The 288358-nt window shown below is 46.1% G+C and overlaps 1 protein-coding gene and 1 long non-coding RNA gene across 10 annotated transcripts; one reads left to right on the top strand and one right to left on the bottom strand.

Annotated features, from left to right (window-relative positions):
- Positions 1 to 54047: 54047 nt before the first annotated feature.
- LOC146188417 (uncharacterized) lies at positions 54048 to 65112 on the bottom strand. Of its 2 annotated transcripts, XR_014707533.1 has the most exons (3): positions 64850 to 65112; positions 59401 to 59527; positions 54048 to 55017 (listed from the first exon to the last, which is right to left on the bottom strand). It is a non-coding gene; the product is annotated as an uncharacterized LOC146188417 (long non-coding RNA). The 2 variants fall into 2 exon arrangements; XR_014707532.1 differs by lacking the exons at positions 59401 to 59527; positions 64850 to 65112 and adding an exon at positions 58064 to 59371.
- Positions 61162 to 191063, top strand: LOC146188416 (uncharacterized). 8 transcript variants are annotated; one of them, XM_084603770.1, is made up of 6 exons: positions 61187 to 61408; positions 115470 to 115575; positions 131495 to 131603; positions 164758 to 164845; positions 166253 to 166383; positions 190874 to 191059. In XM_084603770.1, the coding sequence occupies exons 3-6, from the start codon at positions 131600 to 131602 to the stop codon at positions 190951 to 190953; spliced, it is 303 nt and encodes a 100-aa protein (XP_084459896.1). In that variant the 5' UTR covers positions 61187 to 61408; positions 115470 to 115575; positions 131495 to 131599; the 3' UTR covers positions 190954 to 191059. The 8 variants fall into 8 exon arrangements, 7 of the variants coding, with proteins under 7 accessions (XP_084459897.1, XP_084459896.1, XP_084459894.1 ...); XR_014707531.1 differs by lacking the exon at positions 190874 to 191059 and adding an exon at positions 178673 to 178855 and having other exon boundaries at positions 61224 to 61408; XM_084603771.1 differs by lacking the exon at positions 115470 to 115575 and having other exon boundaries at positions 61162 to 61408; positions 190874 to 191063.
- The last annotated feature ends 97295 nt before the right edge of the window (positions 191064 to 288358 follow it).

Here is a 288358-nt window from a genome sequence, read left to right as displayed (position 1 = left end):
GTCAGGAGGATTATACGCGAGGAGCTGGATATTCAGCGGCAAAGTATAAATTTCGATGTACCTTACCACCCGACATCGAGATCCGTATCATCTTGGGAACAGCGCACGCCATGGGCTGCACAAAACAACAGCGAACCATCTTACAACAACGGCTAGGAGCGGATCCTGCAACCAGCATCGCACCCTTATTTCCAGCAGCGTCCTTCCCATCCGGACGAAGTGCCTCGTGGTGTTCCTCGTCGCGCTTCTGTCGCCCCATCTCGCCCTCCAAGGGATCCTGAAGTAAACTACCAAAGCCGCCAGCCACCCGTATGTTACGGCTGTGGGGGAAGCGGACATATCTTCCGCTTTTGCCCGCGTCGTCAAGTTACCCGACCCCCTGTCCAACGAGCACAGCGCTTCACAAATGGTGCCCAATGGGAGAAGCAGCCACCCGCTACCTTCTATCGGCCCCCTTCCCCTCAACGCCACACAGGGAATGACTCCCCTGTGTCCGATAGCAGCATCACTCCCCCGCTGCAGCGACAACCCTGTTCGCCATCCTCTCGGCGCCGCTTTGTTTCTCCACCGCTGGGAAACTAAGTGATGCGACCGATGGAGGTAAGGTCGCCGGACGATCAATTTCGCGCATACCCTACCTATCCTCATGCTAAAGAACAAAGTGTCAGTGTGTGTAGACGTGGTTAAAACGGATGCTTTGGTTGACACCAGTGCCGCTGTGTCAGTTATGAGCCTTTCATCTAAGAACCACCTTCGACAGAAAGTTATGTTTGTGTGGGACAAAGACACTACATTTTGTGGAGTTGGGGTGAAATTTTAGTTCCGGTTGGCCTGTGCTCAGTTTCAGTTGTCATTGGTGACGAGTGCTATAGGACAGAATTCGTTGTATTGAGGCGTGACACGCATGACAGAATCTTGGGTGTTGACGTTTGGCGCGAATGTGGTGCGACTTTAGACTATAGTGCCCGTGAAAATTGTTTGCAGCCGAACATTATCCCCGCATTAGTAGATAACATGTCTCAGAGTCATCAAAGAGTTTGCGCCCTGAAGGAAGCTGTGCTGCTGCCTGCGATGACGGCGACGTTTTCCCCGTGAAGCCATCTGAATCCTTCATGGGTAAACATTCAATAGTCGTCCAGCCAGATGTCTCGAATGGAGCGAAAAAATTATATTGTGGTGCCACGCTTCGGTCGTACAGGCGGAGGATGGTCGCACATACCTCTGGCTGTGAAAGTGTCAGAAGAGCCTGTTCGTCTTCGTTCTGGTTTGACACTCGCGGGATTTTAGAATTATGTGACTCATACCGTTTGAATTATTTCCGATTGCAGAGGAGCCGCGAAAGACAAGTCTGATGATTGTGATGAGTTTGAGGGCAAGGTATGGTTAACAAAACGCTCCAATCTAGTGAACGTCGTATTCTGCAAGATGTTTTGATAACTCATGCCCAAGTGTTCGACTTTGCCTAAAACGGATCGGGTAGACATTTCCCAGCTTCTTGGCTACAGCACAAAATTAACACAGGAAACGCACCCCCTATTTGCCAAAAACCTAACAGAGTCTCCCCGGCAGAGGGCAAGGTAATTCAAGAAGAGGTAGACGAAAAGCTGCAGAAAGGAATCATCCGAGAATCTTCGAGTCCGTGGGCCGCACCTGCAATCCTATGGCGAAAAAAAGAAAATTCTTGGCGATTTTCTGTAGACTACCGTCGTTTGAATGCGGTAACAAGTTAAGACGCATACCCGTTACCTCGCATTGATGACGCTGTCAATTGTCTGCTTTCGGCCTCATATTTCTCCTCTGTTGATTTGCCATCTCGCTGTTCGCAACTTCCTCTACATCCATCCGACCGTGAGAAGACTGTTTTTGTAACATCAGATGGTTTGTACGAATTTAATGTAATGCCCTTTGGATTATGCAACACACCGCGACGTTCGAGCGATTTATGGACGCTATCCCTAGTGGCCTCAAATGGGAAATATGCATGTGTTACCTTGATGATGTTATAATTTTTGGAAAGAGCTTCCAAGAGCTCAATGAGAGGCTGCATAATGTTCTTGAATGCATTGGCAAAGCGGATCTCATTTTGAATTCGAAGAAGTGCCATTTTGGAGAGCGATAGACTTTAGTTCTTGGGTTCCTCGTCAACGAGGATGGTATCAGGCCGGATACGCAGAAGATTGCTGCAGTACGCGACTTCGAAACTCCAAGCACCCTGAAAAGTCTTCAGAGCTTTCTTGGCCTCTCTTATTAATTTCGTCGCTTCATTAATGGTTTTGCACAACTTGCCCACCCCTTTACTTCTCTACTGCGCAAGGATTCGCGAATTTGTGTGGACCCCAGAGTGCGAACCTCTATTAATCTGCTCAAGTGTTCTCTAACTTCAGCACAACTGCTGCGCCATCGCGATCCTTCTGCTGTGACGGAGGTTCACACTGATGCCAGTGGCGCCGGTCTTGGGGCGCTGCTTGCGCAGCTGCATAGTGGGGCTGTGCACGTTGTTGCATATGCCAGCCGCACGTTGACAAAATGTGAAGGGAACTACACAGTTACCGAATTGGAGTGCGTCGTAGTTGTGTTCGCTGTGCACAAGTTCCGACCATATCTATATGGACGCTACTTCACCATAGTTACTGACCACCATTCGCTGACCACTCATCGGACTTCGCGATCCATCAGTTTGTCTGGCGCCTTGGCATTACGCCTGCAAGAATACAACTTTGGGGTCACGTACCCGAGTGGACGACATCACAGTGATCAGACTGCTTGTCACGGCACCCATTGCCGACTTCGGTTAAGGATTAAGACGGCTCCGACGGGGGTTTACCCTCAATCGCTTCGACGCTTCCTAGCGACCTTTAGACGAGAACAACGCAACGACTGGTCACTACAGCCTCTTATACAAGAGGCAGAAGGAAGAGCAGTGTCAACGCAGTTTACTATCGAAAACACTGTTTTGTTCAAGAACTACTCAGTTGACGGTGCTTCCCGTCCTTTTGGTCGTCCCAAAAAGTCTCCGTGCACACGCTTTGCATGCCACGAACGATTACATTACCTCTGGACATCTAGGCTTCCGTCGTACCCTGCACCGAATTCTCCAGCGTTTTTATTGGCCACAAATTTATGAGACAACCAAGCAATATGTTGCGACATGTGAACAATGTCAACGACTTAAGGCACGCACCACAATGCTGGCCGGACCTTTAGAACCAGTCAAGCCGCCTACCTCACCTTTTGAAAAGATTGGAATTGACCTGCTCCGTCCTTTTCCAAAGACTTTAGAGTGCTGCCGCTGGAGGAGGAGGAGGAAAAAGATTTATTATATAAACTTCCTTCCTTTTCTTCCTGAGTGGAGCCCTCAGTCCGGGGCTCCATGTGCCGCCTCAATCATGCAGGGCCGCCAGAACAGCTATCGCTGGTCTTGCGGGTTGTTGCGAATAAAACGGTCTCAGAAAGAATACAAATCAGTCCAAAAGCCCATGGGCCACGGCAATCCTTTCGGCTCGCTCGATTAGCCAGCGTTGTTCGGCCAGCTCCGTGCGGGACAAGGCATCTTCCCAAGATGAGAGGGTGGGGTGAGATACAGGTGGAATGCCGCCGGGTGGCTTTGGGCAGGCCCAAACAGAATGGTATAGTGTAGGTCGGTGTTGTTATAGGCTGGGTTATCGTCTACGTTGACTATCTTACCAGACACGCGGAGACCGCTGCTCTTGCTACCGCAAAGGCTGCTGGTGTTTCGTCGTTTCTTTTGCATTCCGTTATTCTGCGCCATGGCGCACCCCGTATTATTATAAGTGATCGCGGTCGGCAATTCGTGGCTGACGTCGTGGAAGAAATGCTCCGACTTTGTGGTTCACACTACCGCAGCAGGGCCAGCAGAGCAGCAAAGGCCGCGGGAGTTCTGGACTGAGGACCCAACCACGGGAGCTCTAGATTATTTTTCTTTTTTGCATTATATAGAGTTTTCTCTCTCTCTCTCTCTCAAACTACCGACACTCGACACCGTATCATACGCCGACCAAAGGTCACACCGAGCCCAACAACCGCCCCTTGACAACCATGCTGTCCATGTACGTCTCGCCTGACCATCACAACTTGGATGCAGTGCTACCGTATGTGACGTACGCTTATAACACTGCAAATCATGAAGTTACTGGCATTTCTTTTTTCTAGTTACTCTATGCAAGAACTCCCCACGTTTTCCTATACACCATCTTCCCATTTTCCCCCAACGACGATTCGTCTGTTCCCCAGATACTATGCCGTGCCGAAGAGGCCCGTCGTATAGCCCGCTTAAGCACGCTGGCTTCTCAAAGCCGCTCGAAACAACACTACAATCTTCATCAACGTGCAGTTGCTTACTCCCCTGGAGACTACGTCTGGCTTTGGACGCCTACTCGCAAGCCAGGATTATATGAGAAGTTTTTCTTTTTCTGCAACTACGATGGCCCCTTCGTCGTGTTGGACCGACTTAATGACGCGAATTACGTCATCGCCAAAGTCACCACGGATAACCGGCGATCCCGCAAGACACAAGTTGTTCACGTGGCTCGCCTGAAGCGCTGCCATTTTCTATCTGCCTAATTTTCTCTAGGACGAGAATCGTTTGCCCGGGGGGAATTGTTACGCCGCGTAGCGGCTTACTGAGAAGTAGCAGAAGCAGAAGAAGAAGCAGAGGAAGCGAGGCGCGCGCGCACTGATCCGGGTTTCTGAGCCATGTACGTTCGTCCTTCATTCGACATTCATCTGTATTAAAACCATTTAATCCGTTACAATATATGTATATATGTATATCTCAAAATTCTAACCATTATCGGCATTGAATAGGTGATGTGAATTTTTTAGTTTGACATGTTTAGGTTAATTTCCTTGAGCAAATTCAGGCCTCAGCGAGAATCTCCTCTGTCGTTACGTTGGCCCGTACAAGGTGGTAAGACGAGTTGGGGACCTAACCTACGAGGGCGTTCCTGGTGGATTTAAAAAGTCCCGACGCTCCGCGCTTCCTAAGGTGATCCACATGGTCCGCCTGAATCCGTATTACGAGCGATAGTGTTGACTCTCTCTGTGCGCAGAGCAACTGCCCTCCGTTCAATGTTTTTCTTTCTTTTCTTATCTCTAGCCCACAGTTGCAGCATCAGGGCGATGCTTCTTTTACCCGGGGGGCAATGTCACGGTGCAGTCTTTGTGTTCACTCTGCGCTGATCGCGGGCTTGTGCCTCCTTGACGTGAAGAAACCGACGTGCTCCCGTTGAGGCGGGCCTTGCTAGTTTTCTGCCGTTCTGTGCACTGTGACTTCTGTGCTCCTTGATGACTTCTGACCAACTTCACTCCGACTCCAGGATAATGTGAGCAGTAAATGCCCTAAAGGAGATCCCCTGAGGAACATCTTCGTAAGGAACAGTTTTAGCTAGAAATTTGGTTCCATCAATATTATTTATTCGTTTCCAATATTGCAAGTATTTTTTAATGAGGGATACATGACCTTCTATGCCATAATATTGATACGTGGCGAGGTTAGTGCAAGAAGGTTAGTCCAGGTTGACCAAGCACACAAAGCACAGAATCACAATAGCGTTAACCTTCTTCTAGCACTAAACGTTGCTACCACTTTGTCGGCGTCTGTGAACCGTTTCAGATCGTTGTCTTCTTTAGCGTCCAGCGATGCAGGGCATATATGTCACATTACCCCCACAAAAAGCACAGTCCCGGTGAGCGCTAGGACGAATTACTGCAGGAGTAGTACAGCTTCATTCTGGCGAAATGAACAATCTCGGCGCGTGGCATAGAGGACTGTCGCGGCGGATGTACAGGGGCGACCTCGTATGTCACAGGGGTGACTGGCCGTAAAACACGGTAGGGTCCTGCGTAGCGTGGCAAGAGCTTCTCACACAGCCCAACTTTACGAGCGGGAGTCCAGAGCAAGACGAGAGAGTCCGGAGAGTAGCGGACATCCCGGTGGCGAGAATCATGGCGCCGTGTTTGAGAATTTTGGGAGGAGGCCAGTCGTCTGCGAGCAATAACACGGGCTGCGCCAGCTCGGGAGATGGCGTCACGAACGTAGCAACTGGCGTTAGCGGTGGGAGGCAATACGCTGTCAAATGGAAGGGGAGGGTCACGGCCGTATAGAAGATAACACGGTGAGTAGCCCATTGTGTCGTGACGAGAGGAATTGTACGCGAACGTTACAAACGCCAAATTAATATCCCAGTCACGGTGATCATCCGAGACATACATAGACAGCATGTCCGTGAGCGTGCGGTTGAGGCGCACGGTGAGGCCGTTTGTTTGTGGATGGTAAGCGGTGGTAAAATAGTGCTTAATGGAGCAGTACCGAAGAATTTCGTCGACTACTCGCGCAAGAAAGCAACGGCCACGGTCAGTGAGCAGCTGGCGTGGAGCACCATGGAGCAAGAGGACGTCGTGAAGAAGAAACGCAGCCACATCAGTTGCACAGCTGGTAGGTATCGCTCGGGTGACAGCGTAGCGCGTAGTATTATCCATGGCCACTGCAATCCATTTATTCCCCGACGCAGATAGTGGGAAAGGCCCGAGGAGGTCAAGGCCAACTCGGGAAAACGGGTCTACTGGGATGTCGATCGGCTGCAGGGATCCAGCAGGCATAGCCGAGGGATTCTTCCGTCGCTGACACCGGTCACAAGAAGCAACGTAACGTCGAACAGAGCGATAGAGGCCTGGCCAAAAGAAGCGGCGGCGGACGCTATCGTACGTACGAGATACGCCAAGATGACCCGCTCTGGGTGCGTCGTGCAGCTGCTGAAGAACGATGGTACGCAGGTGTTCGGGGACTACGAGCAGAAGCTCGGCGCCATCTGGTCGCATATTCCGCTGGTATAAGGTGCCGTTGTTGAGCATAAACAGAGTAAGGGTAGCATCAAAGTGATCGGTGCTGAGGCGATTGATTATGCTGCAAAGCTTGGGATCTAGGCGCTGTTCGTGGCGAATGTTTGAAAGGTCAGAGATGGCCAACACATATGTGTCATTGTAGCACTCGCTCGCAGGTGTGGGATCTACTGGGTTACGGTACCGGACAAGCAATCGGCGTCAGCGTGCAGCCGGCCAGACTTGTAGACGGCGGAAAAAGTGTATTCCTGAAGGCGGAGGGCCCAACAACCCAGGCGACCAGTAGGGTCCTTCAGCGTAGAAAGCCAGCATAAGGCATGGTGGTCGGTGATGACGGAGAACGGGCGGCCAAACAAGTAAGGGCGAAACTTTGTAATGGCCTACACGAGGGCTAAGCACTCACGTTCTGTGACCGAGTAATTTCGTTCTGCCGCAGAAAGGAGGCGACTGGCATAAGCAATGACGCGAGTGCGACCCATCTGCTGCTGGGCGAGTATGGCACCAATACCGTGACCACTGGCGTCGGTGCGTACCTCCGTTGGTGCCGAAGAATTGAAGTGTGCCAGGACGGGCGGGTTGGTGAGGGCTGCAATGAGCGCAGAAAAGGCTTCGGATTGTTCTTGGTCCCAGCAAAATGCAGCGTCGTTCTTGAAAAGATTGGTGAGTGGACGAGCCGTCTCCGCAAAGTTAGGTACAAACCGTCGAAAATAGAAGCAAAGCCCAAGAAAGATAAGCACGTCACTGGTACAACGGGGTGTAGGAAATGCACTTACAGCACGTATTTTGTCTGGGTCGTGTTGAACGCCACGGACGTCGACCACGTGACCGAGCACCTTGAGTTCACGTCGGCCGAAGCTAGATTTATTCGAGTTCAGCTGAAGGCCAGCTCTTCGGAAGACGCCAAGAATGGCATCAAGGCGATGAAGATGGCTCCCGAATGTAGAAGAAAATACAATGACGTCATCGAGATAGCACAAGCACGTCGTCCATTTCAAGCCGCACAGGAGAGAGTCCATCATGCGCTCGAATGTTGCGGGCGCATTACACAAGCCGAAAGGCATCACCTTGACTTGATACAGGCCATCGGGAGTGACGAAGGCGGTCTTCTCCCGGTCCCGTTCGTCGACTGCGACCTGCCAATAACTGGAACGAAGATCAATGGAAGAGAAATAGCTGGCACCGTGCAAGCAGTCGAGGGCATCATCTATCCTGGGGAGCGGGTAAACGTCTTTCTTTGTAATTTTGTTGAGGAGTCGGTAATCAACGCAGAATCTCCAGGTATTGTCCTTCTTTTTGACAAGCACGACAGGCGACGCCCAGGGACTGCTCGAAGGCTCTATAATGTTTTTTGCTAACATCTTGTCCACTTCATCTTGTATGATGCGTCGTTCTGAAATGGCGACTCGATAAGGTCTTCTGTGAATTGGGCGGGCGTCTTCGGTGTCGATACGATGTGTAACGAGGGACGTTTGTCCTAAGGGGCGGTCACCAAAATCGAAAATATCGCTGTACGAATTCAGAAGATTCGTAAGTGCTGTAGCACGGTCAGGGCGCAAATTAAGTGCAACCATTCCTGATATGCGAGCCTCCGGAGATGGGGACGGTGCAGGTCGTGTCGACACTTTAGCAGTAGGGTCAGGCAAAAGAGCGGCAACTGTGACGTCAGACAGTGGGGTCAGTTCGGCGACAGTAATGCCCTCAGGAAGAACGTGCACAGAATGGCCGAAGTTCAAGACTGGAATATAAGCGTTATTTTCTACGTGCACGATGTTATGGGGGGAGCGATTCTGTCACGTCGGTTATGGGGCAAACAACGTAGTCACCATCAGGAACGGGGGGAAAGGCGTCATGAGCACATACACTGCAGCTTCTGGTGGCAGACGACTAAATGTAGAGGAGCGGAGACGGAGCGTTGAAGTATCATAGGCCTGTTTGTCAGGACAGAGTGGCAGGTCCAGATGAAGCAGTCCAGAAGAACAGTCAATGAGCGCGGAATGTGCAGTTAAAAAGTCGAGTCCCAATATAACGTCGTGAGGGCAACTGGTGAGGACTGTAAATAGGACAGGGATATGGCGGTCGGCAATGGTAATTCTTGCAGTACACATACCAATTACAGTAGCTGTATTGCCATCAGCAACACGAACGGTAGATGAGGAAGCGGGTGTGAGGACTTTGCTGAGGCGTTGACGGAGCGGAGAACTGAGGACGGAAATGTGGGCGCCAGTGTCAATAAGGGCAGAAACTGAGACTCCGTCCATAAAAATGCCAATGAGGTTACGTCTGGGTGCGAGGGTCAGTTCAGAGTTGACAGTCCGGGTCGGTAATGCAGCGTCACTCCCGGGCGCTGCACTCGCTAGTTTCCCGAGTGGGCGCCGGCGTATGATGGGGAGGAGTTGCGACGAGGCAGCGGTGAACGAGATCGACGAGACCGTGGAGATGGAGATCGGCTGGAGTGATGGACACTTGAGATGGCTTCGGTGTTAGGTTCATCTGGGTGAGCAGGGAAGTGTCCAGGTCCATCATATGCGGGGCGGAGCTGTTCAGGTTGGGCAGGGAAGCGTCGAGGTCCGTAGTAGTACCGATGATCAGCGTTGTAATGGGAACGAGGTGTGGGGAAGGTGAGACTGCGGTAATAACGGGAAGTGTGGCCGGCTCGACAGCAAATAAAACAAATTGGCCTGTCATCTGAGGTGCGCCACTCTGCAGGATTGCGATTAACGTACCTACGTGGGGGAGCTTGACTAGTGGTTGCAGCAGCCACTACAGGAACAGGATGCGATGGTGACGAGGATGGTACGGCGTTGGAGGAAAGACCGACGTTGGCAAGTTCCTGTCGGACAACAGCCTCTATCATGGCCATGGTGTCAGGCGCTGGAGATGGGAATGGTGCAGGAGCTAATGCCTCGAGTTCTTGCCTGACGATCCTAGTCATTGTTGCGGACTGAGAAGGCTGTTGCAGAGGAGCCAGATCATCACATGATGATGTGGCTGCCGTGTTCGGAAGGCGCTCAAAGCGATGCACCAGGCGTCGTTGTTTAGCCTGCTCGAATCTTCGGCAAACTTGAAGCACCGACTCGACGGTAGAGCAATCCATGCAGAAGAGGATGTTGAACGCGTCATCTGCGATGCCCTTGAGGATGTGCCCTACCTTTTCACTTTCGAGCATGGAGCTGTTCGCCTTGCGACACAGCGCGAGCAAGTCTTGGATGTAGGCCAGGTAGGACTCCATGGTGGATTGGGCGCGAGACGAAAGTTCGGTTTTGGCTGCGAGAGCCCGTCCAACGGGCTTCCCGAACAAGTCGTGAAGCTTTTGCTTGCAAATTTCCCAGGTCACCAGCTCATGCTCGTGATTTTGAAACCATGTGCGAGCTGTTCCCGCCAAATAGAATATCAGATTGGCCAGCATGATGGTCGCGTCCCAATGATTGTTCCGGCTACATCGCTCGTATTCATCCAGCCAATCGTCCACATCTGTCTTGTCTTCGCCATTGAAGATCGGAGGGTGGCGGAGTTTTGTGAGGACGAGTGGTTGCGCCGATGTTGTTGCAGTGGTAGGAGCTGCCTGAGTGGCCATAGTGGCCGTTGTTGACGTTGTGATCCCAGGTAGGTGGCAGCCACTGCGCAAATCAAGCTTTCGGCTGCCTAAATGGATTTATATGTGCACACGGGGATCATTTGTCACCTCCACCAAGATGATACGTGGCGAGGTTAGTGCACGAATGTTAGTCCAGGTTGACGCAGCACACAAAGCACAGAATCACAACAGCGTTAACCTTCTTCTAGCACTAAACGTTGCTACCACTTTGTCGTCGTCTGTGAACCGTTTCAGATCGTTGTCTTCTTTAGCGTCCAGCGATGCAGGGCATATATGTCACAATATTCTATTTTCTTTAGCAATATCGAATGGGTAATTGGTTAAAAGTTTTGTGAGATAAAAAATACAGAACCAACAAAGCAATGAGAGTTTCAGTTATATTAATTTGTATGAAAAAAATGGTGTAATTTTTCACATTTTCTTTCAGAGGCATGCTATTATAAAGGAATGAAAATGACCGAAGGCAGCCGAGGGTTCTCATCTGGTTGCATGAGCTATTTGTGTTACCCTAATATCAAATCAATGAGGCTTATGGGGTAAGATACTATGCTTCATTTTTGAAAAGTACTTCAATTGAATTGATTGAAAGGCATCTCGAGCGTGCACTTCCGCTTTATGCATCTGTACGGGAATTAGGAATCAGTTGAAACAAACGTAGATGTTAAACACACAGTTGTCTATATAGCAGACCCGTAGGTATAACGTCGTACTGATTTCCACGCGATATTGTTTTTTTAGGTGTGCAAGGCTATGGCCTTGCGCAAATTACAGCCCATAAACCGACTGAAGTGCTCAGGTTACAGTAGGTTACAGGTTTGTGCTAGTAGAATGTCACTGTTCATTCTATAACGAACTACGACAAGTTAAACCGTGCATTCGCTTTGATAAGTAAATACATAAGGGGAAACAAAAACTGCACCACAGATGCATCAAAGATACCCAAGTGTTTGGTCAAGATATTTGGAAGAGCTGTGTGAATTAGATTTCTACATGATTATAGGTTAGGTTCCTATCTGGCCAATTTATGAAATAACCTAATATATCAACAAAGATGCGTGAGGTTGCATTATTGGCTGATCTCTAATAGAGCTCCCAACAATGCTGGAAGGAAACATTGCGCTGGTGCTTATTGCTGTAAAGAACGGGCGACGGCACTCTCAGCAATGGCCTAAATTTTACAAGCAAGTACATGAGAATAGAAAAGCGCTAGCTACTCAACATTGGACAAAATGTCTACAAAAAACAGCTGCTGAGTAATTTCTCTGTATTGAATTCACAATGCGTAGAATTGAGATGATTAAAAAGTGTTTGGTTCACTTTTATATTCCATATTACCAAGGTCGATAATGTGTGTAACATTATAGCGCATGGTTCCTTCGCTGAAATTGGAGTTGCCAATGTTACTATAGCCGAGTTTAGAAAAACATAGTGAATTTTAGGAGAAAGCCTTTCTAGGCTTGCGGGGAAAATCGCGGGTCGGTGAGATATTTCCGTGAGATGTGTTAGCGAGAGTTTGCGAGAGATACATACTGCGCCTTCAATTTCCTTTGCATCAATTACAGAACGCCGGTGAACACTGATGCATTAAACAAATACAACTGATTAGAATTGACAAAAAATGCTTAGTAATGAGCAGTGATGACTACAATCATCTAATAATGAATTGCAATAACAACTAATGGTCAGTTTGTCTAACGATGGCTTGTAGGACAGCTAGAATTATTTAAAATAGTAATTATTAATAATTACCAAAATGATCACAGTGACTTCTAATGACTTGAAATGACTAGGTTGGCATTGTAATACCTACAATTCATTATAAATGACTGCGAAAGCTTATTATAAGTAGTAAGGACTGAAATACTACTAATGACTACTAATACTACCACTACGCTTTCGCTGTTCTCCTCAAAAGACATCTTAAGCGAACCTGTAATCTTTTGCGTTTAGATTTCGAAGGATTCAGAGTGAAAACATTGGTTCAATATTCAGAAACTGAGCTGACACGTTGAGCTGAGCTGACAGAAATGTGGAGATAGAAATATAAATAGATATCTAGAACGACAGACCGACAGACCGACGTACGGACGGACGGACAGACAGGCAGAAAGACAGACATGAACTGTAGAAGAACGGCTGATAGAGCGAGTTGGGCTGATAGATAGATAGATAGATAGATAGATAGATAGACAGATAGATAGATAGATAGATAGATAGATAGATAGATAGATAGATAGATAGATAGATAGATAGATAGATAGATAGATAGATAGATAGATAGATAGATAGATAGATAGATAGATAGATAGATAGATAGATAGATAGATAGATAGATAGATAGATAGATAGATAGATAGATAGATAGATAGATAGATAGATAGATAGACAGACAGACAGACAGACAGACAGACAGACAGACAGACAGACAGACAGGCAGGCAGGCAGGCAGGCAGGCGGGCAGGCGGGCAGGCGGGCAGGCGGGCAGGCGGGCAGGCGGGCAGGCAGACAGACAGACAGACAGACAGACAGATAGATAGATAGATAGATAGATAGATAGATAGATAGATAGATAGATAGATAGATAGATAGATAGATAGATAGATAGATAGATAGATAGATAGATAGATAGATAGATGCAGGTAGGCAGGCAGGTTAGGTTATATTAGATTATGTTAGGTTAGGTTAGATTAGGTTAGGTAAGGTAAGGTAGGTAGCTAGGTAGGTAGTTAGGTAGGTAGGTAGGTTGATAGATTGATAGCTAGATAGATATACAAAACATCCCATTGTATACATTGATAACAGTCTTCTTCTGTGGCCGCGGATTAAGGATTTTATTCGCATTTAAAGGCAATGACCGAAGCGGTTGAGGCACATAAGATCAAGAGTCTAGAGGTCTTTGCTTTCTAATGGTACTAAATATATTCAAACTGTAGCAGATGTATTTCAGAAATAAGTACCGGTACAGCTCAAACATTGAGGGCACTGGGGCATCCCAGGACTTTGTACCAAGGAAGGAGGAACTTGTAAACTGCAACAAGTTTGTTTCTTATTTTGCTGAGATGGAGAAACCACAGGAGATTGCTATTCATTGGAGTTCGAAAGCAGTGATAGCGTCTTTCATAGGGAATAGAGTTGCCAGTGATATATTTATTTATTGCAAGTAGCCACAGTGCCCACAGGGTAGCTCAGGATACAGGATAATGTGACTTTTTTTACATGCGAATGCCACAATAAAACACTTATCCGCCGAAAACTTTACTACCCACAGAAGGTCAGACACCAGTATCAATAACGCCTTTTGAATCTTCGCATGAGCTTGGAGCCGAGTTACACTGGATGCTCAAATACAGATATCAACTGCATATATGAAGATTGAGCATGTATGGCACAACATCTGTGAGACTGCAATGAGTTGGACTGCACACTCAACCCTGTGTGACTACGTGCGAGCTCAATGTTAAGATGTTCTTCCTCCTTCTCTCTGGATGAAAAGGCCTCCCTGAGAGGTAGCTACGTAGCCAGCTAAATATACGGTCTCCGATCTTAATACTTAAATATATTTTCGCTATTGAGGCAAACAGTGTGACTAGGGAAGATGTACTATAATCATAACTTGTTAGGAAATTTTTAGGTGCGAATGATGGCTGATCAGACCTGAAAAACTGATCAGACTAGACTCTGAACAGACCTGAAAAAGAAAGCAGTAGCGTACTTCTTTGAGAAAGCGGTTTTACTTGATCAATTCAAGGCATCCATGAGAGACAAATTTAGCTTCTGGAGCATTATCTATATTCTCTGTACAGCAAACTTTGGCAATTGTTAAGGCAAAGCACCTGCTTATTCCTCCTTGAGGCGACAGACACAAAATTGGAAGGTCACAACGTTTCACCAGCTCAGGTTCTTTAATGTGCACTGGCCAGATGTCTAGCCATGGGATTTAGAAACTTCTTCGGCTCTGCTTCGGTGGGCTTTATGAATGCGCTTGTACAACAAAGATTCGCTGCCTGCATGTGGCTGATGCGTATCCTCATCTACCGGAAGTGTGCCCGATAATAAGCTCTAAATGAGATAAACCTATAAAACTAATTTATCTGGAGTGCTCTTCATGATGGCGCTTCCTATGTGCACTGGGCGAGAGATATGCACAAGTAGGTCTTTCTGTGGAAGAAAATAAAGGCCATTAACAAGCAACCGCAGGTGGCACATAAACACCGAACTGGCAGTTTTAAAAGGAATATATATGAATTTTCGTTGCGGTAGACACAATACAAATAAGTTTTCCCTAATTATTTGTTTTGAATAACGACCGGAATATTGCGACTTAGACCACCTGATGCTCTCACTAAATTTCAGTTGGTGTCAATGGATTAGGGCTGTTAGGAGAGTTCATGCTTTTAAACAAAATTGGTCCAATCTGTATCACAAACCGTTTTATTTATTATTTTTTCATTTTATAGTTACCTCCAGCATCCACAAGGCCATAGGCAGTAGCCAGATATACAATATAGAAGAAAAAGATGCACCGCAGAGAAAACGCGTCACAAGACACGAATAAAGCAAAAAATCAGGCATATTTAGCCCATTTGCAGCGACAGCTGACGACTATATAATTGATTGACTACCGAATAATCTCCACATGCGCATACCATGCAACAGCAAATGCGACGACCAGGCATAATATGACGAAACCAAAGAAAATGGTCGGGAAAACCATGGGTGTGAAACACCGCATTCCGTATCTTTGACCAGTCTTCATTAGAGTGTGGGTGAAGCCATGCATACATGGTACCCCTGACCACTAATTTCTTCTTTTCGAATCCTCCGCTTGATCGGCAGGAAAATGCTTTCTATTATGCTACAGAGCAAATGCTCAGGAAACCCTGCCTCCAGAAGCCCCTCCAGTCTGGGTTAGAAAAGTTTTTTTTAACACGGTGGTGGTATGATTTGTTGTGAGCCGACGTCGATGCAGCCTTCGCAACACCTCTTTTTACTATATTTGAATATTGGGATGCATACGGAAGAAACTGCTTGTTCGCTCTTGGTTGGTGAGTCCAACATAAGTGTTCTGGTAGAAATGCGAGACTCAAACCACTGTGTTAAAAAACGTTTTCTAACCCAGACTAAGAGGCTTCTGGAGGCAGGGTTTCCTGAGTATTTGCTGTGTAGCATAATAGAAAGCATTGTCCTGCCGATCAAGCGGAGGATTCGAAAAGAAAACATTACTCAAAGAAATAAGTGGTCAGTGGTACCATATATGCATCGCGTCACCCATAATCAAATGAAGATTGGTCAAAGACACGGTATCCGGGTTATTCCAACGGCATCAAACAGAGCTAAATGGATGTATGTGCGGGTTAACAACCAGGACTTCAGCTCTGGATGCAAAACTTTACACCGGACTAGGTACTCAAAGTGTATTCAGTGGGTTGTTTATTAGATTTTCTTGCATTGTGGAAAGAACTATATTGGACAGACAGGAAGATGTCTCAATGACAGGATTAGAGAGCACGCTATGGCAATATCGGACAAGTCTGGCACTAATCTCGCGGTTCACTGCAAAGACTGCGTTGGTTGTAGAGACCAAAAATGTCCGGCTGACCTTCACAATGTTAAGGTTATGAAAAGGAGGAGGGATACGTTAGCAAGCGAAATTTAGAGAGTATATGCAATCTGTGACTACGGAGACCAATGTGCCAGTATGCCTTCAGGGGTTTTGTTGAAGAAAGAATTAGAATTTGTGCGCAAACCGGCAGGATATTAAAGACAAGGCAGAAGTTGGCTACAGACGTGAAGTGAAGGGAGAAGATATGCCGTTTCTTCTCAATATAGTTGTCAGTGCAGCGTTGTCCTTGTGTTTTTTTGTGCTTCTTATGCTTTGTTTTCTGCCTGCTCTGCTGCCTTCTGCCAAGAGAGGGAAAAAAGAAAGGTAGGTTTGAAAATCAATATGCAGAAAACTAAGGTAAAATTCAACACCTTCGGGAAGGAATAGCAGTTTAGATTGGGTAACGAAGCACTGGAAATAGTAGGCGAATCTGTCTACTTAGGACAGGTAGTAACCGCAGCTCCGGACCATGAAAGAAAAATACCAAGGAGAATAATATCGGGATGGCGTGCATTTGGCAAGCACTCGCAGATTACAACCAGCAGCTTACGGGAATCTCTTAGGAGGAAAATATACAAACGTTGCATCTTACCTGTACTCATCTATTGGGCTAAACGTGGAGGCTAACGAAGCGGGTTCTACTTAACTTGAGGACAACGCAGAGGGTGAAGATACGGGGCGAAAAATGGTAAGGTAACGTTAAGAGATGGGAAGCGACCAGAGTGGGTCAGAGAAATAACTCAACTTACTGACATTCTAGCGAAAATTAAGTAAAAAAATAGGCATGGCTGGGACATGTATTGCGCAGAGAGGTTAACCGACTGACGCTTATGGTATAAAACTGGATTCCAAGAGAAGGAAACTGTAGCAGGTAGTGGCAGAAAGATATGTGGGCAGATGAGGTTAAGAAGTTCGCAGCTAGCAGCTAGCACATTACTGGGTTAATTGGAGTAACATTTGAGAGGCCTTCGCCCTGCAGTGGTTATGGTGGGGCTGATGATGATTACTTTTGTTTCTCTTCACAGAACCATCGAAAAATCTCGTATATTCTCATAGCCTTCTTTTCATAGACTTCTGAAAATGTTTGTGTGCAAGGCGAAAATTTAGTTATATGTCATGCAGAACACGTAATTATATGTAACGCCTTTTAAATCTTTAAAGGCACGATGGCGTAATACGAACGTGGCTATAGTTCTGCAAAAACACTCAATAGTACTCACGGAGCGCATGTACAATAATGGAGGTTTCGAAATTCACATTGCTTTTTCCAGCTATGACTTTCTTCTGAACTGAATAAACCAAAGGCAAAGCATTTATTCCGCTTTCTTTATTTTACAGCTGTCCCCCGCCAGAAGGTATACCTTATGTTGGGGACAGTGACGTTTGGCCTAATTGCTGCAATTCGAGTTCCACATCGTGACGTGAAACAATAAAAAGTGGTGTGGGCCTCGCCTGCAACTTTCTCTGAACACGAAATAAAGTTCATATCTTTTCAGAGTATATTGAGTTCAAGTAATGGTACAGTTCCTAATTCCTTCTTCAAAAATTTCAAAATCCAAAATGTTTTTATTTTTGTATCCCAGTCGGAGAAAGTAAAAAAAAAACATTTTTTGTTGACAGATTTTCTGTGTGGTTATCGGCAGAAAACCAGTTTTGACAAAATAACTTTCTGTAGTACCATCAAGATTTTGGTAGTTACAACAAAATAGTTCTACAGAACAACAGAGAACACAAAACTACGAAAGCAAAAACTACAGAACAACAGAAAAGTATACAGAACTATTGAAAAATGTTATATTTACCACAGAACTGCTGGATATTTTGTCGTGTTTTTGACATGGTTCTGTAGGTTTTTTCTTTTCAGACAGAGAATAAACTTCTCTAGTTGCTACAACAAACAGTAAAAAAAAATGATTTTAGTGTGTGGCGCGCTCCAATGCTGGACATCAAGCCAAGGCTTCTGGCCCTATTGCCTGTGGTTCGGCTGAAGAAGAACATCAGACTTCGGCGATCTCCAATATGGTGCTAGAAGGCCCCAGGGATCGCGATGTTTCTTCCTGCTTCCAGTTTGCGTAATAATACTACTGCTAGCAAAAGGGGAGGTGGAACGGCTGTCGATGCGAAACTCTGGCAATTGCATAACGGTATAGCATTAAGCCCGATCACAGTACCACATTCAGATTTGTACAAAGAAAACAATTCAGATCTATACATTCTCACTGATCGCCGAGCCTGGCAGGGATGAGGAAGCATATGTCAACAAAAAAATATGCAGAGCATTTTCTGCATAAGGCTGTTGAGAAGTCTGGTAATTTGACAATGAATAATTGCAAACGCCTGCTAAAATAATGTTAGGGTGCCAAAGGCCGCACGATTAGTACAATCTTCACTGTGTTGCACATGAGTCTGGCAAGCGTTGAGTTATAGTGGCGTATTCGGAGACCGCCATCTAAGAAACCTGCACAGTCGCTGATAATATGTGTTGTCTGAAAACCTCGGGGGAACTTTACTACCCAAACAAAGGAGCACTCAGGGAATTGTACCGTACAGGAGGAGCTTTATATTGTAATATATTTCTCTATATTATAAGGGGCGGCGGAATGTGTTACCAATTTAGGGCAGTTATTAGTATAACGTACAGTGATAAGCCTAAATAGTGGAGGCAAAACTGTTTTCATGGCTTAAGCACATAATAAAATGCAATGCTTTGTGTGAAGAAGGAGATCAGAAGAAAACCGTCATCTAGCATGTAGTTTTGATTTTTCCTTGATCATCACAAGTTTCCTCAAAGAGCAGTTGATTCCACAGCTGAAAAGCTGTTTCCCCCAATTGTTTATGTTATAATAAAATGGCCTTATTTTGAGAATGGCTTTCAAGATCTAATACTCTTAGGTCACATGAATTAATTAAAAAACAATGCAATATGGTTAGGTCGAAATAAGAAATAAAATTATGTCAAGAGGAGCAGCTTTGTTTGCAGGAAAAAAGAGTATACATGCAGTTTTAACCAATCTGTATCGAATTAAGAATGCATTGCGTTCACGGAGAGTCCACCTAAAATATCAAGCGTGACCCTAAGATTCCACCCTTCTGCCTTCTTATCATCCAGCTTTGGGGAAACAATTCTTTAAGGAAAGTTATTAGAGGAGTTTACTAGATGCTAAGCAGTAGAAGACACCACATGTGTGCTCCAACACATCACTCTTGAATGCACTCAAACTGCAACTTGCTTGATCATGCTGCAAGTCCCACGAAAAACCATATGACCTGAAATGAAAATAGAAAAGAATTCGCCGACTTTATTCTGCTTCAATTAGGACATACAAAAAAAAGTATGGCATGGTTTTTTGTTTGCTTGGCATTCAGAGACTGTGGCAGGTTGGCAAAGGTTTGATACACCTTAATTTGCATTGGAAAAATAAAGCATATCATCTGTCCCGACTCTCCAGATATCAACAATTACAATTAAGAACATACAATTGGTGGTACAATTCTCTGATCGTCGAATCCCTATTTTAAATTCACCTTCAACTTGAGTAGCAGAATGCTGCTAAAAGCGAACAGAAATGTCACTAGAAACCTGCACCAAGAACGGTTGCATGTTAATTTGCCCACTCATAAGGTATAGAAGACATTATTCATAAAAGTTGAAGCTGACACTATTTTGTTACAAACTGTAATTGTGTGTACGCTCAAGGGGCAAATACTGGCGACCTCGCACGCGTGTATGTAGTTTTAAGATGGTATCTTGCATGGGGTGATCACCGTATTAAGCAAAAAACAGATGCATGAGATTTCTTTGTTGCCATCTCAGGACAGGTGGCATTTGAAGGGGTTACAGCATATCAAATAAATTGCAAAGTCAGTGAACTGATCATTTATGCGTTGGAATTCTCGCGTGAAATCGTACACTTAAGAGAACTGCTTCACTTCATAATTTTTATCTTCCTTAGCACAAAAATTGCTTTGAGGATAATTCGCGAGCTAGAAGAAAATAGTTAGACTCGACTGAGTCTGGACTTTTATTTGATGTTTTAGGTGGAAAGCCAGTACATGAATCTAAACTTCAATTTGAGAGAATTGGAGTTTCTTGAATAGTTGTTATTTTTTTTCGCAAACTGTATTGTAGATCATGACTCAAATTTATCTTTTTTATTTAGGTAAACCATCTTACCAAATTGTGAATATTATTTAATGAGACCAAGCAGAAATACTGACTGAAATAATTTTGCAAAATACTGCCATATTTAGATATAAACAAAGAAATTTTACCTGTATCAAACCAGAGCATGAATAAACAAGTGAAGGTGCAGGAAAAATTGTAAATCAGTGATATGCTTAATGCACTAAAAATTTTGCTTGCTGATATATGCTTGTCCTAAAGAGTTGAGATATAAGTTGAAGAGTTGAACATTTGACACTATATCGAGCGGAAAATGTTTAAATAATTGAATAGTTCGGAAAACTGCCAGAAATGATTAGCATCCTAGCAATATTAAATAGTGATCAACTAAAATACGCTTGCGTATAAATTTGCCATGACAGCTTTGCGACGATTGTTCGGGGATTCGTCAACAGCTGTGTTTTGCACACATTGTCGGGAATGTAGAACTGCTCCGAAATCAGAAGTACTACGACGGCCATTTTCGCAGTGCTGTGCCGTGAGTGGCGCCCAAGCACAAACGGCCACTTTGCGTTAAATACCCTAAATTCTAGACAGCGCGACCGCTAGCCATGGTCATTCCTGAAGAGTCACATATCAACTCTTCCTAAAAACACCGGTTTATTGCGGGTAAACGAGAAAACATTGGAAACAAAGCAGCACCGGGAGCCAGTACGCGACGAAAAAAACATGAGGACGACACTCGCGACCAGGAAACACAAAACTAAAACAGAACGATGTTTAGGACATCCGCTCCGAGTTTAGGAACGCAGTCTGAAGGCCGGTATGTGCTGCGCTATGGCGCACAGTTTTAATGTAAGAAATTACTGGGGTCCTGCCACGCTCCATCATTAGAGGGAACACACTGTGGCGCGAATAGCGCGAGAGATACAGCTAAAACAATAACGGTGGTACGATAAAAATAGCTCCTCGCGTAGCACCAATTCACGAAAACACGCCAAACGATATCCGCGGGCACCGCTTCCGTCTTCGTCCAGGCAGGTGTCCGTTCCGTTGAATCATGCATATCCCGCTGGCCAGTGACGCTCACCGGCCCCGGCACTGCCCCCGTCTCCCACCGGGCAAAAGCCCCGAGCCTGACTCATGGAGAAAGGATTGGGTAAAAAGTAAACGCTTAAATAGGGCCCAGAGGCACAATTGACTGTAGCGCGAAAAGCGGCCGGTGCTTGCAGCACATCCGCTCCGAGTTTAGGGCCGTAGTCTGAATGCCGGTATATGCCTCGCTATGGCGCGCAGTTTGAATGCTAGCAATTGCGGCCGTCCTGCCACGCTCCATTCGCACATTATTTTTGTTCTGTACGGTATGTAATTTTTTCTCTATTTGTTTTGAGCACTATAGCAAAACACAGCTTACAACTGTTGTATAGTGGCCATGGAAGCCGCTGCAGCTGCGTTTATATGAATATGATGGTAGCGCATCGTATTTCCTAGCGCATCTCAATAAGATGATGCGCTGTTATTTACATATGCCGCGTCAAGTAGGTAGAGCCGCTCAGCGTCGAATTTTTGAGTGAGAGCGACACTGAACGCACTCTTCTGGCTGCGTTCCCATGGCACCACGGCGCCTCTGGATGAAGCGGACGACCTCTTTGTCGGTCTTGCGATACCTGCGTTATATTGCCTGGAATAGACCCGCGTCAAACATCCCACTGCAGCATTTCGTTTTTGCATTTTTTATCATTTTAGCGGCGTAGACTAATGATTACGTCCTAGCCGTGTCGTACACACAACTACAGCGTTGCCCTCGGATACGACTGCCTGCAGCGAGGCGCCCTTGCGCGCTAACGAACATGCTGCAGGGTGCACTGGCAACGAATAGATTTTAAAACCAGGAGTAGAGCTTAAAATTGATTTTAATACAGTACAGACTTGAACAAGCGTGCCGAGTGCGCTCGAACAATGCCCTACTGTGTGAAGGAAGCTAAGTGTTAAAACAATACCTTCTTTAAACACATTTTCTCTTAGACCGACAGTTCGCCGCTTCAGAGACCTAGACAAGTGTGCCGGTTTCAAGTACGTGCCCGTTCATCGACACAAGCGTGCTGCATCACAGGGTAGCGCTCCGTTTGTTATACACCAGCCGTAAAGCCAGAGGTGCCGGCTAACCGGCCTCGATTAGCTAGAGATAGCAAGTAATATCGGGTTACGCGCAGCCAAAATTTACAGCCACAAAGGCGGTTAGAAACGGTGTGGAGGTTACGTGATGCACTTACGCAAACCGGAACGATGCGGCCGAACACTTCCCTTTTCTGTTGGATAACTTGAAAATGCGCTTGATAGCGCTGCCGTCTTGATCGAGTAGCTGACCTATGTTACTATGGCTTATGATTGCGAGAAATGTTGTTGTTTCCTCGTGAGATAAAAACACACGTCCAGTGCACTCCCCGTCCTCCGACATCCTGGGTGCCATCTGCCCATCTGTACGCCTCCAGTGCAGGCCGTATTTCACCGGAATTGAGCACTGGCGTGCCTTCCCACCATTCGCAATACGATGCGCCGCTCTGCTTACATACACCGCGAATGTCTACTTCGCCCTCTCGATATACACCAGTCCAGCGAATTAATGCAATGGCTTTCCTGGTGCAATATTATGCTTGCTTACATAAGGGTGATATGCCAGAAAGTTAATACGATGCGCTCTTGTCGCATTCATGTAAACGTGGCTTGTGTCACGGTCTTTGCCGAACAGCAGTACTATAGATAAGACGCCAGGTGCTTAGTTAATTGAAAATATATATTACTTCATATAAAAAACAAATCCGATCCAATTCTTACAACTTTGGTGCTTAAAAGGAACCTAGAACAAAGACAAAACGTCAGCCGACAGGTACATTACAAACAAATGACAAAATATTTCAAAAGGCGAGGAACAATACGTACATAGGTAAACATAGCATGAAATATATTCAAACAATGTTCATAATACACTCGCGGCTTCCTCCAAAAGAGTAACCTTATTTTATTTTAAGCACACATTTTAAGCAAATAAACAGCAACTCTGCTTGTTTATTATTCAGCAGAAGACAAGAATTATTTTAGCTTAAATGCGCAATATGTTCCTACACCATCCTTTGGCTTTCGGTACAACCTTGCCTTGTTGTTCACCCACCCCCCCCCCCCCCCCCCCCCCCCTTCATGGATCACTGTTTTGTCGCGGCGAAGGGGCTTGCAAAACGCGATGAAGTCGTGAGCTCTGCTGTGTAGGGCCACCCAAGATAGACAGGTCACGGCAGAAAGTTCTGGCAAAATGTGATTCACTGGAGAAGGTAATCGCGACCCACTCCAGTATTTCCTGCCAAAAAAACCCTATAGTCAGTCACAATAGCATTAATGATATGGCGCCGGAAGTTGAGCCCCTCAGGTTGGAAGGCGCCCATATGTTACAGGGGATGAACAAAGGGCGATTCCTAGTAGCTCCGGGACGAATGAAGCGGCTGGGCTAAAGCCAAAAGGACGCTCAGTTGTGGATGTGTAGGGAAGCGACCGGAAAGTCCGATGTTGCAAGGAGATATATTACGTAGAAACACGGAATGTAAGATCTATGACGCAAGGTAACCTGGATGTCGTCAAGCGTGAAATGGACAGATGAAACATTGATATATTGGGTATCAGCGAGATCAAGTGGACCGGAGTGGGAGAATTTGATCCTGGTGACCATTACGTGTTTTACTGTAGGCACGAATCCAGGAGAAGGAATGGGGTCGCTCTCATAGTAAACAAAAGAATAGGCAAAGCAGTGCTATGGTACAACCCCAAAAACGACCGAATGATTTCACTTCGGATCCAAGGTCACCCTTTCAACATAACAGTTATTCAAGTCTATGCACCAGTGCACGTTAAAGAACCCCAGGTGGTCGAAATTTCCGGAGTCCTCCACTACGGCGTCTCTCATAGCCTCAGTCGCTTTGGGACGTTAAAGCCCACAAACCAACCAACCAACCAACCAACCAACCAACCACTATTGCTGAAGAAGCTGACGTTGAGAGATGTTATGCTGACCTGCGATGCCTTTTATATAGCACTCCATCATCATACGTCCTTTTTCTCATAGGAGACTGGAATGCTAAGGTGGGGAGTGAAAAAATATCCGGAATTACAGGCAAGTTCGGTCTTGGGGCGCCAAATGAAGCTGGGCAGAGGATAGTAGAGTTTTGTCAAGAAAACAACCTAACCGTAGCGAATACTCATTTTCAACAGCAAAAGATGCGCCTGTACACATGGACTTCACAGTACGGTCTGTACAGGAATCAGATTGATTATATTATTTGCCGGCAGAGATGGAGAAGTGCTATACAAGCAGTAAAAAGAAGGCCTGGGGCCGATTGTGGCACCGATCATCAGCTTCTTGTTGCCAAATATAATCTTTGATTGAGAAAAACGCAGAAAACTAGAAGGCTTTGCAGGCATATACTGGATCAAATTCCATCAGAATATGCTGTGGAACTGAGGAATCGATTTCAAGAATTAGATCTAGAAGACAGAGAGCCTGAAGAGATGTGGACTGACATTCGTGATATAATACAAAGAATTGCTGCTAAGGTAGTTCCAAAGCAAAAGAAATGCAAGAAAGCCAACTCGTTATCTGAAGATTCTTTGCAAATAGCTGAGGAAAGGAGGATGCAAGAGTTACGGGGGAAAGAGTGAGATACAAGGTTCTCAATGCGGATTTTAAGAAGATAGCAAGAAGAGATAAGAATGCCTTCCTGAACATACAGTGCCAAGCAGTTAAGGACAACAGCCAATTGAGGAACCCAAGAGCTCCAAATAAGACAATCAAAGATATCAAAGGAAGTTTCGATACTAAGCTAGGCGTGATAAAGGAAAATCGAGGCAGGGACCTCACTGAAGCTTCAGAGATAAAGAAGAGGTGGCAGGAATACACAGAAGAACTGTACAAGAAGGACTCGGATGTGCAAACCTTATATAAGACGGTTGTGATTACTGATCTCGAGCAGGGTATCCTGAAGAGTGAATTTGAATGGGCCTTAGCCAGCCTTGCTAAGAATAAAGCTAGCGGAACTGATGGCATTTCAGCTGAGTTGCTTCAAAGCCTCAACTATGACGACGCTGTTAACGTTCTGTATGCATTATGTCAGCAAATTTGGACAAACCAGCAGTGACCACAGGTTTAGAGGAGGTCAGTTTAGATCCCCATTCCAAAGAAAGGCAGTTCTAAAGATTGTTCCAACTACCGCACGATCACGCTTATCTCCCATGCTAGCAAGGTGTTGTTGAAAATCCTCAAAGGTAGGCTGCAGCAGTATGTGGATCGGGAGCTTCCGGACGTGCAAGCTAGATTTTGCAAGGGCAGAGGAACGAGGGGGACCAGATTGCCAACGTTCGCTGGATCATGGAAAAAGCAAGAGTTCCAGAAACCCATCTACTTCTGTTTTATTGATTATGCGAAAGCGTTTGACAGCAAAGATAACAGCAGATTGTGGCAAGCTCTCCAAGAGATGGGAGTTCCAATTCACCTCATCTGTCTCCTCAGGAACCTGTGTGAAGGGCAAGAGGCCACATCAGAACTGGGCATGGTCCTACTGATTGGTTTCCGATTGAGAAAAGAGTGAGACAAGGCTGCATACTGTCGTCCTCTCTATTTAACCTATATGCTGTGTGCATCATGAGGAAGGCCGGTCTGGACGAGTCTTCAGCTGGAGTGAAGATTGCTGAGAAATGTATCAACAACCTTAGATATGCGGATGATACCACTTTAATGTCAGAAATGGAAGAACTCAAGACACTTCTGATGCGCGTACAAGATGAGAGTGAGCAGTTTGGGCTTAAACTGAACATTAAAAAGACAAAGATATTGTCGTCTTGCCCTATGAAGTCCTGGAGCATCAAGGGCCAAGAAGTGGAAGCTGTGACAAGTTATCTTCCTGAGCTCCAGGATTAACTCGGAAGGAAACTACAGCCATAGAATTAGGAGACGCCTGCTTCTGGAAAAGAGAGCAATGGTTAGCCTTGACCGCCCAGTAAACAGCACAGACATTACACTGCCAACTAAGATATGTATAACTCGTGCTATGGTCTTTCCAGTTGTGATGTATGGATGCTAGAGTTCGACTGTGAAGAAGGCTGACCGCCGAAGAATTGGCGCGTTCGAATTGTGGTGCTGGCGGAGACTCTTGAGAGTTCCTTGGACGGCGAGAAGATCAAATCAGTCGATATATTCGACCAGAAACCCTGACTGCTCACTGGAGGGTCAAATTCCTAAGGTAAAGCTCAGGTTCTGTGGTCATCTGATGAGAAGAGGGGAGTCGCTGGAGAAAGATTTTATGTTGGGAAAGGTTGAGGGTCACCGGAGAAGGAGTAGGCAGTGAACGCGATGGTTAGATGGCATCCTCGAGGCGCTGGAGATGAAGTTATGTGATGTTAGGAAGATAGTGAGAGACCGAAAAGCGTGGCGTGATATGGTCCATAGGGTCGCGAAGAGTCGGACACGACTGAAGGACTGAACTGAACTTACAGCTTTGCCGGCAGAATTCCTGCAAACGGTCTCATCTTTTATCCTCAGCGTTACCTTTTCAGAAAGTTATAAAAGCTTCGTAACAAAAATATGCGGTAAGCTCGAAATAAACTGGAACACATCCAAAGGACTGGAACCACCTTCCCGGGACTACTGCTTCCATCATTGATCATCAGCGTTTTTGTTCCGCGTTAGCTAATATTGTATGATTAGAACTGTAACACCCTGTACATAACTGCATATCTACTGCACTTCATATATATCTATTTGTATTCTACCACTCCCCCTTACATACCCTCGGGCCTTGGGAGTAAAATAAATGAAATGAAATGAAAAGGTGCCTTGTAATTATTTCACATTGAAAATGTAACCAGAATTCGTACACTTCATAGCCATAATGCAAAATAGTTTAAATATAAAAATGGTTTCTTTGTAATGCGTGTCGTTATAACCTAAGTCTGATTGAGACGCTAAACAATATTATCACGTAGTGGTGACGAGCCCAGTACCAAAAACCTAGACACTGCACTTGGTGCTGCACCTGGCGCTGCACTTGAATGAAACTCTTTATTCGGCTGTGTTGAGCCAGCCAAAGAACTAAGTACATCGGCGGCGGATATAACAGCAAACGCGCTCGTCAGTCCTCTAAATATGAATGCCCGTCGCACCTGTCAACGGCCAATTTAAAGGAGGCGAAGAATCATCTAGATAAAGCCGGTAGGGGTGAGTAGCATAACCTGAAACATTGTAGAAACACGCGCGAGTGACCGGAATCTTCGAGCCACACCTCGGCGCATCTTGCGTGACAAAGAATGTGAGAAAGCTGTGCGCGCGTCAATGAGCATGAAGAAACAGAGTACGGAATCGATCTGTGCGCTGCAATTACTCTGATAACGGCACATACCGGCGGCTGTAAAAATACAGATTCAAACGCTACGCGGATTTACTTCCCCAATTAAAACATCATCTCGATATTCAACGCAATATAAACATTAAAGTTTACATACCACGCATTTTTTAACGCACGTAATACGGCTTCACACTTGCATATACATCTTCTAGGCGCTCGCGTGCCTGTTGGGAGGCTGGCTTACCGTCGAAAAAGACTGCATCGTCCAGTTGTCCGACGCGTCGAAGGAATTTGTAAGGCACGATGCATATTCTTCATTAGAAGCTTATCCCGCTTTGCCCGAAGGCGTTATAGCTAGGTGTTAAAGATTGGCAAATGACACTTCTTCATTTATAGAGCACACTTTACCTTCCGAAAGCCAATTCCACTGTTGCACAGTTTTGACAAAAAAAAATGAATCCGCAAAAAAGTTTGTCCTGACATGGTATTCTCGTATTTTACAAGAATGCTCATGTCGCTCCGAAATATAAAAGCGCTGTTTAAAATAATTCTCCCAATGTATGCCGGCTCTATTGTAAACTATTTAAAATAACAATTTTGGTCTCAAGTTCTTTCTACGAGAAACAAGAGGCCGAAACTCGACACTCAACGGAAGTATCGACGAGCCTTTTCACTTAGTCCGAGGCGGCTAATCGGTGTCCATACCTGGAATTGGTTTCTCGGCTTGTAATCTGTGCCGCGTCGTCGCAGGTTGTATAGTCGGGCGTTGGTGGGTTGTTTGTCTTTGCGCGGAACCGAGTGAATCGCGGGCTTCTTCTGAACGCTGCAGGTTGACGGCGATGTCGATTTTTCACGTTCGACAGCACCGCATCCAACGTTGTCGTGGGCATCCTGCAATGGGGTTGCTCTGGTTGTCTCCTGGACTGCCGTGTTATACGCGAATATCACGTAAGGCAGGATGGCGTCCCAGGTGTTTTTGGCGTCGCCGTACATGGCGAGCATGTCCACGGTAATTTTATTCATACGTTACGTGAGTCCGTTCGTCTGTGGATGGTAGACGGTAGTCCTCCGATGGCTTGTCTGGCTGTACCTCAAGATAACTGGAGTGAGTTCCGCCATAGGTTCTGCTCCCCTGACCGTGATGTGCACATTGGTGCCTCCGTATTGTGGGAAAATGCGCTCGACGAAAAACTTGGCGACTTCTCCTTGGTACCATAATGCAGTGATTTTGCTTCGGCGTAGCGGGCAAGATAAACATTGACCACGATGACCCACTTGTTACCCGTTGATGAAGTCAGGAAGGGGCTTAGGAGATCCATCCAATTTGCTGAAACGGATTGGCCGGGGCTGGTGTGGGGTTCAGTAGCCCAGCACGCCTCATTGGAGGCGTCTCGCGTCGCTCATACTGGTGGCACGTCTTCACGTAATGTGCAACGTTGGCAGGCAACCGAGACCAATAATACTTCTCTTTCACTTGGTACCATGTGCGTGCCATCCCGAGATGTCCTGCTGTTGGGTCATCGTAGAATGCCTGCAAAATTTCCTTTCGTGGTTCATTAGGCACAAAAACAGATACGTGGTCCTGTTTGGCTGCAAAATTCTTCACATGGAGATCGTTGTGTAACCGAAGGACGACCGCAACGTCCGAGGACCGTAGGAGCTGAAGCCACCTTGCGTTCTGGGTAGTTCACGACGTCTCTCAACAGAGGGTGCTGTCGTTGCAGCTCTGCAAAACTGGCGGTGCGTACTGGTTCCAAACAGGCGTCATCGCCTTTTTCCTTTGAAGGCGCGTCAGCAGAGGCCCCTGACAAGCTGCCTTCGTCAAAATGCTTGTGGCAACAGTTTTACACCACTACGATGTAAAATTCTTGATGGCGTAAGCTCCATCGTGCATGGCGGTCGGAGGAGGTCTTTCAAACTAGCAAACGAGCTGAGTACATGCTGACCGTTTACTACCTTGAATGGACGACTGTACGTGTACAAACGAAACTTCTATGTGGCGTAGATTATAGCGAGGCATTCCGCCTCGGTCATCGAACTGGTTTCGACTTTTAAGGCGGGCCTGCTAGCACTGGCGATTACTTTTTCTAGTCCGACAATTTTCTGAAAGATGACGGCGCCTATACCCATGCTGCTTGCCTCTGTATGAATTTCAGCCTCAGCATTTTCATTAAAATAATATAGCTCATCACATAGCTTCATCTGCAGTGCCGGGAGAATTTCATGCAACCATTGCGTTCAATGCCTACACCTTCTCCGATGAACCGTAATCTTTCCCAGCATCAGTTTTCTCCAGCGACTCCTCTCTTCTCATTTGATGACCAAAGCAGCTGAACTTTAGAATTTGACCCTCCAATGCGCCGGCAGGGATTATGGCCGACAATATCTACTGATTTGGTCTTCTGGCAGTCCAAGGAACTCTCAATAGTCTCCTCCAGCACCACAATTCAAACGAGCCAATTCTTCAGCGGTCAGCCTTCTTCACAGTCTCTTGGATAGCTTGCCACAACTGGAAATACCATATAACAAGTTATACGGATCCTGGTTGGCAGTCTCACGTCTCCGCTCTTTACTAGATTGTCAAGGCTAGCCGTGGTTCTCTTTCCCAGAAGCAGGCGTCTCCTAATTTCATGGCTGCAGTCACATGTTAGGGTAATCCTGGATCCCAAGAAGAGAAAATTTGTCACGGCTTCCACTTCTTGTCCCTGGATGTTCCAGCACATGAAAGGACAAGACGTTATGTTGTTTTTCTTTTTAATGTTCAGTTTAAGCCCTCTGTTCTCCTTCTCTCATTACACGCGCGTCCGAAGTCTCTTAAGTTCCACTTCACTTTCTCCCATTAATGTGGTATCATCGGCATATCTAAGGTTGTTTATCCGTTTTCCAGCAATCTTAACTCCAGCTGAAGACTCGTCTAGACCGGTCTTCCTCATGAGGCAGTCAGCATATGGGATGAATAGGCAGGGCGACAGTACGCAGCCTTCTCTCCCTCCTTTCTCAATCGGGGACTGATCAGTAAGACCATCTCAGTTCTGACTGTGGCCTCTTGTCCTTCGTACAGGTTCTTGAGGAGGCAGATGAGGTGAAATGAAACTCCCATCTCTTGGATAGCTTGCCTCAATCTGTCGGGATCTACGCACTCAAACGCTTTCACATAATGAATAAAGCAGCAGAAAATGGGTTTCTGGAAGTCTTGCTTTTTTCACAATCCAGCGATGTGAGAAGGTTCTGCAACGTTTCTCGATATGAGAACGTTTATACAATCCATGGAAGAAACCGCATCTTCAACTCTTCATCAGATTGAGTTGCCATCCTTCCGATGTGTGCTTCCGCATGTCCGACTAAAAGCTAGCTTAGGAATCTTGGCTACGTAAAAAAAAAAAAAAAAACATTATTACCCTTGGTATGCGCATTGCACCAGCATTATTCTTTCTCAGTAAAGGCGTGTATATATACTTGTGAACTTAACCAAGGTAAAAGAGTTGCCAGTCAGTTTGCGTTTGACATCTTGTATCACCTTATTTCTCCGTTGCGATGTTTCACCAAGCGTAAACTGCAAACCCTTCGCCAAGTTTTTTTTTTATGCACTTACAAATAACAAACTTTTTTCGCAAAAGCTGTGACTGCTATAAGTATACTGTGGGAGCTGAGAAAAAGAAGTTATTGCTCACAGTTATTTTCAGCACCGCATGATGTCAGCACCGTTTAATTTGCCTGATGTGCATACCACCATGAAGAGCGTTTAGAGATAGCGTTTTACAAATATTGCCGATAAATAGCTAAATTGTAGTCTTCTTCCAAAAATGAAAAGCAGCCCAGATGATAACGCTGTGGTAATTGAGGTACGTAATGTTATCTTTAGCAAAAACGTCTGTCTCAGGTGTGCATGGCTGTGAAACCTTCGATAAAATGTCGCCAAGTCATTAAGAAGTAACGCGGTGTCGTGTCAAACCACTATTTTCCCGCGACAGAACGCCACAAGCAGTTTTTTTATTATTGTTGGATGCACTACAGGTTTTTTCACAGCATGTGCTCCTTGGTGAAAGAATTATCGTTTGATATAAATACGAGAGTAAAGTTAAGCTCATTTCTCTTAAAGCATTTCTTGTTGCCCTGAAGATATATCATATATGTTTGGAGAAGGCTGTTGGAATGCAGACTACAGAGTATAATAAAATTGCTTCAAATAATCTATAAAATTATTTTATATACGCAGTTAGCGCAATGAAAATAAACAAAATATATATTCCTGGAGAAGGATTTGTAGCCGAGAAGCGAGTAAAATTTCCAGACAATGCGCATTTAGCAGTAAAGTTCCGTCTATGCAGAGAAATATTCCTTTTACTGACGAGGCAGAAATATGAAATAAATTTTAAAACAGCCACCCATTCCAAAAATAAAGAGTACTGTGATTTCATTAGTGGAAAACGTTTTTTCTTTAATTGGCATGTTTACCGCGCGCGAAACAAGCTGCAAACAATCGTGAGTACGGTTGCAGACAAATGTGTACAAAAGTTTTGACTACTTCCTTCGCATATGTGCTTTCCGATCTTAAGTATCTAAAATAGGCACTTCAAAGCACAATACATTGAAACATCTTGACACCTCCCTCAAAACAATGCTAGTTTTGAAATGGTGTTTATGTACTCAAGAAAGCTGTTCATCATTCTTGTGGTAAAGGTACTCCATCCACACACAAAATCCCAAACACTTCACATCTCGGTCTGCAGTTAGCAGGCTCCTCGGGCTGAAACTTAAGAGTGATGAAATGAAACTTGTCACGCATTTTAAGAAATGTTACAATTTCTAAATATTGTATGTATGATATGTAGGGCGTATATCTTGTAAACATATGTACGTCTTATTTCCTGCAAAAAGGAGAGGAGGTTCTGCAAAACAAAATCTACATTTCAAAATGTTGCATAGCCTGTCCCATCATCCTCGAGCGCGTGTTAAGTTTGTCAAAAAGTGGAAATCCTCTTATTGTGTTTTGAGGACTATAGTGGCAAAATAAAAGCTTCCTCTGCTGTATATATTGTTGCTTACCTGTATTCGTGATAACAGCTGTGATAACAGACCATCATGCCTTGTGCTGGCTTTCATCTCTCAAAGATCCTACTGGCCGTTTGGGGCGCTGGGTGCTACGATTACAAGAATACACCTTTTCCGTCGTCTACAAGTCCGGCCGGCTTCACAAAGATGCAGACGGTTTGTCACGTCATCCCGTCGACTCCCCTAGTCCTACAGACTCTGACGATGATGCATATGTCTTACCTGTCTCCGCCTTTGCCAACATTGTCAAGGAACAGCACCTAGATCCTTCTCTGCATCCCAAGACTCTCAAAAGATCCGGTACGACAGCCGCCACCGTGATGTCCACTACACTCCTGGATCTCTCGTTTTGCTGTGGCTCCCGTGCCGTCGAGTGGGCTTGTGTGAAAAACTTTTGCCCCGTTACACTGGCCCTTACCGTGTTTTGCGCCCCGTGACCGACGTCACCTACGAAGTTGAATCTGTGGTTCCGAAGTCTACGTCCACAGCTCCAACCTCCGAAATAGTGCATGTGTCCCGTCTAAAGCCCTATCAACAACGTTCTATTTCGCTAACATAGACCGCACCGGGACTGTGCTTTTCCCGCGGGGGGGGGGGGGGGGGGGGGGGTAGTGTTACTTAGCTGTATTCGCTGATGAGGATGAAGAAGTGCAACAGACTCCGAGACGCTGAGTGTTGTGAAATCGGTGCCCTCATCAACGTTAGTTGCGCGGACAGCTTTGGGACTGTAAATCTTCCACGTAACAATATTTTCCCAAAGAAACATTGAAGAGCATTGTAAAATATAAAATTTCGCCATTTCCTTTTCGCTATATGTTCGTGCTAGTAAGAAATTTAAAATGAGATGTGTTTGAATATTCTCTACTCAAAATCGGTGCAGTGGGTAGGGCACACTAATTCTGTGGTCAAGCACGCGGGACCGAAACCCGACCGCCGCGGCCGATTTTCGATGGAGACCAATAGAAAACCACCTGCGTTGTGTGTGGTGTTAAAGCACCCCAGGTGGTCGAAGTTTCTGAGGGCTTCAAAATCGGCGCTCCTCATAAGCCTAATCGCTTTGAGGCGTAAAACTGCAAAAAAACAGGATTGCCTTTTCACAATCACTAAAACACATCGTGGAATTTTGGGGCTTCTAAAATGTTTCTTGATCTATCTAATGCATGCGTTATACACACTATATTTCAGACATCTATACATAACTCTATTGAAAAAGTTCGTGTGCAACATGGAAGGTTGATGATGTACTGAGCAACTGAGTTCTTCAAATACGCTGCGCTGTTCAAGTGACTTATCTAGTAAAGATGATCCTTACAATATATCTTCACACTGTGGTGGCTCAGTATTATACAGCCGTCATGTGCTGATCAAGGGGATAAATTAAACAATCCCGACCGCTGCTTCTTCCTTTCTATAAAAGCGAAACACCTGTGTATGTATACTGTGAGATATCAATGCCCGTTGAAGAACCCCAGATGGTTGAAATTATCGGATCCCTTTATATGACCGCGCCTCAAAATCTGGCTCATTTTGAACTTTAAACCTTATAAACAGAACATAAAATATCTTCAAATTTTTATTTCCACGATTATCGTTTATTACCGATAATGTGGCGGATGCGTTCAGGGAATTGTAAAGCAGGAGACTGCCAGTACGGCGGCTAATGCAGCGGTGGGTTTTATACATTGTTTGGAAAGGGGATTGCAACGCAGTGGGCACTGTAAAAGAAATTCCACCGAATAGATTATCATATACTCTATTCCTGGTGCCTGACAGATATAAAAAACTTGACGCTGAAGACAGACACCAAAAGTCGAATCTGGGAGGTTGACTTCGACCAGAAAAATGGCAAATAACAAAATGAATCACAAAAGCTCTTGTTGAGCCGAATTGGCTTTCGAAATGAGCTGGTAATGTTCAAAACAAGGCTAAAACATGTTACTTTATATAGCTTTATAATTCTTCTTTTGTTTTCATTATATCAAAACATGGACAGTTTCGTAGGCTGCTAGTTCCTCCTTGTCATTTACAAAACCAATGCAGTATGTAATATACGAAATAATTCTAAAAAATTTTGAAATTAATCTCGTGTGATAGACAATCATTAAGGCAAGTCTGGGAAAGGTGGCCGTGTGTTGAAATATAAAGGTACTAATTTACATATTTCCACTGACATGGAGTCCCCATTTATTTTAAATTTACTATAGTATGACCAACTCTCATCGAACGTTCACTTGTCTGCGCCACCCGGCAACGCGCCTAGAATCATTGTTATTAACTCCTCCATCCCTCATAAGCCGCGTCAGCTCAGCTAGGCAAGTTTAACAGAAAGTAGTCATCAAATGGTTATACGTGGCGGACTTAAGGAGAACATTTTCGCAGTTGGTTATTCCTGTCTTCGTCCTTATGTTTCATTAACAAGGAACAAGCTGTTGCAGCTAGCAGAAGACATGCATAATAGGAGGACTGTGGAAGAGGTCTTCGCCTTGCATTGGGTATAGCCAGGCTGTTGCTCAAGATGATGATATTTCTTAATCGTATCCAGAACAAGCTATCCCAGCTGTAAGTTGTAGAGGAGGCCACAAGCCCAGGATTGTATAGAAGTCAAAAGCTAAAGGACACACTATATTTGCAAAATCAATCCAGTTTATGCTTTTTTCAAGATAGTTTACACTATAAATTGAACATATAGCATTGAAAACAGAAGTATGAGACGAAAACAAATACGTATGACACCATGTTATGAGACAGTCCGACAAAACAGGGTCACAATAGCCGTCCCAAAGGCTGTCGCTCACTAATACATGCAACGCAATTAGGTGCCCTCTCCCGAGGCGCATTCTGGAGCACCTAAAAACACGCTGCTTCATCGGTAATTTTGATTCTTTACGAACATTATTCACAATCTGTTCCATATTTAGGGCAAATCAGGTGCATCCGTACACACCAAATTCACTGTGCTAAAACGTCTTACTTTGTTATTTGACATGAGTGGATAATCTTGTAAAACCTTTCAATGCATCTATGACATTAGGATACAGTGCTTGGGAGTTATTTCAGTTTAGTTCAGTTGTTCAGTCGTGTCCGACTCTTCGTGACCCTATGGCACATATCACGCCACGCTTTCCGATCTCTCACTATCTTCCTAACATCACATAACTTCATTTGCAGCGCCTCGAGGATGCCATCTAACCATCGCGTTTGCTGCCTACCCCTTCTCCGGTGACCCTCAACCTTTCCCAACATCGAAACGTTCTCCAGCGACTCCTCTCTTTTCATCAGATGGCCAAAGTAGCTGAACTTTAAAATTTGACCCTCCAATTAGCAGTCAGGGTTTATGGTCGAAAATATCGACTGATTTGAGCTTCTGGCAGTCCAAGGAACTCACAAGAGTCTCCGCCATTACCAGAATTCAAATGCGTCAATTCTTCGGCGGTCAGCATTCTTCCCAGTCCAACTCTCTCATCCATACATCACAACTGGAAAGACCATAGCACGAGTTATACGGATCTTGGTTGGCGGTCTAATGTCTCTGCTCTTTACTAGGCGGTCAAGGCTAGCCATGGCTCTCTTTCCCAGAAGGAGGCGTCTCCTAAGTTCATGACTGCAGTCTCCTTCTTGGGTAATCTTGGAGCCCAAGAAGAGAAAATCTGTCACAGCTTCCACTTCTTGCCCCTTGATGCTCCAGGACGTGATAGGGCAAGGCATCACAAATTAGGACGTATAACAATATATCTAGGACACTTGTAAACAGCCATTTTTTTCCTCAAAACTGCAAAAACTCTCTATGCCGCTCGTGATGAAATTCGTTCAATTCCTTGTCGTACAGCAAACGAATGCTGAACTTTATTCCGGCCTAGCTTTGGAGAGAGCTGCGCGAAAGCGCAAAACACAAGCATAAAACGTGTTGGGGGAGAAGCAGCTTGACTGCACTTAGTTATATCCTATAGCATCTTCTGATCAGCCACCTTTGACTTACACCTGAATGCCAGCCCCGCCGGGGTGGCCCAGTGGTTACGGCGCTCGACAACTGCTCCCAAGGACGCAGGATCACATCCCGGCCTCGGCGGCCGCGTTTCGGTGGAAGCGAAAAGCAAGGCGCCCGTGTGCTGTGCGATGTGAGTGTCCGTGAAAGAACTCTAGGTGTCGAAATTTCCTGAGCTCCACTAAGGCGTCTCTCATAGCCTGAATCACTTTGGGATGTTAGACCCCACAAATCAAAGCAAACCAAACCTAAATGCCAGGTATTGCGCAAAACAGGGTGGATTTCTGGCTTTTGATTTGAGAAATTCCTACTATTGCGCGAACCTATTTTTTTCTGACAGTTTTTCGCTCGCATTACCGAGAACGTTTATATTATAGAGCTTTGGGTTTTGGGCAGCGATTTAGTCGTCTGCGTGTGTAACATTTGCGTGCTTATTCGCCTGACTCTATCGTTTGCTGATTGCGCGGCTTCCAGTTTGCGCACAGACATCGCGGTATTGAAATGTTAGTTCTAAATCTCCTACTATATACTTGGTTGCAAATATGTGCCTCTTAGAAATCGCAAGCCGAGCTGGAAACGTTTCTTCTACCGATTAGTGCGGCTGATTAAATTGTGTGTTTCAAGCAATAGTGCCTTCACTGAATGTGATGGTATGTAGTAAATTCATGTATACTTGATCAGTGTACTAACAGGAGCGGATGTTTTTCCTTTGGATACCAAGTGTTTTATGACAATTTCGCAGAGCACTAATTACTTAAAAATCAGTTCGATTGCCCGGAGAGAGGTATATTATAAAGACTTGAATTAATTAAGCCCTGGCAAGTAGTCCCACAAAATCACGGTTCACACTAATCTATTTAACATAACTTTGTAGTACATTGAACAATCATGTATCCCCCAGGAGGCGTCTGTTAAATTGTAGATGTATGTGTTTACTGCGCGACACCACGGACCCCGAGCACCCACGCTTAGCTGTGCGTTGCATCGCCTTTTCTGGGGAAAAGGGAACACTGGTGGTTGAGCTGATGCCGAGTGTTTGGACCTTTAATGCCCCTCGGCGGACACACCACTTTGGCTCGCGCTTCCTATAGGGACCGGACAGCTGTACGGGTGGCGCTGCCTCTCGGCGCATCGCTCAAACGCCGGAATGCGCCGGCCCCGGCCGGCGCATTGCCAGCGCATTGGAGCGTACTGTTTGTCATTGCACGGCCGCTCGATGGAAGCGCCATCGAGCGGCCGTGGTCATTGGTTCGTGTGGAAATTGGAAATCCTAAGGTTTAGATGACGTTGTGCGTGAATACACTATCCTCAAGGGAACAGAAAGTTGGGCTAGTTGTGTGAATATGTCCAGTGAAATGAAGTCTGGCCAAACAAGGCTGGCAAAACGTGGTGCGTTGTTGGCTCCACTGGCAGCTACGCAAACTCGTCAGACGTTTTTAAGTCGATTCATTTCTACGGGTTTACACAGAAGCATGAGTGGCGGGTGACCTAAGCATGGTTCTTTGAAAGGCAAAGGCACGAATCTACGTATTTGGTTACTGTGTGGTCATGGAAAGTGCCGAATTTTTAAAATTCCGCTTGCTACCGGATGCTCTGTGCCTTGTGTTCCCCAGGAGTGACGGCACGAGAGTCTCGGAGTCGAAGCCGCACTCCTTCATCTGTAGTCACTTTATTGACAATTGGCAATCGAAATAACCCTACAACGTAAGTTACAACGCTAGCATTTCCCCGCCTGTGTACAAGAAAACCCCAGCACGGAAAAAGAAAAGGCAGCTCCACCATCGTCGTTCGGGCTGCGTTACGATCTTCAGTGATGGGCAGAGACAACGTTTGTGCAGATACTTTCGCTGACATAGTAAAGATAATTTACTTATTTCTCTTAACAGAAAGAGCAGATAGGAGACAGGAACAATTCCTATTACCATGATCTTGTCATTTTTCCTCTTTTCGTTTGTCAACCAATGAAAATGCGCTGAGAGCTCTTTGTTGATACTCTTAGAATTTGTTAACATTTGTTTGTGGCATTTCCATTTTGCCTAATAAAATCACTAATTTCACAGCTCAATCAATACCGCATGATCACAAAATCTGCTATCGGCTTCATATAAAAGTAGAACAAGAAAAAAAAATACAATTTAATGTGTGGAAACGAGCATAAACGTAGCATTTTTTTTTTAATTTTGAAGGCCATGTAGCAGTTTTTTTTTCGCATTCACGTTGCACCTGACACGGCTTTACGTATTTTCTCAGTAGCGTCCATTTCCTGGCCCGCCTAAATACATGTGTTGCTCATTGGCGTTTTAGTGAACGTGAGATTTCCTGATTGTGGCGTAGTATGACAAGACCGTTTTACTCTCTCAGAAATTGCTTCTATGGCCAATGTAAACAGATTCAGCAGCAGTCCGGCAAGCTGCAGTGACAAAGTTGTAAAAGGAATGGCTTTCAGTTATCCGGATTCCTTTGCGTGCAAATAGAAAACTACATACATGGTCGTGTCCCCTCACATTCATCAGGTATCGAGGTCAGCTAGGTATCGGCCCCGCAAGTTCGTGGTACGCAAAGGAAGTAGACCACCTTAGCGAACGAGCCATCAGAGGGATTCATTTAACAACAGAACGCTCTCTTAGTGGTCGGTGTCTTATCTTACAACACATCACACTGGTTTTTTTTTTCGATTGTATTTAACAGTTTGACAGTATTGGACTATTGCCTTCAGATGTTCAAGGCAGGTGCGGTCAATCGCATTGAACTTCCTGCGCTGAGAGAACGCTAGCAGGAAATTTATTTTTTTTCCTTTTCACAACCTCTGCAGCATGTCGGGAGAAAGACATGTATAGTATAACATTTTCTAAGTCAATTATATGTAGCAGCTCCGACGTGTTCAACAAGAGCATTGTCGTATATGTAAAAATGATGCTGAGGTGGTATTACTCATTTGGCCTATATTATGATTAAGTTTGATAGTCTTAAGGCCGGGTTCATGTGAGCTATTGTAGCGTAATTGCGCAGGAAGTCCTGGAAGTATATGTGTGTTTGCTATTCCAACCATAAATAGGATCCTACATTTGTCTTGCTTGTTTATTTTTCTTCATTTACAGCTCTCTTTGCAAGGTTCAAACTGGAATGTAATTTGCTATTATTCTACTCTGAATCGTTTGAGCCTAGCTATTACCAAAAAAAGACAGGTGCAGCATCTTTTTCATTTTACATGAACGCTGACCATTAAAACTACCACTACTACGGCGCCACGGCTACACGGCTCGGCGGTATTTGATCTTCAGGCAGGTTTCGACTAGACCTAATATAAAATGGACGCGCAGTGCAGGCGCAATTCCCGTCTTCGAAGTCGTCTTAACAAGTGCCTAACGAAGGTGTTCCTAGCGCATGGTGAAATCACGCGCGCGGCATTTTCGAGTATATAACAGAAATACCATGCGCCGGGCGGTTTCAAAAAAAAAAAAAAACAAAGCACGCACGCCCTGCCGAGAACGGCCTTTTCCTTTTTCAAGATTTCCCGGTCAAACAATACTCCTTGCGATTACTCAAAGCAGCTCAAAGCTCTCAAAGCCACACCGCAAAACGACGGGTAGGAACTGGCTCAAAAATGCCTCGCAGAACGGAAACGACTGCGCCGCTCAGCTGCCTCGGCATTCCGCTGTTTCGGCACTCCGCCGCGGGCGGCGCTGTTCCACCGAGGCGACGGTGGCGCCATACAACGGGCGCCCGGTCCCTATAGACGGCACCTCCGGGCTGAACCACCCGAGAGAAATCGGCTGTCGCCCTTTCCTACCCTATCTCCCATTTTCACTTTCCCATCTTCTTCCTTACAACTGAACCCGTCTCGTCTCTTTTTCTCGATTTTCTCCTACTTCCAGGCGGCAAGGAGTAACCTTTTGTGGCTAACCACCCCGCTTTATTCCATATTCGATTATTGTCGGGGTGTACAGCTTGCGCAGGGAAGGCTGCTTCCAAGTTCCTGTCGCGTCCAATCGGTGGGGTCCGTGGGGGGGGGGGGGTGCCACCCTTACCGAAAAACAAAGCTTTTTTAAACTACCGCTCTACTTCTTAATGATTGACCTCCGAAACGCGATCGCACCGACGTCACTGCTCAAGTATTTCAAACTAATGCCATGAACTTTGTACTCTAAAGCAATGCTGCAAAACTTTCTACCTTGTGGTCCATAGTGAAGACCATGAAAAGACTGCCCTGATTGTATCCCTCTTTATAGTCTCTAAGATCCTTACTGATGTTATAGAACCCGGATGCAATGTCAGAAAGTTGCCGAACGGTGATCTGTTACTAGAAATACTCTATAAACACCAATTTGAAAAACTGCCTCGGCGAACATCGTTTAGAGAAATTCGCAACCATCAGTCCCCACCGCTCTCTGAATACCATTCGTGGAGTAATCTCAGAATATGACCTCATACAACAAACAGTAAAAATATTTGAAGGACTGCAAGAACAGAATGTAACAAATATGCACATATTAAAAATACGGTGAGACGGGAAATAAATACTGACTAAGCACTTATGACCTCATGCGACAAACAGAAGAACTACTTGAAGGACTGCAAGAACAGAATGTAACAATTGTACACAGAATAAAAATACGACGAGACAGGAAAGAAATTTTGAATAAGTACTTCATGCTCACATTTTCCTCGAGCAAACTTCCAGACACTGTTGGAGGAGGATACACCAAGCTAAATGTCAAAAAGTACATTCCAAATTCATTTCGTTGCTACACCTGTCAGAAGTATGGCCACAGTTCTCAGAGCTGCAGGGGCCAACACACTTTTGCCAAATGTGCTTCGCATGAACATTTTGCCGAAAACTCTTAAAATGAATTTTATCTCTGCGTAAACTATGAAGATGACCAAGCTGTTTATTCACGAACCTATCCAGCGTGGTGCGAGCGTGGGTGTGTGTGCGAAACAGACAATTAAGAATAACGGCGGCTGGTTGGATTGTGCCAGGACTGCTGGATACTGTAGTGTCTTATAGACCCTTTACAGCGCGAGCGCATGGGCGCTGCCATATTTGATCACGTGACCCTTCCGCCATCGCCGGCCTTCTGGTTTGACGGCTTCCGGCCCGCTCGTACTCGGCTGCACGGTGCGGCGTACCAGCTTTCGCTGGGGACAACGAGCTTGTAGACAGGCAATTAACTTCATGTGTATGCCTATAGTATGTGTAGGTGCTAAAAAATGTTTAATTTAACCACGTAGTTCATTTATTGCGTCCTCCTAAATGTCTGCATTGGCTAGAACGTTTCGACAAACCCATCAGCCGTCGACTCGGTTTTCTGTTTTGCTTTTTTTTATCAATTCCCTCTCTAATGCTCTTTGTGGGAAACGTGACTTTCTGTAAAACTGAATAGATTACAAACTGATTATTCCCTCAAACTTATTTTTTTTTTCTTGCGCAAAGGGCGAACGCATGCATTGCTCAGACTATGCTGGCTGAGACGCATTATGAATGTTCATTTAACATTGTGCCCAATAATTACTGCTCAGTATGGACGCGCGTGTAATCCCCGTTAATTGATAAGATATAATTTTATCTCCTGTAAACGTCCTGGCTTCAAAAGACTATTACGCTGCTTGAAGGCCGCATCAGACGCTCAGCGGCGTTCATCTGCGCTCGGGCGAAGGTGACTGGAAACTGCACCGAAATTCAGAACGCACAGTACGCAGCCAAAGCAAGCGGGGATATAAAAAAATTTTATCATGGTAAATTTCATCGTTGGCCCGTGCATTAGTTTCATAAAAGCAGCAGTTATTACATGTATTTCAGCAGTACTTGTCTAATTAAAGTTTGGTTTTGTTTGTGCGGTGTTACGTCCCAAAGCGACTCAGACTATGAGCTGGAGGACTGCGGAAATTCCCATCCCCTTGGGGTTCTTTAATGTGCACTGATATCGCACAAAACACGGGCGCCTGGGTTTTTGGCTCCAGCGAAAAGCAGCCACCGAGGCCGATCGAGATTCGATCCCGCATATCCTAGGGAATAGTACCTAATTAAAGTAAACAGATGCACTTACATGCCCACACTAGCTTTTCTTCTCTGCGCAATCAATTCGTATAACTGCATAGACATTAATAGCAACGTCAAGGTACCTCTTAACGCTCTGCGAAAAAAAACTCGGCAGCAGTGCAGACGCAATATCCAATTCCTGAGAAAACTTCAGGGTCGTTCTCACATTCCCATGGCTACTGCCGGTGCTAAAACGAGCTGGGGCGTGAGGTATAGCCATTCTCTGCAATTCACAGGCGCTTTCTTGTCCCAGAAAGGAACATGAACTCGTGATACATCTCCCAGAAAAACGGTTGCCTAGGCCATGATGTGCACCTTATGTAGAAAGCGTCTTCTGTTCTTCCGCCAATAAACAACAGGGTCATTAGCTCTACTTCCTCGCAGAATACTTCGACAATACAGATGACATCTGCATCAAAGCAGCGCTGTACACAGCAGCAGTTAGCACTGCGCGCCGATGCGTTGCGAAGGCCAGCAATGACGGCCGTCCTAGTGGCGCCACCTGTTAGGGAAGAGTGAAACTACTCGCTGTAAACGGTCTATACTGAGCGGGCCCGTGAGCCTGTTGCAATATGTTTTCCTAAGTAGACAAAATGTCATTAGAAATCTTCATTTTTGCTTTCTAATTGTGAAACAAATGTTTGAATAGCGAAGGCTACGGACAAGTTTAATTACCTAGAAAACCTACTGTTTCTGATATAAACGGTTAGGCTGGGTCTGCACCTATAAGGCTGCGATGCAATAAAAGCAAAAGTTCTCAGCGTCAAGATGTAGCCACAGCTAAAGTCCTTGCGCTTCTGCCTCCTACTTCGCAATCTCATACAGAGCGCCGCGCGGAACACAGTATTTACATGTGACTTTTCCCACCAAGTATGAAAGAGCACTGAACGGGGGTACAGGTGGGAAGATTGAGGTCAAGCCAACGTTTCTACAAGTGAACTTGTCTTCGTCTGGGCAGAACGGTCATCACTGGCAGGGGTTTTAATATGCTTTTGCTTCGGAAGAGGAAAAGCTGAGGAGGGTGAGGGTGGATGAGAAGAAAGTATTTCAAAGAGTGAAGAAAAAAAATTGTCTCTTCGGCAAGTATTTCTCCGCCAGGAACCGGTAATCTTGTGGCCTGAAAAAGAAATAAAAGCCGCAGAAGCAGAAAAAACTACAATGCGGAATGTATGATTAATCAGGACCTAAAATAGGTTCTATGCAGACACACCTTACTTGAAAAGGGTCAAGCATTCCAAAGGGTACTGATAAGGAATATATCTGTAGCAGAACAATTCTAGAATGTTTTCTGCAAAAAGGTGAGAACGACAAAAAACAGAATAATAGCAGGACAGTGAACCACGTCTTCCACTAACCAAACTCCACCAATCAAAGTTAAAGGGCTAATTGTTGCAGAGGGAATACATTTAGGAGATCCTAAAGTTACTTTAGAGACATTTCTTCCTGCTTGTTCCAATGTTCACATTTATGGATTAGATATTCGTCTCAGTATTTTCTGTCCCTTGCATATTTAAAGCCTGACTGAAGAATATTTAATTTCATTTCTACGAACTTATGGCCTTTCTGATTGAAATGCATGACAGAAGGAATGCACAGAAATACATACTGAAGAAACAATTTTTTTCTCACTCTTTGACCTACTTTGACCTACTCTTTGACCTACCTACGGACGGGACGTGCAGAAAGGCGAGACAGACACATGAGCTAACAACCAAATGGTTTATTGCGACACAAGGAGAGATATATAACAGAGAGCCAAAGCGCATACGAAAGATCAATTGCGAGACAATCATGGTGCTGATATCATACAGCAATTATCAAAACCATCCGCGATTGAGATACGTGAGCTTTTGTGGGAACAGAGCAAAGGACGGTTGCCTGACGCACGTGTCACCAAGTTCGTGAATCTGAAAATCCTCAGATATCAGGCTTGAGGTCAGATCTTTATATTTGGCGATAATTGTGGTTTGGTGCAAAAGCGCCTCACAGTCCCTGAAGCGGTGGAATGGATGACTATATTATTTCGGCATGACTGGTTTTCTACGTTTTAGTGCATTCGCGCAGTCTATCATTAACGCACAGTCCAGTTTCACCGATGTAAAATCAGCTCATGAGAGTAGAATCTTGTAAACAACACCACAACAACAGTTCATAAATTTTTTTCGGTGTTTCTTTTCACAAGCCTTCTTTCTACTTTCTTGGTGGGCTTTCTTGCACAACCCTCCTAACTTATTTTTGGAGGAAAAAAGAAGCTTTACACCGAGTTCGCTGACATTCTTTTTCAGGTTGTGCGAAACTTTATGAACATACGGTATGCACGCCATGTTCTTATTATTTGAATCGCGTGAAACCTTCTGAATCCTGCTTTCTGATAGTATTGACTCTGCTACGCTTAAAACGATCTTAGTCGCGTAACCTGCAATGGAGAGCCTAGTGATCTGTGCGTCAAAGCTGGCCTGTGTTTTGTGTATGCATGACCTATGCAGGGCTGCTTTCCTGCATGTCTTTACTATCCCGTGCTTAACCTTCGAATGAGCCGATTGAAACGGCAGAAGGCTCTTCCGGGAGCGTGGAGAGTACATCCAACACACATGGGCGTCCGATTTCCCAAGTTCCAGATCTAAAAACCTAAGTTTGTGGTCAGTAGAAAATTCTGTGGTCAATTGTATGTCATTACGTTCAGTGCTGAACGTGTCAAAATTCTGAGCAACAGATTGTTGGGCGTCATCTTTGCGATAAAAAGCTAAAGAAATCGTCAATGTAACGCATAACTTTAACAAAGTGTCATGGTCAAGCTTGGCTTGAAATCGTCTATTGCACGAGGCTGAAAACTGGTGACTAAGAACTGGAGCGAGGCTGGATCCTATGCAAACCCCTTGTTTTTTGATGAAAAGCGGCTATCAACACTAGCGAACGTAGACTGTAAATAAAAGCTAAGCATTTCTAAAACAGGGCAAAATTCATACCACAGGAATTCCGGAATTTTATGACACCGTGACGATCAATCAATCACTTATATCGGAGATCACTGCTCTTTGCGGTAGGAATTAGTACAAGTCCTTACCATCTACCGAAAAAGCGCTGACATGGGCTGTACACGCTTTTTGTAGGAACTCAGACATTGATTCAGGCTTCCTCATGAGGAAAGGGTCTTCAACGTCCAGATGCGACAGGCACTTCTGCAGAAACACCGCTGCCTCGCGCTGCCAAGTCCCTCGCTCGGAGACAATTACACGGTAAGGACAGCCTTCTTTTGTGTCTTGGCACTGAAGAAGATGGTTAGGTTGATGCCTTGGATGTCTTGACAGAAGAGGCTAGTATTGATAGGCCAGCGCGTTCACAAAGCTCAACTGCCTTCTCCTACACTTTCGATGGGTTCACTTTTTTTTATTTCCTTGAAGTTGGCTAAGATAGCGGCTTTATCCATGACTACAAAACCGCCCTTATTGTCCGACTGTAGGAGCTTGTCGCCCGTGTCTTTGAGGGCCGATACTGCAGCTGTGAGACGGTGGTGGGTTTTTTTCTTCACTTCCTTGGGGATAGATTTCACTCCTTTTATGTCATCTAGCAGCTTCATCCGTCCTTGCTCTTTTCGAAGCAGCCCTGACAATAGAGAGGAGTTGCGTCTTGTCAAGTCGGGGATGCTCACAGTTTTTTTGGCCCAGCATGAGCAGGATTTCCGCCTTCGGGAGGACACTTGCGTTCCCCAACAGGTTTTACAATTTGTTGATGTCCGGCAGGATACCCTCTTCGGCGAGGTAGCGAAGGAACAATCTGCCGCCACAAGAACTCCGTCGTTTGCGAGGCTACACGCAGGTCAAGAGTCTTCTATTCTCCAGTTCAGAAGGGACGTTGCTTCTACAGACGATGTTCAGGCACTTGGTGTAGAACCTCACTTGCCTCTACGTTTCGGAGCGTAAGAAGCGGCACATTCGCTTGGTGTGGCCTCCCGATGGCATGAGTCCGCCATAGAGACGGAGAACTTCCGGAGGCAGGCAGGAAATCTTAAGGGCGAACGTGATAAGACGTGCTCGGCACGTTGTTGTGGCGAAGAGGTTGATACATACAACAGATGACAGAAGGCAGAAAGCAGAAAGTAAAGTGCCCGATGTACAACAAATGAATTCAAGGAGAGGGCTTTGTCGGCTGGTTGGTTCATTTGAATGGTAGGAAGAAACAGCTCAAACGGACGGGACGTGTAGAAAGGCGAGACAGACGCATGAGCTGAATAACAAATGGTTTATTGCGACACAAGGAGCAATATATAGCAGAAAGCCAAAGCGCATAAGAAAAATCAATTGCGACACAATCATGGTCCTGATATCACACAGCAATTATCAAAACCGTCCGCGATTGAGATACGTGAGCTCTTGTGGAAATAGAGCAACGGACGGTTGTCTGACGCACGTGTCACCAAGTTCGTGAATGAGAAAAGCTTCAGATATCAGGCGTGAGGTAAGATCTTTATATTTGGCGACAATTGTGGTTTGGTTTAAAAACGCTGCACAGTTCTTGCAAGTGGTGAAATGGATGACTATGTTATTTCGGCATGAGTGGTTTTCTGTCTTTGGCGTGTTCACGCAGTCTATCATTAACGCACCATCCAGATTCCCCAATGTAAAATTGGCTGCATGAGAGTAGAATCTTGTAAACACTACAACAACAGTTCACAAATTTTTTTCGATGTTTCTTTTCGCAAGTCTTCTTTCTACTTTCTTGGTTGACTTTCTTGCATAACCCTCCTAACTTATTCCTGGAGGAAAAAAGGAGCGTCACGCCGGCTTTGCTGACAATCTTTTTCAGGTTGTGTGAAACTTTACGCACATACGGTATGCACGCCATGTTCTTATATTTTTAATCGCGTGAAACCTTTTGAATCCTGCTTTCTGATAGTATTGACTCTGCTACGCTTGAACGGATCTTAGTCGGATAGCTTGCAGTGGTGAGCCTAGTGATCTGTGCGTCAAGGCTGGCGTGCGTTTTGTGTATGCATTGACCTATGCAAGGCTGCTTTCATGCCGTTTTTACAATCCCGCGCTTACTAATGTTCGAGTGAGCCAATTGGAACGGCAGAAGGCTCTTCCGGGAGCGTAGAGAGTACATCCAACACACATTGTCGTCCGATTTCCCAAGTTCCAGATCTAAAAACCTACGTTTGTGGTCAGTAGAGAATTCTGTGGTCAATTGTAAGTCATTGAACTCTGTGCTGAACGTGTCAAAAATCTGAGCAACAGGTTGTTGGACGTCATCTTTGCGATAAAAAAATAAAAAACTGTCGAAGTAAAACATAACTTTAACAACAGTGTCATGGTTAAGCTTGGCTTGAAATCGTCTATCGCACGAGGCTAAAAACAGGTCACTAAGAGCGGGAGCGGGGCTGGATCCTATTCCACCCCCTTGTTTTTTGATAAAATGATAAAAAGCCTGCTATCCACACTAGCGAACGTGGACTGCAAATAAAAGCTAAGCATTTATAGAAACCCGGCCACATTCATACCACAGGAATTCTTGAGCTTTATGACACCGTGACGATCAATCAATTACTTATTTCGGAGATCAGAGCTCTTTGCGGTAGGGAATAGTAAAAGTCCTTAACATCAACCGAAAAAGTGTTGACATGAGCTGGACACTCACTTTGTAGGAACTCAGACATTGATTCAGGCTTCCTGATGAGGAAACGGTTTTCAACGTCCAGATGCGACAGGCACTTCTGCAGGAACCCCGCTGCCTCGCGCTGCCAAGTCCCTCTTTAGGAGACAATGACACGGAAAGGACAGCCTTCTTTGTGTGTCTTGGAAAAGAAGATCGTTTGGCTAGATGCCTTGGATGTCTTGACAGAAGAGGCTAGTCTTGATAGGCCAGCGCGTTCGCAAAGCTGCACTGCCAGCTCCTGCACTTTCGATGGTTTCGCTGATTTTGTTTCTTTGAAGTTAGCTAAAACAGCGGCTGGAGCCTTCTCCTTGTAGACGTCTTTAGCCATGACTACAAAACCACCCTCCGTGTCCGACTGTAGGAGCTTGACGCCCGCGTCTTTGAGGGCCGATACTGCAGCAGTGAGATGGGGGTGGCTACCTTTCTTCACTTCCTTGGAGATGGATTCCACTCCTTCCTTATGTATCTAGCAGCTTCATCCGTCCTTGCTCTTTTCGAAGTGGTCCTAACAAGAGAGAGTAGTTGCGTCTTGTAAAGTCGGGGATGCTCACAGTACTTTGGGCCCAGCATGAGCAGGCTTTCCGCCTTCGGGGGGACACGCGTTCCCCAAAACGATCACTTTTTGATGATGTCCGGCAGGATACCCTCTTCTGCAGGTAGCGAAGGACCAATCTGTCGCCAAAAGAACTCCGTCGTTTGCGAGGCTACCAGGAGGTCAAGACAGAATCTTCTATTCCCTAGTTCAGGACGGACATGGACGATGTTCAAGCACTCGGTGTATAACCTCGCCTCCACGTTTTGGAGCGTAAGAGGCGGCACATTCGCTTGACGTGGCCTTCCGATGGCATGAGTCATCCGATTAGATGGAGAACGTCCGGAGGCAGGTACGAGTTCTTAAGGGTGAACGTAAGAAGACATGCCCGGCAAGTTCTTATGGCCAAGAGGTTGATACATACAACAGATCAGCGGAGGTAGAAAGGAAAGTTCCCGATGTACGAGAAATGGATTCAAGAAGAGGGCTTTGTCGGGCTGGTTGGTTCATGTTGAATGGAAGGAAGAAACATCTCAAACGGACAGGACGTGAAGATGGAAGGAAGTGAAGAAACGGAAGGAAGTGAAGAAAGGAAGCCACCGCCGTCCCACTGCTGCAGTATCGGCCCTCAAAGAAGCGGACGTCAAGCTCCTAGAGTCGGACAAGGAGAGCGGTTTTGTAGTCGTGGTAAAGACGTCTGCAAGGAGAAGGCTGAAGCCACGGTTTTAGCCAACATCAAGGAAACGAAATCACTGAAACCACTGAAAGTGCAGGAGCAGGCAGTGTAGCTTTGTGAACGCGCTGGCCTATCAAGACTAGCCTCTTCTATCAACACAACCAAGCCATCTAGCCAAACCATCTTCTTCTGTTCCAAGACACACAAAGAAGGCTGTCCTTTCCGTGTCATTGTCTCGGAACGAGGGACTTGGCAGCTCGAGGCAGCGGTGTTTCTGCAGAAGTGCCTGTCGCATCTGAACGTTGAAGACCCTTTCCTCATCAGGAAGCCTGAATTAGTGTCTGAGTTCCTACAAAGTGAGTGTCCAGCCCATGTCAGCGCTTTTTCGGTAGATCTTAAGGACTTGTACTAATTCCTACCGCAAAGAGCAGTGATCTCCGAAATAAGTGATTGCATTGATCTTCACGGTGTCACAAAGTTCCAGAATTCCTGTGGTATGAATGTTGCCGTGCTTCTAAAAATGCTTAGCTTTTATTTACAGTCTATGTTCGCTAGTGATGATAGCAGGCTTTTCATCAAAAAACAAGGGGTTTGCATAGGATCCAGCCTCGCTCCCTTTCTTAGCGACCTGTTTTAGCCTCGTGCGATAGACGATTTCAAGCCAAGCTTGACCATGACACTGTTGTTAAAATTATGCGTTACGTTTACGATTGTTTAGTCGTTTATCGCAAAGATGGCGCCCAACAACCTGTTGCTCAGATTTTTGACACGTTCGGGACTGAACTTAATGAATTACAATTAACCACTGATTTCTACTGACCACAAACTCAGGTTTTTTGATATGGAACTTGTACTATCCGACGACCATGTGTGTTGGATGTACTCTCCACGCTTCCTGAAGAGCTTCTGTCGTTCCAATCGGCTCACTCGAAGACTATTAAGCGCGGGATAGTAAAAAACCTGCATAAAAGCAGCCTTGCATAGGTCATGCATAGACAAAACGCAGGTCAGCTTTGACGCTCAAATCACCACCACTGCAGGCTACCCGACTAAGACACTCTCAAGCGTAGCAGAGTCAATACTATCAGACAGCAGGATTCAAAGTTTCCACGCGATTCAAATTATAAGAACATGGAGTGCATACCGTATGTTTGTCACAACCTGAAAAAAGATTGTCAGCACAGCTGGCGTAAAGCTTCTTCTTTCCTCCAGGAATAAGTAAGAAGGTTGTGCAAGAAAGTCAACCAGGAAAGCATAAAGAAGGCTTTTGAAAAGAAGCACCGAAAGAAATTTGTGAGCTGTTGCTGTGGTGTTGAATACAAAATTCCACACTCATGCGGCCAATTTTACATCGAGGAAACTGGACAGTGCTTTAATGATAGACTGTCCGAACACGCAAAATACATAGAAAACCAGTCATGCCGAAATAACATAGCCATCCATTCACCCGCTTGCAAGGACTTTAAGGCGTTTTTTAACCAAACTATAATTATTGCCAAATATAAAGATCTAACCTCACGCCTCATATCTGAGGCTTTTCAGATTCACGAACTTGGTGACAAGTCTGTCAGCCAACCGTCCATTGCTCTATTCCCACAAGAGCTCACGTATTTTAATCGCGGACGGTTTTGATATTTGCTGTGTGATATCAGGACCATATTTATTTCGCAATTGATTTTTTATATGCGCTTTGGCTCTCTGCTATATATTACTCCTTGTGTCGCAATAAACCATTTGGTTGTTAGTCAGCTTATGTGTCTGTCTCTCCTTTCTACAGGTTCACTCCGTTAGAGCTGTTCCTTCCTTCCATTCAACATGAAGCAATCAGCCCGACAAAGCACTCTTGAACCATTACCTTGTGTAGTATAGGTGCACAGATATACAACATACTGGGTTATAGCTATGCTTTACAGCTGATAAAGTTACGACTTGCTTGCAAGTTCCGAACCCCTCTAAGTATTGACTCCACAGGAGGTCACTGAAACATTACTGAAAAACACATATTTTCTTGGCATGTCTTCAATCTTCCTTGTCTCTGACTTCCCTCCAAAAAGAAGGCTCATCGAGACAGCTTATCTTTGTTTAGAAAAATACCACCATTTCTAAATTTTACACAGTCCACCGGGAACACCCGTAAAAAACCATTCGAACTGTCAACGGTTTCTTGTCACGAAGACTCTAATACAAACCATTGCACAAGAATTTAAAATGAAATGTTGGCTAACCCTGACCTCCTAGGCGTAGTACTCTATAATAACAAGAAAGAATAACATCCATATTAAATGTTTGTGTGAAACCTGGTTACAAAACATTCCACATAATTCTCTGATCACTGTGGGCGGAGTTATCTGAGATGATGATCAACGATGCCTGACTGAAGGTGACCTGCTAGAGGGTCGAAAACGCCAAAACCTGGATATGTGCACACAATAAAAATTAGGCGCGATAAGAGAGACAGCTACAGAATACAGTCTTGACATTTACATCAAGCATACTGTCTGAATATGTCGAAACAAGCTACGACATCTTCAGCTCAGCTAATACAACTAAACTCCACGACGGTGTTTGAAGTGTCAATGGCACGGCCACGGCTCTCAGCTGCGCGCGTCAATTGAGAAGTGCAAAATCTGCATCCCGTGAGCATAATTCATGAAGCGTAGCTTGTAGGGGCAGTTGGTGCATAGTTGAAAGTGGAAACCAGCGAAAAGAGGAGGCTTTAATAAGGATAAAGTGCAGAAGGACGACGCTGGAACACAACTGAAATTTACTGTATGCAAATAGTCAAACAGAGCAGGGCGCACATGTGACCCTACATCCACAAAATATAACATAAAAAGGTTGCCATAAGATACGGAGTCAACGTTGTCTTTTCAGCGCCCACAAATCAGTCTTCACAGTGCCGTATCACTGCAAATAAAGACACAAAAAAGATCTGCAACGTAAAGCAACCACCTATGTTCACCACATGTAGAACCAATGTTGTATGCTGTCTACCCCTGTCATGTGGTATGGCCTACATCGGCCAAACTGACCAGTGCAATATTGACCGCTTGGAGCAGCACTGCACCTCACTGAAGCTGGATAACACAGGTAATCTACCGGAACATTGCAACCGTTGTGAGAAATGTACCCCTCTCTTTAGTAATGCCAGCATCATTGGCCGTGTAAAAACACAGATAGATAGAGAGATCTTGGAAGCCATCAGAATCAAGAAGGTAGGTACTGAATGCGTCAGTGACAGCTCCGTCAGGTTTTCTGCAAGGAGATATAATTTCATGAATGGGAGTAGTTTTGCCACGTGCAAGAAGCAACACCTGCACTATCAATGAATTGTCTTTTTTTTTCTCCTTTGTGCGTTGGTGCTGACGCACACGTGTGCCCTGCTCTGTCTGATTATTTCAATGCAGTAAATTTCAGTTGTGTTCCAGCGTCGTCTTTGTGCACGTTCTGCTTGTTAACACGTCCCCTTTCCACTGGTTCCCATAAACAGCATTCTCAGAAATGTGAAGTGCAACCACACCTCGGTGTTAACTATGAGGGCAGTCATTCTGCATACTCATGCACTTGCACTGTAGTATGGAAGGAGGAGAAAGGAATTATAACCATCAAATTAACGGAAAACATCCTTCTAGGAAGCAAGAAACCTTATCGTGTCAAAAGCCTCCTTACTATTTTGTGGTGCAGCAGCGCACAGACTTACTACGGCCTCAGGCACCTCCCCATGTCACACAGAATAAAATGGAGCGAGGCCATCGGTGCACATGACGACAAAGACTATCGCTGCACCAGTTCTCGGAAAAGAGACTTCTCAGACCTACTGTTCAAATAAAGTATAATAATAAAATTAATGCAGACATCCAGTGCATCACAAGATGCAATGGACGCAAATCAAGAAATTCCTGCGCCGTCGAAGTCAAACGGGCCGTACAGTTCTTTATATCGACACAGAAAGAGAGGCCCCTAATACAGGAACCCAAAAACTGCACCTAGGTCTTCAAACATAAAATACGCATTATTTTTTATATACTGGAGCGGCAGGGACAATAAATAACTAAAATGACATAAAAGACATACTAGCTACATTTTCACTTGTAGCATTGTGTTTAGAGGAATATAACAGATTATACTAAAAAATTATACTAGTCTTTGTTCATGACCGAGAGCAGACACGCAGGTTTTCGGGAGGTGCTTCCATATTAGTGAGAATCGAAGTCGATGTGCGACATCAGCTAATGTCTGGATTACAATCAGTGGCGGCCAGTTTACTGGCTTTTAAAGCGACGCCAGTGTTTTGCATATATCTAGAACCACATCTTAATGTAACCAGCCACAAATTAAAATATTTTTGAGGAGCTTTCAGGGCCGTATCTAATTTGGACGATTTTTTTTTTCAAAGTCCAGTTTCAGGCAATCATTTTCGGGCATTGAAACCTCTTGCCTACCTTGCACTGTTTTGTAAACATTCCAGATGATTATTATTCCTGAATTATGTGTGACAGAATAATACTTGTGTCGTGTTTCGTCGGGGGAACAGCAGACGAAGGCCCGGTGGGTTGGTACCCGAACGTAGTTTATTCCATCACAGCTTGTAGTGGAATGCGGCCCGGTGCCCGAACGACGTGGCTTATCTTATAGCCAACTCTCGCGATAATCGCGCCACCGCTATCGCGCTATCGCTATAGCCGCGATTACACAATACTCCTCCCCTTTTATTTAAAGGGTGCAATTGTATCCTTATACAATAGTTAAAAGCGAGCTTCGTATCGCTCGGGTGGACGTCGTTGTCGTAATGGGTAGCGCCTCCCGGGAGATGACGTCTCAGATGTATGAGCGGGACCCGGAAGGACCTCGGGAGACTGTTCGGGCCCCGGCTCATCCGAAGCTGGTTGATCACCCGTCGTGCTTGAAGGGAAGACCAGGAACCCCTCCATGCAGTCTGCGTCGGTAGACCTTGTCACCGTAGGTCTTGAATTATCCAGCAGCTGGTCGAGGTGCCGACGCCAGATGACCTTGCCTCGGGGTGTGGCCACCATGACTTTGTAGGAGACCGGTCCAGTCTTCTCTAATATAGTCCCACGAACCCACTTCGGCGAGCCTCTGTAATTTCGAACTAAAACACTTTCATTAATGCCAAAACAGTCCCTCTTGCTTTTACGCTGCTGCATCTGGGTGAACTGCTTGTGCATTATCTTTCCCTCCACTGTAGGCTTGATTGCGTCCAGCCTAGTACGCAATCTTCTACCTATCAATAGGTTAGCTGGAGCCTCTCCCGTCGTAGGATGGGGCGTATTTCGGTACGCCAGCAAAAAGTTGTGAAGTGTTTTTTCGACAGACTCACCAGGAGATGCCTTGCGTAGTGCAGACTTCAACGTTTGCACGAAACGTTCTGCCAGACCATTTGTGCTTGGGTGGTAAGGGGCGCTCACGACATGTCTCGCTCCGATGTCCCGCATGAATGCCTTGAACTCATCGGAAACCAGTTGTGGTCCATTGTCAGACACTACCGTCTCCGGTATTCCGAATCTGCAGAAAAGTTCACGTAAGCAAGCAACAGTACGTTCGGACGTTGTGCTCCGCATGACAAACACTTCTGGCCACTTTGAGTGGGCATCTACTACCACTAGAAACATTGTTCCTCTGAAAGGCCCCGCGAAGTCCAGATGAATACGCCTCCACGGCGCGGTCGGCCATGCCCAAGGATGCAGAGGTGCTTTACATGGATCATTCCGTTGTTCCTGGCACGCTTGACAACTTCGTACCTTTGTTTCCAAGTCTGCATCAATTGACGGCCACCATACGTAACTGCGAGCCAATTCCTTGCTCCGCACGATGCCGGGATGACCTTGGTGCAGTTCTTCGAGCACCGACTCTCGTAGGGAAGACGGGATCACAACCCTCATTCCATACATGAGGCACCCTTGATGCACACTGAGCTGCAACTGTCTGTCAAAAAATTGCTTTAGGTTCGCATCTCGTAAGTGCAGTGGCCAGCCTATACTTGTATACTGGAGCACTTTGCAAAGCAACGGATCACGTGATGTAGCTCGCGCGATCTCTTTGGCAGATACAGGCATCGACTCCAGGCGCAACGCATAGAACGATTCCTCGCCTTCGGACGTGCCGTCCTCCTGGCTGTTAAGAGGGAACCTTGAAAAAAAATCTGCTTCTGCGTTGTCACTGGACTTTTTGTACACAAGCGAGTATTTGTAAGCAGACAATGTGACAGCCCATCGCTCTAAACGTGCTGCCGCAATCGGTGGAATGCCTGCCTTTTGCCCCAGTATCGTTTGTAACGGCTTGTGGTCCGTAACCAACGTGAAACATCTTCCATAGATGTAGAAATGAAATTTTTTGATGGCAAAAATAATGGCAAGCGCTTCCTTTTCTAGTTGACTGTACTTTTTCTCGGCGTCAGTTAATGTGCGCGAAGCATAAGCGACCGGGCGGGAGCTTCCATTTTCTGCAACATGAGAAAGTACTGCCCCCACGCCGTACTGGGAAGCGTCACATGCCACTTGCAAAGGTTTATCTGGGTCGTAATGCGCTAGCACAGAGGATGACGTCAACGCGTTCTTGATTTCCTCGAAAGCCACTTGACACGATTCATCCCAACGCCATGGCTCACCGCAACGCAGCAGTTTGTAAAGAGGGCTAGCAAGAGTGGACAATCGTGGAACAAACTTTCCGTAGTAATTCACGATGCCCAGAAACGACTGCAGCTGCTGCTTGCAAGTGGGCGCAGAAGCTTTTACTAGCGCCTCTATCTTCTCTTGCGTTGTGCTGACTCCTGCTGCGCTGATAACATGACCCAGATACCGCAGCTCTTTTTGAAAGAACGAACATTTTTCTTTTTTTTACTCGAACCCCGCGCTCCATCAACCGCTTTAGGACCGCTTCGAGATTGGCAAAATGCTCATCCGGCGTCCTGCCTGTGATGAGAACATCATCCAAATAGCAGCTGACACCTTTCAAGTCTTTCAACATTGTGTCCATAATTCTTTGAAAAATGGAAGGTGCCGATGAAACTCCGAACGGCAGCCTGTTAACGACAAAAAGCCCTTTATGGGTATTAAGAGTCAAGTATTTTCTTGAAGACTCGGACATTACTACCTGCTGATACGCTCGGTTGAGGTCAATCTTAGAAAACTCTTGGCCCCCTGCGAGCGCTGCAAACAACTCGTCGACTCTCGGGAGTGGGTACCGGTCAGTTTCAAGACAAGGATTTAGGGTAGACTTGTAATCTCCGCATAGCCTTATGCTACCGTCTTTCTTTACTACTGGTACCACCGGTGTGGCATAGTCACTCGTCGCGACTGGTGAAATTACTCCCATGCCTTCCAACTTCTTGAGCTCTGCCTCGACTGCAGGTTGCAATGCAAAGGGCACACTTCTTGCCTTTAGAAATTTCGGCACACTATCTTCCTTTAGTGCCAATTCCGCTCTTTCTCCTGCAATCGTCCCCAGTTCGTCCTTAAAAAAAACTCTGGTACCTGTCTAGAAGCGTGCGCAATCTGCCGCTTTGACTTGAACATGCAGAAACATCTGACCTTGAAATGGCGTTGAGCTCAAAAATACGGCTCCAGTCGAGTCGGATGGCTCGCAACCATTGTCGATCAAGCAGAGGGAGTCCCTTTTCTCTCGTGATGTAAAGAGGCAGCTGGGCCCTCTGTTCTCCATACTGCACTGCAACGTGAGCAACTCCGACAGGCTCAACGATGGCTCCCTGGAACGTCTTTAGCTTGAGCGTCGTTGCCATGACCTTAATCGAGGGAAACATCTGACGAAACTGATGCAAAGACATGACGGACACAGTAGCCCCAGTATCCAGCTCCATTTCCAAAGGTACCCCTTGCACGTTAATCAAAACTTTTATCGGTTCCAGGCCAGGCGAAACAATTTCCTTCATGTTAACAGACGCTTGACCGGGAATTAACACCTTCACCGAGCTTCGCCGCTCTCCCTTTGGCTTTCGCTGCTTACTAGCTTGGCACACTCTTTGAATGTGTCCTTTCTTATCACATTTGAAACAGGTGTCTGCGATATGCGGGCATGAACGACTTGCATGCTTCGCAGACCCGCAGCGATAGCAATTCCGCTGCGTCAAAACACTTTCCCCAACCGTTTTGACCTTGTGAACGTCCGGTACGCTCATTTCAGAGGCGTGCGCTTCTGCCACGCTCTTTTTAGCCGCTTCCATGGCAAGCGCTCGTTCCACAGCTTTCTGGAAGGTTAGCTTGTTATCCTCCGTGAATAACACACGCTGTATGTCTTCTCTGCGCAAACCGCAGACGAAACGGTCCCGCAGAGACTGATCTAGGGCCGCCTCAAATTCGCATGTCTGCGCCAACTTGCGCAACTGAGCTACAAATTCTGAAATGGACTCAGTCTCGAGTTGCGCTCTTCGGTGAAACTTTGCGCGTTCGCTAATTACCGACGGCTTTGGGGACAAGTGGTCACCTAGGAGCTTCTTTAACACGTCGAAACTTTTAGCTGACGGCAAATCAGGTGCGGTCAACGACTTGAGGAGACTGTATGTCTTTGGGCCTACGAGACTCAAAAAAGCATGTACCTTGTCATCCTCGGGGATACGGTTGACCAGAAGAAACGACGTCAATCGTTCCTCGTACGACGGCCAGTCGCTCGTAGACTCGTCGAAAGGCTCGATATGTCCCAGTCGACCGAAGACTTGCGTCACTGAACCCGCCGCTGCCGGATCATCCGTTGCCATGTCGGCTGGTCAGGATCCCATCCTCGTCGCCAATGTCGTGTTTCGTCGGGGGAACAGCAGACGAAGGCCCGGTGGGTTGGTACCCGAACGTAGTTTATTCCATCACAGCTTGTAGTGGAATGCGGCCTGGTGCCCGAACGACGTGGCTTATCTTATAGCCAACTCTCGCGATAATCGCGCCACCGCTATCGCGCTATCGCTATAGCCGCGATTACACAACAACTTGTTATATGTTTTATCTTTTAGTAATTTGGAGTTAATGTCGCCAACCACGGCTACGGAGGCCTTTAATGAACCAAATAGCTTCGAAATTCTGTTAGCATGTAAATATATTGCGGGAAAGACACTCTGATTGTGTCGTGGAAAATCTGGAATTTCATTGCAAGGCTCGTTTGTAAAAAACAGTGAAAATTCGGAGTTAAGTGCTTCTTCTATATTTAGATGCTCAGCTGCAGACGAGTTCTACAAGAATTGCTCAACACAGAGTACAAGGGGTGCATCCATCAATTGCGCGTAATTTCCTTAGCGTGATAAAGGACAACAGCCTTCATAGATAAGCTGCTAAATTTGTGATCAGGCATTCAAGCGCCATCTGACCAATACAGTTCAAAGTGTGTTTAATACGAGGATTCACGCAACTGGAAAAATTTGATCATGCAACTGTATTGCGGAACACTTAATTTACATGGATCGCTTTAGCGATAGCCAGCTTAATTAACTAATAAGTAAAATTTTCACATATGGATTTCAAAGAGAGACCCAAGCATTAACGTACATTTAATATTCAGTGTGGAACCAAATGTTTGCCAGCCTTGGAAAAGAGGAGTTTATGTTGAATAGCGAATAATTTCAGACCATGAGGCTTTACTCTTGGAGGCTCGCGCATCCGCTCCTGAGCCGCTCCGCCAGTGAACACACAAGATGTTGAGCGTACTTGTGAAACAAGCCAGCCAGCCTTCTGAGAGAATAAACCGCGCCAAATCCATACTCATCGCCCTGCGTTCTTTACACACCCGGCTGCGAAACGAGGATGTTTGTCGCATGCAATCGGGCAGAGGCGCTCTGCTAGGCTTCAATCAGTTTTACGCACGCCTCAGATATTGCAAAACCGGTTTCCGATCCCTGAAGTAACAGTGAGAGCAATTTGTTTCGTACGTGGAGGTATATAAAGAGCTTACGTTTTTCCGTATCAGGATTCCGCCGCAGAAAACTTGCCGCTGCTCCGTCACTAGAAGGGGGAATTCACCGCCCACTGCTGCTTGTGCCAATCGTTCATGAATACAGCTGTTGTACTCCCTGCAACAGCTGCATCCTCTTTGAAATCAGCCGTCGCCGAGTAGATGGAGAGTTTATCTACATCTAGAAATGTCAAAGTATCTCCGAGCAAGGCTGTTGCGAAAAAGTCACCGACCGCTGCAGGCATGAGCTACCAGCACAATGACACGAAACTGTATGTCACGCTGGGAAATCGAATGCTGGTTTCAGATGCCATTATCTGGAAAGATCAAATGCTAAGAGAAAAGCTAAGAGAAAAGAGAAGTGAACGTCAATTTACCAACTCGAAATAAATAATTGTATTAAAGAATAGTTTAATTTTTCCGAAACATGTTAACCACAGCGACTATTTTGATTGCAGTCAGTGAAAACCCCTTGAAATATGTACCGTATTAGGTATCATACCTATACCCACCGTGGAGCAAGCCATAAACATGAAGGGGAAGGAAGGGAAAAGTTACACCTCGTTGACACCGATTCCCTGCTTCCCGTTACTCAAGTGAACACCTAAGCCATTGTCCGATGAAGGCGCTACACCGGGGCAACGCGTAGTCATTTATCAGAGCGACGATTTTAAGTGAACCCAGAGCGAGGCCTGCGGTCACCGAAGGCAGCTGCCATACTGTTCGACGAACTTTGGGATGATACGCTTTGGATAAGAGACCTATCTAGCTTGGGCATTTCATGAGTGCGACTGCAAATGCTGAGCAAGCCTTCCAAAAAAGTATTGTTCTGCTCTGTGAAGCAACCACTATAAAACCGTCCGTTGCAGAAACGATTGCCGAGCTATTCTGCGCATATACGCTGTTCGTAATGATTGGTGATATCAGATTTATTTCTTCACGCGTTGAACACGACGATAGGAATTTTCAAAACCACATAAAAAGTAACTTATGGGAATTATGTGGCTGCTTTTAACTTTTGGAAACAAAAACTGTAATATGATGGTGGCTCTATGGAAAACGTAATCCTTTTGCAGTTACTGGATTTATGATGACTTGCATTTCTGGCGTTCTCTTGGATCGAGATTAAAGTAGTGCGTATGACTGGAATTGTGAAATCTCATTTGTAAGGCACAAAACCTGCCTTGAATTAGCCGGCAGCAGTCAAACTATAATAACTTCCCTGTGTGCACAACATCTGATGTGTGAATATAGATTTGAGGAGTAGAAGCGACTAATTTCTAAAATGTAACCTCTTAACAGAAATAAATGTTTGCTAGTTCCTATTAACGTTCTTAACATTTTGCTCTAAAAGATATTATGGAGATATAAAATGGCGGTTCAGCTTCTCTGCACAAGCATTCAAAATCATGAAGGATATAAATATTATCATATTTCCTGTAGTATTAGCATTTTTACACGGTTTAAAGGCTACAGCACCTAGGAGCACACCCGCAGCTGTATACCAATACGCAAGCGAATACGGCCCATCCATTGTATACTCGCAACGAAAGTGTCGCAATCAAAACTATATAACGGTACTTGCTATGACAGTGCACGATTTTACCCTGTCCTTTTTTTCTCATTTTAATTTTTTAACTGAACAGATAATCTGACGATGTTAAAAGCGTTAATAAATGTCTTACATTCGGATTTGTTTTTAACATCTTTTTTTCACAGACAATGAGCAGATGCTGAACACAGCCATTTTCACTGGCTTGGGAATTCGCAGTGTCACGCACCGCTCATGTGCTCTGCAGGTTGTCCGATGTTTGGCATCTCAAGTATACATGTCAGTGGCCCGTGTTTCTCACAAAATGTTCATTGTGAGTAATTCTTGCTATAAGGATCTGCTGCTGATTTTTCAATGTAATTGGGACCTATCATCCACTCGTATAAATTGCACTCCACTTGATTGGGAGGTCACATCATCTCTGCGACAGCTGGAGTGAGCGTTTGCATCCCAATGGTAGGTTGCCCATCATATATGAGCTATTTTTTATTCCTTATGTGATAAAGCGCATTCAAATCTTTCAGTGAAATGGAATGTTTAGGATAATGGTCGGTCGTCTATATACCGCCTGTGGAGAATTCAGAAAAATATCGGAGAGACAATCTCTCGAGTTTCAAAACGTTTCTTTAGGACTTTCTTCACGGTTGAGAGATTACATGTAAAAGTACCACGCTTGTTGGACGTTCCACTTGCTCATTGCATCGTGATTACTATAGTGGTCCCTGTCGGTTAAGTTTAGACGCCCTTTTATGATATTATTCAGAATTGCTGGCGTGTATGATTGTTTATTTAGGGCTTCCCACTTGCGATTGGGGTTTCTTCACAACTGTTTACCTTGCTAAGCGATTTATTTGATTCGATCAGCCTCAGAATATGGGCAGGTTGTTTTTGAGTAATGAGAATGACAGCTGCGAAAATGTAGGAAAGAATTCCGGACATTAGTTTCCTGTAAACGCTAGTGGTAAGTGAATCCTCATGCTTCGAAAGACCAATGTCGAGAAAGGTAACATTTGCTACAGCATGAGTGTGCGAAGGATATGCTCATGTGGAGGGGGTTGCTTCACTGAAATATTTCTGGGTGAGATTTTTCTTTACAGCCACATTAAAAATAATTGGTCGAGTTATCGTTTGTATCAGGCGTGCATAATAAGGCAAAGAAACAAAAGAAAAAGTCAAGTGCTGTGCTTTAAGATGTTTGCCCAAGTAGAAGTCATATTTATTAGACATGGCAGTGCTAATAATTTGTAAGTAGTGTTCATTGTCGAATTGAATTTTGTACTATAGTGCCGGTTACATCAATTGCTCTAGGAATTACGAAGTATGAAGGCGCACTGAACAAGGGTAAAGGGGAGATGCCTCAGTTTGCAGGTCGAGCCCACGTTTCGACAAGTGGACTTGCATTCGTCAAAGACAAGCCCACTTGTCCGCAAGTCCCTTTACTTTTGTTCAGTGCTCCTTCATAACGTGTAAACCATCTTCTTCCTCTCGTTCTACTAGGACTTATGAAGTTGGGGATGCATTCTTTGTTTACTGTTAGAGGCGTAAATATTAAGATCTGATTCGGTTGGATTGCGCAATGTTAGTAATATAGAAAAAACGTTTAACCAAAGCCACAAGGAAGTGTTTCTGAGAGTGATTTAGAGCTTTGATTTCTCGAAGGAAGCCGTTTGTGTTGCGTATGTTTGATGGGTGTGGGGTCTGTACGTGGCTAACTATTGAGTCAGCGTAACTAGAGATTTGTTCGGTAATGGTGCCAATGTCGGATTCTACATGGCAGCGACATTTACCCATTTTGTAGATTTTAGGAAGCTTGTAGGATTGGCCGGGCGACGAGTGGAAAGTCGAGCGGCTTTGCATAGGTGTAGGGAGATGTTTTCGCACTCTAGGAGCTTAAGTCTTTACTACCAGCTTTTGGTACTCGCAGGTATGGTCTTGCAGCTATTGATAGAACTTAGTATTCGAAAAATGTCTAATACCTTGCCTTATATACTTGTCCTCCATGTCAACTATGCCACAAGCTTTGTTTGGCGCTTTCATTACATCTGCCCATCGAGTGCGTGCATTTATGCGTCTCGCTTTGCAGTCCTTATTGCAAGTGTTACCTACCTACACCTTGCATAAAATCCTTGGCGCCCACCGCTTGGAAACTTCAACACAAGTCGCAAACTATTAGACATCTCGGCATTGACTCTGCCAGCGCTCGCCGCCTACAAAAGCTATTTGCTATATCCCGCTTCTTTTATCCTCCTTTTATTTTTTTTTTCATTTCCTTCCTGTCAGTTTTCCCACATGAAGGACGCTTGTCCTTTGTGATCCAGAGTATTTGCAATGATGTAGTGTCGCCGCTGTTTATTTTATACACCTGATGCGCGGAAGGCACGTTGGGCGGAGTGCTTCAACTTTTATGCATATCCAGATATTTTTATGTTTGTGTGTCTCCGTATTGTGCATGCTCTGTCGGGTTACATTAGTGTAACCCGACGCATGCTGTCCACTTCGTGTGGGAACCCAAAAGTTCCAGAAGAGGCTGAGAAAGCGCTTGGCCTGGCACCCAAGTTCAGTCTTCATCCCAAACTAGACAAAGGAGAGCTTCTTTCACTCGTGAGGGACAGTAAAGCCAGAGTTGCTGGTGAGGCGCTCGGCCAATGCATTATCGAAGGCGTTGATATCCTGAAGGTGATCGTGCAAAATAAACCTCAAGTCAGCACTGGTAGGACGATTGCCTTCCTCAGAGCAGCGGATCTCCGGCTAGTTTTGTCGGACAAAGAAGGTGGTTTCGCTGTGATGAACTTTGACGCCTACAACAAAAAAGCTCGCGACGCTATTGCGGGAAATTTTTGGGTTTTGAAGAATGTTAAGGTTAAAAAGGTCAGCAGCGAAACAGAGTAGCGATGCAGTGCACTTAAATTGTGCAAGCTGGGCCGGATCAGTTAAGTACAGTAACAGTCAAAGCTTGGCGGTTATTTTTTGCACTAAGACACACAAGACAGATGGCTCCTTTAGGGTAAACGTTTCCGAGCACGGCACTTGGCAGCACTCTATCGGGCGATTCTTGCAGCGATCGTTAGCCGAACTAAATGTGAATGAGCCCTTTCTATTTAGAAGTGCCCGTGATGTCACAGATATTCTCGGAATCAAGGCCCTAAAGGGACTAAGCGCTTTTTAGTTAGGCCTAAAGGACATGTATTACTCCTTGCCGCACGCCACCCAGTTCGGGAAGTGCGAAGTGCTCGCACCTATGATAGCCAGGTAAAATGAGAGCTTTTTGAAGTCGGGGAAAACGGTCTGAGCGAGCCATCTCTTCACTTTACGGGGAAACAAATAGCTGTCCTTTTAAGATAATTACAAGAAATTTGTGATATTTTGTAAATCTGTGATTTTTGTGCATTCCGTATTTGCGTTTTTGCACGAAATACACACAGCTGTAAGTCAGCGCTCGTGTCTGTGCTTCTGTCATGCGGTCCCGTGGTTTCGCGCTGTTTTGTTCCAAGTTCTAATTAGTGCACATGTGTTTACACCTTCTGGTCTGTTGTATTGCTATGAGAATTAGGCAAGTCAAAGTCCGTTATGCTTCAAAAAGTCACAGCTTCTGCCAATGCGTCGAGGGCCCAATTTCTTCAAATTTTCAATATTAAACCACCAAAATGTACCTATATATATATATATATATATATATATATATATATATATATATATATATATATATATATATATATATATATATATATATAGGATTAAAAACTAAATATTTCAGATAGCCCATGGGAAATTGGTAGTATGTAGCTACCAGCCGTCTTGCGCTCCCCAGAAAATGTTTTTCTTCGGAAAAAGGTTCATTTGGTAATTACATTCACTCTTCTAATTTTCTGAGGCCGGGAAGAGTGCTTGTAACCTTACCTGACCTCAGCCTGCGGGGCACTCCTGACACGCTCCCCGGCCGGCGTGCCGGGGGCGGAAGATGAAGGGCTCGTTTTCGGTGGAAATGAAATTTTCATTCCTTCATTGGACTTGGCTGCGACGTCACGGCATACTGCACACGGCATATGGCATACGCGAAGCTCGGCTCTGACCCTCGTAGTGATGCTTTTCGTTTCAAACACCTGCGCCCTCCTAGAGACGTCACTCGGTGAGGTCGCGCATGCGCAGCTGTGGCTTTTTCTGACGACGATGCCACGTTCATCTCGGTAATGACTAGCCTGGTGAAGCTTTTCGCTTCAATAACTGGAACACAGATGGCATCAAAAACAACAGATGTTAAATGTATCAACGGCTTACACTTTCCCTAATAGCTACTTTAACTTCATAAGGGTGGCAGATGCAAATTTGGATAATACGCCTTTTCGCATGTTGTCCGGCTGCTCTATCTCATTACTACGCCATTTGACGTATGTGTTTAGAGACTCGGTTGGGGAGCTGGGGAGCAGTTCCGCTATTTATACAGGACTCCATCTATACGCGAGCTCTTTCTCTCTCGCTCTATCTAACTTGAAAAACCCCAAATAAATTACCTCTTTGTAGAGAGTTTCTTCCTTTTCTAGTAATTGAAACTCTCGCGTTTTTGGGAACAACGCCAAGCAGGATTGCCCGATGTCGTCGCTAACCAAGTCCGGACACTACAAAATTTGAAGCAATATTGGATAGTTTATTCGTGTGATACAGGAGGGATTATTACTAGGAAGAGTGAAATTTAACCAATATACGCCATGCGCAGTGCCTATAGGGGCGCCACTGAAAGCCTCGTAGCGGCGGCCGTCGGAACCCGAGGCGGGCCTCATGCGGCAAGCGTGGCCGTGGTGCACGCGTGCGATCTGCCGTTTGTGCGCGTCTCGCGGGTACTTCCGCGCTGACAGTGTGCACAAGGGGATCACACTTTATAATAGTGGACATGTGTTCGATATCACGGCCGTACCGCTTCCATATGCATCAAGTACCTGCTGCAGACGAGCGTCAACGAGGTTGCGTACGAAGTGGAGCTCATTTTGAGTATTCCCCTTTCATTACAACGCCACGCTAATTCGTTCATTCCTTGACCTATGAAACAATTTTCTTTCTTTTCTTTATGGTACACGCTTGCTTAGTTTACATGCAATATATTGCTACAGCAAACTAGGCAGCGTCGTCGAATCTGCGAGCGCTTTCGTATCGGTGCGACTGCAGGCAAAGCCAGCGAGCCTGCAAACCAGCATTCTGAGCATCAGAAAAATAGCGCATATTGGGTTCCTGTAATAAGAGTTTAAATTTTTTTTGCTTGCGCTTTACCACTGCCTGTACGGCATTGATTTCACATATTCCATGTTAAAAAGGCAGAGCGGGTAGATAATTTTATGGAAGAGTGAGATATCAGCACAGGCGATATCTGAACAGCTGCATCACAGGTTAGCCAAGAGCATATTAGATTTAAATTTTATATCCTATTTTAATAATGTAAAATCATCTTCATTTCGTTTGTGTCATTCTGGCGCCCAACTCCAGAATTGCAGGGCGCTTTATAACAAGCTCTATAGACCTCTTATTCTGAATAGCAAGTGCTGCGACATGTTATTTTTTCGTAATCTTGGCAGACAACAGGAACACTGGCTCTGGTCTTCAAAGTAATTGCATAGCAACTTTCAAAACGCATGTTGGCAAATACCTGTTCAATAACCCGCTGCAGTGACTCAGGTTACTGAGGAGGATTGAGTTACCGGGATCGAAGACGACCGCGCCGCCCGCGTTTAATGGAGGCGAAACGCAAAATGCAACCGTGTGCTGTGCGATCTCAATGCACGCTAAAAACCATTTGGCTAAGCGTTTCACAAATCTAATGCGTATTGTATCTTCCCGGCTAGCGGACGCGACCAAGTTTAAAAAAGAAGTGTCTACGAAATGTGCAATGACAAGCAGAAAACACTGAAAAATGATCTCAGCCCTGCGACAAGTCAAATTTAATGCCTTTTCCATAGAATGACGCTCGTTCAAAATTATATTTGTTTGCTGCTACACGATAAAATAGAACTACATTCGATGAAAACGACATTAGGTATCAAATGAGTTTTAGGTACTTATCCGAATGCTATCAACGAGGAAATGTGTTATGTCGACACCAGAGACTCGGTGAGAAGATACACCAAAAATAAACTACAAAAGTGCCACCTGCATTAAATACTACTGTACTCCTATAATTTTGCAGCTAGCCATCTATGATAAATATGCCAAATAGCTTCGCAAAAAAAAAGATAGCTTGCACCCATCGCTGCCAGCCAACCCGTAGCCACCGCAGAAGTGGTAACAGCGATAGAAGCAAATATCTGCCTTTAGCAGCTGCCGCCGGTGTGACGCAGCTCATCCGATTTCGTTCTCTAGCTCCGCTGCTAAGGCGTCGCCCAAGTTACACCTTGCGTTTACTGTAAGACAATTTGCGAGACAATTGATCTGATGATAACGCAGTTTTATGGTTTGGTTTGTGGGGTTTAACGTCCCGAAGCAACTCAGGCTATGAGAGACGCCGTAGTGGAGGACTCCGGAAATTTCGACCACCTGGGGTTCTTTAACGTGCACTGACATCGCACAGCACACGGACGCCTTGCTTTTCGCCTCCATCGAAAAGCTGCCGCCGAGGCCGGGATTCGATCCCGCGTCCTTGGGAACAGTAGTCGAGCGTCGTAACCACTGCGCCACCCCGGCGGGGTGCAGTTTTATGAATAGAAAATTACTATTTGCAAAGACCTTCCAGCTATGGCTTTTATGCGAAACCGTTTAGGCCTAGCGACGACTAGGGCCTAGCACACGGCCAGCGCGCCGTCGTCGGTCGCCTACGCGAGCAGCGTCGTTACGGTAAGCTCGCGGCATCCGATGTAGCAAGCGTTGCGAATTTGCGGTATTCTTTCTTGATAAGGCTAAGCTCGAGCATTTTTCGACGGGTCTTAACACGCCGAGCGAACGCTTTGGCGAAAACGTACGTGAGTCAACGGGGCTGTAGTATGCTACGCCGTAGGGCAATGCTCGAAGGTTCTATAAAATCGCCGTCGGATAGTACACTAGATATTGCCTATTTTACGTGTTGTTCTTGACACTTTCTTTCTGTGGAAAGTGTACGTTGTCGAAACTCGTACTACGCGTTTCGCAATCGAGCGCAGACGTGAGCACCTTCCGTACCCTTTCGTGAACAAATGCCGCCAATACAGCCGCTAACTTCGTAGTTGATAGTCTTAATCAAAAAGTTGGTTACAAGGTATGCAAGACATGAATGTCAATTTAAAGGCTGCTTTCGATTACAGCGCCTTCATCTTCGCAACATATTCAAGACACTCCAATATTTGCATATCAGTCACAGTTACCATAACTTGGAAATGGCATTTGCTGTGGTCGTGTAGCACCGCGTCGAAAAATGACAATAACCTAAACGAATGTCGTTCGGTGCGATTACTTGCTTTCTGCGTCAAACAGCCGCGATTCACGGCCCCCGTCGTGAAGCATCACTGAAACTTATACAAACGTGTTCCTGGCAAGTTTTTATGTGTGTTCGAAAAACCAACTACGCAGCAATTCTTCATGAACATTGCTAAAGGTTGACAGCGGCGTTATATCTGTTAAACCGCGACCAACGACGAAAACACGACGCGCGCGTATAGACGCGGACACGAACAGCGCCCGACCGAGCACGCCTTCGCTTCGCTGCTTTAGCGACCGGCGGCGTTCTCGGCGCTTTGCGCATCGCGTACATCGTTCAATAAAGGTGTATTTTGGAATAGAGAACCTTTTAGCACAAGGCGTTGTGTAACGTAATTGGGATGAGTGAGTATTGGAGAAAAATGACGCATATCGCATTTTCAAGTGGTTATGCACTTAGAAGCAGCCAATTTCTGTCTTGCAGCAGGAGTTACTAAGCACCGAAGTTAATAGGGAATAATTCAGCTTCATGTATTAAGCCTTGTTTTGCTTACTTTGCCGCCTGTCATGACAGTTCTGCTACGGATTTGTGAGATAGATGTGGTGCGGTTCAGAACGGCTCTATTAGTTGACTCTTTTGCTCTCTACGCAAAACTATTGAAGTTATTATTAACAGTACGATCATGAAAGTTAACCAGAAAAGTTGTCAAACGTAAAGCTAGCTTTTATTCATAGCTTCGAAGTTGGTTTTCAAGTAATCGAAAATAAATTTTCTTGTCCTCCTCTGGTTAGGACAATCCAGACTCAAGTTAAGATTTATTTTTCAGGGGTAACTTATAATCAGCCGTAAAAAAGCCTCTAAATCGAGGTTAGGTTAACTAGTTACAAGTTAAACAACTTTCTAGGAAATGCTTGGCTTTCTTCATTCATATTGGCAGTGAAGTAGCAAAAACGTATGATAAGACATACAGCGCCCTTTAGTGTATTTCGTGTTTCTATACTTAACAAAACTATTTTAGGAGGCAGATTAGATTTTATATTGTATTTGCCGCAGTTTCGGTCGGTCACCGATATTATTGGTGAAGAAATCTAGGATGCATTGATTATTCCTTGAGCGGGGGCTAAGGTAGCTATAACTCAAAAACCAATATGAGCAATCATACTGCCTTATTCCAACAACGTTTCCATTGAGACTTTCAAGACTACCTCGTTGCGATTATGCTCCTCCTCAACGCCGGCCCTTCTTCCAAGCCCACAAAGTTTATGAAACATCCTCAAGCACCAAGATATGCGAAGCCTAAAGGACGTTCGATGAATCGGGCTCACGGCTTTTGCAATCGATGCTCAACAACCACGTCCCAGTGAATGACTGCACGATATCGACAAATATTTGGACAGTGGAAAGTTCATAGCATGTGGCCGTGGTTGAGGTCCCCATTTCTGTGCACCCCTCGCTTTGCGTCACCAAGTAGCAAATACGATGGCAGTGATTCAGGAAGGTTAAGTAGCTCATGTAGTGGAACCAGAAGACAAAATTTGAAGTGAGGTAACTCAACAGCAAAATAACATGATCCTCCGCTGCCGGTCACTCACTACTAGTGATGACGCTGTAATATTTACACCACCGCTAAACACATCTACGACAGCGCCACCAGACTCCAAGCTGATACCGCCATCACGCGAACTGACACTGCTGTGCTCGGTCCCGACCTCTGGCAGCTGCGGAGCCGACATCAGAAATATAGACACATACGTAATGAGAGGTCGCGATGACGCGTCCTTGAAGTTGCTGTCGGTGACTGAGCAGTCACTGCCTTAGTAAACACAGGAGCTGACAAATGAATTCCAGTCCCAATGCTGATAATGACAATTTAGACATTATCCGAGTGTTTGCCTCCATTCTTAGGAAAATTACACCCGCTTGCGATGGCCGGCTAATTTGGACCGCTGTTTGTAACCTCTTTATTCCATACGAGCGGAACCATTGCCAGAGTAAACATACATGGACGTACTTTACGACCGTCGGGGTCCAACAGGAGTGTACGCATGATGTGATTTTGGGAATGGACAATATGAATGAATGTCGGCTGTTCATCAATATTCGCTCAAAGCTCATCAAGCTTCCCACACATAAAGGAATACATTCTTCAGCACGTCTGTCGCTTCAGGTTGCTCTGAACGTCCTTGACAAGGAATTGAGTGTACCGAACCGACTGAGTGTCGAAATCTCCGTCTTTCGCTGAGATACCGAAATCCCAAAACGCGTCGTCGACAAAAACGCCCAGTTGCTACTTGACCGAGTATTATCGTTGCAAGAGGCGACGCTCATTTTCTAAATGGACATGCCCAGGTGCCCGAAACGAGCTTCCCTGGATAAGACCAGCATATCAACAAACGCTCGACAGTTAGTGTACTCGTAGAGTTAGCAAACATTCCCGATGTGTTCGCCCTCCCTGACAAACCGCCAGAACTTACCAAAGAACAGCGACATCAATTTGTGTTTAGCATCAACCCAGCCTTATCCTCCAATAGACAAGAACAGGTATACACAATTCTTCAAAAGTTACAATGATTGGTATTCGGCCGCATCGAAAGTGGGTCAAGCTCAGTATCCCAAGCACTGCATTATTACCGACCAAACCGCCAGACCACTTCGTAAACCGCGTACCTTGTATCAATGCGGGAACAACCGGCTAACAGTAACAAATTTGCGAAAATGCTTCGCGATAATGTGGTATAGCCATCTGAAAGCATGGGCGCACCAGCCATTTTAGTGAGAATAAAGAGGTCACCTTTCGCTTCTGCATTGATCACGGCCTAATGAACAAAAGAATGGAGAAGGGTGTTTTCGCAATTCATCGCATTGATGACAATCCAGACCACCTTGGCAGCGCTCAGTATTTCTCGTTCATACATATAAAGAGCGGGTACTGCAAGTTAAGGTCGACAAACGATACCAGGAGACATCCTTGTCAGGATCAAGGTTATAGCTTTATGACTACTCCGCACCAGCCATATTCAAGCTACTAATGAATAGTGTACTTGCTGGTCTTAAGTGGCATATTTGCGCGGTATATTTACACATTGTCTTCTTTTCCAACTTTTCCAAGCATGAAATCCCCTTGAAGAAGCTAAAAAAAGAGCTTGAACAATCTAATCCGGGGCGACGGTTGAAAACAGGGAAGGGTCACATTGCCAAAAAGAAGCTGTAGTTTTCGGGTCACATCGTAAACCCGATGGGAGTTCCCCAGACCCGAAGCGAACAGCTGCGGTCACACAGTTTCAACAGCCAGGTGACAAGAAATCATCGCCATCATTATATGCTGAACTATAGAAACTGCAGGGCGAAGGCCTCTCCAATTTCCCTTAAGTTTACGTGGTCATGTGCATCCAATTGTCCCCTGAGAGCTTAACCTCATCTCCCATTTAACTTTACCGCCCCCCCGGCCCTGTTATGCTTTCCCTTTCATGGTAACCAACTTCAATTCCTTTTGAACATCGTTAGCAATAGTGAAGATATAAAGGTGTTCTCTCTTTATACTGCATGCCCTGCCCATGACCTTTTCTACCTTTCAATTTCTATTGGAATGTCATTAACTGGAGTTGTTGCTCTGGCCCACTCTGCACGCTTCCTATCTCTAACCCTTACAGTCATCATTTTTAGTTCCATTGCCCTCTGAGCGGTCCTCAACTTATGTGGAACCCTCTTCGATAGACTCCACGCTTAAGCTCCATAGGTGAGTACAAGTAATATGAGACCAATGTATGGTTTCCTTTTGAGCAACACCAGTAAGCTGCTTGTTATAATCGGTGGATACTTTACAAATGCGCTCTATGCAATCTTATTCTCCTTGTTATTTCCTTTTAATGATCGGGCCCTGCGGTGACTACCTGTCCTAAGTAAACAAATTCGCCTACCTCTTCCAGTTCTTCGCTCCATATTGTGAACTGATGTTTCTTGGCGAAGCTGTTGAAGATTATTGCAAAAGAAATACTACTTTCACTTTCAAGCCTTCGCGGTGCGACGGCAGTGCACATGAAATAACTTTTCGCATCACCTCTGTATGACGTCACGCCTCAAAGCTGGGCGACCAACTCGCGCCGTCCGTGAGAGACGGCGGTGCGCATGAACGGCGGCCTAACTCCCGCTCTCTCTGCCAGGAGCTCCACAGGCGTTATGACGTCACGCCTCAAAGCAAGGCGACCAACTCGCGCCATCCGTTAGAGACGGCGGTGCGCATGACTACGATGCCGCCTACTGCTAAGGATGCGTTCGCAACCTACCGGGCTTAACCAAGCTAAGCCTCTGCCAACTTTTTACCTTAGACTTCTGCAAATTGATTTTTCAATCTTACCTTTCTGGCGTTCCTGTCTAGATAATCAATCAACCTTTGCAGTTCATACTTTGAGTTACTCAGGAAGGCAATGTCGTCATTGAGTCACAGAAAACAGGAATTTTCCATCAACCATTCTCCCTAACAGCTCCCATCTCAAATATGATTACTTCCGTCAGCCATGATGCGAATAATGATGTGGGAGATTGTGTCTTATTGCCTAACACCTTTCTTTAAAAATTTTGTTTCTTCATTTCTGCAGAACTATGGGTCCTGCGCAGTTACTTCAGATGTCTTCCAACAGCTTTAAATATCACTCATCATGACTGCCTATCATTCTAAAGAGCCAAATGCTTTTTTTTGTAATCAATGGTTGATATGTATAACGGGTGGTTACAGTGGGACAATGTTTGTGTAGCCTGGACCACAGTAAGAATATGATGGATTGTAGAGTAGTCTTTCCGAAAACCTGCTTGATAGATTTAGTCATTTAAGCCTAAGGTCGTCCTTATTATATTAGCGGTTACCTTATAGAAGCCTTGCATGTCGCGATAATACGATCAGCGATCAGTGATTGTTTAAGTCTGTGGCATACCGTTTTTTTAAGAAATAATGCCGACAATATTAAAGTTTTTAAGAATCTGGTAGCATCGATATTGTTATGACGGGGGTTAGACGTCGGAGCGCTCAACGAAAGGTCGAGAGAGCAGGAAGCTCAGCTGGTCAATGACTGCGAGTCCGGCATGGACAGGAGAGTCTCCTCGTCTTTCTCAACGTCCTTTTTTGCTGTCTTCATCTAGGTGTTTCCCTCTTCTTCAGGATTGCTACATTTCCCCCCGGGACAGCCGAAGCCCCCCTGGGCGAGGGAGTCAGTCGTTCCCTCGGGATTGGCACGGCTTCATCCGGGTGACATAAGCGAGTTCCGTGGCAGCTGAGCGACGACCAATTGCGGTCATGTGCGCGATTTCGTAATTAAGGTCACTGACGCGGTCGAGGACAACGTAGGGGCCAGCGTAATGCGCCCACATTTTCTGGGCTAAACAGCGTTTGCGGAGAGGTCGCCGAAGCCATACTAAGTCTTCAGGTGCGTTGTGCACATGGCGATGCTGTCTGTCGTACCAAGCTTTAGATCGCTCTCGCGAAGCCAGAATCCACAAACGGGCGAGACGGCGAGCTTCTTCGGGACGAAAAATAGTTTCGGCGATGCAAGATTCGACATGGACGCAATGAGGAAGAACGGTGTCAGGCAACACCGAGAACCACGGCCATAGAGAAAAAATAAACGGGCTTTACCCGGTCGTCGCATGTGTTGCAGTGTTGAAGGCAAACGTTATAAACGGCAGTATTGTATCCCTGTTCTTGAGGTCTGATGCATTGTAGTACATAGAGAGTATGTTGACGAGTGTGCTGTAGGTGCGCTCCGTCAAACCGTAGGTTCGATGATGGTATGGTGTGGAGTGCCGAGAGTGTGACGAGTACAAATGGAGAAACTCTTCCACAACATCTGTCGTAAATTGCCAAACTGGATCACTTGTGATCACTCGCGGAGGTCCATGGCGCAGGATAACGGAAAGGAACAAGAACATGGACACGTGGTGAGTGGTGGCTGAAGGAAGTGCGGCCGTTTCGCAGCAGCGGATGAGCTAGTCGGCACAAACCATGATCCAGCAATTTCCATCGGAAGATTTCGGGAAGGAACCCAAAAGGTCCATTCAAACTTTCTCAAATGCACCATATCATGGAGTCATAGGATGAAGCAGGCCCTGTGGCGGGGACGTAAGACGTTTGTGTCGTTGGAACTAAGAGCAGCTCGCCGCATATCGCTCAGTCGTCTGGCGCATCTTCGGCCAATAAAACCTGTCGTGGGCACGGTGGAGGGTTCGTGCAGAGCCCAGCTGACCGAAAGTGGGGTCGTCGAGCATGGCACGCAGGATGCACGCGTGGTAACTTTCGAAAACCACAAGTAGAAACTTCGTGCCGGTGCTGGAGTAAGCCTTTTTGTACCGAATTGGCTGTGAGCTGTGGAATCGCGCGCTGCCGCAAGCAGTGGCTCGTGGCTTATGTCGGTCTCTTGCGTAGTCCGCAGAGCCGAGGCGAGCGGTAAGTCGGGAACAACGGAGGAGATGTAGTGATAGAAGTCAGCAGAGTTAAAGTCGGTCGTAGGAAGGGGAAGACGTGAAAGACAGTCTGCATCCGCATGTTCGCGGCCACTCTTGCACGAAACAGTGAAGTCGTACTCCTGCAGACTAAGGGACCAGGTTGCCAGACGACCAGATGGATCACGAAGGTTCACGAGCGAACACAGGGCATGATGGTCCGTCACAACCGTGAAATGGTGTCCATATAGGTAGCGCCGAAACCGCTGAACAGCGAAACCTACAGCGAGCCACTCTTGCTCCGTAACAGTGTAGTTATGCCCACGTTTGCCGAGGGAACGGCTTGCATATGCAATTACGTGCTGGCGGTCGCAGAACGTTGCACAAGCACAGCACTAACACCAATCCCACTTGCATCTGTGTCGACTTCCGTCGTAGCGGAGGAGTTGAAGTGCCATAGTATGGGATGTGACGTGAGCAGAAACTTTAGCTGCTGGAAAGACGCATCACAATCTGAGGTCCAGTTGAAAGGGATGCCTTTTGCAGAAGGGACATCATAGAGTAAGCAACGTCGGCAAATTATGGGGTAAATCGTCCAAAGAAGAAGCACAGCCAGAGAAACCTGTGGAGCTCCTTTTGATTCTGGGATTGTTCAAACGATGCAACTACTGCAGTCTTCTGCGGATCTGGCCGACCTCCATAGCGGTTGATGAGATGTCCAATTACCAACTCTTGACGCTCGCCAAAACGGCACGTTTAAGAATTCAGAACAAGGCCAGCCTTCTGCACGCAATCTAAATCAACAGCCAGTCGCGTGTTATGTTCTCTAAAGTCTGGCCAAAAATAACAACGTCGTAATAGCACATGCAGATTTCCCACTTCAGGTCACGCAGTACTGTGTTCATAAATCTTTCAAAAGTGGCCGGTGCGTTACATAGACCGAAATGCATCACACTGTATTCAGATAGGCCGTCTGGCGTAACAATTGCAGTGTTTTCTTTGTCAGCGGGATCCATCAGAATCTGCCAATACCCCAATCGCAAATCAACCGAATATAAATACGATGCGGAGAAAAAGCAATCTAAGGCATCGTCGATGCGCGGAAGAGGGTACACACTCTTTTTAGTGATTCAGTCGAGGGGATGGTAGTCGATGCAGAATCTACAGTTTGTGTCCTTTTTTTTACTAATATCATCGGAGCAGCCCAAGGACTGGAGGGCTCCTGAATTACGCCGATGTACAACATGTCTTTAACTTGCTCAGTGATTACATTGCGCTCTGACGGCGACACGCGGTACGGCTTCTGGCGGATCGGATGTTCAGATCCTGTGTCAATCCTGTGGCGTGCGCTCGACAGAGGAAGACGTTAAGAGCCGCCAGATTGCGCGAAATCAAAGACGGACACATTCTGGGACAAGAGGTTCTTCAACATCTGTCGTTATGAGGTGTTCAACGATGCGCTGATCATGGGAAGAAGCTTCTCGTCAGCAGGTGAGTTAGTAGCTGGGCTACCAAAGGAAGGACTAACGAGAGTCACATAATTCGGTAGAGCTGCGCTACATGAAGCTAGTTTCAAGGGAGCTGGAAACACAACCAGTTCCGGTGAGCAATTTATAGTCTATAGTCCGGTACGGCCCTCTTTCACACAAAGCAAACAATGCCGCACTAACACATCCTTTTACGCACAGTGAATGAAGAGGCGCCACAATAGCCTCACATGAGTCGTTAACGGCAGGGGAGCTGGGCACCTGGACGCACACTGCATAATGTGGTGGTACGGCGACTTCATCGCGCATACACAAAACGTCTTCATAATTTGACGACTCTTCCGAAAGTTTACAGGAATGGAACCACTAACACTTAGCGCTCCCGTCCGACAATCAACTGTAGCGCCGCATATTCGCAGGAAGTCGAATCCCAAGATTTCGTCGTGTGTAGATCGCGGCAGTACTGATTCCAGCACCACGGTAGACCTCCGACGACGCATCGCTTGCCTTCTGGCTCACCTGTTTCAACCGCGATTGAGCAGTTGTCGCGGCGCTAAATACTCGTTCTTAGCCTTTATTGTAATTGAAAGGAGAAACTATTAGCGTTCGGTTTGAAGGAGATCCTGTTATCATCGCCACGCTTTCCTCCGCTTCTCCACAATCTTTTGCTCTACCTCAGTGACTTTCCTTTGCACTCGCGGTAAACGTCAGCACTGACCTAAGTTCTAACCCGCAAAGATGTTTACCCGCTGCCACGCATCGATGACGCACTAAACAACCTTTAAGGAAATCAATATTTCTCGAGTGTCGACTTGCGCTCGGAATATTGAAAAACTTTCATGCATGAATCCAACAGGAATAAGAATGCATTTGCTACTCCTGTTGGTCTTTACGAATTTAATGTGATGCCTTTCAGGATGTGTAATGCTCCAGCCACCTCCTAGCGCATGATCGACAGAGTATTTCGAGGAATGAAATGGAAGACGCGCTTGTGTTGTCTACACGATATTATCGTGTTATGTAGATGATATTATCATCTTTTAGTCGAACTTTGCCCAAAACTTGCACCGTCTCACAAGAAGTTCTCATGTCTGGCACGAGCCGGTCATGAGCTCAAAACTAAAAAATGCCACATCGCCAGAAAAGCCATCAATGTCCTCGCCCATTTCATTAGCAAGACGGGCATAAAACGCGACCTCGACAAAATTGCAGCTTTATATAATTTTCCTCGGCCCAAAGGCCAGAATGAATTCCGCAGCTTCCTCAGGCTGGTGTCTTGCGTTCGACGTTTCATCCGAAACTTTGCTTCTCTTGCGACCCCTTTACACCACCTCCTGAAGTCTGACGCGCTTGTCTTATCTATTGAACGTGAAAAGGCCTATCAATCACTTAAGCAAGCACTCACTTCAACTTCTGTGCTTCGACATTTTGATGAGACAGCTCTCATCATTCTTCATACCGACGCCAGTGGACAAGGCATCGGTGGCGGAAGTTCTCTTGCAACGCAACGCTGCGTCTGAAGAGCAGGTTCTGGCATACTCTAGACATTCCCTCACAGCAGCTGAGCTTAACTACAGTATTACGGAATAAGAATGTCTTGCCATTGTTTGGTCTGTCCAAACGTTTTGACCCTAACTGTATGGCCGCCACTTCACAATCATCGCCTACCGTGATGCGCTTCATTCTCTGTCGTTGTTAAAGAACTTATCAGGTCGGATTGGCCGCTGGGTGCTACATTTAAGAGTATACCTCCACCATCTCGTACAAATCCGGCCGAAAACACCTCGATGCTGACGCCCTCTCTCGTGGCCTGCTGTCTTCTATGCCAACCAACTCTCATACGGCCATTACACTCTGCCCCTCATGTTCAGCCTTCTGGTGATCGTCTAGCTGTCGCACCCATCGACGTTTTTACGCTGGACCTAAGCGCTGACTTCCCGGCATCGCAGCAGACTGATCTTTACTCGAGCATAATTATCGCTCGATTCTGCGGTCAGTCACCGGCACCCAACAGTCCCTTGCGTAGTTAGCTCTTTTTCGGATTCAACACGGAACGCTTTACCGTTTTGTATACCACACGCTAGTCACCGGTGGGCTCCCGTCGTGCCCCGCTCTCTCCATCATCGATTGTTGGATGCTTACCACGGCGATGCCGCTGCTAGTCATTTCGGACATCACAAGACATACTACCAAAACACCGCTACCTTTGGCCCGCCCAAGCAGCACGCCGTCAATGGACCGCTAATGGTCCAACATTGGGTTATATTGGTCCCAATATTGGTCAATATTGCCGTCTGATTGAGGCGCACAAAGAGCCAAGATATATACCAACCAATTTGATCGGCTCTCCTATCAAAACCAGTATTGGCATACTACCTTGTTTACTGGCATTCAACGGCACTCAATGGCTACTCAATATCTTCCACCCAAGCTCACTCACTGGTTGTTATATCACGGCCATCCCGCCAAGCTCACTGGCCATCCAATATCTTGTATCCATGCTTATTCACTGCATATTCACAACTGGCATCCAGCCAGATTTATCGGCTACCCAATATTTTCAATTGAATCTTGCCCACTGGTTTTGCATTATTGGCATTCAGCCAGAGCAATTGGCAATCCGGCACCACGGTTAGTTGCGTTTTCGTGCTATGACTAATAGGCAACTGCAAAGCCATCCCCTACTTATGCAGTGAAAACACTTTTCATGCAGCTTTTTATTTAAATAAAGCATGCTGAGAATATCCATGCACAGAAAATAATACAACTGAAAGGTTCCCTGCATGGTGATTTATTAGGTGTGCACGTGTTACAGGGCATGGAAACATTTAGGCAGAACTCTTAGACTTGCAGTGCTCCTCCTGTTTTTGCGTCCCTTGGCAAGGTGTTCTCAGGTCCCAGGTTGGAGGAAGGCGCTGCGTTCATCGCAGCTTCTTTCATGGTCGGTTGTAGGGGCCGCAGCTCCATGCAGCCTTTAAAGATATGGACTTGAGCAGCGTGCATAACAATGTATTTCATTTCGCAGATGGCCCCTGGAAATAAAAGCAACATTCATAAATTCCATTCAGACAGAAACCTTTTGGAAAGTGGAAGTACAGCTAGACCGTGGAGTAAAAATGCAAAATAAAGCACTACCTGTTGGCCCTCAGACAACTTTCTTGTCTGGTTTACTCATATTGAAATAAGCTGCATGCTTGGTGAGGCCGGTCATATTAACTTGGTTATATTGGTTGCGACATCTGGCAGTGCACGGCTTCCCATGTGGATGTGTTGTTGACGCTGGAAACATAAAACAAAATGATATTTGCCGTTATCTATTCGTTACATGGTAGTCAGTGCTTGCCCCCTTATACTTGTAGTGCCTTTGTAATCGAACACCTGTAGAAGAAAGACTTCGTCATAACTGGAAGCTTCAAATCAATAGCTTCCTTTGAATAGTTTTCGTTAGGATAGATCGCCGCAAGAACTAAAAACAAACTACAAAGAAAAAAACAGACAAAAAATGGCAGTCGCACTCCGACCGCGGCTGCTAAATTTAGTGTGCACCGCGTCATTACTGCAAACAGAGCATTTTAAAAGTTGTCATAGCTGCAGCCAAAACAACGTACCACACAGATGCTTTGGGGATTGTATGATACACTCGAACTGAAAAAATAAAGAAATCCGTAGCTTAGCATCCCGTTTGTTGTGGGAACAAGTTTGTACGTGTGGTAAAGTATAAGAACTATGGTAGCAACTGTAAATAACTTATTTTAAGCGGCTATTTTATGACACTTCTACTGCTCATGTTTAGCGCAAGAGAAAGATCAGACACGTGAATAAGCTACGTGCCGTTTAGACCATTCCAATAGCGCATTCATAACGGCAAATTACAATATTAAATATTCGCTCGCAACTAAAATCATGTCCCAGAAAGGTCAACTTAACTCTGAGTTTTGAATATAGTATGTAAAAGAAACTGATCACTTCAGACACTCAACACACGCGCGATGAAGTTGTAACCTGAAAATCACACAAAACACGCGTCATGTTTTACAGGACCATGTTTTTCTTTTGCATTACAAATTGGCCACCTCTGCGCCGTAAATTTTGTCATTATGACCAGAGTTTATGCATACAAAATAGTGCGCTGAAAATACAGTTCAGAACTGACTGGCGTGGTGCGGTCGAAATAAATGACTTTCCGTTCTCGCAAGCATATCGCTTATTCACATGATGATCAAGGCTGACAACATACAGCACCAAATCATGCAAAGAAAAGTATCTTACCATACGGCTAGCGCAGATTCGCAGACCTCAGTTGCAACAATCCAAAATGAATGTTGCCACGCAAAGTACATCCCAGGGATCTGATGCTTTATACACCTGGTAAGAAAAAGTAGCGATCTTACAAGGAGACAAAGCAAGAAATAATCTCAGAGAGCTCAGTTATGAACAAACAACTTAAAATGCTGGTGGTACTCCAAATATCCTCTTTCAGGCATGGTCATTACAACGAATCGGAACTTTTGCAAAGCTTGGTTTTTCGGTTCTGCTGTCCAAAGCTGCTGGAGCTCGAGCAGCTCGAGCGGATGAGCATTGTGTGGCCGACCAGACGCCTCTGAATCAGCCGTTTGTGACGAGTTTCGAGGCACGGTTGGAAGGGGGCAGAAGGATGGTTGTGTTTTCTCTCTCTCTCTCTCTTTTTTTTTGCTTGAGATCTGTCAAAAGAGTAGGCATAAAGCTCGAAAGGGGGTGAGAGAAATGAAAGAGGTCCCGCAGGACCGCGTGAGCCCAGAGTCTGCCGGCCAGGAAAGTTGGCGGGAAGGAAGGGAAGAGTGAGGGGGAGTAGAGTGGGGGGCATTGTGAGCAACGCCTGCCTAGCCGGGAGGAAAGAGAGGGCAGTGAAGGTCGCTGCCCTTCCGCGATGACTGCTTCACGGGGAGAAAAGGCTACAAGACGGGAAGTTGAAAGCGGTTTGGAGAATTGCTTTAGTCAAGGCCCTCGGGCGGAGTAGCGACGAAAGGACGAGAGGATAGAAACCATATGTTCTTTGCGCCAAGCGTGTGAGGAGGAATGCGCAGAGTTTTGCCCTTGGCTTCGCTAAAACAACGAGAAGTGTGTTCGGAGCTCTTTGGTCGCCTCGACTGTTGGCTCGGTAACATTTTCAGTGGAATGATAATTGCGCTATATTTTTTTGTTAATGCAAAATACGTTTTATCTCAGTGTTTCAAATAATATTTACATACGTAAAACAATCTTCAGTTTTCACGGAATCGTCCTCGGTTCGAACAAATGGACATATGTTTTTTATTAAACATGGCACACAGGTCGCTGTTCATGACGGAGTGCTCTTGAAACGTCATCACGCGCAACTGAGCGATGCAACAGCCCGTATACTTGCTGTATTCCTATTAAGGAAAAGAAAAGCGAAAACGACCATAACTACGGGTGCTTCAAGGTTAAAAATTCCCATGTTATTCGTTTTTATTTTTTTTGTCAAATCAGGTGGACATTTAGAGCAAGAAAAAATCCGCGTAGAACTAAGCGTGGGCATATAAAGCAGCAAGAAATACAAAATACTTGACGAGCTAAGATCTGAAGAACTAAATTGGCAGTAAAGAAAAAGTAGAAAGAAAGCGAGGGTCAACATTGAAACGATATCTACGAACTTGGGACAAGGTAGTCCTCAGAAAGAAGCGCGGTATAATCATCTTTCAGCCCGCGGAAGCAGCGCTTGTGAAAGCGGCCGAATATTTCAGAGAGGAAACGTTATTCTCAATCATGTGTTAAATTTTTCGAGAGTGGTGTTCTCTAAAAATGCCCCAAAACTGCTAAAGTAACGCACTCGCATTACTTTTATTATATATGAATTGCTATTAGCGGCCTGGTTGACACGATGGGATAGAATTATTTAGTTCTCTGAAGGGAAATGCCTTCGGTGCGGTGATTATATGGTTGGATAATAAGGCAATGAATGTTTGAAGAATAGTTGAACTATGCTTAGGAGAGCGCTGTCAAACTCTGTGGTCAAATGCATCATTATGAGTCATATATTACAGGTTTCGAACAAAATTAACTTCCGTAAAGAACATCTTTATTATGCAATTTCAATTTTGTTACCATATATGCTGGCGACACATGTGCGCGCATTCATTACACTGTAGGCAATTGTTTGAAGCTTTTATTTTTTCGTTTGCCTTGCTTCATGCAGTGCTGTTGAATTTTTTATTATCTTTTACATGTACACAACTTTTTGGCAGTGTGCGATTTACGTCGCATTAGAATACGAACCATTCCAGGACAGTTCAGATTTTTTTTCTTGTCAAGTGAATTAGCTAGACATAGCGTAGAATATATGTTGCTTGTATTTTTTCTTTGAGCTGAAATATTTTATGCGCTGCTACACCGATGGCCAAAGTCATCCAGCCTTCGTCTGTTGCTGAAGCCCACCGCAGAGCGCAAAAGAGTACAGTACAAATTTGTGTTTAGTAGATATTAGAACTCGAAGGCCCTGAAAGTAGCCCTACATATCTGTCTATAAGAACAGCTAGTACTGAGGCGTGGTATAGTCAGTGCTTATGGTGAATGCCGAAAACAGCTAGGGTAATGGCGAATCATGCAGTGCCTGTTTGAGTACTGAGGCGTGGTATAGTCGGTGCTTATGCTGAATGCCGGAAACAGCTAGGGTAATGGCGAAAAATGCAGTGCGTGTTTGATTGGCTAGCGCGATCGATCTCTCGCACCTCTGCTATAGCTTGAACATGTTGGGTTTCTTTCCATCACTTAAAAAAAAAGGCGGAAATAATGATGCTACGCATGCGTGTTTCCAATCATGGACAAACGTTTACGGGATGTGGATTCACCGGATTTATTCGATCGTTTCTGCGTTTACTATCCAAACGTAACCCCTGGTGTTTGTTCAAGCGACACAAACGTTCTGTTGCGTTCTTTGCATTTGAGTACCTTGCGTTTCTTGACTGCGCAGGATTTTTTTTCGCGGACACGCATGTATTAAACTTTTGCTTGTCAGATCAGATGTGTGCTCGAGCATGCGCGTATGCTTGTGCACTCGTATGCGTATAAATAGGCCCATGGAACGGTGCGCGAGAGTTGTGCACGAGATGTGTTCGGGATCTGTGCATGGATATATCTGTGCATCGGATCTGTGCATTGATGTGTCAATCACTTTCAATCCTCCTGATTTTACGAGATCAGAAAAACAAATCGTCTCCACCGGGAATCGAATTCCTAGCCTAGTTAACGCTTTAACCAACTGCGCTAAACCCTGGATCGCGAAACTAGCACCATATATAATTCTCCTCGTCTACCGTGAGGATAGCGACGAGAATGACGCTGTAATTATTGATAATGATAATGATGACAGTATCAATGGTAATGACGCTTCGTTTAGTTGATAACGATAATGATACGTGATGAGCCGTATGCAGTAGCATTAATCTCGCCTTCGCTAATTTCTGCAGTGTAGATTCCAGGTGCTGTCAGAATTTTTTCAACACTTGGCTAAAGTTTGGAACATTATCTGTGTTAGCTACGTCCACGCGTGATCGACATCCGGGCCTCTAGTCTGCAGGAATTCTCTAGAAGATATTACATGCAGAATTTTACATAATTAATCATGCCTAAAGTCGTAAATAAAAGATTTCTCTACCAAAATTTTCAAGTATAATCGCAGGTCATCCAAAAATATATTCTACATTTTCCGTGATGGGCACTTCTGTGCATTTTGTCTGGTCAGGTCAGTCAAACATTTTAGGACAATCTATACATTAATCCCAATAAACGTTATATATATATGGTGGCCCAAATTACGTATGGCGTATGAATATCTTCTACAGTTGAACGTAAACTGACGTCCGGGCCAGCGAAAAATTTCGTTGGGACGAAATTAGCCGAAAACACTGTCATATTGGGATACAAGCATTAGAAATGTCTGTGTCGGTCAGAGCTGCTTCTGGTGTTTTTTTAGCGCCACCGCAGCCTAAAATGTGCAAAGGTGGCCAGCCATCAAAGCTCGTTAGACAATATCGACCACAAGAAACCATGGTATATACAATGTTGGGATGCCATCAAAGCTGATGGGACAATATTGACCAATTTATGTCAAGATATATGCAATGTTGACAAGCCATCCATATTGACCGCTATAATCCAAGATATATACAATGTTAGGATGCCACCAAAGCTGGTGGGGCAATATTGACCAATGTATGCCAAGATATATTCAATGTTGACGAGGCAATCATAATGGCCGGACAATATTAGCCAAGCTATGCCATGATATGTGCAATGCTGGCCAGCCATCAAGGTTCATTAGACAATATCGACCACTAGAAACCAAGGTATCACAATGTTAGGATGCCGCCAAAGTTGGTTGGACATTATTGACCACTGTATACCTAGATATATTCAATATTGAGAAGCCCTTGCTATTGACCGGACAATATTTACCAGGTTATACCATGGTGTGGAAGATATCGGCAAACCATTGCAGCTGGTTGGCCAATAATGACCAGGCTGCCTAATTGGGTATACAATAATGGCAAACTGTTCAATATTATTGGGCATTATTGACCGCTGTTAGCCAGTTGAATGCCAATAACAGATATGGGTGAAGTTCACTGGGCCAATAATGATTATGGTATAGCGTGGCTGCACATTATTGGTAGCTCAATGGCACCATTGGGCCACTTGTGGACCAGTAATCCCCAATCAATCCCCATTATTGGGCCGATGAAATGTGCTGCCTGGGCGGGCTTCCTACCGGCGTCGCAAAATACACATCATCATATCCGCCTTTTCAGCATCGTAAGCGGTTAGCATACCTACCTGCCGGCCCCCTGCCACCTCTTCATCTCCCAGCCGTGCCTTTCGATACTATCGGCACTGACTTATTCGTCCCCTACCTCTCACGCCCGCCGATCATAGGTGGGTTGTAACCGACACTTATCATCTGACGAGCAACGTTAAAACAATCCCTCTTTGCTTTGGTGCCGCTTCTGAAGTAGGCGAGTTTTTCCTGCGGGAGGCTGTCTTGCGCCATGGTGCTCCCCGTGTCTTGATTAGCGACAGTGGGAAGACGCTTCTTTCCCATGTCCTGGCGGAAGTACTTCGCGCAGCCAACGCCATCCACAAGATATCTTCTAGTTATCCTCAGACTGATGACATCATGGAGCGCTTTCACCGCACCTTGTCCAACATGATATCCATGTATGTCAGTCCTTACCATAAGAACTGGGACACCATTTTGCCTTTCGTTAGATATGCCTATATTTCCGCCATTTAACGTACCACTGGCTTACAGCCCTTTCTTCTTAGTTTATGGTCGTCAACCAACAATTCTGTTCGACACCACCTTCGTCTCTGCTCCTGCCTCCCCATCTGCATCGTTGGGCGACCAGGTTTCTAGAAGTATGGCCCATGGCCCGCAACACTGAAGCCCCCAAGCAAGAACGGAAGCACCGCTATGACCAGCACTACCGCACTGCCTTCTTCTCACCCGGTGATCAAGTTTTACAAAGGGCACGCAAGAAGTTTCTCCCTCGCTGCCGCAAACATCTCCCATGAACTACCGCGTTATCCCATCGCATACCGTCGTTAATCGGCGTCGGCGCTCAGAAGTTGTTCATCTTTTGCGCATGAAGCCGTACACCCGCCGACCCGCTTCCACCTAAACAGCGACCAGGGTGCCTGCTTCCTTGCCGGATGAATAGTGTTCGCGTTGCCAGAAGTGTTCCCTCTTTCACCTGTACATACGCAGCATCGTCATCAGTCGCCGGTGTTTGGAAGATAACGCGTAGAATTCCAGATTCTACTAAAGACATTCGTTTGAGCGGTGGGTCACTGTATATATATATATATATATATATATATATATATGTGTGTGTGTGTGTGTGTGTGTGTGTGTGTGTGTGTGTGTGTGTGTGTGTGTGTGTGTGTGTGTGTGTACATATAGCCCAATTAATGTAATCATAGTTTTAAAACATGCAATCAGCCATAGCGCAGTCAAAACAATTGGGTTATACGATGGGTTATACGTGTTCAACATTATGCCCTTTGGCCTTTGCAATGCCCTGGCTGCTTTCGAGCGCCTGATGGACATTGTTCTTCGTGGACTCATGTGGTAGACCTGTCTTTGTTATCTGGATGGCATCATAGTTTTTTCTACCGACTTTTCTTCTCACCTTCTCCGCCTAACACATGTCCTGATGTGTCTCGCCGACGCTGGGCTTCAGTTGAATTTGAAGAAGTGCCAATTTGCCGCTCGAAAACTCACAATTTTAGGCCACATAGGTTCTAAGGACGGCATTCTTTTCGACCCACCAAACATCGCGCAGTTGCATTGTTTCCGAAGCCAGCCTCCCTGAAGCAGCTCCGGAGCTTTATCAGCCTCTGCTCCTACTTTCGACGTTTCATCTTGAACTTCGCCTTTATCATCACTCTTCTGACCCAGCTCCTTGCCGGCAGCTCCAACCCTTCAGCCTGGACACCGGCCTGCGATAAGGCCTTCAACTCTTTACGCCGATTTTGGTTTCGCCTCCCATTCTACGCCACTTTGACCCGACTCCGCCTACGGAGATTCACACTGACGCCAGCGGTAAGGGGCTTGGTGCCGTCCTTACCCAACGTAAGCCTGGTTTCAGCGAGTACGTTGTGTCATACGCCAGCCGGACAACGACGAAAGTAGACTCTAATTATTCAGTAACAGAAAGAGAATGTTTCGCTATTGTTTGGGCCATCGGAAAAATTTGTCCCTATGTGTATGGCCGACCGTTTTTGTCGTGACAGATCACCGCGCTTTGTGCAGGCTGGCCTCTGAAAGATCCATCCGGTCGCCTTGCTCGCTGGGCTCTTCGTCTCCAGAAGTATGACATTGATGTCATTTATCGATCAGATCTGAAACATACGGACGCGGATGCTCTTTCTCGCTCGCCATTGTCTAGTGATACCTCGTCTGACCACGTCTGTTCTTACGATTTGTCGATTCTTTCCACTGTCGACAGGGTTACCGAGCAGCAGAATGACCCGTGGATCAGTGCACGTTTGCATTTTCTTTCAAGTCCTACTCCCAGTCATTCATCCAAAGCGCTCGTCCGGCGAGCCCACCACTTCTCCATTCGTGACGGTCTTCTCTATTGCCGCAATTATTTGCTTGATGGACGGAAGTGGCTTCTAGTCATTCCGCGTCATCTCCGCGCCGACATTTATGATGCGTACCATGATGACCCTCAGGTGGCGTATTGTAAACCTACACGCGCCTACCTCTGCTATTTTATTGGCATGGAATGTACCGCTTTGTACGACATTTTGTGTGCACTTGCGAATCTTGCCAACGCAGAAAAACTCCACAGAAGTCCCCTGTTTCGTTGCAGCCGTTACCCTTCGCTTCTCGTCCATTTGACCGCGTCGGCATAGATCTCTATGGCCCTCTTTCTACTACTTGCGCTGGAAACCGGTGGATTATCGTGGCAGTACACCTTCTTACTCGCTTCACTGAAACATCACCGTTACCCTCTGCCTCCGCAAGAGACGTTGCTTTGTTCCTTCTCAACAACTTGATTCTTCGCCACGGTACTCCGAGGGAACTGCTCAGTGACCACCGACGTGTTTTCTTGTCCGAAGCTCTTCAGGCCCTACGGAAAGAACGCCACATCATACACCGCACCGCAACTTATTACCACCCTCAGACGAACGGTCTGAGCCAGCGTTACAACCGTACTCTTAGTGACATGCTGGCCATGTACGTCAACGACGCTCATTCCAACTGGGACCAGGGCCTTCCCTTCGTATCCTACGCGTATAATACTGCGATACAGATTACCACTGCATTCTCTCCCTTCTTTCTTCTTTACGGGCGCGAGCCAACCTGTACAATGGACGCGCTCTTTCCCTACCGCTCTGATGTCTGAATCGACGCCACTCTCGGACGCCGCCCAGTACGCAGAAGAATGCCGTCAGCTCGCCCGTTCGCTTACAACGGAAAACCAGTGGCAACAAAAACACCACCGCGACACCGGCGAGCCTTCTGCATATGCACCTAACTGCCTGTTGCGGCTCTGGGTCCCTGCCACAAGCACCGGCTTTTCAAAGAAGCTTCTTCCTCGATATCACGGTCCATACCGAGTCCTACAACAAACATCTCCTGTCAACTACGTAGTTGAGCCTGTTACGCCCTCCGCGGACTTTCGTCGCCGTGGACGCGAAACAGTTCATGTGAACCGAATCAAGCGATACTACGATTAGTCTGTCCTTTCGACTCCATAAGTTGCCAGGATTGCTCCTTCTCTACCCGGGGGGAAAATTTAGTGTGGTAATCTTCGTCTTCATAGCCACTGCAATGCATCGCGTGCTGGCGCGCTCGAGGACGAAGAAGTTGGTCACTGCCTTGATTCGCCACGCCTGACGCTCCGCTGCGAGTTCCTCCTGAGCGGCTATATCCATCTGGGCTTACTGAATAAACACACCCTACACAATATATATATATATATATATATATATATATATATATATATATATATATATATATATATATATATATATATATATATATATATATATATATAGATATATATATATATATATATATATATATATATATATATATATATATATATATATATATATATATATATATATAAGATGCGAGACCATTTAACGTATTTGGCCGCTTAAAAAACTATAGAGCGAAGCGTATGCTACATTTAAAGAAACGTCTTAATTTACTGGACGTTTCGACCAAAAGCTGGCCTTCATCAGGAGCGCGAATGTAAAGGAGGCGGGTAGGTTTTAAAGGCGAACGGCAGAAAAGAAACAAGTGGCGGAGAGGGAAAGAGGGCTTAGCAGGAGGGAAGTACAATGGTATTGTAGTGGTGGTCGGGGTAAAAAGCAAAACTTAAAAAAACTGATGCAGGTGGGGAGTGACAAACAGTGCAGGTAAAGTACAGGTGGGAAGTTAAAATAAAAGCGAGAAGGAAAGACGACACATGGAAGGAAGCACGGTAATAGGTATGACACAGGCGACGAAAGCAGGAATTGTGCGGCCTTCATTGTGTATGGAGGGGAGGCTGACATTCCTTCGAGCTACTGGCAGTAAGCTTCACTTGGCAGCTTGGGATAGTATGAGGGAGGATTTTAGGGGTAAATAAACTTTGAAGTGAAGAAAGAATACCAGGGCTGTCATTTAAACTGGCCTGTTAAATTAAGGTAACTAAATTAAAAAAAGAATTAAATTTAAAAATTAAGTACGATGCTCGTTGTTGCTGTTCGCGGTTGCTATGGAAGCCGCCCTGCAGAAAGATAACTTTGAGTTTGTCGAATTCGTGACTTTTCTGTTGAAGGTGTTTGGACAGGTGAAGGTGGGGGAGAGATTTAGTGTGCGCGCGATGGTTGTTGAATCGAATTCGGAAGAGGTTTTCGGTCTACCCTATGTATTGCATTTGACACTCGCCACACTTGAGCATGTATACCACGTTCTATGGAGCCACAATTCACGTTTCCGCGAATGGAGTGTTTAAAATCAGAGTGTGTGCTCTTTGCCGTGGTCGTTGTTTTCATGCGTTTGCAAACTTAGCATCTATTTTTTCCGCACCGCAAGCAACCCACACAATCCGCCTTATCGACAGTGAAGTGGACTATATAATTTTGTAAATTTTTCGGTTGTCTGTATTTAACACGCGGAACCACAGCAAAAATGCTGAAGAAGCGATCATTTTGTTCGGCGATGTTAAAGTGCTTTTTTAGTATCTCGTTAGCGTTTAGAAGGTTGTTTCCGAAAGTTAAGATCAGATTTGAGCAGTGTTAATTATTTGCTTCCAGCTGGCTTTCCCCAAACGTTCCATTGCGATCGATTAATCCCGCTTTTCGAATTGCATCATCAATATGAAGGGGAGAATAGCGCTTATGTTTCAGAATCTCCCGCATACGGTTAGAATTTTCCGCAAAATGTTCTGAGCGTGAGCAGATTCGTTTGAATCTTATTGCCTGAGAGTAAGGAATTGATGCCTTGCAGGGGCGTGGGTGGCAAATTTTAAAATGAAGGTATTGTTGTCTGTCCGTGGGTTTTCTGCAGACATTGCTGATCACTGCGCCTTCTTCAAATTGAATTATTAGGAAGTTAATTTGAGTGGACGAGTAGGAATGTGTTAATGAGATTGTTAATGAGATGTTACGATTGTAGTGAACGAAGAGCGGATGTCACGAAGCACGAGGAAAAGAACAACGAAGGGCCGCTGCGCTGCTCGAGCTCGCTGGTTTGTGCCTAGACGGACTGTGTTCCTGTGCTGTTCGCCGTGCAGCTTAGAGAGGACTATATTTCGTTGAACCCTCAGTAAAAGCCCATTTCACTTGGTGGAGGTGAGGATTTCTGTCCGCCCTGGAGCTTCGCAGCCGCACACTACTGACAACAGCCATGACCGATGCTACCACTCCTAGTCCAACCGCCTCCTCGTCCCCCGTCTTCTGCGCTGGAGCTTTGCGCTGACGGGACCCTCCTATCTTCAGCCAAACCGGCGACCACGACGTGGAAGATTGGCTGTCCTCATATGAGCGGGTCAGTACGCACCACAAATGGTACGACGGTCTCAAATTAAATAACGTGATATTATACCTAACGGACGTTGCCAACCTGTGGTTCCGCAACCACGAGGCCGATATCATCTCATGGTCTGCTTTCAAGACCACTTTTTTCGATATCTTCGGCAGGCCTGCAGTGCGCAAGCTGCGCGCTGAGCAACGCTTGAGCGGCCGTGCACAGCTACCCGGGAAAATTTTTACAAGCTATATTGTAGATGTTGTAGACCTGTGCAAGCGCGTGGATGCTTCAATGACAGAACATGCCAAGATTGGTCATATTTTACAAGGAATCGACGATGACGCGTGTCAGATGCTTCTGGCCAGAAATCCAGCAACCGTGGTCGACTTAATCAATGCATGCCAAAAATTTGAGGAATTACGCAAGCGCCGTCAAATCAATCGTTCTTAGCTGTAACACCAGGGGCCTCTTGCAGCTTTAACAGCCCACGCAGAACAGTCCCCCTTGCTGCAACAAATCAAGCAGTTCGTTCGAGAAGAAGTTGCCCGTCAACTGTCCCTCGTTCCCTATCGTCCTGACGCTTCCTCTCCTTTGGTGCCAAAGTTGCAGCAAGTCATCCGCGAACAAGTCGCAGAAGTACTTCCCACGCTTCCTGAAGCTCCTGCTGTTACTCCCTTGACATACGTCGGAGCACCAGTACAATATAGCCAACCTTCTGTCCCAGCCCCTTTGACCTACGCGGCAGTGGCTGCGCGGCCTTCGCCTGAGCCGTTACCACCCATGTAGCCTGTACTACACCATGCATCGCTTCCTCAAACGGCTCCGCTGCATCTTGCGACTCCGCGCTATTACAACCCGTGGCGCACTTCGGACAATCGCCCAATTTGTTACTACTGTGGTTGTCCTGGAAACGTGGCCCGTCGGTGCCGTCACTGCATTGCTGCGCGTCCCGAGCCGGCGTCTTCGGAGTACTCCCCACCGCTGCTTCGTTCTGCTCCGTCTTCGCCTGCAAACGCCGCCGAACAGCGTTCGTATACGACCCGCTCGTCTTGCCCTCGCCATAGGTAGCCAGGGTGGCTCCTCTTCGCTCCCGGGGAAATTGTAGTGAACGAAGAGCGGATGTAACGAAGCACGAGGAAGAGAACAACGAGGGGCCGCTGCGCTGCTCGAGCTCGCTAGTTTGTGCCTAGACGGACTGTGTTCCTGTGCTGTTCGCCGTGCAGCTTACAGAAGACTATATTCTTTTGAACCCTCAATAAAACCCATTTCACGATGTATGTTGTTAAATGAGGTAATGAATTAGATGAGCAGGAGTCAGGGGCTAGCCTGCCAATGATTGTTTATCTGTTGTAGGCGGTCATTTTACTCTCCACTGCTTAGGTGGTTGACGACGGCTGCTGCGGCGCGCGTCTTTCTCTGCCTTTTCCTTTTCTTTCTTCTCTACACTCTCTCTCCTGACTACACGAGGCAGCGGAGGTGGCTCAGCTACAGAGCCAGTAGCAGGTCCGTGAATTTTCTTTTCCTTCTTCCTACAGCCACAACAACAACTGCGTCCTCTCACCACAGTTCCGGCATACAGGGTTGTATTCTCCGTTCGTAATTAATGATAATTGGTAGGGGCTAATAATGCCCTTTGTGTGTAGGCGTCTCAGTGTCGTGGCTTGCGCTCGCTCTAGATCGGGGTGAGGGGCGGTTTACGTGAATCTTAGCTCGCAATAAAAATTTGTTATTACCGCATATGTGCGCGGCGCCTTTAGGGGCGCGTATGCTCCCGTTAGCTCTCCCGTCTCCCGGTTGGTTGAGCCTCGGGCTAGATGGTCCACGATGGTCCACGACGGCGCGATGGCCAGTGCGATAGCTACTTCCTCTGACTCGCATATGGAGCCAACATGAAATGTTATGGCGTTAATGAAGGCTTACTTTGGAGTGGCCATACATGCCACGTATGCTTCATATTTGATGTGCTGAGCTGCATCCACGTACACTGCTTGTGGATCGTCCTCGTACTGTTTCTCAAGGGTCTGTGCCCTTGCCTTCCTGCGGGCATCATGTCTGCCTGGTACCATGTTTCTGGCTATTGTTTAACTTGTCTACTATTAATGCCAGCCGATAAATGGGATGTTGCGCACACCTCCTCAGAAGGATGTATGTACAGCTTGTCGAGAATTACGCTTTTCGCAACGCTGTGTGACAAGCGGGCACTTCTGCTGCCTTATGGGATTGAATTAGTCCAGGTAGCATGTTAAAAATTCCCAACTGCAGTAGTCGATCTCAGTTGGCGTATACCGGCAAGCCGAGGACCGTTTTGTATGGTTGCCTAATTATGCTTTTAAGTGCATCTTCGTCCCTACGACGCAGCTGATAGTACGGGCAAGCATTCGTGATTCTGCTTCTCGTGAAGGCTTGAATGATCCTGCACAGGTCGGCTTCTCTCCTACCCCTGCAACGTGCGGCAAAGCGCCTCACCAGCCCACATATCTTGTGAGCCGTGACGCGTAGCCGGCGTATAGCTTCTCTCTTCTACGTATTATTCGGAATCAACATTCCGGAGCTCTGATCGTGGCTAAACGGGGTATCGGATCGGTGCCAATGTGTAACTGGATAGGTTCAGGAGAACCTGGTTCTTTCGTGCGAAGCTTGGTTGTGTCTTATAATTAAGAGTTTTGATTTAGCCAGTGAACACGTAAGGTAGTTTTCCTCCAAGTAAGACTTCACCGTGTCGATAGCTCATTGTAATTACTCTGTAATCTCTCCATCGGAGCCAGAATTGGTCCATATTGTGATGTGGACGAATATGGATTGAAGTATGTGTGAAATATCATCTAACAGACGCAGGATGCCGCTCATAGCGATTTTTAAGTTAAAAGGTGAAAGTACTGCGCCTTCCCACTTCATGGATCACTGCCTTGTCATGGCGGAGGGGCTTGCCAAACTCGATGAAGTCGTGAGCTCTGCTGTGCAGGACCACACAAGATAGACAGGTCACGGCAGAGAGTTCTGACAAAATGTGATTCACTACAGAAGGTAATGGCAACCCACTCCAGCATTTTCTGCCAAGAAAACCCTATGGCCAGTCACAATACCATTAATGATATGGCGCCGGAAGATGAGCGCCCCGGGTTGGAAGGCGTCCCACATGTTACTGGGGATGAACAAAGGGCGATTCCTAGTAGCTCCAGGACGAATGAAGCAGCTGGGCTAAAGCCAAAAGAACGCTCAGTTGTGGATGTGTCGGGAAGCCACCGGGAAGTCCGATGTTGCAAGGAGATATATCACATAGCAACATGTAATGTAAGATCTATGACGCAAGGTAAACTGGATGTCGTCAAGCGAGAAATGGACAGATTGAACATTGATATCTTGGGTATCAGCGAGCTCAAGTGGACCGGAATGGGAGAATTTACCTCCGGCGACCATTATGTCTTTTATTGTGGGCACGAATCCAGGAGAAGGAATGGGGTCGCTTTCATAGTTAACAGAAGAATGGGCAAAGCAGTGCTAGGGTACAACCCCAAAAACGACCGAATTATTTCATTACGGATCCAAGGTCACCCTTTCAACATAACAGTTATCCAAGTCTATGCACCAACCACTACTGCTGAAGGCGCTGACGTTGAGAGATTTTGTGCTGAGCTGCAATGCCTTTTAGACCGCACTTCATCACCACACGTCCTTTTTCTCATTGGAGACTGGAATGCTAATGTGGGGAGTCAAGAAATATCCGGAATTACAGGCAAGTTCGGTCTTGGTGAGGCAATTGAAGCTGGGCAGAGGCTAGTAGAGTTTTGTCATGAAAATAACCTGACCGTAGCGAATACTCATTTTCAACAGCACAAGAGGCGCCTGTACACATGGACTTCACCGGACGGTCTGTACAGGAATCAGATTGATTATATTCTTTGCCGGCAGAGATGAAGAAGCGCTATACAAGCAGTAAAAACGAGGCCTGGGGCTGATTGTGGCACCGATCATCAGCTTCTTGTTGCCAAATTTAAGCCTCGATTGAGAAAAACGCACAAAACAAGAAGGCCTTTCGGGTATGATCTGGATCGAATTCGATCAGAATATGCAGTGGAAGTGAGGAATCGATTTCAAGAATTAGATCTAGAAGACAGAGAGCCTGAAGAGATGTGGACTTATGTTCGTGATAAGTTGCTACTAAGGCAGTTCCAAAGCAAAAGAAATGCAAGAAAACAAACTGGTTATTTAAAGAGGCTTTGCAAATAGCTGAGGAAAGGAGGACGGCAAAAGTTATGGGGGAAAGAGACAGAGACAAGGTTCTCAATGCGAAATTTCAGAAAATAGCAAGAAGAGATAAGAATGCCTTCCTGAACATACAGTGCCAAGCAGTTGAGGACAACAGTCAATTGAGGAACACAAGAGCTCTGTATAAGACAATCAAAGATGTCAAAGGAAGCTTCTGTGCTAAGCTGGGCGTGATAAAGGACAAACGAGGCAGGGACCTCACGGAAGCCTCAGAGATAAAGAATAGGTGGCAGGAATGCACAGAAGAACTGTACAAGAAGGACCCGGATGTGCAAACCAAACATAAGAACGCTGTGATTACTGATCTCGAGCCGGGCATCCTGAAGAGTGAAGTTGAATGGGCCTTAGACAGCCTTGCTAAGAACAAAGCTAACGGAATTGATGGAATTCCAGTTGAGTTGCTTCAAAACCTCAACCATGACGATGCTGTTAACGTTCTGTATACATTATGTAAGCAATTTTGGACAACCCTGCAGTGGCCACAGGATTGGAGGACCTCAGTTTACATCCCTATTCCAAAAAATGCAGTGCTAAAGATTGTTCCAACTACCGCACGACCGCGTTTTTTTCGCATGGTAGCAAGAGGATGTTGAAAATCCTTCAAGGTAGGATGCAGCAGTATGTGGATCGGGAGCTTCCGGACGTGCAAGCTTGGTTTCGCAAGGGCAGAGGAACTAGACACCAGATCGCCAACCTTCGCTGGATCATGGAAAAAGCAAGAGAGTTCCAGAAACCCATCTACTTCTGCTTTATTGATTATGCAAAAGCGTTTGACTGTGTAGATCACTGCAGATCGTGGCAAGCTCTTTAAGAGATGGGAGTTCCAAACCACCTCATCTGTCTCCTCAGGAACCTGTATGAAGTGCAAGAGGCCACAGTCAGGACTGGGCCTGGTCTTACTGATTGGTTTCCGATTGAGAAAGGAGTGAGACAAGGCTTCATACTGTCGCCCTGCCTATTTAACCTACATGTTGAGTGCATCATGAGGAAGGCCGGTCTGGACGAGTCTTCAGCTGGACTGAAGATTCCTGGGAAACGTATCAACAACCTTATACCGCTGTTACACGGGCATTTCGAAGGCCCTCGAACCGACCTTCTATAGATTCGAAGGCCTTAGAAAGCAGCCACACGGGCGTTTTCAATGGCCATTGAGTCGATAGTCTATCGAGTCAACGGAACAGCTCAGAACTCTATCGAGATCTCGAAGGCCTTCGAACATCACGCAAGGATGCTAGCGTTGACCCGATGAGCGTCACGAAAACCCGTGCGCAGCGCGTTTAGGATACAAAAACGTGAACAAGCGTTATTATTTTAAATCTTTAATTTACGCGGTAAAATAATAATACCCGTAATAATTTTAAAATAGCATCGCTCTTTTTTTAGGCGTATTATTTATGTAATCTCTACTACTGTAGCATGCGCTGCCGAGAAAAACAAACACAATGAAAAGCAGTCGTATGGATGCCAACGCATAAAAAAGTCATTGAATAACAACTAAACACCTGCAGTTACTAAAAAAAGGTAACAGTTATATTTTATTTTGCATTTATAGAGAGATTTTAGTTTTTTAAGCAAAGCCGAAAGCAATAATCCATGGCGCCATAAATATTTGGCGCCAAACACCAGAACTATTTCAATAGCCTTCGAGTTTTGCCGTGTAGCGGCGGCACAACTCCTTCGATTTCGATTGCGATTGAAAATCCCGAAGGCTATCAACTCAATCGCCTTTGAAAATGACCGTGTGACTGGGGTATTAGATGTGCGGATGATACCACTTTAATGGCAGAAAGTGAAGTGGAACTCAAAAGAGGCGTACAAGAAGAGAGTGAGAAATTTGGGCCTTAAGTGAACAATAAAAAGACAAAGATCATGTCGTCTTGTCCCATCAAGTCCTGGAGCATCAAGGGACAAGAAGTGGAAGCTGTGACAAATTTTCTCTTCTTGGGCTCCAAGATTGCCCCGGAAGGAGACTGCAGCCATGAAATTAGGAGACGCCTGCTTCTGGGAAAGAGAGCAATGGTTAGCCTTGACCGCCTAGTAAAGAGCAGAGACATCAGTCTGCCAACCAAGATCCGTATAACTCTTGCTATGGTCTTTGCAGTTGTGATGTATGAATGCGAGAGTTGGACTATGAAAAAGGCTGACCGCCGAAGAATTGACGCGTTTGAATTGGGGTGCTGGCGAAGACCCTTGAGAGTTCCTTGGGCTGCCAGGATATCCAATCAGTCGATATTGTCAACCATAAACCCTGACTGCTCATTGGAGGGTCAAATTCTAAAGTTAAAGCTCAGCTACTTTGGTCATCTGATGACAAGAGAGGAGTCGCTGGAGAAAGATTTGATGTTGGGAAAGGTTGAGGGTTGCCGGGGAAGGGGTAGGCAGCGAACGCGATGGTTAGATGAAATTATGTGATATTAGGAAGATAGTGAGAGACCGGAAAGCGTGGCGTGATATGGTCCATAGTGTCATGAACAGTCGGACACGACTGAACGACTGAACTGAACTGAACTTCGCCTTCAGGTGTTCTCGGCCCTAGTGTAATTTTGTCGCTAGTTTTGTCAACGAAATGAAGTGTAGCCATACGCGCACTCGGAAAGGTAGCGATGAATTCGTATGTCCGTTTGCCTACGTTTATCTGTGAGAGGCTAGTGAGGATGGAAGCGGGTGACACATTGTCGAAGGCCTTACTCACATCGAGTCCTAGGATGGTTCATGTGGCTGTTATGCGATTTGGATCTAGAATGTCATGTCGAATTTGCCACGTCATGTCCCGTATCGACTGACCTGCTCGAAACTCAATAATGGACGGGGGAAACGTGCTGTCCGCATCGGTGTGCATAATGAGCCTGTTTAAGACAACGTGTTCAATTAACTTCCCGAGACATTTCGTTAGGGAGATTGGGCGGAGGTTCTCCATCTTGAGTCTTTTGCCCGGTGTAGGTATGAAAATAGTTTTAGTGTGCTTCTATTCCTCAGGGAAGCTGTGGAAGAGGTCCATAAAAACCTATACTGACTGATCCTCTAAACTGCACATCTTATTGGTGATGCAATCTTCCGTCGGTGCCGAGGTGGTATTAATTTGATTAAGAGGAGCTCTGATCTTTGCTACGGTAAATACGCTATCTGTGTGATGATTATCCAGTTCTAAGTACCCATCTGGCGTGGGTATATGCTGGGAGGTTTTAACATATTGATTTTTTATTTGGTCATGAGCTCTTCATTGGTACCTTGGAAAGATTGCATGATCCTATGTAGGTTCTTGGGGTATTCGGCCTTAGTTCTCGAAGGATCGAGTAAATGTCTAAGTAGACACCATGTGCTCTTGTTACCCAGTTGCCCATTAAGGCGGGCGCAAGTCTGATGCCATTGTTCTCGGCTAAATTCCAACGAGTAAGCCTTGATTTCCTTTTCAATCCGGGTTAGCCGACTTTTTAAACGTCGGTGGTGCTTATTTGTAAGCCATCGAGCATGAATACTGCTTTGTGCTTCAATCATGTGCACTAGCTTAGCGTCCGGGCAGAGACTGCTGTCCTTCAGTTTCACAGTTTTTGAAGTGTTTGCTGCGTCTTGCAACGGCGTCTTGGAAGTCTGTAATCGTTCTGGGAAAAAAGAGTGTTCATATTGCCGCAATGTTATCTTACTGGCGCCTCAATGTAGCGTGCTCGGGAGACTGGCACGCGCTCGTCTTCTTTGCTCTCGGTGCTCGCCCGCCACTTGATTCCGTGCCTTCTTTTGCCGGTACCTTTGCGTAGGTCAAAGTAAATCAGTCCACTCAGGTTTACTGGCTTCTGTGGCATTTTTGGTGGAGTTTCCGAGTATATCCCATGTACGAAGATCCTCTGGGTGCCGCCTACGCCCGTCTACAGGTCGTGGACACGACACCTGTGCAAAAGGCAAGCCGCCGCTTAAGAGACTTAGCTCCCGAGTGTGGTCCCCTTGTTTCCCCAACGCGAATCATGATGATTACAGCGGCAAGCCAGACCATTCATCTTCCCGTGAGTGCCCAGCCGCTGATCTGCCATACTCCACGTATGGCATCAGTCCTCCACGAAGACGTGGAGGACTGGTTGATCGACTACGACCGGGTCGCTGTGTTTAATGCGTGGCATAAGGAGCGGAAATTGCGGAATGTTCATTTCGCACTAGAGGATGCCGCCAAGATGTGGTTCAAAACCCACGAGGCTACCATTACCACCTGGCAGGAGTTTCGGCGGCAGTTGCTCGGAACATTTGGCAACGATGCCAGAAAAGAGATGGCTGAACTTGCTCTACAGTCCCGATCACAACGGTGCAATGAGGGCGTCGCCCTGTTTGTCAAAGAAATGACTCGGCTTTTGAACCGGGCGGATCCGGCCATGTCGGAGGGAAAGAAAGTGCGCAACATTATGCGAGGCGTCAAGGAGCAGTTGTTGTTGTTGTTGTTGAAAACTTTTATTGTCCAACAGAGAAGGACCACACCGCCTGGGCCGCTCTGTCTCACCCCCCTGTAAGGGGGAGGGGACTTAGCGGCCCAGCCGCACGGGATGGTCGCATTAGATGCTGGCCGGTTTGGTTTCGCCGGCGGCCTCTGCTGCCAGTTGGACGGCGGTGAGTTGGAGCTCAGGGTCTGAGCTTCGCAATAAGGTTTCCCAGGCTTCCCTACTGCTAATGTTTTGCGCCCTGCCTGGGGAGTAAGCGCACTCCCAAATTATATGGTCGAGGGTTCCTCTCGCCCCACACCTTTTACATTTATCGTCCTCGCAGTCCGATCGGATATGTTTATTTAGTACTGGGTTTGGGTATACTCCAGTCTGCAGGCGTCTCCACGCCATTGCCTGACCTCTATTTAACGCCTTGTTTGGTGGGGGGAAACGCCTCCGGCATTGCCTGTAGTGTTCTGTAATGTCTTGATACGAGATTAATCGCCCTTCTCTATTATGTTCTGCCTGAGCCGAGCCATCCTGTACAGCTCGGAGGTAGAGATCTCGAGCTGCACTGTGGGCCGCCTCGTTACCGCTGACAGATTCGTGCGCCGGGGTCCAGATGATGTTGATCGTCCTATCAATCACTCCTTGCGTTAAAATTTTGGTGGTGAGGGGGTTTACCCTCCCCCTACTGAAATTTTGGATTGCAGTTTTACTGTCGCTAATAATATATCTAGCTTTGGTGCCAACGCAAGCGATCGCTATCGCAGCTTCCTCCGCTATCTCGGTTTCTTTCCCTAGTATGGTAGCCGCCGTGATGAGGGTGCCTCCCCCATCTACCGCCGCTATGGTCATGTATCGACTGCGTCTGTTTCCTGCCGCATCTACGTAGGCAACTTCATTTGGGGGTTTGCTCCGATATATTGTTTCTATCGCTGCCGCCCTTTTCTGTCGCCTTTCCCTATTAAACTCAGGGTGCATGTTTTTGGGTAGGGGAGGGATTCTTAGGTGCGCCCTGATTTTCCTGTCAATGTCAACCCTTTCCTTTTGCCCCCTGTCTGTGGCTATTCCAAGGTTACTTAGCGTAGCTCTTCCCACTCGCGTCGTGCTGAGTCTTTCAAGTTGCGAGGTTTTAACCGCTTCCGTGATTTCTGAAATCGTATTGTGCAGTCCTAGGGCCAGTAGCTGCTCCGTCGATGTACATGTTGGGAGGACTAGGGCCTTTTTAACGCATTTTCTGATGAGCGCGTCTATCTTTCTCCTCTCATCTGCCTTTAGGTTCAGATATGGCGTGGCGTAGCCCACTCTGCTAATGATGAAGGCTTGTACCAATCACAGGAGGTTTTTTTCCTTGAGGCCGCCTCCGTTACGTGAGACCCTCCTGATGAGGCTTAATGTCTGGGTCGCGTGGTTTTCTAACTTTTTAATGGTGATCGTGTTCCTTCCGTGTGTTTGTAAGTGGAGTCCCAATATTCGTATTGTCTCTACTTTTGGTATCTCCCTTCCTTCCACGTACACCTGTGGGTCAGAGGGAGGTTTATTCCTGAGTGCCTTGTCATTATACACGAAGATTTCTGATTTTTCAGGCGCACATTTAAGTCCTCTGTCCGCCGCGTACTTAGAGATGACATCTGCTGCCGCCTGCAGCGTTTCATTGATCTCTGCGTCGCTCCCTCTGTTGATCCAGAGATTGATGTCGTCCGCGTACAGGCTGTAATTTAAGTTGTAATTCCCAATTTTCCGCAATTCCTTCGGGAGCCCTCTCATGGCCATGTTGAAAAGGGTGGGTGACAGTACCGATCCCTGAGGTGTCCCCCTGTTGCCTAGCCTGATCACCCCAGATTGTATTTCCTGGAAAGTTATAACCGCCGTGCGGTCCGTTAAGAAATTTCTGACATAGCGATAAGTTTTTAGCCCTATTCCTGCCTGCTGGAGCCCTTCCAAGATGGCTTCGTGCTTGACGTTGTCGAAGGCCCTTTTTAGGTCCAGTCCCATAATGACTTTCGCATCTTTGGTTCTGGAATTAATTATGTCTTGCTGCAGCCGCAGCATGACGTCCTGTGTGCTCAGATGGGGCCTGAAGCCATACATCTCGTCTGGCCATTTCTCTTTTTCCTCCATATAATTTGAAATTCTGGTCTGAATGATGTGTTCCATTAACTTTCCTACACATGACGTGAGCGATATAGGCCGGAGATTTTCCAGTTTCGGTTGCTTCCCGGGTTTTGGGATCAGGATCACGGTAGCCTCTTTCCACAGCGGTGGGATCTCCCCTTTTTCCCAGCATTTCTGCATGTAGCTGGTAAGGGCCTCTATCGAGTTGTCATCTAAATTCCTGAGCATCTTATTCGTGACTCCATCTGGCCCTGGAGCTGACTTGGTTTTGAGTTTCGCTATCTCCGCCCTTACTTCAGCTCTCGTGATGGGCGCATCTAACTTCTCATTTGGAATTCCCTGGTAGTCGGGTAGCTCTCTAATTTCGGTGTCCCCTATGTATGTCTCGACGAGTTTCTTCATGAATATGTCATCGTCCTGCTCTTCGCATGTGTGTCTAACCTTAGCCATTTTGACTCGTGCTTGTGTTTTGGACGTTTCAGGGTCTATTAAATGTCTTAGGATATTCCACGTCTGCGGGAGGTTCATATTCCTTTCCATGTCGCCACATTTGTTAGTCCAATTTTGTTCACATAGTTTAAAGGCGTAATCTTCTATTTCTTTGTTATGACGCGCCAGTCTTCTTCTGAGATTTTTGTTGTTTCTGCCTTGCCTTTTAAGTCGACGTTCCATGCCCTGTTTGGCCTCCCACATGTGTAGGAGTCGGGCATCCGCTATTTCCGGAGCTTTTTCCCCTTCTAGCGTCTTAGTTGTTTTCCTGGTGTCTTTCTTTACCGCTTCGCACCAGTCCTCTATATTTCCTATCTCTGTTAGATCTCTGTTCCCTCTAATCTCTCTAAATCGGTCCCAGTCTGTGATTTTCGTCCGGAAGCACTTTTTTCTTTTGACTTTACTCCTGATTTCAACCGTGGTTTCCACTATTGAGTGGTCGCTCCCCAGGTTGAGTTCCGTATTTAGCCATTGCGTTGTTTCTACGTTTTTAATCAGGGTCAGGTCCGGTGAGGTATCGGCTGTAACGCTGTTCCCCGCCCGCGTGGGGTGTAATGGGTCAGTCAGCAATGTTATCCCCAGGTTATGCGTGTCCTCCCACAACTGTCTCCCCTTTGCGTCTTCCTTAGTGTACCCCCACTCCGGATGATGGGCGTTAAAGTCCCCCGCTATAATTAGCGGCTGGTTCCCTGCTATCTTAAGTGCCTTGTTCATTATCGCCCTGAAGCGGACCTTCCGTTGTCTCGGTGGGCTGTAGATATTGAGTAGGAAAGTGTTTGATTCCTCCTTTTTTCCTGTTAGAATTTCTACAAAGACGTGTTCTATGACGTTGTCTTCTAATTCGTGTTGGATTGTTGCTATGTTTCTCTGCACCAGTGTTGTAACTCTCGATTTGTCCCCTTTCCCACTGTGGAAGGCGCGATACCCTTGCAATTTGGCCGGGCCGCCGGTCTCCTGCAATGCTATAGCAAGGGGGGCTGATTCGCGGATCGACAGCGTGCTCTGCAATACCGGTCGCTTGCGTCGATACCCGCGACAGTTCCACTGCCAAATTTGGATGTTATTGGGCGGTCTGTCCATTATTCAACTTTGTTTTGTTCTCCTCAAGTATAGTCACTCTCGCATTTAGGTTGGCGGTTTCCCCCTTTAATTGCTGGAGCGCCTCCGTCATGAGGTGAAAGTGATTTTGCATCTGTATCTGCATATGTTGAATCTGCTTGGCTAAGTCCTCAAGCTTACTGTCTCTTTCCTTAGCGAAATTCTTAAGACTTCTGTCCAGTTTCGCATTTACTTTCTCTAGCTTTTCATCCACTGTTAGGTCTGAGCTGTTATCCTCCCTAACTTTGCTTTTAGATGGGGGTGGAGAGGTATCCTCGACCAGCATATTATTCTCCGCTCCCTTGTTGTCGACTTGAGCTGTAAGATGTTGGCCTTCGATTTTGTTGGGCGCCCCTATTTCAGATCCGCCTGCTTTTGTTTGAGATTTAGTCGCCACTGTATTGCGCTCTGTTTTTAAATTTGTTTGCTGGCCTTCTACGTCACCCTCCATGTACAGTGGCTGATTTCACGATGGAAGCGACGAGCATCGAGCGTGCCCTGACTCAGCAATTTGCACATTTTGATCGCTCTGCGAACATCGCTGCTGTGGACTTCCGCTTGCCGATGACCGGAAACGATAGTGAAGCATTTCGTGAACTCATCCGAAGCATTGTGCGCGAAGAGCTGCAAAAGCTGCCCTCTCTCGAGCAACACCCGCGTCTTGGGGGCATCTTGGATGTTGGGTGCGAAGAGCTCCGCCAAGCAGTACCATCAGTACCATCACCGCAGCCGCCTGCACCGTACACCATGACGTATAGCGACGTGTTGCGTACTCCTGCGCCAGAGCATCGGCACCCTGCAAACCTGCTCCTCCCGCTCGTCCTGCGCCCCGATATCCAGTTTCGACTGGCGTGCCAGACACTCGACCATTCGTTCGCAAAGCAAACGCTTGGCGCACGCCGGACAATCAACCTTTGTGCTTTCACTGCGGCGAAGCCGGTCACGTACTGCGTCACTGCCCGTACCGTCACATTGGCTTTCGCGGATTTTCACCGGATGCTCCTCGGCCGCGCTATGGCGAACGATCTCAGGACATCGACCAATACCTCAGCCATAACGTCCCACCTGCGTCCCTCCAACGACGCCAGCCTAGGTCATCATCGCCGCGACAGTTTTCCTCCAGCCGCCGTTCGTTCTTACGGCAGTCCCCAAGTCCGCGCCGGGAAAACTGATGAACACTACAACCAACATCCTCTGCTCACCGATTCGGTCACACAGATCGACTTCCGTCCCTTCGCTCCGACCAACAGTCCGACCACTTGTCGACGCTCGCCGAAGCTTTCCCCCGACGCCCCCAATCGACGCACCGCACGACCAATGAGTCCGACGACCTCCCGCCGATCACAGCTAAGCATACCTTCGACGCCGCAATTCGACGCAACGAATGACCCTTCATCCCGACGATCCCTGACACGCCGCAATCTACGCAGTGGGTACTGGCAGATCGGAGTCGATGAACGTGATCGAGAGAAGACCGCGTTCATTACTTCTGATGGACTGTACGAATTTAAGGTGCTTCATTTCGGTTTGTGTTCCGCTCCCTCAACCTTTAAAATAATGATGGACACTGTCTTAGCCGGCCTGAAATGGCAGACGTGCCTCGTCTCCCTTGACGATGTCATTTTCTCTGCGACCTACCAGGAGCACCTCAAACGATTGGCTGCCGTGCTAAATGCCATCCGCAGGGCCGAGCTCTTGCTAAAACCAGGAAAACGCCACTTTGCATTCCAACAGCTCAAGCTCCTGGGTCACGTCGTGAGTGCTGAGGGAATTAGACCTGATTGAGAAAAGACGGCTGCCGCAGTTGCTTTCCCGACGCCCACTGATAAAAAGTTCCGTGAGTCGGTTTTTGGGCCTGTGTGCATATTACAGGAGATTTGTGCACGACTTCTCCCGAATACCGGAACCATTGACTCGTCTATCAAAGGAAGACCAGCCTTTCATCTGGGCCGACGAGCAGCAAAGGTCCTTCGAGGACCTTCGCAAGCGCCTTCAAACAACGCCCGTACATGGCCACTTCGACGAGGAGGCCGACGCAGAATTGCATACCGACGCCAGTAACGTTGGCCTCGGTGCAGTTCTCGTTCAGTGACAAAAAGGCGTTGAGCGGGTGATTGCTTACGCCAGCCGCACCCTGTCTCGTTCCGAAGCGGATTATTCTACTACCGAAAAGGAGTGGCTTGCAGTTGTGTGGACAGTAACAAAATTTCGGCCGTATTTGTATGGTCGGCGACCACCACTCACTCTGTTGGTTAGCGAACCTTAAAGATCCTTCAGGCCGGTTAGCCCGCTGGAGTCTCCGCTTACAGGAGTTCGACGTCACTATTGTGTACAAGTTCGGCAAGGAACACAGTGACGCTGATAGTCTATCCCGAGACCCTATCCCGTGTTCTTCAATTGAAAGGGATGACTCCGGCTTTCTCGGCGCTCTCACGACGCCAGATCTCGCTCAACAGCAGCGAGACGACACCAAACTCCAGCCCTTCATTGATTACCTCGAGGGAACCGCCTCATCACCGCCTCGCCTTTTTACGCGTGGCCTGTCGGCGTTCTGCTTGCGTGACGGCGTCCTCTAAAATAAAAACTACGCTTCCACAGACGTTCAGTATCTGCTGGTGTTCCTAACGCCGCTTCGCACCGACGTTTTCCAGGCATGCCACGACGAGCTTTATGCTGAACATCTCCGTTTTTCTCGCACCTTGGCACGAGTACGACAAAAATACTACTCTTCCAAGCTTGCCACTATTGTGCGGCGCTATGTTAGGACGTGCCGTGATTGCAAACGTCGGAAGATACCACTTGTCAAGCCGGCCGGCCTGCTGCACCCTATTGTTCCTCCCCGAGTACCTTTTCACCAAGTCGGTATGGACTTGCTCGGGTCATTTCCTACGTCATCATTGGGCAACCGGTACATTATATTCGCCACAGATTATCTAACCCGCTATTGTGAGACGAAAGCTCCTCCCAGCGGCACGTCTAATGATATTGCGAACTTTTTCATCTTTAATCTAGTCCTTCGTCACGCTACCCCTGCGATCGTTTTAACTGACAGAGGCACGGCATTTACTTCAGCTCTAACTCAGGAAGCGATGCGGCTCAGTGGCACTTGTCATCGCAGAACAACAGCTTACGACCCTCAGGCGAATGGCCTTCCTGAGAGACTCAATAAGACCATCGCCGATATGCTTTCTATGTACATCGACGAACACCATATGAACTGGGACCAGATACTGCCGTATGCAATATTTGCGTACAACACCGCAGTCCAGGAAACGACCCGCTTCACACCGTTTCTTTTGGTGTACGGTCGCGACGCTGTCACCATGCTGGATGCAATGCTACTGCCAGATGTTGCCCAACCATTGATTGCCGATCTGACGAATTCGTGCGGCATGCCGAGGCCGCTCGCCAGCTGGCCAGATTGAGAGTCCAGACACAGCAAGTTAAAGATGCTCGACGTTATAACCTTCGGCACAGAGAGGCAATTTACAACCCTGGCGATCAGGTCTGAGTGTGGACACCTGTTCGCCAGCGGGGCGCTCCGAGAAGCTTCTGCGCCACTACTTTGGCCCGTACGAAATACAGCGCAAACTCAGCGAAGTTACCTACGAAGTTATCCGGCAAGGAACTGTTCGCTCATCCCGACGGCAAGCACAATCAGAAGTCGTACATGTCGCCAGGATGAAAGCCTTCTACTCCCGCTAGGTCAAGCTACATGTGTCTTTTTTTGGTTCCTTTAACTGCTTTGTGTGCACGCGGCATCTTCGCCGACTGCGGTAATCCTCGACCTCGCCACTCGGCATCGGGACGATGCCTTTCCTACCGGGAGGGGCAATGCCGCAATGTTATCCTACCGGCACCGCCATGTGGCGAGCTCGGGAGACTATCACGCGCTCATCTTCTTCGCTCTCGGTGCTCGCCCACCACTTGGTTCTGTACCTTATTTTGCCGTTACCTTTGTGTAGGTAAACGTGAACCAGTACACTCAGTTTTACTGGCTTCTGTGGCAATATGTACCAATTCTTGCTAATAATGGTGTTATTGGGAAGCCATGCAGTTGGCTTTCGCTGTACCCAGAGGAGGCAGATACACCCAGCACCTCCACCAAGGTGTTACGGGGTAGTTCAGCTTGTAGCAGAGGGCGGACACCGAAGACAAGGCTTTCAAACAGACGTTCTCTGTAGGCACCAGCCGGCGCTGTTGAACGTCGTCTTCTCTCAAACTCACGAGGGTCTTCTTCTTCTTTCCTTATGCGTATGCACCGCCTAATGTGACAATATTTATGTTTCCTTTATCTTAAATCTACTTACCTTCCGCTCGCCTATGCTAGCGGACATATCTGAAGGCGTCCGAACGCGTGTGCTTCACTTCCTGGTGACGCAATTTGCAATGCGTGGCTCAGAAGGTGGTACATAAGTGAGCGTTTCCTATGTTCCCTAGGAAGGGTCTGAACGAAGACGGAAATGGAATTGTCGGGAAGGTGTAATAAGAGTGTTCGTTTGAATCCTACGAAGTATATGTGCTTGAGCAATATTGAGATGCCGATGGGGGCGGGGTACGTGCCTAAATGACGTTTTTAGTTGGCGGTAGTGTTCCTTAATTGTGAGTTTATAGGCCAACGCATCGTCGCACGTCGGGGGGCTTGACCAAGGGATCACAGGCGCCCGGATGTGAATATCGCGGGCTAGTTGATGAGCCAGCTCATTTCCTGTGATCCCTGCATGGCCAGGGACCCACCGTATCGTGACTGACGATGGAGCCAACGAACGTAAGGCGTGGTGTAATGCTGTTTCTAGGTGCGAAGGAATTAGCCGACGCTGCAGCAACCGAATAGCCGCCATTGAGTCAGTGTAAATGGTGTAAATCGTTACACAAGCTCGTGTGTTTCCAAGTGTTTTCACCTGGTCCACTGAATGTGAAGACACCTTCAAAGCTTTCAGGCAGGCACTCACTTCCACTCCTGTGCTTCGCCATTTTGACCCTGACGATCCCACCATACCTCACACCGACGCCAGTGGCCACGGTATTGGCGCGCTTTTCTTACAACGCAACCCAGTGTCTGAAGAGCAAGTCGTCGTATACGCCAGTCGTACTCTTACTGCAGCTGAGCGTAACTATACTATTACCGAGCAAGTGTGCCTCGCCGTTATTTGGTCGATTAAAAAATTTGGACCTTATTTGTATGGCCGCCACTTCACCCATGTTACAGACCATCAAGCACCCTGTTGGTGGTCATCGCTGAAGAACTTATCGGATCAACTGGGTCACTGGGTACTACGTCTTCAAGAGTACACCTTTACCATCACCTATAAATCTGGGCGAAAACACCTCGACGCTGACGCCCTCTCCCGCTGCCCATTGACTCCTATTGACGCGGCCCAAACTACGGCCTCCTCTCCCCCCTGCCATCCGAGCCAACCTTCTGCTGGCCACCTGAACGTTGCACCCATCGCTATAGCTCCACTTGAGATCAATGCTGATTTCTCGTCCCTGCAGCTGACTGACCCTTATTGCATCACAATTATCGCTCGCCTCCATGGAGAATCAGTTGTTCCAAACAGCCGCTTGCGCCTTCAGCTTCGTCGGCTCCGATTGCAGCATGGAACACTTTACCGCAGCGTTTATCACCCTACGGGTCAACGCTGGGTACCCGTTGCACCTCGCTTTCTTCGTTTTAAAATTGTGGCGGCTTACCATGACAACCCCACTGCTGGACATTTAGGCCACTTAAAAACTTACGACCGTATCAAGAGCCGCTACTTCTGTCTTGTGCTTTCTGACAGTGTCGCCAAATAAATTTTATCATGTCCGTCTTGCCAGCATCGCAAGCGTTCAACATCCCCTCCTGCTGGCCCACTGCAACCTCTACATTGCCCATCTGTGCCTTTTGACACGGTCGCCATTGTCCTGTTTGGTCTTCTCCCTTTGACGTCAGATGGCAACCGTTTTGTTGTCACTGCCATCGACCATCTAACGCGGTACGCTGAAACCGCCCCTCTTCGCTCCGGTGCCGCCTCTGAAGTCGCCGATTTTTTCTTGAGTGCGATAGTTTTGCGTCATGGAGCTCCCCGTAGTCTCATTAGAAACCGTGGAAAGAGATTTCTTTCTCAAGTCCTGGGGCGGCCCTTACCCCGTCGGTAAAATACCGATGGGAATCGCAAGCAGACATCGGACAAACCACATGCCCGAAGTGTTCCACACCAGCTGCAGAAGTGGATGTTCGCCACCTGTTATGGACTTGTGTAGGGACAAGGACATCAAGGACACAGGTTCTGCGCGAAGTGGAACTAACCACAACATGGGAAGAGGACTTTTCTAAATGGCTCACCGACAACGCTAAGAGCGGGAGCCTGCTCCGGTTCTTCACGGAAAACCATTTACATGAGTTTATATTTATGGCAAGCTTGCGCACACACACAAAAAAGTCCTTCAGGAAGTACTGCGCGCCGCCAACCCCATCCATATGACTTCTTCTAGCTACCACCCTCAGACCAATGGACTCATCGAGTGGTTTCATCGCACTTTGTCCGACATGATATTCATGTATATCGCTCCAGATCACCCTAACTGGGACAACGTTTTACCTTTCGTCACCTACGCCTACAATTCCGCTGTTCAGCGGACTACTGGTTGTAGCCCTTTCTTTTTAGTTTATGGCCATCAACCATCGACAGTATTCGGCACTACTTTCTTCTCTGCTCCCTTCACTACATCTGCATCTCTGGGCGAAGAGTTTGCCACTCGTATGGCCCAGTGTCGCCAACGTTCCCGTTTGAACACTGAAGATGCCCAACAAGAATGCAAAGCCCTGTATGATCAACGCCATCGAACTCCCTCCTTTTACCCCGGTGATGAAGTTCTCCTGTGGACACCAGTCCGCATTCCTGGCCTGTGTGAGAAGTTCCTCCATCGTTACATTGGCCCTTATACGGTACTCCAACAAATGTCTCCGGTGAACTATCGCGTTATTCATTCCACGCCGTCGCATATCAACGTCGTCGCTCCGAAGAGATCGTCCACCTCTCGCGCATGAAACATTATTCCCATCGTCCCTCATCCCTGTAATCAGCGACCAGGGTGGTCACTATATTGTCGGGGGGATTTGTGTGAGCATAGTGCGTGAACTTTCACCTCTTTCATCTATATAGATCCATCATCATCATCATCAACATCATCATCGCTTAGTGCTATCGGAGCGTAGCGCGCTGTGTGCAAGCTGGTTCTAGAAAAGAACAGACGTTCGTGCAAGTGCTGCCTATATAAATCTTCTATATAAATTATACTGCGTTCTATTGATCTCTGTCTATATTGATCAGTGCTTCATTACGAATGGAGTTTAGACTACAATGACGGATACTAACCTTATTGACACGAAGGCTGTGCAGTTCAAATAAATTAAATGAATTTTTTTATAAAGATTATAAGCACCTTCCTTTCACAAATCATTTCAGTGTAAAGAAATGTTTTCTCCTCCTCCTGAGCATTTGAGAACCCAATATTTGTGAAACATGAAGGTAATCCAGCGACATGTTGGCGCATTCAGCATGGAAGCAGCCGCCATAAAAAGACCTTAGCATAGCAGCACTCCTCACTTGGACAGGTAGCTGACGCCTTCTACAGTTATCCGTTAAATGTGTAAAAGAGCACGTACCTAAACTTTCGTTGCGTGGCATATTTTTTCGTGAAGAGCTTCAGTAAATTCTAGCACTGTGACACCACGTCGCGTATTTAAAGAAATTAGTTCAGGAACAACGTTCGTAGGGGCCCGTCACCTCTCAAGCATCTTGGAGCCCATATATGTGGAGGTCAATAACTTTACTGTAGTGGTGTGTAGTGGAAATTCTTCCGTGCCTAAATGTCGGACAAACAATCATTGCCGCCTATACGCCATTCCTTGTTTCAAACAAGCCACTAGAGAATAGGCCAATGTTTGATAGATCCCCACTGTTGCTGTTTCGAATGCTGTGAAATAAATTCTGCATTTGCCCTCATCATAATGAGGTGGGGTGAAGGCCTTTAACCCATTCTTGTGCAAGCTGGATCAACATGACCCATGCAAAATGCTTTCATCCGCCCACCTAAGTTTCAGCCACCCCCACTGCGCTTTCCTTCATTGGAATCCATGCTGCTACCCTAAGCACCATTTGTTATCCACTCTTCGCACTAAATGTCCTGTCCATGCCTACTACTTCATAATTTCCACTAGAACGTCAGTAAATTGAGTTATTTCTCTGACCGGCTCTGCATGCTTCTCATTTCTTAACGTTGGTCCTACCATTTTTTTCGTAGCCCTCTGTGTTATCCTCCACATAAGTGGAACCCTTTTCGTTAGCCGCCATTATTTAGCCCCGTAGGTGAATAATGGGAAAATGCAACTTTTGTATACATTCTTTTTGAGCTACACCGGTAGGCTGCTAGTCATAATCTGTGAGTACTTGCCATATGCGCTCCATCCCAATCTTATTCTCCTTGTTATTTCTCTTTATTGGTCCGGATCTGTGGCATCTGCTTGTCCTAGGTAAACACATTCGCCTATTAGTTCAAGTGCTTTGGTATCTAACGTAGATTTCTCTTCCTTCCCGAGGCTGTTGAATATCACCTTAGTCTTCTGCATAATAATTTTCAAGCATATCGCTTAGCTCTCCCTGTCTATGTCGTCAATCATTATTTGCTGTTAATCCGCTTAGTTACTTAAGAAGGCAATGTCAACAGTAAATTGCAGATTACGGAGGTGTTCTCCATCAACCCTTATCTCTAACAGCTCCCATTCTATGTCTTCCTCAGTCCAAGCTGTGGATAATAGTGGGCAGATCATGTCTCCTTGCATAATACATTTCTTTAAAGCAATTTTGTTACTTTCCTTATGCAGAAATATCGTTGCTGTGCGGCCGCTATATATGTCTGCCAATCCTTTCATATACGGCTCTGCCCCCTGATTTTCGCAATGCCTGCATAGCCGTCGAAGGTTTTACTGAGCCAAATACTTTTTCGTATTCAATGAGTGCTACGTATAAGGGCTGCTTATATTCGGACCATTTTTCTCTCACTGCTTGATGGTATGGATATGGTCGACAGTAGAATTCCTTTCCTAAAACCTGCTTGATATTTTGCTAGATTCGACTCAAAGGTTGTCCTGGTTCAATTACCGGCTACGTTAGTAAACATCTAGTACTTAACAGATAGTAAGCTGGTTGGTTTGCAATTTCAACTCCTGAACACCTCCTTTCTTATGCATTCAGATAATGCTTGCGTCTTCCATGGCTGCGGTATCGCCGTTGAGACCCGCCATTGCTTATAGAGGCTGGCCAGTTTTCCTACTAGGATATCTCCCCATCATTCAACAAACCTGCAGTCATCTGATCCTCACCGATTGCTATGCCCCTTTTAATATTTTCTAAAGCTATCCTAACCTCTTCCTTCGTCACTGGCGCCACGTGCCAATTTCATACTGCGAATTTCAGTATGTCCTGAGTGCTTTGGCGACTGTACAGATGAGTATAGAACTCCTTGGCTACTTTGACTATTTTGCCCATTTTTGAGATGACATTGGCGATTTTATCCACAGCGCATAACTTCACTGGTTTAAGGCTTTCGCTATTCTTTACAGCATGCTCCATTTCCTTCATGTTGTAGTTATTTATATCGGCTTATTACGTTTACTGATTATTTTTACATCTCTGGCACTTCTATCTGGTCTGTTCGGTTGGAAACTTTCATACCTTGACGTTTCTTAATTGAACCGTTTGTCTCCTTCGCTAGGTTACCGATATTTTGTCTAATTATTCTACCGCCTACTTCTAAACTGCACACAGCAATAATATATCTGAAATTATTGCCCATTGCTTTTAGGCTGATGTCGTCCTTGGTTAAAGCTGAATATCTATTCTACAGCTTGATCCTGAATTCTTTTGCCCTCCCTTTCACCGCTAACTATTTGGTGGGCTTCTTTCTTACTAACCTGTTCCACTCCGTCTTGAGATTTAGACTAATTTCAGACCTTACAGTCTCGTGGCTGCCTTACACTTTCCCGGTTGTTTCTATATCCTGCATAATGGCGGGGTTAGAGCACAGCATGAGGTCAATTTTATTTTAGTCTTTCCCTGTGAACGTTTTCATGTCCGCTTTTGGTTCTTCAGTCTGCTCAAGGAAGTACTCATGATTGTTAAGTTCTTGCACTCTGCAGACTGAACTAGTAACTACCTCCTGCTGTTCCTTGAACTAATGCCTTAGTCGCCCATTGCTTTGTCACCTGCCTTCTTTCTTCCTACCTTAGCATTGAAGTCGCCCACCAGTACAGCATAGTGCTTATTTTCTTTGCGCATTGCCGATTCTCTACATCTTCGTAAAAGGTTTCGACTGTCTGGTCATCATGACTACATGTAGGCGCGTCGCCTTGAACAATCTTTAGTTTGCACCGCTCATTAAGCTTTACTACGATGCATATCACCCTTTCATTATTGCTATAGAACTCCTCTACATTACCAGCTACATCCTTATTTACAAGGAAGCATACTCCTTGTTCTTCGCCTCTCGGTAAACGTTGATAACACCGTATACGGCCGTTCTTCAGTACAATATGTGCCTCATTCGGTCTCCTAGACTCACTAAGCCCTATGATATGCCATTTCACACCATCTAGTTCCTCGAAGAGCCCTGCTAGACTGTCCTCATTTGCCATAGGGTTGTAGTATTAATCGTTGCCAGGGTCGGTTACAATAACAGCCTGTGCAGTGAAGGCAGAGATTCTTGCCCCACCCCCTCCCTCTTCATACAGCTCTGACCACCGCCGTGGTCAGTTGCACCGCAGCCGCTGGTGACTGAGGGCTAGGGTTTTGTCAAACTAATCATGAGAGGTTATCGCCAATTACTGCACCAGGGTGGCCAACTCCTTTTCTGGTGAGTTGCTGCTGGTGTTAATTGGCGTCAGGTTGCACTTCAAACCTAGTTATGGAATGCCATTGTCAATCATTTTTTTTAATCCGGTGTAAGTTCGCGCGGCCACAAGATTTGAACCACAGTCCTATTGCATGCGATGTGGATGTTCTGCCTATACGCTATTTTTTCGTACTGCATTATAAAGACTCTAAAATGTTCTCAGTGGTACGTGTTCGTGCTAAACAGACAGAAAAAAATAAGACGACATTTATCCATCTATTTACTCGGCTAACGTCAAGTCAACATTAGGTGGTTGTATCTTAAGATGTATTTCCCCGCTGAGAAATATATCTGTATCTCTCAATTAAGAAGTATTGTAGAAATAGAGAGAAGAAAAATGCCGAAAACTGAGGAAAGTCATATTCAAAATGTCTGAGATCAATCTTTGATACTGTGGCTGTTTAATGGCTTAACCTCCATTTAGCATATTGTGCAGGTTTCTCAGCACGCAGTATATAATACTGTAACACGCTTTCTTGCAAAATGCCTCATTCAAGGCGTAGCCTAATAAACGAGTAATTTTAATTGTCCAGAAAGAGATTTGATGAAATTACCGTAATCACTTATTTCCTGATGATTTTATTTGTCATCCATTCAACGTAGTATGTTTTTCTATCGGTGATTGGGATGCTAGGCTCAAACGCAGCTTCTAATCCCGTGACACTTTTTTATTGCCCTCTGGCGCGTTTCAGTAGGCACAGTCTCGCTCAAAGTCTTGAAGCCGAAGGAGTTTAGCCTCAGCAGCAAATGGAACCCTGACGGGATTATTCATAGGCCGAATAACATTTAAAATGCTGGGAAATAGGTTCTTTTACCCAAGAAACACTCGCAGCAATCCGAGGCTCTTTAGTCTATAACAGTGATGTGAAGGCTTCATTTTGTGCCTGAGACAAAACTCTTTTGGCTTTTGGGCTTTTGACCAAGAGTGTACATCTTCGTTGAATTCCGGAATGCGACGGCTCGGGACTTGCTCCGTGTAACGTCGCATGTTGTGATATGAAGAATACTTCTAAATACTTTCTGGTTGCACAGACACAAAATTTGTTCTGGCATGATAAGAACATATTACTACTTAATGCGACAGAATGGCTCTAGATATCAGCGTAATGATTCGCTCAAATTTTACGCGTTCCGTAACCGATATGAAATGCAAGATTGTAGTCAAATTTTTTAGGGCATGCCCTTTGATGCTGCGTAGCTTCAGTTATCAAGTAAGTGATATTTTACATTTACTTACATTCAACATGCCTTTTTTTTGTTGAAGGTAGCAAGAGATTTCAATTTTAAGCATCCTTCGCGTTGTAATTTGCTTTTTGCTGTAAAGGAGCTGAGCGTGCATTGTTACTATAAGAAACGTGAAAATAATGGCAGCCGTTATCGCTCTTTTGTTTTTCAGGCTTCTGTCTGCAAAGCTATAAAGCTCATTGTTCTGTTCGCCCCCCTGTGCCTAACGTCCGGTGTGAAATATGTGAGCAAACAATATGCATTGACGTTTGACGACGGTAAGTTTAACTTGGAGCCTGTAATAGAGAGAGAGAGAGGAACTCTTTAATGAAAAACAGAGAATTTTGCCGGCGTTTAGATTTCGCTGGCATACTACTCTGTGTAGGAAGGGGAATGCGGGAGGGGGGGGGGGAATTGAAAAAGAATGGCGAGGGAAATATTAGAATTGAAGGCGGTTGACAGATGGCTTGGTGACCGGCAATAAAGAGTAATGAAACCATTGCGTTTAATTCAATAACTGCTGATACCTAGAACGTCTGGGGCCCCGCAGACTCTTTTATTGTTTCAAAATGCGTGTGCTTTTTCCCTGTTTGCATTGGTGTTTGCCCGGATAGAGCGAGTTGGCATGATCGAGCTGGCAGTCATGTGGGCGGAATATTGTCGGCTGCAAACGAAGGTAAATAAGCGCGTCGAAAGCATGGTTCGTGGCTTTTTGCCCAGCGGGAGACCAGCAAGGGGCGGCCATCGTGAGTCCGGGGCCAGCGGAATGTGCACGGACGAAGGTAGGAAGATCTGCGAGAAGACGGAAGCAGTGCCTGGAGGAATGGGTTAGGGGTGTTTGTGTGAGTCGCGGTCACGCGAGGAGCAATTTTTATTGTGCCCCCGTTATTGCATTGGCCCTATTGCTCGTCCTATTCGCTCCATGGTGTGTTTTCTCTAGCCGCGGTAAAGCCCTGACATTCTTTCTGCTATATCTTTGGTGCTCTATTGTCGCGCGCATAAAAGCATGTTTCCGGCGCTGTAGCGCCCGATGTTGTTTCTTTTTATTCAATGCTTTTTCGTTTATCTGGAATAAATCAGTGTTTTGAAAAGAGACTGGATTTTTCACTCATCTGGCGAGACCATGGCTCGCGGATCCGTTTTTTTAATGCGAGGCCTTCATCTTGGCGCGCTATGCAGGATGTAAAGAGAAAAAATAAAACTTTAGTTTCAAAAGTGTTGAAATAATAAAGAGAGGCCAACTGTTGGGGACGCTAATAAAAAATGCAGATGTGTAATTGATACTGCAAATAAAAATATTTTGAAAAAATGAAATCCATTAAAAGGTGTCGAATGCCTCAGAATAAAAAGCCTGTGTTTGGTGAAGGTTATCCATAATTTAAAAAAATATAAACAATAAAATAAAATAATAAATCAGCAAGAAAAATAGAAAAAGAAAATAATAGTTGAAAAGTGAAAAGCATCGTCCCTGTAACACTTTAGCGTTATACACTTATTAGCGGAGCTCAAGTGTCCACCTAATTATGCATCTGCTGTTCACACCCTTTAAAAAAAACTAAATAATAATATGTAAGCTACGACGCGCTCCTCGCGCGGCTGTTTGACGGTGAATTTATTCTTATGCTCAATAAAATTAAATTGGGCCATCACTCATAGCACCGCACCCGAGCTTGACCAAATTACGTAAAAAACCCCTTCGAAATGTCGGTGATACATCACACCTTCACTGACAGCTTACTACAACTAACACTGCTCGAAGGGAAGTTTATCAGTATCGTGGAAACACGCCGCAATTAACTTCATTCCTAAGCCCTGAAAATCCATCTCGTTATACCAACATACGCCCCTTTTCTCTCACATGCTGTCTCGGCAAACTTTAGGGACATGTTCTCCTTAGAGGACTTCAGCCTTAACTCGAGTCTACCGCCTTTTTTCTCCCACTCAGTTCGGCTTCCGCCCACATCTCTTCACCCAAAACATTCTCATACACCTGAAAGAGACCGGCCTCAACAACATCTGTCATAAACAGGCCACGCCTGTCACAATTACCCTTGATATACAAAGGGCATTTCATAACAACGGCCATGACGACAATCAGACTACCCTTGCCTCAACTAAATGCGGACTACACATCTGACGGTACGTTGATGGCTTTTAATCCAAATGTACGGCCCATTTTATACTCGGCTCCTACACCTGCATGACCATCTACTTACTCAACCTAGGCACAGCGCAGGGTTCAGTTCTCTCATCCATCATCTTTAACATCGTTTACCCACTTAACATGGATACTCGAAAATATACCCCATCATCTACACGCAATATACGCAGATGTTATCAGACTATGGACTACTAAGTGTTGCCCTGGCCAACTTCAACAATACTCTTGAACTCTTGAACGGGTGGCATTCAAACATACACACAGGCTTTAGGTAACGCGTGTACACTGGAGAAGTCTTAGCTCCTCGTCATCAAACCTCCCTCACACGCCTCAACCATCACCCTACTCCTTGACAACGCTGCAATTTTTCACGTATCACGACTCCGACTGCTAGGTCCCTACATTGAACAAAACATGAGAGCCACTCATACAATACACCTCCTGCAGAACCAGATCAAAGAGATCACACACCTCGTCCGCTGCACCTCTAGCCGCAACCATATCCTCAAAGAAAGAGCCATTTTAATGTAGACGTCCTCGTCATTAGCCGACAAGCCTACCACATCCCCTACCACCACCAGCCTCACCGAACTTAACCTCCTACATCGCTCAGCCCTTAAAGCTGCCCTCCATTTACTTCATCATGCCAGTACGCTTCGTCGTCGTCAACTAGGCATACACAACAATATCTTGGAAATCATAGAGGCATCCCTCCAGCCTAGAATGTAGACTCAGCACTACACCTACAGGCACTCATTCCCTGCTCTCAATGGGCTACAATACCCCTGATCCCTCATTTCACACTTAGACGGCCATCCACCGCATTTGCAAAGCATCCTAAAACTCAATCTCCCCTCAAAATATGGATTTCGAAAAGCAAAAGGGTCGTCGCGCAGCGGGCATCATATTTTTCTAAGCGATACTCTGAACGCCAGGACACCATCTACACGAATGCTTCTCATAATTCAGACAATCTTCACATCCGCACTTCCACATTCATCTACATTTGCCACTCCATCGTTCAACATTCCACAATACCTAATCATATGCAACTTAACCTTCCCGATTTCATTGCAACCACATGGGTACCTGGGCTAAATACCATCCTTAGAAGTGCGCGCTCTCATGCGTTTGCCAGCGAACTGTGCTTCCGGGAGCCTTCGAATGGCCTCACAAACCTTCGATATGCACCCTCATCGAACCTCTCTACTACAGTGGGATTGTTCATGTTCACCAATATCATCTTTTTCGCGTCACGTACCCGCCCCCACATCACGCCCTCAATCACATCGAAAGCACGTACTGGCGACAACTCCAGACACATAATTGCCATCTGCTCAATTTGCCCACATCTTTCACCGCACGGTCTATTCCCCGTACTGCAAGACTTGCAAAGCCACCCTACCCACTCTCTACAATTAACCTAAGAGAAGGCCCACATCCCGTACGCTTCCAAACCCAATAAAAAAGCTCCACCTGCCGCCTTTTGACAGGCTAACGTTCTGGCCATGCAACCCGCCGATCAGCTGCGACTGGTAAAGCGGGAAAAGCTAAAGGAACGCCCAGAGGGCTCCTGGACGAAAGGGCCCTCCAAATTCACCCTCCTCCTCAGCCAACAAATTTGCCTTTCATTTATTTTAAGGAAGGAATGAAAATAACAGTACTTTATTAGATATTCGCAACCTAACACTATGGAATACAACAAAGAAATCCGTACTGTGGTTTTCGACAAAAACATTTATTAACGCTAAGTATCACAAATCGTTCATCTTGTTGCTGTGGAATACATCGCTTCTGGGTTTCAGAGTTTTCTGTTGTGTCCTCATTAATTCCGAATAAGCAATTATAGTTATCATAAGCAAGCACGAGATGAAAAATTCGTTGGTGCATTTTTTATTTCAGTTCATTTCAACATATTTTTTTAAGCCATTCACCTCCTTTAAAAGTCTAAAAACACAAGGTAACTCGGCAAGTTTGTGTTCACCCGAGAGCAACCATAGGTGAAATAGCATTTACTGGTTTCAAAATCGTTGAAATGCTTTTATTAGTTTCTCCACTTTGCGCATGAATACAATATGTGATTCACCGTAAGCTCACCTCCACATATTTCACAAAGGGGTTGCTTTTTTTTAAGCAAGAGGTGCGTTAGGTGTGCATGTTCGATACGAAGGAGGCATAAAGGTTGTTCAATAAACTGCTCCGAATGCTTCACGGCTTTCATTCTTGCAGACTTGACTTGACTAAGCGTAACTTGGTATTCATTGTTTTTCCCTTTTTGTTCCTACCTATGTCTCCAGTTTAATTATTATAGGCGGAACTTGTGTGCCGTATATTGATATGTTCGGTGACGGACAAGCGATCTGTATATCTTCAACTTAAACTGAATACGTGATAAACTTGGGTTTATTTAAATTATGAGTTATTTTTAAAACAAAGAGTATAGTGCTTATGATACATTAACCGAGGCGCGCAATTTTTCTTAACAAAAGTTTTTGACCGGGTTAATCCTACGCGTACTTGAAATTAGCGGTTAAAGAACAGGTAATTCGAGGAGCTCAAAATTATCATATGGAGGCCAAGGTCTGCTAGGTCGCGGAGAAGGCCGAACATCCAGGTTGCGTCGTAGGCATGCGAGTTGTAACGTCGGTGTCAGTGCGCTGCTTTTTTGTATACTTCGGGCGTGCTCTTCAGGTGTTATCTGAACGTTGAAGCAAGGCGGCAACGGCAAATGTTTTCGTCTGTGGCGTGTCGTTGCTCTGCGTCGAGTGTTTTTGTGGACTGTTATACACAAGTAGAAACGGACTCGATTTAGTTGTCTTCTGGAGGGCGGTATCATACGCGAAAATAGCGAAGTATAAAATAGCGTGTCTTGTGTTCAGCATTGACCGATATGGAAGTCCTTTTCATGATAGTTTATATGTAGGTACTTCGTACGCTCGTTGGTTCCGAGACAGTCCGCTGTTGTACTAATATAGGCCAATAGCTTCTAGATTTCGCGAATGATTGCGTTATATTTAGAGAAATAAGATAAACTAACAATCGTTGTTTTCAGTCTGATCTTACCACTATAGGTACCTGCGGCAAAAAAGGGGTCAATGCAATCAAAATTAACAAATGCAAAATGCGTATTTCAAGAAAATTTACAGTCCCGCTTTCGTACTACATTGATACTGTATCTTTGGAATCTGTAGCATGGTATAAATATCTTTGTGTTTGGATCACTGCTAATCTAAGCTGGTCTGTGCAACTGAGCACATAATCAACCATGCTATAATCACCTGATAGATTATTTATGTCCTAACTTATTTATAAAACATTAATTCGCATTCAAACTGAAATATGTGTAGGGGTGCGTTTATTCAGTCGACGCTGATGGATCCAGCTGCTTGGGGTGAACTCGCAGCGGGGCGTAAGGCGTAGACAACGACCCGTGGTCGTTGTCTACGCCGTTGGTCGTTGGTCGTTGTCTGTGTGTAGACAATCACACAGACAACGACCAACATCGTTCTTGAGGGCGGCAGCACGCGACGCATGTCAGTGGCTATAACGATGAAGGTTACCAAACTACAGTTTCCTCCCGGGCAGAGAAGGAGCCATCGTGGCGACTCATGCAGCCGAAAGGACAGACGGATCGTAGTAGGGCTTGATTCGGTCCACATAACCTATTTCGCGTCCACGGCGACGCAAGTCCGCAGAGGGCGTAACGGGCTCAACTACGCAGATGACAGGAGATGTTTTTTAAGGACTCGGTATGGACCGTGATACCGAGCAAGAAGCTTCTTTGAAAGGCCGGCAGTTGTGGCAGGAACCCAGAGCCACACCAGGGAGTTGAATGCATATGAAGGCGCCTCGCCAGTGTCACGATGGTGTTATTGTTGCCAATGGTTTTCCTTTGTAAGCGAACAAACGAGCTGACGGCATTCTTCTGCGTACTGGGCGGCGTCCGTGAGTGGCGTCGATTCACAAACATCAGGGCGGTACGGAAAAAGCGTGTCCATTGTGCAGGTTGGCTCGCGCCCGCAAAGCAAAAAGAAGGGAGAGAATCAGCTGGTGGTCTGTATCGCAGTGTCGTACGCGTAGGTTAGGAAGGGAAGAACGTGGTCCCAGTTGGAATAAGCGTTGTTGACGTACATGGCCAGCATGTCACTCAGAGTACGGTTGAAGCGTTCTGTCAGGCCATTCGTCTGAGGGTGGTAGGAAGTAGCAGTGCGATGAATGATGCGGCATTCTTTCAGCAGGGCCTCGAGAGCATCGGACAAGAAAATGCGTCCGCGGTCACTGAGCAGTTCCTTCGGAGTCCCGTGGGAAGGATCAAATTGTTGAGAAGGAACAAAACAACGTCTCCTGCGGCGGCAGAGGCTAACGGTGATGTTTCAGTGTAGCGAAGTAAGATGGTCTACTGCAACGATAATCCACCGGTTTCCAGCAGGAGTAGTAGGAAGAGGGCCATAGAGATATATGCCAACGCGGGCAAACGAACGAGCAGGGCAGGGTAACGGCTGCAACGAAACAGGGGACTTTTGAGGGGTTTTTCGGCGTTGACAAGATTCGCAAGCGCGCACGAAATGTCGTGCAAAGCTATCGCAGTAAAATCGCAGACGTAGGCGCGTGTAGGTTTTCAATACGCCACTGTGAGAACATTGTGGGTCACCATGGTACGCAGCACAAATGTCGGCACGGAGATGACGCGGGATGACTAGAAGTCACTTCCGGCCATCAAACAAATAATTGCGGCGATAGAGAAGACCGTCACGAATGGAGAAGTGGTGGGCTTGGCGGACGAGCGCTTTGGATGAATCACCGGGAGTAAGACTTGAGAGAAAATCCAAAAGTGCATTGATCCAGGAGTCATTCCGCTGCTCGGTAGCCATATCGATAGTGGCAAGAGTCGACAAATCGTAGGCACATACGTGGTCAGACGAAGTATCTCTAGGCAATGGCGAGCGGGAAAGAGCATCCGCGTCCGTATGCTTCAGGCCTGATCGATAAATGACATGAATGTCACACTCCGGTAGACGGACAGCCCAGCGAGCAAGGCGACTGGATGGATCTTTCAGAGAGGCAAGCCAGCCCAAAGCGCGGGGATCGGTCACAACGTAAAACGGTTGGCCATACACGTAGGGATGAAATTTTCCGATGGCCAAAATAATGGCCAAACATTCCCTTTTTGTGACTGAATAATTAGGTTGTACTTTCGTCAATGTTCGGCTTGCGTATGCCACAACATACTCGCTGTAACCAGACTTACGTTGGGTAAGGACGGCACCAAGGCCAATAACGCTGGCATCAGTGTGGACCTCCGTAGGCGCAGTCAGATCAAAGTGGCGTAGAATGAGAGGCGAAACCAAAAGGCGGCGCAAAGTGTCGAATGCTTTATCGCAGGCTGGAGTCCATGAGGAAAGGTCGGAGCTGCCGGCAAGCAGTTGGGTAAAAGGAGCGACGATAGAGGCGAAGCTCAAGATGAAACGTCGAAAGTAGGAGCAGAGGCCGATAAAGCTCCGGAGCTGCTTCAGGGAGGTTGGCTGCGGAAACTCTGTAACTGTGCGAAGTTTGGTGGGGTCGAGAAGAATGCCGTCCTTAGAGACTATGTGGAGTTTTCGAGCGGCAAAGTGGCACTTCTTCAAATTCAACTGAAGCCCAGCATCGGCGAGACATGTGAGGAGATGTTTTAGGTGGAGAAGGTGAGAAGAAACGTCTGTAGAAAAAACTACTATGTCATTCAGGTAACAAAGACAGGTCTGCCACTTGAGTCCACGAAGAACAGTGTCAATCAGGCGCTCGAAAGTAACTGGGGCATTGCAGAGGAAAAAGGGCATAACGTTGAACTCGTATTAGCCGTCCGGTGTTATAAAGGCAGTTTTCGAGCGGTCATCATCAGCCATCGGTACCTGCCCGTAGCCAGAGCGCAAATCCAAAGAGGAGACATACTCGGCTCCTGGTAAACAGCACAAGGCGTCGTCGATTCGCGGCAGAGGATAGACACCTTTGCGCGTGTTTATGTTAAGCCTACGGTAATCGACGCAAAACCGGATGGAACCATCTTTCTTGGTGACCAAAACAACCGGAGAAGCCCATGGACTGTTAAATGGATGTTGACGCCCCGGTTAAGCATGTCCACGTTGTTAGAAGTTACTTGGCGCTGAATGGCTGGCCCGCGATAATGAACTGTCGTAAAGGTGCGTTTGTACCAGTGTCGATTGTGTGCGTAACGACAGGCGTCCGACACAGAGCAGTGTGAGGAAAGTCGAAGGCAGAAGTGAAGTTCTGTAGAATAGCAGCGAGTTGATCGCGTTCTGCGGGTGGAAGATCTGCGTCAATAGCTTGTTGAAGAACATCGGGTGGTGTCGAAGCGGTCGCTATATTGCGAGAGCTGAGAACATTAACGTCTAATAAAGTAGGCGTGGCAGGAAGAGTATTTACGAGCGCTCGAACGAGGGCAGCAGAAAAGGGAGGAATGTCTGTGTCATTGGCGACAAGGAGTTTTGCAGACCGTGTAGGAAGGTCATACATGACGGCATCACAAAGAGATAGAAAGGAACCTTCCGCGAGGGCGCGGTCAGCGGGGTGGGGCGTAGCGTACGGCGTAACGAATCACACAAAAAACGACCAAAGTCTTTGTTCTTGAGAGCGGCAGCACGCAACGCATGTCAGTGATTATAACGATGAATATTACCACACTACATATGCAACGCCAGTCTGGGATGCTTCATATGACAGTCATATTACTGCTCTTAGCCGTTTCATTCGAAAGATTTGTAACCTCACACCCAGTATAAATAGTATGAAATATAGTCTCTCTTTCGTCTCTCTCACTTTGTCGAAAGGGATCTCGTATTGGATTGTTTCACAAACTGTAATATCATTCCGTACTGCGCAAATGCCTTAACCGTTAGTCATGTTATGTATCACATCATACTGACCATTTTTATAAAGTCAGTTGTGATTCATGTAACACCAAATGTTTTAGTCGTTCTTGCCGTGTAGCTCATGCGACTGGAATCATCTTCATGCAAATATTGCCATCAATAATAATTATGAGATCTTCCGTGAAGCTATAGCTAGTATTATATACTGAGGTGTATTTAATTTTGGCTCTCTGCTCTATATCCCAATTTATTTTTTTGTTTTTGCCACTCCCCCACTAGATTGCCTCGGGCCCTGAAGGGTGCCATAAATAAATAAATCTGGCTTGCGTCAGTTCCGCCGTAGTTGCTGTTCCTTGCATGTGAGGACCTCTTGGAGGCGCTATGTCGTAGGAAAAACCGCTCAATGAAATACTTCGCCCCTTCTGCAGCGGTGCCATTAGGTAGGGCTAATATTTTGGTTTAGCGGGGGTTTAATCCACTTTTCCCTTCAATGGAGTTCGAAATGAACCGATGAGGTTCATAAATATTTCTTAAAAAGGATTAATTGGAGGCGGTATTAGATTCAGTAACTCAGGTGGTCTGAAAGCGGCGTCTTGCGTCGATGGCAGTTACTGCACGTTTTCACGTAATGGTGGTCAACGTCGACAGGTAACCGTGGCCAGTAAGCCCTTATATCTGTTGCAACGGTCATGCCATAACGAGGTGCCCTGCTCTTGTTCCATCATAGAAAGTCTGAATAATTTTCTATCAGAGTTACGTTGGTATGACAAGAGAGTAAGTGGTCCGGTTGGGCGCGAAGTTTTAAATGGGGACATTGTTGTTCAACACGAAGGACGACACATGGCGGCTGAACAGAGTAGGAGAGGAAGCCATCTTGCCTTCTACGAAATCAGCTATAGGTTTTCAATTGAGGTTTGGAGTCTGTTTTGTGCGAAACTGCTGGCATTTAGTCACTCCAAGAAGGCATCGTTGTCATCCTCTGGGATACGTAACCAATGTCACGCGACAAGCAGTCTGCTTCGGAATACTTGCGACCAGACTTGAATGCCACTGTGATGTCGAAGTCTTTGAGACATAAGCTATATAGAGCAAACCGGCCGAAGGATATCTCAAATTGTCAAGCAACCGAAGATAGCTTACTAACTTAATGGTCGACCGTATAGGTAGGGATAAAACTTCGATATGCAGCACATGATAGCGAGGCACAGCTCTGTCTTCGAGTAATTGGGTTGGGCTTTTGAGAGAGACATGCTAGTGTAAGCAACAACGTTTTTCACTTCGCATTCCTCTGAACGTGGACTGAGCCTAGAACCTGGCTGCTTGCGTCGGCATTAATTTCAGTCTGAACGTTTTGTTCTATGTGTTCTGAGAATAATTGGACACTGTAAGCAGCACTCAAGGTCCTCGAGGACGTCTGGTTGCGGTGTTTTTTGTCGGAATGGCACGTCTGCCTTTGTAAGCAGCCTCAAAGTTTCGACAAGGCTCACCCCTCTTGTCACCGAGCTGTGGAAACTGATTGCCACTGTTTTCTCTGGATCGTGAAGAATTCCATTTTTTATCATGATGCGCCCAGATCCAAGAGCCTTTTCAGGGGAAGTGGCACTTCTTTGCTTTAAACATTTAAACAGGCAACTTGATGCGTCGAGTACTGTCTGAATCATTCTTAGATAATCTACAAATTTCGGTAAGAAGGGGGAACCGCCTAAGTATACCAGAGAATTGTGCCTCGTCATGCCATCCAGTAATGTATCACTTACTCACTTGAACGTCTCTGACGTGAAGCAGACGTCAAGTGGTGTTACCTTGAACCTTGGAATAACGGAGACTACGAAGCTCGATCGGGAAGGTAAACTCAATTCTTTGTTGAGGACATTTAGAGCAATGTGATGCGCGGAACTTCCCACAGCATTTTTGGCTTTATCTGCTGATAGCTTGATAGCTTTGAGCGAAAGTCGATGATCGCCCGATGTTCGTTTTGAATGTCCGTGACCAATGCAATACATTGCTGACACTTCTGCAGGACCATGAAGCTAGTAGGGCAATGTGGTCCATTCACGGTATCTCGTGCAGCGCATTGCCTCGATGAAGTAATGAGGTTACTGGTACGAATCAGCGATCCATACCAGGAGGTCATTATTTTCTTGACCTTGTAGGCAAGCGGTTCATGATGACTCAATAATCAGCTGTGGTGCCTGCCAGAGAGAGACTGTGTGACCATCGACAGAAATTGCAAGCTTGCTTGTTCATCTCCTCACATTGTGTGTCAGTCACTATTCCATCCAGGCTCCATCCTGACTGATATCTCGTTCGGCAAACACAACTGTCGATTCGCTGGGCGGCGCTGTCAGCTCAGAATCTGGCCGCGTTGTCGTCGATGCTGTGTTCATGCCCAGTGTAGGGGAAAATGTTTGCAGCGCCGTCACTCGTTGTAGTCGGCGGAGTATCATTGCCAGTTCGCCGTCCACCAAGATTACCTTCAAAAGTTGCTCCCTTTAGTTTCACCTACATGGGCTAAGGGAGCTTTTTCTCACATAGGAGCTGCCCGGGGACGCATCTTGGTCGCTGTACGTTGACGGTAAGCGGTACGGATGGCTTGGTGACTGCCCTGCTCAAATAGTTGTCTATTACCGGTTACGCTGTGCGCGTCAATGAGTTTTGCACGTGAAGTGACTTAGAATGTGGCCGGCCTCATTGGTGTAAAAGTACAGTGGACCGTTGTTCGCAGTTCTCCAGAGATCGGATTTCCTGTCGCTTGGGGATCGTTCGCAGACGTGGCGGCGCGAATGCCTAAGGAGACATTCGGGACCAGCTTGTTCTTGTTCTTGGGACTTATAATGTCCGGGCGGAACGCAGGACGGCGTAACGCACCAGCGTACTTCCTCGCTTTGGGCTCTTGTGTTTAAGCAGCCCAAGGCCTCAGTTGAGGAGGGCTAAGGTCTGCTGGATTTTTGAACAATGACTTCTGCTAGTGAAGCCAATTGTTTCGCATGGGCCATGGCAGCAGTCGGCAAAGTTCTCCGCTATGGACTTCTCAAGTGATCTCCCAAAACTATTCAGTGTCAAACTCTACAGCGCCGGTGTCAATAGTTGAGGCCTGGATAACGTGAGTGTATTGTCGGTGTCGGAAGTCGAAGTTCCTTTTCATAGCAGACACTTCTTGAGTGAGCTCGGCAATGGTTTTCCGAAGGTTTCTTACAAAATCGGCAAAAAGAAACTCTTTGACTCCTTGCAATAAAAACTACACCCTACTTTCTCAGGCATCTCAGCGTTTGCAAGAAGAAAGAGATGCTTTATTTTCTCAATATAGGCGAGGATGGACTCACTGCGGAGGTGGTCGGGGAGTGAAAAAACAGTTCGGCTTTTTCCTTACTCATGAGTCCAACGTAAGGGAAGACTTCTGGTTTTCGTGTCATGTGCGCACATAGCCTTCTAGTGCTAAGAAGGCAGTTCACGAGTAAATAGGTCGCCCCAATAGTTGAAGGCTGCCAGTCAATTGCATCGTTCCAGCCACTACTCAGGAGAATCTTCTAGTGTGCCCTTCAAAAATGGGTGACGTTCGGAATATTTGCAAAAGAACAGAAATGGAGATAGAACCTGGGCCATGATAGATGCCGTTGATTCTGTCCGAGATCGAACGGGAGTCTGTAGTAGTCCTGTGCAGGTGGAAGGCCTTGAATACGGAGTCTGGTTGGCTGGTTTTAGAAGCTTCATCTACCGGGACACGTTCAGGGCTGTTTTCACAGGTTATAGTGGGTGCCCTCACCATGATCAGCGGCACCGCCACTAGATGTCACGTGTTGGTTACCAGACTGAAAGCAGCAATGTAAGGGACTGTTGTTGCATGTCACTATTTATTGGTCTTACGCGTGCGAAAAACAATAAAGAAGCATGGCGGCGTTGAAAGCAATCGTGTTTTATTTGTCGTCTATCTAAAAAACCCCACAGAATTCGGCAGCGCTCAATTTAAAGACGGAGCAGAATCATCTTGATAACAACCAAGGAACCTGAATTTATCTGGAGCGACATGGAGACTGTCTTTATTTGCAGCATTTACTTTGAAAAAATATCGGCACATATCGCTCTAGTAAGAACTTGATAAAGCCTTGTTTTGCGACAACCTGCAGGAACATGATTATTCTGTCCGCTACAATCACAGTAATTAGACCACGTGCTGGCGGCTGATGAAAGCCACAACAAAGCTTTCAGTTTTTCGCTGCACAGTTATGAACTGTCACGGAAGATCTATTCAGATGTTGGTCTAGAAAGTACACAAGGCATTGGTCTTGTGGATACCCTCGATTTCCCAAAAGCGCTTCGTTCAGCACCTCTTCCCCACCATAGGCATTGTTTTATTTTTCTTATATTTTGTGGGAACCAGCTCACTGTTGTTCGTGTAAATGTGATTGCACGCCTCTTCGAGGAGCACCCCTATAATTTAATATTGATTTTCAATACTTTTGAGGATTGCATAGTAATGTGAGTAGTTGCAGAATGATATATTTTCAGATATAATCCAACTAAGGTAAGTTGCAAGTGGTGAAAAATGCACTTGCGTTTGGGCAGCTCTTTTTTGGACAGAGTTGGCGATTTATGCTTCTTTTTTTGTGTGTGGTAATAAAACGCTGGCGGTCAGAACCAAGCTTCGTGATGTTACTATACTTCGATAAATACGTTTTTCATTTTGAATTTATAACAGATTGGTTTGACAGGGATGAGTAATGAAACAGCAAATTTTACAGCCTTCACGCATTCCCAAGACGCTTTTTACGTATTCTCATGTCATCATGTTCATAGTTGATAAAATGGTCGAGATGATACTTCTAAAGGCTGACTGCGCAAACGCTCCGGCCCACACTGGCCACTGCTTAAGGTAAATGTGTTAGCCGATATAGGCGACATATATTGGAAGGTAACCTTGGAATTCTTCGCTACCAACAGTGTATAAAGGGCCCACTAAATTCCTGGACTGCATCATACTATTGAGTATCCCCTCATAATATACTATGAACTCTGCTCCAGGGATTTATTAAGCCTGCCGTGTGAATGGCAGGCTCAGAGTTTCACATTTTCAAATGACAATGCAATCTACTGTCTTACACAAAATACAAGAAACACCGCGTACAGCGGCTCATAGAATATAAAGTATCCAAGTAATTTCTTGAAAGCTTATGAGCTCTCAGGTTGCAAGTGTCATGAATCTTTTTTATAGCAACGTTTTAATGCAAACAATGCAGCGGCTCCGGCACATAGGCTTTGTAGAACAGGCATGATTTAGGAAACTGCTTAAGATCGACCAAAGCTGACTTCTCGTTTCGGTACGGAGAGAAGTATAGTCCAGCTATCCTGTTACCCTAAGTTATTCATTGTCGCGAGTCGCTCTCTTAGTTAGCCGGAGAAGAATTACACTGTTACAAAACCGAAATGTATCACTGTCGATTTCGCGACGCAACGCTTTCGCTTGTATCTTTGTCGACGTCCGTTTACCGTTGTCAACGATTACCACGCCCTCTGCTCGTTAGTTCATCTCAGGGCACCCGTGTGGCTACATTGCACGATTTGCCCGGTTGTTACTAGAGTATGACTTCCCAGTCAACTACAAAAGTGGTCGTAAACAGGCTGACGCAGACCGTCTTTCACGTCGGCCTCTTCTTACAACGGAGTCAGACGCAGATTGTTTTTGAGAACTACTTTGCGTCGGTGTAACCGGCTTTCCCTGGCATCTCCTCGTTAATTAAAAAGAGCAAAGGGATCTCACATTGCAACCTCTCTTCGCGACAGCTGAACGTCGATCAGGTGCCTGAAAATTTTGTATGCGTGATATCCTGCTCTGGAAGAATTATTCCTATGTCCGCTTCGTCCTGATTATTCAGACGTGCCTAAACCACCCTATAACACAGGCCATGCTCGACGAACTCAGATGCGAGCATCTTAGAACTGCTAGAAACCTTCTCCCATCAAAGAAGCGCTTCTTTTGGCCGAAAATGCGAGAACCTTCTGAAAGGTGCGTCTCCAGCGGCATCCACGGTCAGCGCTACAAGCGTCCCACAAGCGTGGCAGCGGGGAAGCTACACAAACTCACACCATTGCCCTGTTTCAGAAAGTGTGTGTTAATCTCCTTCGCCCCCCTCCGCTATCTGAAAATGGGAACCGTTGGATCGTTGTTTGTGGGAACTACCTAACTCGATATTGTGAGATGCAGCCATAGCCGCGGCCAACGGGCATGAAGTCTCCTGTTTTATATTGCGGACGATATTTCTCCGGCACGGATCACTACGAGGTATTAGCAAACGTGGTCGCCAGTTGACTGCCGACGCCGGGGAGGAAATGCTCCGTTTAGGTGCTTGTTCTTTTTATCTTTCATTGCCTTATCCCCAAACCAACGATCTAGTAACGAAACGCTCCAACGTTACGATCAATGTGTCTCGGCTGAACTCGCAATAACAGGCACAGCGTCCTACTGTTCATTACCATACGCTTTTAAAACCACGCATCCTTTTGACTGGTTTTAGACCACTCTTCATGCTCTACGCATTCCACCCATGATATGCATTGAGCACTACGCAGTACTAATGAAGATCCTTCGGCAGTCGAGACAATCTGCTTTGCCGAAGAAGATCGTCGGCTTGCTCTCCTTGGCATCTTAACCTCTCAGAATCGCTCAAAAGCCCAGTACCATGACCGGCACCGGCATGTTACTTACCAGCCTGGCTGTTTGTCCTTGCTGTGGAGGCCTATAAGCAAGGCGAGTCTCATAAAGGCTGTTATGCCACTGCGATTGCTCATTTCTTGTCCTTGCCCAACTTAGCGAGCTCAATTATCGCACCGCTCGCCTCACCACAAGCGGCCGTCGCTCTGCGAAAAGCGAAGTCGCGCATGTTGTGCGACTAAAGCCATACGGATCACGCGATACTGTTTAAGGCGGCCCAGTGGGCTTCGGCTGCATAGGGGGTAGTGTGACGCCCAGAAACAGAGGCAAAGAAAGAGGAGGACGATGAAGAAGCGGCTCGTGCTTGGACTCGCATGTGGACACACAAAATTTGAGAAATTCCTCCTACGGCCAAAATAACCTCACGCGTAATAATATCAGGCATTAGAATATAAAAAAAAATGCGCCTAAGTATTTGAAATGCCTGAATTAAAATGTGTGCCGATTTTATACTTGTTTTACAGGGAAGTGCAAATTTGAAGGACTGAATATGCCATACGGAGGAGAAGGATTTCTGTATGGATGCATGTTTCTTAAATGTGATTACGAAAACAAACCTGTGACAATGTATGGGTAAGAGCATCTCGAATTATATTTATTTGCTTATTCCTTCAGAACTTCATTTTGCTTCTCACTGATCTGGAGAAAACATTTAAATCGGGGCGAACGACGCATTCTGCGCAGCGGAAGTTTGCTTTGGAAGAAGGCACGCACCCGATACGCAAACATGCCCACCACGTTTACGGGCTGGTGTCCGGCTGCAGTAAATTCTAAGATTTCTCCACCGTTTGTAAAGGATCTCAGGAGCAAATTTAACCTAAAACTCCGTAATAACTCCCATTAATAGCATAAAGTTGCACACTGCAACTACCATATCCTTGTTCAATTCCACATTCGTCTGTTTTGTAATAGCAGAGGAAGACGACAGTGGTTTTTGTTGGAATGATGGGAAACAGACGTGAGTTTATTAATACAAGCTTCGTGAACTTTAGCGCATAAGCACGAAACACATACTGTAATATTTTTTTGGACTTTATTTTGAAGAAGTGATTTTTGAGTAGAAAAATAGTTTCTTCCCAGTCATGAAAGGTTTGGAGATAAATTGGCTGCATCTATGCGTTTTGGAAAACAATCTGTCCCTAATAGGGCAAAAGTTTCACATTATTTATGTATTTTTAGGAGTCTCGCGTACATGTTGGCTCTTAACATCCTAGTTAGGCAGTCAGTTATACGGTGTTTTTTGGCGCATAAGCAACAATGGCTACCATGTACAAAACCTTCGTTTGCACGTACGTACCAATGGCTACCACGTGCAACGGCTACCACGGCACTACATATTGTTTTTCATCATGCGCCAAACACCATGTGTTTTTTATGTGGTAGGCGGTACTGCTTATGCGCCATAAAACACCATATACCTAACTGCGTAACTAGGATGTTAAGAGGCTAAACCTTTCCGAACACCACATAGTGTTTTTGAAATAAACTGCTATGGAGACCGCAATATTTGCATAGTAGGCTGGGGATGCAGGAAACCCACTCATGGTCAGCGTCTGAATATAGTCACGGCTCATACCCTCGCCATTCTGACTCGCCCTTCTCTGCTTCTTACGCAGCACGGCAAATTATTTGGTCCTTACCAGGCCCTGCATAAGTAAATTCCCTTCTCGAGCTATTAAAAGATACCTAGGATAGCATCGCTTTAATCGTTCCTGTGAGCGAGATGCGTCCTCCGTGAGCACCGGTGCATCGAGGTAGAATAAATGTTATGGATAACAAGGTAACGTCGCTCTACAGACATAGAAGACTAAAGCGATCGGCGTTTTACAACTTTTAAAAGAGTTCGGCATCATAACGGCGTCCAACGCCAGGCGAAATCTCCTAATTCGTAAGCGACTGTAGCTGCGCAGAAACAGCTCGCAGCTTTTCACGGTCTATGAAGGCGACGGCTTAAAGGCGAGCAAACGTACTTCCTCAGGGAGACTGAGATGTTGTTTCTAGGATGGGTAATTATAGGTCCGTTCGTTTCACCTGCACTACGTGAACTGGTTCACGTGGTGCTGCACTTCACCATTCGTTTCAGCGATGCAAGATGGCGCCCTCTGCACCACGCCGTTCGTTTCAAAAAGTGCAGACGTCGTGCAGGTCGAGTTCACGAAAAGTTCAGCAAAACTGTGCACCTCCTCAGCGGTCAGTGCCGAAAGAGTGCAGATGCAGCTGCCGCATGAAAGCAGACGACAGCTTGCGCAACGATGGCTTGCGTGTTGTGATAAACAGTGAAGCGACCCTTATTCCACTCGCCAATGAGAACGGTGCCTGTGTTTGCCAAAGATACCACGACGCGTACTTCAAACCATGTCTACCAAGTAAGCACGTGCATGCGTTATATGGTTCATGCTGACTTCAATCGTGATCGAAGTTTGTTTGCGCTTCGTGCCAGCTGCCGCATGGTGCGCGCATACACATACATCGATCGAGGCTGGTTCGTGTCAACGCTTGCGATATGTGCTGTTTGAAAATTGATCTCATTCGGCATGTTGGCGCCGGTTGATGTGAGTGGCTATATAATTCACAGATAGCTGACCACATGCAGTCGGCTTTTGTACATATATGCATCGCATATTCATGAATGAATTAATTCTATCGCCTGTGTATATGCCGCTCGATCAACGGCGCTAATCATCCCAAACATGAAGATTTTCAAGTATATCACATCGCATATCATCTTGTGCAAATGCATATATATGCACCTGTTGCGGCAGCCGGCGATCGAAGCGCACATGGTCATGATTGAAATATATAATCAGCATGCATCACACCGCATGCGTGTGTCTACTTCTTGAGTATGCGTAACCGATACCTTGGCGAACTCGATCGTGTTCTCGTTGACAAGTGCCGTTTATTACAAAGCAAGGACCAAAAGCATCGCGGCTGGATGTCAAAACTTCGCTGTCATGTGCTATTTGAAAATTCGTCAAGTTAACCGGAACGTTGGCGTCGGCTGACGCGATGTTGCACACAGCCGGCCGCAGCTTAATTGTTGGCGACGCCAAGGCTAGCAGACGGCCCAGCCTGCCCTCTACCATTCGTTTGTAAGTAGCTGGTGCCGATGCTGCACCTGAACTGCTGGAACTGATGCTGCACGCTTGCGGCACCGCCGCAGAACTTCACGGAACTGGTGCAAAGAGTGCAGCTGAATCGAACAGACCTTATTTGTGATGAGTGGAAGCACTGCGCTCATGAGAGGGTGATAAGCATGTGACGAAGGAAAAGAAAGAGTATTCGCTCATTTATTGGTTAGCTGTGTGTAGATCTGAGTCACCAATGGTAGAACGGCGTACCAGCTCTTGCAGTCTGACACCACACTTATCGACATCAGGTTCATGAGAGCCCTGTGCAGGCGCCCAGTAAGGTTATTTGTCCATACATTTTGCGGCGAAGAATGATGGTATTCAAAGCCACAGAGCCAGAGAAGCTGTTCCGCAAGATTTTAAATGAATAGTCGACCGTGGACGCTTACGATCACTCGGGATACGCCATAACGATTGATGATTTGTTGCAGCATACGTTGGACACGTTGGTAGTTTTGTCAGAAACGAGCGCAGCCGTCTCTATACACTGAATCAAGTCAGTGTAAGGACATTGGGAAATAGAACAGCTTCCTATGAAATATTCATAGCCGACATGTGCGCGTAATCACACACACAATAGACAATGGCGCGGGGCATCGGAAACATTTGATCAAAGTTGTTCATGTCAGCTTTTATAAACACATGGGGGCTGCCTGCTCGACCGGCGGAACAGTGCATAGCACAAACACTGGAGCTATAGGTGGCATCAAGACATAGCTAGTGAGCAAATACGCTCCCTGACTCGGATTAGTGTTACAGACGGGTGGAAATATTATTGTCCCACAGAGAAATTCGTCTATTGTTTCCGAGTGTTATCTCCACCTTTGCGCAGAAAGTCAATACCATGGCTCGTGCCAAAACTCTAAAGCAACAGGTGATGTCTCCCTAACAATATAGGAGCTGCCAAGAAGTGCGGACGTGTGTCGCGTCGGCTCTGAGAAAATTCATGGTTTCAATTGGCCACGTTATCTGCAGCGTCTGAAAGTTACCTGGACAAGATTTGTAAAATCATCCCGTGGATACCATCCCTAACCAGGTGGGCCAACTTTTGGCATTTTGCGGGGCTTTTCTTGTCCATCACATGCGAGGGCCGAGCTAGGCCTTTAGGCCTAGCCAAGAATCCGGCCGGGTGTAAGCCAACGCATCGACGCAAATGGCGACTGCAAGGGGCTACGACCCGGAATCCGTGCAAGTCGTGGAAATCCAGTCTGCGAAGCAAAAACCGGCCATTTTTGACGATTTCACCGAATACAGCATCAAGAAGTTGGAGAAAAGGATAGAAGCCACAACCGTGAGTTGCTGCGCCGCGTCGGCGGGAACGCTGGCAACTGTCCTGCCGCGTCCGTGCAGCAGCAACCGGCGTCTCCACCTCGCCAGCAATGGAAGCCAGCGGTCGTTCCAAAGTTTCGGAGAGAAGACTCCGTGATTATACTTAAGTTTAGAGACACGCTCAACTTAGAATACTATAAAGGAAGCAACAAATTTGGAGAAGCCGTCTACGCAGCAACAGGGATTCCTCAATCTGAGAAGGAGCTATCCATGTGGCCTACCTGGGATCAAAACATTGTAATAATAGACGTCCAGAATGCTCTTTACATAAGGCAAGTGCTCGCTATAGAAAGCTTGACCATTGACGGCAAGAAATGTGTGGTTAAAGCTTATCTCTAAGCATCCGAAGACTCTTGCCGTGGAGTTATCCAGGTGGAACTCCGTGTTACAGACAAAGATGTTTTCTAAGCCATCCACTCCACTCGCCCGAGGTCAAAGTTGTCGGCGTGCACAAACTAGGCAAGTCGAACGCAGCAGTACTTACGTTCGAGGGACGCACAGTGCCTTTCCACGTGTTCGACTGGGGCGAAGCCATTCCGGTGCGTCTCTAACGGAAGTCTACCCCGGCCTGCGCCCGATGCGGCGTCGTCGGACACAGGGCAGACGTTTGCCCGAGTCCATAAACAACTTGCTGCCATGCCTGTAGTAAGACCAGCCCAGAAGATGGACATGAATGCAAACCTCAGTGCCTAATCTTCAGAGAGTCCCACCTCACGGGCTCCAAGGAGTGCGTCAGAAAATACAGATATCCTAACCACAACGCTATCGGCGGTGCTGCTAGAGGAGGGTGCAAGTTTTATCGAGACAACAGCGGCAACCAACTCAAGAATACTCTCCTACCTGCAGAAGCGAAAGGAAGAGAAGGCAAGCTTCCAGCAGCCATGAACAGAAACAGCCAGGGGACGCCGGCTGCTGCTGCCGCCGTAGCCAATGCCACCGCCAATGACAAGGTGAGCTCGGCTACAGTCGCTATTCCCCCCCCCTCCCTCGTTGGCTGATCAAATACTTAGGGCCGAAAATTTGAGATTAAAACAGGAATTGCCAACGTTAAATGAAGCGCTGAACGCCATGAGCAGCCAGTGTAACAAACCCATAGCGACTGTTGCCCCTTCTTTGGGAGAGGAGATAGAAGAGGAATGTCCGAACCTTTCCACCTCACCAGCGCAAAATAAGGCGATCGACAACAAATTTGGTTTTCTACCTGAGCAGGAGGTCAGAGAAATCGTTAGAGAGGAAAATGAGGAACTAGAAGCGAGACAGGAGCAGAAATGTGAACAGAGGTTGGCTCAAATTGAGTAAAGCTTAGAACAGAAGTTCGAAGCGCGGATAATTCAGATCGAACAAAATCTGGAGCAAAAGGTCGAGCGTAAATGGAAGAGACATTTGGGGAAATTAAATTAAATATAGAACAATACATTCAGGAGGCAGTCATAAAGAGCATTCAAGCCTTGGTTGAATCAATTTCCTACAAGCTCCAGTCATACGAAATCAAAATTGACAGGAGGTTGCAGGAATTGGCGGAAGGCCCTCGAGCAAAAATGATTAAAATATCCGGAAAAAAAGCGCAACAAAGGCATAATAGAGGAGGAATCTCAAGAGGGGGACGGCCACAAAGCACCGTCCTCATAGTACTCATTCAACATGGCTAAACATGACTAACAAAAATTACAAATCACGCAATGGTATTACAGGGGATTTAAGAGAAAAAGAGAAACGCTACAACAACACATAGAAGCGTTAGACATAACGCCAGAAATAATTGCTTTGCAAGATGTAGGTACACAAGCTAAACTCAGGTCATATACTACCCACCAAACGAATTCCTCTACCTGTATTCTCGCGCGCAAAGAGTGCACCGCCGTGACATTAGATTTTGAGTTGAGAGAAGAAATTGATCATACATTTATTCAACTCCTACCAAACAAACGATCCAGCAAAAGTTCGTTTATTCTAAACATTTATAGCAGGCAGCAAAAACACCAAGTCACTTTTGACGAAATCTTCCTCGAGGCGATGCGTATAGCCAGCGCATCGCCTTTAGTGATGGTTGGGGACTTTAACGCACACAGCTATCAATGGGGATACCATAAGGAGGACGCAAAAGGCAGGAAATTAGCCGCGGCCATAGCCTACGCAGTACTAACCACTCTCACGGTCCTGCTTTACCCTACTAGAATAGGAAATAGCGTCTCCCGAGACACGTGCCCGGACCTTTCGCTAGTACGGAACGCTAAAAATTACGAATGGCACATTACAGAAGAAACTCTCGGGAGCGATCATTACATCCTAAAAATCGTATTAGATTCAAACAAAATTCGCAAAAAGAAGGGAGCAGCTTGTGTCATCGATTGTACAAGGTTCATGGAAGTGGCAACCCAAGCACTCGGTGCGTACGCATCAAAATAAGAGGATTGGGCCAAATCGCTAATTCAAACAAAGAACCATTTCACGCGCAAATTCCAGACCACTCAAGACACCAGGGCAGCAGACAACCACCTCCTACATTTGTGGGAAGCGAGGTGATCTCTTACTAAGAGATAGAAAAAACAAAAACACAACCGCAAGTTTAAAATTAGAATTGCCCAGATAACCAAGGGGGCGGAAACATACGCGTGGTCTCTAGCAAAAACCAACTGGATATCCAGATGCGATTTCCTCCGAGGGACCCTCAGCACGAAAAGTACATGGAGCCTTCTCAGGTGTCTGACTGAACCTAATAAATCAAAAGGCGAACAGAGCAGGAACTTGAAAAGGGCAACTAAATGACTTCAAAGGCACGGACGAACAGCCCGCCGAGAAACCAAAAGAGAGGTACTTATGTACGACCGTACACGAAGATGAGGAATTTAGAACATACACTGGAGAATTAAACACAAAATTAGATGCAGAATTCACCGTCGCGGAAATTAAAACCGCATTAATGAGTATAAGGCGAGACGACCAGATAACTGTCGGTCTTCTGACCAACCTCAATGATCAACTTTACAAGATTTACGACCTGCATTATTGATTGCTGGGACTCGGGATGCTACCGAATAAATGGAAAACATCCATAGTGACGTTCATCCCCAAGCCCGGCAAAAAGGTAACATAGACAACTTAAGACCAATCTCTCTCACGTACTGCGCCGGTAAGCTCATTGAGACGGTAGTGAGGTAAAGGCTGTCCGATTATTTGGAACAGCACGAGCTGCTGTCGCCCGCTATATTCGGCTTCCGACCACATTTATCAGCGCAGGATGTACTGCTCCAAATCAATAGGGAAGTAATGGATCCCCCTTTCGGGAGTTCAGGAGACAGGGCTATTTTGGCCCTGGGTCTGAATGGGGTCTTTGACAACGTTAAACACAGTACAATTCTGAACAATTTAAACAGCACCAATTGCGGCGAAAAAACATTTAACTATACAAAAAACGTCTTACAAATCGGAAATTATATCAGATTGGGCAATGAAAAAGTCGAACCCATCGTTATGGGAACCCAAGGAACGCTTCAAGAAGCTGTTCTCTCTCTGCTGCTCTTTAACGTTGGCCTCATAGGCCTCCCAGAGACTTAACACTGTGGATGGCGTACGCCACGCCATCCATGCGTACGACATTACCATCTGGTCGTCCCGGGGCAACCTTGGGCAGATGGAGGAGGCCCTCCAAGGTTCCGGCTCGGTAGTAAAAAACTACACTCGGGAATGTGGTCTAGAGTGCGCTCTCAATCAATCAGAACTTGCACATTGCAAAGCGTAAAGACCCAGAACAATGCATACACATTTACGTAAACGTCATTCCGATACATGATGTGAACACACTTCGTGTATTGGGATTACAAAATGATAACCGGGGTAACAGTGCCACTGCCCTGAAAAAATTAACCTTAACCTGGGAACAAATTAGTAGGATGATTGGCAGGATATCCGACAAGAACGGTGGCCGTCTTTAAAAAGCAACCGTTCGCCTGGCTGAAGCGTTCGTCGTTAGTCGTGTGGTTTACGTGGTGCCCTACCTCAAGCTGAGGAAGAGCGACCGTGGCACGCTCGACTCGATGATTTGGGCGGAGGTAAAAAAGGCTATAGTACTCCCGGCCAGAGCATCTACAGAGCGCCTGCTCCAACTTGGAGTCCATAATACAATAGGGGAGCTTATTGAGGCCCACTGAACAAACCAAATTGCTAGGCTGCCGGTGACCAGCACTGGCAGGCATTTCCTCTGATATCTCAATCTAGGGCTTCTCCCCACCACATAAAACAGAGTGGATATTCCGGAAATGTGGAAAAATACTGTGGAAAAATAAGACAGGGTTCAGCCGCTCCCCAAAAACATGAATTGAGAGTATGATCAGGGGAGGCGTGAAGCCAGGGCAAATTTTTATACAAAATATCCATGGCAGTAAGACAGGCCCATATTACGTGGATGCAGCGGGTCCCATCTAGGACGGCATCTGTACCATTGCTGTTGTGCACGAAGGAAAGGAGGTGAACGCGCTCTCAGTAAAAACTAACGACGCGCTAATGTTGGACGAAGTGGCGAATGCACTTGCCGCCACCCACGGCGACGCAGCCTACATAATATCGGACTCGCAATAGGCCTTTTGAAATTACATGCGGGGTAGGATAGCGCCACTGGCCCGCAGAATATTATTGGCACATACGAAAACTTCAGGTTCGGCTACCAGTAAAAAACAGGTTATATGGGTGCCCGATCAACAGGGGGTGGAGAGGAACGAGACCGCTCGCGCGCTCGAGCGAAGATTCCGCTCAATCCTCCAGTTCTACCGAGGCAACCATACCAATTCAGCTCATAACTTATGCGGACATTACAAATTATTTGCGCTTGTGCAGGAGGGTACTCCCGGGACCCGCCTTAGATCTGGACAGATCTGAGGAGTGCACCTTAGACGGCTGCAAACCGGGTGTTTTCTAAATCCGCCCATACTAAAACACATGGACCCGACATCCACGGGTACGTGCAAATTGTGCGGGCAGTATGCTGACATTTACCACATGGTGGGGCCCTGCCAGCAAAATACGAAACTAAAAGTAATAAAAAAGCCAACTAGGGAGGGCTGGGAGGCGGCCCTGTCCACCTCGGACCTGGCGGCCCAGCATGTCCTGGTCCAGACAGCTCGGGCAGCAGCGGCGGCCAATGGCGTCCTGGAATAGGGTCTGCCACTTAGCCCCACAACAAAACGCACCTCCCTTCACAAATCATATGATCGTAAATAAATGTTTTCTCCTCCCTCTCCTCCTAACAATGTAGACTCACACGCAACAAAGACGCATGGAGCGCAGATGTTCTCCGCAAAAAAACGCGAAAGTTGGCACTTCGGTCCGAATCAAGCGATACTGTTTGTTCAAGGCGACTTTAAAACTGGCGCTCATTACACAGACCGCGCCACCGGGGTCAAAAAAAGCTCAATTATGTAAACTAATATGGACTTTGTTCTTCCATATCACAGCAGTAGAGGAACTTGCGAAGAGGACTTTTCCATCACCTTTTCTCCATCGGCCGCTCCTTCAAGATTCTTTGCGGTGACCTAAATGAGTGCCAAGTTGTCAAGGAGACAGGTTTCGGAGTGTAGTAGAAAACCGGAGCGGCAGTGTCAATGCGAAATACGTCAGGGTGAGGATGGTTTTGCCAAGCATGATTCAACACAACGTAGTCGTTGTCCCAGGAACCCGACCAAAATCCAGTCCAAGAGCGTGGCGCCTGCTGTAGCCGGTGCTAAAAACATCGCGCGATGTATCTGCTACGGCCGCAGTTATACCAAACCACAAGCTACCAAGAGCGTAGGTCCCAGAGGAATTGAGCGGATGTCGATAGGCGGAAGTGTCACATTACGCATGTCAGATTGTATAGAAAACCTGGTACTCAGAGGTTTAGATTTGCGATCATTATTGTAGGAAAGCGCAAAACGATTTGCGTACTAAGCCGAGGAGGCTGGGAATTCAGCACGCTCTGGCTGGGTTGCACAGTCTGTGATCACAGGTAATGCGGCGGCGCCTTTCAACTGTTTCGCCAGCTTTCCTTTAAGATTGCAGATCGCTGACTCAAGATTGGCGTGGCCAATTTTTTCAGTGCTGGCCCTTGTTATATCGATGGTACGAGTACAAGTTTATGTAAGATTATTCGCATTGTTAATGCCGAAAACGTGCACAAGTATCGAATAACACACTAGGATCTGACGACAGCGTTTGTGCCGATCAGGAAGAGGTGAACGTGTTCCCTAAACGCCTTTAAAGGATGGCGAATCTTGACATGCTCGAAGGTGCATCTATCAACGATGCATTTGATCAAGGATCTCCTCGATGTGATTTGTACAGGTATGTTCAGGTGCCTGCCCTCATAAAAAAGGGTCTGCTCCATCTTGCACTGTTATGTTGTGTGTCCAAAGCACATAGCTACCTCTTCCACTAACTTATCCCAAATAGACAGGTTATCTTAGTGGTTGTAGAACTAAGGCAGCAACGGCATTGCCAGAAATACAATTTTGTCAGACGCATGACTGACTCCCAGCAATTACATTTGCTAACACGCTGATAGTGCATCTACCAATCTCTACATCTTCATCGGCCAGACCGAAAACTGTTCTGGGTTCACGTTGACGAGGCAAGGAACTGACCCTATCTTTATGTTCGATAATGAATTGGAAGTTGTTTCATTTGTGCTATTCCATTTATTGGCTAGTAGCTTAACAGTGTTGCTCAAGTGTAATCATCATCATCATCATCAGCTTGACTATAACCTCTGTTGGGCGAGGGCCTTCCCCATATTGCTCTACTTAACCAGGTTCTATGCTAGCTGCATTCACTTGACCCCTGCGAACTTCTTAGCCGCATCCACCCACCTAACTTTCTGCTGCCCCCTGCTACGCTTTCCTTCCCTTGGAACCCAGTTTGTTAACCTATGCAACATTTGGTTATCCTCTCTTCGCACTACATGTCCTACCCATGACCATTTCTTCTACTTAATTTTCACTACAATGTCGGTAACTTGAGTTATTTCTTTCACCCACTCTGCATGCTTCCTATCTCTTAGTGTTACCCCTACCATTTTTTGTTCCATAGCCCTCTGGGTTGTCCTCAACTTTAGTAGAACTCTGTTGGCTAGCCTCCACATTTCAGCCCCATAGGTGAGTACAGGTAAGATGCAACTGTTGTATACTTTCCTCTTGAGCGATACCGGTAAGCTGCTAGTCATAATCTGCGAGGGCATGCCAAATGCGCTCCATGCAAATCTTATTCTATTTGTTAATTCTTTTTCATGGTCCGGATCTGCGGTTACTACCTATCCTAAGTAGACATATTCGCCTACTACTTCCAGTACTTCGCTACCTAATGAAAACTGCTGTTCCTTCCCGAGGCTGTTGAACATTACCTTTGTCTTCTGCATACTGATTTTAAAGCATACCTTTCTACTTTTCCGGTTTAAGTCATCAATCATTATTTGCAGTTCAACCCCCCGAGTTGCTTAGCATGTCATCAGCAAATTGCAGAAGACTAAGGTATTCTGCATCTACCCTTATCCGCAACTGCTCCCATTCCAAGTCTAAATACTTCCTCTAATCAAGCTGTGAATAGTACTGGGGATATTGTCTGCTTACCTAACACCTTTTTTTATGAGAATTTTGTTACTTTCTTTATGCAGAACTATGGTTGCTGTGCAGCCACTATATATATCTTCCAGCACTTTCAAGTACGGCTCGTCTACCCCCCGATTTCGCAATGCCTGCATCACCGCCGAGGTTTCAACTGAGTCAAATGCTTTTTTGTAATCAATGAATGCTATGTATAAGGGCCGGGTTATATTCCGATAATTTTTCTATCACCTGATTGATGGTATGGATATGATCGATAGTAGAGTACCGTTTCCGAAAACCTGCTTGATCCTGTGCTTGATTGCAGTCTAAGGTTGTCCTGATTCTATTAGCGATGACCTTAGTAAATACCTTCTACGTACCAGACAGTAAGCTGATTGGTCTGTAATTTTTAAGGCCCTTAGAGTCCCCTGTCTTATGAATGAGGATAATGTTTGCATTCTTCCCTGGTTCTCGTACCTGTCGATGAAACCAGGCACTGCGTATGCAGTATGGCCAGTTTATCGAGCACGATATCCCACCCGTCCTTCAGCAAATCTGTAGTTATCTGATCCTCTTCAGCTGATTTTCCCCTTTTCATATTTTCTAATGCTTTCTTGGCCTCATCCTTCATCACTGGTGGAACGTCTGAGTGTTGTTCCCTACCGCCAATCTCATTACGGTTCTGACTACTTTGGCTACTATAGAGATCTGTATAGAACTACTCGGCTATTTTTACTATGTTGTCCGTATTCGTGATGACGTTACCCGCCTTCTCCCTTATCGCATACATCTGGTTTCGCCTATGCCCAATTTCTTCTTTACTGCTTTAAGGCTTCCCCCGTTCTTTACAGCATGCTCAGTTTTCTCCATGTTATACTTCCTCATATCGGCCACCTTGCGCTTATTGATTAGCTTTGATGTCTCGGCCAATTCGATATGGTCTGTTGGATTGAACGCTTTCATACTCTGGCGTTTCCTAAATCTTTAGTCTCCTTAGACAGCTTACCGGTATCTTCTTTAACTATTCTACCGTCTACTTCTACCGCGCACTCAGTAAGGATATCTATGAAATTATTGTTCATTGCTTCTAGGGTAATGTCGCCATCCTCTGTGAGAGCTGACTATCTATTCTGTAGCGAGATCCTGAGCTATTCTGCCCTCCCCCTCACCACTAATTTGATGATGGGTTTCTTTCTTATAATCTGCTCCGTTCCTTCTTCTGATTTAGGCTAATTCGGGAACTCACAATCATGTGGTCAGTGCCTCGCACTTTCCCGATTACCTCTGCATCTTGCATAATGGCGGGGGTTGAACACATTATGAAGTCAACTTCATTCTTAGCCTCCCCGTTAGGATTTTTCCGGGTCCATTTCCGGTTCTTCTGTTTGCTGAAGAAGGTGTTCATGATTCTTAAGTTATTGCGCTCTGCAAACTCAACTAGTAACTCCCCCGTGCTATTCCTAGAACCAAAGCCATAGTCACTTGCTGCCTGGTCTCCTGCCTGCTTTTTTTCCTACCTTGGCATTGAAGTCGCCCATTAGTACAGTATACTGCGTCTTTATTTTTCGCTTTGCCGATTCTACATCTTCGTAGAAGCTTTCAACTGCCTGGTCATCATAACTACATGTAGGTGCATAGGCCTTTACAACCTTCAGTTTATACCGCTTATTAAGCCAAAGTACGATGCCTGCCACCCTCTCATTAATGCTATAGAATTCATCTATATTATCCGCTATATACTTATTGACAAGGAAACCTACTCCTAGTTCTCGCCTCTCTGGTAAACCTGGATACCACAGTACATGCCCATCCTTCAGTACAGTATATGCCTCATTCGGCCTCCTAACCTCACTAAGCCCTATGACATCCCATTTCATAGCCTCTAGTTCCTGTAACAGCACTGCTGAACTAACTTCACTATCTAGGGTTCTAGCTTTAAACGCTGCCAGGGTCAGTTTCCAATGGCGGCCTGTCCAGCGGAGCCAGAAATTCTTAGCACCCCCTGCTGCGTCAAAGCTCTGACCTCCACCGTGGTCAGTTGTTCCGAAGCCGCTGGTGACAGGGTGGCAGGGTTTTATGGAGCTTATCATGAGAGGTTGCGCCAATTACTACACTAGTGTGGCCAACTCCTGTTCTGGTGAAGGAGTGCGTTGCCGGGGGGGGGGGGGGGGGGGCTCACCGGCATCAGGTCGCATCCCTAACCTGTTTATGGAATTCCATCGACACGCGGGTTTTTGTTTTTGCTTTTTTAATCCGGTGGAGAATAGCGCGGTACCGGGATTTGAGCCCCGGTCCTTCTTGCATGCGGGGCGGATGTTCTGCCGCTACGAAACTGCTGCGCCCTGCAAGAGTAATGTAATAATATGAAATCGAATATGAATCGAATATGAAATCTACCTCAATGAAAAGGGTACAATTTAACTTGAGCACATAGCAAATATTTATTGTATGCTAGGTGTAATGTCATTTCCAACATTTTGCATTAACATGCAAAGATGAAAACAATGTTCTGTAGCCTGTAGAAGGAACAGCAGTTTACTAATAGTCACAAAACACTGGAAGTGGTAGGCGAATATATATATTGTGAGCCCTCCACGGATCTTCTGTCATTTGTACAAGAATTCCGGCTAAGCTGCGTGGCAAGCTTAGCCGGAATTCAGCTACCTTATAGTTACAGAAGGGGTGGCCATTTGGTGCCCAGCTGTCACCGGTTCAAGGCAGAGTAAGTTTCGGAGTCAGAGGTAACAAACAAAACAAACTTTATACACAGCAAGAGACGATACAGAGGAATACACAAACACTAAAATTGCACAGACGAAAGGTTCACAGCAAAACAAACGCTAAGCATGCAATTACAGAGGTATTCAATAACATAGAGGCTTTACAACACAGATGAAACACGAGAGAGCTACGTAAACAAACACCAAATTGTTCACCGGGCACTGTTGCAGTCCGACGCCTCAAAAGTCACAATGTGGCCGCCGTATAAGGCGAGCGCAGCTGCCTTGCAGGTCGTGGGCTTGCCAGCAGCGGGTGATCCCCGGGAGTCCAGCTGAAGCACTGGCGAACACGCCGCAACTACTGACTGACAGACTGACTGACCGACTGATACTGCACAAGCGGCGCGGTCTCTTTAAATAGGGCGCGCCGCTTCTGTCTGCTAACACGCGCCAAATCTTGCGCGCACACGCATTTACATTCGCTGGTTAGAGCGCTCTCTCTTCCTTCCGTCTGGCCGCGTCGTCATTTGCTAGGTCCCGTAGAATGTTCTAGAAGCTTCTGGCGTTTTCCGGATTGATGAATTACCATCATCGCCGGGTGGTTAGAAAGAGGGCGGCGGCGACGCGTACAAAGCTGCGCGCTCTCTCGCGCGGGTAAGGAGGTTTTTCTCGAATCTTGCGGAAGTTATCATGCGGCGACGCGCGGGTCTCGCGCCGCGCCGGCTTAATAAAAATGTGCGCCGATTTCGTGACACTTGTACATACAATCATCATCGTCCCGCGGCACTGGCTCCGGCGCGCGCTTGGGTTTTCTCCATCATAATAAACGCTGACACGGCATACCTTGCCTTGCCTTCACGACCTTGCCCTCTAGATCTAGCCTTCTTTCACAAGTGGTGAAGGTGAAATTCAATCCCCTTGCTGCCTTGCTGCCTTGTGTCCTGCCTCTCGCTGGAGCTACGTTCCAGTCGCCGTTTAGCAACTACCACCGTCATGTCAACCGACAGCAGTCTCGATCCGGCCGAACTCTCTATCTCGGCTACACCGCCGCCTCCGATGGTGCCCACACGACAACGCGACCCGCCGCTGTTCGCTGGTCGTCGCGACGAAGACGTCTATGGCTGGCTTGACACTTATGAACGCTGCAGTACCTACAGTGCCGGCCCATCATCGACCGCCTTATCGGCGCTTCGAGCCCACCCAACGCTAGGCTTCGCCGACAGCTTCGCAATTTCACGCTTGAAGATGGCATACTACGCCGCTACGTGTATTATCCTGATGGAACTCGCTGGCATCCAGTCGTACCGCGTGTGCTTCGCCCACGTATAGTAGCGGCTTTCCACGATGACGCTACTGCAGGTCATCTTGGTTTTGACAAAACATGCGACCGCGTTTAAAGATGATTCTATTGGCCCGGCCTGTCTACCACCGTAGCTAAATACGTTGCTTCCTGCCACCCGTGCCAACGTCGCAAGCGGCCGACTTCTTCCTCCGGTGGCCTTCTACAGCCCCTTCCTTGTCCCGCCACACCATTCGACGTAGTCGGCATCGACCTATATGGTCCCCTACCTCTCTCCAATGGGGGTAACCATTGGATTTTAACAGCTGTCGGCCACCTTATACGCAATGCTGAGACGGCCCCTGTACCGACAGGTTCCGCTGAAGAGGTAGCTAATTTCTTTTTGCGGTCAATTGTATGGCGTCATGGCGCTCCTCGGGTGCTTCTAAGTGACCGCGGGACGTCCTTCTTATCGACAGTCGTATCCGAAGTTCTTCGTATGTCATCCACCCTCCATAAGACAACCTCAAGCTACCATCCCCAGTCTAACGGTGTGACTGAGCGATTTTATCGCACCCTATCGGATATGATATCCATGTACATCACACCGGATCATCGCAATTGGGATACTGTTCTACAATTCGTCACATTCGCCTATAATACTGCAGTACAGAGAACTACCGGTTACTCCCCATTTTTCCTCGTTTTCGGCCGTCCTCCCACTACAATCCTCGACACGTCCTTCTTCTCTACGCCCGTCAACTCCACATCATTACCAGCCCAGGTCTTATCCCGTGTAGCCAGATGCCGTCTTCTTGCCCGCCTTAACACAGAAGCGTGCCAGCAAGGCCGCAAGAGTCACTACGATTCGAAGCATCGCCTGGTCTCTTTTCGTCCTGGTGACGAAGTACTGCTTTATACACCACTACGCACCCCTGGCCTTAGTGATAAATTTCAGCGCCGCTATCTTGGTCCCTACAAGGTCATCAACCAAACTTCCCCAGTAAATTACCAAGTCTCACCTGTTGATCCCCCAGCCGACCGACGCCAACCGTGGAACTGAAATTGTTCATGTATCTCGCTTTAGGCCGCTTGCGCGTCTCGGTACACCAATTGGTTAGGAGAGGCCAGGCTGGCCGCTTCCGACCCCCCGGGCAGATTGTGTGAGCCCTCCACGGATCTTCTTTCATTTGTACATACCATGATATTCTTCCTCTTGTACATACCGTCACCATCGTCCAGTGGCGCCGGCTCCGGCGCGCGCTTGGTTTTTCTTGCCGACCTTGCCGACCTGGCCTTTCACTTTATATATATATATATACTTATGACAGGCAATAACGGACAATGAAACCTGGAGTATAAGATTAGGATGGAGCGTATTTGGCGAGCACTTGCAGATTATGACCAGCAGCTTACCGGTATCGCTGAAGAGTAAAGTATATAGCAGTTACATCTTACCTCTAGTCACCTATGTGGATGAAAGGTGGAGGCTAAGGAAAAGCTTTCTCTCCAGATGAGGGGTACGCAGACAGCTATGGAAAGAAAAATGGTAGGTGTAAAGTTTATAAAGTAGAAGAATGTTGAATGGGTCAAAGAAATGACTCTAGTTATAACATTCTAGTGGAAATCAAGAAGAAATGGGCATATGCAAGGCATGTGGTGCAAAGAGAGGATGACCGATGGTCGCGAAGTTAACAAATCGGATTTCAAGAGAATGAAAGTGCAGCAGGGGGAGGCAGTAACGTAGGTGGGTGGATGTGGTTAAGTTCTTAGGGGTCAAGTAGACGTAGCAAGTTGAGCACCGGGTTGGTTTAGTAGTAGCGGAGCGGTTTTCGCCCTTGATTGTTTAGTCCTGCTAAGGATGATGTCAACTACAAGCTAAGCCTTCTTGAGCCACTGTCGAAATTTTTCTATCAAGGCAGCCACTCCGACGACGCCTGTGCTAAATTTTCTGCCGGCAGGTGACTTGAACGCTAGCGTGTTGAAACGAGTTGTTAAGAAATTTAAATACAGACCTATTATCTAAGTGGAGTAGGCCGCAGTAAAACGAGTGCTGTGATAAACTAAGAAATGAAAGGAAGAAGGAAGAGATGCTGGAGTATCAGCATAAGACTAATTTTGGCAATGTGGTAGTTTTCAACATAAATCGTTATTACGCACCCCAAAGTTGGCCTGTGAAATTGCAATGCCGCCGCCAGACTGGAATGTAAGTCTGCGTCCTCTAATACACTAAAGAAAGGTATTATCTATGTCACTGCAGAAAAGAAACTAAATAATCATTAAGCGGCCTCTTACAATTCTACCAAATATGAAGGAGAATTTGTTATAGACATATTCCATGGCATCTTTCTAGATTTTCTAGGATAACTTTCAGTAACAAGGTTTGCTATTGTAAGCTTACAATATAGAGTGTTTAAGACAATATGCTAAACGCGCAAGGTATTTTAAAGGTATTGGTGCAATTATGGTTAGCTATTAATTCTCGCTGCAAAACTGCAGCGCCGAAACAAGAACACGTAAATGAGGAAAAGCTCGCATGAAAGGGCAAGCTGCGTTGTTTTTGTAGGGTATGCCTCTTTATGTAATCATGCTTGTCACTGAAATAATTTATTTCACGAATATTATCAGCTAGCTCAATAACTTCTTTTACTTACCTATGTTTCTCCTAATATTTCACTGCCTTAGCTATCGTTACTTTAACCTCCGGTCTGTAGAATAAGTGGAAATGTTTTTCCTTTGATTGCAGGAGGAAACATCCCTTTTACTTCATATATGCTGTACTAGAGCGCCGAAATGCTTACTTTTCGGTTTTTGGAGTCTGAGTACAAACAGTGCGATGTGAGAACATTACATGTGTATAAAATTAAGAACTAGGTATTTACGAAATGTGGACACACAAATTAAGTTTTAAATAGCCATATAATGGTGAGCCCAACAAAGTTGTCAAGTTTCAAGTGCAGTTAAAGCAGACCTTTGGGAAGTATTTCAAATCAAGAAGCATCAGGTAAAATACTACTGATATTGTCCCTAATATTAAACTAAATGTTAAATATACATAAAAATTCATCTCTTCGTAATGCACAAAATATAGAACTGTTAAAAGCTGAGATAATGATTAAATAAGGCTATTATTGAATATACATATTAGCAACTGTGACACCACCACTGATTAAAAATCTGCAGTAATGCGTAATGAGTAAAGACTTGCCCCGCCGGGGTGGCGCAGTAGTAAGACGCCCGACTACTGTGCCGGAGTTCTCGGGTTCGAACCCGACCTCGGCGGCTGCGTTTCGATGGAGGCGAAACAAAGTGGCGTCCGTATGCTGTGCGATGTCAACGCACGTTAAAGTTCCCCAGGTGGTCGAAATTACTTCGTATCCCTCCACTGCGGCTCCCCTTTCTCTCTTTCCACTTTCACTCCCACCTTCCTCCCTTCCCTTACGGCGCTGTTCAGGTGTCCACGGAGCAATTGTGACAGATACTGCGCCTTTCCCTTCCTGTGAACCAACCAACCAACCATGAGTACAGACTCAAAGAGATTACAGTGTGTGAACACGCAAGGGAAATAAGAATCCATCAACTAGTTATACTGGCACCTTTATTCCTTGTAGTAAATGCGTACTTTGCAATCTTGGGTTTGTGTACCTGTCAATATATACTTTGGAAGCTACGCCATAGAAGATATGAACACTTAAATTCATATTTTTTGTCGTGCTGCTTGCGCGCTCAAATATATGCCGCCACTTATCAACAAGTTCACTCTTGAAGAAGTGTACTACATTAGGTTAGATGGAAATCACTGTGCAATATTCGTGATCTTTTCTACATTCTCTTCATGGGTAAAGGAGTGACGAAAAGAAACTGCGTTAGCGCTATGTAAATCTAGAAGAAACGTAGAGTTCGAGAGAAATGTATTGGCCCTGAGGTAAGCTGCAAGGGTCATTGAAGAAGAAATGAATTTCATAAAGGTGTTGAGCGGTCTTCGATGCCCGCGTACCATTTGAAATGTAGTTTTGTGATCACTGATGTCATATGCAGCAAAATGTCTATAGTTGCTTGTCAATCATTGGTACTAAACGTCACAATGACGCTGTATTCATGTTGATGTTATGCAAATTTATTTCCCAGGGTTTATGGCTCATTTTCATATTAAAACTATTGAGGTATCTTCAGCTCTGTAACGTGAAAATTTCCTATTTAGTATTTGGTAGTAACTTTATTGCACTCATTAACAATATTATTAAGAATAATATGTGTTATTTGCTTCATCTATACTTTTACTTCAGCTCGCATCCAATCACTTATGTCCTGATCTGAGCACATGAAGTATAGCAATGGTTGCCGTGAGAAAAGTATCCAAAAATTGTACACATGAGAATACCTGCACAACGAAACGAGGGCGATATCACCAAACGGGTAAAGATTACATTCATGCCCTGCTTAAGAGAACGGAGGGAATAAAACAGAGAAAAATGGATGTGAAAAAGATTTCACATAAATATATGCTTTCAGTAAACAAAGTCTAAGGTTTGGCAGTGTCGGTAACATGTTGAAAAAAAATGTAGCGTTACTCACCGCAGATATTTGGGGGAGCATGATATAACGGGTAACTGGTAATTCCTTTTGTAATTGTTGTGTTGAAGTAATCTGTGCCAAAGCAAGATAATAAATAAAAAGTAATGTTACGGGTACAATAAGATATTCTCTATTCTAAATGTGCATAAATTTTAAAAATCAGAGAGGCCGTCCTCAACTGTGACAGAAATTGAAGGTCAATACGTATTGTACAACGCAATCTATTCTATACTTTCCTCTGGAAACATATTCCTGTTAAAAAAAAATGCTGTCTAAATATCACACAGAATTTAATTCTAAGCTCAAACCAATCCCACAGAATCTAATATATTTATCATACGGTGAATGATACGTCTGCGAGATGGCATGAGATTTGCACGAGTTAGGTATTTAAAAATCACCTATTAGTTTATTGACATCCCATAACCGTTTCATAGACAACTTATAGGGATATGATGGAGGTTTGGTAGGCCGCAGAAGGCTATAGAGTATGTGGGCTGCTAAATATATAGGAAAACTAAATAAATATTGCCTGCTTTGCTGTGGATTCTCGAAAGACAATTTTGTGACCGACCACATTATTTCTTTTTTCGATTTCGGTTTTGGAAAATACAAGCTGAATGGTATAAACAATTGATCAACTAATATATTGAATATGCAGCACGTCGTGTACACCAAATACCTCTTCAACTAACATGCATGAATCTGTCCGGCATGATTTGAAGCGGCGTGTAAAATTTCGGATGTAAGGGCGCCAGTTCTTTAGAATCTGACCTCTGGCGTGCTGTAGATGTTGGCATATATTCACATATTGGTAGCCAAAATGTTCCCATGATATCGCAAAAACGGCGAAAAAAGTGCTGCCCGGGCTTGGCTCCAGTGAACTCGCACTGACTAGGCTCAAGCTTGCGAGGATGACTGGAAAGACAAAAAATACTGAAGCAAAAGTCGGACCAGATGACTTAATCTAGTACACCCATATTTTTGCATTTATATGAATTGCAGCTCGCAACTACACATATTAGGTCGCAATATTATGGCCAGAGAATCTATCAAATTATATCTGTATTTTTCATGACGCTATGTGCGCCTGAAAATTTCCGTTACGCACAGGTCATTTTTTAATTCCTCTACTTTAAATGAACATGAACAGCGTACTCACTGATCATGCGGAAGAACTTTCTTGTTAAGCGAACCTCGAGTTTATTTTTTTTTAAGCAAGGAGAGCGGTATTACAAGCCATTGAGTGTAAACATTGAACCGTGTCATGGAGTTCTGGCTTTCATCCTATCAAAGGTTTTATGTCGTTCTCTAAATACTCTACAAGGCTTTTAGAATTCATTCACATAGCTCAGGTCTTGGAACCTTAGGCTCGTATTATATCGTATAAACTGAAAATATCACTGCCTTTGCTATTGCATTATCACGTTTTCTGTTTTCTTATGTTTAACCGAATTCGTGTCATCTGGAGAAGATTCTGAATAATTTTATAATTACTTAGATCCCATTGTCCAAGCTTAGGCAGGCTGCTACAGAAACAGCTATACAAGTCACCTAAAGATACCAAAGTCAATTCTATATTACTCTTGGTCGTGGGTTCTTGGCACCATCAGCAGTCTTCGAACGTCGCTCCGAAGTAGCACTAATGCGGTTTATTAGAAGCTAACGGCTTTCTTATCTCATATTTACTTAGACATGGGTATTTTCATTTCTATTACACAACCATCATTCACGCTTGCAGCTGCTTTCATCTGCAGACGGAAAGGGCCTTTATCGTGGTATTGTGTTGTAGATGATGGAACCTAGGAGATTATATTTGCCTTGAACGGCAGACGCCTATTTTTTATTCTTTATTCAATGATTACTCCGCCTATCCCGAGGGTGCTACAGCACGGGGGTTACAGAGTGGAAAAAAAACACCTAAGTTCCTTCGAACTCCCACACCAGAAAATGATAGTTTGCGCGCAGTTACGTTAAAAATACGAAGCATTTTTACTTAGCTTAAATACATAAAATTCGCATTGATTCCAATAGCCTAATTTAAAAATATTACTTGACGCAGTCGCACTAAGATGTAGAAAGATTTAGAAAAAGCTCGTAACAGGAGAGTTAGGCAACCAATCATATTTCGTTAGTATAACAGTGTTCCCAAAACAATCACCTAAAACGATTTGCATAATGTACACAGCAATGTGAAATAATGGGAGGAGCTTCACAAACGTTCCTGTATTTGAGCAATAACGTATAACTAAGCCAAGGGCATTTCACTTTGTGATTAGCAGCCAAGAAATATCACAACTGTTGCCGATCACTTCTTTTACCAATACCCGCATACGTATAGCTTCCAGAGTAGTTTTCTAAATGTACTTCAAGCCATGTGCAGTGTTCCTCGTAGTACCAAAATACTGAATGCTAGAGACATACATCAAACGTCAAGTTTAGTAATTAATAAAGGGCCTCAGGGATATCATGAGAAAAATTTTGTATAAGGTACTTTTGCTATATTCAATGAAATGTTAGTATTACTTGCAATGCTGTTTCATTTTCACCCTAGTTCGGAAGGCAATGCTTAATTGTTTGCTAGTTTGGCTCTTAACATATCTTTTGTAGCCGCTAACCTACTGGTAGAATAACGCAAAATTGCAAGAAAGGTAAAAACGGTTTCGCCCCTCTAGGTGCACAGGAGCTGAAAGCTTGCTTTATATATTTTTTTTTCTTGGCTTGCTAGTGACTTCGCAGAATCCTGACTGCCAAAGTTGGCAGCTTAAAGAAATTTTCAGCATGTCTACCAGAGCAGGAAGGCGTCATTTATGTGAGAGTTCCAACCCTGAGTCCCAACAGTTATGGCGAGGAAATTGTGTTACAAACAGGGGACTGTGAAAATATTTCACTGAAGTTTCTTGCGAGGCACTTTCTAAATTTTTAGTTGCCGCTGGCGCCTACTATCTCCATTTTATATTCGTTGGTCTGTCAGCTACAGGCCGAGGGAATGGGCTAAATAAATCCTAGTGCAAACTTATGCTGTCCCCAATCGCAAGCTCAAGATTACTGACCCATCGTGGTTCGTCTTGATCACATCGCACAATCACTGTGGCAATAGGTCTGTGAATCTCCACGGATCATTTTGAAATCAAAAACCCCGTATTCTTCGAGGGACTGGGCTGTGTTCTAGAACAGCACATGAACCTTTTCTAGCTTGAGTGCCAATTATTAGTGTTCCTTAAAGTCAATGTTCATTGCACCTTCTGATGTCTAGTCGTGTTAGCGTTTTTCTTCCATATTTCTCTCCGGAGAACGGGCTAATTTTACACCCATGTCACTGAATCGAAAAGTTGTGTTTCCGCCAACAAACTGGTAAGATGGAAATTAGTGCGGATATCGGCGATATGTAGAACAAAGCGCCTGTGGTAAAGGGATTTCGCACTAGTAGTTGTCGACAATACTGCAATAAGCTTTGATGGAAAACAGTTGGGCTAATCTCATATGGGCACAGGAACATTCTAAACGTACTTCGCATGCAACATTCAGCATTTGTTTTATCTTATAAGCGCAAGTGCCGTCTATGTGGGAGACGCAGAAATTACTAGCCTTCTGATAGGATGTGTTCAGGAATGAAAGATGATCGAGGTGACATACCATTTTTTTTTTTTCATTTAAATTTTCACATCTGGTGAGAACATCTCTCTACACAAGCGGCTGTACCTTAGCTTTTACGTGGTAGACTTGCCGAAATGAAATCGTAAATTACTGGAGATGAGAAACGCCATTTTTCTCTTTTAAAAACTGTCAGGCTTGGACACCTGCTGCTTGCGCACTATAATTTTGTAGTAGAATATTTCTTATTCAATACATTTAGACCACGTTTACTTTTGGGCGATTTATTAAGCGCAGTATTTCTTCCCGCACTTATATTAGACAAACTTATCACTTTGTTCCAGCTGAAAGCCGCTGCAAAAAGTGAATCAAATTTACATTATCGCAAGAAGCAATAATTCTTCCCTCTAAATCTGCTTGCCTTTACTATGGAGGCTATGGTCTTAATTTGTGAAGAAATTTGAGATTCCAAACAGTTAGCTGTTTTCGCCACAACGAATCGAATTCCTCCAAAATAAGAAAACAGCAAATAGGGGACAACCTCCGTTCTCATTAAAAAAAAAAAGTTGGCTTCAACTTATACTGAATACTCACTCATGAGCCCTCTGTGCCAAATAGTTAATAGAGATCAGGAAAGTATTACAATATATTAATAAATTGTAAAAATTAGTGCAAAATTGAGAGCATATACTGAAAATTGTCAATATTTAAGCCTACCTCTTGCAATGATCCATTCAGTTCTCATTGCAACTGTTTCTAAATAACGCAGGCCATGTTCGCTATTCAGGCAAATAATTGTAGCTCTGGAGTCTTTGTGCACAGTGCCTCTAATTATGCAAAAATATAAACTTATGGTAAACATGAATTTCTATTTACGAACAAAGAAGTTTCGATTTTCATGTAAATCTCCTGAAGTGAATCTCATTCCTTATAAAAATAAGACAGTAAACGTGTTGCATCGTACGGTCAAAAGCTATAAAACTAAATATAAAAATTAGGCAAAATTTTTGTTGTTCTATAGGACTTATTAGGCCTTCCCCATAAGGAAGAGGTACCAGAAATTCGATGCATTGTTTGATTAATATAGTTACATTTTAAATGAAACAATATCTAAAGCCTTCTCACTGCTTAAAAATCGTTTTGTTTATGCCAGCAGGTTGATTATAACTACACCAGAAATAAATACTCTATTTCTTACCATTTAATATAGAAACGAGTGAACGTTTATCTTCTACTCTATACAGTAATTTTTTGTATTGCCGTGCTACAGCTTTCGATCCAGCCTTAATTATGCCATTTCATATTTCGTTATACTAAAATTAGCAAATATATATAATAATAATGTCAATATTATCGATGTATTGTTATAGGTAAGCATGGAGATGATTTACTAGAAAGTATATGAAGAACTTTCCCATTGGTTAAATGGGATCCGGTCACACGACCTCCGAATATCGCCTCCGGTGCGCTACCATTGAGCTACGGCGACGGCTATTTCATCCTCCACTTTCTTAGGTGAATTTATGTTGAGAAAAACCTGTCTATAATTGTGTTACCCAGCGCCACCCTCAATTTTAACGGCGGACATGGAACGTTCTCTGTTACAGCGATTGTATCGTTATAAGTTAGCGGGCATGTGGGAGCTGTGTGACGCCATTCAGCTGCATATGATATCGAGGCCTTGAAGTTGGCAGCAATTTTAATATAGTCAACAAATATATCCGTGGGCTTTCACAGCAGGCATGTGGTATTTTTGTTCTAATTTCTAAGCAATTATCTATAGTCTGAATTCTTACTTCTCAATGATAGAGCAAACATTCCCAACGATTATGTGAGTGAAGTGCCTACTGGTTCCACTCTTATCATTTGAATTCCAAGAAATATGCAGTTAAAGAGTGAATACCTGATACATTGGACGGCGTTACCGTTGCCTTTGTATGCCCCATTGCAAGGTAATTTCAAGGAGTATGTTGAGAAATTTGAATTACTAAAGAAGAGCCGTCATAGACTGGGATGTCGAGTTGCACAATCCTTTCCGTTTGGAGCTTTCCAAACGCAAGACGATTGGTACATTCAGTGATCTGAAGCGATATTTTTTCAATCCCCGCACTCTTAAGATGCGTTACTCTACATGGATATCAGAATTAACCTCCCCAAGACGCTTCACTTATCTGAAGCAGACAAAAGATGATAGCTTGCCAGACAGAAAACCAATATACCTTCTAGTGCCCGGTATGCGACTTGTGTACATCGCATCGAACGAACTTCCAATATAAGCACAAAAAGGATGCTAGGAGTGAAATTTAATGCTTTCTCTTCTATTGGTCCAGCTCGATGGAATGACTAGGACACATTCTGCTACGAAATAACTGTAATAAATTGAAGATTTTCAATCAAATTACACACAAGTGTTTATTAACTACACAACTGTCTATGTCAAACTGGCGGGGTGTAAAGATCGTGAACATAGATCAGGAGCCTACGCACTCTGCTGCCAGCCTAGCCCCTTTTCCCTCCTGGTAATCACTGCGAGCAGGGAATAGACGGTGTTTCCTGCTGTTTGTAAGTTTCGCCTCCAAAATTTCAAGGCTGCGTTCCGTAAGTCTAGCGAGGTGCTTTTCCTGTTTGGTGCAATCAGCAGGGTGAAGCGATTCAGCCTGACGCTTGCGGTCTATTGTAGACAGCCAATAAGGCGCCATGTATCTCTTTATCATACCGAGGAAACGACAATCAGTTAAGCACCTTATATACCCTCTCTGAACAGGTATCATATATATTGCGGTGAGCACCAATTTAAAACATCGTTGACGTGAGAGAGGAGTCTTAAGGCGCAGCTACTGGTAAAGTGAATCCTTGACCGACATCACTAGCAGTTCTGCCGGCGACGAGACGAAGGTCGAGCGTGCGGCGCAGCTTCGGCGAACTATGAAGAGGGCCCATGCACAATATAAAATTTGTGCAGATGAATAACATTTGCAAAATGATAGATGATGTTACGCTAAAAACTCTAATGCTGCACAATACAATTATGCTTTCTAAACACACATTTTTCCTCCCGACAAGCACATTGTACCATTTCCCCCTCTTAAACTCCCTTCGATCGGCTCATGTTTTAAAACCTTTGTGTGATATAAACATGCTTTATGACGCCATCGTTAAGTTTCATTTGTACTTCCCAATAGTTTTATTTGTTCCCGAATATCAAATTCATAATGATGTTGATACTGATATAGGGAAGAATTAATTGAGACCTGCGCTGCGGTAGGTAGAACGCGGACAGGGCGCTCTCCATTGACAGCAGCAATACTGCAATTGGAAAAGGGAAGTGTGGAGCCAAAGTGGCAAGGGACTGCGTATTTTTAGGTGGCGCGAAAAGACGAGCTGAAGACCGAGACTTGAGAATCAGTGTCATTGATAGCAGAGACAGGAACATCATTCACAAATATGTTGAGTAGATTGCAGCGTGAAGAAATGGGCAGCAGAGGATATCCAGGTAGAGGTACAAAACGGAGCTTGTGCGACAGATTATCAGGAAGGAATCGCAATAGCTCCACACTGAGCGTCTCGAGCCGCCACCCCCCGCCTCCATTTGCAACATTGCACGCGATGAGGTAGAAGAAGCAATGCAGCCACTCATACAACCACCTTCCAATCCCCCCGTCCTCTTCTATGCGGAGAATCAACGCTCACCTCCGCCAACCCTGACCCGCCTTTCTCCAGAGCCCAAACAACGCTAGCAACGATTCTGGTCTTTTGCACCATGTGACCAGGTATAGCAGCCTACATGGAAGGCGGCAGTTTGGCAGACCTCTCACAGACGCCCCTCCCTCCCCCTTCACTATTTTTGCGGGCAGCAAGCGCAACTACATCGGAACTGCTCTTACCCCCGGTTTTCACACTGGAGGCCCCTCGTCCTCGTTATGGCGAACAATCGGAAGAAATGGAAGAATACCTCACCGACCATCTCTCTTCCTCCACTTTACGTAGCCGGCAGTTGTGCTGTCCTGTGTGCTTCGAGCATGCCAGACGTAGGTCTCCAATAAGTTCTAAGGGAACTAGAAAGACCGACATCTGTTGGTGTGGCCACGGTTCATTGCACTTCCGAGCATCCTCCACCGACGTCCGGTACAACCGTTGAATACCTGCCCATGTTCATTGGAGATACTGAAATCGTGCCCCGATCTGGTAGCGTGTGTTGATGGCCATCAAGAGGGTGCCTTTGTGGACTCAGGCGCTGATTACTCACTTGTCAGTCGGGCACTGGCCATTCAACTAAAAAAAGTGATGAAGCCATGGTACCGGCTACAGATTCGTACGGCAGTTGGTCATTCAGTAAGGCGGGTTGGAAGATGCACTGCTCAAGTTGGAATGCGCGATGCTCTTTTTCCGGCATTCTTTACTGTTTTGAGTCAGTGTTCAAGGCAGCGTAATCTAGAAATTGACTTTTTTCGAAAATGTGCAGCAGTTTTTAACTACCGCTTGCTTCAAGTTGCTTTTTCTACTGCTCGAGAACTACCGAACAAAGATGACCAACGATCCGTTACGACTATTCGCTTTACGATGGGCATGTTCGCATAAGCCCTAGAGCAAGCAAGTAATTTGCAGTTGGCTGTGACGACGAACATACCACTCAGGTATCGCAGAAGGAGACGTGTTCTTGCTCGTTGTGAGGAACATCTGTATCGCTCGTGCTGTTGAAGCCCTTAGGGTTAGGCCTACACGCCTCCTTCTTTCAAGCTTTAGTTCGAAGCACCATACACTGCCTAGATACAGTGCCACTGCGTATTTTGAAGCTATCCAATGTCTCAGCGACCACCCCTCCATCTATGAAATTTCAGCCGCTCTTGAATATCAGTCGTTTCCTCTCACTTCCAAGCTAAATATTAACGCCAAGTAGTCGCCACCATAGAAGTCGAGCCATCCGGACCTTCTACATTCGTTCGCGGACTCATCAAAAATAGGCCAGGCCACAATTGTGAAACATCGAATTATTACCAGAGACACCGAATGACCAGTGAGGGAGCACCCCTACCTAGTGTCTTCAATGGCACTAGATGAGAGTCGCCATCGCAATTAGCAGAATTAAGATGATAGTATACAGCCCTCAACAAATCATTGGGCATCTCCAATTATGATTGGTCAAGAAAAAAGATGGCACATTACGTTTCTGTCTCAACTTTCACAAAGCTGAACAACCACTGCAACAACAACAACAACGCGATGAAGAAAGACGTGTATCCCCTTCCCTGCATAAATGATGTTTGGATCGCCCTCGGCAGCACATTATTGTTTGAATATAAATTTGAGAACCGGTTGTTGGCAAATTGAAGTCAACAAGCTCGATCATGAAAAAAACTGCCTTTATAACATCATATGGCTTATATCAATCTAAGGTGCTCCCATTCGGCTTCTAATGAGCACTTGCCACAATCCAAAGAATGACTGATGCTGTGCTCTTCCTCCTCAGGTAGTAAACTTGCCTTGTTTACTTACGTGATGTATTTGCTTTGTATGAGACGTTTTCGGAGCATCTGAACCGCCTTCACGCCCGACTTCAGTGACATCCATTCTGCTGGCTCGACCCTGGATCCGGAGTAGCGCCACTTTGCTTTTGACGAGCCAAAAAGTTTAGGCCACATTGTCAGCTTCAATATCATCCGCTCTGACCCTGAGAAGTCGACTGCGGTGGCCCTGTTTCCGACACCAACCGACAAGTGCTTCGTGCGCCAGGTTTTGGGCCTGGGCGCATACTACCGGCATTTTGTCACCGATTTTTCTACGATCGCAGTGCCCTAAACTCGCCTTACTAAGAATGTCGTTCTTTTGTTCAGGACCACGGAGAACAAAGATGCATTCGCGGACATTTAAACACGTCTCAAGTCATCAATGATATTGGGCCACCTCGATGGGAACGCCGTCACGGAAGTCCGCACAGAAGCGAGCAGTGTTGCACTTGGCGCTGAACTAGTACAGTGGCGTGACGGCAATAAACGCTTCATCGCCTACGCCAGCCGTATGCTTGCCAGAAAATAATTATTCGACAACAAAATATTATTGTCTCGGTGTGCTGTGGGCATTCCCTAATTTTAGACCGTACCTTTAAGGATGACGGTTCAGGTACTCTTTGATGATTATTCCCTTTGTTGGTTGGTGAACCTCAAGGACCATTCTCGATGCCTTGCCTGGGCGAGTTGGCGGCTCCAAGAGTTCATGTTAATGTGGTGTATAAATCTGGTTAAAATCACACCAACATAGGCTTTGCCGCGCGCACAACTACCACTTAACTTAGCTGACGCATATCCTGATGACTAAAGTTTTCTTGGAGCAGTCACAACGTCAACCCTTGCTCAAATGCAGCGTGAAGGCTTTGAGCTTTTTCCGCTCATTGATTACCGTGGAGGTAGACGCCACTACCTCATCGGCGTTTCTCTGGAGCGCTGGCCGAGTTTTCGTGACGCAACGAAGTATTGTCCAAACAACAATGTTCGCAGCCTCTTAGCCCACATACCTATTGCTCGTTCCTGCTGCTCTACGCAGCACCTGTCTGCGCGCCTGTAATGATGAACCATCGCCAGGACATCTTGGCTTTAGTTGGTATTGCCACGCATACGTCAGACGTATTACTGGCCCGAACCTTGCGGCCACAGTGAGACAGTATGTAAAATACAGTCGTAAGAATGACAGCGCCGATAGACACCCCCTCTGAAGCCTGCCGGCATGATTTGACTGGTTCCTCCGTGGAAACCTGGCTTTTACCATGTTGATAGCGACTTATTGCGACCGTTTTATAAATCATCTCAAAGATGCAGGTGGATTGGTTCTACCGCTGAATATATATCACGTTATTGCGCAACAAAAGCCCTCCAGTGTGGTACTGCTACAGAAATCGCAGTCTTTTTGTCGAAAACTTTGTGCTTCGCAGCGGCGCTTAGCAGTTATTATAGACCACTTAACCGCATTTATTGCACAGCTAGTGCAGAAACGTAATGTGCCTCTGTTCCACAGCTGATCGTAGAAGTACTATCATTCCGAGACAAACGGACTGACGGAACGCCTGAACAAAACCCTCACTGATATGAACTTTTTGTATGTAGACATCGACCACAAGAACCGACATGCTATATTCTACCCTACCTCAGGTTTGCGTATAACACCGCAGTGCAACAAACTACCGGTACGCGCCTTTCCACCTTCTTCACGGAAGAGAAGTGACTACAAGTGACAACAATGTGATGCTCTTTCCGGATGGTGGACCCTCCTCTATGTCGGACGCCGAAGAGTTCGACTAGCTTGCCGAAAATTCCCGCAGACTGAATGGGTTGCCAATTTGCCAGCAACAAAGTCGTGATGCAAAGCTATACAACCTTCATCACGGGGACGGCGAATATCATCGCGGTGATCAGGTCTGGGTAGGGTCTCTCCTTCGACAAAGAGGGCGCTCCGAAAAACTATTGAGTTGGTTTTTCGGCCCTTATAGGGTCCTTCTCAGCGTTAGTGCCGTGAATTACCAAAGTAATTTTGAAGGAACTGTCTGCTCGTAGCGGCAAGCTGTCAGACTCAGACTCAGGCGCATGTCAGCAGATTGAAACCGTACCACTCGGGTTATGTGCAGAGCCTGTGCGTGCTGTTTTTTTTCCTGCTTTGATATTGCCTGTTTCTCCTTCACCTTTCATTTTTTTCTTCTGTACTTTTAGAGTCGGGACGACACTTCTTTTGATAAGGGGGTAATGCCACGTGTATTGTGGAATTGGTGTAGCCCATCATGGGAAAACAAAGAGGCCGAAGTGCGTTTATGATCTTAGGCTGCTTAACGGGCTGTTGTTTTTTTTTTCTAATTTTCACCCGGAACGATATATGGACAGGTTGTTGTTTAACAAATGTGGGTTAGATGTAGCCTGAACGAGGGCTGGGGAGCCTGTCACAGCGGTACCCATTGCGTCGGTGCTTGGCCGGCTCATTGCATCGATACACCTGCATAACAGAGCCAACAGCACAGCAGTCCCTACAGAATAGAAGATAAAAGGCATCATCGGCAACGCACTTAGGATGTTCCCTACTTTATTACCTTCGGTCATGTCTTTATCAACCTTAGACGTACCTCAGTGCCAGAACGTCTTGGATATAGCTGATGTACGATTTGGTAGATGTCTGGGCACGAGAGGCAAGTTCTCTCTTGGCAGTAAGCTGTCGGCAAACAGGCTTCTCGAACAGGTTTCGGAGTTTTTTTTTTTAAACATCCCATGAGGGAATCCCTTGATAGATTGAGATTCCACACACGTGCTGTGGCGGTAAAGTAAAAATTACTGTACCAGCATCTGGGCGGTGTCCTACCTATTGTTCTGGCTATGTCTCGTATAGCGAGAGCCAGTCTTTGATATCCAACTCACCTATAGAGCAGAATATGTCACTGTCAAGGGGTTGGCTCATGATGACAGTTGGAGTTGCTGACGTAGATAGCGTAGTGTCGGTAGTGGTCGCGATGGTTTCAAGGTGAAGGCCGCAGCTGAGATCCAGCGTGTGGTCGCCTAGATTACATAGCATTCACCAAAATTTTTCCTGGAAATTATATATCGATATTTGTGCTTCGATGGGTGGAACTCAGCGCAGATACTTAAATAGTAGTCCAGTATTCAAACTGTCAGCAACGTTGTGTTCGAGAACACATTTCTATATTCACGTGCACCCCAGTCGTCGTTGCTTCGTTATTTACGCGTTCACCAGTAAAATATCGTTTGACCGCATACTAACTGCTACCTTTATAACTGATGCTAGCGGAGTTCCCTTGTAGCATCTTTATTTAGGTTATGTACCAACCCGGTACACTAAGAGCTCATAACAACGAAACTGCATATATTGAATATGAAAGCGCAGTGAGCAAAAGTAAATGGGTAGCCTCAAGTAACAAGCCAAAGCTGTTTCGACCAAGTTCTTTTCTTCGCTTGGGCACGGACGACAAACAATTTCATTTGTGAAAACGTTGGCTCGGCTTTCGAACTGAGGCGCTCTCTATATTGTTCAGCGCTCTTCCATACTTGGCAGCCATGTTTTTTCGTTCGTTCTACACTACACTAAGAGATAGAAAGCGTGCACAGTGGGTCAGAGAAATAACTCAAGTTAACGACATTCTAGTGGAAATTAAGAAGAAGAAATGGACATGGGTAGGACATGTAGTGCGAAGAGAGGATAACCGGTGGTCGCTGAGGGTAACAAACTGGATTCCAAGGGAAGGAAAGCGTAGCAGGTGGCGGCAGAAAGTTAGGTGGGCGGATGAGATTAAGAAGTTCGCAGGGGTCAAGTGGATGCAGCTAGCACAGAACCGGGTTAAGTGGAGAAATATGGGAGAGGCCTTCGCCCTGCACTAGGTATAATCAGGCTGATGATGATGATGACACTATAATTCCTGACATGTGATGGCGGTCACAGGATCGCTTTATGTTTCAAGAAAAGGCTGGGTGATTTTGTGTAGCGTTTTTAGAAGACTTATGCTAACAGCTGCGACGCTGTTTCTAATCCGCTTTTTGCTCGACACAGGTGCCCTCCACCACCATACGTTCTCCCCCTATCAGACTATGGAGCACATAGCGATGACATATGGCCAAACTGTTGTCCTGGTTATGAGGTAGAGTGAACAAATTGCAATTATTTACGTTATGCCACCTAAGCTGCAACCCAAGAATTTGAACAATGTTTTCCGGGAAACACCTCTCAATATCATTTTTGTCACAATACAATAAATTGGTATTGCAATAGCCCAATAAAATTTCTTTGCCTTGTCATACCTTACGCAACCTTTTATGTCATATATTGATCGCATATTATTGGGACAATTTTTACCATAGTATTGGCCTACATAGGAGTTCGGTTACTGAACACGGGTTGATAGAGAGTAGCCTCAAAGCATGCAAGTGGATCTTGCACACGGGGACAGTAAGGCAAGTTACGGCAGTGATCTAAATGAAATTATAGACGAAGTAGAAGATTTGATTTGGACTTGTATTTGCGATTAGGGTTCATGTCGCAGCACACATCTATTACGCCAAGTTTTCGAATGCAGATAGTGTATATATTTAAATTTTTTTGACGTACTAAAATATCTTATAGCCTCCGTTTAAGTAGGAAATCTTACTCTTCAGCGGGAAGCGACTGTTCAAAGAATGAGCATTGACTTATTAGGGGGAACTACAAAGATTGAAAATATTCACCTTTGTAGTTCATAAAAATGCTGCTCTGACCGTGAAAAACTAAATACATATCAGAAATAACGGCTATGGGTGTCGCGTTTGTACAATGTGGTATGCGCTTCCCAGAACGACAAATCTTTAAGAGGTGACCTCTCAGACGGTGCAGACTTGGAAGGATATACCTTGTGTCTTATGCTTCAGAACGCACCTATGAAAAGCAAAAAGGGTTAAGAGATGAAGGAACTACCAAATGGCGTGAGCTCAGGAAGCCCTGAGAGCAATTTTATCATTATTCCAAAAATGTTTTCATGACATTTCATCCTATTAAGGGGCTCTTTACTGCGGCATAGCTTCCTTGCATAAAGATATAAGTGCTGAGCAGTCACCTAAAACTCGATGGAAATATTTGTGCACTTCATTTTTGACACTGCCTTTACCGCGAGACAGTTTTTTCTAGGAATTACGAAAACGAGATGCACGGTACATGCGAACGCCGTCGCCACATGCCTTCTTGCGTAAAATGCATGTGCAGAACATTCCGACAAGTATACAGCTGATGAGTAGCCACCAACGCCTACTTTCCTGTGCAGACCGTTTCGCTGTAGCCAGTACGATGGTAGTGCCTTATCCCGTTCGGCTCGTTCATTTCCAAAAGCATGTAGGCGACTAGATCACACTAAGTTGTGGACGTAGTTTCCCTAAAAATGACGCATTTCGGCCGCTTTGGCAATAAGGACAGAAACACGGCTTGCAAATGTTAACCATCATAGTACGCCATGAGGAGCTGTCGGTCGCTCGCCAGTCTGGCTAACCGCTGAAAGCTTCGGTTTCAACTTGCCTTCCAGAGAGATGTGCCACATTAAGTATTTTTTGCTCTACTTAACGGCCAAGCCATGCGATGTATTCCAGCGGAGACTTCACTCTACCTTCAATGCATGCGAAAGCCTGTGTAGCCTCAATGGATGCGACCCTGACTGTAAGTCTTGCTATAAATTCGCAACGTCCAGAAGATTCCTGCATTGCATTTACTAGCCGGCGTGAGCTTGTATGTAATATTTGTTGCAGATGAGTGCAGGTAGTCACCTCAGTAAGGAAGAGAGGAGCGTGTCGCCGCAATTACCATTAACTAGCGATTGTGCAAGTGTGATCCCACCAATACGCGAAACAGGGCACCATCGTTACGCGCGAATGGAGGGAGTTAGTAGTCAGCATGGCGAACTCGAAGTGTATACTGCCGCAGAGAGCTTCCTCGCCAACGGGACGAAGCCTCACGGTAATGCATCTCGTCAGCGCGGTCGTTCGGAATCGGAATATACTGCCGCATGCCTTTTACTACAACAAACAGGCTGGTCTACGCAATGCTGCCAAAATAATTTCTTCTTTTTGTACAGGCTCAAAGCCGGGAGGCGCGCAATTTCCAGCATTCGAAAAGGTGCAACGAGGCATACTTTGAATGAATGCAGCCACTTCAGTCTGCTTCCACGTTTCAGGCTTTTCTAGCTTTCATTTCTAGCTGTTACGAACGAATCCACGAATTCACCTGGCAGCTGAGCACGCTGGCGGAACCGTCGTCGCTCAACGACGACAGTAATAGTCGCCACGAAATGCTTTTTGAGCTTTGCCTAGGCGTTGTCAAATTTGTCCTCTTTGATCGTTGTCTTATCGGCTGCTTCCTTGTCTTGCTGCTTTCTTGCTGATACTGATGACTGTTCTTTCGGCATTGTATAGACAATGCGCCGCCCTTCCACACCAAAGTAATGCAGTGATGCAAATAATGGAGGGCTTCCGGACGAGCATCAGGATGGGCGTTGTTCCCCGGGGCTAGCAGATAATTTTCAAACATCCTTCGCCACTGCTTCCATGGAATGGCTGGCCTTTCCGGAGCTGGCAGGAATTCAGGTGGCTGACGCAGGCTCATCTTGTAGCTTCACCATACCGACTGCAAGGAGAAAGTCACACCAATACTCCAGTTACCATATCCTGTGCTTGCTGCATATCCAAGTAACCCCAGCAAAGTTCTTGACCTCATGCACCTTCCTAAATTTCTCCAGCTCCGTGCCGATTTCTTTCTGCTCGAATCTAATCTGTAAACTTTACCAACCACCGATTGGCCTGTCACGCCTCTACATGTCCTGCCATTGCCCATTTCTTTTTTAGTGCACTAGAATGTCAAAAAAGTGAAATATTTGTCGGATCCACTCGACACTCTTCTTGTAACTTTATCTTACATCTAAAATTTTGCGTTTCAAACCTATCTGCTTTCTCCTACTCTTAAACAGAACCATTTTCGTTAGAGTCCATGTTCTCTCATAGGTGTTCCCATAACTTCGTTCCAGTAAATGCAAGTACCAGACACTTTCCTTTGGACCTCTACCTCTATTCTGCTAATCATGATCTGCAAGCATTCCTCAAATGCTATCGATCCCAATGTTATTCTTTTACTTACTTGCCTTTTGTCGTCCGTATATGCGGTTACTCTAAGCGCTAAGTAGAATAATTTTTGCGCCTTACTTGCAGGGTATAACTACCCACTGTAAACTGCTGTTTTTTCAATAGACTGTTAAATACTGCCTTAGTATTGTCTATGATACTTTAATGCCTGCCTTTCTTTTGTTCCTGCTTAGGTCATTAATAATTCTTAGCAATTTTTTTCTGTTTTATCCTGTGTATTCAAGGAGTCACAAATAATTTAACTATTCCTATCAAAGCTTATCCCATACTGCTCCCATTTGAAATCTGAATACTTCCTCTACACAAGCGGCGACTAGAACTTGGGCGATGGTATCTCTTTGCCTAACACCATTACTGCTGCGGATCGTATTTCGTTTTAACGGAAGACTGTGTGATTGTCCTCATAATAACCAACAGATTGGCCACCACTTGCAAAATACAATTCCTACTACAATTAGGCTCAGTGCATGTAGAACACGCTACCTTAGTAAGATAACAGCATTGCTGACATATTCATATAAACGATAATATTTTGCCGAAAATTACATGCCGGAACATGCTAATATCTTAATGGTTGCGGAAGTGTAGCCAATCGCCAATGTTAATATAAACTCGAAATTAGGAATTAGAATGAAAGAGGTCTGAGACAAGGGGCACATGATTCAGGCTTTTCTAAGTGTGAATAACCTGACTATTGGCATTAAGCTGACAATGTGAATTGCTGGATGTATCTCTTTAACCAGATATTAAGCATGATTGTTGTGATCACAACTTAGAAATTTTGTTCAGACGCAGGCTTTACTGGGGGCTTTGACAAGGGGTGAGTCGTCTGAGGTTTTGGAATGCGCGAAAGGAACTCCTCTCGTATGCCTTTTCAATGAAACCAGGCCGCCCAGGTTTCACGGTGTCATTTCCAAATCCCACTTTCGGAAAGACCAATATTACTAATAATGCCGAAGACTCTCTTCGCGAGATCGCCTGGAAAGAATTACAGAATCAATGTACAGTACATGACGTCACTCAAGCTTTGAGGAGGGCCCAGATGTCTGAATTACATAATGCGATATAAAGGCCTCGCTGCAAGCTCCGGCTTCCCCAGTTAAAAAGATGAAGATATTGAAAAGAAAAGCCGAGCTTTGGCCGGAATGATGAAACTCTGGCCTGCTACTCTGCACTGGTGAAGAGGAAGGGGAGAAGAAACAGGATCATGATGGGTGACGATGTGGGAGAAGGTATATGAAAATTATACAAGCACGACAGTTTACAAGAGCGAATCGAGTCCGGTGGTACACAAAAAAAACGGTAAAGAGTCAGTACCGCCTGAACACCCTTTCCCTTGTCCTGCCAAGCGCCAGCAATTCTTCCGACAGAGGCTTTTCGTCCAAACGTTTCAAGGAAATGGCTAGAATAGTTTTTTCACGCTCGTAAACTGGGTGGGGCAATAATATATGGTCCAAAGTCTCGGCGATGCCACACGTTGAACATTCCGAGGAGCCCACCTGTCTAATTAAATGCAAGTACCTGCGATTGAGGGCCGCATTTAAACGCAGTATATGTAACAAGCATGCGTGATGGCTCGGAATTTAACGCGGAACCAAATATTAATGCTCGATCGAGCTTTCTTAGCCGCCGTAGCCTTCTCCATACAGTTTATTAAAAGAAACACCGTATTCGCTCTTGAAAAAGGCACAGCTGTACAGACATGCAACGATTGAATTACAGTAATGAAATTACTGTAATTTTTCCCGTTTTCGGTAATTTGTAGTGTAGTGAATTACTTTGTGGTAGTAATTTTGCAGCAAAAGTAATTAATTCCTTTCGGAATTACTTTTACTGAAGTGAGCCACTACTTCTTCATAGACAACAAAGTAGTGCCGTGAAAGTAGGAACGACGTGCGGCAAACCGAAGCCAATGTAACGGATCGGCAAAAAGAGGCAGAATTAAGCAGAACAGTGCATTTGAGACATCATATGTAGAAGGATAATTTTGTGCGGCTATTCCATGGCAACCGTTTTCTAAGCAGCAGGATACAAGGCGTCAAGAGAATGCCGAAGGGAGAGATGGTGCAATAAGGCTGTGAAAACTAGTTGGGAGCGTGGCGCAATTACACTCCCTGTTGCAACAGCTAATGCACAGTGGGGCCAGGTTATACTCGTCACCACGAGGCGAGGGAGGGTTGCGGTTGAGGGAGATAGGCGGAAGAGTCCTAGGCGTGAGCCACCACGGCTTGAGAATTACTGAGAAGTGAGCACAAGGTGCCGATGTCGATTCTTGGGACTGCGGAAGCAATAAATAACCTAGCTTCTTCGGGCCCTTCATATGGCGAATGCATCTCCAGGCCAGAAAGACTCTGGGTTTGCCGGTCATATTGCGATAATTCGACATGGTTCTGCTTTTGTTGTATTTGTAATGGCAATGCTGGCAAGAGAAGGAATAGCTCTCTGGGACGGAATATGGCGGGACGACGAAAGAATGCATTTGTTTCGCACCTGGAGGACAGGCTGTTGTTTTGTTTACTAGCTTTACTTAGTTTTTTCTTGGATAGAAAATAGATAGTAATTTAAATCAGGAAAGTAATTGTACTGTAATTTCATTATTTTTCGGAGCAGTAATGAGTAATGTAATTCAATTACTTTTCTGCGATTTGCCGTAAAGTTATTAGTAATGTAATTTATTTCCTTTTCAAAAGTAATTTTGCCATGTATGCAGCTGTATGGAGGTCATTACTGAGGGCATGTTTATTTCGACATCTGCCTGTTCCATCGAGCCCGCAGTGGGCAGGGGTCCAGTCAAACATCCTGTGGCCTTGCAGTCGGGCGGATGTAAGGAGCTCTATAATGTTACGCTACACCCCCGACCAGAGACTGGTCGGGGGTGTAGCGTAAGAAAGTTTCGAAAATGCGCAGTGCAGTCTTTGAGTTTGTGAATATACACCAATTTTGAGGTGGTTCCACACAAATGTAGCGAATAGATACCCGAAGAGCTAAAGCCTCAGCAGCGGATGGCATAGAAGTATGTCCCAAAAGGAAATGTAGAGTTTTTTTGAGCAGGTATGACCACAGCTGCAGCGGGTGCCTCTACTGACACAGATCCGTCAGTGTAGATATATATATATAATTAGGATATTCTGACCAGATGTGCGCCAGAGTAAGTTGTTTTAGCCCACTACGTGGCACCATTGATTTTTTTGGTATCTCGGGAACAGGAAGGTGACCAAAGTTTCATCCATCAGCCATGTTGATCGGGTGACACTATATGAAAGGGCATATCCAGTTGGTACTTGCGACTGATGACAGCGGATTGCACTTGTGAAACTGCAGTCCGACCGCTCATCCAGAATCTCGCTCAGTGGATAAAACAGTATCGTGTAAGTGCCCGTAAATATTCCCGAGGTGGTTTGGTTTACAAGTATATTAATATTGGGTGAATATGTGCCTGCGCTTATACTCTTTCCAAAGTCCGCAAGCAGGTTATACTCATATTAGAGAGTACAGAGAGACTGTACCTAATGTAGCCAACAGTCTCATAAAGCCTTATTAAGGAGCGCTCAGTTCGACTCGATTTGAGGCCAGCTATGAAAAGAACATGGCAAAAATTAATTAGCCTATTCTTCAACATATCATTATGTTTCGACCATGATAGTCTGCGGTCAACAATTACTCCCAATAATCTGTTATTTGAGACGTACCGTTGTAAACCCTATGAAGAACAATCGGGTAACGTATAAGACATTTTCCCATGAATGCTATTACTGCACAATGTTCTGCCGCTACAAGCAGCCCTTGCGCCGTAGGTACGTCGATGTCGGTAGCACAGCTCATTGCGAAATCGCACGGAGTTGTGAACGCTTCGAACCAGAAGCCCAGATGCAGATGTCATCAGGATATGTACTGACGTGGGTATTAGTTGACAGTTAATTACACAATAGAAAGTTGGGCTGAAGAGTCTTCCCTGTGGAACTCCACGAGGGACCTGATAGTGGGTAGTATCTCCGTCAGGTTTAGTCATGTAAACAGAGCGGCCGTTGAGACCGCTCACAATCAACAGGTACAGCCGGCCGCCAGCTCTCAAGTCGTCAAGTCCCCCATGGAGAGCGTTGTTATAAGCCCCCTTTATATTAAAAAATACAGCAGCTACTAGTCGATGCTGACGCTTTTAGTTTCCTTCTGTCGCCATAAGGTCGATGACGCTATCGATGGGAGAGCGTTCCCGATGAATTCAAGTCATCATATTTTGATACATATCATTGCTTCCTATAAACCACTCAAGTCTTTCCAGCACCATTCCTTCCTGTAGGAAGTAATTTCAAGAGTGGGCTTTCCAAGCTTCAAAAGAGCAACCAGGCAGCTAATCTTTCAGTGTTCAGGAACAGTACTAGAAGCCCGTATGTCATGAAGTAATTAGGTAGCGCCGTCGACCAACCTTACCTAGGTTTGGCAAAGTTGAATAAGTAAAGCCGTCAGGACCAGGTGTAAATGAATGCCGACAAGAGGCAAGAGCGGTGTCTATTCAGATATTGAAAAGGGCAAGTCGTGTTTATTTTAGCGAAGGTGGCGCAAAACCCTTTGAAATTTGGAACTGTCTGGTTTTTGCCCACAACCATTTTGAAGAAATCTTCAGCTATGTCCACTTCACTGTCCCATTGATGAAGGGCTAGGGCGCGAAAAGGGTGCCTTTCTTGCTTTGGTGAGCGCAAGCTTCTCGTAACATTCCCGATACGCGACAATGGCTTACGGAGATCTAATAGTGCGCAGAACGATGTCCAAAATTGTCTTAATCTCTCCAGGTGGCTCAAAACGTCTAGTTTAGCTCGGCAAAAAGTGCAACATCGCACGCGGATTTTCTTTATCTGTACTTCCTTTCTGCACGCCGACGAACAGCACGAAACCTCTCGAATTCGACGTCTATGCTAGACACTGACGCAGGAACACAAACTTAGCAAGAGTGCTCACTGAGAGATGACGTAATTAGGTTCTCTATTTGAGATAGCGACTGAAGGTTCGTGCACGTAGTCTCCACAACTGCGTGCGTTGCTATGTGATAAATCCCATGTGTTTCTTTATTACTGCACCAAGTAGCAGAGGATTCGAGGCTTCTTGAAACAAACGCCACATCCAAGCAGTTGCTGTAGGTTGTTCCATGTAGAAATGTCGGTTGTTTCTGTGGACGAGCTCTTTTGTATGCATAAAATCCGCCAGGTCTCTTCCTCGATTGCTCATTATGTCACTACACCATTGAAGGTGGTGAGCATTATAGCACCAACAATAATATGAGGGCTACACAACACTGCATTTTTGGAAATAAATATGACTGGTCAAAGCCATCTGTCGGTGTAATATACGCGCCAATTACAGAAAAGATGTCCTTTCGAGATTATTGTCAAACAAATGTAGTGATATGTGTTATGGGGCTCTAGAGCACAGCATGAGTACGCAATTTCTTGGCATAGACACCAAAACATCACTTGTTTCGTCTGCTTCTTGAGGCCATAGCAGAACATATAAAAAAAGGCGGAAATCAGGCGGCATGTTGGGCTCACAGATCACAATCAAAGGAAAGCGGTACTACTGTATCCGCAGTCGGAATTCAATAAGACGACCACGCAGACCTCTGGAATTCCATTGCATCACTACACTGTGGCGCAGGGTTATTGGCAATGAGGTGGCGTTAGTTTGTTGCGCCATTGTGAATTATTGCGATGCCGCCAATAGCGGCTCAAATACGTCCAAAAACTGAACAGCAAACTTTGGTGTTTTCTTTTCAATGCTATAGAGCAGCACCCGCATTGACCCAAAAGCTATTTCAGCATTTCGTTCGCCTACTGCTGTCGGAGTTTTCCGTATTGTCAGCACTTGTGGCAACTAAACTGGGATGAGGCATGTCGGTGGCCTTTAATGGTAGAGCAGGCCCACAACATCAGCGGAGGTAGGCACTACAACAGCTTCTGACTGAACTTTGCATTAGCCTGTGACAGTGCAGCCAGAGTATTCTTCGCGGGATTAGGCTCAAGCTTCTGTGACACCTGTACTGGGGTTAACTGTAAGGTTGAGTTATGCAGGCTAGGCTTACTTTCTGATTCCTTGTGTCAGATTCTAGAACGGTGCTTGCAGCGATAAATACACGCAGCCGCTCCTTTATGAGTCGAGTTGTCTTTCACCATCTTTTTTGGTTCCGAATTTTCGGACAATCCTTCGCAGTCGCTTCGTGCGCACCCGAGCAGTTATCTCACTTCACGGTTTCCATCTAGAAGGCTTCATGAGCGGGCGTACCTCCGAATCGAAAGCAGGATGCCTAGTTTCGACCAACGGCCCTCACATGTCCGATCTTATTGCATTTGTGACACTTAAAAGGCCTTGAAACATACATTTGAACTGAATGTTCAGCATAGCCCACTTTACGTGGAATGGAAAGACTACATTTTTAAAAATGATTTACAACACTTCGAGCGACCGAAACAATGAACATCCACAATGCGCGCCATAGATTTGATCAGCGTGCAGAGATCCGTGATTACACCTGTAGTAGTCCTTTCCCATGTGCACGAGAGGAACGAACTGGCATGTTGCTTAGCGCACCAATTCCTTTCAGCTTGTCAACTGCAGCCTGATATTTGACGTTCACGGTGATGACATTTTTCCAGGGATTCATTCTGACCTCGTCGATATCACCGGGAACCAGCTGATCAAAAAACTGGGTCGAGTGCTGTCTGTTTATAGAATTAAAATTCGCCGCCGCCGTTATTGGTACGAATTCCATGCAAAAGATTCCTTGCTTGTCAGCATTCTTCGTTGCTCACTCACGCATTGGTTATCTTCTACCCAGCTTCTCTTTCAGACGACGCGACTGAACAGGGGCGTATCTGCTTTAGAAATCTATCTCAGTCACTGTAGATTCGCCCGTCGAAACTGGAAGCTCCACGTCCGTGACGTTGAAGTGACGCGTCGAGTATGCCGCAGCCTGCTGGACGGCGGCGGGTGGGCACAAGAGTCGTGTACCAGCCCTCCCGAGAGATGACGAGATCACAAATATCTTTAAGTGAAAAATCCAGAAAAGACGTGAAACATTCTGAATCCTCCCCAGAAATCGTACAACAAGGATGGTGGGTTCTTAGAAAAAGAACTTTGACAGAACTTCCTCCTACTTAATAGTCGCCGTTTTGGTGCCCTGCTGCCATCTGTGCCTGCAATGTCTGTCGACAGCGACGCTGCAAGGTTCATGCCTAGCAGCTCTTTACAGTATCATTGGGAGCCGCGTTCGTTCACGCACTTGTCCAAGCGAAGACGTGGATGAATGGCTCACTCAGTACCAGCGGGTGAGCCATACCAATAAGTGGGACTTTTCTGCCTAGCTAGCTAACGTGGTCTTCGCTCTTAACGACACAGCCCTAACGTGGTACGACAACTACGAGGACACTTTACCCACCTGGGACCGCTTTGTAGAAGAGATAAAAAAGTGCTTTGAAGATTCTGACGCGATCGAAGAAGCGAGCTAAAAAAGCGCTCTCTCAAATAGGTCAGCTTCCTGGGAAGCATGCGTCACAAATATTGAGAAATTCTTGAATCTGTGCAAGCTTGTCGGTGCCCGCATGACTGAAGATGATAAAGTTGGCAATCTTCTTAAAGGGTTTAAATATATATATATATATATATATATATATATATATATATATATATATATATATAATTTCCTTGTCGGCAAATTGCCTTGACTCAGTGGTTGACGTGATCCAGCGTTGCCGCACGTTCGAGACGCTGAAAATGCGTCGTATAACACCAAGTTCGGACGCTTGGCTGGCGTGACTTCGGTGGCCGCTGATGACGCTGCTGACGTAACATCGTCGGGTGATCTGGCTACCGCGATCTGTCAGATCGTTTGCAAAGAAGTGAACCGGTTGCTAGAACTAGCTTTGGCCTCCTCAGCGCTGCTTCCGTCGCATCAGCCGCGTTCGCCTCCAACAACCGCCTTTATAGCATCGGACGTCGTTAATCCATTGGACCTCGATAAATAAAGGGAACCGCACCAGCTGCGGCAGAGCAACACGTTGAGGGCATCCTAAAGCAATTGACCCGCTGCTACCAGCCGACACATATAATCCGCATACAACAGTCGACGCGACGCTCTCAGTGGCGACTACTGGCCCGCGCCACATTTTCCTCGGCCTGCTGTGTGCTATAGCTGCGGCCAACCTGACATCTCAAGATCGCGTTCTCGCCGTCAAGCATCACGTTACGGCTACGTCTCCATGAAGTACCCTGAGCAGCAGGGATACAATCCTGGCTCGTATTTTCATTTGCGCTACCCTCCTGATCCCCTGCCCCAGGCAAGCAACTTTTCACGCTCCTTCGACGGCATCTACCAGAAGCGTGGCACCACATTCAGCTTCCTGCGCGCGCCGTTCTCCATTGTCCCTGTACCGCACACCACCACTGGAAAACTAGTCGGTGCGACCGATGGGGGTGAGATCGCTGGAGGTTCGGTGCTAGAAGGGATACCCCCGTCCGTGCTTATGTTACGAAACAAAGTCCACGTTTTAGTTGATAATGTGTGTGTGATGGTTTTAATTGATACCGGCCGGGGCCACCATATCCGTAATGAGTGCTGCATTTAGAAGGAAAGCGTTATTTACGTGGGATAAAAGTGATCCGTTTTGTGCTGTGATTGGCGAACCATCGCGTGCTTTTGGTATATGAAGCGTTAAAGCTTATTTGGGTGGTGAAGGGTTGTGTGCGGAAATGGCAGTGCTCGTCTAATCACCGCATGACGTCATCCTTGGGCTGTGTGGCGCCGAAGTCGATAGCCAAACTGGTCAGCTAGCGTCAGCAATATGTGTTACTCCTGGTCTGATGGAAAACGCGTGTAGTGACGTGAGTGTGTTTTGTGTTTCTCAAGATACCGTTGTGCCTCTATTGCCGGCTGTATGTGTACAAGTTTACTGACTTGGCGCCACCATCGACATGCCCGAAGCGACTTTAGAACTGGTGCACCTCACCTGCATCAAGAAAAGTGTCTTCCTTCAACATGCCATGGTGTCTGTTGCCAAGGCCGCGCTGCAATCTGGGCAGTGAATTGCTTTACCGAACCTGTCGTTCTTCCCTCAGGTTTGAGAATTGCGTCCTACAGTAACGACGCATCAATATCTATTGACATGATTACCCCTCGCTCTCAACGAAGGCGCGCCATGCACTGCTGGCCATCTAGGGCGGCACTCCTCGTTGTTTGACTTTTCCCAACCAGGCGGCGCATCGTTATTTCCTGCTTCACGTATTCTACGCAGGATCGACCCTCGCGTCTCGCATCCGATTTGACAAAAGCCCTGCCAAGTGTCTCCATCTGAACGAAATTTGATAAATTAACAAGGGAAGGCGATGTTAACGAAGGGCCCCAAGTAACACAATTAACTGGCCCGATATTCGAACTGTGCTGATAAAACACGGCTCAATGGCAGCACATTGTTGCCAGCATGTGTCTGATATTGGTTATGCCGTTATATAAGCTGGTTACAACGGACAAGGTATGCCACTGCTTGCTAACATTGGTACTATGTCTGGAAACCAGTGGTAAACATTGTCGAGTATTCGTGTGGCTCACCAATATTTTGCATATGCTGGTGTGAGCTCGGTAACATCGTTCATGAGATCGATCGGTCTTCTAACGCTTATACATTCGTGTGCGTTAGGAAATATTGGTCGCTCGTTTAGATTGGAATGCGAACATTTGAGATACATTCGTGTGCGTTTGCAAATATTCTTCGCTCATTTAAGCATGACAGCCTACATCTGATATAGGTTTATTTATGCTGGCAAATATTGTTTGCTAATTAAAATCTAGCTGCCAACAAGAGGTGCATCATGCTGTATATTATACATTACCTGGTTATTTAACCACACTGCTAGCGAGCTTTGGTCACCATTTTTCACTTAGACTGCCACCATCTCTCGTATTTTGCATTCACTTGTTGACAACTGTTTCGTTGGTTAGGATATGGTTTTATGGAATTATGCCTTCCTCTACAATCTTCGATGTTTCAAATTAGTGTTTATAGCTTTTAGGTAAACAATAAGCAACACATTGAACTTGCTCGTGTGTGTAGGTTATACAACTAGGCATATACCAAACTGCAGAAATAATTCTTGTCCACCTTATCTGAAAACAGTTGATGAACATTCAGGCAGCATTAGCGATCGGCCATTCTTATATTATAAACTAGAGGTAGTCGCGTCCCCATGCTACTCCATTCGATTGCATTTTCAAAGTACGTGCGGTTTTTGAGACATACACACCGAACTTTACCATTATATTCATGTGAATACGCACGCAAGAGAGAGACTGTCAATGAAAAACATTCTTCGCACGGTTAACGTTTGATCCGAAAGCTTCTTTCACTTCAGCATCCAAAAGCGAAAGGTAAAGACCTGCCTAGTATGCCAATGGCATTTAGAATGTCGTGAAACAGCTTGTCACAGCTGAAGCCGTTTAGGCGGCCGTCCTGGCCGTCCGCATGAGTACGAGAACAGAAATTGAATATATAGTTGAAGCTTTCGTAACATACGTACCCTAGAAAAGTTTTACAAATTGCAGCTGTCCTAAATGTCACCATCGCCAAGTTTGCAAACAAACAATATAAGAGGCTCAATAAGAGGTTGTCAACTGGAATTACTTTTTGTTTCTGTACGCCTGTCCGCATAGCGTACCTACGAAACAGCTTTGGTGTACTTGTCATTATTGTTTGTAAATCCTGCAAACTGTGTATATAAGCCACGCAGAACTGTTTTACTGATTGATTTGTATATTTTTCCATGCCGATAAACCACAGCAGGCTACATTTGACGACGCAGTTTACAAGAATGAAGCTGGACTACACACAGAAAAATAAACCAAATGGGCCTTGTGTAAAACCGAAGGAAAGATGACGATGGGAAAGTGACATTAATAAAGATTAGGACCAGCATCATTGTACACAATCTAAAATTTGTGAAACAAAGCAGGTATAAAATATTACTTGTTTCGATCTTTGATATATGTAGAAACAGAATGTTGGTTTGATAATGGCGGCCAGTTCTTATCAAACAAGGTGACACGTAACGTCACTGTGAAGAAATTTTCCAGTGGCATTTCAGCTGCATCTCATAAAGAGAAGCGACGCCTGGTTTTTTTTGGGTACATTTGGCTGTGTGGTAGCCACCTTTTCTTTTCCTTTTTTTTTAGCTTGCAGGAAAATAGAGATTGCAAATATTGCTGGCGATATCCATGCCTGGGCTGGACACCCTATTGAAATACAGCAAATGTGATAATAATCATAGGCATCTAATTGTTTATTGCTCCCTGCTTCAGCCAAGAGCACAGATAACGATACGCCCATTCACGATAATTACTTCAGAGTATTTTATTCTCGTTACTCACTAGCAGATAGGTGCATGCAAAAAAAAGGCAAAGTACACTAAATCGTGCACTAGCCCATTTCTTTATATTTAAGCCATACAAGATTTCGGAAATTATATCTGAGCGGAAATTTTTCTTCCAATTCCTTTATACTTAAACCTCGCAAGTTCGCTAAAATTATATATGAGAGCAAATTTTTTATGTTAACCGAACGTGCTCTACAGCGGCAACGCAGCAGCTTCTCAAAGTGTCCAATTATTTTGTTAAATATATTGCTCATTCGTAAGCTAGGTGGAAGCAAGAAAGTTTGCACGGTTCCGGGCGCTCTGTGTTGATCATCTCCAACAGAAGCTATGGCGAGACGCATGTGACGCATGCACTTGAAATTACGACACGAAAAATATTGTCGTGAATTCTGAGAAAGTGAATGGATGCAAAAATGCACTCGCCGCCAACGCGCGACGGACACCTTTTTCTCTTTCAACTCACACAACCTTCAGCTGCTCAATGTTGAAGCAATGAAGATACCTCACAGCAGTACTGGCTCCCGGAAACCCCCCTCCTTTGTCCGTGTTACTGCTCAAGGAAGGCGCTTGCTTCGTTTGACGGTTTACTGACCTTTGCTGCATTCTTTCCTCCTTTCACCCTATCATCGTCTTACAACGATCTGCACGCTTCGCGCTCCCTCTGTGCCAAACGCCAGCAATCGTGCACGCCGCCGCCGACTAATAAATTGGACGGTGGAAGACGTAGGTGGCTTTTCGACCTAAGACTTTCCTTTCTGAACACAACCAAAGGTTTACATTCCATCAGCACGCTTATCAGCTCTAGCTGCAAAATGGGTGAGTATATTTTTTAGTTCTGTATTAAAGTAATATTTTGTACACACATATATGACCTATAGTTCTGCGAGCTGCAGAATGCAAAAAATAAAAAATAATTTATCCCTGCTTAGTCTTCAAGGCTACACAAAAGCTCGGTTATTATTTCAGCCGCTGAAACTCTCATTGCTATTTATTTAGTACTGTTTTTCAATCAGTTATTTGCGGGATTGGAACAGGGCTTTATTTTTTTTTATATCCCGAGCATATCCTAAATGTTTGCATGTGCGCTTAGATAGGCTCTTAACCTGAAATAGCTTTACTTTTGCCAGAGAAGACCGTCATATATATTTCCTTGTACTAAATTTTCGTGCTCCAGGCTCTTGTACTCCATGCTTGAGGGGCCGCATACAAAAGCAAGCGATACTAAGTTAACATTGAGCAGTTTTAATTTTTATTTCATTACCATAAAGGCCATCGCTGACGATGGTCGACAGAGCGGCTTGTCGCTCAGCCTCAGCCGACTTAAGTTCGCAATATTTCACTTTTGATGCCAAAATTAGGGCTCCATTTGCTGTACACAATAATATTGTTTGCTAGAATAATTCGTGTTCTTGAGAGACGCAGGTATCGCCAAAAATGCGCAGTAGTTATTGAGTGAACATTTAGATTTTCTAGAATAAAATACTGTAGTGTGCTGAAAGTTTCCCAATCTCATGGCTGTTCTGTGCGAAATTTGTTTTTTTTTTTATTTCTGCTTTGCAAAAGAAAATTTGTTTTATTATTCTAATCACATTCTGAGCATACACATACTCGGTGACGGGTCACTGCTTCCCACTCTTGATCAATCAGTATATATTTGATGAACGCATAGAATTCTGTTAGCTCCAACTTCATTTTATATGGCCAGAAAATTTTACACTGAGCCGTTTCTGCATGAAAGTTTCATTTCTTTTTGCTTGCAATGTATATCTGATCTTAAATTCTGCTTTCAGGATTAGCACCATTTTACATTACGCTGTCCACCCCTCCATGGACAGCAAAAAAATACCTTCAGTATCATCAGCATTGATGAGATAATGAAGCATGGAGAGAAAGAAAACGTGCATTTAGGCACTTCGAAGCAAATTGGAGCGGTAGCAGGTGATACTTTTTATAAGGTAGTCATAGTTCACTGTTTCTTATAGCTGTCCTGCTTTTTTTTTAAATTGGCCAGCGCATGGTGTACTTCGTACCTTCCGTTAGCCCTTTTCTCTTATTTAAAACGTAACAGGCGTACAATGCCCCTTAGTAGTCGAGTTGCCTCAGTGTATCGCTATGCCATGAAACTACGCAATATTATTCCTCCATGGACCTTTTCACGTGTTTTGTGGCCGTGAATTTCGTTGCTGCACACGAACTTTGCCATGTGCCTGAAGGAAATTACATCAACGTGTCCTGCATTCTGTTGCCACTAATTGTCTGCTGTTGCATGACGTTCCATATGGCTCGCTGTTGACCTGAAAAGCAGACCGCTTTCCGGATTAGCGGAAATAAAGCAGGAAGTTAACTTGCCGCATGTTTACTAAATTCGCAGGCGCATCACTGTAATATTGTTATGTGGTGTTCTATAGTTGCGTTCAACAACTGAAGAAAGAAGTGTCTGGGTGTGTGCACGAAGACGACGCTCAGTGTTGAGTTGTGCGGCTAAGCGGTGCCCATCAATTTCAGAGGGATGTTACCCATCGGTGCGTGATTTCCACTCGTAACATCTTTGGTGGAGGGTAAATCATCAATCCCGTACAACAGGCTGGATCTCCGAAGTGGACGCCACGTCAGTACCGTCACCATGTCCACAGACCCCACCCCTCTATGGCCGCCGCCCCAATGGTCGTCATGGCTCAACCTCGGGGCCCGGGCACCTTCTGCGGGACCGACGACGTTGATGTTGACGACTCGTTTGCCCTCTATAAACGAGCAAGCAAACACAACCGCTGGAATGCAACGCTCGTGCTAGCAAATGTCATATTTTATTTGACCGGCACCGCGTGCGTCTAGTTCAAAACACACGAAGACGAACCGACATCTTGGAACGTATGCAAAGAGAAGCTTCACGACCTCTTTGGCAAACCTATTGGACGCCGCCTTGCTGCCAAAAAAGGCCTGTCCTCTCGGGCCCAAACATCGTCCGAATCACATATTTTCTTTATACAAGACGTCCTATCTCTGTGCCAAAAAGTCGAATCGGCCATGAGTGAGGAAGATAAACTGAGCTACATACTAAAGGGCATAGCCGACGATAATTTTTACCTCCTCCTATGGAAGGACTGTCCAACTGTGGACTCTACTTTTCAGGTGTGCCGGCGCTTCGAGCAGGCGAAACAAAAACACGCATGTAACCGTTTTGACTGCCTGCCGAACGCAGCTGCGACCTCGTCCTGTACTGACGTGCCTACTCTCCGTCAGCCTTCCAACCCCTCTAACTTGACACGAATCGTCAGCCGAGAACTCTAGGCCATGGCTCCCGCTGTTTCCTCATCTCCTAGATGAGGATGGTATCCTTCACCCAGGCTGCTGTTCGCCAGGAGGTTGCTAACATGGGCATCTCTTCTGGCCACGTCCTGGACACCATCATCTTCAACTCAGCTCAAGCGCAAGAGGCCATTTTTACAAGAAAAGAGCTTTCCTTGATGTTGAATGTATTACGAACTTCCCATATTTCAATCATTCTCTCCATACAGTGCTGGCTTAAAACGCAAAAACTAAAAAAAAAAGCAATCCCTGGTAGTGGGACTACAAACTTAGATACTTCGCTGCAAAATAAAATAATTAAGCATATATTGCCCGTCCTGCAATGTATGACCGGCAGACTGCTTCTGAGATATCCAAGGCGGAACTATGACACACGATAACTGCCCGTGAGGAGCAGCGCTAATATATATTTGTTTTGATTTTCTGTAGCCGCAGATGCCATATCTATTACAAGGACGACATCGACATCGGTGAAATACAGGTGTTCATTATCAGATGAATTCCCAGAGCAATCGACCGCGGGAGAGGCTCAAGGAGACATTTGGTTGAGATTCACAAGCGGCATCTGGAACTGCCAAACATTTCGTCCGTTCCACTGCTCTTGGACAATAACGGTGCCGCCTTTCGGAAGTTTCACCAGTGACCTAAAATACAGTTGCTGCGACCCCTACATTGCTAATGGGCTTTCCACTGAGCCTGGAACCAGTGACAACTTTCGTACTTTAGGAATTTGTGACATAACAGGGAGGTGCCGATCCCTTTTCCGCCCCACTATGCAAGTGGACACTCATGGGCCTCCTGTGGAACCCGGTGCGTCGGCAGCGGTCGCCCAGAGGAAGGGCCTCTGCAACTCGAGTGATGCAAGCAGCCAGGCCACCGTGCTGTACTCGCATGCTAACGATGACTCTTCTGCCGACGACGATGGGTTCGTGCCGGTGCTTAGCAAGAAAGCAAAGCGAAGACTACACCGTCGACTAGAATTGTCCTCATCAAGCACCTCCACGGTCATCACTACGCGAAGCCCTCCGACACATACTCTTGTTGGTGCCAGAGACGCCAGCAAACAATCTGAACCAACTCAACAGGCAAGTCATGCCTGTGTTCCTTGAAAGCCTCGTCCCTGGAAAGATTAAAGACGTTATAGTTAATCCTTACAAAAACATAATTGCCATTGATGTCATGGAGCGGAGCGCATCAAAAAACTCGGCGACATGAGTGTGCGCTCCCATATTCTTCAGGACAGTGGCGCTATAGCCGGCGTCATCTACAATGTTGACGAGGCCATCGCTGACACCGATCTACCAGTCTTAATCAAACCAGCCTCAAATAGCATCTCCATACTGCAAGTGCAGCGCCTCGGGAGATCGAAATGCATCAAGCTCACTTTCAAGGGAGACTGCATACCATCGCATGTGGAGGTTGGACATTTGTGACACCCGGTTTGGCTTTTCGTACCCAAGCCACTTAAATACAGAAAGTGTATGACGATCGGGCACGTAAGTGCGATCTCCGAAAATTTCGTCGTGTGTCCTAGATGCACAGCGTCGCATAGCGGCGACATTTGCCGCGCGATTATTCTGAAGTGCGCCAACTGCCACGGTACTCATGACTCCTCCTCAAAGGAATGCCCCCGCTTAAAGACAGAACGGGCAGTGCTGAAGCAAACGGTGCGTGATCAATCTACACACAGAGAGGCCGCTGCTAAGGTACGACGCCGTCGTTCGTGTCGCCGAAGATCATCTAAGAAAGCAATAATTTTGATAGCAAGGCCTGGAGCACTCCCGCAACTCGTCCTACTCCTATGCCGGCAGTTTTAAATCTAAGAACCTCGACGGGCGGTGAATTTGGAGGTGGTGCCTCAGACGTTAACTGGCCACCGCTACCAAACCCTTCCACGTCCGCTTGGCCAGGAAACTTGCCGCGAACCGAATCTCCTGCACCGTCTGCCGAGTTAGAGAAAAGTCATCATGTGGAACATGGCCAAGACCTACAGGTAATTGCCATTCTCACGTCCATGATGAATGCAATCCGCGCTGTGCTATCTAGTCTGCACACATCAGCAGCACAGAAGGCGCTACAGGTTCTGGACGCGCTAAGACCAGATCTAGCGGCTCTACAGTAGTAGACACAATGGCTCCCCCAGCATTACCATTTCGAAAAAAAACTGAAGGACGGCTCCATTTTTCAATGGAATTCTCTGGGCTTCAGTCCCAAATTGCAGATATTCGACAATATCTTCATGCAAATCGCATCCCCATCCATGTTATTTGTGAGCTGAATGTGCCAAAGATCTTACGAAACTCAGGCTACGAGGCATTTGCATCACCAACGCACCAGGGAAACAGCAAGGTCATCATTTATATTTGGCGAGAACTCACATATGTAATCCATCGGGTTACTCCCAGCAACGACAACCAGTACGTTTGCCTGACAGTGCAGAAGCGCAATCTCACTTTTACACTTGTAGGTGCGTATATGTCGCCATCAAGTCGTTTTGACGTCACACGATTGATCGACTTGATAGCAATTACAGCTAGCTCTTGGATCATTATAGGAGACTTTAACGCAACCACATGATGTGGGGCAATGTTCGAATGGACCTCAAGGGAAGAAAATTTGCGTCCTTCGCCTCTGATTATATTCTGCAATGTCTTAATAATGGTACACCGACCTTTATTAGAGGGGCAACTACAGCAGCTTTCGTGTCTCGATGCCTTATCAACAACGTCCAATGGTTGCCTTGCCAACAACGTCCAATGGTTTGCAGATATAGAAACACGCGGAAGTGACCACGTTCATACATATGTGATCATTAATGGCCTTTAAACATCCAAGTCTGTCCCACGAAAACGCCACATCGATTGGTCAGCATTTCAGGCACTTATGGAAGATACTTGCACAGCAGGCCTCTCTGCAAGTATTGAAGAGAAAATTAAGGAGGCTATGCTAAACGCGACGTCTTTCTTCACCCCAGTGCCCACCTACACAGAGTTTGATACGGAATTACAGTGTCTGTGAGCATTGCGACAGAGGGCAGAGCGTAGATACCGACCCACGAAGTCGCGCCTCGACCTCAGAGATGCGAGGCGCCGGCAAAATAAAATTCAGTGCCGAATTCAAGCCCTGCAGGAAAAACGTTGGCGGTCATTCTGTGAAACGCTTGATCCCCGCAAGTATTTATCAAGAATCTGGAATGTCGTTCGTGGTCTCCGAACGTCTCCTAAACAGCTCTACCCATTCAAATCTGTCGCACTATCAAAGACATAGTGAGGGAGAGGTAGCCGAGGATTTCTGCGCTAGGGTAGCAGGGCAATCGACTCCAACGGCAACGCCACATTTCAACGATGTTCCAGCTTCACGGATTTACGGATGGACCTTCCCTTCTCCGTGAAAGAACTTGACGCTGCGCTGGCTTCTTGCAGACGGTCATCATCGGGACCCGGGTCCCGATGGTGTAACATACACTGCGCTTGGAAATCTTGGACAAGAAACTAGGCACGCTCTTTTGGAATATTACAACAAATCATAGAGTGAAGGTAGAGTTCCAGGCGAGTGGAAGTGCAGTCTTTCAGTTCCGCTCCTTAAACCTGGCAAATCGCCTCTGGACTTGACATTATACCGTCCTATTGCACTAGCTAGTTGCGTTGGTAAAGTACTGGTAAGAATGCTGCTTACACGTATTGAGTGGTACCTGGAGCACTACCGCATATATCGGGATATAATGTCAGGGCTTCGACGTGGACACTCTTCAGTTGACAACGTGGTGGACCTGGTATCATTTGTACAACACCAAAAATTTTTGAAAGTCTTCCCCGCGGCGTCGTTCATGGATATAAAGAGCGCATATGACAACGTCACTCACCAGGCCATTTTGGATGCTCTGGAAGCTGCCGAGCTCGACGGTCGCGTTTTTGCTAGATACGCAGTTATTTATCCAACAAATCTCACTTTTGCAGACAGGATGGCCCAACATCTTCTCATTTCACTTGCCGTGGAGTCCCACAGGGTGGAGTACTAAACCCAACACTCTTCAATCTTACTCTTGTCGGGCTTGTTGACTTAATACCACAGTCAGCGCTGCTTTCAATTTATGCCGACGACATCTGTATCTAGGCATCAGGAGTTACGCGTCCACAGGTTAGAGCGAGGCTTCAACGGCGGCAAGTATAGCTGCGTCCTACCTGCACCAGCAAGGTCTGCACATATCAACAGAAAGGTGTTCGCTAATTGCATTTACACGCGAGAACATGTCACCTTACACCGTACGCATTGATGGTAAAGCAATACCCTACGAAAGCAGCCATCGCTTTCTGGGAGGGATCATCGACAGAAATATTTCGTATTCCCCATATTTCATTCATGAAAAAGAGGCTGACAGCAATTGCTCACATACTTGCATTTATTGGGGGAAAGTCATGGGGAGCGTCCGTGCGGTCGATGATCCAGCTGTACCATGCATTATTTATGGGATTTCTTGGATGCAGCTTACCTGCACTTGGAAATGTCAGGAAAACCAACTTAGGAATTCTACAGAGCGCTCAAGCTCAAGCTCTGCGAACCTAGCTGCCTGGGATTGCCGAAATGTGCCTCTACGGCGGCTACCATTTTGATTGCTCAGGAGCATCCAATATCTACCTACCTAACAGTTGACGCCCTTAGGACACATTTCCGACATATCAACCGGGTTTCCTGTCATCATTTGGCCAGTCTTCCTATTACCAGGCCGCGTACATCGTTTACAGAGACCGTTGATGCACATCGCGCTATTCTGCCGTCCCAGTTCACACCCGCATCTAGACCGTCCTCTCCACTGTGGAGCCTGCATCAACCACACGTACTTCTTTCAATACCCTACATCAGGAAGAAGGTCGAGCTATCGTCGACAGAACTAAAACAAATCACTTTTGAATACTTCCATGAGTACCATGCAAATCGTATGCACGTATACACCGACGGTTCAGTGAATGCAGCGAGTTGTTCAGGCTCCATGGTCATACCCGCAACTACTACAGAAATAAAAGTTGGGACAACTCACCGTACTTCTTCAACAGCCCCAGAATTAACCACTCTACGTGTCGCTATTAGACATATCAGTCAGCAAAGCCTTCGACGATGGTCTATTTTTACAGATTCAAGAGCATCTCTGCAAGCCTTAAAAGCGGCTCTTCGCCGTGGAGCCCATGAGCAACGCGCCTCGGAAATACGACAACTTCATCACTATGCCATAAACGGAGGACATGACGTCATCTACCAATAGCTTCCAGGACACAGCGGCATAGCGGGCAATCTCCGGGCGGACAAGGTCGCACGAACAGCCCACCAGGGCGGCGATTGTGTGTTGATTCAATTTTCCAGGGCAGACGCAGCGGGCAGGCTCCGCGCACTTGCGCGGGAACACGCGCTCTCCTTGTGGAATTCTGGCCAGTTTGCGAACTGCCGCTTGAAATCCCTCGCTCCGGCTGATCCACTGGCTCCGACCTGAAGCTCCGGCTTCCACTTGGCCTATGCCGATTTGAAGAAACTTTGCTGTGCCGCCTGTGGATTGGTGTAGCATTTACAAACTCTTATCCTTTTGTGATAGGTAGGGCAAATAGCCCTGCATGCACAAACTGCGGGTTCGAAGAGACTATAGGCCACATTCTTTGTGAGTGCCCCATATACAGCGAGGAAAGACAGTGTCTATGCCGTGCGCTGGAGCATCTAGATGGACGCCCACTGACTGAAATTAAGATCATAGGTCCCTGGCCACGGCGATCGTCTGCGGTGAAGGACTCCCAGGCACGGCTCGGCGTTATGAAAAGCACATGACAGATCGAAAGACTATGATTTTTTATGTTACGTGATATGTGACGTAGCATTTCTGTGATGTAACTGTACTGTCATCACCCATCCCTCTCTCACCCACAACGTTTATACCCATCTACCCCTCTCCCCCAGTGCAGGGTAGCAAACCACTTCCTGTACCGGTTAACTTCCCTGCCTTTCCTCCTCATCCTCCTACTCCTCCTCCTTCTTACCCGACCTTACTGAAACCTCTGGACTAAATGCGCGCTCTTTTATTACTAAAAAAAGAAATGTCATCCACAATACATATTTCTAGTTTTGCTTCAGTGAATTTTGCAAATGAGTTGCAAAAACAGTTCTATGTATGCAAACAACTCCACGCAACGGATTGAAAGAATAACATCAAGCCAATATATAAATCCCGATAATAACATGATGCATACCTGTGGGTAGGCTTGGCTTGCAAATATTGCGATGCCAATGGGTTTGAGATCCTGGAACTATACAGAAGCCATCGATAAACATCCGTCGGCAAACATTGCGATAACCGACAAATATGGTTTGGTTGCCAATATAGAACAACCAGTGAATATGAATATATATATATATTTATCGGTTTGAAACTGAAAAAACAACATCATAGGTATGCCGGCTTTCTTAATGGCGAAACATAGGGCCTCCATCTGTTTTTAGAGCAGCTATATATTGACTCGGGTTGCATTTGATTCGAATGCCAATAAAGGTATGACATGTTTACCAGTTTTTTCTAATGTTGAGCCGGTATTGGTCCACTGCTGTTGTGCCACTTGGGGTGTCATCCAAGAGTCGTCGAGTCCTTGGGCTGCCCTCTTGATTCTTGTCCTGAAGAAGGATAGCACATGGCGTTTTTGCCTTGACTACCGTCGTCAAAATGCAGCCACTAGAAAAGGCATATGCCCTGATCTCTCTATAGGCAACGTTATTGACTGTCGTTTCTGCCTCCTACTTTTCCATCGTTGACTTCAAATCGGGCTATTGGCAAATACCTGTCCATGTTGCGGAGAAGAGAAAACTGCATTTACTACACCCGATAGCTTTTCCGATTTCAATGTGATGCCTTTCGGCCTCTGTAATACACCCGCCACCTTCGAACGATTCATAGACACGATACTCTGCGGTTTAAGACGAGGGGATTGTATGTGTTACTTGGACGATGTCGTGATGTTCGGAAAGGCGTTCAGCGAGCACATTGTCCGTTTAGCTCTTGTGCTAGACTGCATGCGCAAAGTTGGCTTCGTGCTGAAATCTAAGTGCCGTTTTGGAGCACGCCAAGTGCTAGTTCTCGGGCATCTAGTCACTAAGGACAGCGTCAAACCTGATCCCGCAAAGATAGCAGCGGACGCCTCTTTTAAGCCACCCCAGTACACTAAAGAACTACGCATTTTCCTGGGTTTGTGTTATTACTTTCGCCGCTTTATTCACCGCATTGCTGATCTCACACACCCCCTGACAAGCCTACGTCATAAAGATGTATCTTTCGAGTGAATATCTGAGTGCGACTCCAGCTTCCACCACCTGACATTTCTGCTCACGTTACAACGTGTGCTCCGCCGCCTCGATTTTTCAGCGCCCAGAGAAGTTTGTACAAACGCAAGCAGTGTTGGAATTGGCGCGGCTCTTGTAAGCGCTGCGACAGCAAGGAGCACATCGCGGCATACGAGAGTATTTCCCTTAGTAAGCTGGAGCGGAATTATAATGTCACAGAATAGGAATGCCTCGCTGTCGTTTTTGCCACACAGCGCTTTCGCTCATATCTTTATGAACACCCGTTTACTGTTATCACAGATAACAGATCTCAGAAAGAATTCGTACTAAAAAAAGTTGAATCAAAACGCATGGTACTTGGTTAATTTTTAGATTTTTCAATGGCCTTTGACCTTGTTAATCACTCTGTGTTGCTTAAAAAATTGGATCACTACGGCACTATGCTCATTTTCTCGTACTTGCGATAAAGGTCTCAGTTTGTGAGTATTGCCGGTGAATGCTCCCAGTTGAAAGCGGTAGCTTCTAGCGTTCCGCAAGGGAGCATTTTGTGTCCATTTCTTTTTGTTTTATATGTTAATTATATTGCCCACCTCGACAGCATTGCTAAGTACATAATTTACGCAGATGACACTAGGCTGTTTGTTTCGGGTACTTCAACTGCTGATCTCGCTAATCGAGCTAATAAAACCTTAAAAGCAATAAATACTTGCGCGGCTAATAATCACTTAATAATTAACGTTAGCGAAACTGCAGCAGTAACGTTTTACCCACGTCATAAACACTTTGAACCACCTCTAATTGGATTAAACAACACCAGAATAGAATTTGTGCTGTCTGTGAAAATTCTCGGCGTTTACTTTGCCGCAGATATGTCGTGGAATGACCATATGAATGACGTAGTTTAGAAACTTTACAGAATAGTTGGTATCATGCGCTGCAATTGCTTTACGTTTCCTACGTCAGTTAACATTACCACTCTTTGTTCTCTTCCATAGCCAACTACGAATGTATTGTGTGGGCAACAGCAACAGCTGAAATATTAACAAACTTACTCTCTGTCAAAAGACGGAGATAAGAGAAGATGAAGCCCACGAAGAAGTGGCTCCTGCTGGGACTCGCAAGTAGACACATCTGGGTCTTCGACTTTCGTCGACAATATATGTTCGCGACGTACGTCCGAAGTCATCTCTCGGTCGCATTCAGCTGCGCTGCAGAAGACCGCCGCGTTAGTTATGCTATCTCCTGATAGGGACGTGCCTCCAGGCGAGCGACGGGTGGCAGTTCGTGCTTCTCAGAATAGAGGCCAGATGCGGTAACACGTTTAGTTTATTACGTGGTGTCACTCACTCTGGGAAAACGACGTAAGAACCAGCGCAGTGGGTCAGTAGCATTTGATGTAAGGATCGGCACCGGAATGGATGCCAAAGCCAGACCACATCGCTTGGAGCATAGATAACAAGCCGGCGGCGGCCGTCGTATCATCTCTTGAGGCACTCTTCTGATGCAATGGATCGAAGCAAGCAATCAATCTTCACTAGCTAAGGACATGATCTAGGCGACATCTAAATTTTCACTTGTAGAAAGCGGCAGGATTGTGTCCAGGGTGTAGCATGGCGGGAGGGCGTACACGAGGTAGAAATGGGGTGCATCCGGTCATGTCATGTGAAGCGGTATTGAAAGCGTATGTGACGTACGGCTGCATGGTGTCATAGTTTTTACAATCGAATCAACATATATGGCAACCATGATGGTCAGTGTCCAATTTATGTGTTCCGCCAAACCGTTGGCCGGTGGCGGATATAATCTTGAGTGCCTCTCGGCAAGGTCGCGACTCATTGCGAGGACGCGTGACAATATTACAAGACCATTAGGTCACCCGCTTTAAAGATGTCCTTCCATGGCAATGCACAGCAACAAACAATCATGCGGCCAGTGCAGTCACCATGTTCAGTAAACTGCGTGTCATGGTTTGTAATTTCATGCTAGAGCTCATCAAGATTTAGGGTTTCCCCGAATAAGCCTTATTTCTGGCGTGTCCCCAGAGGAAATGTCTATGGGAGATACGTCTGTTTACTTGTAAGCCAAGCAGTCTGAACGACGCCTCGTATCCCCTGCCTGGAACGTTCGTGTCGAACACGTCAGCAAGCACGAACAAATGAGTGCGTCGAGTCGCATTATGATGAAATCACATCGACATCAGCATTTTAAGCGGATGTTTTAGGTCCATGACCACATCCTTCAGGACACGCTCTGTGCAGTTTCTCTCGATGCGGTTTCTGTGTGTAAATTGGAATCCTTCACTGCGTCGCCGAAATACTCCGCACCATACTTTTAAGGACTACAGAACCGAACATCATTTTGCATGTACCCGATATGGGTTGGCTGCCGACCAATGATGGGCGTTGTGATGATATGTAGTAGAATCTCTGAAGAAGTATAGTTCATCGGTTCACATCACGGCGCCTAAATATTCAGGGCTCTCATCGCATTTCATGATGTGTAACATCAGAAATCTAGCCGTCGCTTAAAATGAGACGCCTAGTGCTTGGTGCAGTCATATCAATCTTCAAACAGAAGGAACACTGCTAGCAGTGTCTTAGCGATTTTGTTCATGGAAGCCTGGGGTTCAAACTGGCATAGGCGAAGACGCCACTTTGAAACGTCACCCATTTCAGTGGTTCTTTTGGGTGGCCTTCGAAAGCCGCGCCTTTGTCAGCGCTCAGCTATCATAAAGACGGTGTCCGTACAAGTTGGTCACTATATCCTGCAAGTCACTGCCTACCTGCCTGTACGCCTTGAATTCTTGTTTTAGCGCTGAATAACTTTGCGGTACTCTATGCGGCGTCACTCGTGCTCTCCGCGTTATCCCTCTTAACACACATCAGCAAACCCAATTCTCGCTGCAGCTGACATCAAAGCACCTGACCGGCTATAAGCAAGACGCTAGTGTGTTGTGCGATATTTGCGAACGTTGAAGAACCCCAGGTGATCAAGGCTATTTCCAATAGCCTGAGTCGGTTTTGAAGATTAAACTTCCCAAAACAAACCAAATTTTCATCACTGCAGTGCCAGAAGATATGCGCATTGTCATGGTTTCCAGTGTGGGTTTTATCTTACAGACCAAATGACAGAGTGACGCGATTAGATTGGCTTCCCTTTTTTCCCTAACGCCGGTGTGCTGTTTTCAAATGGGACGAGAATAATTTGCAATGACGGTGATTTTAATGAATTCAATAAATTTCCTCCACCTACAGTTCATTATCCTGCACTCACAATGCACAGACAGAGGCGTTTGTTTTTCTCCTGCATCAGAAAGCGGCGACCGCGGCCAAAAACAATTCAGCACCACAAGGTATCAAAGTCGAAATAACCCAAAAGTTGACCCGTACTGTAAAATTGGATATGCTTCTGACTAACGGCCTGATTGGAGTAAATAATTGCAAGCGGGCGCCTATCTGCAGTAGTTGAAGACTGAACTATTAGTTTTAAATGAAGTACTATACCACTGAAATAATTGTACAAGCAATTTGGGAAGAAACATATTAAATACAAAATAGAAGGAGAATGAAGCGCGCTGCTGGTGACAAACGAACCCACAATCTCTGAATTTCATGTCCGGTGCTATTCCGAACTTAGCTACAGCAAATGCTGTCCAGTATTGATATGAGGTTCTTGATGAGGAGGGGAGGGGCAATAAGTAATTTGAATAATTTGGAGTTCCCAGCCCTATAACTGTCTCCTAGTAGAAGCTAGGGACCACCGCAACGGTGCTGGGCAGGGGAAGGGTAAGAAGAAATAAGTGATAAGTAGAGGGGGTGGAGGGAGGGATGGGCAAAGGGCAGATAGGGGAAGGAGATGGCGCGGCGATACCGGAAGGACACGTTTGTTTCGCTGGCGCACAGTTCGTGTACAACACATCACCAAGGGCCAGCGAGGCAACTCCCAGGTGTCGGTATTCTAGTTGAACTGCTCGATGCTGTTGTAGGGAGGGACAGACGCAGAAAAAATTCTCGATGGTTTCTCGCGGGGCACCACACAGTACACACACAGCACTGGCAGCACGACGGAGGCGGAACATTCTCTCGGCAGTCCACACACAACCGACGCGCAGTCGTAGTAGGCAAACATAGTCGCCACGCTCGAAGGCTCGCTCGTCGAGTAGGCCGATGCGCTGGTTGGTGGCCACATGCTTGTCAGGATGGTGGCGGCGAACGTAGCGAGCGATGATGAGCTTCGCTGCATCAAATTGCGAAGCTGATGTCGAGAGGGGCACGGGGAGGTGGTGCGCCTGCTTAGCTAGCTGGCCGGCGGTCTCATTTCCACGGACGCCAACATGTGGGGGCGCCCATTAGAAGACGACTTGAGATCCGCGTAGCTCCAACTCATCGAGCTTTGCAACGATGGCAACTAGGAGGTTGTGGCCTCTGGCGTGTTTGAGCAGAGATAGCAACTCCGAACGGGAATATGCTGTGATTCCCGCATTGATGAGATGGGGCATATGAAACACGATGTCGAGAGCAATATCGATAGCGGCGAGCTCTACGACGGTTGAGGAGGGGGGCGTGGGAAGCCTGCACTGTTTTTGCAAGCCCAAGGCAGGGGAAAACCAAGCTGATGCTGCAGAGTTTCCTTCGTTGGAAATTGATTCATCCGTGTAGATGAAATTGAAGTTGGCGTAATGTTCATGCTGCACAGCGGCCACTTCTTGCTTTCTTGCTGGAGAGCACAGAGCGGGGTGAGACGTTTCGTTGTTACACCCGGGAGGTTTGTGGTGACTTTAGGCGGTTGGTAAAAATGGGGAGGCCTGGAGAGGTGCGCTGACTTGAGAGGTGTAGCCAGGAGCTCATTCAGGAGTAGGACAGACTGTCCAGATTTCGACATTCTTGGGTATTACTTTGTCCTGTAACGAAACCTTCAGACTTCACCAGTACTACCCTTATCCTTAGCATTGAACGTGAAACCGCTTATTTGACAGCCGAAGTTAAGTAGTACGTAACCGACTGGTAAGGACGAGGCTGCGCTAGAAACTTCTCACGTTGGCTATGGCCTCAAGACTACCACAGCCGAAATTCTCGCAAGCTGTTCAGGTGAAAATTGAGAGCGGAACCAGGGCTTGCTGTATTACACGAATAAAATAAGCGCAGATTCGGCGAAACGATCGAAAACTTGGGGTATTGTTTATTTCAAACTTTTCATGTTGAGATGAATTAGTATGAAGTCATTTTAGGAAAAAACAATGGTTCATAAACACTAAAACAAAACCTCGGTCCGCCGCGGCTGGAAATATGTACTCTCATCTCACACAACTTGAACCAATGATTAAATTAACCTAATTGTATTGTGCAAATATTATTATAATTATTATTACAATCTATTTATTTTATAAAAATCTTTATTATTTATCTTAAGGTCAAGTGGAAACCACCAAGCTATTGATAGGGTTCGGAAACAAACTGTCCAATGGTCCCTATCAAGGTGCATCTGACACGGCTATTTTTTTCTTTTTGGCATTTGAAGAAAGCCTGCAAAATATGAAAACAAAATTTTAATGTGACAGCGATTGTGCGTTACATTATTGCAGCGCTCCCAATAACGTTCGGGTGAACGAAACGTGTTCTCAGGCCGTGCAGATGTGAGGGGCCGTCCGTCACTTCGATGGGCTGCACCATGACACAAATCAAGAAAACCGAGCCTAGCTTGAAATATGCGACATCCGGCTTTTTCGACCATTTGTAGAGCGTCACCTCTAATTACATTTCAGGCCTATGGTAGCATTTATCTGTTACAAAAGTCAAACTCAGACAAAAAGGGAGCACAATTTAATGACAAGAAGATGGTTTACACTGTATGACGGAGCACTTAAAAAGGGTACAGGGGGTATGCCTCAGTTCGTAGGTCGAGGCAAACGTTTCGACAAGTGGATAGACGAAGCCAAGTCCACTTGTCGAAACGTTGGCTCGACCTGCGAACTGAGGCTTACCCCCTTTACCCTTGTTCAGTGCTCCTTCATACAGGATCATACTAAGGTGCTTAGCTACTGTGAGCTTACGGCGTTTCATTGGAGAGCTTCACCTTCGGTGCATTTTACGTGCCAGTATACGAGTAATTGAACTGGGAGTACCCCCAAGACCTCCATTTTGATGAAAACTTTTCGGTCACTAGTTGGACAAAGAATATTCAAGTTAGTGCGAAATAATTGTGTACCTTCAGTAGAATAAAACTGCTAATTGAAAGAAACTCTAAAGTACGCGTGAAAGTCGAACCGATGGCTTGTCTGTCACAAAAACTGTGAAAAACTAGGTTCTTTGGTCGGCCATTGTGGCCAAACTGTTTGTCAGGAAAGGTTCCAGATGGTGTAAAACGATTTGCCTAGCTCTGATATACATGTTATATGGTTACTCCTAATATAATGAGCAAATGCTCATGATATAGCGAATGTGTTTTTAATAACGTGTATTGCCTGAGGGCATAATAGAATATGTAAAAACATTTAAAGGCTAATAAATGAAAGAAAAAAGATTGGCTGTTGCAACAAAGTTTCAAAGAAAGCGGTGATAAAGCCCTTCCATCCAAGCGATGTACGAAAATGAGTTGTTCGGCGAAAGGCCCGCTGCCGTCTGGTGCCCAATTCTCGTCGGCTTCAGTGCAGGGCAAACCCACTACAAGGGGTGAATATCTGCCTAATGATCTTGTAACTTGCAGAAAGGACATCGTGCACGCTGATAAAAATATTGATATTGAGGCCACGCTTGTAGTACAGCAGGTGTGAGGGCATCCCCGACCCGGATCCTCCATAGCGCAACCTCCTCTGCGCGGGTAAGACAGCTGAGGAGGGTTACCGCACACGATGGGACAAGAGCACGTGTGCGGTGCCGGAGGTGCTCCTTTCTTGAGAGAAGCAGAGTGGCATCCTCCATAGTGAGGAAGCGTGTCATCGATGAAGGTAAAGTCGCCGGTCGGGTTGCAGAATCTGCAAAGGTTTGCGAACTAAGTTGGTCACGTGGGACCCCCCCACTCAATTCGAATGCTTTGCGTGATGCGAGCCGCCAGATGGTGTATATTCTGGCAGATTTCCGGGTTGCGATTGACACGTCGGAGCAGATGCTTGTAGGGCGTCAGTGCGGATGACAGTTTTGGCTGTAGGTAGTAAGGTTGTGACGGATAGAGAGCGAAGCGTGTCTTGGATGGTAGCCATCTCAGCACAGAAAGAAGGGGGTTCTGCAAACTGATATCTGAATGTGCTATTAAGCGCCTCCTTACAAGGACAATGAATTGCAGTTGTCATTTCACATCTGTCAATGCTAGCATCTACATATACAATTATTGAGCCTTGAGGCAGCTTGATGTCTTGCTCTGCAATTCTTTCACGGAGGGATGATGCCGCATAAGATGTGGTTGTTCTATGAAGTTCAGTAGGTTTGTTTTCGCTCAGCTAAACACAGTTCCATGGAGGAAGAACGGGCGGTGGGAGCGGCAAAATGGTGCGTGATGCAGTATTGGCCCGGAGCGCTCGCGGTGAGTGCAAAAGGGTCGCCTTAAGGCTACGAGCATCACGGCGTTGCTGTACCAGTTCATCTAATGTGTTGAGCTGAGTGTTCTCTTGTAGTGCCACGACCGGTGTGATGCGGGGGAGACAAGTGATGGTCTCATAGCCTCTCTATTTACTGCTCCTAGACGATGCCATCCTGCTCTTGTCAAGTGCTGAAGCTGTGCTTGATAAATGAGGCATAGCTGCAGAACCGCTGTAACTAAATGCCGTGCGACGTCTGAGCGAGCGCCTGGATTTAGGAGCGATACGTCTTACTAGGCCTAAGATCTGCATCGCCTGCTTTTTAGCCTGATAAAACCAGGCGGTTCCCGTTCCCGACTGATCAATAGACAATCCCATGATTTTCAATCTCTCACTTTCATGAACGGGGATTCCAGATAGTTGGAGACTGATCGGCGTCGCCGAGAGTTTACGGCGACCCCAGTGGTTGGCGACCGATGTGAACATAGTTTTGCTTGTGGAAAGCTCTAGGCCGACAGATTTAACATAGTTGGCAGTAATATTCAAGGCTGACTTAAAGGCTGCCACTTGAGTACATGTCATGGTGTGTAACGCTGCAATATTCTCAGCATAGAGCAAAAAGTTGACTTCAGGGACATTATGTAAGTGCCATGCAACAAGAATGAAGACAATGTTAAACAACGTTGGTGACGATACCGAGCCCTGGGCACACAGCGAACAGGGACAAATGATCCGATAGAATCGCCATTAAACCGTATTGCAAATCTTTTGTTTTCAAGGAAGGATTTTAGGAAATTGCGTATCCTAAGAGGGAAAGGGAGCGTGTCAATACAATTCAAAATGGCGGCGTGGCTAATGTTATCATAAGCCTTTTCGACATTTATCACTAGAATTTCACCTCACATTGCGGCAGCGGGTTGACGACCAAACTTGCCCGGCCAAAACAGCCAGCCCGTCTTCAGTGCCTATGAATGGACGGAAGCCATTTTGTGCAGGGTGGTAGAAATAGGGGTGCTCCGGCCACCAGGACAATCCTGTGGCTAACATTTTTTCTGTCAGCTTGCACAGTGTTGACGTTAGAGAAATAGGCCGAACGTTGCCGTGGTCCGACGGTGGCTTCCCTTGTTTTGGAATTGGGAGCACAATGGCTCATTTCCAGGTCTCTGGTACAGAGCCGTCTAGCCATACCTTGTCAATGGTGTCCAGAAGTTGAGGGAGTACAGTGTTACTCAGGTTCTTGTACACCTCGTATGCAATGGCATCCGGACCGGGTGATGTCTTCCGTTTGGCCTCATCTATTGCGGCAAGCAACGCAAGCATGGATAAAGGACTGACTATGCCATCGGTATCGTCTGCTGTTGGCAGTCTGCCTATGTGTGCTGCACTACCTACAACGTTAGAAGTGGCAGTTGACGGATGAAACACAACATACTTTCATGTCCATTCCCCTTCTCTTACAGAATCGACCGGAGACAAGTTAGCTGCGAAGCATGCGGTAGTCGCTGCGTCGGGGCGACAGTGACCTTGTTCCATTACCCAGAAACTTCGCCAGAGAGATGCATTTGATGAACTAGTATTAAACTGCTCACACAGTGAGAACGGTAGCGGGATTCTGCGAGTGACAGATACGGCGCCTTTCCTTTTCTCTAGACGAATGATAATAATAATAATAATAATAATAATAATAATAATAATAATAATAATAATAATAATAATAATAATAATAATAATAATAATAATAATAATAATAATAATAATAATAATAATAATAATATTATTATTATTATTATTATTATTATTATTATTATTATTATTATTATTATTATTATTATTATTAATATTATTATTATCATTCGTCTAGAGAAAAGGAAAGGCGCCGTATCTGTCACTCACAGAATCCCGCTACCGTTCTCACTGTGTGAGCAGTTTAATACTAGTTCATCAAATGCATCTCTCTGGCGAAGTTTCCGGGTAATGGAACAAGGTCACTGTCGCCCCGACGCAGCGACTACCGCATGCTTCGCAGCTAACTTGTCTCCGGTCGATTCTGTAAGAGAAGGGGAATGGACATGAAAGTATGATGTGTTTCATCCGTCAACTGCCACTTCTAACAATAATAATAATATCCCGCCGGGGTGGCGCAGTGGTTACGGCGCTCGACTACTGTTCCCAAGGACGCGGGATCGAATCCCGGCCTCGGCGGCAGCTTTTCGATGGAGGCGAAAAGCAAGGCGCCCGTGTGCTGTGCGATGTCAGTGCACGTTAAAGAACCCCAGGTGGTCGAAATTTCCGGAGTCCTCCACTACGGCGTCTCTCATAGCCCGAGTTGCTTTGGGACGTTAAACCCCACAAAACCAACCAACCAATAATAATAATAATAATAATAATAATAAAAATAATAATTGGTTCATCGGAAGGGAAAGGCGCAGTATCTGTCACACTTGCTCTGTGGACACCTGAACCGCGCCGTAAGGGAAGGAGGGAAGATGGAAGTGAAAGTGAAAAGAGAGTAAGGGGAGCGTAGTGGAGGGCTACGGGGTAATTTCGATATACCACTGCCGTCGCGCTAGATCCAGTTTCTACTGGCGAGCCTTAGCTGCTATATGGTTCACCCTTTTACGTGCCTGAGCTGTAGCAGGGTCTCGTGAAGCTGCCAGCTGCAGCCCAGAAGTTGAGCAGTCCGATGTCAGGAACCGGTCGATCGACATCTGTCCATGTACTAGTTGGAGTCTTGTCTAACGCTCATTTTATGCTGTCAACTAGCAGTGGTGACGACTTCACAGATATATCTTGTAGAATAAGGCGGAAACTAACCCAGTTGACCACCGTGCATTTACGGCGCAACCGGCAGGATCGTGATGGATGAACAGCAATGATGATTGGGTGATGGTCACTCCCCCAGCAGTCAGGTTCAATTCGCCACGAGGGAGTGCCAGGGCCGGACCACCACGTCAGATCAGGAGCATATGTAGCAGTGCGGCTGTTGCAAATAGTCCGCGTTGCTGTGCCAGGATTGTTCAGAAGAGTAAATAATGCATCAGTGAATACGTCCGCACGTCTACCACGAGGGCTGGTAGTAGGACACCCCCAATCTTGGTGTGGAGCATTCAAATCGCCTCCAACTAGAATCGTGCAACTGGGGTATTTCCTACGCAGAGTCAACAGCCAATCGAGATAAATGTTTGTTATTCGTAACATTAGTAAATCAAAATAACGACGCTGCTTGTTTAAAAGGATGTTTTCAAGTTGACGTGGAGATATTGAGCTCAAATTACTTGATGCACTCGGGAGTTGAAAATTATTAATTAAGAAGAAGCCCAAATATCTATGCAATTCGAAACGACCACCTTGCTCATCCAAACCTTCAATTCTCTGGAGCATCCGACGACCATGTGTGAAACGAAAAGTCATGTTGTCATGCACACGTTTACGTAATTTAACAATATATATAACAAAGAAATGTAGCGGATATAGCGCAGGTGGCAGTAAATCGCAAAAGTAGTGCAAAATCCATGAAATACATGGCGCTTCTTGAAGCTCCCGTTAACATTCTTATGTCGAACACTGAGGCAGTTTTGGCGGAGTTTGTGTTATGTGTCTTAGATATCTCGATAACAGCTGCGTCCATGCTGGTTGTCGCAGGCCTGGAAACCCCATAACAGCTATAGACGATTTCACGCAGGTCCCTCCTTCATGCAAAACTGGTGTACGCTCTCTACAAACAAAATTACGCTATATGCATAAGTAGGTTATACTCTACTGGGCAATACTAGTTGAACCTTATTTGGAAATACCATGTGCATTCAAAATTAAACAAGAAGAGCGTTTGTTCCTTTTTAAATTTGAAATTTTTCACTAATCAGATATCAGATATACGAAGGCATTTGGATATTTATATTGCAATCGTGTCGGAAAACTATATTTCGCACCCGCCTTGAGTAAATTTTTGATGCACGCATTGATACAAAAGCAAGTCGTCCTCATCGAGCACGGTAGGTACGGTCATCACGGCGCGAAGTGTACTGGCACACACGGCTTTATTTGTACTGCAAAATGAAACAGAAAACCTGCACCATCTAAAGAGGCAAGCTACATCCATGTATCTGGAGAGCCTCGTACCGGTACCATCATGGCCGTAGGGATAAAGCCTTAAAAAATATCCTTGTCATTGATGTCGCTGAGCGAAGCACACTCGACAAACTAGCCACAGTAACCAACCTCGGCAATATCAGCGTTAGCCCTCTTAGTCTCCAAGGCAGCGGAACCATGTCTGGCGTCATTTACAACGTTGACATTAACATCAGTGACGCTGACTTGCATCAGCTGGTCAAGTCGGTGACTGATAGCATTACCATAGTCGAAGTTCAGCACCTTGGAAAGTCAACATGCATAAAACTTATGTTCAAGGGTGACTACATAGCAGCGCATGCCAAGGTCAGGCACTTTCGACATTCACTTTGACCATTCGTGCCTAAACTATTACAATGCAGGAAATGAATGAAGATAGGCCACGTGAGCGCTGTTTGCAGCAACCGCATCGTGTGCCCTAGATGTTCAGTGGCACACAGCGCTGATGTCTGTCGAGCAAATGCCTTGAAGTGTGCCAACTGCAGTGGCCCCGCTACTCATCCTCGCGAGGCAGCTCGGCGAACGATTGAGAGGGCAGTACTGAGGTAAATGGTGCGAGGTGACTCCATGCATAGAGAAGCCACAGCAAAGGTGCGATGACGTCTCTCGCACCGAAAACGATCGACAAAGAAGGCAACCACCATTGAAGAGAAGGCTCCAATTGCTACTGTGGCTTTTTTAACTCCGCCATCCCCTACTGTAAATGCAGACACCCACCTTCTTGTGATGCTAGACCTGGAGCCTACCACACCTCTTGGCCATCACTACCGAAGTCTTCTATGCGCACTAGGCCAGAAATGTTGCTGCCATCCAAACGCCCAGCACCTATATTGAGAGAGCGCAACGACAAGACTCTGACAGCATGTAAGATCTGCAAGTGATCGTTATGCTCACGTTCCTGAGGAATGCTATGCGCAGTTTGCTGACGACCCTGAACACGCCACAAGCAAACAGCGCTCTGCAGGTACTCGCCGCACTACATCCAGTTCTTGCAGCCTTACAAAAGTAGGCGCCATTGCTCCCCAGGAAAGTCAAGCAAGCTTTTATTTTTCTGTGGAATTCTGGGGGCTTCACATATTGGATTTCAGATTTTCGGCGATATATCTATGAAAAGCATTTCCCCATTCGCATTATTTGTGAGCCGAACACGTCGAACATTTCGCGAAAATCCGGTTACGAGGCATTTTCTTCGCATGCATGCAACAGGACTAGTAAAGTTATCGTATACATTCGACGTGAACAAGCATACAAGCATAAATTTCAAGTAAATTACGGAAGATGCTTGCGTTGAAGGCTTTCACAAGTGTATCGAAGCAAAGATTAAGGAGGCTATGGAAAGAGCAAACAGCTTCTTCAACCCTGTGTCAAACTACACCTATTTTGATACTGAAATAAAGCGACTGCGATCGCTACGGCGGTGAGCAGAGCGTAGATACCGCGGCACGAAGTCGACCCTAGACCTTCGGTATGCCAGGCGCATACAAAAGAAGCTCTAGCGCAGAATTCAGACACTTGCGATTCAACGCTGGTGGATTTTTTGCGCAACACTGAATCTACGGAAGTCCTTGTCACAAGTTTGGAATGTTATTCGTGGCCGCCGAACATCCCCTCAACAGCGCTACCCATTCAAATCCCTCGCGCTGCACCAGCGATGCAGCGAGGTTGATGTAGCCGAAGAATTCTGTGCAAAGATGACTGGCCTCCCAAGCCCACCAGCAGCGGAGTATATCTGTGATGTTCCACCATCGAGGGATTCCCGTATGAATCTGTTATTTTCTTTAAAAGAACTCGATGCCGCGCAAGCTTGTTCCAGACAGTCGTCATCGCCGGGGCCCAACGGTTTGACGTACGCGGCGCTTACCAACCTTGGCCAGAGGTTTGGCGGGCTCCTTTAGACGTTTACAACAAGTCATGGTGCGATGGCACAGTTCCCAATAACTGGAAGACCAGCCGGCTCATTCCACTGCTGAAACCCGGGAAATCACCCTTAGAGCTTTTATCGTATCGTCCGATAGCACTTGCCAGCTGTGTCGGCAAAGTTATGGAACGATCTGCTCAAGCGCATTGACTGGTAGTTGGAGAGATGCCAAGTGTATCCAGGCTTTATGTTCGGTTTTCGACGTGACCATTCGTCTATCGACAACTTGGTTGACCTGGTTACATCTGTACAGGTGCTAACAAATGTGAAAAGGTTGACTGCGGCGTTGGTTTTGCACATTAAGGGTGCCTACGACTGCGTAACACATCATACAATACTGAAGCGTGGAAAACCGCTGAGATTGGAGGTCGTATGTTCTGCTGGATGCGCAGCTGTTTATCAGAGAGGTCGCTTTTTATCCAGACTCAGGACGGACCAACTTTACAACAGAGCAGTCCAGAACGCCGTACCGTTGAGCTGCAACTAACTGCCTGCTTCATTCTGTGCAGCCTGGTATCGAAAAAAAACCTCGAGCCATCGCCTGAAATCCTGCCTATTGCCTACATCGAGCGTCCACGTGCTGCGTCTGCCAGATACAAGCTGTGCCTGCGCTTTGCTGTTGGGCTGTTGGAGGGCCGTCGGCGACACTTTATTATCCGGCAGTCAGCTGCGCTTGCGCAGCTCGAAGGGGCATCGACGTCACAGGAAGGCTATAAAAGCCGCTGTCTAGCCTACCCTCAACACCATTCCGGAGCAATCCAGGACGCCGTAACGTTGAGCTTCAACTAACTGCCTGCTTCATTCTGTGCAGGTACGTGTGTGAGCCTTCTTTTACTTAATGTGCTTCCTTCTATATAGCTGCTCTTGTACTGCTCCGTCCGTCTGTAAATGATATTATGGGCGTCAAGGCACCTTCGGCTCTAAAAGACGTCGTGAAAGCACTTGCTGACATGTCAGCACGCTTTAAAACTAATCAGGTAGAGCTGAAAGAGGCCCTCGATAAGGTACTTGTAGATGAGCTTGAGCCAGTGCGGAAATCCATGGATTTCATTAACACACTTTTTAAGGAGCTTAAGGCAGAAACAGTTCAAATAAAAAAAATGGGAGGACGCTTAAGCTTCGCCTTCAAGAGTGGAACGCGATAGCGTTATTGCACCTCGTTCGCACCGCTCACTCATTTGCTCGGTATGCTCTTAAGTGATCTAAAGAAAGGAAAGACGCTTGATTCTACAACCCGTGAGGGTGCACGGCGAAACGTCAGGGGCGAGTGGCGCGCCACGAGTCGGGGCAGCGCCGCACATTGCGAGGAGGGGTTCTTCTGTGTTTGCCGCAAGATGGCTCTGCATGTACGCAGAGCGCAGAAGAAATGTAGCGGAAACGTACTTCGCTACTTGTGTAACTGCGACTTCTGTAAGTAACATGCTCATAATTACCGGTATACACCGCAGTATAACGTTCTACGGCACGTTTCTAAGGCAACACCGCATTCACTAGAAGCGCTTTTGTACCGCTTTCAAGCATCGAACTCGTGGCTGAGTGTTCTATAAAGGTATTTTTGATAGTAGCAGGGTCACTAGTTACAGCACCGCGGTTGTCAATTTGCCGTATTTCCTTTTGATACGCGTGCCGTTTCTCATCTGACAGCGCTCGCTTAGTTGGCGTCTCCCCCGCCCAAAATTTTTCAGACCTTGCTCTTATCACTGCTGCCTTATACTTTTCAGTGTCAATGTGTTCAAGTTGTAGTTTCAAGGCTTTTATTTCTTGTGCATATCTTCCCGGCTGGATGCTATCCATGCTAAGCAAAAACTCAAGCTCCTCGTGCATTTCCTTCTCTTTTTTTTTTCGTCATATCGAATTGCGCTTGCAGTTTTGATAGCTAAAAGCTTTACTCTCTGCTTTAGCTCATCCCACTCAACTATATAGCTTTCGACCTGCGTCGAAAGTTTTTTATCGAGTTCTTTCGTTGTCTCTCTTACAAAACATTCGTCCTCTAAAAACTTCACGTTAAATTTCCACAGGTGCCAGTTAAATCGTGACCTCTGCTGTTTCCTGCCAAATGTTCCAATTACTAAGCAATGGTCACTGAAGCTTACAGGCTTAACGTCATACTCTGTGCATAATGAAGCCAATTCAACAGAGACATAAATTCGATCTAATCTGGCGTGGCTATCCCTTTGAAAATGCGTGTATTTAGGGTGTCAGTCGTAAGAGAACAAATAGTCAACGTCTTCCAGATTACATTCATTAATTAAAGAGTGAAGCAGCTGAGCACTCTTATCCCTCGCTGGCAAATTTTTTTCGCGGTCCTGAGCGAAACAAACACAGTTGAAGTCTCCTATCAATATTACTACCTTGTCGCACCTAAGATGCGTTTCGAGACTTTCGAAAAATGTTTTGCGCTCGCTCACCGCGTTCGGAGCATAAACGCAGACAACACGATAACTATAATTCGAAAACGAAAAGTCAACAACAAGAAGGCGACCGCATTGGGAAGCCACAACGGAAGCAACGTTGATGCCTAAACTTTACGAATAAATTAAACGCAGCCACCCGACGCGCTGACGGAATGGCAGACGCATACGTCATACAAAGAAGAAAAGGACGACGCCATACGATCAGTTAGCTCTTCGCTTTCAATCTTAGTTTCTTGGATAGCGATTAGGTCAAGGTCAATTTCAAGAATTAGGCGTCGCAGCTGGCTTAGTCGTCTTCTTGCTCCCAAACCCCGGACATTTAAAGATGCTAGACAAAGTGTTACATCGATATTAACCGCCATGTTTAGTAACAAAAGCCCCGCTAATAAGAGTTCGTAGCGGGTAACAAAACACTACAATGAATTTCTTGGCCGTAAACGCGAAGTCAAAAATGGCTTTCAGGCTGAATTTTTGCGCCAAATGCCAAAACTCGATGATGATGTTAAAACGCGTCTAGAACGACCCATAAGTTTGACAGAAATAGAAAGTGCGATTGACGACCTTCCAATAGGAAAGTCGCCAGGACCTGACGGGCTTGGCGCTGCTTTCTACAAAGCATTTAAAGATTACACAGCCCAGATTTTGCTTAAAGTGCTAGACGAGTCATACGACCGTAAGCAGGTTCCACCTTCGTTTTTTACCTCGCACATTGTTTTGATTCCGAAGTATGATAAGCCAGGAAAACGCCTGTTGGTGGGTTCTTATCGGCCGATAAGCCTCACCAACGTGGATTACAATATATACATGAAAGTGCTGGCGAAAAGGCTTCAAAGTGTAATACCGAGTCTGGTTGGGCCACACCAGACGTGCGGCATTAAAGGTCGAAGCATCGCAACTAATGTGCACGTGGTAATAACTGTTTTGGAGGGTTGTGACGCGATTGGATCTCGAGTGGCAATGATACAGCTGGATCTCGCCAAAGCATTCGATCGCCTTTCGCACGATGCCTTGTTCGAAGTATTGGCACACTCAAACATAGGGCGAGTGATTAAGGAAGGTGTTCGAATGTTGTATGCGAACTGCACGATACGGATAATTGTGAATGGAGAGCTCACTGACAGCCTTGGTGTGCTGTCGTCAGTGAGGCAAGGCTGCCCCCTGTCACCCCTGCTGTTTGCGGCCTACCTCGAGCCTCTCTGCCGGTCTATCATAAACAATGAACGTATAACTGGTTTTATGCTACAGTCAGCACAGGTCAAAATGCTGGCGCATGCAGATGACATCGCTGTATTCTGTTCAAGCAGAGAAAGCATTCAAGAAGTTACTGTCCTTGTTGAAAAATTCTGCCGACAGACAGGCTGTGAAGTAAATTGGGAAAAAAGCGCCGGTTTCTGTCATGGAGACTAGGATGTTACCCCTGAATACTTTTCTCGTTTACAATGGTCAAAATTGCCGACCCAGTATTTAGGCGTGCCGCTTAAATCGTACCAAGATCCCACCCTTTTCTGGGCTGGCCAAGCAGAGAGGGCGAGAGAGAAAGCTGCTTCATTGCAAAGCAAGCCGTTGTCAACGTTCTCACGCGCTTATGTGTGTAATGTTTTCCTTGTGGCAAAGATATGGTAGGTAATGAATGTGCTTTCGGCGGCGCGTGTTAGCATTAAAAAAAGTCATCGTGTCTTTGCCGTTTTCATGTGGGCATCAACATGGGAAAAATGCAGCAGAACCAACCTCTTTCTTCCTGTTAAGGCGGGGGGCTTGGGCCTTGTGCATCTCTTTTTGCGACAGGTTGTCTCGCGTTTTTTTTCCTTGGTGATCAAAACGACAAATTCTTAAGGACGGTCATGCAAGTACGACTGTGTAAAATGCTTCCAGAATACGTTGTCTGTTCTGGTGAGAATATGAGTGGCGCTTTAAAAGGGTACATGCGCGAAGTTGTCTTGTCTTTCAGAATGTTGCATGCGCGTTTTTGAATGGAATACTTGAGCAAAGTGTGTAAGAACAAGCTGTACAAAGATCTTCTGGCTGTGACGATACCGTTGCCGATTTACCGTGCACCACACCGTGGAGGCCCCGGACAGGATGTCTTAAAGCGTGTGAAAAAGATGCCAGTTAGGCCTCCAGTTAAAACGTTCTTCTTTAAGCTACATTCCAACACATTACCTGTTAAAACCTGGTTACATGAAAGAGGCTTATTCGTTCCCTGGACAACAGACTGTCTCCTTTGCAAAAAACCAGAGACAATCGAGCACGTCTTTCTGGATTGCTGGGACCCAGTCTTTCACTGGGATGTTCTCCGGAGAACACTAAAGAAAGACCTTCCGTTAGATCCGTATGGCATACGGTTCCTTCCAGTCGAGAGTGAGGGTATTCCTTTGGATTTAGTCATGGTCTTGGGCCTCCACAGCCTGTGGAAAACAAGGATGCAAGTGCAACATGCAGATGTCAACACGCGTTCTGTACGCGAGAACTTTCTCGAAAGTGTGCTGCTCCTTAGAGAAACGTACCGGGTGCTTTCTGATCCACCTGACTGGATCAGTGTGCTCGATGAACTGGCTGTCCTCAAGAAATTTTAAACCTTTCGTGGCAGCCGAAGTCTGGTTGTTGCGAGTGTTACCATTATTGTGGATCTTTTTTGAATTGATGTTAAATCAAAACAGGCAATAAAAAAAAAAAAAAGCTCGTGGCTGAGTGGTAGAGTCTCCGTCTCACAATCCGGAGACCCTGGTTCGATTCCCACCCAGCCCATCTTGGAAGTTGCTTTTTATTTATGAAGTGCATGCCGGGATTTATCGCTCACGGCCAACGCCGCCGACGACACCGGCTTTTCTGCGACACGAACTCCTTAACGCTACCGCGTTAAAAGAACTGAAAAATGTGAAAGCTGAAAGCGTAGAAATGAAGAAAGACAACTATTGCATCTCGAAAGAACTAGAAGACGTGAAGAAAGAGGTGATTCACTTGCAGCAGTACAGCAGAAGAAGTAATCTGGAAATCAAGGGGCTTCCTGTAGTCCAGGGTGAAAACCTTGTCGCTACTTTGACAGATATATCACGCCATTTGCAAATTGAAATCAGTGAGAGTGACATTGATGTCGTTCACCGAGTGCCATCGATGAACAAAAAACATATAGCAGATTTTTTTGAACAAAACGAGTTTCTAACTAATGCACAGCATGACTTCAGACGAGGATTTTCCACTGCCACTCAGCTAGTACAAACTATACATTATTTTGCGCAGGCAATAAATGAAGGAAAGCAGACTGACTCTATGTTTATGGACTTTAAAAAAAGAATTTAATAAAGTTTCGCATAACAAGCTTCTGCACAAATTAGGCAATGTACTAAAAAATGACAAATTACTCGCTTGGATTGCAGCCTACTTAAGAAACCATCGTCAGTTTGTAATAGTAAATAATTTCTCTTCCTCTCCAGTTCCTGTAGATTCCGGCGTTCCCCAAGGATCTGTTCTTGGGCCACTCCTCTTCTTGATTTTTATTAATGATATTGTCGATAACATCTCAGTTTCTGTTAGATTGTATGCTGATGATTGTGTGTTATATGAAAAGATTACTACAGCTGAGGACCATGTCCGGTTAAATAACGATTTCACTAAGGTAATAGCGTGGTGTGACCAACGGCAAATGTGTGTTAATTATGATAAAACAGTGTTCATGCGTATAACTCAGAAAAAGAAGCCTCTCTTGTTTAACTATACTGCTAAAATCAATGTTCTCTCTCAAGTGTATACATACAAGTAAGTACCTTGGCCTGCGGATCTGCCGCAACCTCTCCTGGACAGAGTATGTTGACAACGTTGCAGCAAATGCCCTACGCAAACTATTTTTCCTCCGTCGTGCTCTGAAGCTCAGCACCCCCAGTGTACGTTCACTTTCATATAACACTATTATTCGCCCTATGCTAGAATATGCCATCATAATATGGGATCCTTTCACTAAATCAAACATTGCTAAATTAGACAGTGTCCGAAAGAAAGCAGTACAGTTTATTTACAATTCATACAACCGCACATCTATCACTGCTCTACTTGATCAAAGTGGTTTGCTTCCAGTCTCTCACAGAAACCGTATCTGTCGCCTAAAGCTCATTTTCAGTTAATCAAAGGCCAGTACAATATTGACACATCCAACATTATATCGTTCTCCTCGGGGTACAACACTAGACAACGGCATGATTTTACAGTAACACCATTACACGCACGGGTTAACACCTTTAAGTACTCCTTTTTCCCCAGAACCATTACAGACCGGAATAATCTAACTAATGATGCAGTAACGCAAACTTCACTAAAAGGTTTGAAAAGCACCTTTAACTTTTTTATATTGTTGCTCCGCTACATTCCTGTGTTTCGTTTGTACTTTTGCAATTGTGTTGTTCATATTTAAGATCGTTCTTTTGTTTACAGCACTGATGCACTTCCATATTGTGTGCCCACCCTGCGAAGGTCTTGTAAAAGATCGCAGTATCAATAAATAAAATAAAAATAAATAAATAAATGTGGTGGTCAAATTTCATTACCATCCCGCTAGAGACAAAATACTGAAATCGGCCAAAAAACAGATACTAAACATATCTCACCTGGGTTTCAACAGCTCAGAAGAGTTCACCGGCAAAGAAAGTGCTGCTGGGCCAGGCTATGAAGGCAAAAAAAAAGAGAAGGGTTGGAAGTATGCCTGGGTCATAGAAGGTAAAATCTTGATGCACAAGACAGACAACTCGCACGTACTGCAGGTGACGCAGATGGCTGACCTCGCCCAGGTACAGTAATAAATAAGCTACCCTGTAATCCCTATATCTCCGAATGACTTACACTTCTGCTCAAATCGAAAACAAATGGCTTGGGCGCGGTCAGGTATCTGCGTTACACTGCAACATCCGGAGTGCTAGGAAAAAGCTCGATCATTTGGTTGCTTATCTGTCACATTACTCGTATCGTTTTGATGTTATTGCGCTGACAGAGACATGGCTCAAGCAAGGTGAAACTATTGAAATTCCTGGGTACAATTTCCTCTCGCGACCGCGGGGTAGTGTATCACGTGGTGGTGGCCTCGCACATTTTGTTCGAAAAGGGATCGATTCCTGCTGTAAATACAATGCTAGTTATGAAGCAGGTATAGTTGAAACATTGTTCATTCAACTGAAATTTGGCATTATTATAGGTGTTGGTTACCACCCACCTAGCGCTTGTCTAAACAAATTCTATTCCGTGATGGAAACTACGCTATTATCACTTGCGACGGGTAAATCGTCTTTGATTGTGGTGATTTCAATATTTATTTGTTGGAGGATAATTGCCGTGATTACCTCATGCTAATACAGTCCTTCAACTTGACAAATGTTATAGATGAGCCAACTCGAGTCACTAACCAATCCGCCTCTCTGATTGACCATGCGCTTTGCAACAAGGACATAAATGTGTTTGCTGGTGTATGCGAGATTGCCATCTAAGACCACAATCCCATCTTTCTTGTTTATACCTGTGACCCTGTGCGCTGTCCTTCCAAGCAGTTTAAAAAACGTACGACCCGAATCGATTACGCTCAAGTATAATCGCTGCATCAGTGCACCGATTTCGAAGGCGTGCATGAGGACGACATAGATATTCAATATCAGTATCTGGTAAGGAAAATCACAGACGTCATTGACCGATCCACTTACACATACACTAGGCGTAACTACGATCATGGTATATGCCCTTGGTTGACAAAAGCTATACTTGAAGTCCTGAAAAAGAGAGATTCATACTATCATAAGTGGAAAAACAATCGGACTAATAAGCATTACCGGGAACAGTTTCGATGCTACAGAAATAAATTGATTGCCATGATGAGGAACTCAAAGAAGCAATACTACAATAATCTAATAACGAGACAGGAAGGAAATTCCAAAAAGATATGGGGGATTGTGAGCGATGTTGTTGGATTAAAGAAAAAAGAACATATCCTTCCGGACTTAATCTCAGAGGAGGTGGCTGATATCTTCAATAATAATTTCGTCGATCGCGGAAAAAAACTGGTTAATGCCTTCCCTTCAACAACGCCTCACTTAGGAAGACCCATAGAAACAAATAATGCCTTCACTTTCCGGGAGATAACTGAAGAAGAAGTGAGGTCAGTAATTAAAACTCTGCGAGAAAACAAAGCTTGTGGTTAAGATGGAACAACATCGAAGGTGCTAAAAGACAATATCGACATTCTTTGCACCCCCTTATGCAACATAATTAACCATGCTATGGTTAGCTCCCAGTATACAATAAAATTGAAGATCGCGAAAGTTGCGCCAGTCTACAAGACAGGAAATCCCAAAGACCCCAATAGTTACAGACGCATATCTGTGCTTAGTATAATCAATACTGTTTTTGAAAAATCAATATCCTTACAATTAAACAAGTTTCTGCTTGATAATAATATAATCTGTGCTGAGCAGCATGACTTTATTTTAGCCAAATCAACAACCACTGCTGTCACATCCCTTTCTCACCATATTAACATTGCTCTTCACAAAAATCAGATTACAATAGTATTATTCCTCGACATAAAAAAGGCATTTGAGTGCGTCGGTCACTCTGAGTTATTGGAGAAATTAAAAGCATGTGGTATTAATAAAGCCTCTCTCTAGTTCTTTGATAGCTACCCTTCCACCAGAAAACAAACAGTAGTGCTGAGTGACAGACACTCCACACTACTACCTGTTACATGCGGGGTCCCGCAAGGATCTGTATTGGGTCCTGTTTTGTTTTCTATTTTCGTGAACGACCTATCGCAGGCGTTTAATTTTCAAAAGTATTTATGTATGCAGATGACACTGCTCTTTCGTTCACATCTGAGTCACTCTTGGGCCTAGAAAACACGATAACGTCCGAACTGTTTAATGTTTCAGAATGGTTTCGTGCTAATAAAATAACAATGAATGTCGATAAAACTAAATATGTAGTATTCGACTCCAAGAGAAGAAACTTTGACCCTAGTACGATTCATATATCTCTAAACAACGAATGTGTTCAGCAAGTTTCTTCTTTCAAATACCTTGGTATCATCTTTGACCAACACTTGCACTGGCAAGAGCAGATAGCTGATCTATCTAAGAAGCTAGCTTTCAGTTGTTACGCGCTTACCAAGGCGAAAAGGTGTTTCCCGTACTCCATACTACGTTCCCTGTATTTTTTATTTCACTGCTACATCAGCTACTGCTGTAAATCTTGAGGACAAGCGTACAAAACCTATCTACTTCCCTCGCAGAGACTGCAGAAGAGAGCATTGCGTATAATATATCACGTATCTGCCAACTGCAGCAACAATAATTTATTTCTAGAACATCGAGTAGTTTCATTGGAATCCATGCTTAAATAAACAATCTGTGTATTTGTCGATAACATCATTAATACTAGTATTCCGTTGCCATTTGATATTTTCTTGTTACCATCTCGCAATAAAAGACACGCATTAAACGGCAATTTCAACCTCCCTGCCTGCCACAATGTGTACGAAGAACGTTTAGTGCAATTTTCTGGAGCAAAACATTGGAACACGTTGCCTATTAATGTGAAACTTGCAGTTAACTTTAAAATGAGTTGCAAAATGTGCTTTATTAACAGCCAAGAAGAGTCATGATCCCCTCCCCGCCCCCCCCCCCTTTTTTGTGTGCTTGCGTTTTGTATTACTCGCCTATTAATTTTTTGCTGAAATGTATTTTCCTTCGTGCGTGTTGATTCTTTTTGTTTGTTCGTTTTATTCTGTGTGTGTGTGTGTTGATTACGGCTGCCTGATAAAGTTTATTCTGTACTGGACCGTCTACTAGCCCCGCGGCTATCGGTCCAAATATTCTTTATGTATTTCGTTGCATACAAATAAAGATCACTTTGATTGATTTATTGATTGATTGATTGACCGGTGCTCACGCGAAGTCCCATAGAGTCGGGTGTTGATCCCAACCCTATTCAACCTTGCTCTCACCGGCCCGGTCGGTTTGCTGCCACAAACTGCTCAGATGTCCATCTATGCCGATTATATCTGCATTTGGGCATAAAGTGTGACTTGTCCCCAATTCCGTGCGAGACTTCAAAGGTTAGCATCAATCGTGACGTCCTGCCTGCATTTGCAGGGCCTTAAAATTTCAAGTGAGAAATGCTCTATGTGGCCTTCACACGAACACCAATGTCACACTACACCATATCTATAAACAAGAAAGCCATTTCCTATGAAAAACGCCACCGCTTCCTGGGAATTGTCATTGACAGGAATCTCTCGTGGAGCCCACATCTGAATGAAAAGAAAAAGAGACTACTTGCCATTGTCCATGCTCTCTCCTTCCTCGGGCGAAAGTCATGCGGCGCATCAGCGCACTCGGCATTTATGGCCTCCGCGCCCTCTCCACTCGAACCGTGAGACATAGCAGTTAGCGACGAGCCCACATCCACTGCGCTTACGCTGTGCTTTCTAACTGCACTGCCTGCCTCACTCACGGCACGGGACGGACAGAGCCGGAAGCGTAGCCCGCTCCCATGTGTTCTGGCATCACTTTCGAAAATCGGCCGCCTGCGCGACCGTCATAAACCAGCCAGCGTCAAGCTGCCCCTTGACCTTGGTCGTCCCTTCGGAATCTCCCCCGCGACAGTGTACCCGCGATGAACACTTCGTTTTTGGGCGAAGCCCGCAAAGGGCGGAGGCCATATATCCCGAAACGCGGCGTAACACAGGCCTGGGGAGAACGCGCTGCAGAGGGAGCCGCAATTGACATGTCTTCTCGAAAAGATGCCTAAACGTCCCTTTGAATCCGCCGCCCGTGCGCAACCGACCAAGCGTAGCGATCGGAATGTTTGGGCCTGAGGTTTGCGCGTGTGTGTTTTTATGTGTGTGTTTTCGGAAGCGCAACCGTCGACGCCATTTGTCTGCGACTGCTTGTACAGTCTGAGAAGGGAAGTTCTCCTACCCGCACCGCAATGTGTCGCTGAGCCACGGACTCAGCGGTGGTCACCAACACCACTCTGGACAAGCGAAGGCAGAAGAAGAAACAGCAAGAAACACCTGCTGTATAAGGAAGCCCATCGATTCACTACGCCCCCCCCCCCTTCGCAAGTTTTGAAAATAACTAGCGCTAACAACGTTATCTGGGTTAGTCGTCTCTTTCGGCATTTGCGGCTGAAGTGCGGCAAGGTCGGCGCTGTAAACCTCGTCATCATGGCTGATCATCTGTGCGACATTTTGGGCGATAGTGCGGCAATTTCGGTGTTAAAAGCGTCGTCAGGTGGACGGGCTGTCGGCAATTGCGGCGATGGTGAGTGTTTTGACACTTTTCGACTTGTTGCAACCTCCCCTCGCGAAGGTGCGGCTACTAGTTTCCCCGGCGAGGCATATAGTACCGGGCCGCCGTCCGCTAACGTCAGCAATGCTGCGACGCCTCGGCGAAGAATAACGCTGTGGCGATGGGGAGGAGAGGCAGCGGAAGCCCAGAGATTCGGTTTCCATACTGACCGGAGGAATGTCCTCGATTTGGGCGGAGTCAGCGTCGAAGCGGCGGCGAGCAGAAGCGGGTGGAAAGGCCTGCCCCTCTTTGCGGTAGAGGCAGTACCGATACACATGGCCAGGTGGTCCGCAGTAGAAACGGAGTAGTCGGCTGTTATAACTACGCCACCTGTCAGTTCGGCGTGGTTGAGAGCACCTGGAAGGCGCCCACTGAGGCCTCTGGAATTATGACCAGGAAGAGGAGAACGAGAACGTCGGATTTGTGGGGATGCCCATTTCTTCTTTATTTCCGCCTGAATGTCAGTGACTTGAGGCATTTCTTTTACCAACTCTGTACGTTTTCTATCTCTTAACATTATTCCTACCATTTTTATTTGCATAGCCCTACGCGTTTTTTTAACTTAGGTAGAACCCTCTTTCATAGCTTCCACGTTTCAACCCCATAGGTAAGTACAGGCCAGTTCAGTTCAGTTCAGTCGTTCAGTCGTGTCCGACTCTTGGTGACCCTATGTACCATATCACGCCACGCTTTACGTTCTGTCACTATCTTTCTCATATCACATAACTTCATCTGCATCACCAGAAGTACAGGCAAGATGCAACTACTGTATACTTTTGTCTTGAGCGGTACTGGTAAGCTGCTAGTCATAATCTGGGAGTGTTTCCCATGTGCGGTTCATCTCAGCCTTATTCTCTTTGTTATATCCTTTTCATGGTACTGATCTGCGGTTACTACCTGTCCTAAATAGACATTTATGCCTACTAATTCCAGTGCATCGCTACCTAACGTAAACTGCTCTTCCTTTCCTAGGCTATTCAACATTACCTTAGTCTTCTGCATATTGATTTTCAAGGCTACTTTTTTACTTTTCCTGTCTAGGTCATCAATCATTCCTTGCTATTAATTCCCTGAGTTACTTAGCAAAGTAATGTCATCATGACATCGCAGATCACTGAGGTATTCTCTATTTACTCTTATCCCTGACTGCTCAAATGCAAAGTCTCTGAATACTTTTTCTAAGCAAGCTGTGTGTGTGTGTGCAGTTACAATCGGTATATTATCGACAATTTTGCAGACCTAGCTGAACCACTGATACGGCTCACCGGAGCCGACACACCTTTTATGTCGACCGAGGATCAAGCAGCAGCTTTCGCACAACTGCGTCTCCGTCTCCAAACGCCTCCTATTGTCCATTTTAATGGACAGGGTGACACAAAAATGCGAACCGATACCAGCAATATCGGCCTGTGAACGGTTCTTGTCCAACAAAAAGATGGCGTTGAACGAGCCATCGCCTATGTCAGCCGAAATCTATCGTACGCCGAGATGAACTACTAAACGACTGCAAAGGAATATCTCGCCAATATTTGAGCAGCTGCGAAATGTAGCCCCTATGGGATGTTACTGACCACCACTCTTTCTGTTGGTTGGCCTACCGCACTGACCCTTCTGGGCGCCTAGCTCGATGGAGCCTCCGCCTGCAAAAGGTCGACCTCATTATTGTCTATAAGTCCGGGCAGCGACATTCCATTTCCAGCCCAGATAAGAGCAGACACTATCATCATCGTCGCCATTGCCAAGACGTCACATTAAGTAAGTTCCTTCTTTCTCAGTTGCCGCTGGTTGCCGTGGCAACAGATACGCTCCAAAATGCATATGGCGTCACGCATGTTCGCTGTCGTCGCTACGGTGTTCTGCCCGTTGCGCTCACGGCACTGCTCACGGTCGTGAGTCAGTTGCCTCGGCTGGAGGATGGGCTCATTTGGCGTCGGCGTGCCAGCAACGATGCGCGCATCACAAACAGCATCCTAGCAACCCTCAGGGAGCCTCGTAAGGTGAGAAGCATTCACAGAATTGTTGCTAGCGATTTGAGAAACGCGAGGTTTTACTTTGGCAACATAAATTTTGTGCGGGAAGGACCACGATAGTGTACGTCAGAAGCTTCCGATAATTCCTGCAACAAACATTGCTTTCGATGCGCCTACAGTTCGTCATTCCGCTACGTACTTCGATTTTAATTAAGAGCTTCATAAGAAACAGTTTGCTTCCCTTATGCCGCCATCGAGAGGGCAGACTCCCGTGAGTTAGTCGGAATTGTGCATATTTAAATAAACTGTTTTGTGCGGCATCGTAAACAAACTTCCTGATGTCCTAGCCATGCTTCAGAGGATACACTGGGCACTGCCGAGGACGTGCATACAATATCGAGAAAGGCACTAAATGAGCACAGTGGTATGTGTGCCGCACAGTACTGCTGCAATAGTTCAGCATTGCTTACCTTCCTACTTTATGTATTATGAATAGCTGCTGGCCAGGGGCAGCGCAACAATTCTGCTTGCGCTGGTTGGGGCATCAAGGCATATTAATGAACAGCTTCGGTGCTGCAGAAACAGTGGTCAGTGTCAACTCTCATTCGGTCGCTTTGTGTATGCTCACAGTTAAGGGCGGGTAGATAGAGTTCAAGGTCGCTACACATGTATCGATTGCCGGTTTTTCTAATACGCATGTGAACGTTGTCGGTTTTAAGCGCTAATTGCTTGCTTCTGCAACACTGCCAATGTTTTGCTACAGACAGTAAGAATAAGCAGGGACCGCGGTTTTCAATGCACGCAATTTATGTAGCCATTAATTATTGCATGCCATGGCAGTAGTGTGTGACGTGGTTTGCTGCTGTTCATGCAATGAAACCACCATGAATGACACATGCTCTCTCATTGCAGGAGACTGAGGGCACTTTGGCGGCAGTACTTTACCATCCATTCCAATGCGTTTGATTGCACCATGGGGGTGTTGAGCGAATTGTAGGAAAGAAAGGGTGCTGCATTTGTCTGATAGTGCAGTGCTATCGGAAGCTTATCATCTTGAGCATTCATATAAGCATGAATAGCCTTGCACTTCGTCGAATCTGTGGAATGCACGGAAATACCTATTGTGCTGGCATATAGCCATCAGTGCCACTCTGCAAATACCACCAGAGTGCAGCTCTGCTGGTCAATCATGCTGATATAGGTCCATGGGTCGTTAGATAAAGAAATGCTGTTCAGTTCACAGCAGAAGCACACCTGCAGGGTGCCGCACTGACTTACGCATTACTCGAATACGCTCCTAGGTACCAACATAATGCAAGCATAAATACTCAGGCTTACAACATTTGGAGGCAACACAGTTGTGGAATGTACTCAGGAAAATAAGTAATGTAGTCCACAGTGAATCACATCACCACTCGTGCTCAGTTTCGCTCCATGTTGCACTGCAGAGTAGTAGTTATCACAAAAACTAGATACAAGGAATCTTACTAGAAATTGTTGGCATGAGGATTGTTCTGTGCCCTAATCCTCGCATATTGAAAACTTGACATTACAGGTTTCTGTGATGTCATGCCAAAATGTTTCATTGACACTAATATTTTCCTTGTTTCACTGTTGTGCAAGTTGTACAAGATTTTTTTCTTATTTTCACTTCTAAAACAATTTGCAGATGGTCCAAAATCCTTGTTGAAAATCTAAGGTTTGTTTTGGTTAGGTTTGTGGGGTGTAACGTCCCAAAGCAGCCCGAGCAATTGTGGACTGGAATGCCCTTCCCCACGAAGTCGCCGCCCTTTCATGCCAATCTTCATTTATTGATGCCTTAAAAATTTATTTTCAAACACAATGACATGTGCTTGTATTTTCGCATGTCTGTAAACCCACCCCTAATGTAATGCCTCCAAGAGAGGCCTTTAAGGAAATAAAGTGAAGTGAAGTGAGGCTATGAGAGATGCTGTAGTGGAGGACTTCGCAAATTGTGACCACGTGCGGTTCTTCAACGTGCACTGACATCGCACAGCACTCGGGCGCCTAGCTTTTTGCCTCGATCGAAAAGCGGTCGCCTAGGCCGAGATGTGATCCCGCATCCTTGGGCACAGTAGTCGAGTGCCCTAACCACTTCACCACCCAAACGGGGTAAATATCTAAGTGTGTAGGGTATACTGCTGGGCTAGTTGGTGGTGGTTATCAAACATTATGGTGTCGCAGCGCTGGCAGAGAAGGACAAAGGACTAGGGACACACACAACTGCGCTGAACTTACAACTTTATTTAGGACGCTCTTGGTCCGCGCATTTATAATTGACAGAAGGGACTGGAACGCAAGCGCACTCACAAGACAGATATAGCAATCTCAGTAGCAGCATTCCAATATCTCGCATTCTCAGATACCGAATCGCAATCCCAGTAGCCGTATCACAATCTCAGTACGAGAAGGCAACCCCACAAAAAATGACCGTGGCGCAGCAAATGCAGAAGAGACAATAAAAACAAGGCATAGAAGCAAGTAAAAACAAAATGCAGCATGATAAATGAAAAATGACATGGAAGAGCCAACCATAAACAAGGCAAAATCATGAAAAAGGTGAAGATGAATGAAAAACGCCCAACAAAAAACATGCCTAAAACTTAATGAGGCGAAAGATAAAAACATAAAATTCCATCAAAGAGGCAACAATTAATAGCCAAAAAGTCGAGAGCTAAAACAAGGTGAAAAAAAAACACGTCAGTAAGATATTTGTCTTGTGAGTGCGCTTGCGTTCCAGTTCCTTCTGTCAATTATAAATGCGCGGGTCAAAAGCGTCCAAAATAAAGTTGTAAGTTCAGCGCAGTTGTCTGTGTCCCTAACTTTGTCCTTGTCTGCCAGCGCTGCGATACCATAATGCTTGCTAAGGGTGTAGTCATTTCCTTCATACTGTTTCTATTGCAACATGTCACACAGCCTATTTTTCCGTGCTGAAGTATTGACGATTTCAACTGTGGAGGTATGTTTTGAAATGCCCTTGTAATAATGTAAACTTCACAGATCAATTCTAGAGGCTGTCACTTTGAAGCCTCTACTGAGCCAGAGAAACACTGAAGTTTGGCAACTCAAATTATACTGGTTGCACTGCTCTTGGAAGAAGGCGGCAGAGCAGGTAACAACACAAACCATAAGAAGCACACAAAAACACAAGGACAACACTGCACTGACAACAATATTGACCAGGACCCGCACATCTTCTCCCTTCACTTCACGTCTGCAGCCAACTTCGTCCTTGTCTTTAACGCCCTGCCGATTTGAGCAGAAATCCTAATTCCATCTTCAACAATACCATTGAAGGCATACTGACACATTGGTCTCCCGAGTCACTGATTGCATATGCTTCATAAATTTCTCTTGCTAACTTATCCTTCATCCTTTTCATAACTTTAACAATGTGAAGGTCAGCTGGACATTTCTGGTCTCTACAAACAACGCAGTCTTTGCAGTGCACCGCGAGATTAGTGCCAGACTTGTCCGATATTGCCATAGCGTGTTCTCTAATCCTGTCATTGATACATCTTTCTGTCGGTCCAATATATTTCTTTCCATATTGCAAGGAAATCCCCTGAATACACTTGGAGTACCTAGTCCGGTGCGAAGTTTTACATCTAGAGTTGAAGTCCTGGTTGTTAACCCGCACACACATCCCTTTAGCTCTGTTTGGTGCCATTCAAGTAAAGGGAGAAGATATGCGGGTTCTGGTCAATTTAGTTCTCAGTGCAGCGTTGTCCTTATGTTTTGTATTGTTACCTGCTCTGCTGCCTTCTTCGAAGAGATGCGTGACCAACTAGCTCGACGTCCAACTCTATTATGGTTGCATTGGTTCTGTCCATATAAAAACTGTACTTACAAGATCGAAAAAGCACAGGTTCAGTACGCTTGATACGGCGGCCAAAGCCTGGTATGTAGCGTAGTAAATGGCTGCCACGTATTTAATATATAAGCACAAGTTTTGAAACACAAGTCACTAACATGGTAGGTATTGACCGTGGTTTGTCATTATAATTAAACTCACTGTATCCATTTCTTAATGTTGCCTACTAAAGATGGATTAGCTGTAGTTGCCCAAGCCATATACGCAGCTAGGTGAAATAGGATACTTTAAGAAACTTGGAATATTTCATGGGATGCTGCACACCTAGCAGAAGTCTGCATTTTTGTCTTTTTGACTGTGGCAGTTTCAAACTTAGGTACAATTTCAATAATGGAATTAGTATTGATGTGATCATCACCTACTTGCCAACAAAAATGCCAACTGTAACGAGAATGCCCACTGTTCTGCAGAATACACAGTTTGATGCATGGTGTGATCAAGGTCTGAAGTAATGAGATCTCATTCTGGACTATACAACACAATGGTCTTTTTATGGACCATTCAGAACTCTGCTCCTCAGCACTGTCTAGTAGTTTAATCAACAACATAGATAAGCAGTTCTTTGTTTCAGAGCCCCACATTGATGGGTGCATATTCCCCTAGACAAGGGTTTTATAAGCTATAAAAATGTCTACAAATGAAATACAGTTGTCACCATTACTGGCTATTCCTGTAAGCAAACTGAGGTGCACAGTGATGACCTAGTGACTCAAGCATCTGCCTCACGTGCAGAGTTCCGCACAATAGTGGACAACTTTTTTTCTTTTTTTTTTTGGGGGGGGGAGGTGAAATGACTGTGGAAAGGGCCTCATACTGTCCCACTTTCAAATTTAAATCTGTATCATGCTATAAAGCCCATTTCCGACCCTTTATTAGCAAAGCAGTTGCCTGGGTGGGCCACAAGAAGAAAAAGTTATTCGCACACCTTTGAGGCTAGGCTACATCACCTTTCACTTTCATATGGTGATAGTGGAGTCATCAGTTTGGTGGCATAATCTTGAATTCAGTGTCAAGGAAATTTTCAAATACAATTTGAGTTTTATTGCAAAAGCAATACTACTCTAGCTTTCGAGCCTTCAACGTAGCGCGGCCGGTAGCCATGTTTTACCCATGTCACGCTGTGGCGTCACAACCCACGTGACACTAGGGTGAGAGCTGGGCTACCAATTCAAGCGGTCGGCAGGAGCTGCCAACTTGGGTCTCTTGTTTCACATGGGATGGTTATGTCAGAATCAACCTGCTAGGACCCTGGCATTCACGTTACCCCTATAGGCCACTAAGGCACTTTCATACGGCTTGGTTAAAGCGCGGCTTTGTATGTGGGCTGAGGAAGAAAAAGAGAAGAAGAACGCTCGGTCACCCGCAGCTAATGGTTTTGCTGAATATTTGGTTCAGCAGCGTTGAACCCTTTTAATTTTTTTTCTGCTGCTGGCGAAACATCATCATAGCCAAAAAGAGCCGCAAATTCATTTCCAACTAAAAGCAAAATTTGGATGGAATTGTCTCTTGGCGCATTTTTCTAGAACAAATTTATCTCTGATACTGTGTAGAAGATAGCAAATTCTAGGGACACTTAAGCTCTTCCTTTAAGCATACGACTATATAGCGTCTGCAGCTCCCCTTACAGTTCATTTGCATACATGTAGTCCTCGCTTATTTAACAGTCTCTTGGTCTGTGCCTCTTATATATCACACATTCTTATTAGCATACAGTACTAAACTATCACCTCATTCATCTACCGGATGTAGGCAACCATTCAACATGTAAACCCCGCTTTAACCAAGCCGTATGAGCGTGCCTGACTTGGCATCCAAGAACAGTGGAAGGTTGATTCTTATTCCACCTTCCCAGCCCAAATGAGCAACCAGAGTTGGCAGCTCATCCCACCTTTCTAATAAGTGATCTTGTTAAGTTGCACTAACCATAGAAGTATCGGCGCTCGGCCATGTCAGCTGCCAACTAGCACTATGACCGTAATTTTTTGTTCACAATGCATTCACAGGATTTTGTGGGTAACGAGGCTTTTAAAGCTATCGTATAAAATGGTAAATGTTAGCATCTGCTTTATCACATGCACTATATGAAGGTAGCATGTTGAACATCTGCATTTTTCATATTCCCATCTGCAAGCTAGCAAACTGCCACACCAAAAATTGGCATAGGTCAACTGCTAGAACTTCTCAAAAAAGTCCTAGAGCCAGTTCCACAAATTTAGGTTTCTGAGCAAATGAGAGCTACTGCTTTAAGCCTGATGCCTTCACCTGTCACCAGCTGGACAAGAATGAAGCCAAGGAATGTGTGACGCCAGTTACCCGGAGCAGCTGATTTACATGTGGCCTGAAAGGGCGCTAGCTGTCAGCGTGTGAAGGGGCAAGGCTTCGTGCATACAATCTGAAATCTTGAAATGTTCCCCACAAGGAATGGAGGACTTCTGTAGTCAACGCACAGCATACAAAGCATGTACTCTGTCCTACATAAAAGCTCTTCATTTTCTGCCATGACGAAAAATTATGGGGATTCTTAAGTCACCTTAAGAATAGAAAGCGACAGCATTCGAGCAACATTGCTTGCTGTTGGCTTCTGTCATTTCAGCTTGACATGCTCATTGCTGTACTTACAGGGACTTTGAGTTGTTTTTCTGTTACAGTAGATATGGACAGTATTGAAGGTGACTCTATGAGCCAGCCATACGACTCGACCAGCACACCTGTAAATTTGGCCAGAGGGCTACATTAGGTTGCGCTTTCTACACCAGTTGAGAGCATACTCAAGTACAATTTGTCAGTGCGGTTTTGTGCCATCTGCACCAGCCTTCCCGCAGTCTCCTTCCCGTGTAAATATCTGCTTGACTTGTTCCATTGGAGACTACTCTGTCGTCATGCGTTTTTCAGTAAAAGTGTTTCCCGTGTTTCCCGACACACTTTCCATGTGCTAGATGACTATGGTGGTCACATGTAGCCAGTCAGTGTGATTGTGTAGCAGACGGGAGGCGCTTTATTATAATTTTTTTTGTGATACAACATGTGGAGACCCATTTCTTTTTGACAAGGTGTCCTCCGCATCAGCATCAGTGGTACCTTCACTTAGAGTAGCGATTGATTTTAAGAATGCTAGTCAGCCTATACCTTCGCGCGTTAGTCTGCCCATGCCTGCCAGTAAAATGCCTGACAATCACTCTTCCACCACTGCCTGCCAACAGAAAGCCCAAGTTGTGGAGTTTAAAAGATAACTCTTTTTAATTGACAGGCAACTGGTGACACATTTTGGATGGGAACAGCAACAGCTTAATGCACACAAACTGTCTTGGATTCTGCTGTTATCTCTTGGAAGTAACCATTGACTTGGTGACAGTTTGCCTGCACCACTTTGCACAACGCATAAAAAAGGGCTGAGTCAAATACATAACTTTTAGAGCCGGCATGGAACTTTTGTGAATTAATGCAGATTGCACCCAATCTGGGGAGATCAAGACGCGGTCTTGTGAAATCTCACTCCTCGCAAACCAATCAGCCCTTGGTCATATACATGACCTTACCTCTCCATCAAGCAAGACATTTCCTGCCAACACCACGTTTTCCGGTTCATATGGAGTGTAAGCTATTACATTAAGAATTGAGTTTTCTTATCTTCGGCTGTGTAGCAACCAGTGGCCCACCCAGTCAATGTTACTCCTTGTGTAGACTCCAGCACTGGGCCCAGCGACATAATTACGATTAGGTGCCATCTGTACGATCCCTAGAATATTGCTTAAATCTAGTTGTTCTATGCTAATTAGTGTATTGTAAATGGAGGAATACACAGCACAAAGAAGACTTGTCTGTTCTAAATGTTTTTTTCGCGTCTTGTAATTCTTCATTCACATATGATACACTTTCAATGCATCCAGCATAGCTGTCATGGCAAGAATATTGCATGCCATTCTATGTATTCATTCTTGCAGTATAACAGTGGTAGGGCTATGCCAACTCACCTGCAGCGTTGGCATTGGCTGTAATATATAGTGTACAAACCAATATGGCTGGCACGTAAACCTGAACTTTATAAAACCACAATCACTCCTAGGAAATTTTATATACAGCATCTTTTTGTGTAAGGCAACAAAAGCAACACATTAACTGAAAGCTGATCTGGCAGTGGAGGCACTGCTCTGCTGTCACTACCTTTCACTTCAAGAAAACACCACAGTGAAAAACGGATTACAAAGTAGGAGAATTTTGCTATGAATGCTAACTTTCAAATTAAAGTTATTCAAGCTTTCATCAAGATAAAAAATGTTCATACACTGCCCTCTCTATTTAGACCAAGCCAGTTACCCACGTAGCAACACAAGTCATGGCCTGTCTCAAGGGAAAGCGCGCTTCTTACGGCTTCCCCAATGGGGTCTGTTTTCACATCTCGGTAGGGTCGCCACTACCTCCCCGCTCCGCTTCAGCTAGCGCTGTTCACGAGCAAGGAAAGCACGCGCCCCCACTCCATGCCCCACCCGCATCACTTGCAAACCTGCACGTCCTTACATTTCAATCTTTATAGTTCATACAAACACTGCGCAGCCAGCTTTGTGAGATTTGTGATCTATGAGATATAAAATGCAGATAAATCCTGTGCACAGGCGCTCCTCTCAGTGCGACTGCATGGTCGCAGGAACCTCCGGATCTACTGTCATCACAGCTTTCTGCCTCTAAATTTTGAGCAAACACAAAATTTATATGTCATGTGCAGTGTGTTGAATTACATCCTCAAAGCAATTGCTTGGCTTGTGAAGTTGAAATAATATCCTGGAATCTCAATCGATGCCGTTTTATTTAGCTAGCTAAAAAGCGGCATTAACAATCATTCCTGGCACTTCACAGATTGAGGTTAAAGCAAACTTTTTTTTCAAAGTTGAAATTGCGGCTGTGTAATGCAGTGAACTTTTCACTAAGTTCCGAATATGTTACATTCAGAACAATATAAATTGGCTGAAAGAGTATGTAGCCTCGCGACTGACACAACAACTTTTGATCACGACGTCGGGCATGAATATTTGTTCTGCAGAAGTAAGGAGAGCGGCGGACAAGGGAAGATCATTCTCCTTTAAAGCTGACCCTTATTTAAGGAAAGTTAAGGAAGGAGAAAATTACATTCCCCTTCAAGAAACTGAACATTCCTTTATAGCTCTGTCCATTATCTCACTTAAGTATGATCTGTGGCAGGACGGCATGTGTGCACGTGTCTGTGCGTTTTGGGGAGGGGACTGCTTCTAGCGTTGTTGCAATTACAATTAATTACACAGTGCTTCGAAAGCAGCTCGCCTGCGGGGCGAGTCTCCTCACCGAGCACCTGACCGCGCTGGAGAGCTTTTAATGCGCCAATAGCGTCTCCATATGGTCATAAGGGATTTATTGAACATAAAACATCTAAATAAACACACCCGCCACGAGAGAAACCACATTTCAAGTTCTAAACAGAAGACGCATGTTAGTCTCAGAGGAACTTTATTTTCTAAATTATTATTTGCTATTTCTACAGGTTATTCGAAAGAGCTATTTTTGAATGAGCTATGCGCAACTCGCAAAAAATGTGGTGTCCACGAAAAGTAGGTCAATTCTGACAGCAATTGCCAGCATGCATATAGAGAATATAAATTACGACTGTGTCCATAAAACTGAAATTTCGTGGCCGTAGTCGTCCTGAATGTTTTTACAGGGCGATATCTAGGAGTGCGAGCTTGAAAAGTTTCAGTTTTTGTTTCTCTCGGGTTTGATCCCAGCAGCGGCGGCCACATCTCAATGGAAGCAATATAGTCAAGGCATCCATCTCCTACACAACCCAGTGTAAATTAAAGAACACCAAGTGATTGAAATTTCCAGGACCTCCACTGCGGCGCCTCTCATAGCCAGAGTTTCTTTGCAGCGTTAACCCACATAGACATGCCACCAAGCTAACATTGCATTAACAAGCTTAATTATAGTACTTGTCAGCCAAGTATGAATATTTGCAAAGAATGGATCTTCTGCATTTAAGAGAGCAGTATCCATCATATATGCACAATCATATTTTTGAAGAAGAATGATTCATCTCTTTGATGATTCTAACTGGCAGATTTTGTTATAAGAACATCATTCACATTTGGAATACACTGGAGACGTGCAGCTAAAGCAACTACGGCGTTGTGCATTCTACGAAACCAGTGAATGACAGCGTGAAGGCAGGGAAAAACCACCCGCTGCTGCTGCAACAGGTGCAAAGCGAACGGTGAGCTGGTGGCACAACTTACAGCGGCTGAGAGCATAATTAAAAGAGAGCCGCTCCCATTGCTTTTGCGGCGATTGAGAAGACCACAGGAAAGAGCGTCCGCTCCCCCTCGAGACCAGCTGTGCACAAGCATAGTAATTACCAAAAATAGAAAATGCACGGATTGACATGAATTTATTCAAGAAAATGGCCCAAGTCATTAAGGAATGATATGCATCAAGTGCACAACAAAACAAAAAGGGGTCTGCACTACAGTAAAAAAAAGAAATACAATTCATATTGCTCCAAGCCATTTTAAATTAGTGAACATGAGACATTTTTTAGGCGGATGTACCAAGACCATACTATTGCGTAAATCTTAATGCTCAACAAATGGTAGAAAGGTGCAGACTCCGTACAGGCTCCAATAAATGGAGATGCCAGCTGGACTGAAGCCACTTTTTCTAAGAATCACGAATGCTCTGCACAACATGTTAGAAAGTCGACTGCGGTGATGCGAGTGCTATGCTAAACTTAGTCACAAAGCTTACCTTGGCCCATGCTGCCACATTCTGAAATTCGAGCAATTTGGGCCAAGCCGGCACCAAAATATTCTTTAAAAAACACCTTTGCTGCCACGTGTTGTATGATATACGCTACTGTACAAAACACCATCATCATGGCTCACACATGCGCCAGCAGTTGCAGCATAGTTAGCAACTGCTGTTAAGTTGCATCCTACTATGGCATGCTCTAATCTGCATACGTAGTTACAAAGTATACAGGCATGAGAGAGTGCCAAGTGAAGGCTCACTACAATCACCCTTTCAAATAGCTGTCCCAGCTACGGAGATTGAAAGGGCAGTTTTAATTCGACAAACACTGCAAGTAGCTGCTCAAGTCTGGACTGAATGGTTCCACCGTTCTTAAAGATGCTTACCATTAATAGTAAGATTCACAAGCAGGATGAGTATCACTTTATTGGTTAGTCTCAATTATGGAGTTTAATGTCGACTCTGGCTGTGAGAGACGCCACAGTTGAGGGGTCTAGAAATTTCACCCACCTAAGGTTCTTTTCCGTACTCTGAAATCGCACAGCACAAGGGTGGCTTGCTTATTGCCACCGCCGAAAAGCGGCTTCAGCGGCCAGGATTCGATTCTGGGTCCTCTGATTCAGCAGCCGAGTTTTAACCACGGAGCAACCGCGCCAGGACGTCACTTTATTGAAATCTTGCTGAAAAGTTTATGAAAGTGCAGAGATAAACTTATTTATATGTGATGTTACTAAAAGCAGCCAGAACTAAAAATGTCTGAAGTCATGCATTCGGGTAAATGCAATGCTAGTGCAATCAAGTGCCTTTGTAATGAAGTGGTTTCGACCGCGAAAATCATTCATAATACAGGTCACTGCATTGTAAAAGTCATGCACAGAGCACTGTATCACATGAAATAGAGCACGGTAAGCATGTCTTACAAAAGAAAGCTATTATTTACTATCAACTGAAGAACTATTTTATGAAACAATTTAACAATTTTCTTCTAGCTGGACACTTCTTCCAACAGAATGTGCATCTGTAGCTGATCCTTATCATATCCAGGTTCATGGCATGCTCCATGATGAAATCCACGAGCAACACAAAAGTAGCGCAAAAAAGCAGGGGGAAGGGAAATGCCGGCAAGTGCTCATTAAAGTGTCGTTTTGTCACCTTCAGACTGGATCGATGCAAAACGGCCGATTAAACCTACCGGCTCCATCGGCCTGTTTGCACTTGCTGTTCACAGTTTTCCAGTGCTTACCAGCAAGTGGGAGCATGAAGATTGCTTTGCCTAGTTTTACTATTTCTGGCGGCAGGTAGTGCTAGTGTCATTCGTCAAGATTTTAGTTTTAAGGTAAAGGTCAATGACTCCAACCAACCAACGAACCAAGAACTTGGTTGGAGCCATTGACCTTTACCTTAAAACTAAAATTGAATCCCCCAACCAAGCCCCTTTATGCAGCAACGCTCAGTGGGCGGCAATCACAGCACCTTTATGTGTGTTCATTGTAAAGCAGTAACAGCTGCCGACATTCCTTCATTTTGTAGTGCCATAGATACGAAAGAGGTTCAGCTGGGAGATTAGAACGCCTTAACTATACAGGTTGTTTCATTGCATAGGCGTTCATGTTATTAATTTTAATTTAAGAAAGTGTTGACACCAAATTTTGAGCTATCATTCTTTATTGTTTCAATGATTCATGACGCTAAAAAATAAGCGTGGAATTGAGAACTTTCTGCCAAATAACGCATAATTCAATTTCTACTAGCAAGCCACCAGTTTTAGCAGTCAATCAGTGGCTATCATGCAAATGAACACGCAGCTATTACATCACTGCTTATGTATGCCTCATGTGACCCCAAATCTCAACTCTCGTCTGACAAAAAAGGAAGCGGGGGGGGGGGGAGCTCCAGCTCGGCCTTTGAAGGTATGACGCAATAGCATTAATGATTAATGGCTCCCATTTGCCAGCTCCTCTTATTCGTTCGCGTCCATTCACTCTGCTACTTGCCTAATCAGTAGTCTTATTTGTGCACCTATTGTCCCATGCACACTCATTAGCACAGAGTCGCAAAATATCCCATGCATATCTGCCAACTTGGCGAGATCACAAATCGGAAGAATTTTTATTTGCGCTAAGATGGGGTGGGAGGCGGCACATTCAGGACGCAGTGTCCAATGAGTGCTAATCAAAACACAAGCAGCAACAGCATGCATGAAAGGTGAGTCCTAGAGACCTCTGCACGCCTCCACCGAGTGATCTCGCTACACCTCCGCAGCTGGTCGACGCAAACTGATCAGCGAGGCACCATTGCCGTTTTCTTTCGGTGTCATCGGCACACCGTTTTATTTTAATGTGAAACTATTATTAACCCCTTCATACGCGATTCTGTCCGCGACTGTTGTTGGTCGTGATGGTTTCGAAAGAAGAGCTATCATGCCATCGACGGGCATAGCACAGCTCAGTAACATGAGACACAGCAATATAGGCCGAGCGCGATATAGGAGAATCAGATGGCATCATGTTTGGGCAAAGCTGCAGAAATAACCCTTCCCCGCCAAGTGCGCTAAGAGGCCGCCCTTTAGCTGCGCACCGCTGCTAGCTGCCGCCGAAACTGCTGCCTACAAGGACATCGCCAGGAGTCCAAACCGACACAGCCTTCTTAAGCAGGCAGAAACCACTTGTCGGAAGATTTAAAGCAATGATCGTGTCATCGAAAGTCTTCTGTACAAATCGGAAGGGTTGGAAGGTATGCCATCATTTGACAGATAACCCGAAGTAGACATAAGTCCCCATTTTAAATAAGCCATACGAGCATGCCGGTGTGGTCTAAGGGGGGTGCGTGCCTAACTTGGGATCAAAGGAACTTGGAAAACTAGTTCCTCCGACCTCAAAGGCAAAAGCGAGAGTTGGCAGCACCTGCGAATTCAGCCGTGCCATGTTGCCTCATAACATCACACAACCCAACAACCAATCAGTGCACGACCATGTCACCAGCCAACTACCACCAGCCAGAGCCATGCCCGTGATTTTTAACTAACAATGCCAATACCAGATTTTCTGTGTAACAGGGCTTTTGATGCTACTGCATTAAAATATGTTATTTACTGCACTTGGGCTCACTACAGTTACCCGTGAAAAGGGACTCCACAGTCACCGAACCCAACCGGTACTCTCAAACAGGAAAGGGAAACCAAGATGACCATCTGCTGACACATGTCTGAGGGAATGACCTGCAGAAAGATTAAAGAAAAAACCAGCATGAAGCCACACAAGCAAAACATTAATACTGGGACAGTGTAAATGTTGAGTGCTTCATTGGGTCATTTCACATGACACTGAATTCAAAAGAAGCAAAATACAGGATACAGCACATAACTTAAAGGAAAAATTACTTGTCATAACCTGCTGTGCGAAAGCTTAATGCAGCAAAGTAGAAGCCATTTCAAGTAATGTACTGGGCAACGAGCACAAAAAAATCAAAGCAGCTGCATTTTTATTCCAGTAATTATTTCCCACAAATAAACTTCCTTTTATTTCCCTCGATAAATTAAATGACCACATTAATGCACTGCCCTTTGAAGCATTGTCCTTCTAGGCATTTACAGTTTTCATAGTTTGCCATGGATAGTTCTTTTTGTGGCTAGGATATCTGTAGTTTCATGAAACAACCTGACCAATAAATAGTTGTTGTAATTAAGGAGCTTTTTCTTCTTAAAAGCAATTTCTGCACATTCAGTATTTGTCTATGCAGCAGATCCAGTAGAATGGTTATCTTCTAGTCAAAAATATGTTTCGGCAAAGTAATACAGGAACCCTGTGAATGTGCATCAGAAAACGAGTGTTCAGGTTGGCTTGCTTATGAAGTCTCAACAAAAAATTTAGGTGATGCCCACTTTGAAGTGATACACTTAGTTACTGAACCAACATGACCCTCAAAAGTGAGACTACAATCCACCCATAGGACCAATCAACTCTTTTAAGCAGTTGGTATGACTTTGCGGGACTGAATCTCTAGCCTAAATTCTTCACACGGCTTCAAGACACAAGTCGGCATTTCATGTAGCTATATGCACTAGCAAAGACTAGGTAGCAATCAGGGTATCTAACTATTCTGCTCAGGAAGCATACAATTATTCATTTAAGGCAGTTAGGCCGGTCATGAAAGCAGGGCAACACTGAGCAAATACTAGCACCACACCTTTTAAAGAGATCAAATACTGAACTTTAAGTGCCCAATTTTTTGAGCAATGAAAAGCTTGCTTTCTGAGGTGGTCAATTGATTCAACAGTTTTATAAGGTGTTCTGCAATTTTTTGCAGATTTGCGAGCAGTTGGCAGTTTAAGCAGCATTTACACTTTGCCTTCAAAGTCCGCCTGGAATAATTAAGATGAGAATCATCGTCTCCATTCACCCTGTTTACATTTCATAATCTTTAGGTACTGAACATACGTCATGTTCTACCAGAGCAGCACTAGCATGGAGAAAGCAAATTCGTCCTGCTCGAAGAAGGGATTTTGGTTGGAAGCATCCTTGTACTAGTTCACTTCATCTAAAAAAATTGGCTGTGGTTTAGCTCTGGTTAAACTGGGTTGAATTGTGTTAGCAATACCTCCATGGCTGCGCTTATGGTTCAGCATGTAGCGTACCTCCTTCTTTAGTCTTTTTTTTTTAGTTCATGTCCGTGGTCTTGGCAGGAGCTGCCAACTTGGGTCTCTCATTTCACATGGGACAGCTATATCAGAATCAGCCTGATAGGACCCTGGCATAGGCCACTAAGGCACATTCATACGGCTTGGTTAAATCAGGGCTTTATATGGGGGCTAGCAGGAGCTGCCAACTTGGGACTCTCAAGGTCAAACATGGCCCTTCCCGGGACGACGTGACGGGCTGAAACCTGGCGCAGTATTGCTAACGCAATAATAAAGCTCAGCTTTCATGGATGTTCCAGCTGATGAAAGTATCTATAGCAGTTGAACAGGCAGCAATTTTTTCACATGTACCTATTTCCATTACGGGCACTGGCGACTCTGTAACTACACAAATTTGAATTTCAAACTTCCAGTACCTAGTCTTGATCATCCTTCAGCCATCCTTTCCTAAACTTCTGCACAAACTTCACAGGTTCTAATAATGTGAGACAAAAAGATTGAAAGCGGATTAGACTATTGCATTAGAAATGCCGCAAAATCCAATTCAAGGTGTAATGGGCAACTAATGTTGGCCACCTTGACATCGCAGTGACCACGCTCTTGCAGCGAACTTTTCCTCCAGAAATGAATATCATTTTAAGAAACAGACAGTTCTAAACAAAAACTGTAGGACCACCAAACACCACCCATAAAGAAGCCAACAGGACTTACAAATCACTAAAACCTCACCTCCTTCAATGGAACATTTTTGCCTGCTAAACAGGATTAAAACAAATTAAAGTTAGTGGGAAAAGCACTAACTAGGTAACATTGGTCAGCACTAACAGCCCGTTAAGTGGTATTTTTTGGATCACCTCCTAAGCCATGCATATGCTTGTTCTCTAACTTGTCTTGGAAGGCGTTCAATTTTGGACCACATCTGTCCGACGACAAGTGGGATCGTTATACGGCCACAGCTATGCTCTAACTAAACTGGCATTACATTGATAGCTGAACTGAACGATTAGCAGATTAAATAATTTCATGACTGCCCAGCCACAAATTTCAAAGATCGTGCCTATTGTACTCTCTAATGATGCCGGTGGCTGCGACCAAAATCCATTTGAGCGAACTATTGGCACTTCTACCTTGCATAGAAAAGACTACTCCTTTAAAATTTACAGTTAGATGAAAAGCTTGTTAGGGCTAGGACTAGCAGCTTTCTTTGGTGGATAATTTGATTATGCAAATTTAGAGCAAAGAATGCATATCTGGCAAGAAATGTAATGCTTATGAATTGTATAAATTAAATTATCAAATCTCAAAATGCTGCAAATGCACAGGTATCATCATAAGCCACAAAAAAAAAAAACAGTCTGCTATTTCCGTACTAAGAGAGCATGATTATGTGTTTCCTTTCGTATTGGAAGTAACTGTACATGCGTTATGACTGCAGACGGCTGCTGAAACCAGGTGGTGCTTCTTCTCTTCACTTGAACAGTGATGCTTGTTTGACACAATGTCCCTACAGTGACTGAAAGGCCGCTGATATAGTGAGATGCAAAATCGCGCTCCTGCCGCTCACTCTCGCTCCTTGGCTGCCCCCACAGATGCTAGGCATTGCTTTCTAAAAGAATTTTCCGTTTCTACTGCTAATACTGCTATTGAAAGGCACCAATATCGCGACCTTGTGCATAGAAGGGTGGGAACGGCTGTCGCCAAAGTAGCCGCGGAAGCTTGCTTCAGTGCACTTGTGAACAGGCATTACAAAACATCACCAAAGTTCAATCCGGTACCGTATTTTATCATTTACAGTAGCAACAATATTCAAGTAAACTCTGATCAAACCTGAACCGCAGCGATCTCTACGAGGCTGAAACGCTTGGAACTCACCTGAGTGCTTCCTTGAAGGCGCAACATACCGTTACCACTTTACTTATGCTAATCCTTAGTTTTCAATTAATGATGCGCAAAACATTCCGAAGCAACTTTACCTTACATTAAACCTGCGGCGAAGATGTGTACGCGGTGTAACCACCTAAAGTGGGCACTAGCTACGGACCACGGTGCTACACACACGAACACAATTCACTCGCTCAGAACAGAGCCATGACAGACAAACACACTAAGTTGAGCTGATGATGATAATACCTATCAACAAGACGTTTGCTTGTTTTGAACACAACCTTTTTGAAACTTTTCAAGCATAAAATGAGCTCAAATAAGTTCAACTAATTATCTTTACAGTAAAAAGCAACTAAAAATATGAATATCGGTAGCAAAAACTGTGAAGGCATTGGCGCTCAATCCCACCGCAGAGGACGCGCCCTACAGTACGTCGTCTGCTACTGCTGCCGAGCCTCCGTGCGCTCGTGACGAAAATTCTTTCCACGAGCTACGGGTTATCTTTTTGTACTTCCAGCTATAATACACCACATGGAAGAGCCTTTGCCTCCATGAAGCTGATAATACAGCCTCATCCAGATTCACCGCGTATATTCACGGCCAGAAATTGCCACAGCGAACAGAGAAGTGAAATTTGTAGTTCACAAAATGACATAAAGAAAATGGTATGCTCTTACATTTACTAAAACAATATTCGGTATGTGTGCGCCGAAATCATGACTTATATGCAAGACTTATTCCACTGTTTCTAGTTGAATGATCAGCAAGCAGTAAAACTGCAGTACATGTGTGAGATGTGTGACACCTGTGAAAGACGCTTAGCAAAGATAGTGTATTTTTATCCGGTGGTTTGTGATTCTAAGCATTTAAATTCGTTGCAAAAAAAGTCCATTCATAGGTGTGGATAGTCAGACAAGATGTCTAATTATACGTGAAATTATCATAATGCCCTCACAAATATGCCATTCATGTTATATGCATATACTGTATGCAAAGGAAACAGAGTAATTAGAACAAGCGAAGGAGGTCCTGTGCTCTAGCTCTTCCTAGAGCTAGAATTACAACAAGAGATTCCTAGAGATACACCAATTCCGGCTATGGTCGCAAGGTTGAGGCGCAGTCATTCAAAACATTATTAGTACAGATACTCACTAATAATGCAATAATTTATGATGACTCTATGATACGTAGCATAGAGGATTAATCATCAATTCATTATTTCGAGGCAACATTCAGAACATTGAAAGATATAAGCCTAATGTTTCACAAGCGTACAACCGGTCGAATTTTGACACATAACTGGTAGCAGTATTTTCAAAATCAACTGCTGATCGAGACATATGTACACCACAGAGAATTATCGCATAAAATAGGGTCTCGAGCACCTGTTTCCTTGCGTGCCTGAAAGTCTAAATAAAGCATGCCTCAGAATGAAGTTACAGCATACCATATTTCCAAATCCACCAGTGCTGTAAGCTACCTGGTACTAGCTGACCTCTAAGCATGCAGCTACTGGGCTAGCTACCGAGGCGACTTCTGCAAGTATCAAGCTGTTGAGCCTTTGGCAGCTCCTTAACAGCTCAGTGTTAGCACCTGCCATGAGCTGGCACTGGAGGACAAGTGCCCTATGACTAGATTTCTTGAGCCGACAGGAACAAGTCAGGAGGACTAGCCCCTTAATGTTCCATCTTCTTTTTCACCACTATCTCAGCACGAGGGTTGGCCATGCAGTGAGGCGTCAGCTGCAGTGACCCAGACAAAGTTCCAGTGCCAGTCCTTGAACCAAGTCTGGAATCATGGCAGAGGTAGTGCAAAAGGCTAGGATGAAAGAGAGAAGAAAGGCAACACACAAAGATTTCCACCTTATAACAAATCTGGAAGTCTAGATATATTTGAGTGCTACCTCCATCTAGTTTATATTATAAGCAAACAGCAAAAGCCAAGCAAACTAAGGAAAGTAAGGTGCCAGACATGCTCCTCACCAACATTGTGCGCTATCTGTATGCAGACTGGAACGGCATTCCACACAATGCTGCTGTAATCACTTGCTCACATCACTTCGTTGCAGACGTAAAAGCTTTCCTGTAACTGTGGATATGTATTTCTTTAAATTTTACTATCTCTTTCAGGGCCTTTAATGAAATGAAATCTAGTACTGCACACCAACAAAAGATGTATAAACTGGTTATGCTAGGGCATCCCATCATACGGGCCAGTGAGCCTTTTTTACATTTAAGCCTTTAATAATTTCACACCACGTTTCAATAATATTGCAGCTCTCAAGACTTCGATGAAAAGTTTTTGCAAGCTCTTGATGAAGAGTATCAGATTGTCGATAAAGACATGAGATGCATCCACCGCACTGCCGATGGACAGCTTTGTTCCTTCACTTTCCTGCGTGCTTTAAATTCTGGCTAATCACTGTGAACATCAGCAATGTTGCATCGCAAGTCCTGCTCATGCTAAAGACTACCGTTGCAATGGGCACACAACACAGAAGAAAATAAAACAAGTCGAGAGAATAACACGCAGCCAATCCTGACATGTTAACGGTTCTGCACACATTCCTGCTTGTCAGCCGGTGAAGGTTAGGCAAAGGCTAAACGAAGTCACTCGCTTAGCCATAGCATCTGAGGCAATGGACCTGGTGCCAAATGTACTAACCAAAGCCATTTACCGTGTGAGCACATTAAATGCATATAAAAGAGGAAATTCAGAGAAAAAAAACTGATGACTACCGAGAGTAAGACACCAGACACTTGCCAATCATGAATAAAGAAAATCAATCTCATGACACGACAAAGAAACCAAAGATTTGTTAATGCATGATACCACCTCAGCCTTCATATGTAATAATGTATACCTAGGAAATTTTCTATTTCCATGGATTGAAGTATTACCTCAGCGTACATCACACTGTTGAAACAGGTCACCGTTGAGGGCAATGCAAAGGGCATCTTGCATTACCAAACCTTCAATTCCTTTCTTTCACCAAAACATTGCCCAGCTTCATGCATAAAAGACAGGTCTCTGTTTTGCTCTTGGTCTTGATTTTGTTTTATTTGTGTGTTTGCTCATTTCCCATGCATTTATTCATACTCAAGAAACATATGCACTTGGTTGATAGCAGTCTTCCTACCTTTGCGATTTGTCCTGCACTCTTGGTTCAGTATGCTTCATCACTAACTTGAGCAGCCACACACATTGATAGTGTGGCAGAGCAGGGACCTCAAATTGTCTAACTTTCACCCTTTTTGAAAATGCCCTCTTCGGTGAAACCTGACTGAATAAAACACTCGATCAGTGTGCTTCCACCTGCTCTGGCCTGCACTACTGGAGCTGTACACCATATAACAAAAAAGCACCTGGTATACAAATGTGATGAGGCACAATGTATAGCTGCACTTGCCTTCCTGCCTGATCAAATTTTACGGCAACAATGCCAACATTATATAATGTTCGACAACTTGTAACTACCAGCTGTGCATTCTTGTCTCATGAGTGCCAACATGCTAGCAAAATAACGATTTCCACAGTACATAAGCTTTACTGACTTAATTTCTGAGAGGGGCCTCTCAAGAGTATTTTCTTCACAATTTTTTAAGTTAGGCTCTGCTGTTTGGGTGTAGTAATCTGGATGCAGAATGTCCCTACTAAAGGTGTCCACAGTAGACCTTCCGGTGAGATACCCACAAAGCTGGCACCGAGTTGGCCTCATTATGGGGTTTAATTATTGCCAGTAGCGACTCAAGCTACGAAGGACACGCCGCAGTGAAGGGCTTCGAATAATTTCAACCAACTGAGGTTCTTTCATGTGCACTAATATCATACATACAGGTTCACACTGCATTCGACCAGAATCAAACCCAGATCCCATGTCATGGTAGCTGAGCGCCCTATGCAACAAGCTTACAAGCATATGCCTTGGGGTTCAGAACAATGGGGGATGTACAATGCCTGAAAGCACTAAAATAGAATTAGTCACTGTTGTCATTGTACGTGTCACACCGTTTTCTTGAGCAGGCTGATCAGTCTTAATTGTCACCGACACCATTACCATCCCATGGACTGTAACAGCTGTTCTGAGCAAGGCACGCTGTAATTTAGGATTAATTAATGCATTCATTGGAAGGCTTCCGTACAATGCACCATTTTGAGTTCCAAACAAGATTTTTACTCAGGAGTTCATCATATATATGGTGAAATAAATGAATTGCTATGGTAGTAATGTTTTTGCGCTATACATAGTTACTTCAGTGCTACTACCAAGCAGTGGTACAATTAATAGAGCACAGTGTCACTTCCAGTCGCTGTCTTTAAATGACATTACTTGCAGTAAACGGCTCCGCGTTCTCCATAGAACACTCCGCAACAATGCACTGCAGCTGATCCACAATTTGGATCGCACATAAGAATTAAATGAGGCGCCAGTGTCGCAGCAGTATTCCGTTGCACACATAGTCGCGTCACGAAAGGCTGAAACAACTGCGCCTCAAAGTTTCGTGCATTTCTCGAAATTGTATGTTCATCCCGCATTATATACCAGCAGCCTTGATTACAACGCCGTGAAAAACGGTTAACTCTAATACAACACTTTACGACTGTCTAGTGAATCGCTCGATCGAGCAATGACCCCTAGACGGCGGCTTGCCCAGAACCGGGACAATGTTTGCCACCAGATTTATTGATTTGAAAATGTTCTAACGCACACTAGTTGGTTATTTCCGCATGTATTTATGTTGTCAGCGTAAGAGACTGGCATTTCTCAAATCTCGCTTACACAAAAACTCGGTTCGAGCCGAGAAGCTCACGCTTTAATAACATACTCACCTTGTGAGACCTATCAACAGCTGCAAGCACGCTGTTTGCTGCGTTGTGCGTCGTGTGCGTGTCGTTCATCGTTGCTGGCACGCCGACGCCAAATGAACCCCATTCCTCCAGTTCGAGGCAGGCGACGAACATGCGTGACGCCATGTCTATTTGGAACGCGTAGCTGTTGCCACGGCAACCGAGAACGAAGGAACTGACGTCGCGTGACGGCGACGATGACGTCAGCGTCTGCTCTCATCTGGGCAGACGCTGAGGGTTCACAAATGTGTCGTATCTTTATAATGCGTCGCTTTATTCAAGGCAAACCCCAAGACATCATAATTTACTACTGCTGACGTGTTTTCCATTGTCTACGAACGCTTGTAAGTTTTCCTACGTACAGAGATATCCGGTGCACAAATACTTGTAATACTGGGCGTTTTAGCTTCACGTGCTACCAGCGGAGCATCGATGTCAATGAATACACCATGGTAGAAGAACAAATGGTAGCGTAACTCCCATAGAAGCCTGCGTGTCGACTCTGAGCGAGGCTTTAGTTTCCCAGCGCCCCCTGCGAACTCTGAGGCACAACAGACACGTGACGTTGCTTGTGACGTCACAGTAACGTACTTTTGGCGGAGAATTTGATTGTCTTTTTACTTATGAACGAAAAACAAGGCCAACAACGACGGAGGCAGAACGATGCTCGGATAAGGCAGAAAAATGGTCACCGTACCTGTTCAGCCAACTTTACTTGACATGGATTTCTACTGTCAAGTTTTACGTTAACTGAAATGTTACGGCATCTTTAACCACCTTATCATAGCATCGTTCTGCCTCCGTCGTCGTTAGCCTAGTCTTTCGTCGCGCGTCATGTAAACGCATTCTGGGGCTTATTTCTTCGGGCACGTTTGTGAACAAGGGCCTTCAAGTGAATTCGGCAAGCACATGGATAGAACCACATGGCTTGAGGCATTTCACTAAGGGCATAAATGGGTGAACCTCTGCTGCATAGAAAGCCAGGCTTTATTAATTCACAGTTACTTACATAGACGCTTCACGACAATGAAATCTTTAAGTGTAGAAGAGCGACCACCGCTCATTCGTCACGGTCTTCATGAAATCCTCGTGATAACAAAATTTCCTGAGCGTAGGTCTCCAAACGAGACGCGGTGAGATTATAAAAGGGTGAAAGATCTTGCTAACAAACAAAGTACATATCAGCGTCAAAGAACAACAAACGAACGGAATAACTAACGCTAGCGCTAGAACGCCAACCTGTAAGAGCTTAGGTAAGCAATTCAAATTGGGATTGATAGTATTTAGAAGTTAATGCGTCTGAGAAGTGGAAATATCTAGATATAGCTTCGCTCCAATAAATCTCGCCCTATTCATGATTCCCATATTTTACTCGCGATTCATTTGCCACTAAAAGGAGTCAATGTGAGGTTACAAATTTACAACTTAAGCATTTAACATGCTAAGCATCCCATTGACAATAGGAACATCCCTGTGATAACCGCTAAAGCACGTTCAGCGAACGTTGGTGCGGTAATACGACGCAGTAAGCAAAACACGCAGCAAAGTGAGCGGAACGGGAGGCTTAGATCAATGCGGCACGCGTCTTGGGGGCAACAAAATCTCGCCTTCACCGTTCAATTAAAACATGCAGCGATACGCCGCTCATGCAGACGTGTATCCGTAAAACAAGCCGCCACTTTTGCGACGTGCCTGGGAGGCCGAGCCGAGCCGCCGAGCTGTGACGCAGCATTTTCCCATCGTCCGGAAATGCGCACATGCAGCGGCAATCAGTTTCTCATCGAGCACGGACAGTCTTCGCCTTGCTGTAAAGCTCTACCACAACCAGCAGAATGAAATACTGACTGTTTGTTACAGATAACCCACTCTGTACGCAGCACGCAACGATGAACGTTGAACCGGGGCCGGCGACGCACCCATTCCGCGGATGAAAAACGCTTTGGTCTGAGCCATATCTGGGCGTTGGGCAACTACGCAGCGGATAATAAGTGGCCGAGAGAGGCCGTTAGAAACAAGTTAAAATATTATTTAAAATGTGACACGTTTTTTCTTACGCAGGAAAGAAAAACTGCCTTCATTTTTGAGCGCGAATATTATGTTTGCTTTCTAGTTCTTTGGTGTTCTGGCAGATCTTATTTTCTGTGCGCTAGTAATCTGCCTCACAGTTCGCAGGAGCCCTCATCATCGAGTTGATGCCGCTGGCAGTAGGCAGCTGCACGCGTTTTCTTCCAAGTTGCGCGACCAGTTGTACATTGACCTTGAATACATTTCCGACTGAGCGGTTTCAATATGTAAACATTCGAGAACGCGTCGCCCGGTGTGCGGGTATCTGCGCATCTTTCGATGGTCAGCGATGTTTGTTTATTTTTTCTCGAACAGTGTTTTGCCATCGCTAGCGAAACGATACGTTCGTGCTTCTACTATCGCGTTGAAGGCGGCAGATCTTCAGTCGCAGATATGAAGACGCACCGCAAGATCCTACGAGCTGCAGCGACTGTTGTATCGCAAAAGCGACGCGACGCGCGTATATGCTTGCTAGCGCGCACTTCGACGGCTTCGTATTTTCCAGGTATTTTGGAAACGAAGCGTGCTCTTTATATACAGAATAGTTGTATAATATGTTTTGTATCATGCTTATTTAGTGCGCTGGCATGTCCGGCATGGTCATTCTGGTTGAGCTTCGTAGATCGGCCCGGCTTCTGTTAGAAGTGGAAATACTCTGCCCGGTATAAGTTCGAGCAATGACGCGTTTATCCGGTTTCTGGTTAGCTGATACAGGCTGAACCGAAATGAAACCGCGCGGAGCTCTCATTCCGGAAATTCCTGTATGGTCCGTGGCCCTTGTTTCAGAAAAAAAAGCTTGACGCCAGGCTGGAAAAAGCATGCAGAGCCACTACATTTGAAAAAGAAAAAGAAAAGAAAAAAAAAGAAAATAGAAAAGAAAAAAAATTTGCATGTGATTCGAACTTCGCTCTTTTCAGCCAGCAAGCACGCACTTTACGCACTACCCGGACACGGTGGTAGTGGTTATATCTCTGCTTATGTAGTCGACATTGCTCTTTTGTAGTTTGTGTATTTTTGTAGGGTGTAGAATTTGTGGTCGTAATTGAACGATCGCCCTTTCAACATGCTGAATCGTTTTCCTGGCTATTACAAAGGGTTATCCGTGTCCCGCATCTTTACAATGTATCGCTTTCTTGCAGACAAACCTCAGAATGTCCCAATTTACTAGTGCTGATAAGCTTTATTGTCGTCTTCGAGCGCATGCAATTTGTGCTACATATAGGTATATGCGGTGCACCACACTTGTAATACTGCTTGTTTTAGCTTCACCTGCTGCCAGCGGAACCGCGATGTCGATGAATTTACTTCTGACCAAGTGTTTTGCATACGTAAACACTCGAGGAAGCGACTCCCGATGTCCGGCTGACCTGTGCATAATTCGATGGTCAGCGATGTTTCATTTATTCTGGAACGTATTTTATCCTCGCTGACGAAACGCTACGTTCTTGCTTGCACTTTCGCGTTGAAGGTGGCAGATCTTCAGTCGCAGATATGAAGATGCAGCTCAAGATTGTACAAGCTGCAGCGACTGTTGCACATGCAAAAGCAAAACGCGATGCGTGTATGTACTTGCTAGCGCACACATCCACTGCTTCATACCTTCTAGGTATTTGCGAAACAGCGCGTACTCTATACAGAAAAGTTGCAACTTACAATATGTATGGTTTCATGCTTATTTAGCGCGAAGGCATGTTCCGACGTGATCATCCTGGTTGAGCTTCACGATCCGCCCGAACTGTCTTAAGAAGCGGAAATACTCTATCCCGTATCAGTTTCATTCATTCGGGTTTGTCCGGTTTCTGTTAAACCGGACATGACCTGTCCTGTACATAAGCTCAATAAAGGACTGGTCCGCCCTGTTTCAAATACATACCGGACTGGGATGTCATGTATAAGATGCATTTTGGAAATGGTCTGCCCTGTATTAACTCTATACCGGCTGGACCGTCCGGATTGAGATTCATACCGGACGTAATCTGTCCGATATAAACCCGTATAAGCTTCATACAAGACTGGTCACACTGGTATGAAATTTATACGGGATAATACAGGACCGGTTGAAACCCGTTTGTCGCGATACGGGATTTTTTACTAGGGGGGGGGGGGGGGGCTAGTTACAACATTCAACACCCCGATGAGTGGCAACCTGAGCCGTCCACTCTAGATGCCACTCTCTAGTCTAGACAGGGCATCGGCACACAGATTAAGCGATCTTTTGATGTGCGAAAACTCCAGATCATATCTTTGCAGCGCTAGAACCCAGCGAGTTAGGCGCACACTGGAGGGTGTGGACTGGGTCAGATAAGTCCGCGGATTATGGTCTGTGACCACTTTGATCTTTACACCGAAAAGCCATGTGTCAAGGTGGCTCAGCGCCCACACGATTGCAAAGGCCTCATGCTCAATAGCAGACCCCTTTGCCTGTTGCAGCGTTAGCTTTCTACTGAGGAAAGCGATGGATTTCTCAGAACCATCCAGCTCCTGACTCAGACATGCACCTACCCCTTTTTTCGAGGCATCAGTAGTTAGCACGAACGCCTTATCTCCCTGCGGGGCACTTAATGTGGGGATTGCCTTAAATGCAACCTTTACATTGTTAAAGGCTCTTTCAGCATCCGCGCTCCATGGAAGATTGTTCAGAAGGCGTCAGTTCGTGAGATCCGTCAGAGGGTGTACAACTTCGGAGTAAGATGGTATGTACTCCCGGTAGTAGTTGCAGAGGCCCAAGGCGCTGTGGAGTTCCCTTTTTGCTGAGAGACTCTTAAGCTCTCCTACAGCGCTCACTCTCTCTGGATCTGGGGAGTGTGGGCCAGATCCGACCACATGCCCAAGGTACCTGACTTTAGACTGGGCGAGGCGGCATTTTTCCGGGTTAATCGTTAGCCCCACCGATGCTATCGTGGCAAGAACCGCTTCCAGGTGTCGCATATGCAGCTCCCAAGTCTCAGAGTAGATGGCTACATCATCTAAGAAGGCGCACGAATAGTCTCGGTGCTTTCGCACGGTCTCATTCCCGATCCTGTGAAATGTCGGCGCCTAGTTACGAAGTCCGTACGGCAACAATCTCCACGCGTAAAGACCACTGGTGGTCGCAAATGCGGTATGCTTCTGAGAGTCTGGTTCAATCGCGATTTGCCAGTAACCTCTCGTCATATCTAGAATGGAGATGTATCGGGTACTGGCGACCTCGTAAAGCAGCTCAATGGTTTTTCCCATCGGGAAGCTATCCGCTTCAGTGACAGCGTTCAAGCGACGGTAGTCAATGGACATTCTCACTGTGCCCCCCTTTTTAGCAGCACACACAACCGGATGCGCGAAGCTACTTCCTACGGGATATATGAGCCCCCATTCTTTCAGTTGCTCCACCTGCCGTTCTTCCTCTCCTCTCAGTGCTATTGGCACACGATAGGGGTACACCTTGGTAGCTTTTGCTCCTTGAAGCAAGATGATTTTGTGCTCACCAACGTTACACTTTCCCGGCCTTTCAGAAAATGTACTGCCGTACCGTCTCAGTAGGTGATCTAACTCCGTCGACTGTCGATTTGACAAATGCTTGTTTTCCTCTAGCAGTGCAGCCAATGTCCTCCCGTTTTAACTAAATTGTGGGCTTGTTTCAATCTCACCGAACTCTCATTCAAAGACTGCGCCGACGTTATTCGCACGAGCGCAGTACTTCCTGAAGCGGTTCGCGTGCACCCATTTTTCTGCGTCACCCGGGAGCTGGACGATATACCTGTGTGGCCTCACCTGCTGTTTCACTTCGGCAGGTCCGATCCATTTGGGCTGCATTCTCGCAACCTGTCCTGTTTCTAGGATCAGTACCTGTTTGCCCACCTCAAATGATTTCGGCCTAGCCCTGAGGTTGTACCTGTCAGTGTATAACTGTTGCCTTTGCTCACCTCGTTGATCTGCGGCATGGGCTGTTTCAGCCATTCTCTTTCGGAGCTCGGTCAAGTATGCTGATGCAACTTTATTTAACCCTGTCGGGGGCTCCCACGCTCCGGTCCACGTCTTTTTCAATATGCTAAGAGGCCCCTGTGCCCCCTACCGTGTATGAGCTCGAAAGGGGGTATTCCTGTGATCTCATGCGTCAGCTCACGGCACGCCCAAAGTAGACAGGGTATATATCTGTCCGAGTCCCTCGCATGATCGTGTATCACATGTCTCAGCATGGACTTGGACACCCCATTCCACCTCTCTATGAGCTCATTGCTCTGTGGGTGTTCCGGCGTAGAGAAGCGTACTTGTGCGCCCAATCGCTCTGCCAACTCTTTCGTTAACCCTACCGCGAAATTGGCTCCTTGATCACTACACACCAGCTCTGGTGCGCCGAAGCGCGCAAAAATGTCCAGCAACGGCTGACAGGTGGCATTAGCAGTTAGTGTTTGCAGTGGAATTACCTCAGGCCAGCTCGTGCAAAGGTCAATTAAACACAATGCATACCGATGTGCGCGCGCCGAAGTCGGCTCAGTTGGCCTTATGCAGTCAAGATAGACAACTTCAAATGGCTGCTACGGCCGTGTCAACGGGGTTATCGGAACTCGGTCCGTCACCTTCCTGTTAGCGAAAGCCTGACACGTGTGGCATGAATGGCAATCTGCAGACATTGTTGGCCAAAAGAAAGCGCTGCGAATATGTTGTTTTGTCTTTTTCTCTGAAAAATGCCCGCCGCACGCTTTATCTTGTGCTAGTATCAACACTTCCCTTCGGCGCATCTCATTTAGGACCAGTTGTTTGCACTGCCTGCCATTCATGTCGTCTTTGTGAAATAAGAGTCCTTCTTCAATCACCATGCCATTCGTTGCACCGTGTCCCTGTGCCCATGAGCTCTCTAATGACGCATCTTCTTTCTGCTCTTTCTCGAACGTGTCCGCGCATTGCTCCCTGTTCGGCACCGACGATTCTGGTGCAACCGCTTCGTCCTGAACACCCACAGGGCCGCTTCCTATCGCCTGGTCTTCGGCTACCGGTCTAGGACGCACGCTCTCCTCAACCGCTTCAAGGGCGGCCTCTTCTGTCTGCACAATGCGCACGGCTAGCTCAGTGGCTTGTCTCTGCACTTTCCTCAGCTTATCAATCGCATCTAGGGTTAGAAGCGCATCTATCCCTTCCGTTAAATGGTCCGTTACTGCGCACAGTGTCATAAGCTGAGGGGCTACGCCCTCGTCATTAGCAGACAGGCTCAGTGGGACATACATCAAATCGTAGGACTGCCTTCCGCTTACTGCCCTATTTTCTATCAGCATGCTGCTTTTCTCGCTTAAGAATGGGACAATTATAGAGCTGCGTACCTCCTCGGGAATCTCGCAACTTTGAAGCATAGTTTCCGCGCTTCGGAACCATGCGGGAGCCAACTCGTTTCTCTCTGGCATTTGTGCGGGAATAGCGAGTAAATCTTCTGCATATCGACCCAATCCAGATCGGGCGCCTCGCCCGCCTTCATTCTTTAATCTATCTAACTCCACCTAGAGTCTCAGAGCTCCAATGTCCAGCTTTTTTCTCGCAGTCTGACAGCTGCCTGGCGTCCTTCTGACGTTAGACCTCTGTCAAGATCCGCGATTACCGACGCACTACTAGAACTTTGACCATGATCGCCAGTAGTGGTACTGCTCAAGGTTAGCCCCCACTCATCGGAAGCTGTTGCTTCGGAGCTCTGCTCCACGCCATCAGAGCCGTCCGTACACTCTTGGCTCTCTGACCGAGTTACGACCATGGTGAACCCGGAGAAAACAGGGCAAGGACCCACTTGTACACAGCTAGTGTCCGTCCGTCGCACTGGGTTGCCATGCGGTCGCTGCTTTCGGTCCGTCGAACGCCTGGACACCGTCAGTACGTCAGGCTCAGCATTGGTCGTCGCCACTCGAAAAGTCAGTCCTGCTGTCCTTTTCTGCTACGCCGAATCCGCGCAGCCTCGCTGGAGCCGCTCCCCGTAGCTGCCCCTCTAGGCTGATAGTGTCGATTCATGGGGCACCCCGACTTCGAACTTCATCTTGGTCAGCCTTGGCTCACCGAGGTAGTGTGCCACCCTGCGTGCACATCAGTCCCTGGGCGTCAATCGCTCACCACTCTGGAAGAAGTCGCTGGGCCGATCCTGTCTCGATAGCGTCAGTTATTTTCAAAACGTGCGAAGGTGTGGGGAATCGATGGGATTCCCTATACAGCAGGCGTTTCTTGCTGTTTCTTCTTCTGCCTTCGCTTGTACAGAGTGCTGTTGGTGACCACCGCTGCGTCCGTGGCTCAGCGACACATTGCGGTGCGGGGATGAGAACTTCCCTTCTCAGACTCTACACATTTATTTACACTTGTTTACAAACTATTTACAATAACATCGTCAGACGCGACAAACATGGAGGGCTAACTGCAAATGGGTAAACAATCAAAGGTAAGAGGCTAGCAGAATCAGGCCTTGGCCTTCTGCTACACTTTAGGCCAAAGTCCCTTGAGACCTCCGTCAGCCTAGCCTTCCTCTTCGAACAGCCCGTATGCCCTAGACTCTCGTCTGAGCCCAACTGTTCTCTCCAGCTTTCTTAGCGTTCCCACAATTCGAGTTTAGTCCGTTGACCAATCAACGACTAGTCACTCTGTGGTAAATAACATGCAGTGTTTCAAAATGGGCTGGCCAATCACTGTGCCGCATATACCCCTCTCCTAAGCATCTCAAGTAAAACGCACTACGCATGCACTCAACAGCGAGTGGTTGCGCACGCAAACACACGCATCTGCTATTTACACTCTCTGAATAGGTCTTCCCCCAGTTCACGTAAGAGGCGCCAAGCAGACGCAAAGAGAAATGGCGTCGACGTTTACGCTTCCAAAAACACACACATAAAAACACACACGCGCAAACCTCAGGCTCAAACATTCCGATCGTTGCCCTTGGTCGGTTCCGCGCGGGCGGCGGATTGAAAGGGACGTTTAGGCGTCTTCTCGAGAAAACATGTTAACAGCGGCTCCCTCTGCAGCGCGTTCTCCCCAGGCCCGTGTTACGCCGCGTTTCGGTATTTATGGCCTCCGCGCCCTCTCCACTCGAACCGGGAGATATTAGCAGTTAGCGCCGAACCCACAACCACTGCGCTTACGCCGTGCTTTCTAACTGCACTGCACTGCCTCCCTCCAGGCACGGGACGGACAGAACCGGCAGCGTCGCCAGCTGCCTTGTGTTCTGGCATCACTTTCGAAAAGCGGCCGCCTGCGCGACCGTCATAAATCAGCCAGCATCAAGCTACCCCCCGACCTTGATCGCCACTTCGGAATCTCCTCCGCGACAGTGTACCCGCGATGAATACTGCGTTTCTTGTCTAAGCCCGCAACGCGCGGAGGCCATAAATCCCGAAACGCGGCGTAACACGGGCCTGGGGAGAACGCGCTGTAGAGGGATCCGCATTTGACATGTCTTCTCGAGAAGACGCCTAAACGTCCCTCTGAATCCGCCGCCCGCGCGCAACCGATCAAGGGCAGCGATCGGAATGTTTGAGCCTGAGGTTCGCGCGTGTGTGTTTTTATGTGTGTGTTTTCGGAAGCGTAACCATCGACGCCATTTGTCTTTGCGACTGCTTGTACAGTCTGAGAAGGGAAGTTCTCATAACCGCACCGCAATGTGTCGCTGAGCCACTGACGCAACGGTGGTCCCCAACACCACTCTGTACAAGCGAAGGCAGAAGAAGAAACAGCAGGAAACACCTGCTGTATAAGGAAGCCCATCGATACCCCACGCCCCCCTTCTCACGTTTTAAAAATAACTAGCGCTAACAACGTTATCTGGGTTGGTCGTCTCTTTCAGCATTTGCGGCTGAAGTGCGGCAAGGTCGGTGTTGTAAGCTTCGTCGTCATCGCTGATCCCCTGTGCGGCATTTTCTGCGGTAGTGCGGCAATGTCAATGTTAACGGCGGCGTCAGAAGGACGGACTGTCGGCAATTGCGGTGGTGGTGAGGGTTTTGACACTTTTCGACTGGTTGCAACCTCCCCTCGCGAAGGTGCTGCTGTTAGTTTCCCCGGCGAAGCCTATAGAGCCGCCGTCCGCTAACGTCAGCACTGCTGCAACGCGTTGGCGAAGAATAACGCTGTGGCGATGGGGAGGATAGGCAGCGGAAGCCCGGAGATTCGGTTTCCCTACAGACCGGAGGGATGTCCTCGATTTGGGCAGAGTCAGCGTTGACGCGGCGGCGAGCAGAAGCGGATGGAAAGGCCTGCCCCTCTTCGCGTTAGAGGCAGTACCGATACACACGGTCAGGTGGTCCGCAGTAGAAACGGATTAGTTGGCTGTCATAACTGCGCCACCTGTCAGTTCGGCGTGGTTGTGAGCGCCTGGAAGGCGCCCACTGAGGCTTCTGGAAGAACCGCGTCTTCTGACGGCTCGGAGAGCTCGGTGGGGCGTGGTCTGGAGACGGGGGACGAAGGACCGCGGCATAGCTATCGGACTGTTGCTCGTGGTAAGGCGCAGAAATGTCGGCCGTGTAGCTGACCAGTTGTGGAGCGTGGTATGGATCGGTAATGGCTGCCGCGTTGTCGGCTGGATTAAACGCTTTGCATGGTGCACACGGTGATAGGGCGTGCCGAATTTCATTCCTCACAGCTTCAATGAGAAACTCTGACGACTGAGCCGTAATTCGCTGCAGATCCTGAAGGACAATTTATCTAATAATGTCTCAAATGGTGGTCTTATCTGCTTCAGTAAGCGCCGCCGCAGTCGTCGGGGCACAGTTGACAGGTCGGTTGTACTGGCGGCTCAGGTCTTTGAGGGCTCGCTCTATAGCCATAGCGTCCTTAACGAACTCACTCAAGGTTTTAGGTGGGTTGCATACCAGGCCGGAAAACACCAGCTCTTTGACACCGAGAATGAGATGCCGTATCTTCCTTGGCTCACTCATATCAGGGTCGGCACAACGAGAAAGGCAAGCAATGTCTTCCCCTAACATAGCCACGCTGTCATTCGGCTTCTGGATGCGCACTTCAAGCAGGCACAGCGCATTGTCTCTTGGTTTAGTTCTCGCAAAAGCGTCTACCAGCTGGCGGTGGAAGTCATTCTATGTGGATAAGCTGGCCGCGTGGTTTTCAAACCATGTTCTAGCATTATCCCGAAGGGCAAAATAAGCATTGGAAAGCTTCTGTTCTGCGCGTCAGTGATTGATCTTGGTCACGCGCTCAAACTGGTCAAGCCAGCCCTCCACAGCTTCAAACGCTTCCCAGCGAAAATACTCTGGCACCGTGGTGTTCTGAAGAGTCACCGGCGTAGGGTTGGGATGTGCCATGGCTTGGGAGACCTGACTAACTTGGGCGTTTGAATAGATGGCTGTACTCCGGGGCTAGGTCCAGAAGGCAGCGGCAAGCGCGGCGTACAGGCGTGTCGATGTCTGGGATCCACTTTGGACTGCCGGAAGGAGTCTTATGCATGCCCCAGTGCGCTCCACCAGTGTCACATCTCGATTGAACGCCAAGGAGGGCCTAAAGATAGGGCAGTTTTAATAGTCGACCAGAACGAGTCTTACGCTCAAGCTTCCTTCTCTTCCAGGCTCGCGCTTGTGGTCCCAGTCGTCATCTTTTGAGTCGTCTTCTATGCGGGAATATTAAAAGAAACTTTTTACGTGGAACTGGAGTCTATCGAGTATTTGGAGAGAGTCTACTCAAACAAAGCGCAGTGTTCAACGTCATATTATACACTCATTACTTAGCATAAAAGAAGTCAGTGCTACAAACGGATGGCCAAATATATCAATATCGAGAATTTTAGGCTATTCTTGCGAATATACAGATTTTGACCCTCCTGTGGAACTAATCAGCCAAATCGTAAAATTTGCCGCCAATGTTTATAAACTGGAAATATCTAGAGCTCTCTCTGCATAGCACAACGCTAAAAATAAACGGGTGTCTGTAAAATGCACTCACATTTGGGCGAAGTGATGGACATGAGACGGTGTAAGCGCTGCCATTTTTATCAAAATAATACGGGAAGCCTCCACCTCCACAGCTAAGTAAAAGGGTTCTACTCAGTTGATGGCAAAGGAAAGAGCAGCGGAGTGGAAGATAAAAGGTGTAACGTTAAGAGATCGGAAGTGAGGAGGAAATATCAGGGAACTAATTTCAGTAATTACAGTCTCGACTACACATGGGCAAGACAAAGAATGTCTTGAAGAAGAAAAGAAAGAAGAAATGAAAGAAGAAATACACATGTACAAGACAAAGAATGTGGAGTGAAGACAACCGCTATTCGCTACAGGCAAATAGTGGGATCCTGATATAAGCTTATTAGGCAGCCGCATAAAATTAGATAGGTGCATGGGGCTTAGTGATTTGCAGATTTCAAGTGGATCAGCAAGCACGGGACCATGTAAATTCGAGGAATGTTTAGGCCTCTGAAGCGAAGGAAGCAGATAGCACCGACTCGGATATCAGCGAAACCGAACAACCACCACTGGAAGGATATGGCTACGCGTTCCGGCGCGTAGCCATATCATGTAGCTGTAGGGTTATAGCCAGGTGCGGTATTGTTATTATCTTCTAGCGAAAGCGCGTTGATTGCACTCTTGCACACTCGGGTTTAATTGCTACAGGGCCTTGACTCAATGTCGAATTCGACCTAAATGAAGTCGGAGTCTGCGAAAAGTAATTTGTCGATGTCTAGGGAATTATCGATGCCCCTTACTGTGGTTTCTAGATGCGCAACATAGGGCAGTCCGAACTTGCCGTCTTACTGCACCTATTCTGCAGCTGTTGACAATTTCTGGGCGTGACGAATGATTGCACGACCCGTCGTAGGCTGGAGTTACCTTTGGTAGAGCAGAGTTGCGTTGGACGAAACATGACTATTAGGGCATCATGGATGTCAGGAGACCATTTACGCCGAATCAGGAGACGAGTACACAGCTGAAATAATACACATTTAATAAATCCTTCACGATGCGGACACTTACCCACAAAAGCGATTTACAAAACTAGCGCAAAGCGCGCAGCCTCATGGCACAGGCAACATTGCTGCGCGAAGTCGCTACTACACATTTGGTATATGAGTTCAAGCTCGCAGTTTAAGCAAGTTCAAGCGCGGAGGCGTAGCTGCTTGGACCATACGAAGAGGTCCTCGTCTAAGCACTGGCGGAAGCGATGGTGCTATTGACTTCGGCGCTGAGGGACCACCTGGGATATGTAGGCTGTGAATGGTGTAGTGTTTGAGGTACCTTTAGGAGTAGCAAGTTGTTGCATGAGGCTCTGAATGATCATAACATGCTCAGGAACGGAAGAGATTGTACGGCCCAGAGCTGTAGACGCCAAGATCAATGGAAAGCCGGCCCACGTTCTGTTGCAACCAAGGAGTCCCTGACCTGCCGGAGCTCCGCTTTTCTATATAAGTCCTGCGCTGCGTCATCCAGCACAGCCTTGGCGTGTGTACACGCCATCCTTATTGTCGTAGTCTTGGTCGTGTTCTGTGCCTCCCATTTTTTTCCTCTTTCTTCTCCTTCTGACATGTAAAAAAATGGCGAAATCGGGGAGAACAATTTTTTTTGGCGGGAAATGTCGAAGATGAGTAAGCTGTAGGTCTTTAAGACAGCCGAAAAGAGGCGGCAGGAATTCTTATGGCGGGGTTGGCAGCTGCGGTGATCCCAGAAAGTCCCCTGAAAGGAGCAAGGAAAGTGCTGTAAAGCAGCTCTGCTGCAGAAGACTAGGCCTAATATAGTGTGAAGGCTATCTGCTGGGGTTTTGGTGGTGGTGGTTGTTCCAGCGTCAAACAACGAACACGCAGAGTGGAAGCAACAAGAAGAACAGCCTTTATTCCAGATGGCTGCTGGTATATATAGCCTATAAACGGCTGCATGATAACGGCCAGAGCGCATGCGCGACTGATACATTACATCTTCCTCGGTGTAATCTTTAAAAGCCTGAGAGCACAATACGCGACACTTGATGGACATTATGGTCGTAGTGACGACGATTGTGCTGCCTTTTCTGTCGGGTGGATTGCCTTAGCACAAATTGCGTGGGCTGTATTGTGGACTGCGATGCTTTAACAATTTCCTGGGAAATGTATTGGCTGCCAGAATCATCTTCTGTTAGGTCGCTTCGGAATGGCTCACGTGTAGCTAGAAGATGTCGGTTGCGTCGAAGCACTTTGTTGGCCTCTGTAAGGACGCGATAGGGCCTTGGTGCCAACAGGCCCATGACACGGTCGAGCCTTGCAGTCACATTCATTCCCTCGTATTCTTACAACTGCATCTTTTTTGAGCTCGGCCAGATTTTTCCCTTTGGAGGGCCTTTGCTGGCGTTATTGGCGCCGGGACTTCTATTGGCTGGAGCATGACACGAAGTCCGGTAGCTGAGTACGTAACATTCTGCTTGAAGAAGCTCTCCAGGGGACCAGCCTTCGGCAAGTGGAGTCGAGCGATAACAGAAAAGGCCCAATCAGAAGTCCTCGTTGGGTTCGCCAGTCTCCTTTATTAATCGTTTGACAATTTGAACTCCCTTCTCGGCGAGACAATTGGACCGTGAGAATCGCTGACTGGACGTCACATGCTTGAAGTCGTATCTAGAGGCGAAAAAAGCAAATTCATGTGATGAAAACTGAGCACCGTTGTCGGTGCAGACTTCCAACGGCATTCCATACCGTGTAAAAATTGAGCTAAGCTTAGCAATGACAGTGCATGTCGTTGTGTCGGAAAGCTTTTCGACTTCAGGGAAGTTTGAAAACGCATCGAACACGCACAGGCAGGAGTTTCCGCCGTACATAAAGATTTCAATACTGACCTTGTACTAGGCATGGTTTGAGATCAGCCTAAGCGCCACTGGTTCGGTTTCTTCTTTGTATGCATATTTCTGACAAACAGAACAGGTGTTCACAATATCTTCAATCTTCGTATTCAGTCTTGGCCAGAATGCCAAGCGACGGGCTCTCGCTTTGCACTTATTTGTGCCTAAGTGGCCTTCGTGAACGCGACACAGTATTTCACCTCTCACATTCTTCAGAATGACGAACTTTGTATCCTTCATAATAATAAGCTTCACTTCTTATAACTCAGGACCAAGGGGTTTCATCCAGCCTTCAATTTCTTCTCCATTTCTCAGTTGCCGCAACACTGTCTGCAAGTCTGGGTCACAGGCTGTCGCTTCTGCCAGTCGATCAAACGTTTTCTTGCTTACCAGCTCTGAAGTCACGCTCACTGCATGAACATCGACTTCATCAGTGAAATCATCACGTTCGCTTTGAACGGCTGGTGACGATCTTGAAAGCATTTCGGCCAGGACCAGCTTTTTGCCTGGAACAACCCAGGTAGCACAAAGTGGGCTATGAAGGGTGGACCCCGGTGGGCCCGATGTAGGCAATGCAGGACAGCCCCGGTGGGCTCAATGTGAGTGCTGCAAGAGAGGCCGACGTAGGGCCGAAAGGGGCTGTCTATAAAGCCCTAATGGGCCCCAATAGGGGCCGATGCAGGCAGCCCTTGCAGGGCTGCCCACAGTTTTCCGGCATTGTTAAAAGGGCACATCCCGCCAACTCCCCGCGATGGTCCTACTTTGGATCGATTTGGGCAGCCGCTTTGGAGGAACTTTTTTTTTTATTTCAGTTACCCCTCAGATAATGACAGGACCAATGCGGGTTCTACAGCGCTAGCCGCACTTGGGCTTGCCCACATTATTCTCATAGGGGTCCGACGCAGGAAATTGATGGAAAGCCCTAGTCCAAGTTTTCCCAATCAATAGTTATGCACATTATTGAGTAATTATTTTATACATGTCTGCACTTTCAAAACAGCCATAATAATAAATTTTACAATAATTCATAGCATTCATCTAGCCGAAATGACTTCACGTACATCTTGTTCTGACTATGGAGATTTGTTTTTTGAACAGTAATACTGTGCTGGGAGTTGCAGGCTGTCCAAAGCAACCACATAAGAGACAACAGTTAGCAATCAGTTTGTTTTAGTATTTGTAGCGCAGTTTGCAAGCGCGAGAACTAAAGCCATGTACATTTATAATCGACTAAACATGGCAAGAACTGTAATACAAATCATCTATAATAGTAATTTAGGGCAACATCTAATGCAAATAAAGGTTGGAAACAATGATTACGCAATAGCACGCATGCCTTCTAGCCCCATTACGGCCGATGTGGGACCTACAGCGGTTTTGTGTGGGCAGCCCCAATTTGGCTTGGTGTTGGTTTTGAACCTAACGCCCACTTGTTGTTGCACGTGCCTTCAAATTCCCCACAAGGGACCAATTTTGGTATCATGCGGACCCTCCCGCCTTAGAGCTCCATTACGGCCCATGTGGGATATAAAGCAGTTTTATGTGGGCAGCCCCAATCGGGCTGGACGTTGTTTTTGAACCTTGAGCCCCCCTGCTGTTGCACGTGCCTTCAATGTCCCCACAAAGGACCGATTTTGATACCATGCAGGCACGCCCGCCTTTCAGTCCCATTGGAGCCTATGTGGGACCTAAAGCGGTTTAGTTTAGGCTGCCTCATTTGGGCTTCACGAGGGCTTGCCCAAATTGAGCCCTTATTCATTATTTCACCTGCCCTCAAGTAACCTACAAGGGGCCGATTGGGCAGCATGTGGGTATGTCCGTTTTCTTGCCCCACTACGACCGATGTTGGTCCCACAAAGATTTAATGGGGGCGGCCTCATTTCGGATCTATGAGGGCTTTCCCACAAAAAGCCCACATTTAGGTTGGATTGCCCTCAAATATCCGGCAAGGGACCCTTGTGGTCTGGATGCCGGAATGTGCTCTGCATTAGCCGAAGAAACGCCGCTATGAGACCTATGCAGGGGGAGCAGGGGCAAGCCCAAATGGGGCTTGCCCACTTTTGCCCCATCGGGGACCGATGCAGGTTTTATGATGGTTGCCCCAGCCCCACTTGCCTACATCGGACCTACTGGGGCCCCACATTCTTGTGCTACCTGGGAAAGTGAAGAACATAATCGTATTGTTAAGGTTTATTTAAAAAGTGATTGTTCACTTTAGCCTGCTGCGCTAACCAACAGATGGTGAGATTCCTCTTCCTGAATCTCTATTCTGGAGAGCCTCTTTCTCATTACCTTGTCTTCTGTGCGCATTTATGACAGTATCTTAGCAAGCGCAGGAAAAGTCGTTGCAGTCTTGGTGGCATGTCACCAATGGCTTTTGAAGCAATTGCTATCAACCGTCTGTGGTCTGTTTCGAAGGCGAACTTTCAGCCGTAAGCGAAATGAAAAACTTTTCACAGCCGAAAGTATTTTCCATTGCTTCTTTGTCGACTTGCGCGTATCATTCTTTGCCTCCGTCATTGTGCGTGATGCATAGTCGATCGGTCGCCAACGACGACCGTAGTTCTGAAGAAGGGCCGAACCAATCACATTTTTCGAAGCATCAGCAGCGACCTTGGTCTCTTTAGCAGGATCAAAAATGGCTAGCAAAGGCGGACCGCTCAGTGCGTCGCAGACAATTTGCCATTATTTACAGTGGTTTTCAGACCATGCCAAAAGGGCCTCATTTTAATGAGGCTTCGTAGAAGCGTCGTCCATTCCGCTAGATGCGGTATATATTTCCCAAAGTAGTTCACTACCCCAAGCATTCTGTGAAAGCCGGATTTGTGTTTTGGCTGAGGCATTTCACCTAATGGTGCCATCAGTCCGGGCTTAGGTCTTATTACGTCTTTGTTCATGACGTCACCCAAAAAGTCAATTTCTGTGACACCGAATTTTCATTTCGACGCATTGAGCGTCAGGCCGGCATTTTTCGGTGGTTGCAAGGCTGTGCGGAGGCGAGTATAGTGCTCTTCCCTTGTGCTCCCCCATATCAATATGTCATCGACATAGATTCGGACCCCTGGAGCCTGGTCGAATATTTCATTCATAGTTCTCTGGAAACCTTCAGGCGCCGAACGGTAGCGCACTAAGGGTGTTCCGATTGTGCATACCTTTGATCTAACTTTATCGAAGTGGAATTTGTGGAACTTCGAATGTGCTCAATGCGAGAGAAAAAGGCGTCCCAGGCAAGCTCAGCCTCAATGTCATCTCGTTTAGGCATTTGATAATGTTCTCGCTTTAGGCACTCGTTAATTCGCCTGCGGTCAATACATATGCGCAGTTTCCCATTCCTTTTTCTTGCTGCAACAAACGAATTTACCAAACCACTGGGATTTCTGACTTTGGCCACGATGCTAGCCTGCTCCATACGATCCAGCACTTCTCGCAGGGGCTCGAGCAACGCCAAGGGCACCCGTCGCACCGGCTGGACTACCGGTGTTTTATCCTCGCGCACAACCATTTGGTAAGGGCGTGCTAGGCAGCCGATGCACTCAAGAGAACTCGGGAAATTCCTTAACCACTTGGTCAGTGCTGTTCGTGTCCACAGTGTTCAGAGAACGCGACAACAGACCTAACACTTCACTTGCAGACAGTTCCATTATGGCCTGGTTGCCCTTTTTTTACAATGAAGAAGCCGAAGTACCCACTTTGGTCGTTCACAACCACTTGGAGCGTAGCCACGCCGATGTGCCGATGTGTCACTGGTGTATGAGTGGAGGACGGAGGGGCTTGCTCTTAACCCAGAATTCGCTTCGAGCATTTGAAAAACGGAATAAGGCAATAAATTCGCTTGCGAGCCTGTGTCTATTTTCAGAGACACTTCTTGGGAATCCACTCTTGCGTGAACGACACAATCAGCTCTGTTGCCTAAGCTGACGTCGAGTATTTCAAAACTTTCTTGCTCATCACGTACTTCGCTTACATGAGACACGCTTTTGCAACAGGCCAAAATATGATTAGCGCCACGTAACCAGAAGCATGTTTTGCCGAACGCTGAGCATCTGCAGTGTTCGTGGACGCGGTTGCACTTAGAGCATTTGAACTGCCGGCGTGTTTTTATCTGAGCAACTTCCTGTTTTCGTTGAGCCTCGTCCTGCTCTGAACATCCTGCACAGTGTTCACAGGTTGAAAAGTTGCCTTGCTGGCGCGTTTCAATTCGTGCTACTTGCGGCTCCGCTTGAGCCAATGTATTTTTTTGTTCGGCGCATACCTCTTCAGCTTTGCAAATTTCCTCCGCCCTCAGTAAAGTAAGGTCCTTAACTTTCAGCATCTTTTCGCGTAATTGCGGATTACTTGTGCCAAGGACAACCTAGTCACTGACCATGGAGTCACTCGAGATTCCAAAAATGCAGCGTCGTGCAAGTCTCTTCAAGTCCCGTGAAAAGCGTTTCAAGGGTTCGCCCTCAGCTTGCGTTCTTGAACGAAAGACATACCACTCGAACACTTCGTTTGCTGCTCTTTGCAGTATTCCTCGAACTTCTTGTTAACATTTTGATAAAAATCCTTGCCTTTGTTCTCCGAAAACAAAAAGTTGTTGAATACCTCTAGGGCGTCTTCCCCGGCTACGGTGAGCAGCAGTGTGGTTTTGGCTCCTTCTGTCCGTGGTTCTTTCTTCGACTCCGTGGCCTGCAGGAACAGCTCGAACCGCTGCTTGAAGAGGCTCCAGGTTTTCGCGGTGCTACCGGACAGCACCAGCGGCTACGGTTTCTTCACTAGATCTATCGTGCAGTGCACAGTGACACCGCTTCGAGCAGCGCGTTACTACATGCGTGAACGCCATCCCACTTCTGACACCAAGCTCCGGCCCAACAACGAACATGCAGCTTGGAAGCAACAAGAAGAAGTGCTTTTATTCCGGATGGCTGCTGGTATATGTACCCTACAAGCGGCTGCATGATAACGGTCACAGCGCATGCGCCACTGATACAATACAGTGGTAAAACTTTAATCTCCGGCAGATAGAGGATAGGCGTCAACCTATCCGCCTACACAACGGCCTGGTGTTCTTTGTGTTGGCTCAAAAGTGTTTGCTGCCGAGATTTTGCTTCAGGCAAGGAAACCGAGTGGATTCGAAGCGGCGCCCTTGGTCTATTTTCACAGTGCCAGGAGGGCGAAAGCAGCATAGCGACCCCGAAACGTAAATAGAAGAAGCAGAGTAGACACCAGGACGCCTCTACACTGCGTTTAATCCCGGGCTCTCATTACGTTTCTCAATATGCCAACATGGCACTCAGTCTCTACTGCGTGCGCCCAGACCCCAAAACCACTGCTTCCTCCTCGTCCTTTTGCTTGCTGATTCCCTCGCGAATCTGCAACACGCTCCGTGCCCTGAGGTGAGAGGTATCTCGAAGACCACCAACACTGCAGAACTAGATGGATCCATTAGGGGCATGCAGCACAGACTCGCATCACACCGTAGCATACATTCTGTCCAAGTTCTTTCGAGCATCCTTCTGCTATCGCCCTACAACATACTGCACTGATTCGTCGGCTGAGTGACCACAGCAGACAAGTCATCATCAATCACATTGTTCGTGTAGGGTTATGTACGGTGCCTCGACTTGGGTAGGTTCCCTGCAGCCTGTGGCGCCTCTTGCCTCTGGAACACTGGAACGATGTCAGGGTTTCAAGTTAACCGAGATCGGAGCACCCCCCTCCTGGTATCACCTCTGATAGCACTTGCTTGAGTCCAGGTGAAGTCCTACATCGCGTGAAAAGGTCCATCAGCTGTACCGCAACACACTTCCTTGAAGTTAACTGATAAAACTCGCGCACAACACAGCATAACGCTCTGACGCAACCCTCAATGTCCACCATTTTCTTTTCCTGCGGACTGGCCTTTTTCTCGTCCTGTGTCTGTGAAACAATGGTCGCCAAGTTTCTAGACTGTTCGATGATTCATTGTCCTTCTTCACCAACCTTACGCACTTGACAAGCGCTTGCAGCATTGCCCGACTCGTTTATGTGATAGCATCCTAGATGATCTGTTCAGTTCTCGTCTGCGAATATTTCTTAGATTCTACAGGGGTCGTCATGTGAACTGAAATCATTGTTGCGGCGATTTCCTCTCGCTTATACTTTCCAGAAGCCGCACTAAAAGCTCTTCGGGGGAGGCTGAGTATCTATGCTGGTCACTGTCTTTCTTGTCTTGCTCAGGGCCATTGAATGCACATTCATCTTCCTCTGTTGACGGTTTCTGTGGGCCATAATTGAGGTCTCCTCGTTACATCCTACGAGCTCCTCTTTGAAATTCCTGTACCTCTCCAAGCCGATAAAATCAATTCCATTGAATGATCGCTCCATAGGTATATCTTCAGGCGCTTCTTCGTAGTCTTTTTCTTTGGCGGCTCGAAAACAATCTTGATTGTAAACTGACCAAAATCCTCTGTCCGCCTTTGGATGCGTGTAATTTGCTAGATTTTTTCGTTACTCTTGAAGACCTCTACGTAGATTGGCCGTTTATTGCAATGCGCTTCTAACAAAGCTGTGTTCCACAATACTGCAGCCGCTCTTAGGTCACTCACGGCATGGCTCTGGGCACACTTAAAGTTATTGTTCTTATCCATGACTCAAGAGTTGTCTTGGCGTAATCAGATTCCTCCAATAACGCCTTTTGACCTGACTCGGGAAAATTGACGTCAGGCATCGATGTGACCGAGGTAGAACTTTGGATTTGTTTTTCTTTAAGCTCACTGACAGAATGAACGGTTAAGTTGAAAGGTATTCGGCTAAATTCTCTGGTAAAATTGCTGTCTTTGTAGAATGATGGCTGTCGGCAGCATGAGCAAGCGCCTGAAGGGCCTCGATGTGGTGACAGGGAAGCCTTATTGCCTGCGTGGCGGTTTTCTCACACTGTAGTGCAGCTGCGGCTTCTTCAGCACAAGCGTCGTCTTTAAAAGCGTGCAGTTTCTTGTTCAGTACGCGCAAGCCATCGTTGCATGCTTCTAGTCTCGCTTGAATAGGCTTTAGCGCAAGAACATTTACAGCTTTTGAATTCAAAACTTCTCTTGCCTGATGTAACAGCCGGGTCAGAAAATCTCTGAATATCGCATTTCCTTCTGGTGCGGTCCATGGTGTCTCGATACCGCCCTCTTCTCTTTGTCCGGCAGGGTTCAATAGCGGAGCTCGTGGTATCTTCTTGGAGGGCCGTTGTCGTTCCTCTTGCAACCTCCAGGAAGGATCAATGGAGGAGCTCACATTACCCTCCCAGATTTCTGCACCATAAATTATAGAAGATTTAGGGAAGATACCAGAACGCCACTACACTGCGTTCAAACCCCCGCTCTCCTTACGTTTCTCAATATGCCAACATGGCGCTCAGTCTCTACTACACCGGCCCAGCCCCAAACCTCTGCTTTCTCCTCATCCATCTGCTTGCTGATTCCATCGCGAATCTGCAACAACGTAGGCCCGGGAATCAATCTCAGTAGCATATCACGATGGCAACAGCCTCCGACCAGTGTGTAAAATGATCCCTCATAGTGGGTCTATAACTAAAAACTCGGCACATGGCTAGAGGGCCCGTAATGAATAGACTAACATGAATGAACCGGCAGACGGATGGAAGAAAAGATTTATGTGGTGTTCTTGCATGACAGGAGACCAAAGGGAACTTCTTCCTACATGCAAACATGCGGTTGTCACCTCTAAGTCCCTAGTATTCGGCGATACGTACTCCCGAAGCGGTAGAGACTGAAATCATGCGAAATTTCACTGTGACGGGTGACAAAGTTAAATCTAATACTTGCATAAAGAGAAGCGCAAACGATACCCTCACTCTCCACTATTGCCTAAAATAATATGGGAATGGCAACAAGGAAAACAACGACACCAATAGAAAGAAAGAAATGATTGGTTCAGCAATAGGGAGACAAAAAAATACGTCACCATCGACCCAAATGCGCCCTATCTAATCTAAAAGGCATATAATCAAGGCCTGCGATTAGCGAACAATATGCACGCCTAAAAAATCCCGCCGGTTGTTGTATCACTGCAGTACTCCTGCACGTGCAATTTTTGTTAGCAGTTTTGTATACTGTACAACCAACGCATGCAAATCAAAGGCAGATAATAAACAGGGCGAACAAATGGGCGCCAGGATTGAATTTAGTACAGCCAAGAACCCTCGTTTGTAATATACCAAGAAGCTAATGGGACTGTGCTTTATATTGCCACTTTTCTTTATTACATCAGAATTATTTACCGTTATACTGTACAGCCCCCTCCACGCGTTCATCAACACTTCTCAAGTCTCCTATTGCTCTTCCTCACTCCTTCGCTGTGATATTTTCTTTACCGCGAATTCAGCTTTCTAGGAGCCCCTCATATACATGTAATAGCGCTTCAGGAAACATGGCGTATCTCCTCGCCTGCAATATAGCGTGGGTTGTGTTGAAATGTTTTCGTGTGCTAGAGTTGAACTTTCTGCGAGGCTCTCGCTTTATCACAAAATTGTCTTTGTGTTACTGCTGCCAAGCTGGTATGTTCCACTTTTTCAACGTGCATGAAGGAAAAACTAAAAATATGGCTTTATATTCCATGCGCATTGTCAACCCGTTTTTAATTCTGATCTTTCTCGTAGAAAATTGCTGGATTTTTTTTTCGTTGATCAATCCCGAAAAAAAAAAGAAAATGTGTCGTTTGGTTTTACGGTACCTGTTCGGTAGATGCGGAACGACAATGCTCCGAATAGAAAAGTATATGAATTTCAAAAAGTGCCGCTTTTGAAAGGAACAAATGAATTTCACTGATTCGATTTATCCTGTCATTACTTTGGAAATGGGACACTGACACTTGAATATAAGTTGAAAACCTTCGAACGTGATCCCAACCATAATCAACAGAAGAAAATTTCCCATTCCAATACAATACGTGCACCATTCTTGAACAGTGCTAATGCATGAGGTAGCTGTCATTTTCAGGAGCACTGCATTGGCGATACAATGGGCAATCCTATAAGGCCAGTCACCTGCTTTATTACAAAAGAAATAGCGAACCCAATCCTAAGTGTTTGCTACGAAGGCCGGACGGTTCTAGATTTTTATTGTAAAGTTGGTATATGTCATTGAACATCCAGGGTGGCGAAATATCCATCGGTAAGAAATAATAAATATTGTGCTCAATATTTGTTTGATTATTGTTTTCGATACGGTGAATACGTTGAACACTGCACTTTTCAATGTTTTGAGGGTAGGCGTTTTCACGCACTGGTCATGCGCACAACAGGTGTTTCAGTGTTTGGAATTCTAAGTAAACATGTGAGAGATCTCAATCTTTGTAAATTGTTGTTTAGTACAATTCATGCTGCTGAAGTTTGCAACTGAATTTTCAGTGTATTTAGGTGCTACAATAGATTGGTATAAAATGCAGATCTTTGTAAGTCAGGCCAGTTCTGATCCAGCACTGCAAAGGAGTGAATGCTTGCATCATGTCGGTAGGTTGTGCATCATATGCCAGTTTTTGTTTTAAAGTTTTGAGATCACGTTATGGCAAGAGTGATGTGACGGAAAAGCGATATCTTCTTGTAATAAGCATGCAGGAATTTTGCGCTTTCAAAACATCGTTAAGCATGATGAAGTGGCGTTGAAGAGAAGAAATGAATGACAGGCGGGACTTAATGAACACGAGAGGAAATTATGCTTTAGCTAAGCTTCACTGTAATAACGAAATCATGTTCTTTTCCTTTTTGGACCCATAGGAACTGTTTTAAACACACCACTGGTGATGTTCTCATCGTGTTGGTTGTTGCATCCACAGTAAGTAGGCGCAGGCTTGAACAAACGGCTTTATTCACAGTGCTGCATACTGGCAGCTCGAAATAAACTCCCCCCAGTACAGCACATGACAAACGCATATATACACACACAGCAGCCTGACACATGCGCAGAACAGACATGATGGTGATGCCATTATATCTTATCACACAACAGTAAACGCACGTGTCGCACCCCAGATACCGACACAACACTTCCTCCCCTACTAGATCAAAAACGGTCATAGCCCCAACGCTTCGGAGGTCTCCTTTCCCGGTTGCTCCGTCTTAACGGAATAGGTTCATTATCAGATGGCAACTGATCCTGTGGGCTGGGTCCAACCTGAGGCGCTGGCTGCGCCGAAGGCATTGGAGGAGAGGCGATCTCTGATGCGTGTGGCAGGCACATTTCTTTTGCAGTTGGTTTTTCATCATCAAGAACAGAATATCGCAAATGATCAGCATGCACAAAACGCACTTTGTTTCCAATGACAACCAAGTACGAAGTGGGGGACTTTACACGCGTAATTTTTCCAGGACGCCAGTTCACCGAATCACCGCGCACGGAAAGCACTAGTACCCTGTCCCCAGCAGCAAAGGATCGCGGCTTCGCTCTACTCTTATCTGCAGCCTGTTTCACCCTTTCGCTTTTCTCTGTCATTGCACTTGTCAATTTTGGTCTCAACAAGCAAAATCTGGTTCGCAACTTTCTTCTTAAGAACAATTCAGCCGGAGTCTTTCCGGTGAATGTGTGCGGCGTTGTTCTATAACAAAATAGGAAGTTGTCTATTCTGTGCTGCAAGGTTCTTGTAGTTCCCTTTTCTCTGTCCTCCAGCAACTGCTTGAATAGTGCAGTCTTTGTTGTCTGTACAGCCCGCTCCGCCGACCCATTCGATAGTGGGTGGTACGGAGGGGTGCATGTGTGCTTTACTCCATTTGCTTTCAGGAAGTTTTCAAACTCAGCAGCACGGAATTGCGGCCCGTTATCAGTTACAACTTCAACAGGTAGACCATGGGCAGCAAACATGGATCTTACAACTTCAACGGTCCTAGCGGCCGTCGTCGTTGTACACACCTTCACTTCCAACCACTTGCTATATGCATCAACTGCTAAAAGGAACATTTTTCCTTCCTTGTCGGCGAAATCGAGATGAACCCTTTCCCAAGGGTGTTCGCACACTTTCCAGGGAGCCAAGGGTGCTGGTTGTGCTGCAGGTTGAACAGTTTGACAAATGCGGCAAGTTCGTACAGTTTGTTCCGGCTCTTCGTCGATACCTGGCCACCACACCATTGACCTTGCGACCATTTTCATCTTCGTGATTCCAAGGTGCTGCTCGTGCAGCAAGTTTAGTACAACACTGCGCAAACACTCCGGGACGATTACTCTGTTTGTCCAAATAATGCAGCCCGCTTCAATGGAAAGTTCGAAACGTCGAACCCAGAAAGGCTGCAGGTCCTGAGAAACAGATTTTGGCCAACCATGCCATATCATGTCGCGAACCACCGTTAGCAGCCTGTCGCGCGTTGTTTCCCGTTCAATATCTTTTGCCATCAAAGGAAGCTCGTCCAGTGTAGAAAAATAAAAAATGTATTCAGTCTGCTTTGACGTTTCTGGCAAAGGAAGTCTAGATAAGGCATCGGCATGGCCAATTTCCGTACCTGGTTTGTGCGCTATTTTATAGCTGTAGTTCGCGAGGAACACAAACCAACGGTGCACCCTAGCAGTTGCCACAGCACTGCTGTTTCTTTTCGGGTCGAAAAGTACGGTTAGTGGTTGATGGTCTGTCAACACCTTAAATGTTCTACCATAGAGGTAGTTATGAAATCTTTTCACACCAAAAACAATACTGAATGCTTCTTTTTCGATTTGGCCATAATTGCGTTCTGCAGGTGGCAGTGACCGGGATGCAAATGCAATTGGTTTATCTTTTCCATTCACGATGTGCGACAGTACAACACCAAGACCATATTCGGACGCGTCAGATGTTAGCTGTATTTCTTTTTTGACATCGTACAACTCCAGAACACGCTCGTTAGTAAGCATCTCTTTAGAATTCGAAAAGGCAGTATCACACTGACGCGACCAGTGCCATGCAGTGTCTTTGCGCAACAAGTTATGCAGGGGTTCGAGAACTGTAGCCAGATTAGGCAAAAATTTTGAGTAAAAATTAATTAAGTCCAGAAAGGCCTTTAGCTGGGTCACATTTCCAGGTTTTGATGCATTCTTTATGGCTGCCACTTTATCAGCTGTGGGATGTAATCCATATCTGTCAATTTCATGGCCCAGATATCGTATTCGTTTCTGGAACAGCTTACATTTCGCAGTGTTGACCCTTATGCCATGTTCTCTTAGGCGTATGAGTACCTGCTCCAATCGGTCATGGCACTGTTTTCGATCTTTGCCCGCGATGACAATGTCATCTAAGTAGGAGGCTGTGCCAGTCAGTCCGTGTAGGACTCTGTCCATCACAACTTGAAACACTCCTGGCGCGCAGGCTACGCCGTATGGCAAGCGTCGGAACCGGTACAGGCCGAGGTGTGTATTTACAGTGAGCAGTTCTTGCGCTGGCTCGTCTAATTCCAGCTGCAAGTACGCCTTAGACAAATCCAAAACTGAAAACACGGACCCGCCTTGTAACATTGCAAAAATGTCCTCTGGTAGAGGGAGCGGATACTGGTCAACCTCAATTGCCGGATTTACCGTGACTCGGTAATCACCACACAGCCGAAGCTCCTCGCAGTTTTTCTTTGGAACAATCACCAGTGGTGTCGCCCAAGCACTGTGGCGCACCTTATATATGACTCCAGCTTTTTCCAAATTGGCCAATTCCTGCTCGACCCGTTCTCGCAGCGCGTACGGCACTGATCGCGCCTTACAAAATACCGGGGACGCGTTCTCCTTAACTACAATGCTCGCCTTGAACCCTTTTATCGCTCTGTAGCCCTGCTCGAACACTTCGCGATATTTCTCAGTCAATGTCATCAAGGGCATTTCTTTCGTCAGTGACTGCACATGCATCACTTCATTCCACCGGATTTTGATTTTACTCAGCCAGTTGCGGCCAAACAACGTAGGCATTCTGGCACCTTTCGTCTCTTTAGCAATTACTAGCGGCAAGCGAAAACACTGCTCGTAGTACTTAACTTCCACGTCCATTATACCCTTGATATCAACCGGAGTGCCATTGTACGTAACCAGTTTGACGTCTGCTGGCCTGAGCTTAGTGTTTGGAAAGTGCTTCGCACACTCTGCCTCTGACATCACGGAAACCGCTGCTCCTGTGTCTAACTCCATGGGTACGTTTTCCCCATTTAACCATACACTGACTACAATAACACGACTGGCCGCACAGTTGTCGGTGTGGCAAAGGGTAAGAAGTTCACTGTCCGACGATTTCTGCTCTAGCTGATGTACAACTCTAGTTTTGCACATTTTAGCAACATGGCCTATCTTTTGACATTTGTAACACACCCTGTTCAAGAAAGGACAACTTACAGGTGCGTGCTGCCCACCGCATCGATGACAATTCGATTTAGTCCTTTGAGCCGTAGACTTCGTTTTTGGCTTGTCAGAGGCGTGACAGCTGAACGCCACCCCTTCGGAGACCGGTCTCGCCATCGACGACTTGCTCTGCCAGAGGACATCACTGCCGCTTGAAGAGTGCTCCCCACTGGTTTCAGACATCATTGCCACTGTGTCTCTCGCTGCCATTTCCATGGCCGTAGCGATGCTGCAAACACGGTCCCAGGTGAGTTCGGTGTCGGTCATGGCCAACAGCCGGTAACGTATTGCCTCCGAGTATAGGCCAGCAATCAGCCGGTCCCGGAGGGCTTGTTCCAAGAAGCTGCCGAAGTCGCATGAGGCTGCCGCTTGCTTGAGCTTCACTATGAAATCCGCGATACTTTCTTGAGGTCCTTGCTTCCTTCGATTAAAATCATATCTCTCGCTCACCACGGACCGCTTCGGAGTGTAGTGCTTCTGCAGAGCCGATACGACTTCCTCGTAAATTGATTTGCTGGGTGACTTTGGAAGAAGCAGACTTCGGAGCGTGACATACGCTTTTTCTCCTATGGCGCTGAGGAACAGATGCCGTTTCTTTTCCTCGGCTACTTCATTCCCCGTGAAGTAAAACTCGAAGCGCTCGATGAAGACGTCCACGTTTCCGCTGTCAGGATCAAACTCCGGTAGCTTGCCGACTGTGGATGCCATCCTCAGTTCGTGTTATCCCATCCTCGTCGCCAGTTTGTTGCATCCACAGTAAGTAGGCGCAGGCTTGAACAAACGGCTTTATTCACAGTGCTGCATACTGGCAGCTCGAAATAAACTCCCCCCAGTACAGCACATGACAAACGCATATATACACACACAGCAGCCTGACACATGCGCAGAACAGACATGATGGTGATACCATTATATCTTATCACACAACAGTAAACGCACGTGTCGCACCCCAGATACCGACACAACAGGTCTGTTCCTTAGACACAACTGAATTGAAATGCTGGTCGGAAAGCGACGAAATCAAAAACTTATTTTAATGCAGCCCGATTTCTACAGGCATAAGAATGATTAGTGAGCTGAAGAAGGGTTATTTTGAAAAGGCTTGAAAACACCAGTTTACATGTGACATTTATTTCACAGCAGTCTGCTGTGAAATAAAGGTCACGGCGTTTTGTTTATCATATGTTCTGTATCACCTATTGGAAGACTCTTAAACAAAACATGAATAGTTTATTTAGGATTTTCTCATGCACGAAATCCTATCCAGGAGAATGGACATGGTGCCTTTTGAATGCAAATTGCTTCAAATCCCTATTTCTGTATCAAGAGGTTTAACTGTAAAATGCAGTACTTGTTCTGGTTGACTGCTAGAACACATTTAGTTTGCTCGTGCTGACGTTAAGATCATCTCAATATATAGCTCATGATAACAATAGAGAGTTTTAGCTGAGTGTTTTTACGGCCAGCGTAGCGGAGCGGGCAAGCAGATACACCAGCAGAGAGGCGCGCGAGAAAAGAGGTTTAGCCGGGCGGATCGCCCATCTTCTCGAGCGGAGTAGAGTCGCTTGTCCTGCTGCTTCACCTCTCGGTCACAATTCGAGTTAGAATGAAAAGAATACCAATTAAGCCTGCTAATAATGCGCCGACACTGTTTAGTAAACGTAGATTCTGTGTTTTTAGTTAACTATTTGGTATATTTTGTGTTTTAGATGTACAAAAGAGCAGTCTGTTCAACAGAATATGTTCACCAATTCTAGTCAAGTCAAGCCGAAACAAAAGTCAGCTTTTATCTCGCGCATTCGGGAATTAGCGGCTGCTACTGCTGTTTGAATCATGTCGAAGTGCACACTACAGGACCCGCTGCTGCTGTCGCAACTGACCTGGACCGAAGTTGGAGATGTGCAGTGCCTAGAGTATTTGGCGGACACGACGTGAGCCACTTTCAGTGCGCGGACCTTTGAACATTGATACGATAGACGATGGTAGGACGCATTTTCGTTTCGAAAAGGAGCGTATACGCAGACTTCAGCGGGCCCTGTGCACACCCGATAAGGTCGTATCTGCGCAAAGGTTTGCGGTTCCCGGAAATGAAGCCCTCTACTACATTGCCACTCGATGGCTGGCACATCCGAACCGGCTGTGTGGTCTTGAAGATCTTTTCGGGCAGCACAGTTCAACAATATAATCACTGACGAACGAAGTTATGCGCCATATCGACGAGCGGTTTTTTACTTGCTCGACGATGTAAATAGCCATTCTTGGCTCAGTCTCGAAACGCTGGAGAAATTCTCGCAGGTAAGTTGCAATTACAGCAGAATCAATGTCAAGGTTGTGAAAAAAAAATTCTTAACCTAAAATTTCACTTACATTTTGAGGCTGTTCAGCCAAAGGTGCCCCACTGACAAACTACTGGGGTTTCATCGACGGTACAGCAAGGGCAATATGCCGACCATCAAGGAATCAGAAACTTTACTTTAGTGGCCACAAGCGGTTTCATGCCTTGAAGCTGTACCTACAGAACTTGCCGCGTATCTATAAAGCTAGTGCGCTTTTGGCGAACTGTCATACATATTTGTATGATGCCCATTTATCACATTACTAGGTGTTAATTAACCAGATCTTGAAATTTACCTTACTCTTCGGTACTTTTACCCCTCACAAATCGTTCTGAAATGTGTTTTATTTAAGCACAAGATGTACAACCTTTTACGAGGACAGTTTTCGGGTATTCATGTCATGCGCGGTTCGCGCTGAATAAATAAAAAATGCTTGAGTTTGTTCTTTGAACCTCCTCTGCATGTTCTCTAGCAGCTTCTCATGTTCTCTGTTATAACGTCTCACTTAAAACTCATGCTTTCGCTCCTCCAAGTCCAACCTGCTCTCATCTAGAGAAAGACGCCGCGCTTCATTTTCAACTTTTTATTTTTCAATTTCCTGCGCTTTTGTGCGTAGCTCATAGTCGTTTCTTTCTCGCATGGTGATCAGCTGAAGCCCGATGCTCTGTAACCTTCAGGTGCCTGCAAAAAAAGACAAACAGCTTTATATCAAACTTAAATTCAGTTGCGCTTCTCCACTGGAGCAAAATAGTCACAAATACATGTTTCTACCAGACGCAGTCAGTTGACATGTGACATTCGCGGATAACCGCAACGTTGCATAAAGAACGAGTACCACATTATGTACACGTTGCACAAAAATAAAATGGACTGTTATGAGGACAGTAAACAGTTCATGACCCTTATGTTTCTACTTGTTTGCCATATTTGTTATGTCTAACACAGTTCCCCTTGATATGTAGCCTGTGTGCTAATTGACAGAATATTAATAAAGACATCATTTGTTTCGGTGGGTTTTTAGGATCCTATACAAGCCAGATAGCAAAGTACAGGTGGAAAGAGAAGTTTCCTGGCCGTGTGAGAGACAATAACGATTGCTTTTTGTTTTATCCACCAAGCATGTCAATCCCACAGTGAGGCAGGAAAAAGGCAAGCAAACGCAAGTTTGGTGATCGGTGTTATGTTAGAGTAATGTGACAGATAAACTAGAATCTATAGTATTTCCGTGAAGCCAGTAGAATAGCTTTTTTTAATGAACACAATTTAACTGATCGAGTGCGCAGCTTAACGCAGCGCCTTTCAATAGAGACTAAAACAAAGGAAAATCGACCTCGGCTGCCTCAGCAAGGCGCCTTCAAACATCTGTGAGTATACGAGCCGCGTACACAGTCCTTGCAGTGAAGGCGCTAAAGTGTGTTGAAAAACGATCTTGGAACAGACACGGCGGCCCGACGAGCGCGCAAACAAAGCTCTCGCCCCATTGAGGGGTGTCTGTGAGGGTTCGAATGTCTCTTCTGAGCGGTGACCGAAACAAAACATGCGCAGCGCCTAATGTTAGACGTAGGGCTTGCCGATAAAACAGCTCATACGACAGTTGCTTTGTTCTAAAGTAAGAGAAGGCACTTTCCACACCACAGTAAACGGCAGCCCGCATTAGCGTTTCACGCTTTATAACGCGTAAGTGCTGCTTTTCTTTCCTGCTGCTGTATCATCGAGAAATGTATAATTTTTTATCATTCATCGAGGCCGGCCGCGCAGCGGCACTGACGGTGATCGCCTAGGTTTAAAGACTGCATAATCGTTCTGTCATTTCGCGTCAATTGTATTTCTAAGCACTGGCATTACATGTTTTAGTTGTGGAAAAGTAAAGCACATTTTTTAAGATTCTTGACGTCTTGTTGTCGCCAGCATATTAGTATATCCATGCGGTCTTTTGCTCCGCGCAGAGTAAGTTCGCGGCCCATCACATGGTGCACGATGCGCACAACTTCGATCCATTTATGGTTATCTCCAACTCCAAACGGCCTCGTCGCTGACACCTCACGCAATAGACACAAGTCTTCCTCAGCTGTGAAACACCTCCGGGCTTTCTTAACTTGCAAACGAGCCTGAGCTAGGGTCTTCGTCGACAACGGAGCAGCGCTGGTGGCTGTGTTGACCCGGAGCAACCTTGGCTAGACCAGTAAGCATTCACACCTGGCTTCTGCTACCCCAGCATGCAGTTTTCAGTCGGTGTCGCGCGCACTGTGGACACGTTCAATCCCCGATCCCTGGTGTTGCGCCGTATCAGCACCAGGCTCGGCATCCTCTCTGGCGCCACCTGCATCTGCCTTCCAGACAGCGGCGCCACATTTACTTACTCCCGGCAGCAGTTTTCGACCGGGCCCCGCTGCGTACCGACCTGCAGACAATGAAGCACACGTGACAAGTCAGCCATCCCATGGAGACCTTCGAGCGACCGTTGCCACGTCACGGAAGTCTGCAAGGACGTTCTCGGTGTTGCCTCTGCTGGCACGTTCTACCTCAAGTGCAAGTTCATGAAGACATCTTTATAGTATGTACTTGCAGGCGCATGGGTCAATCTTTTGTTGGAGCGGTGTTGGGAGCGATCTCTCCTAGCCCTGTTTAATGTCGGTTTTTGTCCATGGTAGTTACATTATAGATATCACAAGATGGTGCTGGGGATAGTTAACAGTAACTATCGAGAGATGGCACCAGCGTCGTGCAGCACGAGCGCCAAGGAAGACATTTCTGCGCCAGCGGGAAAAGCAGGTCACTTCAGCATTGGAAACTCGACGCAAGCGAATGCATTCTCACGGCACTCCTCAATCGCCGGCGAGCCGTAGCCTTGCATGACTTTTCCCGCTTGGTCGCCCTGTCTGGCCTCAGAGCTTATCTCTGCCAGAGCGTGGGCGAAAATTTGCCCATATCCCTGCTGCTGAATCGCACGACCTATATTCATAAACGTGTTTTATTGCAAGCTAGATTTGTTACTGCAGCAATAAATGCCTGTTTGTTGTCAGCGAGCGTTGTTCCTTTGTTCCCAAGAGCTCAGTCCGCAGTGGTAGGCGTGCGTTGAGTAGCTAACGCTATCACTGGTTGCATGGTGTCAGCAATTTGGACTGTCAGCCGCGACTAAGCGGGGAAAATATATTTAACCCCTATTAAACCCCAAATTAGGAATGTTGTTTATGACCCATAGATATCATATGCGGTCGGGAGAACCTCTATCAAAAAGGGTCCTTTGTATGTCTCAGTATACGTAGGTCCAGCCATTTTGGGGACAACTGGATATATTCATGTGTCAGTGGTTTTAACCTTACCGTTCATACTAAGGTCTCCGGTCATTCATATAATATGGCATAATTTTTGCCCAGCATCTAAACATCGAAGTTGTTAGAGCAAGGGGGAATACGTTTCGGTACCTGCTAGGGATCTTCCAATTGATTTGACAAGGGAACAGCAGGCCCCTTTGCTGCATCACTCAGAACGTGTGCCCGGCATAGTAGCTGGAAGCCTGGCTGAAACTGGAGGCAGCGCTGCCACATGTACTGGCGCGGCAGAGCTTAATCCTGACGATGTCTAGATGATTCATTGACTCTTCCAATCTGGGCGATGCGGTTCAAATGCCCCTGCATGTAAATAATGTATCCGGGCTTAAAATAAAGTTGGTTCACAGGAAGGGAAAGGCGCAGTATCTGTCACACTTGTTTCTGTGGACACCTGAACCCCGCTGTGAAGGAAGGCAGGAAGGTGGGAGTGAAAGTGAAAAGAGAGAAAGAGTAGCCGTAGTGGGGGGCTACGGAGTAATTTCGACCACCTGCGGATCTTTAACGTGCGCTGACTTTGCACAGCACACGGACGCCTCTTTGTTTCGCTTCCATCGAAACGCAGCCGCCGAGGGCGGGTTTGAACCCGTGCACTCCGGACAGTAGTCAGGCGTCTTACTTACTGCACCACCCCGATGGGGCATCCGGGTTTATCCCAAAAACACATATTTAGCGATGCCGTGGTTAAGAAGAAATCATAATTCGCACCCAGAGAGAAGAGCTGCTGTCATGAAACCTGTCGTTCGGTTGCCTGTTGTCATCGTGGCGAAGCCTATCTCATGTAGATGGACTCCATCAGCTTTGTTGATCTTTTAAATGCTACTAGAATTGTTTTGAGGTTGCTCATCACGAGTTCCGTGATGTTGGCGCAGGGGTGGTAGTGGGAATTCTTGTGTTGTATGCCTAGTGCCGCCCACGCATAGCGAAAGTTGTCTCGTAAAATACGCGACTTTATCCGCGATCAGCTATGCCGGCAGAATAAATTGCAAAATGGTATCGATAAGCTTGTCCAAAAGCAGCTTTGAGGCAATTTCGCGCATCGGGAAAAGATTCACACACTCGTAAAATGGTCACTGATGAGCAGTAGGTTATGAATACTCGTTGTTTTTTTGTGATAGGGCCCGTCGTATGACACGCAGCAATTTGGGAAGGGTTGCGAATTTCAACGCAATGTATCGGACCTAGGTATTTTACACTTCGCGGCTTAACAAGCTGGCATTTCCAGCAAGGGCACATGCAAGTCAAAACTTCTTTCCGTAGCAACGCGACATAACCTTTCGAATTTGTTATGCCGTCACTCTATCGAGGTACCGCACAGCTCTTAAAAAACTCAGTGAAGATGCCTGCTGGTTCGCTGGCAGAGCCACCCGGAAAAGTGACTCCCCGTTGCAGCGATTTCACGCACGAGGCAGCAACCATAATTCGGGGTCACAGCCGCTATTCCCGGTCACTGGGCTGATGTGATTCATGATTGTGTGCCCATGGCCGCTCGATGGAGGAGCACTAGGTGCGGCCTGCTCCGTCGCCCTAAACCAGCGGGAAGCGCCTACTTCCCGTCGCCACCACCGCGGCGCCACTGCTCGGAGACAGTCGCACGCTGCCGTGCGTGGAGAGCTGCACCTGGCTGCGCTTTGAGTGAGGGGTCGGCGTGGTAGGACCCTGCTATTTTTTTAAGGATATAAGAGCTCAGCTTCATACAATTTGGCAACACGAATTCGTAAATACTGTCATGTCTTAGTGTGAGCATGTCAGCACTTAGCGCTGCTCGGCAAGGATGTATACTGGAGTGTACCCCGGAAAACTTAATGTGATAGGGGTTCAAGGCCACCTGATTGGAGTGCTCGCATTACCGTGATATTGCATTCGGATCAAGTTATTTGTCAAATGAAAGTGTCACCCGGCTGAGAACAATTTGAAGTTGTTCAGCTGCTATGGTAGCCTAATGCATAACCACTTCATTCACTATGTCGCGAATTCCGCGTGTCATTTCCGTACCGTTTACTCATTCTTGTATACACCTTTTATGCAAAAATTGATATCAACCTGTTAGAAACTGCTAGCGCTGTCCAGAAAAAAAAAAGTTTACTACTGTGAGCAGCCTCTATGAAAATGCGACAGGTAACCAACCTTTCTATCTCATTCTGACAACTGTTACGGTGCAAATATGAAGGTGTTTATTAGGTAAAACCTAGGTGATAACTTGGTATCTTCGACTTAGTGCGAGACCTTAAACATTGTACGCCAGAAAGCTATCCGCCTTGGCTTCCAGCATTTTTCATGACCGGTCAAAGTAGGCACGCATCATAGTGCCGGTCTGCCTCAAGGTGCTACGTATATGCGCCGAGCGTTTTTATTACTATTTTTATTGGCTGCACGCAAACTGATAGATTTTTGCTGGTTTTTACATTTTAACGGAAGAACGCGAATTGAGTGTTCCTGTTCTGAAACCAATTCTTACCTGCGATCGCAAGAATGTTCACGCTTCAGAGCGCAACTGGTGCCGAGGTTCAGCGAGCGGCCGGGTACAAGGCCACATACAAAAAAGGAAGAAAATTACCATTCGCAGACGGAAAACCTTTCTTGTTAGAGGTTTATTCCATAGCCATAAACGTCACTCCACTGTTGAGTTGACATTTCTAGTCCAGCTCGCTATCAGCGGGTGCAGCAATTTAACGATATCTTGCATAGCTCCTTGCATAGCGAAAGACCAATCGAACCATCTAGTAGCTGGTTCCCTCCGAAGTTTCCCTCAGGATAGCTGGCGCTCGATGGGAGAGCAGTCACACCTGGTAAAGCGAATGATTAGAGGCATTGGGGTCGAAACGTCCTCAACCTATTCTCAAACTTTCAATGGGTGTACGGGAGGCCTTCTGGGTTGAGGCCTCCCGCTGCGATGAGAGTGCCAAGTGGGCCACATTTCATAAGCAGAACTGGCGCTGTGGGATGAACCAAATACATGTGACATTATGTATTGTTATAGTGTGGTGACATTATGCATTCACCTTTCTTTGCTTTAATTCTTGTATAAGTTCTACGCGCTTTTGTTTGATTTGTGAGGTTTTAGTTTATATTTTCTTCTCTTCATTGGTAGTTTTACGAATGTATAAGCGATAACTAACTTTCTTCATGTTTATTGTAAAGCTCATGCTTCTGATGTCTCTAACTTTGACGATTGGGTGGCTGCAACCTGTGTACTTTTTCCATTGGACCCTTTACTAGCCGCTGGCTTTGGGTCCAAGCAGTGTCTGCCTATTTTCCTGTAGCGCAGCAAAAAACAATTAAAAAAGAAACATGGGCACGATCATTGTTTTCATAGATTAGCTGTAGGCACTGTGTACAGTGAGAAAACAATGCTGAAATCAAAAGTTTATACAGCTTGCTACTTCGCTGGATATCTCTCAGACTTCATTATCTTGTTAATGAAGGTGCTCGTAAGCTGACAAAGCTTGATTTCTTCCTTTGAGGGCTACTTCAAGCCTCCATTGTCCTTGGTTTTCATCAACCTGCAACTAGTCCAGTTACCTCATATTTCCTGCAACAGCCTCTTGCACGACAGACATGCCCCCTCAAAACCACTACCAAATATCGCATAAATTAAGCAACAACTTGGAAGTGATAAACAAAAATTAATTCCTCTGTCCCATATCGGAGGAGAAAGAAGTTGTTCTTTACCAGATTGCTGCGTTCCCGTCCCCGTTGTTTTTTGGAATTTCTGAGATAACCGGGAGGATCCGCTCCCTTTTTCGCACGGCGATGCAAATGGACACTAATGGGCCTCCTGTGGAACCTTGTGCGTCGGGAGCGGTCGCCCAGAGGTGGTGGTGGTGGTGAAAACATTTATTATTATAATACATATAGGTATGTACACTAGGTGGGATGCCTAGACAGGCACTCCATTGGCGTTTGCCGCAGCCCGGGCGCGCTGCGTTAAGACCTTTTGGGCCTCTAGGGTGCAGCAGCCGGACAGGGTCGCCTCCCAGTTCTCTCGGGTGGGGTTGGGGATAGGGGGCAAAGATGGGGTTTTTTGGCAGGCCCACACCATGTGGTAGATGTCAGACACCTCCCCACAGTGCGACCACAGCCCGTCGAATTGCGGATCAAAATGTTTTAGAATAGCCGGGCACAACATTGTATTGGTGAGCAGGCGCAGGAGCACCCGCTCGTTAGCCTTCCCCAGCCCTTTGCACGGGGTGGGAAGAGTTTGGTGCGTAGATTTGTAATATTCACATATTTCTTTAAATTTGTACACTGGGCTGAAATCAAAATCCCGGTCCGCGTCGGGTCCCGTGGGAAATGCCCGGAGAGAACCGGAGAGAAAGCGCCCAGAGGAAGCGCCTCTACAACTCAAGTGACGCAAGCAGCCAGGTCACTGTGCTGTACTCGCCTGCTTATGATGACTCTTCGGCTGACGACGATGGGTTCGTTCCGGTGCTTAGCAAGAAAGCACAGCGAAGACTACACCGACGACAAGATTCGTCCTCATCAAGCACATCCACGGTCATCACTACGCGAGGCCCTCCGACACACACTTTCTTGTTTGTGCCAGAGAAACCAACAGACAATCTGAATCAACTCAACAGGCAAGTAACGTCTCTATTCCTTTAAACCCGCGTCCTGGAAAGATAAAAGACGTTAGAGTGAATCCTTACAAAAACATAATTGCCATTGATGTCATGGAGCGGAGTGCATTCGAGAGATTGACCGCCATCAACAAACTCGGTGACATCAGTGTGCGTTCCCATATTCTTCAAGACAGTGCCATTATAGCCGGCGTCATCTACAACGTTGACGAGGCCATCGCTGACACCGATCTACCAGTCTTAATCAAACCAACATCAAATAGAATCTCCATACTGCAAGTGCACCCCCTCGGAGATCGAAATGCATCAAGCTTACTTTCAAGGGAGACTGCATACCATCGCATGTGAAAGGTGGACATTTCCGACACCCGGTCCGGCCTTTCGAGCCCAAGCCACTTCAATGCAGAAAGTGTGTGAAGATCGGGCACGTAAGTGCGTTCTGCAAAAATTCCATCGTGTGTCCTAGATCCTCCGAGTCGCATAGCGGCGACAGTTGCCGCGGGATTGTTCTGAAGTTGCGCCAGCTGCCATGGCCCTCGTAACTCCTCCTCAAAGGACTGCCCCCGCTAAGCCACAGAACGGGCAGTGCTGAAGCAAATGGTGCGTCATCAATCTACACACGATGGCGCCGTTCGCGTCGCCGAAGATCGTCGAAGAAAGCAGTTAATTTTGATAGCAAGGCCTCGAGTACACCTGCATCTTGTTCTTCTCCTATGCCTGCTGTTTTAAATCAAGGGACCTCGACGGCCGGTGAATGTGGAGGTGGTGCCTCAGACGTTAACTGGCCACCGCTACCAAAACCTTCCACGTCCGCTGTGCCAGGAAACTTGCCACGAATCGAATGTCCTAGACCTACTGCCGAACCAGCGAAAAGTCATGATGTGGGACATGGCCAAGACCTACAGGTGATTGCCATTCTCACGTTCATGATGAATGCAATCCGCGCTGTGCAATTTAGTCTGCACACGGCAGCAGCACAGAATGCGCTACAGGTTCTGGACGTGCTAGCACCAGTTCTAGCGGCTCTACAGTAGCAGGCACAATGGCTCCCCCAGCATTAACAATTGGAAAAACACTCAAGGACGCCTCTATGTTTCAATGGAATGCCCGTGGGCTTCAGTCCCTAATTGCACATATTCGACAATATGTTTATGTAAATCGCATCCCCATCCTTATTGGTGAGCCGAATGTACCAAAGATCTTACGACTGTCAGGCTACGAGGCATTTGCATCTCTAACGCACCAGGTAAGCAGCAAGGTCATCATTTATATTCGGCGCGAACTCACATATGTAATCCATCCGCTTACTCCCAGCAACGACAACCAGTATGTTGCCTGACAGTGAAGAAGCGCAATCTCACGTTTACACTGGCGGGTGCGTATATGTCGTCATCCAGTCATTGTGACGCCACACGATTGAGCAACTTGTTGGCGATTACACCTGGCCCTTGGATCATCATAGGAGACTTTAACACTCACCACATGATGTGGGGAAGTGTTCGAATGAACCTCAAGGGAAGAAAGCTTGTGTCCTTCGCCTCTGATCATGACCTGCAATGTCTTAATGACGGTACACCGACCTTTAAACGAGGGGCAGCTGACACCAGCTGTCTTGATTTAGCTTTCGTGTCTCGATGCCTTACCAACAACGTCCAATGGTTTGCATATACAGAAAGACACGGAAGTGACTACATTCCTACATATGTGATCATTAATGGCCTTTCCACACGCACGTATGTCCCACGAAGGCGCCACATCGATTGGTTGGCATTTCAAGCACTTATGGAAGATGCTTGCACAGCAGGCCTCTCTGCAAGTATTGAAGAGAAAATTAAGGAGGCCATGATAAACGCGATGTCTTTCTTCACCCCAGTGCCTACCTACACAGAGTTTGATACGGAATTACAGCGCCTGCGACGTAGGGCAGAGCGTAGATACCGACGCACGAATTCGCGCCTCGACCTCAGAAATGCGAGGCGCCTGCAAAAGAAAATTCAGCGCTGAACTCAAGCCCTCCAGGCAAAACGTTGGCGGTCATTCTGTGAAACGCTTGATCCCCGCAAGGCTTTATCACGCATTTGGAATGTCGTTCGTGGTCTCCGAACAATCCCTAAACAGCTCTACCCATTCAAATCTCTCGCACTCTATCAAAGACGTAGTGAGATCGAGGTAGCAGAAAATGTATGCGCTAGGGTAGCAGGCCAATCGACTCAAACGGGAACGCTACATTTAAACGATGTTCTAGCTTCACGGGATTAACGAATGGACCGTCCATTCTCCGTGGAGGAATTTAACGCTGAGCTGGCTTCTTGCAGACGGTCATCATCGCCTGGTCCCGAAGGCGTAACATAAACTGCGCTTGCAAATCTTGGACAAGAAGCTAGGCACGCTCTTTAGAAATATTACAACAAATCATGGATTGAGGGTACAGTTCCAGACGAGTGGAAGTGCAGACGTTTAGTTCCGCTCCTGAAACCTGGCAAATTGCCCCTGGACTTGTCATCATACCGTCTAATTGCACTGGCTAGTTGCGTTGGTCAAGTACTGGAAAGAATGCTGCTTACTCGTATTGAATGATACCTGGAGCTCTATCGCATATATCCAGATATTATGTCGGGGTTTCGATGTGGACGCTCTCCAACTGACAACGTGGTGGACCTGGTATCATCTGTAGAACGCCAAAAAAATTTGAAGCGCTTACCAGCGGCGTTGTTCCTGGATATAAAGAGCGCATATGACGTCACTCACCAGGCCATTTTGGACGCTCTGGAAGCTGCCGAACTTGGCGGTCGTGTTTTTTGCTGGATACGCAGTTATTTATCCAGCAGATCTTACTTTATGCAGACTAAGAATGGCCCAACATCTTCTCGTTTCACCTCCCGAGGAGTCCCACAGGGCGGAGTACTAAGCCCAAAGCTTTTCGAGTTTGCTCTTGTTGGGCTTGTCGTCTGAATACCGCAATCGGCGCAACTTTCAATATATGCAGACGACATCTGTATCTGGGTATCAGGAGCTACGCACCCACAGGTTAGAGCGACGCTTTAAAAGGCGGCAACTACAGTTGCGACCTACCACCACCTGCATGGTCTACAAATATCAACTGAAAAGTGTTCGCTAGTTTACACGCAAGAACATGTCACCTTACACCGTACGCATTGACGGAAAAACAATACCCTACCAAAGCAGCCATCGCTTTCTGGGAGTTATTATCGACTGAAATCTTTCGTGGACTCCCCATATTTCATCCATGAAAAAGAGGCTGACAGCAATTACTCACGTACATGCCTTTATTAGGGGAAAGTCATGGGGTACGTCCATGCGGTCGATGCTCTAACTATACCGTGCATTATTTATGGGATTTCTTCGGTACAGCTTACCTGCACTTGGAAATATCAAGAAAACTAACTTAGGATTTCTACGGAGCGTTCAAGCTCAAGCTCTGCGCACCTGCCTGGGATTGCCGAAATGTGACTCTACGGCTGCTACCATTTTAATTGCACAGGAGCAACCTATATCTACCTACCTAACAGTTGACTCCCTGAGGGAACATTTCCGACACATCTCTCGGGTTTCCTGCCATCATTTGGGCAGTCTTCCTATTACCAGGCCGGGTACATCATTTACAAAGACCGTTGATGCGCATCGCGCTATATTGCCGTCCTAGTTTACATCCGCGTCTAGACCGTCCCCTCCACTATGGAGCCTGCATAAGCCACACGTGCTTCTTTCAATTCCCGGCATCAGAAGAAGGTCGAGTTATCGACGACAGAACTAAAACTAATCACTCTTGAATACTTCCATGAGTGCCATGCAAATCATTTGCACGTCTACACCGATGGTACAGTGAATGCCGAGAGTTCTTTAGGCTCCATGGCCATATCCTCAGTTAATACAGACATAAAAGTTAGGACACCTCACCTTACTTCTTCAACAGCCGCAGAACTAACCGCTCTACGTGTCGCTATTAGGCATATCAGTCAGCAACGCCCTCAACGATGGTCTATTTTTACAGATTTAAGAGCAGCTCCGCAAGCCTTAAAAGCGGCTCTTCGCAGTGGAGCCCATGAGCAACTCGCCGCGGAAATACGACAACTTCATTACTATGCCATAAATGGAGGACATGACATCATCTTCCAGTGGCTTCCAGGGCACAGTGGCATAGCGGGCAATCTTCGTGCGGACGAAGTCGCACGAACAGCCCACCAAGACGGCGATTGTGTGTTGATTTCCTTTTCCAGGGCAGACGAAGCGGGCCGGCTTCGTGCACTTGTGCGGGAACAAACACTCTCCTTGTGGAATTGTGGTCAGTTTGCGTACTGCCGCTTAAAATCCCTGGACCCTGTTCTGAAGCTCCGCCTTACACCTTGCCTATCCCGACGCAAAGAAACTTTGCTGTGCCGCCTGTGGGCTGGTGTAGCATTCACAAACTCGTATTCTTTTATGATAGGCATGGCAAACAGCCCTGCATGTACAAACTGTGGATGCGCCGAGTCTATAGGCCACATTCTTTTTGAGTGCCCGATATACAGTGAAGAAAGGCAGTGTCTGTGCCGTACGCTGGAGCATCTAGCTGGACGCCCATTGATTGAAATTAAGATTTTAGGTCCCTGGCCTTAGCGATCGTCTGAGTGAAGGCCTCCCAGGCACTGCTCCGCTTGATGAGAAGCACAGGCCTAATCGAAAGACTATAAGTTCCCTATGACTTGACTGTAACGTGATGTGACCTGACGTGTCTGTTTTATGACTACTAACTTCAACTAACCCTCTCAACTTTTATATCCACTCATCCCTTTCCCCGCAGAGCAGGGTAGCAAACCGGTTGCTTTTACTGGTTAACCTCCCTGCCTTTTCTCCTTATCTTTCTCCTCCTCCTGTCGCATATCATAATAATACGGCCTTAAGCCACCGCATGGAATGAAATAGCACCATACACATAAGTATATAAAGCCCCTTTTTACCGAAGCCATACGAGCGTGCCCTATAGGAGTATAGCGTGACTGATTTGGGATCTAAGGGTCCAGCTTTCAATTCCCATTTCACCCTTACGTCTTATTGACTCTCTCTGCCATATTGAACATGTCATGTGTTCTAATTGCGCCAAAAGTGTCTCACCATATCACTAACAAAAGTGCCTCTTGCCAGAGAAGTATTTTGCCAACTTTCCGCCGACAGAGCGGGCACCGGATTTTCTGTGCAACGGGGCTTTTCAGTTTATCGCATCGGCCCAAACAGTCTCAAGAGTATAAATAAAATGTTGTATGCACAGGCTACTTTGCTTGCAAGGCCGCTCAGACTGGCGGCAAAATTTAGAAAAAATTGTATGCTTATATGAAAAAAAAAAACATCGTACCTTTTTTGATATGTCCACGCAACATAACCTGCGAGAAAAGCTTCTGGTGCTACCTCATCGTGTTCATCTACTTCACACATCGTTAAAAATCCTAGTTCATGGGCCAGCTCCTTGGTAACTAAATAGGTTAAACAACATGACGGGAACTCAGGAAAAGAGGACGACACAGCTAGCGCGGTTGTGTCGTCTTGTTTTCCTGTGTTCTCGTCACGTTGTTTGCGCTGTCAACCTATACTTAATCACCAACAAGTCCAATCTGCTGCGCCTCGCAGCACATTTAACGGCAGGTGGTAGGGCATTATGCTTCAGCATCTGGACTTTTTAACCTCAGCGCCGCTTTCATTCCAGAGGAAACGAATGCTTTTCCACTCCTCGCTGCTGCCTTTGCCTGAAGGGCGCGCAACAGATAAAATTAGAAGGTCTCAGATGTCTCTTAAGCGGAAGACGGCGAAAGCCTACCTTTTTCCTACGTTTGCCTCTCATCGTTTGCCACAGTTGCAGTCATTTCAAGTCGTCGTTTGATATATTGGTCGTTTCCCAGTCATGATGAGTCTGCCTGCGTAGTCATTGTAGTCCTTACCTCTCATAACTGAGCAGGTTCTCATTTAAAATCAGTAGTGGTCGTTACATGTCGTTGTTTGACACATTGGTCATTTCGTAGTCATTAGCAGTAATGATGAGTCATGCCTAGCTATTATAGTCATAAACACACCGCTACGCATTTTGACTCATTTCTAATCAGTTGCAGTCATTACATGTCGTAGTTTTACATACTGGTCATTACAACTCATTTCAGTCATTATTAATTATTAGTAGTCACAGCATTAGTCATTACCTCCATCAATGTCTATTTATAACTTTTATTGATTACCTATCACAATCAATCATTTTCATTCTTAATCTCTCTCCTTGCATGTCCGCTTTTTGCGACTGACACACCAGCGCACAGGTGCGACACAGATTACAGGCACAGCTTCTGCGCACAGATTTTCACTCCGTGAGCCTAGAATGGCTTTCGCCTTAAGAAACAAACGCGTCCCGTCTCAACGTTAGCGTGCTTGCACGCGCGCACACAAAAAAGTTTGCGTTGACCACGCATACGCGAGGCGAGTGTGTCCAGAAAGAAAGCAAACCGCGCGCTCAGAGCCGGCGCCCCGGCGGCGAAGTGTCCCTGAACAGTGGCGCCCTCAGCAGAAATAGCAGGCGCAACTGTAAACTCCCCAAGGACGCGCTTGGCCATTGACGTCGGCGCGACGCAGCAGGCCGCACCCAGTGCGCTTCTATGGAGCGGCCGTGGTGTGCCACTGCGCATATTGTTACGGACTTGGTCTCAAGCAAAGCGCGGTGGAGGGAAGAAGGACGAGGAAGAAGTGTGCGCGCCTCTTCGGCCTTTGTCTTGTGGCCCCAGCGTTGCTTCCCGCTGGCCGTGTGTACCTCGCGTACTGAACCGGATACAACCTCTCGATAGTGACGCTAAAGGCGTAACATTGTGGTGGAGGAGCCGGCTAACGATCACTGGCGTTACACTCTCACCGGTACAACTGGAGCTTTGCCAGAGTCGTCGCCTTGCGGGCCTCGAACCGCAAACCAGCGCCATGCAATCGGCCAGTGACCTACAAGCAGTCCGTGGTGACGCGCTGATCCAGGCTGGAGATCGGCCTGCATGCGCAGCGAACAGTTTCTCGCATCACTATCGGGAGCCTCGTACTTTCGGGGGAGTGGCAGGAGAGGACTTCGACGACTGGGTGACACACTACCAACGGTGAGCCGCTACAACCGATGGGACGCCACTCTCTTGCCATCTAGGACCGTTTCGTTACAGAATCGCGCCAGTACTTTGGCGACTGCCTTGCACGAAGGAATCAGGCTGAACACGCGCTCGCACACAGAGGTCAGCTACCTGGGGGAAACATGCACAACTTATATACAGGAGGTCCTGAAGCTATGCAAGACAGCAGGCGCTATAATGACAGAGGAAGATAAAGTACGACATCTTAAGTGCATCGCTGATGATGTTTCTAACTTTCTAATTGCCAAAGATGACCTGAAAGCCGTCTGTGATGTAATTCGGCACGTTCGCACTTTCGAGATAATGAATACTCTTCGTATAACGCCAAAATTTGGGTGGCTCGCCAACATTCCATCTGTGGCGAGCATTGAAGACAACTTCATGAACTGGTCGTCGATGATCCGGCAAATATTTCGCGAGAGACTGCAGCAGTTCGAGCCCCTTGCATGGTGTCCACCATCCTTGTCCTCTAACGTCGGCTCTCGAGGGGCTCCCTCCTCGCTCCCCTCGATGCCCGTTCAGAATAGTATCATTACGGCACACACCGAAGCTTGCTCCAACAGCCCGATGCCTGGAGATGAGTTTCGCTGCCCAATGCACCCTGCCTGCTCGGAACCCTCCAGGCTACAAGGTTTTCTTCGCACAACCCCCGTGTGCCACCGCTGCTGCATTGAGGGGCACATAGCTCGATACTGCCGCAGTCGCCTTCTCATCCGTAACGATCGGCCCGTCCAACATGCTCCGCCACGTAACTGTCTCTACGACTCTTCTTCGCAATGGTTCTGATCTTCGTTCGGATATCCCCAGACATGGACAGCGCAGCCGCTCTCCTGCTTCCGACCGGAGTTTCTCATCCCCACCTACCGCTTCTGCTCGCCGCTCTCCGTCGCCACGGCCACGGCGGCAGTATCCACCGTCTTTGCAGGAAAACTAGTCAGCACGGCCGCTTGAGGCCAGGCCGCTGGATACTATGCGCTGCCTGTAGAAATTCCTCCATCTGTAGTTATGGTAAAGAACATGGTCTATGTGCTTGTAGATGGTGTGGCGGAAATGGCTGTAGTGGATACCGAGGCCACCAAGAAGCGATTAGGACGCAATGTTATGCTTGTTTGGGACAGAAATGTGAATTCTTATAGCGCGGGAGGTAAGGTGTTGTGTCCCCTGGGAATGTGTAGTGCTTCGGTGTCCCTGGGTGGAATGGTATTTACAGCAGAGTTTGCAGTGCTTCCGCGGTGTATGCATTACAAAATTCTAGGTATTGACGTTTTGAGAATGTATGGCTCTGCGGTCGACTACCGCTCTGGGAAACTATGCGTTTATTGTTCCATCCTTCTGGACTTTTAAAGGAGCCACACGTGCGTGAGGATATGTTCTGTGTAACAGAGGATACTAATGTGCCAGCCCTGTCTATGGTGTGCGTCTCTCAGTTTTGTGCCCCAGCCGTGTCTCCGACACCTTTGACGCTACGGTGGCACCGCTTCATTTTAACCGTTCAAAGAGACACATTCTGGTTCTTCATTGCTTACTGTCGGTGCTAAAGAGCTGCTCACGGCTGTGGTCTATCAATTGCTGTTCGCAACCTGTAGTTTTGCCTGTGAATATGAAGATTGCGACGTGCAGCCAAGACGACGCTCCGTCGGCGGCTTACTGATGCACCTGGCGAAGTTGCTGCCGCTCCAGCCCCTGGCTCACAACTGCTTGGAAAGCAAATTAGCGCACTTCAAAACACAGACACAGGAAGGGAACGACAACACAGCTCGTTGCCTTCCTGTGTCTTTGTTTTGAAGTGCGCTATTTTGCTTTCCAAGATGATTTACCAACTAGCCCGTTCTTCCACCCTTGCAACTCACAACTGCGTCGGATGATCAGCCGCTCTCTAATTAGTGAACAGCGTGACGCTTGGAGGCCTTACTGGTCAAGTATTCTTCCATATTTTATTTTTCGGAGCCCAGCGGTTCACGGTGTATTCCTGTGACGCGTACCCGGCATCGCATTGACACAGGCTAGTCACACCCAATTCGACAAAAGCCGTACAGAGTGTCGCCAACAGAACGCCAGGTCATCAGTGAGCACGTTCGGGATATGCTAGAGAAGGGTGTTATTCAAAAGTCATGCAGTCCCCGGGCCGCACCTGTAATTCTGGTCAAGAAGAAAGATGGTACATGGCACTTTTGTGTCGACTATCACCGCCTGAATGCTGCAACAAAGAAAGACGTGTATCCCCTTCCCCGGATCAATGACGCCATAGATTGTCTGTTCTTCGCATCATATTTTTCATCCGTCGATCTGCGTTCGTGATATTGGCAGATGCCTATGCACTCTGACGGCAAGGAGAAAATGGCTTTTATCACACCCGATGACCTGTTTGAATTTAATGTAATGCCTTTCGGGCTCTACAATGCTCCTGTAACTTTCGGGAGATTTATGGACGTGATCCTACGAGGGCTAAAATGTCAAACATGCATATGCTACCCCAATGATGTCGTCATTTTTGGCCGCCGGGCATACAATGAGCACAATGAACGCCTCACTCTCATGCTGGACGGCTTCAAGAACTCCGGTCTAGTACTTAATTCGAAAAAGAGTCGCCTCTGTGAGCGTCAAACTTTCGTACTAGGATACCTTGTCAATCCTGAAGGCATCAGACCTGACCCTCAAAAGACAGCGGCCATTGCATCATTTTCAACTCCTCAGAACGTGAAGGAACTTCGAAGTTTCCTAGCACTGCGCTCATAATTTGTCGCTTCATTCTCCGTTTTGCTGACGTCGCTAGCCCGCTTACGTGCCTTCTCCACAAAGACGCTCCCTTCGAGTGGACATCATAGTGTGACTCTTCATTTGGCACGCTGAAGTTGTTCTAACGCCACAACCGATTCTCCGGCATTTCAACCCTTCTTCTCCAACAAACCTGCACACGAACGCCAGTAGTGTTGGCATTGGTACTGTGCTAATTCAGCGTTATGGCGACAATGAACATGTTAGTGCTTACGCTAGTCGTTCCTTAAGCAAACCTGAACGCATTACACAATTACCGAGCAGGAAGACCTCGAAGTAGTTTTCGCCGTTCAGTGGTTTCGCTGTTATCTATACGGGCGACCCTTCACAGTGGTTACTAATCATCATTCCCTGTGCCATCACCCACCTGGCCGTCTTTCATCGTGGGCAATCCGTTTACAAGAGTTCGATTACAGTTTTGTACAAGGGTGGACGCCGGCACGCTGACGCGGACTGTCTCTCACGTCTACCGCTTACCGCGACGGAATGTGACGCCGACAGTTTTTATCATTACATCGCTGGGGTTTTACCTCCATTCCCCGAGGCCCGCACGTTTTACACTGAGCAGATGCAGGACGAGAATTTTCAACCATTCTTTACCGCTGCAGGGGACGCTACAGCTTCCAGTCCCTATGTATACGGGGTGGTCTTTTGTACAAAAAGAACCATTCTGCCACTGGTCTCCGCTACCTTCTGGTGATGCCCATCAGCCTACGCTCCTCTGTTTTGCGCGTTATGCACGACGACCCCACTTCGGGACACCTGGTATCTGCGCGGACGCTCTATTGCATCCAAGAACGGTTTTACTGGCCGCTGATGCATGAAACCGCTGAGAATTATGTGGCTAGCTGTGCTCAGTGGCGAGTCACAAACGCCCCACCAGCACTCTTCCTGGTCTCGTTCATCCTGTGACGCCTCCAAGATCCCCTTTCGAGAAGGTCG

The sequence above is a fragment of the Amblyomma maculatum genome, chromosome 5 (assembly GCF_055883805.1).
Source record: "Amblyomma maculatum isolate TAMU_Amacu chromosome 5, ASM5588380v1, whole genome shotgun sequence".
NCBI classification, from domain to species: domain Eukaryota; kingdom Metazoa; phylum Arthropoda; class Arachnida; order Ixodida; family Ixodidae; genus Amblyomma; species Amblyomma maculatum.
This window is presented reverse-complemented; position numbering and strand designations above follow the sequence as displayed.

Excerpts from the sequence above, each read along its gene's own strand:
- LOC146188416 (XM_084603765.1), top strand. Across the intron at positions 115,576-131,494 it reads TGCATTGACGTTTGACGACG|GGAAGTGCAAATTTGAAGGA; the intron begins GTAAGTTTAACT and ends CTTGTTTTACAG. Across the intron at positions 164,846-178,672 it reads ACTGTTGTCCTGGTTATGAG|CAGGCTACATTTGACGACGC; the intron begins GTAGAGTGAACA and ends GATAAACCACAG.